This window comes from Carcharhinus amblyrhynchos, chromosome 2 (assembly GCF_965287045.1).
Source record: "Carcharhinus amblyrhynchos chromosome 2, sCarAmb.v2.hapA, whole genome shotgun sequence".
NCBI lineage: Eukaryota > Metazoa > Chordata > Chondrichthyes > Carcharhiniformes > Carcharhinidae > Carcharhinus > Carcharhinus amblyrhynchos.
In genome coordinates, this window is record NC_137325.1 from 26,990,937 (window position 1) to 27,198,257 (window position 207,321).

The window sequence follows — 207,321 nt, forward strand, 5'->3', positions numbered from 1 at the left end:
GGAAGCTGATTAAGATAATTGCGGAGGCAATTAGCGGGCATTTTTAGAAAGCTAGGGAATATAGCTGCTGGTGTTCCGGACCCGTCTGCTAAAACTCGCCTACACTCAGGAGCTGAGAGCAGAGCGGGGGTCAGAGAGCCATGTGCAGTTGTCACTTTAAAGGACAATCCACAACTCCTCATCCGCAGGCAAATCCTTGCTCGATCCACCGGATAGTGATTTGAGTGAGGAACTGGCTGCCGGTCCCATCAGCAGAACACTGCCTCCTTCTGGTGTCCTGTCTCTTGTGCCATTTACCTCAACAGCACATAATATTCACTGGGGATCAGCCACCCAGACTTCACTACGAGAGCTCTGATGAACCTGCTATGCCCTCAGATCACTCGCCCACTGTCCTTAATTGGACAGCACTCCCGAGGCAAGCTTCGTAATTGGCCTCCTCCTAGAAGGTTGCACTCGATTTCCTGCCACGCGCACATCTGGGTACATGACCCAGAAGTCAGCCCAACATCGGGTTTGCAAATTAAACAGGGAAATGGCTCCTGCTCTGCTCAATACCGCAGGAAACTATAAAGTGAACAAAGCTCAGTCCATCACATAAACCAGCCTCCCATTCATTGACTCTGTCTATACTTCCCGCTGCCTTGGAAAAGCAGCCAGCATAATTAAGGACCCCACACACCCCGGACATTCTCTCATCCACCTTCTGCCATCAGGAAAAAGATACAAAAGTCTGAGGTCACATACCGTCTGACTCAAGAACAGTTTCTTCCCTGCTCCATCAGACTTTTGAGTGGACTTACCTCGCACTAAGTTGATCTTTCTCTACACCCTAGCTATGACAGTAATACTATTTTATGCACTTTTTTCCTGCTCTATGAATGGTATGCTTTGTCTCTATAGTGCGCAAGAAACAATACTTTTCACTGCATACTAATACACGTGACAATAATAAATCAGATCAAAAATTTCAGCTCAATCTTTCCACTCTGACATTTTGTCAAAACTCAGAAGTTTAGAATGCAATGATCTGAAACATTGGGCAGAATTTTCTCAACTTAGTCCCTGGGAGAATGGCAAGAGCATAGCAAAAAAAAAAGCCCAGCAGAAGGCTTTTCTCTGGCTCTCTAACTGAGCCACTTCAATAGCATCCTGTTTCTGGGTTCCACAACCAATGAGGGCGGACCTCGGTGAGTTTTGTATATTTGTTCAAGGAATATGGGTATCGCTGGCTAGCTCAATTGCCCATCCTTAATTCCCCTTGAGAAGGTGCAGGTGTACTGTCTTCTTGGACTGCTGCATTCCATATGGCTTAGCAACACACACACTGCTGTTAGGAAGGCAGTTCCAGGCTTCTGACCCAGTGGCAGTGAAGGAACAGTGATATAGGCCAGAGTTATTCTATGTGGCAAGAATGGAGAATTTGACGCTCAGCATAGAATCCCTAAAGTGCAGACACAGGCCATTCGGCCCACTGAGTCTGCATCAACTGTCCAAAAGAACAGACCCTATCGCTGTAACCCCATGTATTTACCCGCTAATTCCTTGAACCTATGCATCTTGGACACTAAGGGCCAATTTAGCATGGCCAATCCACCTAACCTTCACATCTTTGGACATTGAGAGGAAACCCTCACTGACATGGGGAAAACATGCAAACTCCACATAGTTACACAAGGCTGGAATTGAACCTGGGTCCCTTGCACTGTGCGCCACCATGATGTGAGTATGGAAGGAAGGTCTTGTAAATCGTGCATACTAATACCACCGCGTGTCGGTGGAGGAGGGTGTGAATGTTTATAGTGGTATATAGAGTGCTAATCAAATAGGTTGCTTTGTCTTGGATGGTGTCAAGCTTCTTGTGTGTTGTTGGAGCTGCATTCATCCAGGCAAGTGCAAAGTATTTCATTACATTCGTGACCTGTGCCTTGTAGAAAGTGAATAGGCTTTGTGGAATCAGGAGGTGAGTTATTCACTGCTAGATTCCTAGCCTTTGACCTACTCTGATGACCACAGTATTTACACGGCTAGTCCAGTTCAGGTTCTGGTCAACGGTAACCCTGGAATGTTTATATTAGGGGATTCGGCAATGGCAGTGCCATTGAATGTCAAGGACCAATGATTAGATTCTTCTAGTTGGAGATGGTCATTTTCTGGCACTTACGTGACACAATTATTACTTGTTACTTATTAGCACTAGCCTAAATATTGTCCAGGACTTGCCACACATGGACATGGATTGTTTCAGTGTCTGAAGAGGTGCGAATGGTGCTGAACACTGTGCAGTCAACAGCAAACATCCACTTCAGACCTTATGATGGAGGCAAGGTCATTGTTGAAGCAGCTGAAGGTGGTTGGGAATAAGACACTATCCTGACGAATTGCTGCCTTGGGACTGAGATGATTGACCTCCAACAATCACAGACATCTTCCTTTGTGTTAGGTATGACTCCAACTAGCAGAGAGTTTTCCACCTGATTCCCATTGACTCCAGTTTTGCTCAGTCTTCTTGATGCCACACTTGGCCAAATACTGCCTTGATATCAAGGGTAGTCACTCTCACCTCACCTCTTGTGTTCAGCTCTTTTGTCCATGTTTGAGGCACGGCTGTAATGAGGTCTGGTGCCACATAGTCCTACTGGAACCCAAACTGAGCCTCAGTGAGCAGGTTATTGCTAACGGCCGCTTGATAGCAATGTTGATGACCAGTTCTATCACTTTGCCAATGATTGACAGTAGACTGGCCATAATGGTTAAAACAATCAGAGCCAGGGGAACAAAGAAGAAAGTACAGCACAGGAGCAGGCCCATCGGCCCACCAAGTCTCTGCCGATCATGATGCCCTAACTAAAAAAAATCTTCCACTCATACTCAATCTATATTCCTCTATTCATTATCCATTCAGATGCCTTTTAAATCTTGCTAATGTGCCTGTTTCACAACCTTCTCTGGCAACATGTTCCAGGCACCCACCACTCTGTTCAAAAAACCTCCCCTGCACATCTCCCTTAAACATTCCTCCTGTCACCTTGAACCTGTGCCCCCTTGTAGTTGACATTTCCACCCTGGGAGAAAGCCTCTGACTATCCGCCCTGTCTATGCCTCTCAGAATTTTGTAGACCTCTGTAAGTCTCCCTTCAGCCTTTGTCTTTCCAGTGAAAACAACCCTAGTTTATTTAACCTTCCTTCATAGCCAATACCCTTGACACCAGACAACATCCTGATGAACCCTCTTTGCACTCTCTCCAAGGCTTCCACATCCTTCTGGTAGTGTGGTGACCAGAACTGCACACAATACTCCAAATGCAGCCTAACCAAGTTTTTATACAGATGCAACATGATTTCCCGAGTCAATGCCCCAGCTGATGAAGGCAAGCATGCCATATACCTTCTTAAACACCTTGGCCACCAGTGTTGCCATTTTTAGGGAACTGTGGAACTGCATGCCTAGATCCCTTTGTATGTTAATGTTCCAAAGGGTTCTGCCAATTACCGTATAATTCAGGCTGAAATTTGATCCTCCGAAATTCATCGCCTTGCATTTGTCCGGATTAAACTCCATCTGCCATTTCTGTGCCCAAGTCTCCAATTTATCTATATCCTGTTGTATTCTTTGACAATCCCTGGCATGATCAGCAACTCCGCCAATCTTTGTGGTATCCACAAACTTACTAATCAGACCACCCATATTTTCCTCCAGATCATTTATACATACTACGAACAACTGAGGTCCCAGCACTGATCCCTGCGGAATTACTACTAGCTACAGATCTCCATTCTGAAAAACATCCTTCCACTGTTACTCTCTGTCTTCTTTAACCAAGCCAATTCTGTATCCAACTATCCAACCCACCCCAAATCCCATGTGATTTTAGTTTTTGTACCAGTCTGCCATGTGGGACCTTGTCAGACACCTTACTAATATCCATATAAACTACATCCACAGCCCTTCCCTCATCAATTATCCTTTTTCTTGAGAACAGGAGAAGGCCAGCAAGCCTGACCAATCTGGTGTGGTGGGAGATTGCAGAGGCTGTCTGCAGTCAAAGCGTGGTGCCAATAACCTGGATCCAGCGCCATGAAAGATTCAATGACCACATTAGGACTGGCAAACTGTCATAGCATGTCCTGATGGCTATCATTCTCTCAGCTCCCTCACATTCTCCTCTGTAGCACCTCGCAGTAATATACCACATCCCCTTGCTGACTGATGCCACTTGAAATCTCCATCTCAGCACACACCACCCTCATCCTTTCACCAACTCACAACCAATTCTTCAATCACCTTCCTCAAATGTTTTCTTTGCATTCTCAATACTTATTCCACTTTCTACACTTAGAACTCCTTATCTCCTCTCATTGCAGCAGAGCCCACAACTGTAGGGACAGGCAGAGAATCAAGGGCGGGCTCACAGCCAGAGACTCACCTTAAACACAATGGAAGAGAACATCCTGGAGATTAGCAGGATGGCAATGATGGTGGAGTGTGGCTGATAGCATTAGAGTACACTCTGGCATGTGATACTTACCTGACAGTCCTGTTGAATTGATATTTACTGTAACCGAGCTGTCACAGTCGTCGCTAAGTTGAGTTTGTACCCTTTCGAGATCTCGGCGCAAACTCATCTCCCACAGGTCCTTCACTGAAGATGGAGGAGCCTCTGGGGGACCAGGCCAAGGAGGACACGTGCCCTCATCATTCACCATTGCAGCTTCCACCAGTGAGTGAGTGAGTGGGTGAGGGAGGGCAGGTAGGTAGGCAGGCACACTGGTGGATAGTGAATAGAGATAACTAGGTTGTTACATAATGAGATGAACATCATATGTGAGCACAAAGCAGGTTCTAGGATCAAGAAAAGTAGTTTAGAGTGCCCATTGGTGGGTGCAAGGCACTCCAACTTGACCAAACTGGGCACAGATGTTGAGCTTGACGGTTATCTGCAAGGTTGGAAATTCTGCAGCAGCAATGGGAAACGTCTGTGATTCTGTCAGAATTTCCCGAAGCCACAGGAAGGAGGATCTGTTTTACGAAGAATGCCTTGATGACTCAGGTATTCACGCTGCGGTGCACCCTCGAGGATAGAGTGCCATCTACGTGGAGCAACACAGGCTGCAGGTCACTGATGCATGCTGGCCCTGATGAATGGCCTGCACACTCAGGCTGACAATGAGACAGCCTCACTCAAACACAGCAAAGTGCTCTCCAGCTCTCTGTTAGCCAAGAGGTTCAGGTGGGCCATGAGATTGAAGATTATGAAAGGACACATTGAAGTGTTTCCCACAGGCGTGGCTGCAGCTTTGAGTTTCCAAGCTTGTCAGTTTCATTGATTGAGGACAGCCCCACCCCCGCTAAGATGCGCACAACTTGGGAAATCCGTGCGCTGGATGCTAAAGCCAGAATGGAAGCTTACATTCGGAGTCAATTGCAAGCTGACATCTTTAAATATCTGGCCTAGCACCTTTGAGGGAGTTTCCCACTCACACCCGACAGCGCCTCTGTTAAATGTGGAAGACAGCAGGGAACAAGTGGCAATTTTTGGGGACTTTAACCCATACACATTCGAGCCTATGTCCCTTAACTCTTGTTTCCCTCTCCACAGAAGTTGATTAACGTACACTATTTGTTTTGCATTAAGTGCATGGCTCCTATAAAATCTATCATGCCATCACGTGTGCAATAATCCAAAGCGGCCAACATTTGCGTGGGAACTTTCAGATTACTAAGAGTGAAGGTAGCTTGAAACAGTGCATCAGGCAAAGGATAACATAATGAATTTATTCAGAATGAGACTATTTTCCATTATCCATGGTAACCAGGTTGACAGGTGTACAAGAAGGCCCCATAACATTTGGTCTAATTTCCAAAATCAATTGCCTCTGAGGCTGTGAATAATCTGTATGTTTTATCTGCTGCACTAGTATCTGTAAAGTAGAAATGCCAGTTCTTAAGAATATGGGTGGCAACTTACTGACAGGACATTTTACTCATTTTGTGCTAATAACAAGAGGAGGCAGTGGCATAGTGGTATGGTCACTGGACTTGTGAACCAGAGACCCAGGGTAATGTTCTGGGGATCAGGGTTCGAATCCTGCCTTGACAGATGGTGGAATTTGAATTCAATAAAAATCTGGAATTAACAGTCTAATAATGACCATGAAACCACTGTTGTAAAAATGCATCTGGGTCACTAATGCCCTTTGGGGAAGGAAATCTGCTGTCCTTACCCGATCTGGCCTATTTTTGACTCTAAACCCACAGTGATGTTTTTGATTCTTAACTGCCCACTGAAATGGCCTGGCAAGCCATTCAGTTCAAGGGCAACTAAGGTTGGGCAATAAATGCTGGCCAGCCAGTGATGCCTCTATCCCATGAGCAGTGGGCGAGAAGAGGATTGGGAAAGGTTTAAATGTCAACAAAGATTGACAAAGAAGTTGATAAAGGAGGGTAGGAGAAGCTATGAGGCTGGGCTAGCACTTAATATAAAAAAGGATAGCAAGAGTTTTTATAAATATATAAAAAGGAAGAGGCTGGCTAGGGTGAACGTTGGTCCTTTAGAGGATGAGAAAGGGGAGCTAGTGGTAGGGGATGGGGATATGGCGAAGGTCTTGAATAACTTTTTTGTTTCTGTCTTCACGGAGGAGGACGTGAATAATTTGCCGGGTGTTAGCGATGGAAAGGTGGTAGGAATGGAGGGTCTTAATGACATTACTGTTACTAGAGAGGTGGTGCTCGACAGACTGGAGGGGCTGATTGTGGACAAGTCCCCAGGACCGGATGGAATGCATCCGAGGGTTCTGAAAGAAATGGCGGAGGTGATAGTGGATGCCTTGGTGGTTATTTTCCAGACGTCGCTGGATTCCGGGGAAGTGCCGGAAGATTGGAAAACGGCTAATGTTACGCCGTTGTTTAAGAAGGGTGCCAGGCAAAAGGCGGGGAATTATAGGCCGGTTAGTTTAACGTCTGTGGTAGGTAAAATGTTAGAATCCATCATTAAGCAGGAAATTGCGAGGCATCTTGAAGGGAATTGCTTGATAGGGCGGACGCAACACGGTTTCATTAAAGGGAAGTCGTGTCTGACAAATTTACTGGAGTTCTATGAGGATGTGTCTAGGGCAGTGGATAGAGGAGAGCCGGTGGATGTGGTCTTTCTGGATTTTCAGAAGGCGTTTGACAAGGTACCTCACAAGAGGTTATTGCAGAAGGTCAGGGGACATGGAGTTGGGGGTAGGGTGTTAGCGTGGATAGAGGATTGGTTGTCAAATAGGAGGCAGAGAGTGGGGGTCAATGGGTGCTATTCGGATTGGCGGATGGTGACTAGTGGGGTGCCCCAGGGGTCGGTGCTGGGGCCTCAGCTATTTACCATTTATATAGATGATCTGGAGGAGGGAACCGAGTGCAGGGTGTCGAAATTTGCTGATGACACCAAGATTGGGGGAACGGCAAATTGTGCGGAGGGTGTGGAGAGTCTGCAGAAGGATCTAGATAGGCTGGGCGAATGGGCCGGGAAATGGCAAATGGAATTTAATGTTGGCAAGTGTGAGGTGGTCCACTTTGGTAGGAAGAATGGTAGGAAGGACTATTACTTACGTGGCGAAAAACTGCAGCAGGCGACGGTGCAGAGGGACCTCGGGGTCCTTGTGCATGAATCGCAAAAACCCAGCTTGCAGGTGCAGCAGGTGGTCAGGAAGGCGAATGGGATGCTGGCCTTCATAGCGAGGGGGATTGAATATAAAAGTAGGGAGGTCTTGCTGCAGCTGTATAGGGCATTGGTGAGGCCGCAGCTGGAGTACTGTGTGCAGTTTTGGGCGCCGCACCTGCGCAAGGATATTTTGGCCCTGGAGGGAGTGCAGAGGAGGTTTACTAGGCTGATACCGGAGCTGAGGGGATTGAGCTATGAGGAGAGGCTGAATAAACTAGGCTTGTACTCATTAGAGTTTAGAAGAATGAGGGGAGATCTCATTGAGACGTATAAGATGATGAATGGGATGGATAGGATAGAGGTGGAGAGACTCTTCCCGCTCAAAAAAGACAGTAGGACTAGGGGGCACAGCCTCAAGATAAAGGGGAGGCGGTTTAGAACGGAGTTGAGGAGGAACTTCTTCACTCAAAGGGTGGTGAATCTCTGGAATTCTCTGCCCGTTGAAGTGGTGGAGGCTGCCTCGCTAAATATTTTTAAGAAGCGGGTTGATGGGTTTTTGATAAGAGAAGGGATTAAGGGTTATGGGGAGAGGGCGGGAAGGTGGAGCTGAGCCACGACAGATCAGCCATGATCTTATTGAATGGCGGGGCAGGCTCGAAGGGCTAGATGGCCTACTCCTGCTCCTATTTCTTATGTTCTTATGTTCTTATGAATTAATAAAAAAAATTACAGCTAACTGACAGGTTTCATTCAACATTATACCAATTTGCTAAAGGATACCAAAAAGCAGATACTTCCGGACATCAGCTACTTCCACATTCTCAATATGTCACGTAGTGAATCTTAAATTAGGTGTTAGTTTAGTTCCTCATTGGCCATCAAGGCACTGATGGACTCTACTAGTGCTGAAGGACGAGGCTGTACAATGATGTCATCCTCAAAATGTGGGAGAAAAGAACATTACTTTTGAAATTCTACCTATAAAAAGCAGATCAGCTGGAGCCAGTAGTTCTCCGCATTGGGATATTCAAATTCATTCATGTACACAGACTGACTGGACAGACTTAGCCTTGGCTTAGAATCTATAATGAAGAAAGAGGCCATTTGGCCCATCGAGACTGCACTGACAACAATCCCACCCAGGGGGCCTAACCCTGTAACCTCATATATTTACCCTCCTGATGTATTCCGCGATGTGTAGGTTAGAGGGATTAGCGGGGTAAATGTGTGGGTTGTGGGGATAGGGCCTGAGGTAGAATTGTTGTCCGTGCAGACTCAATGGGCCCAGTGGCTTTCTTCTGCACAGTAGGGTTTCTATGATGGTATCTTCCTGACTTTAAGGGGCAATTTAGTGTAGCTAATTAACCTAACCCCCACATCTTTGGGCTGTGGGAGGAAACCGGAGCACCTGGAGGAAACCCATGCAGACACGGGGAGAATGTGCCAATTCCACACAGACAGTGACCCAAGCGGGAATCAAACCCGGGTCCCTGGCGCTGTGAAGCAGCAGCGCTAACCACTGTGCTACCCTGTGCTTGGGTTCCCAGAATTCCTTCGTACCTCAGTGAAAGCAGATAATGAAGATACTGGGAAGTGAAAGAGGGCAAATAGGCTTCAAGTTTGTATTTCAACCATTTTAAACGGACATGAGGCTGTTTAACCACCCCTGTCCCCTCCCCCTCTCTCCCAACCGGTAAACGGTAATTTTGAAGAAGGACCAATACAGTCGAAAGGGGAAAATGTTCCTTCTCGTAAAGTTTTACTTCTGACCCTCCCAAATTAAAATTTTAGCTTTCTGATTCAGAACATTTTATCTTCTTCAGCTACATAAAAAGCTGGATCTTTCATATAAACGCCTCTAACTGCGTAACCTTCGATCTGTACAGTAAGAGGTAGAAAAAGCTTCCATCATCAATGCGGCTTTGATCTTGGCAGAGTTTCAAATCTCTCTTTGTCGGTCAAAGTTGATCACTAGGACTGGAAATGTTTGGGTAGTAGAACTACTGCCAATATTTCAGGAGTGGTATACGGGAGAAACCACATCCAAAAATAATATCAAAAACAGGAAAAGAAAGAAAATGGACGCTTGAGCTGGTGGAAGAAAGGGCAATGTGGACAAAACACAGTGGGGAACTGGAGGAAAGACATGGGCAGGGGGAATAAGGGCACAGATGCTTAGGGAAAAATGATAAGCACAGGGGGAAGAGAATATGGTTAGAGAGAGAGAATGAACATGGGTTGGAGAAAGAGAGAGAGAGAGAGAACCAGGGTCGCAGAGGGGGAACATGGGTTGGAGGGGTGGAACCCGGGTCGCGGGGAGGGGGACCCGGGTCGCGGAGTGGGGGAGAACAGGGGTCGGAGACGGAGAGAACAGGGGTCGGAGACGGAGAGAACAGGGGTCGGAGACGGAGAGAACAGGGGTCGGAGACGGAGAGAACAGGGGTCGGAGACGGAGAGAACAGGGGTCGGAGACGGAGAGAACAGGGGTCGGAGACGGAGAGAACAGGGGTCGGAGACGGAGAGAACAGGGGTCGGAGACGGAGAGAACAGGGGTCGGAGACGGAGAGAACAGGGGTCGGAGACGGAGAGAACAGGGGTCGGAGACGGAGAGAACAGGGGTCGGAGACGGAGAGAACAGGGGTCGGAGACGGAGAGAACAGGGTCAGGGGGAGAACACGGGTCGGTGGGGGGGGGGGGGGGAAAGCTCTGTCACTTTGTTTTCCTTTTTCCCATTTTTTTTCTGCCTATTTTCCACACCTAACTTGTGAAATATTCCATCCTTTTACACAATAATAACCAAAAAAAGGGCTCTTTTTGATACCAGGAATTGCTTCAGGCACTTATACAGTGCTGCTGGCTCCCCTTTTCAACTGAAGCTTAACTTTGGTATATTGCATGTATAAAGTAGTCGTGACTGGCCTTTCCTTCTGGCTGCATCAATAACCTGTGCAGGTCCCAGTACATTACTAAATTACACCGGAGTTGTTGATGCCAGAACACGCAAGGCCAGGAGAGGACTTTCCTTTCCTCCGGAAGAAATCAGAGCTCACTGCAGCATTTGAAAGCTAGCGTTTTGTAATCAACATACAGAGGATATTTAAATGGTCTTTATATTTCTGACAATGACGGGAGCATGAACAACTTGCTCACATTTGTTAAGTTTATTAGCTCTTTAATCAAAGGTGCAATTTCAGAGTAACATACAGTCTCGTATTACAAGTTGTAATTATAGTAACAGTCATAAATGGTACTGTTTTGGCATTCTAGTCACAGGCTAACATGAGCCAGTCGACACTCAAGCGTCAGACTGTGGAAGTGACTGCACTGTGCTAGCACCATCTCACCGTAGAGCACGTATCCTTCCCTTTTAACCCTCTGGGCTCAGGCAAAAGGTACATTTGCCGACCCCAGCAGTATGTTACTAATGTGCAACAGACGCAATCTTGGCGTACCAAACATTCGCACTCTCTGAGAAAGTACTGTACCATTGCAAGCTCAGTACGAATAGAATCTATTATTTATCTTTTTTTTTATATATTGCTAATACCAGAAATAGGAACAAATATATCCTAAAGTTCTGTGCAAAAAGGGGAAAAAAATAATCACAAAATAAAATCTTTTATCTTTTAACTATTTTGGGGTAGGTTTACATACAAATACAACCTGTTCACTTGTGTTACCCAACGCACAAAATGCTGGCAGCAGCTGTTTCTCTCATGTTTAGCTTCTCAATTCAAGCTACGTCAGTGGTATTGAATGAAAATAGTGCAGTACTTTGAAAATTTTTGAGCTGTAGGCAAGGAGGAAGGAATTAAATGACGCTCTCTCTTTTTTTTTCAAAATCAAGTACATTAATAACGTATTGTTAAATCCCCACTCTGCTCGGCATAAAATATCCTTTCTTCCACTTAAAACAAAACTCTCCCCTTTCCAGCTACCCCTCAAAAATAAACAAGTGATTATGTTTGTTTTTTTTAAAAAACATACTTATTTGCAGCAGAAACGAATCACATCACAACTGAAGGTTAATAGTTTAGAGGCAGATTAGATCCTTTCACATTCTGTCACTCACGCGCTTCATGGATGAGTAGCGGTTCTGTGATAACTGTCCAATGATATGGCAGTGCACGGTCGCTGTGTGTCATCGCTCGTCCTTTGTGCTCCCATCTGCTTGCTCAACAGTCACTGCGCTGCCATTTCCAAATGGCACTTTCCTACCAAAGTCTTTATCTAAGTAGAACTCGGCCCACAACGGGCAGTGGGCTGATGCGACTCCGCCCCATGACCAGCTGTCAGGAATCCAGGGGTTGGTGAGGCCTTCCCTAACAACGGCCCAGTGACCTGCAGGAGAGGGAAAACAAAACATAATTAAGAGGGCCAACAGCACGCACAAGAACAAAGGAGCTGCAGGGAGGGAAAGTAAACCCCTTTTCCTTCTTGACCTGATGTGTTTGGCAGGTGGAAGGGTGGTACAGTGGTTAGCACTGCTGCCTCACAGCAACAGGGACCCGGTGCCGCATAGGAGAGTGTTAACTAAGTGCCCATGGTGTTAAGGGTAAGATCCTGGCACGGATGGAGGATTGGCTGACTGGCAGAAGGCAGAGAGTGGGAATGAAGGGGTCTTTTTCAATGTGGCAGCCAGCGACAAGTGGTGTGCCTCAGGAGTCAGTGCTGGAGCCACAACCTTTCAAATATACATTAACGATTTGGAGGAAGGAACTGAAAGGCACTGTTGCTAAAATTGTAGAAGATACAAAGATATGTAGAGGGACAGGTAGTATTGAGGAAGCAGGGGGTGCTGCAGAAGGACTGGAACAGGCTAGGAGAGGGGGCAAAGTGGCAGATGGAATACAATGTGGAAAAGTGTGAGGTTATGCACTTTGGAAGGAGGAATGGAGGCACAGACTATTTTCAAAATGGGAAAGTTCTTAGGAAATCAGAAACACAAAGGGACTTGGGAGTCATTGTTCAAGATTCTCTTAAGGTTAACGCGCAAGTTCAGTTGGCAGTTAGGAAGGCGGATGCAATGTTAGCATTCATGTCGAGAGGGCTGGAATGCAAGAGCAGGGATGTAATTCTGAGGCTGTATCAGGCTCTGGTCAGAGTCCATTTGGAGTATTGTGAGCAGCTTTGGGCTGCATATCCAAGGTAGGATGTGCTGGCCTTGGAAAGGGCCTAGAGGAGGTTCACAAGAATGATCGCTGAAATGAAGAGCTTGTCGTATGAGGAATGGTTGAGGACTCTGGGTTTGCTCTCATTGGAGTTTAGAAAGATGGAGGGGGGGGTGCTGGAATCTTATTGAAACTTATAGGGTACTGCAAGGCCTGGATAGAGTGGACATGGAGAGGATGTTTCCACTAATAGGAAAAACTAGAACCAGAGGGCACAATCTTAGACTAAAGGGACCATCCTTTAAAACAGAGATGAGGAGGAATTTCTTTAGCCAGGGAGTGGTGAATCTATGGATCTCTTTGCCGCAGAAGGCTGTGGAGGACGGGTCATTGAGTGTCTTTAAGACAGAGATAGATAGGTTCTTGATTAATAAGGAGGTCAGGGGTTATGGGGAAAAGGCAGGAGAATGGGGATGAGAAAACTATCAGCCATGATTGAATGGCGGAACAGACTCTATGGGCCAAGTGGCCTAATTCTGCTCTTATATCTTATGAACTTATGGGTTCAGTTCCTGGCTTCGGCCACTGTCTGTGCGGAGTCTGCACATTCTCCCCACGTCTGCGTAGGTTCCCTCCCACAGTCCAAAAGATGTGCTAGTTAGGTGCATCGGCCATGCTAAATTCTGCCTCAGTGTACTCGAACAAGTGCCGGAGTGTGGCGACTAGGGGATTTTCACAGTAACTTCATTGCAGTGTTAATGTAAGCCTACTTGTGACTAATAAATAAACTTAAAAAAAGCTTTGTATTTTAACACTGAAAGAAAAAAAATTAGGCTCTTCAGCAAAGGCAAATTCAAATCACAGGTAGAAGCGAGCACCAAGAGGTGAAGGTTTTTTTTGCATTATTTAATCTCCAACGCTGTGCAGGTTAGGTTGAATGACCATGCAAAATTGCCCCTTAGTGCCAGAGGGACTAGTAGGAACAGATGTCGGAGTGTGGCGACTAGGGAATTTTCACAGTAACTTCATTGCAATGTTAATATAAGCCTACTTGTGATGCTAGTTAATAAGCTTGAAATAAACTTATTTTCCTGATGGATTTCAGACACACTGAGAAAAAATTTAGCACGGCCAATGCACCTAACCAGCATGTCCTTCGGAGCAGGAAACCCACACAGACACGGGGAGAATGCGCAAACTCCACACAGATAGTGATCCAAGCCGGGAATTGAACCTGGGTTCTTGGTGCTGAGAGGCAGCAAAGCTAATCACTATGCTACCAAAATCACTTTGCAGGAAATGGTGAGACAGAGGAAGATGCTGCCAATGCTCCCGGCAAGAGGAGAAGGTGAATAAATGGTCGTCTGGATTCTTGCAGACTGTTTTCAGTCCTCCCTGGTGGGAAATGCATCTGCTCTGAAGATCAGGAAAGGACAAGTTCAGGTTCAGCTGAGAAACTCCTGTGGAACACAGAAAGAGGAGTGGGCTACTCAGCTCTCTGAGCCTGCTCAGGCATCCACGGTTCCATTTACCTGCCTTGGTTCCATATCCTTTGATCTTCTTGTCTAACAAAAATTGACTGATCAAAGTCCTGAAATCTCTAATTGTCCCAGCACTCACTATCTGATTTCTACTACCTTTTGTGTGGAAAAATGTTTCTTAATTTACCTTTTAAATGGTCCAGCCTTTAATTTTAAGACTATTTCAGCCTCCACCCACCACCCACCAAAAAGATCTGACCTGATTTGATTTATTATTGTCACATATATTGGGATACGGTGAAAGTACTGATGGATGGCACAGTGGTTAGCACTGCTGTCTCACAGCACCAGTGGCCCAGGTTCACTTCCGACTTCGGGTCATGCCTGTGTGAAGTATGCACATTCTCCCTGTATCTGTGTGGGTTTTGCTACCAAATAAACCTGTTGGACTTTACCCTGGTGTTGTGAGACTTCTTACTGTGTTTACCCAGTCCAATGCCGGCATCTTCACATCATGACTACTGTCAACAACACAAACTGCCGGCTCCAAGCGGACAGGATCTCCAAGAAGATTGCGCATATTGACACAGACATCAAATTTCTACACTTTCCAATCACATTTTTTGTAAATTGAGTTTGTGTCTTTACGTGCCCTCTTTGTGAATAGAACTCCCACTCACCTGACGAAGCAACAGCGCCCCGAAAGCTAGTGGCTTTTGCTACCAAATAAATCCGTTGGATTTTAACCTGGTGTTGTGAGACTTCTTACTGTGTTTTCTCCCACAGTCCAAATATGTGTGGGTTAGGTGGATTGGCCAAGCTCAATTGCCCCTTAGCGTCAGGGGGATTAGCAGCGTGATACGTGGAGTTGCGGGCATAGGGCCTGGGTGGGATTGTTGTCAGTGCAGGCTTGATGGACCGAATGATCTCCTTCTGTGCTGTAGGGGTTCTATGATTCTATGATGGGTGGGGAGGGTCGGGCTGTAAAACCCAGCCCCAAGTCACCAAATGATTACATAGCATCATGCCAATAAGTACCACAACTAATGGTAATTAGAAAAGGACATTCAAACAATTTAATCTCCAGTTGTTCGTAACATGTGCAGAGGTTTTACTTAAAGTAAGTAACAAAGCGTACTGTTACTGTGTCTACCAATCTGCCTTCATCAGGTCTGATGCATACCTGAATACATTTTCTTGAGTGAGCGACTGATCCAGATGTTGTCTGTGGACTTGGAACCCTGAGGGTTCTTAGTGCTAATGTTTGTGAAGGTATTGGCTGGAACACAGTGAAGGAACTTCTCTTTGCGTAGGAGGTCAAAATCAGTCACATCAGGTGACAGGTTGAAGTCCCCCAAAATAACAATGTCCTTTTCGCCTGAAAGAGAAACAAAGCACTTTAACAAATTCAGGGACACTGTCATTAACAGCTGTATCCAGCTCATTAAACACTTTAATAGTCAGTCACAAGGGAACATCTGGGTGGAATCACTGATTCTGAATCTGAATTCTGTCTTCTTAGCAGGCCAGAGCTACCACCCAAACTGGCTTTGACTCAATGTACTGTTTTACTTCACAATAGCTTTTAGAGATGCAAACATTCCCCTGCTACTGCTCTGAAGGAACAAACTGGTTAAATCGGCACTTTGGCACAATGGCTAGCACTGCTGCCTCACAGCGCCAAAGACCCGGGTTCAATTCCCGGCTCGGGTCACAGCTTGTGTGGAGTTTACATGTTCTCCTCGTGTCCGCGTGGGTTTCCTTCGGCTGCTCTGGTTTCTTCCCACAGCCTAAAGATGTGCGGGTTAGGCAGATTGACCATGCTGAATTGCCCCTTAGTTGTCAGGGGGACTAAATAGGGTAAATGCATTGGGTTATGGGGATAGGGCCTAGGTGGGATTGTGGTCGATGCAGACTTGATGGGCCAAATGGCTCCTTCTGCACTGTAGGATTCTATGATTATGAAGTCATCTTGACTTGACAGAATGTCACTCTCATCTTCTCCCCTCCACCAAAAATATATTTCCAAAGATGCTAACCAAGACATAGTGCAATATAAGACATGAACAGGCAACTTTCTTACTGATATGTATTAGAGGGATCCTGACCATCACTGACCTCTTCTCCTCTGGAGATCTTCCCAAACATCCCCTTTCACCCCTGCACCCTGACTCCACCATTGTCTCTGACCTCAGTCCTACACTGCCCACTTCTCCCTTGTTTCCACGATCCACAAACATAACTTCTTTCCTATGGATCTCAGTTTTTCCTAGCTTGACTATGCTTTCTCCCTATCCAGTTCCTTCCAATTGAAATCCATGACTCTTTCAACAGTACCTGTGCTTTAACAGGTTCCTGGCTCTGTTCATCTCCTTTTCACCATGGACCATCCATATCTCTATCCCCAACTAGGCTGGCTTGAACATTTGGCTCCTTCCTCGAACAAAGACCGAACAAATCCCACCTGTCACCATCCTCTTTCCCTGGAATTACTCTTACATTGTCCAAATTTTGTTGACTCCCCTCACTTCCTCCAAGTAAAGGGTTTTACTCTGGGTACCCGTGTAAGTGCCAGTTAGTTCTGTCTTCTTTGTGATATATTCTGTGTTCCAGCCTCACTCTGGTCCCCTCCTTCAATGATGACTGTATCAGTGCCACTTCCTGTTCTCATGTCAAACTAGGAAATTTCATTTACATCGCTTCAACTTTCTACTCTTTCTTTGCCTTTCTCAGCCTCTCTACCTCCATTCCTGGGGATAATCTGTCAACCAATCCCTATGTAGTCATACTGACTTCCACAGCTACACCTTGACTACATTGTACCCTGTTTCCAGTTTCCCTGTCTCTGTCACATCTATCTGATGATACTACCATCCACACCAGTCCTTCTGATATATATTCCTTTTCCCACAACCAAAGACTTCCCCACCCCTTCACCCACCCCCACCTCCGAATCTCCACTGGTGGTTGACAGGGCCATCAGCAGTGTCTATTCCATTTCCCACACTTTTCTTATGCCTTCCCCTCCCTTCCAGAACCATAATAGGGTTCCTCAGGTCCTCAACATCCACCCAACTAACCTTCACATCCAGTGGATTCTCCTTCACCGTTCTCCATCAGGATTCCACCAGTAAACTCATTTTCCCCTCCTTTCTTTCTAAATTCCAAAATGACCTGCCCCTCCGGAATCTCTAGTCTCTTCTACCAAAGCGCACTCCCCTTCCCATTTAGCACTATCACGTGCAATTGGAAATGCAACACTTCTCCTTTCATCGTCCAAACTCCTAACAATTCCTGCCAGGTAAAACGGTGACTTATTTGTTCTTTTAGTTGAGAATATTCTTCAATGCTCACAAAAAAATCTCTAAAACTGGAATGATCGTATGGAGATTGGGCGATCAATCTGCACACATCAACTTAGTATGTTAATGTGAAGTCACTTGTCGTTTTAATTTCCTACACTGCTTCCACTCTGATCTCAGCCTCCTATAATCTTCCAAAGTTCAACAGAAACTCCAGAGCTTCATGCTTTGATTAGGCTATTTTACAACTTTCTGATATTTTCCAGATTTGATGAAATGCCACTGACCTGAAATGTTACCTGTCACTCTGCTCACAGTTGCTTTTCTAAAGTTTATTTATTAGTGTCATAAGTAGACTTACATTAACACTGCAATGAAGTCACTGTGAAAATCCCCTAGCCGCCACACTCCGGTGCCTGTTTGGGTACACGGAGGGAGAATTTAGCATGGCCAATGTACCTAACCAGCATGTCTTTCGGAGTGTGGGAGGAAACCGGAGCACCTGGAGGAAACTCACGCAGACACAGGAAGAATGTGTAAACTCCGCACAGACAGTGACCTAAGCCAGGAATTGAACCCGGGGTCCGTGATGCTGTGCGGCAGCAGTGCTAACTACTGTGCCACTGTGCTACTCCTTCTATGCATGCATGAACATCAGTGTTTCATTTAAGGTAATCCTTTTAATAATGGTGTCCTCTATTTAGTTCAGTTTGATTTTAACCCTTCAGATATAACGAATGATATGATCATTTAGAAGTTTGTCATTTATTGTTACTTTTTGGTTTCAAGTACTTCCATCTGCCTTCCCCTTTCTGCAGCAATTCCCTTTACCAATCTGTAAAACAGATTGACCCAACTCTGTACATCAGCACTAACAAGTAAACTTTTTTTAAAAATGTGCACATACATACTATTTTAGGATCACCCCACAGCTACAGGAAGATACTAAGACTGCACGGTAGGAAGAGGTTGACCGTACAGGAATCCCCTGGCTGTGTGCCACAGTCAAACTGATTCTTGATGCTAATACTGGTGAGAATGACAACATTTGGAGAAGTGCAGTCTGGAGGACATCCAAGGTATTGTGGGACAAGTAACTGCACACATCTTTTGGTGATGCTGTGGTCAGAGAACATCTGATACTCAGAGGATAAACAAGCACTTTGGTCTGCCTTCCCCTTCTGCACAAATTCCCCTTACCATTCTGTATAACAGATTGACCCAGCTGTATGCATTGCTCTGTGCATCAGCAGGTATCTATTTAACAATAAGGCAAAATATTTGAGATGTTGAAAATCTGAAATAGCAACAGAAAATGCTTGATTTTAACCTGTAACCACCACCCATGAGTCTCACCTAACTTCCTGAAGACACAGGTCACAAGTAGGCTTACAGTAATACTGCAATGAAGTTATTGTGAAAATCTCCTAATCACCGCATTCTGGCGCCTGTGACAGTCTCACACACAGAGACACACACACACACAGACACACACACACAGAGACACACACACTTTTAGAATCACCCCACAGCTACAGGAAGATACTAAGACTGCATGGTAGGAAGAAGTTGACCGTACAGGAATCCCCTATATTTGAGAGGATGCATAATGTTTAGAAAGTGTGGAGAGATGGAGACATTAGTATTAAAACTCTCTTGTCTCTGTTAAAAATAGGTCTAAAGTTTATTTATTAATGACACAAATAGGCTTATTTTAACACTACAATGAAAATCCCCTAGTCGTCACACTCTGGTGTCTGTTCGGCTACACTGACAGAGAATTTAGCACAGCCAAAGCATCTAACCAGCACATCTTTTGGACTGTAGGATAAAACAGGAGCACCCAGAGGAAACCCATGCAGACATGGAAGAACTTGCAGACTTCAAGCAGACAGTGACCCAAGCTGGGAATCGAACCCGGGTCCTGTGGCACTGTGAGGCAACAGTACTAACCACTATGCCACTTGTTGTGTTGAGTATTTCAACAACAACTTGCATTTATATAATATCGTAAAACACCCGAGATGCTTCAGAGGATCATTATTAAACTATATTCGATACTGAGCCACATAAGAAGATATTAGGGCAGATGACTTGAAGCCCGATCAGAGAAGTAGGTTGGAGGAGCATCTTAAGGGAGGGAAGAGAGAAGTCGAGAGGTCAAGGGCTGAAGATACAACTGCTAATGATGGAGTGTTTAAAACCAGTGATATACAAGAGGTCAGAATCAGAGGAGTGAAGAGATCTTTGAAAGTTATCGAGCGGAGGAGATTACAGAGATTGAGGCCGAGTAATTTGGAAACTAGTTGCATATTTTAAAATCAAACATTTTCTGTTGCTATTTCAGATTTTCAACATCTCTAATATTTTGCCTTAATGTTGAAGAGATATCTGCTGATGTACAGAGCAATGCGTAGAACTGGGTCAAGGACATAAGAACATAAAAAATAGGAGCAAGAGTAGGCCATCGAGCCCTTCGAGCCTGCCCTGCCATTCAATAAGATCATGGCTGATCTGTCGTGGCTCAGTTCTACTTTCCCGCCCTCTCCCCATAACACTTAAGCCCCTCTCTTATCAAAAACCCATCAACCCGCGTCTTAAAAATATTTAGCGAGGCAGCCTCCACCACTTCAACGGGCAGAGAATTCCAGAGATTCACCACCCTTTGAGTGAAGAAGTTCCTCCTCAACTCCGTTCTAAACCGCCTCCCCTTTATCTTGAGGCTGTGCCCCCTAGTCCTACTGTCTTTTTTGAGCGGGAAGAGTCTCTCCACCTCTATCCTATCCATCCCATTCATCATCTTATACGTCTCAATGAGATCTCCCCTCATTCTTCTAAACTCTAACGAGTACAAGCCTAGTTTGTTCAGCCTCTCCTCATAGCTCAACCCCCTCAACTCCGGTATCAGCCTAGTAAACCTCCTCTGCACTCCCTCCAAGGCCAAAATATCTTTGCGCAGGTGCAGCGCCCAAAAATGCACACAGTACTCCAGCTGCGGCCTCACCAATGCCCTATACAGCCGCAGCAAGACCTCCCTACTTTTATATTCAATCCCCCTCGCTATGAAGACCAGCATCCCATTCGCCTTCCTGACCACCTGCTGCACCTGCAAGCTGGGTTTTTGCAACTCATGCACAAGGACCCCTAGGTCCCTCTGCACCGTCGCCTGCTGCAGTTTTTCGCCACGTAAGTAATAATCCTTCCTACCATTATTCCTACCAAAGTGGACCACCTCACACTTGCCAACATTAAATTCCATTTGCCATTTCCTGGCCCATTCGCCCAGCCTATCCAGATCCTTCTGCATACTCTCTACACCCTCCGCACAATTTGCCGTTCCCCCAATCTTGGTGTCATCAGCAAATTTCGACACCCTACACTCGGTTCCCTCCTCCAAATCATCTATATAAATGGTAAAAAGCTGAGGCCCCAGCACCGACCCCTGGGGCACTCCACTAGTCACCATCCGCCAATCCAAATAGCACCCGTTGACCCCAACTCTCTGCCTCCTATTTGACAACCAATCCTCTATCCACGCTAACACCCTACCCCCAACTCCATGTCCCTCGACCTTCTGCAATAACCTCTTGTGAGGTACTTTGTCAAACGCCTTCTGAAAATCTAGAAAGATCACATCCACCGGCTCTCCTCTATCCACTGCCCTAGACACATCCTCATAGAACTCCAGTAAATTTGTCAGACACGACTTCCCTTTAATGAAACCGTGCTGCATCTGCTCTATCAAGCAATTCCCTTCAAGATGCCTCGCAATTTCCTCCTTAATGACGGATTCTAACATTTTACCTACCACAGACGTTAAACTAACCGGCCTATAATTCCCCGCCTTTTGCCTGGCACCCTTCTTAAACAACAGCGTAACATTAGCCGTTTTCCAATCATCCGGCACTTCCCCGGAATCCAGCGACGTCTGGAAAATAACCACCAAGGCATCCACTATCACCTCCGCCATTTCTTTCAGAACCCTCGGATGCATTCCATCCGGTCCTGGGGACTTGTCCACAATCAGCCCCTCCAGTCTGTCGAGCACCACCTCTCTAGTAACAGTAATGTCATTAAGACCCTCCAGTCCTACCACCTTTCCATCGCTAACACCCGGCAAATTATTCACATCCTCCTCCGTGAAGACAGAAACAAAAAAGTTATTCAATACCTTAGCCATATCCCCATCCCCTACCACTAGGTCCCCTTTCTCATCCTCTAAAGGACCAACGTTCACCCTAGCCAGCCTCTTCCTTTTTATATATTTATAAAAACTCTTGCTATCCTTTTTTATATTAAGCGCTAGCCCAGCTTCATAGTTTCTCCTACCCTTCTTTATCAACTTCTTTGTCAATCTTTGTTGACATTTAAACCTCTCCCAATCCTCTTCTCGCCCACTACTCTTAGCTACTCTAAATTCCTCCGCTTTTAATTTAACACTTTCCTTCACCTCCTTTGTTATCCACGGCTTATTACCTCTCCTCCTACGGTCCTTTTTGACCATCGGAATAAATTTCCGCTGAGCACCAAGAAAGATCTCCTTAAAGATCCTCCACTGCTCCTCAGCAGACCCTCCCTCCAACGCGCTCCCCCAGTCCACATTCGCCAATTCTTCTCTCATCCTACCGTACTCCCCTCTATTCAAACAAAGTACGCGTGTCCGGGAACCCACTTTCTCCTCCTCCATCTGCACCAGAAACTCCACCATACAATGATCACTCTCCCCAAGAGGATCCTTCACCGCAAGGTCCCTAATTCTACCCACCTCATTACATAGCACCAGATCCAAGATAGCTCGCTCCCTTGTCGGCTCCAACACACACTGTTCCAGGAAACTATCCCGGCAGCATTCCAAGAACTCCTCCTCGAGCCCACCGCGTCCAACATGGGTCGACCAATCAATATGCAGATTGAAATCCCCCATAACTACGGCCATCCCATTCTTGCACGCCGCACTTATTTGCGCGTTAACAGCCCGCCCCACCTCCAGATCATTATCCGGGGGCCTATAGACAACACCCACCAGCGTCTTCCTCCCTTTGCTGTTCCTAATCTCCACCCACAACGATTCCACATTCTGCTCCTTGGCTCCAATATCATCCCTTGCTACCACCGTGATGCTATCCTTAATCAGCAGAGCTACGCCCCCCCCTTTTACCTCCTGCCTATCCTTCCTAAACACTTGATAGCCCTGTACATTCAGCTCCCAGTCCCTGTCACCTTGCAGCCACGTCTCTGTAATGGCCACCAGATCATATCCATTTGTGTCGATCTGCGCCACCAGCTCATCCACTTCATTCTGAATGCTTCGTGCATTCAGATAAAGCGCTTTCATCCCAGCCTTCACCTGGACCCTATTTGCCGTAACGCCACCAACCATACTCACGCCCCCTACTCCCTCTATTATTGGGACATCCTCGGCCTCTTCCCTTACCTGTACCCTCTCCTTAACTTTAGTCCTCAATGTGTTACACAGAATGGTAAAGGGAATTTGCTGCAGAAGGGGAAGGCAGACCAAAGTGCTTGAAACCGAAAGATAACAACAATAAAAAAACTTCTAAATAATCAAGTCATTCATTATATCTAAAGGGTTAAAATCAAACTTAACTAAATGGAGGACACCAACATTAAAAAGATTACCTTAAATGAAATTCTGATATTCATGCATGTATAATATAGACAACACAGTGGCTAACCAGGGACCCGGGTTCAATTTCCAGCTTGGGTCAATGACTGTGTGAAGTTTGCATGTTCTCTCCATGTCTGCGTGGGTTTCTTCCAGGTGCTCTGGTTTCTTCCCACAGTCCGAAAGATGTGCTGTTTAGGTGCATTGGCCACGCTAAAATTCTCCCTCAGTGTACCTGAACAGGCAACAGAGTGTGGCGACTACAGGACTTCATGGCATTGCTAATGTAAGCCTACTTGTAACTAACAAATAAAATAAAAGTTTATTTATTAGTCACAAGTAGGCTTACAGTAATGCTGCAATGAAGTTATTGTGAAAATCTCCTAATCACCACATTCTGGTGCCTGTGACAGAGTCACACACACACACAGAGACACACACACACTCTTTTAGAATCACCCCACAGCTACAGGAAGATACTAAGACTGCGTGGTAGGAAGAAGTTGGCCTTACAGGAATCCCCTGGCTGTGTGCCACAGTCAAACTGATTTTTGATGCTAATACTGGTGAGAGTGACAACATCTTGGAGAAGTGCAGTCTGGAGGGCATCCAAGGCACCGCGGGACAAGTAACTGCACACCATCTTTTAGTGATGCTATGGTCAGAGGAGACTTGATACTCAGGATAAACAGATGTTTGTGTAGCCACCAGCCATGAGTTCCACCTGCCTTCCTGAAGACATGGGTCAAGGACATCTATGAGGGGATATGGAATATTTAGTGGGGTGGGGAGTTGAGGAAGTTAGTGTTAAAATCCTCTTGTCTCTGTTAAAAATAAGTTTAAAGTTTATTTATTTGTGTCACAAGTAGGCTTACAGGGGAATTGAATACAAAAGCAAAGGAATTATATTAAATCTTTACGCTGCTTAGGGCTCAGTTGGAGCAGTGTGTTTGGTTCTGGGCATTATCCTTTGGGAACAATGTCAGAACCTTAGAGAGAGAGAAGTGGGTGTTACCAGGCATGAGGCTCCTTATGGTCTGGAGAAACTGAGGCTGTTCACATAAAGCAGAGATGGTTAAGGTGAGGTGTTCAAAATCATGGGCAATTTGTTAAGAGTAATTAAGGAGAAACAGTATGCCAGTAACCAGAGGACACAGAGACTACACAAAGAAACATTTTTTTTTAAAAGCAGTGAGCTGGGATCTGGATCTGGGGTCTTCCGGAAAGACCAGTGGAAACAAACGCAGTTACCACATCAGAGGAATTGAATAAATGTTTGAACTGGCAGTGTTATGGGAAAGGGGCAATAAAGTCCGGCTAATTGAATGTCTCTGCACTGAACCAGCATGGCTATTAAGGCTGAATGGCCTTCTTCCAAACTTCAATGATCATGTTATTTAAATTGGGTAAAATAATTAACAGAAAGCAATATTGTGCCTTTGGGATTAAATTCTGGTGGCAGCAATTGGAATGAAATCTGACAAATATTTCCTTTTCATTTTTAAAATAACTTGAAGCCTTCCAACTGAAATGTTTTTTGGCTAAACTACAGCCAAAAATACTAGCAGGCACAACAAATGACCTATTAAATATCAATTTTCTGGAACTGTAAGCCATCCAATATCCTCACAAGAAAAACAGTCTTTCATGTCCAACCAGACTCCTCCACTGAGGACAATGTAAATAACGTAATGTTGGGTATAGTGGCTGTTAAATTTATCATAACCCTGCAAAAAAAAAACCTTGCATTTCTGTCATTCCTTTCCCAATCTCCACTGAAGCACTTTATTGTTAACGGAATTTTTAATAGTGCAGTCACTGTTGTAATGCAGCAAAGGGTGCTATAGAGATGTGCACAGCAAGATCCCACAATGACACACAATGTGATAATAAAGAGATCATTTGTTTTTGTGATGCTGGTGGAGGGATAAATATTGGCAGGACACCTTGTTTTACAAACTAAAGGTAGCAATTTTTAATAGCCGTAATTAAATGATAAATGAGATTGATTTTAAGGACAGTGTGGGAGTCCAGCAGTTTTGTATATTAGAGTAGAATCTAATCAGTGCAGAAGGAGGCCATTCAGACCATCAAGTCTGCACTGACTCTCTGACAGAGTATCTTAGCCAGGCCCACCCATTGCTCGATCTGCGTACCCCATGCATTTAACCCGCTCTGCACTGTAGGGTTCTATGATTCCAATTCCCCTAACCTACACATCTTTGGACACTAAGGGACAATTTAGCAAGGCCAGTGAACCTAACCTGCACATGTGTGGGAGGACACCCACGCAGACATGGGGACAATGTGCAATCTCCCCACAGTCACTCACCCAGGGCTGAAATTGAACACAGGTCCCTTGCGCTGTGAGGCAGTAGTGGCTAACCACTGTACCACCGTGCTGCCATTCAGTTAATAACCTTTGCAAATATTGCTTTTAACATATTAGGTTTAATACACTGGGCCTGGGACCTATTCTGCCATTATTCTTCAAAGTTGATACAATATTAACTACTGGTTGAAGTTAACTAAAAACCACCGAAATATTCCCCATGTACAGATGATAGTTAGGGTGTAGAGAAAGACCAGCGTACTATAAGGTGGGTCCATTCAAAAGTCTGACAGCAGCAGGGAAGAAGCTGTTCTTGAGTTGGTCGGTATGTATGTAACATAGTGTCCTTGCAGCAAGATTTGTGCCTTCATCCTCCTCACCATGAACTTAAAGGACGGCTGTGAGGTACTGGACGATGGAAAGGAATCGATAGGAGCCAACTTCTGCATCATAGAGACAACAATCTGCTTCAAAAAGACGACCACCATCCCAGTACCTAAGGAAAACCAAGCAGCGTACCCCAATGACTATCAGGTGGCTCTGACATCCATCATTATGAAGTGCTTTGAAAGGCTAGTCATCATTCCAGCCTCCTGGACCCACTACAGTTTGCCTACCACCGCAACAGGTCCACGGCAGACGCCGTCTCCCTGGCCCTGCACTCAACCCAAGAACACCTAGATAATAAAGACACCTATGCCAGACTCTTTTTTATTGACTACAGCTCAGCCTTCAACATTGTTATTCCACAAAACTCATCTCCAAACTCCGTGGCCTGGGCCTCAGCTCCTCCCTCTGCGACTGGATCCTGAACTTCCTAACTCACGGACCACAATCAGCAAGGACAGGCAACAACACCTCCTCCACGATCGTCCTCAACGCCGGTGCCCCACAAGGCTGTGTTCTCAGCCTCCGACTATACTCCTTATACACACCTATGACCGTGTGGCCAAATTCCCCTCCAATTCGATTTGTAATTGGTCAGATCTCAAACAATGACAAGACAGTATAGGAATGAGATCGAGAATCTGGTGAACTGGTGCGGGACAGTAATCTCTCCCTCAATGTCAACAAAACAAGGGAGATTGTCATCGACTTCAGGAAGCATAAAGGAGAACACGCCCCTGTCTACATCTACAAGGATGAAGTAGAAAGGGTCGAGAGCTTTAAGTTTTTAGGTGTCCAGATCATCAACAACCTGTCCTGGTTGTTAGTTACGAAAGTTCATCAACACCTCTACTTTCTCAGCAGACAAAGGAAATTTGGCATGTCAGCTACGACTCTCATCAACTTTTACAAATGAGCCATGGAATGCATTCTTTCTGGTTGTATCACAGCTTGGTATGGCTCCTGCTCTGCCCAAGATCGCAATAAACTATAAAAGGTCGTGAATGTAGCCCAATCCATCATGCAAACCAGCCTCCCCATCCACTGACTCTGTCTACACTTTCCGTTGCCTCGGCAAAACAGTCAGCACAATTAAGGACTCCATGCACCCCGGAAATTCTCGCTTTCATCTTCTTCCGTCGGGAAGAAGATACAAAAGTCTGAGGATGTGTACCAACCGACTCAAGAACAGCTTCTTCCCTGCTGCCGTCAGACTTTTGAATGGACCTACCTTATAGTAAGTTGGTCTTTCTCTACACCCTAGCTATCACTGTAATACTACATTCTGCATTCTCTCGTTTCCAGTGCACTTTGTCTGTGTAGCACGCAAGAAACAATACTTTTCACTGTATGTTAATGCACGTGACAATAATAAATCAAATCAAATAAACGTAGAAAACAGAAACCTAAGTAGTCTAATTCAGCTCTTTGAGCCTGCTCTGCCGTTCAATAGCTGATCATTAAATTCAATATCCTGATTCTGGCTTCCCCCCCCATATCCCTCAATTTATTTAGCCTCAAGAACTATACCTAATTTCTTCTTGGAATCACATGTTTTATACACAACCACATTCTGTGGTAGTGAATTCCATAGTTTCACCACTCTCTAGGTGAAGAAATTTCCCCTCACCTCAGTCCTAAAAGGTTTACCCCTTATCCTCAAACTATGATCCCTAGGTCTGGGCTCCCCCCACCATCGGGAACATTCTCTCTGAATCTACCTGTCTGGTCCTGTTAGAATTTTATACATTCCTACAAGAACTCGTCTCACTCTTCTGAACGCCAACGGATATAATCCTAACCGTCTCTCTTCATGACTAAACGTCCTCAGGTTAGAAGGGGAGGGAGTTGAAAGAAAAATAACAGTTGCACAGCTGCTGTGCCACAACCCCGATTCCTCATGAGAAATCACTCCAAGGGATTAGGTGACGGAGATATTTGTTTTGGAAAGAGGGCAGTGCTTTACCTTTCAGGGTTTCCTGAAGAGTGTCTGTAAACAGCGAGACATAATGGCCGTCAGTGTGAGATCGCTCTTCCCCAGGGACCGCTCCTTTCAGGTGGATATTTACCAAGGTAACATTGATTGTTCCAATCTATTGAGAAAAACAGACAAGTAATAGAATGGGAGCCACTGGACAGTTAAGGCCAACCGTCTGATTTCATACTGGAGTCGACAGCTTAACCTCCAAGACACAACTCTGGCCATCCCTGAAGGAAAACAGTCAAAAATGGCATTTGATGAAAAAAATGGAGCCGATTCTCCCAGCCTGCCTGTGCACTTCTAGCAGTGAGGCAGGCTGGGAGGTATCAGCGGAGGCCGTGTATCGGGCTTCCCGTTGGGCAGCACTGCCTCCGCGCATCTCCAGCCACCAGATTTCCGGCATAGTCAGCTCCACACCAGAAATCAGAGCGGAGCTAAATAAATTATTTAAATCGCGATTTGCATTTCATTAGCAGGCCCGGGAATGAAGTCTCTGGGCCCACTAGCCTCCCCCCACCCCACCTCCCTGGCCAGGGGCGTTTCACTCCAGCGGGGTTCACAATAGCCCTCCCCCCTCCCCACTAGGGAGCTGGTGTGAAGGGAGGCCATGAAGGTCCCCCCAGGAGGTCGGGGATAAGGCGGGCCCCCTGAGCACTGGCAGCTTGGCTGTGCCAGTCTAGCCCCTTGGCATCAGGCAGTCCAAAGGGGTGGGGCCTAATGGGGCAGGGTCTCTGAGGGAGATTGGTGGGGGGGGGGTTCCCGCTGCTGGTCTGCACTCAAGCAGAGTGACAGAAGGAGGGAGACCAGCAATCGAGGCTGGCCATTAGGGTTGGGGGGTGGGTTGGGACTGTGGGGTCGGGGTGGGGGGTTCGGGGCTGTCGGTGGAGCTACTGCACATGTATCGATCTTGGCACATGCGTAGTGGTCTGCTCAGCCTTACGTTGCCGGCTCTCCAGTGGGTCATGCTCCCAGCTTTTCAGCGTGATTCACACTAGAGCACTCTGTGATGCACAGAGTGTGGGAGATTTTGAAAATCCTGCTAAAAAAGACAGCAGAATTTACTCCAGTTTTTACGTGATTCGGTGCTTGGAATTTTTGGGGGAGAATTTCATCCAATGTGTTTTGTTTTTTTTGTGAATACTTTCGTTTGTTAGTTGTGGAAGCATTGGAAACAGTTAAAGGCTGTGCGACGGGGAGAGAAAGTTGAGAAGTCATGTGCTAAAAGATCCTGAAATACATCCAAGCCTGGCTGTCAACCCTTTGAATGGCTGGGAGTGGGTGAACACTGAAAATGGGTTACCTCTATAAACATTTCTGTATAAGGAGATTACAGTAAGACAAATCCAGTGCATAATCCCAAAAGAATTTATTGCAATTGACATAATAAATTTAATAAGTACAAGTACAGAATAATAACTTTATGGAGACTTGCATGATCTCTCTTTTCATAACTTTGAATTTAAAAAGCTCAGCTGGTAATACTCTAGTCTGAGTCAGAATGATGTGTGTTCACATCCTACGCCAGAAATCTGAACACAGAATCGAGGCTGAGGCTTCAGAACAGCACTTACGGGAGATAAATCAGAAAATGCTGGAGAAACAGCCTGCATGTTGCCCAGATCCTTCCGAACTTGAAAATTCCCACAGCCTCTTCACATGAGACTTAAAGAAAAATGTGTGCTCTCCACCAACCCTCCCCCACCCCGTGCCAGAGATAGTCGTGAGCTGGGAGGTCAAAAGTTAAGAGGCGGGCTTGAGAGAGGGTTCAGAGATCCAAGACACTGAACCACATGAGGAGGGGTATGGTGGCGTAGTGGTTAACACTGCTGCCTCACAGCGCCCTGGGTAACTGTGTGGAGTTTGCACTTTTCTCCCCGTGTCTGTGTGGGTTTCCTCCGGGTATTCCAGTTTCCTCCCACAGCCCAAAGGTGGACATGTTAGGTTGATTCGCCATGGTAAATTGTGCCTTAGTGTCAGGAAGATTAGCAGAGTAAATAATTGTGGTTAGAGGGATAGTGCTTGGATGGGGTTGTTGTCGGTGCAGGTTTGATGGGCTGAATGGCTTATTTCTGACTGTAGGGATTCTATGTCTCCGCACTCTGACAGCATCTGTGGAGAGAGAATAGAGCCACAGATGCTGTCAGACCTGCTGAGTTTCTCCAGCATTTTCTGTTCTTCTTTCAGATTCCAGCATTCGCAGTATTTTGCCTTTACACTAAAGTTAAAGTTTACTTATTAGTCACAAGTAAGGCTTACATTAACACGGCAATGAAGTTACTGTGAAACTCCCCTAGTTGCTACAGTCTGGCACCTGTTCGGGTCAATGCACCTAACCAGCACATCTTTCATAATCTGGCAGGAAACTGAACACCCAAAGGAAACCCAGGCAGACACTACAAGATCATGCAAGCTCCACACAGATAGTGACCCAAGCCGGGAATCAAACCTGGATCCCTGGCACTATGAAGTAGCAGTGCTAACCACTATGTTACCCTGCCACCCCCAGGGAGGTGTTGCTTTTTGGGTGAGATTTTAAACCAAGGCTCAATTTGTTTTCTCAGTCGGATACAGAAGATCCGGTGACACCACTTTGAACACTTCTCTGCCTCACCCTTGAGACTGAACAGTTCCATTGCTTTCGAATTTATGTTTTCCTGAATCCACCCAACCACCACAATGACAATGGGGTCCTCTCCCTCCCACTCCAAGTACTTCTTCAGCCACAAGGAATCCTTGAATCCTAAGTTCAGTGCATATACACAATCTCCTCCATCCTCACAACCTGAATCATTCCAAGGGAATTTGTTTTTAAAAAACAGATCTTACTTGAAGAAATTGTTTTGACACTGAATAGAAATGGGTATCAATGGGGTGGCACAGTAGTTAGCACTGCTGCCTCACAGCGCCAGGGACCCAGGTTCAATTCCAGTCTTGGGTCACTGGCTACGTGGAGTTTGCACATTCTCCCTGTGTCTGCGTGGATTTTTTCCGAGTGCTCTGGTTTCCTCCCACCGTCCAAAAGATGTGTAGATTAGGTGCATTGGCCATGCTAAATGGTCCCTTAGTGTCCCAAGATGTGTAGGTTAGGGGGATTAGCAGGGTAAATACTTGAGGTTACAGGGAACAGGTCAGGCTGGGATTGCCCCTTAGGGTCAGGGAGATTAAGTGGGGTTACAAGGATAGGGCCTGGGTGGGATTGTTGTTGGTGCAGACGCGATGGGCTGAATGGCCACCTTCTGCACTGTGGGAATTGTATGATTCAATTGTTGTTACCTTCCCCAGTTGGCACAACCAGAAAGTCATTGTGCACACTGGAGCTATGGACTGCTTTAATTGGAATGGTTGGAAAATTAAACCATGGTGCCTACATGTGCTCCCAGTTTAGAATGGATCCCTCCCCCTCGGGCACTGCCGTGTCCGATGTTAATTTGCAGGGTGAAGTAGGGAACTGGTGGAACCCATACAGCTGCTCACAATTACTTAAGAAGCCAACACAATCCTTTCGGAGTGCCATAGGAGCAGAGGTGTTGAACAAATAAAAAGGTATTCACCTTGAAATGTGCAAGATAAGGTTTGGAGATGCAGGGTTTCCCATTCCCGTTGCTTTGCGCGCTCTCCAGAAGGTAGGCAGTTTTCAGCTCCACTCCAGCACTGCTGTCCCAGAGATAACCAGCATACCCCATACTCTGAAAAAACAAAACGTTCATACATCTCAACAGACAGAGACCAGTTGAATCGAATTGTTGCTCTCTGAACTTGCTCTCTTATATAAGGATGCATTTCCACAGGCAGTTTCTATTGCTGCATCCAAGTGATGATTCTTCAATTGTGAGTCTGAGAAAGCCAGAAAATAATTTGCACCTACACAGCAGCAATCATTACCCCTGGACAATCAATTCTGCTTTGTAGCAATTTAGTTCGATTGCTGTTGCAATGTAGGAAACGCAGCAGCCAATTTGCACACAGCATGCTCTCACGAACAAAATTAAATAATGACTGCAATAATGGTTGAAGGATAAACATTGGCCAGAACACCAAAGAAAACTCCCTTACCATTTTGTTTAAGTATTCAACCTTTTATATCAAATTGAGAGGACAGCTGTGTTGGCATACAAGCTAGAGAGAGAAGATGCTTCATGGCCAAGTAAGATCCTGCCCTTAACATAATAGTTCCATCTGCTATTGCTTCCTAGAAAAACAATCAGGAGTGGAAAAACAGGCTGATTTCTTCTTCTTTTTCTCTCGGTCAAATGTCAACACCCCCTAAGCAGCAAGGTCCAAGGTCAGTTAACTCAGCATAACAAGAACCTTCTGGTCTGCATTACTTAATAGGGTAGTCAATTTACTCATCCGATTTAGAATCATACAACCACCGAGGTATTATTGTTACGACACATACTCTGTACACAGTGCACTACAGAAATTTGTGTAGGCTCCTTTGATAGAGTTTCCTAAACTCATGACCACCACGGCCAAATAATAGAGAATGGGGTAGGTGAACACCAGCCCCTCCACATTCTGTGAGTCAAACACCATTGTGATTCGGACATACGTCACTCACTGTCCCTTCACTGCTGGGGTGGGGGAGGAGGGAGGGGGTGTCAGAGTCTTGGAACTCCTTGCCTAACACCATTGTGGGAGCACGTTCACCAAACAAACTGCAGGGGTTCTGGGAAAAAAACAGCTCACAAACACTTTCTCAGGGTAACTAGGAATGGACAATACACAGTGAACACTGATATCCCAAAAGTTTTCTTTTATTAAAAAGGTCTCCTAAGGATGAGCTTCTGAATAAAAGTTAAGTGATACCCAAGATAGGAATTACTGTCTCAGCACACTCCCAATACTCTACATGATTTGACGAAATTTTGATTACTGAAACAAATTGCCAAATGTTATGATTCACCGGCAGTGAAAGCACAGAAAAATGGCCAGCGTTACTACAAGCATCATGAAATTACAACAGCCACTGCCAAATGTACGAAGTTGCCACCACAGAGAACAATCCCTGAAATATGTATCACTACACATTCCCTGCTGTGACCAGGGGAAGTTAGTCAAAACATTCACACAACATCCTGGCAGCTGGACTCTGGGTCAACAACACTAAGGTTTCCCTAAGCACAGTGAGACAAAGCAGATCTCAACCCAACAAACAGCAAGAACATATGACCAAGCAGACTGAAAGAAGCTGCCATTTCAGACCAATGAATTTGGTTGGATTCAAACCAGGCAAAGGTAAGGAAAACGCAACTGACCCCTAGGCTTTGATGTGAAGAGCCTGCCCCCTGGTTCACAGATGAAGAAAGGATGATCACTTAGCAAATTAAGTACGACTCTCACCAACTTTTACAAATGCACCACAGAAAGCATCCTTTCCAGATATATTATTTGGTACGGCTCCTACCCTGACCAAGGCCGCAAGAAACAGCAGAGTTGTGAACGTAGCCCAGTCCATCATGCAAACCAGCCTCCCATCCATTGACTCCGTCTACACTTCCCATTGCCTCAGAAAAGCAGCCAGCATAACCCGAGGACCCCATGCACCCTGACATACTCTCTTCTACTTCTATCCGTCGGGAAAAAGATACAAAAGTGTGAGATCATGCACCAACTGACTCAAGACCAGCTTCTTCCCTGCTGCCGTTAAATTTTTGAACTTTATATTAAGCTGGTTCTCCCTACATCCTAGCTATGACTGTAACACTACATTCTGCACCCTTTCCTTTCCTTCTCCCCTATGTACTCTATGAATGGCATGCTTTGTATAGCGTGCAAGAAACAATACTTTTCACTGTATCCAAATACATGTGACAATAATAAATCAAATCAAAAGTAAGGTTGAGGACTATGGTTCAGCAAAAATCTAACTGCATACAAAAAACTATCCTTAATTAAATGGAAATCAGCTGGAGTACTGTCTGACAGCAAATATATTTTCAGCATTAAGCATATTTTCCTTTTATAGGGGAAGGTGAATCAGAGATTTTGTTTTTGCTTCACCTGACTTTGGACATGCCTGGAATTTACAAGGGGCTGCCAACCTGGAAAAAAAGCAAGGATAGATAGATTTTTGAACAGTAAAGGAATTAAAAGAGCTATGATGAGCTGGCGGGTAAGTGGAGCTGAATCCATGAAAAGATCAGCCATGATCTTATTGAATGGCAGAGCAGGCTCGAGGAGCCAGGTGGCCGACTCCTGTTCCTAGTTCTTATGTTCTGAAAATCACCACCAATCATACAATTCCTACTCACTGAAGTTATGAATTGACCACTTTTCTTGCAATTAACCTAAAGAGGGAAGGGTGAGGATCAGATGACCAAAAGTTTGGTCAAAGAAGGAGGTTTACAGAGTGTCTCAAAGGAAAGCAAGGTGAAGAGGCCTACGAAGGTTTTATTAGAGCTTGCAGTCCAAGCAACTGATGTTTATCAGGGGTGGAGTGATTAAAATCAGGGATGGTCAAAAGGTTAGAAAGGGACTGACTCAGTGTGCAGAGAGGGTGAGATCAAAGTTTGATTTTTTTTTGAGGAAAGGGGTAATGATGGAAGATAAAGGAGAGAAAGAACTGTTAATAATATCAGCTACCATGAGGACCAGAAAGAGAAACTGGATGTTCAGCATTTCAGTGGGCATAGGGTCAATGATGCAGGTGGACCTCAGGAACAAGTTGATCTTGGAGGGGGCATGAGGGGAGTTGGGAGAAAAACTAGAGAAAATTGCATACAGGGTAGAAACTTTGGAGAGATGTGATGGAGGCAGCTGATTGGATTGTCGTGAACTTTGCGACAAGGTCGTCCACGAACTCCTCGCAATGATTGTTGGATGTGAAGGTGGAAGAGACAGAGCAGAGAGGTTTAAGAAGACAGCCAGTAGCAGAGAAAAGAAGCCAGGGGTTACCTTTGCGCTCCAGGATGATCCAATATGAACAACTCGAGCAGATGCGAGCAGGAGCCGACAGTGCTTTATTTGTCCCAGACTTATGTGCCAATGAATGGCTAAATCAGTAGTCCACCATGTCCTTTAAAGTCTGCATCCTTTGGACTTAGGGGAGCAGAGATTTGGAACTTACTGCCAAAATGACCAGGGTGAGAGAGGTTAATGGTTTTAATGGAGATTAGGACATCAAAGGTGGTGGTGATCTGAGCAAATCTGAAGCTGTAGTAATGCAATGGAGAATGGGGGATCAAAGGCTAGACAGTTCCAATTTTCAAAGTACAATTCTAAGTAAATGAAAGGATACCATAAGACCATAAGATATTGGAGCAGAATTAGGCCATTTGGCCCATCGAGTCTGTTCCAGAATTCAATCATGGTTAATATGATTCTCATCCCCATTCTCCTGCCTTCACCCTGTAGCCCTTGATCCCCTTATTGATCAATAAGCTATCTATCTCTGTCTTAAAGACACTCAATGACTTGACCTCCACAGCCCTGTGGCAATGAGTTCCACAGATTCACCACCCTCTGGCTGAAGAAATTCCTCATCTCAGTTTTAAAGGTGCATCCCTTCACTCTGAGGTTGTGCCCTCTAGTCTCTCCCACTAATGGAAACATCCTCTCCAAGTCCACTCTATCTAGGCCTCTCAGTATTCTGGAAGTTACACCTTTCCAGGAGCTGACACAGGAGGAGGTAGGATTGGGGGGGATGGAAAGAGAATGTGGTTAGTGAGTGATCCAAGGAAGTTATCAGAGAGGGCTTTGAGTTGATATGCTGGGATTAGCAAAACCACATGAAATGGCAAGAATAAAGTGCTGGCCGTGAACATGGGTTGTGGAATTTATACTGAAGGAGATTCAACTATGAGGGAAGTGAACTCAGGAGGAGTTTAAAGAGCATTACGAGTTGAGATGGAGATTAAAATCTCTGAGTAACGATATCTCAGAAAATACTTTTTTGCAGCAGGGAGAGTGGGGGAAAACAATGATTTTGAATGAGAGGTGAGAAAAGTGAACAAGGTGAGATGCTCGAGAGGAGGAGAGAATCCCAGAGGCGTAAGGAGTCAATCCAAAGTGTGATCTGATGATAAGTGCCACACCGTTACCATGACAAGTTGATGGTGTAGTGGATGATATAGCCAGGTGAGAAAGATTCATTAAAGTGCAAAGGGTCATCACCCTCAGCCAGGTCTCCATTAAGTTCATGATGTTGGTGCCATCATTCACAGTACATTCATGAATGGCAAGATTCTTGCTCAGAAGTGAACAGACATTCTGGAGGGAGATGTGTAGAGGTGCAGTGAGAATTGACCTACTGGCAGAATATAGAGAGCAAGCAGTGGGAGGGCTGAGTCGAATCGAAAGGTGTTTGGTTAGATCAGGCCCTTGCAGGGAAAGTCAGTGAGAAAGTGGAATGAAAAAATTGGGAGTTGCTGCTTGTAATAAGCCAGTGTCAAGTGCTTTGATGAGTCCTTTGGAGAAGACTGAGAGAGACACAGAGGAAACTGCTGTACTGAGGGGCTGCTATATCAGTACAGTGCAGGAGGAGAGCTTGAGTGTTGGCAAAGCCGTTGATTAGGTGAGATATTTGACTGAGGCCCTGCTTGTCTCTAGGGTGCACAAATAATATCTCATGATGCTGCTCATCCTTCAACCATTTGTGTTTGTACAAATTGACTGACACTTTTGCCTACAGGAGAAGCGACTGCACTTGTAAATGGTTAATTGGCAATAAAGTAGTTTGGGCTAGACCGAGGATGTAAATGATGCTATATAAATGCAAGTTATTTGTGTAAAGTGCCACTATTCAGCATGTTCGTTGGTTAGATTGGAATACCAATGGTTTTTTCCCTTAGTCATACTGAACCAATGTTCTTCAAACAGAAAATGGCAGGAGTAGGGAAGAGGACAGAATAAAAAACAAATACCATAGCGGATCACGGTCATCCATCATCTTGCGAGATGCACTTGCGCATAAAAAAACATAACATACCATATGTTTTTCATACCATAATGTTGGAAACAAAGCCTTACTTCAGCATAAAATGGGGGCCAATAAGGTGGACATCAGAAGAAGACTTTGCTACAGCCGCACAGGCAATGCCAGTCAGAAGTATGTGCTGTATAAACAGGGCAACATGGTGGCACAGTGCTTAGTACTGCTGCCCCACAGTACCAGGGACCTGGGTTTGATTCCAGCCTTGGGTCACTGTCTGCTTGGAATTTGCACATTCTCCCCATGTCTGCGTGGGTTTCCTCTGGATTCCTCCCACACTCCAAAGATGTGCGGGTTAGGCTGATTGGCTGTGGCAAATTGTCCATTAGTGTCGGGGATTAGCAGGATAAATACATGGGTTACAGTGATAGAGCCTGGGTGGGATTGTTGTCAGTGCAGGCTCGATGGGCTGAACGGCCTCCTTCTGCATGGTAGGGATTCTATGAAACTTCAATGAAACGTGAATCAGAGCCAAAGTGATAGCTTAGGTCGATCACTGGCATAACCACACGAGAAACGACCCTTGATTTAGCCGATTTGCTGTCATGGCTAAATTACAGATTGAAAACAATGTTACATATTCAAGTGAGATTGCCTGTTTTTTAACCCATTCAAGAGTGGGTATTTCAATAAAATATTATGCATTTTGCATGGTCAATAGTTTATATTTAAGCCAACGTTTCCACTTGCTTGCAGACAGCATACCTTGTGCATCTGGACAGATGGTTTCTCAGAGACAGCACACTTCCAACATCCTCTGGGGCCTTTCCATTTGCGAACGTTTGGCAGCATTGGTTGATTCAACTCTGCACAAAACTGCAAAACAAAATTTTTGATTGGGTCACAAAAACTTGTTTGTCGTTAAAACTGTGCGACTATTTTTCAACAGTTTCGTAAAAACGGTCAAATATCAGAGCTTCCCCATTTCGTGTTGAGGTCCTCCAAGTGCTCATTAAAATTGCCACAGAACAGCTAATACTGCTCCATGTTACATAAACCAGTGGAGATTGTTGTTCAATGAACTGCAATTGCCCTAGATTCTGACCTATAATCGCAGTACCATTATACAAGAGATTGAACTAAAAGCAGTTGGCTTTATTTTACCCACAAGCTGTTGCTCTACAAATAACTCTAATGATTTCCTGGAGAAATGCTTCATTCATCCCAAATAAACCTCATCAAATGGATGAATAAATGGATGAATATGTAAAAGGAAAAAGACTTATTGCAAAATGCCTTTCCACAACCTCAGGACATGCCAATGCAGTTTGCTGTGCTAAGTGCTGCAAAGGAGAAATTGTGGCAATCAAACTGTGCACTGCAAATTAGAACATAGAACCCTACAGTGCAGAAACAGGCCCTTCAGCCCATCGAGTCTGCACCGACCACAATCCCACCCAGGCCCTATCCCCATATCCCTACACATTTACCCACTAATCCCTCTAACCTACACATTCCAGGACACTAAGGGGCAGTTTTAGTATGGCCAATCAACCTAACCTGCACATCTTTGGACTGTGGGAGGAAACCGGAGCACCCGGAGGAAACCCACGCAGACACGAGGAGAATGTGCAAACTCCACACAGAGAGTGACCTGAGCCAGGAATCGAACCCAGGTCCCTGGAGCTGTGAAGCAGCAGTGCTAACCACTGTGCTACCGTGCCGCCCAAATTCTTACCAACAGTGAGAAAATGACTGGATAATCCTTCAGTAACGGTGGTTGAGGGATAAATATTGTCCAGGAAATCAGAGAGAATTCCCTTGCAAATGGCAACATGGGCTACTTAACATCCACCTCGGGGGTGGGAGAATCAACAAGACTTTGGTTTAACCTCTGATTCAAAAGACGATGGGGGCGATTCTCTGGGGCCACTAGCCCTGGCAGGAATAGTCATGACTCATTGAATTGGGCCTTAGGCAAAATATGGGATTTTTACTGGGGGGTCAAATCTGTTTCAAGCCTCCCTACCCCTTGCAGTGGGCCTGATCAGGATGTCATGGTGTGGAGATGCCGGCATTGGACTGGGGTAAACACAGTAAGTCTCACAACACCAGGTTAAAGTCCAACAGGTTTACTTGGTAGCAAACGCCACTAGCTTTTGGAGCGTTGCTCCTTTGTCAGGTAAGTGGGAGTTCTGTTCACAAACAGGGCATATAAAGACACAAACTCAATTTACAAAATAATAATTGGAATGTGAATCTTTCCAGGTAATCAAGCCTTAAAGGTACAACCAATGTGAGTGGAGACAGGCTTAAGCATAGGTTAAAGAGATGTGTATCGTCTCCAGACAGGACAGTTAGTGAGATTTTGCAAGCCCAGGCAAGTCGTGGGGGTTACAGATAGTGTGACATGAACCCCAGATCCCGGTTGAGGCCATCCTCATGTGTGCGGAATTTGGCTATCGGTCTCTGCTCAGCAGCTCTATGTTGTCGTGTGTCATGAAGGCTGCCTTGGAGAATGCTTACCCAAAGATCAGAGGCCAAATGCCCGTGACCGCTGAAGTGTTCCCCAACAGGAAGAGAATAGTCTTGCCTGGTGATTGTCGAGCGGTGTTCATTTATCCAATGTCGTAGCGTCTGCGTGGTCTCCCCAATGTACCATGCCTCGGGACATCTTTCTTGCAGTATATCAGGTAGACAATGTTGGCAATTCCGTACACATGGGGCAGTCGAACCAGGAGCACTCCTTGTCACAATGGATGTTTCAGCGCTCTACACCAGCATCCTCCACGATGATGGTATTGCTGCAACTGCCTCAGTACTCAACACCGACAACTGCCAGTTTCCAGATGCAATTTTACAACTCATCTGCTTTATCCTGGACCACAATGTCTTCACCTTCAACAACCAGTTTTTCAACCAAACACACAGAACCAGCCATGGGGGACCAAATTTGCTCCTCAATATGCCAACATCTTCATGCATGGGTTCGAACAAGACCTTTCACCACACAGGACCTTCAACTGATGCTATACACTAGATACATCAATGACATTTTCTTCCTTTGAACTCATGGTGAGCAACTACTGAATCAACTATAATGATGACATCAACAAGTTTCATCCCACCATCAGACTCACCATGGACTATTCTCTGGAATTGGCTGCATTCTTGGACACACACATCTCCATCAAGGACAGTCACCTCAGTACTTCACTGTACCGCAAACCCATGGATAACCTCACGATGCTCCACTTCTTCAGCTTCCACCCTAAACATATAAAAGAAGCCATCCCCTACAGACAATTCCACCCCCCCACTCCATATATAGGATTTGCTCAGATGAGGAGGAAGGCAACAGACCCCTCCAGACACTGCAAGATGCCCTCATAAGAACAGGATATGACACTCAACTCATCAATTGACAGCTGCGACATGCCACAGAGAAAAACCACACTGACCTCCTCAGAAGACAAACAAAGGACACATGGGACACGGTACCGGATCCACACAAATCCCAGATCACTTGCTGGGCCCCCCCCCTGCAGTTTAGTAGCAGCAGAGGGGAACATGGGCACAGGTCATACCTCCTTGCCCCACTTGGAGTCCAAGGTGGGTTGTCATTGCCTGAGTGCTGGGGAGGGGGCAATGCAAGGTTGGCACTGCCAAAAGGTGGAGGCTGAAAGTGGGGGGGGGGGGTGGCCTGAGGGAACCCCATATTGGAGCATCTCTCTCGTGGAGCAGGGAGGGGTGAAGCCTCTGGCTGGATTGTGGGGCGGAGGGGGCTTGGGTCATCCTCATTACTGGAGCATGTGGCAGGAGTTGGATGCCCCTCTGTGCTGAGGTTTATTCCCCTTGTCAGCAGGAGGGGTGGGGTCGCCATGTCTGTCATTGGGAGGGAGGTGAGGGAGACAGGATCACTGAAAGCTACATCAGAGCACCCATGATCTCTGTGAAGCCAGGCTGGTCGACATGTTCTGTATCTTGTACATTTTTCTACGTCAAAGTGGAATCCCACCTCAGCAGCACTGCCAGTGCCAGCGGGAAACATTCCAGCCTTCCCGCCGGCCGTAACACTGAGAACAAAAATCAAGAGAGTCATACCCGACATCTGTAAGAGCAAATGCAACATATTGCACTGGAGCATCAGCCGATAGATATTGAATTCAAGTGGAGTATTTTTGAATCATTGAATCCCTACAGTGCAGAAGGCGGCCATTTGGCCCATCAAGTCTACACAGACTACAACCCCACGCAGGCCCTATTCTCGTAACCCCACACATTTATCCTGCTAATCCCCTGACACTAAGGGGCAATTTATCATGGCCAATCAACCTACCCCGCACATCTTTGGACTGTGGGAGGAAACCAGAGCACCCGGAGGAAATCTATGCAGACGTGGGGAGAACGTGCAAGGCCGGAATTGAACCTGGATCCCTGGTGCTGTAAGGCAGCAGTACTAACCACTGTGCCACCCACTGGGATTAAACCCATGACTTTCTAAATCAAGAGGCAAAAATACAACAACTGAAATATTGCTGTTATCAGTATGAACCAAGGGCTTGGATGCACAGCAGCTCATTCTCCCTGAAACAGAATACTCAGACTTAACTGCAGATACCAGCTCTGTTGCTTCCCCGGGTTTACACAAATATGTTTTCAGGTCACATACTGCAAAAAGTAGCTGTGACGCAGCATCTGAAATGCTCAGTCAGATATAATCTAGATCAGTCTTAAACCAGGAAATGTCCTCCATATAAAAGTGATAATTACAAAAGTTGTATAGAGATTATTAATCTTATTTAAACAGGGTCAAATACAAACCAATGTTGCACAGAAATCGCTGGAAGGGTGACTGACCAGAAGCTGAACTGGACTAGCCATATAAATACTGTGGCAACAAGAGCAGGTCAGATGCCAGAAATCTTGTGGCGAATAACTCACCTCCTGTCTCCTCACCATCTACAAGACACAAGTCAGAAGTGGAATACTTGCCTTGATGGGTGCAGCTCCAACAACACTCAAGAAGCTCAACACCCTCCAGGACAAAGCAGCCACTTGATTGGCACCACATCCACAAACATTCACTCCCTCCACCACCAACGCATAGTGGCAGCAGTGTGTACTATCTACAAGATGCTGCAGCAACTCACCAAGGCTTCTTAGACTGCACCTTCCAAACTGACAACCACTACTATCTAGAAGGACAAGGGCAGTGGACGCATAGGAACACCACCACCTGGAAGCCACTCACCGTCCTGACTAGGAAATATATCGCCATTCCTTCACTGTCACTGGGTAAAAATCCTGGAACTCTCTCCCTAACAGCACTGTGGGTGTACTTACGCCGCATGCACTGCAGCCGTTCAAGAAGGCACTCACTACCACCTTCTATAGGGCACTTAGGGATGAGCAATGGATACTGGCTGAGCCAGGGAACCCTGCATTGAATTATCTTTTTTTAATTCTTAATATTAATCAAGCTGTTTTCCATAAGCATGTGTGTTCAAGTCCTGGCATTGACTATCTACACAGTTATTGACTTCCAAAGGAACCTGAAGACAGGCATAATGCTGCTAGACTTCACAACAGCCTGGCTACAGTGTGGCACACTGGCCTGCTCATAAGGCTGTTCAGGATGCTTCCAAGCTGGATTGGTACTGTTGTTGAAACATTTCTTCACAACAGGCAATTCAGAGTCCACCTTGGGCAAAGGAGAACTGCAAAGGGAAAATAGGCCAATGGACTACAACAGGGTTCAGAGTTAGCCCCAAATCTCTTCAACGTCTATGCGAATAACCTGTCAACAACCACATCCTGCAAATTCATCTATGCTGATGACATCTGCTCAGCTAATGCTGGAATTTGAATTCAGTAAAAAAAAATCTGGAATTAAGACTCTACCGATGACAATGAAACCATTGTTGATTGTTGGAAAAACCTATCTAGTTCACTAATGGTCCTTTAGGGAAGGAAATCTGCCATCCTTACTTGGTCTGGCCTACATGTGACTCCAGCTCCACAACAATGTGGCTGACTCTCAACTGCCTCCCCAAGGGTAACTAGGGATGGGCAGTAAATGCTGGCCAGCCAGCAATGCACCTGTCCCACGAATGAATTAAAAAAATTACTGGGAGTGACTCTAGATAGGACTCTCTGTCCTTCTGGGAACATTTGAAGGAAACAGCAGCAAAGGCCAGGAGCAACTTACTAACCAAAATTGCTGGATTTACCTGGGGTGCTGTTGCCACAACACTCTGGACCTCAGCACTTGCCCTATCACACTCTGCAACGGAATAGTGTGCACTGGTCTGGTAAAGGTCATCACACACACAACTTGTTGAGGCTCAACTGAATGCAATAACACCTACCAATTGAAGGAAATCCACAGGCTGGTTGAAACCATTCATACTGCATCGCACTTATCACTCCAAGCTGACCTGTTTAACCCACCTACTGCCCAGCTTCTGTCTCAGCACCCCATACAACACATCCTTCCTGAACAAGATCCACCAACAGCTTTTGGATCAAGACATGGAAAACAGGAGGATCCTGAACATGCCCCTTGTGGCAAATCCCATCTGTCGAATGGCAGCCTTTGAACTACAATGGCGACTGTGATCCTTGCTGAATAGGTTCAAGACAGGCCAGGACCTTAGTGCAGCCAATGGTGGGGCCTCAGTACAAAGCCCTTTGCACTTACTGAAAAGATACCAAAAATGGTGCACATTATTGAGGAGTGTCTCCTCTACAGACTAAGTGGTGAATTCTCAGCAAATGAGAAGACTTATCACTTGATTTTGGGTGCTTGCAATCACTAAATAAAATAATGTAATTTATAGTCCCTCTTTTGTATGTTTTAACTCCTGCCTTGGAATACCAATGTCTCATCAAAAAATCTAATTGTTGAAGGAGCTCTCTGCTGCATGTTCTCACAGACAATACAGGTCCTCTTCCACAACTATTTCAGACCATGAATTCTGTCCTCAATTTTGATTATGTTTTTGCCAAAGTGCAAGTCTGGAACTTGTTTCTATTTTCAGTCTGAGTTGACCTTTATTCTGTTATGAACATCTACACGGGATCTATGCTTTGTTTCTTTACGGCAACCATGACCACTTGGTTGCCTTTTGTTGCAGGATATATATGGTATTTTACCTCCTCCTTTCTCTAACCTATCCCTGACCTTCCCTTTTGTTTCACATGACCCTTCCTCTTTATTCAACAGCACAAAACCCATCACAGCTCTCTTCAGTTCCAAAGAAGGGTTACAGTAGACTCGAAAAGTTAAGTCTATTTCTCTCTGTACAGATGCTTCCAGACGTGCTGCATTTTTCCAGAATTTTCTGTTCTTGTTCCAGCTCCTCCCGTTGAACATCCCACACAGGATCAGACACTCGATTGCTAGAAATCTCCACTGACAAAGCCCTGGGCAACTACATGCAAAAGTGAGCAACAGAATTTATTCCTTCTCCATCCTCAGGAAACTCCAGGCCAGCAAATGTCTCATAATGACATAGAATCATAGAAGGATGCCATTCGGCCCATCAAGTCTGTACTGATAACAATCCCACCCAGGGCCTATTCCCGTAACCCCACACATTTACCCTGCTAATCTCCCTGATACTAGAGTCAATTTTAGCATGGCCAATCAACCTAACCCGTACATCTTTGAGGACTGTGGGAGGAAACCGGAGCACCCGGAAAAAACCCACGCAGTCATGGGGAGGAAATGCAGACACCACACAGACAGTGACCAAGACTGGAATAGAACCTGGGTCCCTGGCACTGTGATGCAGCAGTGCTAACCACTGTGCCATCATGCCATGTAATTTCGATTTTGCCACATGAACGTGGCTTTAAAACCAGTGACAAGGCAGCCTCTAGATTAATTAACAATCATGTACATTTTTAATATGCTTCCACTAGAGAAAGTTTATCAACTCAAAGTTCGCACATCTGCGAACCACGCAAACCTCCCCAAGAAAACCCATGACAAGCTCTTGAGTTTTGCAGCAACACTTTGTCTCATGCACATAAATCAAAAGGAATGATCCAATGTTGCCATGGTGGTGGAAGCGAGTCTTAATTGAAACCAAAGAGCATCACTTAATTACAACAAGTGCATCCAAATTAAAATCAAGTCAGCTGCACATTCTACATGCCGTGTTTCACATTTAACCATTAGTGAGAACCGGAGGTTCAAATGGGCTTTTGGAACTTGTCAGGAATCTGAACATTGACTGATTTTGACTGCAGCTACAGGTTCTTGGTGAAATGGTGCCTGTTACGCAACAGATCGCTTCCTGGATTTTTTTGGCCAAGATCAAACATCAGATCAAGTCTAAGATGAAGCACTGCCTCATCTTGTCAGCATGGATCTCGTTTGTCCTTTTTATGGGGACCATGAATTAGATTCAATTTTATTTTGAATTTGGCGTTTAGAGCAAGCAAGGAATGGGTTTGCCCGCTCCATTCTGAGCATTGGCTTTGTAACTTTAAGGATGGAGTTAAAAACTCTTTTTTTAAAAAGCCCCTGTTACATATCGTATCCAAAATCTTAGTGTAAATGCTGATAACATCCCCATGGACCATTAAACATCAAAGCTTTTTATTTAATTTTGAAAGAAGACAGAGTATCAGATTACATGATCTGGTATATGAATATCTGATGGCTTCCTACCCAATCATGCTAGCCGGTAGGCAGGAAAGCTTTCAGTGGAAGCAGAGTATAACAGAAGTCTCATTTCACAGAATGGACTTCTTTCAAATATAATTATTGCCTTGTTTCAAAATTTAAAGAAATCATAGGATAGCTGCAGTGTAGAAAGAGGCCATTCAGCCTATCTACTCTGCACCAACAACAATCCCACCCAGGCCCTATCCTCGTAATCCTATTTACCCTACTAATATTCTTGACATCCCCCTAACACTGAGGAGAAATTTAACATGGCCAATCAATCTAACTCACACATCTTTAGACTGTGGGAGGAAACCGGAGCACTCGGAGGAAACCCATGCAGACACAGGGAGAACATGGAAACTCCACCCAACAGTCACCCAAGTGGGAATTGAACCAGAGTCCCTGGCGCTGTGAGGCAGCAATGCTACACACTATGCCACCGTGCCGCCCCAACAAATGCTGTTGTCTTAAGAAATGTGAACTGTACAATTATGAATTTGAATTAAGCAGGAATTTAGAATGAAAAAAATTAAATCAAACTCACTGAACTCAAATTGATCCGAATCTTATTTTCAACTTTCACCACAGCCAATGAAAGCTTAATTATTGATTTTAAAATGTTTTACTTAAGCATTTGCTAAAAGCAAAATGTCAGTTTCTCAACAGCTCTCTACTAACTGGTATACTCAGGGTGCTAACCTGCTGCTGTCACCCAGTACAGGGCATTTCACTGAGAAAGCCAATCTCCACATTAAGTTTTGACTCAGGCCTATCAGTAGACCTCTGGAACAGAAGAGGAAGGATTACACTGCATATTTTAATTTTAAAAATGTAATTTCTCTCTACCCAAGCATGAAGCACTGGGAATTTAAATTCTCTGCTTTCTAAACGGCTTGTGTCAGCCATGGCTCAGTTGGGAACCACTCAATTCTGAGTCAGAAAGTTATGGGTTTAAGTCTTAAAGTTTATTTATTTATTAGTCACAAGTAGTCTTACATTAACACTGCAATGAAGTTACTGTGAAAGTCTCCTACGCTCCGGTGCCTGTTCAGGTCCATTGAGGGAGAATTTGGCACGGCCAATTCACCTAACCTGCACATCTTTGGACTGTGCAAGGAAACCGCAACACTCAGAGGAAACTCACGCAAACACAGGGAGAATGTGCAAACTTTACATAGACGGTGATCCAAGCCGAGAATTGAACCTGGGTCCCTGGCACGGCGAGGCAGCAATTCTAATCACTGTGTGCCACTGTGCTGCCTGCTCTGTAACTTAGGTACAAAATTCAAGGCTGACACTCCAGTGCAGTACTGAGGGAGCGCTGCACTGTCAGAGATGCCATCTTTCAGATGAGACACCAAATCAAAATCCCTTCTGTGTGCCTGGATGTAAGAGATCCAACAGCACTATTTCAAAGAAAAGTACCAGAGTTATCTCTGGTGTCTAAGCCAATGTTTATCTCTCAATCAACACCTCCCCTTGTCACAGAATTGTCTAAGGAAGTTTGTGGTGCATCACATTAGGTGCTGTGTTTCCAATGTTACAACAGTGCCTACATTTCAGAGATACTTCATTGGCACTTTGAGATGTTCTGGGATTGTGAAAGGTGACATACATGCAAGATTTTCTTTTCTTTTAGGGCAGGAATGTCCACTGATGAAGTAGTTCTCTTTATTTCAACATGCAAATGGTGGTGACTTGACCTACATTGCCAAAGTTAAAAATATATAACTTGCATTTACATAGCACCTTTCATGAAATCAGTGTATCCCAAAGTGCTTCACAGGCAATGGAGTAATTAAATATTGGCACTGTTTTAATGTATGGAATACAGATACAAATTTGTACACTGCAAAGTCTCACAAATGGCAATAAAATAAATGACCAGATAATCTGTTTTTTGTTGTGCTGGTCATAAAGAATAAAAGTTGGCTTGTTTCCCCTGTCTGTCTTTGATCAGTGCCATGAGATCTTTTATATCCAAACTGAAAATGCAACATTCCCTCAGCACTGCAGTGAAGCCTCAGCTTTGACTTTGCATTCGAGTCTCTGGCATTGAGCTTAAACCCATAAACTCTGACCAGAGACAGAATTATTACCAGTGAGTTAACACTGCCACAAGTTGGATTCAAGGAATCTGTAGGAAGATTTCTCTTAATGGATCTTCCTTTTTTACAACCAAACCATCAGAGGAACACAGCTAAGAGGGAAGACATTTATCAATAAAATAACTCCTTGTAACAAAGTAGAACAGATCATTAAAAATACAAGAACTTTTTTATGTGCAACCCTCTTCTTTCGTTGACAGAAAACTTAAAAGCATTTGGGAATGATGTCACAAGAACTCAGGATTCTTGGAGGCATCCCATAAAAACAGCAGCATCACATTACAGAATATTCTAGAGCAGTGGCTTTGAAGAAAACAAGCTGAACAATGAATTTGCAACTAGGAACAAGAACAAAGCTGCAACTAAGGTTCCTGAAGGGTTTAAAGTTCAAGCTTATTTATTAGTGTCACAAAGTAGGATTACATTAATACTCCAATGAAGTTACTGTGAAAATCCCCTAGTCACCACACTCCGGCGCCTGTTCGGGTACACTGAGGGTGAATTTAGCATGGCCAATGCACCTAACCAGCACGTCTTTCAGGCTGTGGAAGGAAACCAAAATACTTGGTGGAAACCCATGCAGACACTGGGAGAATGTGCAGACATCACACAGACAGTAACCCAAGCCAGGAATTGAACCCAGGTCCCTCGAACTGTGAGGCAGCAGTGCTAACCAAGACCATAAGGAACTACAAAAGGTTGTGAATGTAGCCCAATCCATCATGCAAACCAGCCTCCCCATCCATTGACTCTGTCTACCCTTCCTACTGCCTCGGCAAAGCAGCCAACATAATTAAGGACCCCACGCATTGCGGACATTCTCTCTCCCACCTTCTTCCATTGGGAAAAAGGTACAAAAGTCTAATATCAACTGACTCAAGAATAGCTTCTTCCCTGCTGCTGTCAGACTTTTGAATGGACCCACCTTGTGTTAAGTTGATCTTTCTCTACACACTAGTTATGACTGTAACACTACATTCTCACGGTTGAGGCCGTCCTCATGTGTGGGGATCTTGGCTATCTTGGGTTCATGTCACACTATCTGTAACCCCCACAACTTGCTTGGGCTTGCAAAATCTCACTAACTGTCCTGTCTGGAGACAACACACATCTCTTTAACCTGTGCTTAATGTTTTCTCCACTCACACTGTCTGTACCTTTTAAGACTTGATTACCTGTAAAGATTCGCATTCCAACCATTATTTTATAAATTGAGTTTGTGAATAGAACTCACCTGACGAAGGGCCAGAGGCCCGAAAGCTAGTGGCTTTCGCTACCAAATAAACCTGTTGGACTTTAACCTGGTGTTGTGAACTTCTTACTGTGTTTACCACAGTCCAACGCCGGCATCCCCACATCAATAAATGCTGGTCAGCCAGTGACACCCATGTCCCACAAACGCATTTGATAAAAAAAATCACGAGTGCTAATAAATAAATGCAAGCAATTAAGCAGAGTGCAAAAGAGGCAGCAAATTTGCAATTCCTCTATAGATTCCTGGCATCCATCTCACTTCATCCTTTGGCAGTCTTCTACCTGTGACTACAAATTTCCAATCTTGGAACAAACTAAACTGAACTGGTAACAATATGAGGTCAATGCAACCCCAGAAGATAAAAGAGTGGTTGGAAATCAAGAGGCAGGATTCTAGTAGCATCCTATCACCAAATGGTAATTGAGGGATTGAGCAGTGTGGGATTGGTCACCCTACAATTCTCCAGCACAAGAGAGGTTATGAACAGTAGAACTGCCCTCAAAATCATTGCAAAACCAGAAGATACTGCTGAAATTGCTGCAGTAGGGAATCCCACGATATGCCCCATCAGTTATTGCTCTAGAGGGAATGCAGAGAAGCTTTAACGGACTGATTCTTGGAAGGGCAGGACTAACGTATGAGGAAAGATTGAGTCTGTTAGGATTGTATTCGCTGGAGTCCAGAAGAATGAGGGGGGGAAATCGCATAGAAACTTATAAAATTCTAACAGGACTAAGCAGGGTTGATGCAAGAAGGATGTTCCCAATGGTGGGGGTGTCCAAAACCAAGGGTCACAGTCTGAGGATACAGGATAGACCACTTAAGACAGAGATGAGGAGAAATATCTTCAGCCAGAGAGTGGTCAGCCTGTGGAATTCGCTACCACGGTAAGTAGTTGAGGACAAAACATTGTAAGTTTTCAAGAAACAGTTAGGTATAGCATGTGGGGTGAAGGGGAGATGGGGGGGTGAAGATGGAATCAGGCTATTGAGATGGATGATCAGCCATGATCATAATGAATGGCAGAGCAGGCTTGAAGGGCCAAATTGCCTCCGCCAGCGCCTATTTTCCATTTTTCTATGTTAGGCTCATTAGTGCATATTTAGGTTTTTAAAACGTTATCCACCAAACTGCTGGATATGTGAGCTGACAACATCATGGGAAAGGCAACAGAATATCTGGGATCTGTCTGAACAACAGGGCAAACATTTCACTGCCTTAACCAATGAGATTTAAGGATTGAGAAATAAATAGAGAGAGCACTGAGGAGGGTGAATTAGAGTGGGCAGATTCACCATCAAAACCAGGAACAGGAACAGTTAGAAAATTTGGATTAAGGGAGAAAATTAAAAATTGCCATTATTAATTCACAATCAGAAGATGGTGACCCCACACTTAATATTGTTCATTTTCTGGGCATGAGAGGCTGATTACCTTGATCATTCATGATTTACCACATCATCAAAAGGGTACTTGCATTCTTCATTATTAGACATAACTTTGTGGCAAGTTTAATGAGTCATTAATGTACAAAGGGTGAGATACTGTCTGCAAAGATAACAGGAGAGCGGCAAGAACATCTAATGATGAGTTTGCACTGCAATTGTCATGTTTGCAGAACTGCTTTCCTTCTCAGTGATGCTGTTGTTTGGGAATGTAAATGCAGACTGGCTCCAGATTCACAGTTCAATCTGACAAAAGGCAAAGGAATGGACAGCAAGATTAGGACTAGAGGACACAGCCTCAGGATAAAGGGGGGACGGTTTAGAACGGAGTTGAGGAGGAACTTCTTCACTCAAAGGGTGGTGAATCTCTGGAATTCTCTGCCCGTTGAAGTGGTGGAGGCTGCCTCGCTCAATATTTTTAAGACGCGGGTTGATAGGTTTTTGATAGGCAAGGGGATTAAGGGTTATGGGGAGAGGGCGGGAATGTGGAACTGAGCCACGACAGATCAGCTATGATCTTACTGAATGGCGGGGCAGGCTCGAGGGGCTGGATGGCCTACTCCTGCTCCTATTTCTTATGTTCTTATTAAGATCCCCTGGCAGGGGAAAATCTCTCTACATTTGTCTGAAAGGTCAGTTTGATTTGTGACATCTAATTTAGGCTAACTGCAAACCCAAAACCTCTATTCTCCACTGCTAAACCTATAGTGAAAAAAACTCTTGTTGGTCTTATAAAAGCAGGTTTGTACACTTAGCAGTTAACATTCTTACAACTGCTTTTTCCCACGTACATAATTTTCCCAATTTTGCAATTTTTAGTGCTCTTATTTTTAAAATGAAAGTCATACAAGGAGAGAATGCAATTTTCTCCAGTGCCTCAATGGGTTTTATACAGAAAACCACTAAACCAATGGGGCCAGGATTGTTCTGATCTGTGGGCTGGAACTCTACCACCTCACCTGTCCCGAATCAGAGCAGGCGAGGGTCCGACAACAGGAAATCTCTGTTGACTTCGGGCTGGAATTTGCGGTCTCACCCGTCAAGACCATAAATTCCTGCCCCACCTTGCCAAGCTCAGCAGCCTTGCATGGACATCGGGTGAGGACGAGATTGGTTTTGGCCTGGCAACCCCCAAGTTAGAAGATCATAGATCTTCGCCATCACACCTCCACATGAATAAGGGGTGCTTGGGTAGTGGTACCTGAGAATAGTGGTTATGGTGCACCTCAAAATTCTGCTTTTCTTTTGGCAGACTGACAGGTGCTGGCTGGAAAAGGAACACCGAGTACCAGCAAAGTAGCAAGAAGGCAATTCTGGAGCGTGTGGCCTAGGCAAATGAAGACACAGCTACCAATTACAGAGCGATTATTATTTGGAGTTAACAAGAGGGCAGGATCAGAGCAGGCCATTAGATGAATTTTTGCTGTGATAAAGGCATTTCATAAATATAAATTGGTATGATATTGTAAATAGTATATCATGTTCTTTTCACTGCTGACTACATTCAATAAGTGGATTATTACACTCCTATTCCCGTTAAGTTTCTGATCGATGGTGACTCCATACCATCAGCAGTTCATGGTGGCTCACCACCACTCTTTTTTAAGGGACGGATTATAAATGCTGGCCTTGCCAGCGATGTCCACAACCCCTGAATGTACTAAAAAGAAAACCTTTTTTTGCCTCAATGTTGTCAATTTCATTAAACACTTTATAACTTAGATGTGCGGGTTAAGTCGGTTGGCCGTGCTAAATTGACACTTAAGGCCTGTACAAAACTCTGGTGCGGCCGCGCTTGGAATATTGCGTACAGTTCTGGTCGCCGCATTATAAGAAAGATATGGAAGCATTGGAAAGGGTGCAGAGGTGATTTACCAGGATGTTGCCTGGTATGGTGGGAAGGTTTTATGAGGAAAGGCTGAGGGACTTGAGGTTGTTTTTGTTAGAGAGAAGAAGGTTAAGGGGTGACTTAATTGAGGCATACAAGATGATCAGAGGATTAGATAGGGTGGATAGTGAGAGCCTTTTACCTCGGATGGTGATGGCTAACACGAGAGGACATAGCTTTAAATTAAGGAGTGGTAATTATAGGACGGTTGTCAGAGGTAGGTTCTTTACTCAGAGGGCAGTAAGGGCGTGGAATGTCCTGCCTGCAGCAGTTGTGGACTCGCCAACTTTAAGGGCGTTCAAATGATCAGTGGATAGGCATATGGATGATATTGGAATAGTTTAGGTTAGAGGGTCATTAGATTGGTTCCACTGGTCAGCGCAACATCGAGGGCCGAAGGGCCTGTACTGCACTGTAATGTTCTATGTTCTATGATTTTACCATTTTCATTCCCAGTGTCGATTCTGGGCATAGTACAGATCCAACTTAGAAATCTCTTTTCAGGCGCCCCCATATGCTCTCAGCCATCTCCAGTCTGACTTGCACTGAGGGCGGGGCCTAGTGCGGCCAGAACGATCGGAGTTCTGAACTGCGCATGCACAGTTAGCAAAAAATTTGAAAAAGCAGGCCCGTGTCAAATCACAGAAAGCAGAGAAAGCAACCTAGGAGCGAAAAGTGGGAGTGAGGGTGTATCGGTGGGGGGTGGGGGGGGGGGGGAGCAGATGGATCTCTGGTGGGGGGGTAGGGGAGTCTGCTGCCACTCTGCAGGCACTCTGGGTAGTGGGGGGGTGGGTACGGGGGACAGTGATGTGTGTGGGTAATGGGGGTGGTGGATAAAGGGAGACACACACGCATCACTGCCCCCTTGTCCACCCCCCCCACTACCCAGACTGATCGCCACCCCTGCCCCCCTTTCCCCCCGGATTGCCCGCAAAGTGGCAGCGGACACCCCAGCCTCCCCCCCCCCCCCCAATCAGAGATCCATCTGATCCGCCTCCCTCCTCCCCACCCCCACCAATACAACAATCTGGCCTCAATTCCGACCCCCCCCTCCCCCCTACCCGCCAGAGAATGGTTAGGCCTCACTCACCCCACCCTGCCCCACCCCCACCCTGACAATGATCTGGCCTCAGTACCCACCCCCCCCCTCCAATAACGAACTGGCCTCACTCTCCCCTCCACCCCCAGAGAACGGTCTGGCCTGATTCCCCCTCCCCTCCAGAGAAACATCTGACCCACCTCCTCCTCCCCCCCACCACCAGACAACAATCAGTCCTCCCCCCGACCACCAGACAACAATCAGTCCTCCCCCCGACCACCAGACAACAATCAGTCCTCCCCCCGACCACCAGACAACAATCAGTCCTCCCCCCGACCACCAGACAACAATCAGCTCTCCCCCCCCACCACCAGACAACAATCAGTCCTCCCCCCGACCACCAGACAACAATCAGTCCTCCCCCCGACCACCAGACAACAATCAGTCCTCCCCCCGACCACCAGACAACAATCAGTCCTCCCCCCGACCACCAGACAACAATCAGCTCTCCCCCCCCACCACCAGACAACAATCAGTCCTCCCCCCGACCACCAGACAACAATCAGTCCTCCCCCCGACCACCAGACAACAATCAGTCCTCCCCCCGACCACCAGACAACAATCAGTCCTCCCCCCCTGACCACCAGACAACAATCAGTCCTCCCCCCCTGACCACCAGACAACAATCAGCTCTCCCCCCCCACCACCAGACAACAATCAGCTCTCCCCCCCCACCACCAGACAACAATCAGTCCTCCCCCCGACCACCAGACAACAATCAGTCCTCCCCCCCCGACCACCAGACAACAATCAGTCCTCCCCCCGACCACCAGACAACAATCAGTCCTCCCCCCGACCACCAGACAACAATCAGCTCTCCCCCCCCCCCGACCACCAGACAACAATCAGCTCTCCTCCCCCACACCACCAGACAACAATCAGCTCTCCTCCCCCACACCACCAGACAACAATCAGCTCTCCTCCCCCACACCACCAGACAACAATCAGCTCTCCTCCCCCACACCACCAGACAACAATCAGCTCTCCTCCCCCCGACCACCAGACAACAATCAGCTCTCCCCCCCCGACCACCAGACAACAATCAGCTCTCCCCCCCCGACCACCAGACAACAATCAGCTCTCCTCCCCCCGACCACCAGACAACAATCAGTCCTCCCCCCGACCACCAGACAACAATCAGCCCTCCTCCCCCCGACCACCAGACAACAATCAGCTCTCCCCCCCCGACCACCAGACAACAATCAGCCCTCCTCCCCCCCCACCACCAGACAACAATCAGCCCTCCTCCCCCCTCACCACCAGACAACAATCAGCTCTCCCCCCCTCCGACCACCAGACAACGATCAGTCCTCCAGCCCCGCCAGAGATATATCTGACCCGCCTCCTCCTCCTCCCCCCGCCCCCCCAATCAGACAGCGATCTGACCTCACTCCCCTCCTCCCCACCAACCAGAGAATGATCTGATCTGACCTGCCTCCACCCCTACTCCCACTCCCACCCCCGATCTGAGTCAGAGAGCCATTGGGAACACTGATCGCGCTCTTCAGAGGCTGGAGAACCCGACTCAGACTTTTATTCAGCAGGTCCCTAAAAGTGCGGTTCCGGATCGGTAAACGCGGTGGTAAAGGGGCAAACACTGACAGAGTTGGGTGGGCAGTTCATTGATTCAATTTAAATGCACACAAACGCATTTAAATCATCGTTGTGCCCGATTTGGGCGCGGAACGGATCGCCGCCATTCACAGGTCTCGGTAAAAAGTGTCGATCTGCGTGGACCCGGGTGCAGATCGCGATAACGGCCTCACACCCAACTTTACCACGATTTCGCACCCCAAAATAGGCGCAAATTGTTGGTAAAATCGGGCCCTTCGTGTCAGGGGATTAGCAGGGTAAACATGTGGGGTTACTGGAATAGGGCCTGGGTGGGATTGTGTTCAGTGCAGAGGCTGAATGGCCTCCTTCTGCATTGCAGTGATTCTACCTATTTATATCTTAATTTAAGAAAAAGCCAACATTTATATTCCATTTCTTATGCTGACACAAACAATATACATATACATAAAACAATACATGTCATTTTATTTTTGATACGGAGCGATTGGGCTATTTTTGGAATGTTAGTTTTTGTTTTTTAAGGATGTGACAGCCTACCTGCAGTTACTTGTGAAATATATAATTATAAACCAAATTATTAAAAAATCTCTCCTAGTAGCATTAGTCGTTTGCCTGCTGTCAGCATGAGCTGCACACAGGCTGGTGTTATCGACTTCCTTGTGTCAGGCTGGAAGGCAGGGAAAGAAGTTGAGACAGTAGTAACCTTGACTGAGCAAGCTCTAGCAGTGGATTTCAGGTTATGTTGCAGAAGGTGATGCAGTTCAATCCTAGCCTCGATATGAACCGCTCCTCAAGGAGCGACAGGTATAATGTGCTGGGTCAATCTGGGAGGGTATGCTTTCCTGCACACATATCCTTTTCTACCTGATCTCTCTGCAGCAGCACCTGCTTTGTGAGGCGGCTCAGTGGTTAGCACTGCTGCCAAACAGCGCCAGGGGCCTGGGTTCGATTGCAGCCTTGGGTGACTGTCTGTGTGGAGTTTGCATGTTTTCCCCGTGTCACGTGGCTTTCCTCCGGATGCTCCGGTTTCCTCCCACAGTCCAAAGCTGTGCAGGTTAGGTGGATTGGTTGTGAATTGACCCTTAGTGTCTCAAGATGTGTAGGTTAGAGGGATTAGGAGAGTAAATATGTGGGGTTAAGAGGATAGGGTGGGCCTGGGTAAGATGCTTTGCTGGAGAATCAGTGCAGACTCAATGAGCTGAATAGCCTCCTTCTGCACTGTAGGGATTCTATGATTGCTCCCATTACTGCTCCTTCTCCTCTAACCCAGTTCTGCACCCTGTTCTTTCCCTCTTCCCTTTGTATTCTATGAACAGTATGTTTTGTATAGCGTGCAAGAAACAATATTTTTCACTGTATCCCAATACGTGACAACAATAATTCAAATCAAAAAAGTGATTCTGTAATTCTGTTTTGAACAACTGTAGGTGACTTCTCCCCAGTGTCCTGATCAAGATTTATCAGTCAACAGCACTAAAACAGATTGTCTACTCATTATCTCACTGCTTTCCTGGGGAATTTTCTATGTGCAAATAGGTTACCACATTTGCTACGTTACAACAGTGACTAGATTTTAGAAGTAGTTAATTGGCTGTAAAGCTCTTTGGGACATCCTAAGGTGCTATATAAATATATGTTTTCTATTGGTATCCAATAAGATGGAAAACCTACAAGGATATGTCCAGTGGGACTCCTCCATTTCAGTTAGTGACACTGCCCCCTCTACCATGTTGATGCTCCTTGACTCTCCACCCACTCTTTACCCTCCGCTTCTCCCACTCTACCCGCTTCTCACTCAGACCAGAATCAAACTGTAAACTAGCAGCTCCTTCGAGCGATGGGGAATGGCGTTAACGGTAAGGGCTGCTCCAGTCCACCAGTGGTACATGCTCTGTACCACTGACCTTCAGCCATCACCAGAACAGAAAGACTCCACATCACAACAGTGTCCGGGATTTAATGAATCAGATCAGGCAGACGGGAATGACATGGTGATGGCTGCAGTGACTGCGGTATCTGACAAGAGATACACTATTGATTATGGCTTGTCAGCAGCAGTGCCAATCATATCAGATGATGGTTAATTAACCTGTAGCAATATGTTAGTGGCATAGACACTTTGAGCATTGGGATGCGGTTTGAGAAGTGCAGTTTCAGAATCTCAATTATAATCTTATGACAGGAACCATTTGCAGTGAATGACAAAGGCCTTTTGCTCAAAAGCATGCAGATCCACAGGATGTACCCGGCGATGAAGGGTTCAGTGCAGCAAAAACAACTACAGACAACAGACGTTGGATTAAAAACAAATTTTTTTTTAATTTATCAGGCTTAAAGACTGGAATCTGGCAGGAATTTTTTTGGGGGCTGTGGCCGATTTTGAGAGACCTGTCACTGAGGAATTGCTAGCACAAATATGCATCAGCACCCACTTAAAATAAACTTTGGTTGCAATGCCTAAGATGAAATACATTAGGGCAGGCTTAGCATAAAAGGCCAAAGGTAGGTGAAAATAGCTTGGTAAGAAGTCTCACAACACCAGGTTAAAGTCCAACAGGTTTATTTGGAATCATGATCTTTGGGAACACTGTCCCTTCATCAGGTGAGTAGCTCAGAAGACCAAAACTGACATTAGTACATTGACATCTGCATTGCTTTAAAGCAAAAGCCACTCGCCTGAAGAAAGAGCAGCACTCCAAAAGCTCGAGATTCCAAATAATCCTGCTGGACTTTAACCCGGCGTTGTGAGGCTTCTTACTGTGCCCATCCCAGTCCAACGCCAGCAAATCCACATCATGAAAATAGCTTGGGCATCCTTAAACAAGAAGCTAAAGAACATTGTGTCAGATGAACTCATGTTCCCGTGACTTGCAATAAACAGGTTTCCTCCTCCCCTCCCCTGTAGACTCATTTTTGTTAAAATGACTTACAAATGACACTTGGAATTTGATTTGGTTCGCCAATACAGCAACAAGATGTGGTAAGATATTGGTGCGGCAATCTTTCTTTCAAAAACAATGGGATACCCCAAATTATTCAGCCAATAATCTTACTCCTTGAGAAAAGCCAGAATAGCAATGGACCCTCCTTGAGAAGTCAACACATTTGAAAGTAGAGCAAAATGATGTATTGTAGACTGTACTTTGTGAAAGCCCATGCTTTTTTTAAAACTGCAAACAAAGCAATTTGGCTGAAGAAAATGGTCATACAAATCAACCAGGGATGTGGAGTGTGTTGTTTGGAATGGGTTAACTACTACCTTCCACTTCAGACCTAATTGGTATGCTAATTGTTTAATCATACTCACCAGGATATATAAAGGGGTCAGAGGTGGCACTGGGTGTTGGATGTGTTTGTGGAGTTGAATCAGAAAATAACGTGAGTTTATGGAAAACTGAAGTTTTGATATGCACGTACACAAATTCTCCAATGAGCCATTTTACTCCGTGCGGAGTCTGCATGTTCTTCCTGTGTCTGCGTAGGTTTCCTCCGGGTGCTCTGGTTTCCTCCCATCGTCTGAAAGACGTGCTAGTTAGGCGCACTGACCCGAACAGGCACTGGAATGTGGCGACTTGGGGAATTTCACGGTAACTTCATTGCAGTGTTAATGTAAGCCTACTTGTGACTAATAAATAAACTTTCCTTTTTTACTGAGAGTGGGACTGCTTGACCTTGGTTGCACTACAATTTTATTATACAACACAGGAAATGGCCAATCAGCCCATGTGTTTCTGCCAACTATTTAAAAGAGCTCAGATGAAGTAATTCTTTAAAACACCATCTAGGTCTTTTGGCTAAGATGAAGCTCAGATCAAACACCGGAAGGGATGCCAGTGCTTGGATTTTGTTGATTGAACTCACGACAGGAAGAATGGGGCCTGTCTTATCAGCTTGGATCTGTAATATCTTTCTTATAGGGACTTTGATTGGACCAATTTGGTTTTTGATTGGATAAAAATATTTTAAAAACTATTTCAAAGAGTCAGGACAGAGGACTGAGACTTCCAGCATGATTCCACAATTTTTCAAGTATGTATCTAATTTATTTTGCAAGTTATTATTGAATCTGCTTTCTCCACTCTTTCAGGAAGTATATTTCACGCCATAACAGCATCTTGCGGTTTTGCCTCATCTCTCTTTTTCTTTTGCCAATCGTCTCAAATCTGCTTAACATCCAATCCAAATTGGCGGAACAAAGATGGCATTTCGGGCCTTGTACAACTCGTTCTGCTTAGGGAACGTCTATGAAGCAGCTCACACACAAGATGCCCTGAAGGTAACTGAAGAAATGTCGCCTTGTACTTTGAGGCAATGCCAGAGAAATGCAAGCTGTTGCATCTCTCAAGTACTGTAAGGCACAGATAACCGAGATGTGTAGTGAGCCACAAAATGGTAATAGAGCAAAAGCTCCCAATTTGAAAGACAGTGACTCACTAACAGTGGTGAACTGAAGCCTGAAAGAAGCATTCACCCTCCCCACTATTCCCCACCTATTCCACCTCTGGGACTCGATTCCTAAGAAATTAAACAATGAGTGTGAACAATAGTCAAATAAAAGAATTGTGATTATGATGGTGTCGATACTGTTAATATATTCTGAACATCATCACTGGAGCTTCAACAACAACACAGCACGGTGTTGAGGGTGGCACAGTGGTTAGCACTGCTGCCTCACAGCGCCAGGGACCCAGGTTCAATTCCAGCCTTGGGTGACTGTCTGTGTGTAGTTTACACATTCTCCCCATGTCTGCATGGATTTCCTCCAGTTTCCTCCCTCAGTCCAAAGATGTGCAAGTTAGGTGGACTGGCCATGGTAAATTGTCAGGGGATTAGAAGGGTAAATACGTGGGGTTACAGGGATAGGGCCTGGGTGGGATTGTGGTTGGTGTAGACTTGATGGGCCGAATGGCCTCCTTCTGCATTGTAGGGATCCTATGAAAAGAAAATTCTGTAAACCTCTCCATCACAGCATACAGTCTTTTTAAACAACTCCAGAACTTTGCTTGCAATATACTATCTTGAAATCCATTACAAGTATTATCACTGTTCGACTGAAGACCTTCATGACATCAATCCTAAATTTGCCTTTTGTCAGTGTGTGCATTTCCATAATTTATCACAAATGTACTTTGCACTTCTATCTCTCTGACGCTGCTGTTTAATTCTAAAAATATTCTATCGCACTTAACCCACGCTAACTTCAGTGCAATCTGGGTAGAATGACAGATTTCCTTACCAGTGTCCTGTCTCTGAAGCACATTTTGATTTTAGTGCAAGAGAAATAGAGAGACAGAGGCTGATACCAGCGAGTTGTTAAGTAAAGGATAGTTCAAAGAAATGATGGAATAATCTTGAAGTCAATTATGCAAATGACAGTCTGCACAAATATTTCTGTCCATAGGTCATAATAATTCCTATTGCAGTTTACAACCACAAAGTTAATCTGTACTCAATAATGCTCGGCAAAATGAAACACGCTTCCTCTTCTACAACCCAGAATTAGCAATCTCAAAATCAGAGTCCTTTGCTGCATTCCATTCCAGCTAAGTCTCCACATTCTGAATCCCCCTTATCTGATTTTCTTGCACTCAGCCAGTCACTGCTACCTCCTTTACACCTGTGAACTTTACAAATCCCGCCTTCCCCCTTCACCTCCCTTTTCACCTATTTTAATTTACATTGCACTAGTGCAACAAAGGATAACAACTTCCATATTTGGATTTCCAATAAATACACAACATCCATTTATTCATGACAGATCAATGCCCTCAAGATAACCTCTGGCAGAAGCAGGGAACTCTGGATGACTCGAGATATTGAGGCCCTGGTCGAGAAGAAGAGGCACTTGACATGCATAGGCAGCTGGGATCAAATGAATCTCTTGGAAAGTATAGGGGATGTAGGAGTAGAATTAAGAGAGAAATCAGGAGAGCAAAAAGGGGACACAAAATTGTTTTGGCAGTTAAAGCAGAGGAGAATCCAAAGAGCTTCTACAAATTCATAAAGTGCAAAAGAGTAACAAGGGCCTCTTAAGGATCAACAAGGTCATGTCTGTGCGGCTCCACAAGAGATGGGTGAGATCCTAAATGAATATTTCTTATCAGTATTTACTGTTGAGAAAAACATGGATGTTAGGGAACTTGGGGAAATGAATGTGATGTCTACATATTACAGAGGAGATGATACTGGAAGTCTTAAAACGCATCAAGGTAGATAAATCCCCAGGACCTGATGAGGTACATCCCAGGACATTGTGGGACGCTAGGGAGGAAATTGCAGGTCCCCTAGCTGAGATATTTGAATCATTGATAGTCACAGGTGAGGTGTCTGGAGATTGGAGAGTGGCAAATGTTGTGTCTTTGTTTAAAAAGGGCTGCAGGGAAAAGCCTGGGAACTACAGGCCAGTGAGCCTCATGTCTGTAGTGGGTAAATTGTTGGAAGGTATTTTGAGAGATAGGATCTGTAGACATTTAGAAATGCAAGGACTGATTAGGGACAGTAAGCAAGGCTTTATGAGTGAAAATCATGTCTCACAAATTTAATTGAGTTTTTTGAAGGGATAACCAAGAAGGTAGATGAGGGCAGTGCAATTGATGTTGTCTACATGGATTTTAACAAGGTCTTTGACAAGGTACCACATGATAGTTTGTTGCATAAACTTCAATCTCACGGGATCCACGGTGAGGTAGCCAAATGGATACAAAATTGGCTTCTGAGTTGTTTTTTAAACTGGAGGCCTGTGACCAGCGGTGTGCCTCAGGGGTCAGTACTAGGCCCACTATTATTTGTCATTTATATTAATGAATTGGATGAGGGTATGGGGGGAATGGTTAGTAAGTTTGCAGATGACACCAAGATTGGTGACATAGTGCACAGTGAAGAAAGTTATCTCCAATTGCAACAGGATCTTGATCAATTGGGCCAGTGGGCTGACGAATGGCAGATGGAGTTTAATTTAGACAAATGCGAGGTGATGCATTTTGGTAGATTGAACCAGGGCAGGACTTACTCGGTTAATGGTAGGGTGTTGGGGAGAGTTACAGAACAAAGAGATCGAGGGGTACATGTTATAGCTCCTTGAAAGTCACAGGTGGAGAGAGTGGTGAAGAAGGCATCCGACATGCTTGGTTTCATTGGTCAGAACATTGAATACAGGAGTTGGGACGTCTTGTTGAAGTTGTACAAGATGTTGGTAAGGCCACACTTGGAATACTGTGTGTAATTCTGGTCACCCTATTGTAGAAAGGGTATTATTAAACTAGAAAGAGTACAGAAAAGATTTACTACGATGCAACAGATGGAGATGCTGAGTAGACGGAGACTTTTTTCTCTGGAGCATAGGAGGCTGAGGGGGTGACCTTATAGAGGTCTATAAGATAATGAGGGGCACAGATCAGCTAGATAGTCAATATCTTTCCCCCAAGGTAGTGGAGTCCAAAACTAGAGGGCATAGATTTAAGGTGAGAGGGGAGAGATACAAAAGTGTGCAGAGGGGCAATTTTTTCACATGAAGGGTGGTGAGTGTCTGGAACAAGCTGCCAGAGGTAGTAGTACAGGCGGGTACAATTTTATCTTTTAAAAAGCATTTAGATAGTTACATGGGTACGATGGGTATAGAGGGATATGGCCAAATGCAGGCAATTGGGATTAGCTTAGGGGTTTTAAAAAAAGAGCAGCATGGACAAATTGGGCCGAAGGACTTGTTTCCATGCTGTAAACCTCTATGACTCTATGACCTTGTTACTAATTTCACACATTAATGACACTGTGTGCCTTAAACGCTGTCTTTTTTTGTAACAAATTCTCGAATACAGCTAAGAAGTAATAGTAACTCAACTCAGAGATCATCTCACTTTGTGTTGAAGCCTTCTTTCAATTTTATGTTTCCTTATTTTCAACAGGCAATTTGACACTTATTTGAACCGTATACAACATTGCTGTTTCTTTTATCAGCTACATGTCTTTAAACTGTCTTCTCTCAGATCAGAAGATTGACAGAGTCAAACAGCTGTCCTGTATATAAAATCTTAACTATAAGGGGCACTAGCTAGGGTAAATGCATGGGGTAACAGGGAGAGGGCCTGGGTGGGAGTGTGGTCGGTGCAGACTCGATGGGTCGAATGGCCTCCTTCTGCACTGTAGGATTCTATGATACTATGATAAGGGCTGGCAGAATGACACAGTGGTTAGCACTGCTGCTTCACAGCACCAGGGACTCAGGTTTAATTCTGGCTTTGACTGACTGTCTATGTGGAGTTTGCACATTCTCCCTGTGTCTGCGTGGGTTTCCTCCAGGTGCTCCAGTTTCCTCCCACAGTCCAAAGCCGTGGTGAATGTGCAGGGTTAGAGGGATAGGGTGAGGAAGAGCAGCAGGGTAAGATACCATGCCAGAGAGTCGGCGCAAACTCGATGGGCCAGATGGCCTCCTTCTGCACTGTAGGGATTCTATAATTCTATTTGATGATTCTATATTGGAAACCCCATCCAATCGTGGCTCAAATTTTAAATTTCGCATTCTTGTGCTCCAGTTGCTCCATGGCCTCACTCCCCACTCCTTTTGTGCCTTCTGCACAACCTGCATTCCTATGGTCCACAAGGTGCTGGGCCTCCATCCATCCAGGCTTACAGTCCAGATAAACTCACTAAATCTCTGCCTCTTTCAAAACCCTCAATAAAACGTCACCTCGACTGAGCTTTCAAATCATCTCTCCTAATGTCTTTGGCTCACCCTGAATTTTTTTTCTGATTATGCTCCTGTGATGTACCTCAGTCTGTTTTTAATCACACTGTGACTGTACGTTGTTGCATTGTCAAAAAGCACCATCATGAAAAATCATACCTGTTGACAACTCCTGCTATGAGTATTTCCTTTAGCCTGAGGGCTCCGGACCATGTTATGGTAGTACTACACAAAAATCAGCAGTCCACCTCTACCTTAACCAAACCTCACTTTATTTACACACAGGCAGTACAGACAGTAAGTTGAAAGAGGCTATTCAAGTGTAGATATTGTTTTGGAGTAGGATTAGGCTAAGCCTTATCCTACTCTCTCCAGACCTAGACAGGCAAACTAAACACATCCACACTTGTCAACAGGAGTAATTCATTAGCGATGAGGAGCCAGAAGTTTGACAGAGATTTTCCCTCCCTTGCCTAAGGATGTTGAGGCCAATTATAGCATTCCCATTACGGCTAACATCTGGGCTAACAACGGACAAATCAGAGCAGAGATCAGGGATCTTCTGGTACTGTGCAACTTAATGCCATCACACATGGTGCACTGATCCTCAGGATAACTTGTTATGTCTATTTCTAATGAGGTATGTATTAAATACTAAATCATTTATATATATATAGGTCAGACACTTTAGGAACTTTCAAGCGATTATTAGATAGGCACATGGAGCGCACCAGAATTATAGGATGTGGGATAGGACATAGCTCGGCACAACACTGAGGGCTGAAGGGCCTGTACTGTGCTGTACTGTTCAATGTTCTATAAATGTATATATAAATATATGCTGATATATTTATATTGACATATGCTGAAAACAGTTAACTACCTAGTACAAACACAATAAAAGCAGCATCAAAATGCTGATCTGATCCTGTTGAATGATGAATTTAGAAGATTAAATAATTAATTTAAAAGAGGATCCTTCCTTTTCATTCATTAGATTCCTGCATCAAAAAAAGCTGCAAGTCCTTCCATACATTTCCTACCATGAATTATAAATTTATTCAAGTCAATGAGTGAGATATTAACTGAGGTTCCAGGGACGCCTCACATCAGCACTGCGGGACAAGGTCACATCAAGGAGTGAGGGACCTGGGCGTACTTGTGTTATGATGAATTTACATTACTCCTAAATCTTGTACTTGGTAAGAGAACAACAAAGTAAATGCCTACTAATGGTATAAAATGCAATGCTGATTATGTAGTGGGCCATTAGTTTTAATTAGGTCACTGAGGTTTACTGGAAGTGGGTGTAGATGCACAGTTTGCTTTTGCACAGGAGCTGGGAATGACATGTTTCCTATGCATCTTAAACAGTTTTCATCCTTTCAGCTTCAGTAGCCTGAAGATGAGCGTCTGCTTCAATGCCAAGCCACTTCACAGGAGCAGGCAGGCAAGATCACAATTTAAGGCCATTGGCTTCCTCCCCACAAAACACCAAACAACCAGCCATCCGCACTGCTCCACTTACTACAAATCAGTTGGTGAGGATCCCTTAGCTAAACTGGTTTCAAATCAACCAATGCTTCAACTTAAAGGACCAATCTGGACTGAAAGCAGCATGATGTGTACTTCTACCATTGTTGGAAAACGCATAAGCTCCAAGATGTATAAGCAAGCCCAGAAATAAAAAGATCCACACATTTAGGTGGTGGAAACTGTCCAGTGCAAGTTCCTCCTCTTTCCTGCCTGGAAACACAAACGTGTTTCAGAGCAAAGATGTAGTACTGTTGGCAAAACTTAATTCTAAATTAAGGCCAAAGAAAGAATTGGAGCTCTCAACGCATTGAGAAAATTGGATGCAAATGTTCAAACCCCTGTACACAGACTCCAGTTTCTCTGGTTAATGAAACTATAACCCAGAGGAAATTACAGCACTTTTTATCTTGCCTAGGATACCATACAACAATTTCTGTATATCACAATCTTTTACTCATAACTAAATATGAAACCCAAACTGCACTGAATTTGTGCCACTTGCAGTTTCTATCTGCCAAGTTGTGTAAACACACTGATGCATTGCCCAAATGGCACTGTTATATATATATCACTGAACATCGGAGTGAACTGTAAAACTGTCAATGAACCAAAATAGCAGTATCATGATATCCTGTACTCAGATCTTTAGGCTCATGGTCATCGGCAAAACACATAAAAATGTTCAAGTTTTATTAAGCAGAATATGTAATAATAACCATTACAAGCAAGGTGAATCTGGGCTTTCCTGTACAGGCTGTAACTCTCGGTGCAATTACTGCTCTCATGGCCAAAGCTTACTATGTGTTGGCTCTGTAGTATAAAGCGATAACATGACATGGGGCGATGTACCACTGATACTAGTCAGTCAGATGTTAGACTCTCTCTTTCATGCTTACTCTGTAACCTGTTTAGATATAGCACTAATAAGCAGATACCGGAGTATGTCTCCAGTCTGTCTGAGAACGAAGTTCTATTCCCAGCAGTAAAATTTTCCAGTCCTGCCCATTGTGGAAATCTTCACTGGTAGGATAGACCATTTAAAGGTTTATTGACCACAAGTGGGAATTTCCGGTCCCAGGACAAGGGTGACTGAAACATCCTGCCCCTAGAGTCCAAGACAAAATGACCCATCTCAGAGCAGGCTCCACTGGCTGTAAATCACTTTAGGATGTCCTGAGCTTGTAAAAGGCAGTCTGTAGATGCAAGTCGTTCATTTTTAATCTTCCTATAAGTTGTGCTCTGTACCTCAGAGAAAGAGGTTCTTGTTACCATTGTGGCTTCCCCTGAATCATCTCCAAAGATGAGCAGTGTAACCCAACATGCAGGTACCCTGACCTGGGCATTACATTCATAAGAGAACGCTGCCCCATCCCCACTGCCACAATCCATGGCATATCCCGGGGGGTTTCAGCTGGTAGACACAAACCATTTTAGCTTTACTCTCATTGTCTGTGACGTTACCTGAAATGGCAAAGGAGTTAATGGTTCTCCACAGACGTCCAGTCATCCACTATCTGTCACATACAATTATTGACCCACTCCTTAAGATTATACAATGTTCAAAGGTGACAGCTTTTTTCTGTATAAACCTTTACCTTTTCTAGAGCTTCCCGGTCAATAAGGTCTTGCACCGCCAATAACTTGATGCTGAAAAACAGGAAAGGCAACACTTCAGTAAATTAAGTTCTCTCATCCAGCATAATATTTGCAGATTTAAGACATTTATTAAGGCATCTTTGGGGCTTCCCAAGTCCATCAAGCCACCCTGTCATAAAATTCATGGAAAAGGAAGTAATGGAAATATTCCCCAGAGGACCATCCAGGCTGCTGTCATTTTTTTTTGAAAAGCTGAAGCTACAAACATGTCCCAATGCAGGAAAAATTGTAACAAAAATCAGGGGCAAAAGCATTGCCACTAAATTTACCCCACAGAAAGTACAAAATTATTTCATCCTTGATGAAGTTGTCAGGGTTGGTGAGCCATTTTTTTTAATAAATTCATTCATGGGATGCTGCCATTGCTGGCTGGACCAACATTTATTACCCATCCTTGAGGGAATTTGAGACTCAATCACATTGCAGTGGGTCTGGAGTCACATGTAGGGGTGGCACGGTGACACAGTGGTTAGCATTACTGCCTCACAGCACCAGGGACCAGGGTTTGATCCCTGGTTTGCGTCACTGCCTAAATGAAGTTTGCACATTCTCCCTGTGTCTGCATGGGTTTCCTCCTGGTGCTCCGGTTTTTTCCCACTATCCAAACACGTGCGGGTTAGGTGGATTGGCCATGCTAAATTACCCCTTAGTGTCAGAGGGACTAGCTAGTGTAAATGTGAAGGGTTATGGGGACAGGGCCTGGGTGGGATTGTGGTCGGTGCAGAACCAATAGGCCAATGGCCTCCTTCTGCACTGTAAGATTCTAATGATAATATGTAGGCCAGACCAGGTAAGGATGGCAGAATTTCTTCCTTAAAAGGACACGAGTGAACTAGACAGGTTTTTGTGACAATCGACAATGGTTTCATGATCAGATTCTTAATTCCAGCTTTTGTATTGAATTCAAATTTTAACATCTGCCATTGTGGGATTCAAAGCCAGCTCCTTAGAGCATTACGCTGGGTCTCTGAATTACTAGTCCAGCGACAATACCACTAAGCCACCACTCACCCTACAATGGCAACTGATCATCAACCTGAAATAGTCCCTATGCCTCTCTCCAATGATGCTACCTGACCTGCTAAGTATTTTCAGTATTTTTTATCTTGATTCCCAGCATCCAGAGTATTTTGCTTTTGTAAGCTGCATCTAAAATGTATTTTAAACAGGAGATGATGCAAAACCCTGACAATTAGAAACCGAAGGTTACATTCCAGATGGAATGAGGAAAATTTACACAAATTTTTACCCATTGCACTGTCATATCAGCTGTGGTCGCATGGTGTAAAAGCACTTAAAATTGCAGAAAGCACTTGCAGGAAGGGCTTTAGGATAACAAGTCAGCAGTCGGGACTCTGGCAATTTTTCTCCTGACACTGGGTGCTGTGATGATGTGGAGATGCCGGTGTTGGACTGGGGTAAACACAGTAAGAAGTCTCACAACACCAGGTTAAAGTCCAACAGGTTTACTTGGTAGTAAACACCTGACGAAGGGGCAAACCCCAAAGGCCAGTGGTGTTTACTACCAAATAAACCTGTTTGACTTTGAACCTGGTGTTGTGAGACTTCTTTCTGGGTGCTGAGGCCAGTGGTCACACATTCATCCCAGGCTGTCAAAGTGCAGAGACCTTTACTCGATCCATGGGTCTCAGCTATACACTGCCATAGAGACCAAGACCACAAAACTGAGGGCAAATGGCACTCATTGTTGTTTCTGATGCAGACTGCATGCAAAGTTCGTGCTGCGTGCTAACTTAAATGATCACAAAGTGTAGCCAGCACTGAGCAAGCTGTTGAATGGCTACATGCCTGAGGAGGAGATGTAAAATCATGAGAGACTGGCACAAATGAAAGCTAGTCTACATGGCTTAAAACCAGTCTGCACCTCTTAAAGGGGAGGTTCATTCTCGCTAGAACAGGTCCTGGAAATCATTCTGCATTGGGGAAAGAATGGTGCAATGACACAGGGAGTGAACTCCAAGATTCTCTGGCGTTGCACTGGAGGCTTTGGTGGAGGAGGCTGGAGAGGTGGAGAGATGTCATCCATCAACAGGGAGGCAGGAGACCCTTGAGGCAAATTTTGCGAAGAGATGAGACCACACGGCCTCAGATGTCAATGCCACCCAGCTAGGCCCTAGGACCTCGAGGCAGCGTTGCACGAAGTTCAATGACTTCACAAGCAGCCAGCAAAAGCAAATGAATCTTCAAATAACACATCCACCTGCTTCCCACCCTGCTCAATGTATCACAACCCCCATCACTCACCTACCAACAATTCAGCATGATTCCAACTAATGGCTATTGCTTCACCTCACCTCTGCAAGCTTAGCACACAACCAAATCTCAGCTTGCACACACTGCCAGCTATTTAAGCAGGACAACCTCAACGCTAAACACACTGCACCACACTCAATTACATTTTCTTCTCTCTAGGGGGGAACGGGGTGGGCACACAACCAGCAGAGGACAGTTACAACTGCAGGCTCAAACCCCAATACTAGAGACATTGATCACCTTCATCAAAGTGGCCTAATTGACACAAGTGGCAGGGCTGAAAGAATTGAAGATAACAATATCCATGCAATAATCCCTGTTCACCAGTGAGCTAAATAATAACTGCACCATTTATTTAAAGGTAACTATAATACAGAGGCCTATAGCCTCACAGCTACTGGTCAGCTTCCAGGATGGAATTGATATAAAAGCCTGCACTTGTTAGGGTGGATCCCCCACCTTGGTCCTTGATTGGTTACTTGGGTCACATGACCCTCTCAGTTGATTGCCCCTTAAAGGGGACAAACACCACATTCCTCCCCCGAGTTCTTTTATACATTGATAATAATTAAGTTACTCAGTCCCCAATAATGAGAACATTGAACATAGGCAATCAATTCATCATAAGTTGAATCTTTTGGTGGTTTCTGATTTCCGGAGGAGCAGTGTAAACTCCCCTGGTTTCTGCAGAAACCACTACACCAGGCACCGCCTCAGGTACTGGCAACTCAGCTTCATTCATTTCCATGACACACTGGACAGACAACATTTCCTGCTGGCAACATGCTTTCAGATGGCCATACTGGCTGCTGGGACAACTCTCATCCTTGTGAATGGTCTATGTGCTTCCAGACAAATCTTCTTTGTTAGGTCCACTTCGTAACACAAAGATCCTGTTTTTGATACAACAACTCTTGGGACCCAACTCGAGCCGCATGCAAAATACCTGACATACTCAGTTTCTTCCAATGAAAGTGACCTTACTGATCTGCCTGAATCATGGCTGCTCTTCTCACTGCATTGGCTGGCCTCTACTCTCCCCAACAAATTTGGAAACACCAGGCTTAGTCTGGTCCTGTGACATTAACAGCTCTGCTGGCAGCACTCCCACTGTACGGTGCATGGTATTTCATAGTCATAGAATCATACAGTGCAGAAGGAGGCCATTCGGCCCATTGAATCTGCCCCGACCACAATCCCACAGAGGCCCTATCCCCATAACCCACTGCATTTACCCTAGCTAGTCCCCCTGACATGAAGGGGAAATTTAGCACGGCCAATCCACCTAACTCGCACATCTTTGGACTGTGGAAGGAAACCGGAGCACCCGGAGGAAACCCACGCAGACACGGGGAGAATGTGCAAACTCACACAGAGCCAAGCCGGGGATCAAGCTTGGGTCCCCGGTGCTGTGAAGCAGCAGTGTTGACCACTGTGCCACCCCCAGGAGGAATTGTGAGATTCTGGTCTCTGGGGTCACCCCTGACTGCTTCTTAATGGCAGCCTTAAAGGTTTGAACAGCTTGATCAGCCGGTTTGTTGCGTGCTGGCTGGTAAAGTACAGTCCTGATGTGTTTTATACCATTTAAGGAGGTGAATTTTAAAAACTCAATGCTTGGAAAGGCTGTTCCATTAACCAAAACTATAACCCGAATTCAACGCTACCCGCCCCCCCGCAACTGCCATGGAGCTGGCGCTGGCGGACAATGGAAAAGTCCGTTAACCTCGGGTGGGATTTACGGCCTTGCTCGGTCTCACTCGAACAAGGCCGTAAATTCCCACCCATCATCTCAGGTATCCCGTTGGTCGCAAAACACCGACGCAACTTCTCAATTGTAGTGCGCAACGTCATAGATTTCATTTCAAACTCTTCCAGCCACTTTGAATGGCCATTAACAAGGAGCAAAAACAGTGTGTCCAAGCACGGCCCCACACAATCGACATGAACTTGTATGCACGGCGGCCCAGCCACTCCTACAGGTGCAGTGGGGCTGTAACAGTTCTTGCAATTGGTACTGTCCACAGTGACTTTCAGTGCCAACATCGATACCAGGCCACCATTTATAACTCCTGGTCAGGATCCTCATCTGTGATATACCCAGGTGGGCACTGTGCAAATCCTTTCCTTGTGATTGGGATGATTACTCTGGCCGCCCAATGTATGATGCCATCTTCACAACTTAATTCATCCTTTTGTAGGTAATATGGTTTCAACTCAATGATTCACTAGCCTAACCTTTGGTATCCTGTGTCTCAGTGAGACAATAGTGAATCCCAATTGGTCCAGAACTTGATCTTCTGCTCCAAAATTGGCAATGTGTCTCGGAAATTCAGTGTCACAACAATTTTCTGCAGCACTGGGAGAGGTGCGACACCCTCTGGTAAATGCAGGTGTCTAAACACATCCACATTTGCAATATGTGTTCCAGGCTGGTGCTTGAATGTATATTCGTAGGCAGACAAAAGGAATGTCCAATTCTGAATTCTTGCCAATGCAATTGATGGAATAGGCTTGTCTTCTTTAAAAAGACCCAAGAGTGTTTTGTGGTCTGTAACTATGGTAAAGTGTCTCCCATATACGCATTGTGGAATGCCTTTATCCCATGTCTCATTCACAAGCCTGCTTTTTCAATCTGAGATTAGCCATTTTTGGCTTCTGTGAGATGGTTCTTGTGACGTACCCTATAGGTTTTGCAGATCTGTCATCCATCTTATGGGACAATACGGCACTGACGCCATATGGAGAGGCATCACGGGTTAACATCAATTCCTTAGACGGGTCAAGGTGCAGCAATAAACTCAATGAATGTAACAATTGAATTCTCTGTTAAAAGCTTCTCTCTGGAGCATCTCCCAAAACCAGCGCTGGTACCCCCACATAAGGAGGCTAATATGGTCAACAAATTTGGTAGAAAATGCTTATAGTAATTCATCATTCCCAAGAATGATTTGAGTTCTGATGTGTTTCTAAGGGCTGGTGCCACCTTTATTGTTCTGACCTTGTCTTCCATGGAGTGTAATCCTTGTGTATCTATGCATCACCCCGGATAGGCCATCTCAATGGCCTGAAAGATAAATGCAAATATAATATGGAGGCTTGCAGCCTCACAGCCACTGGTCAGTTTCCAGGATCAAACTGATGTGAAAGCCCACACTTGCTAGGGTGACCCCCCATTCTGGTCTCTGACTGGTTACTCAGATCACTTGACCATATTGGCAAATTGCCCCTTATAGGGGATCAGCACCACAATCCACCTGCCTATTTCTCCTCCTCACATCCCACATTCCCGTCATCCCATATCCTGTTCTGATTTATAAGCCTGCAGCTGTTACCCCTCACCCTCCTCCTCAGCACAATCCAACATTTGTGTGTTTAAGCATTCAGGTACCCAATTGCAATCTGGCCGGGCAGTGGAGGGAGAGCAAAGGATCAAAGAGCAGGGAAACAAGCGATGAAGAAGAAATATGGTCACTTGCTCCTAGACTCATAGCCACCATCTCTGATCCTCTGTATATTTTAGAGGGTAGCTTAGAGGCAAACCTGCACATGGTGAAACAGACACTGGCCATGAAGATGTGACAGGAAGCAAAGATTGCAGGTCTGCCAACCTACTGCAGCACAAGGCCACACACTAAATTGCTACAGAGGTCTCAGCTGAGCACTTCGATGAGGTGGGTGACAGAACTCCGATGAATGTCCATAACTAAATACCTAGTCTATTCACAGTCCCGCCTGAAAGTCTGGGATAAATGGCAAGGAGAATGGAGAAATCCAGCACCAGATTTTGCAGGCTGGAAGTGGTGGCCAACCCCATTAGCACACTTGCAGATCCAACCAAGCAGAAGCTGCCCAGTGTCTGGGGACTGCAGTGGAAGCTCAGACTGCACTCAGCAAGCTCTGTGCTGTCTTCATTGCTGTCATATGAGTATTCAAAGGAGCTTGCAGCATGTCATAGCTGTCCATCATTCTGCCCTCCCACACATTACTAGAACTGCCCGAGGGACCAACAGGGATCCCCTGGAGCTGTCCTCTCTCAGGATTGCAGCATTTGTCCTCCCAGCGCTGCCCCTCAAACAATGCCCTTGCCCTTTCCTGTCAGTCAGGCTGCTGCCACCCTTGCTGAGATGGTGCAGTCCAAAGCTGAACCCTTCTAGATCCGGGGATGCTTGGGGTCATCCACCAAGATCATCTGCAGTCTTCTCCACTCAATCAGTACTTTAGCACAGATCAGGCTGCAGGTGTAAGAGCACTCGGTCAAAGACAGACACTGAAGGAATGCACAAGATCATTATCACAGAATCTCCACAGGACAGAAGGAGGCCAATTGGCCCATCAAGTCTGTACCGACCACAATCTCAGCATCTCAGCCAGGCCTTATTCCCATAACCCCACACATTTAACCAGCTAATCCCTCTCACACTAGGGACAATTTAGCATGGTCAATCAACCAAACCTGCACGTCTTTGGAGTGTGCGAGGAAACCGGAGCATCCGCAGGAAACCCACACAGACACGGGGAGAATGTGCAAACTCTACACAGACAGTGAGCGTCCTGAGGCCAGAATTGAACCTGGATCCCTGGCGCTGTGAGGCAGCAGTGCCAACCACAGTGTTACTCTTGCCGCCCTTGTTACTTTTCTATGTAATATGGCATGGTTTGACTGATAAATGTGGTTTGCAATGTGCATTTCACAGCGGCCTTTACTGCGGCCTGCATTGTGGGGAATCAGGCACTGTCTGACTGATGGGAAAGAGTGAGGGGATTGGCCAATGGCAATAGTGGGAGGACAAATCCTGTCATCCAAAATTGCGGACATCAGGTTTGTGCTCAGTGGAATCTCTGCTAGTCCCTCAGGCGAAGATGAGGCATGGGACTGCGGGCGACCAGGGAATTGGGTTTGCAGTTACAGGTACCACAGACAAATCAATCGTGGACAGCCCGTGGCTACTGAGGGGTTGGATTGCATTTCTTATCCATTCCTCCACCCTTTCATCTTGTTGCTGTTCAGCTGGTGGTGAGGGCTGTGTCCTCACAATGGCCAGCTTCTGCAGTGAGAAGCAGACCATCACAAATCTTGACACCCATTCTGCTGACTTCAGAAGGCTCCTTCAGAATGGTCCAGGGCAATGGAAGCATGAATTAACCACACAATGTCATTCCATGTGGCAGCATCACTTTCACGATATGCAGACTCCCTGTGTGAGCATGGGCTGTTCATTGGAGTCTTGCTATAAAGGACAGCCCTTGTCACCTAATAGCCACTCTTTGATGTGCTGTGATTTCTCAAACGCAGAGCAAACTGATGCTGAAAGAATGCATTTTGAATGCTATCAGATACATTCATGATACATTGCGTAGAGTCACACACCACTTGGGTATCGAGGGAGTGCAGTCCCTTTTGTTTGCAGTGCATCTCACGAGTTGACATGTGGTGCCTGCAAAACAACGTTCACACAGTGGCACTCTGCACCATGAAGGAGCCTATAATCCTCATGAAGCCACAAGATTACTCTGCCCCCTCCCTCTGGCAAGCTGGAATCAAATGAATTCAGCTCTCTCAAACCCAGAGCTTAAGTGATTTCTAACTTGTGTAAAAGTGGATGGCACAAACAGAGATGTTGCGAATATTGACTATGGCCACAAACTGGAGTAGACAAGTCCACAGCCACTGGTACCGTTGCCCTTGCTCTGAGGCTGCAATTCTGGCTGCGGAGGTCCTTGGTGAAACAGGGATGTTTGACACTCAACTTTCTGATCATCCTGGGTGGCAATGACCTCCTGCTGTGAGCCCTTCTCCTAGTCCTTTTCCTGCCTCTTGTCTTGCTCTGCGTTGCCTCTGCTCATTCTCCAAGATCAGTATACCACTACACCCACGTCTGTGAGCAGAATCCTTGATGTCCAAACAAAGTCCTGTAAGTATGTGCCACATGATTTCCTGTAGCTTTAACAACTTGAAACAACTGTGAAAACCACCAAATATTTCAACAATCACAACAACTCAACCATTAGAAATCTATCAGCACTCTGATGGGAGGTGTTAATGTAGTGGTATTGTCACTGTACTAGTTAGTCCAGACACCCAAGCTGGGTTCAAATTCCAGATCTATCCCAAGTGAATTTGAATTCAATAAGAATCTGGAATTTAAAGTCTAATGAACACTATGGAACCACTGTCATAAAAAACACCCATTTGGTTCACTATAAAGTCTGCTGGGTCTGCCCTGTGAAATGGCCTAACAAGCCACCCCGTTGTATCGAACCACTAAAAGCCTAAAAGAAAAGAAACTGAACGGACCACCCAGCATCCACCTAGGAACCAAAAATGACAATAGCAAACCCAGTCCTGTTGACCCTGCAAAGTCTTCCTTCCTAACATCTGGGCACGTGTGCCAAAATTAGGAGAGATCTGTCTCAAGCAACAGCCTGACGTAGTCACACTCATGGAATAATGACCACCATCACCATCCATGCCCTGTCTCACCAGCGGGACAGACCCAGCAGAGGTGGCAACACAGTGGAGTCCTCAACATAGACTCCGGACGCCATGAGGTCTCATAACATCCTGACAAACATGAGCAAGGCAATCTCTTGCTGGTCACCATGTAACGCTGATGAATCAGTACTCCTCCAAGTTTTACAAGTGGTAAGGTTGCAAAGCGTACTCTGGATGGGTAATTTCAATGTCCATTACCAACAGTGTGTCGATAGCAGCCTGTGTTGGCTGATCTGAAACTAAACTGAACTAGCCATATAAATTCTGTGACTACAAGAGCACATCAGAGGCTTGGAATCCTGTGACGAGTAACTCATTTCCTGACTCCCAAATCTTGTCCACCATCTGTAAGTCATAATTCAGTTGTGTGTGTTGGAATACTTTCCATTTGCTTGGATGAATGCAGCTCCAAAAACACGGAAGAAGCTCGGCGCCATCTGGAACAAAGCACCCCGCTTGATTGGCACCCCATATACAAGAATTCACTCCTTCCATCAACAACAGACAGCAGAAGCAATGTCTACTATCTACCAGGCACACTGCAGATACTCACCAATGATCCTTTAACAGCACCTTCCAACCACAAGACATAGAAGCAGACATAGACCATTCAGCCCATTGAGTCTGCTCCACCATTCAATGAGATTGCGCCTGATTCTGATGTGATAATCCCCAATTCCACTTTCCCAGCTTACTCCTACGACCCTCGATTCCCTTTCTGATTAAAAACCTGTCTATCTCAGCCCTGGACATACTTAACAACCCAGCCTGTATAGCTCTCTGCAATAAAGAGTTCCACAGCTTCGCTGGGAGAAGTAATTCCTCCTCGTCTCTGTCTTAAGTTGGTGATCCTTACTCTGAGATTATGCCCTCTGGTCCTATACTCTCCCACAAGGGGAAACAATCCTCCTGTGAATCCTATACCTTTCAATAAGGCCCCCTCTCATTCTTCAAACTCCAATGAGTACAACCCCAGGACCAGAACATGGACAACTGATACATGGAACACCACCGCCTGTAAGTTTCTCTCCAAACCACTCACCATACCGACTTGGAAATATATCGCTGTTCTTTCAGTGTCACTGGGTCAAAATCCTGGAACTCCCTCCCTAACAGCACTGTGGGTGTACCTACACTACATGGACTGCAGTGTTTCAAGAAGGAAGCTCACCACTAACTTCTCAAGTGTAATCAGCAATAGGTAATAAATGCTGGCCTAGCCAAGGAGGTCCACATCCCATGAGTGAATAAAAGAAAACCTGAAGTTAGTGGATGGCGCCTATCCAGTCTATCCAGCTGCTAATTGTATGTTCAGCTATGTAAAGTTAAGAAAAGTAAAGTTGCAGTTTATTTATTAGCAACAAAGTAGGCTTACATTCACACTGCAATGAAGTTACTGTGAAAATCCCCGAGTCGCCACACTCCGGCGCCTGTTCGGGTACACTGAGAGAGAATTTCACATGGCCAATGCACCAAACCTGCACATCTTTGGACTGTGGGAGAAAACTGGAGCACCCAGAGGAAACCCATGCAGACACAGGGAAAACGTGCAAACTCCACACAGACAATGACCCAATCTAGGATTTGAACCCAGGTCCCTGGTGCCATGAGGCAGCAGTGCTAACCATTGTGCCACCTTGCCATCCTAGTGGAGCACTGAGTTCCAAAATAGCAGCAGTGACCTTGCACACTGACTGACATTGTGATCTGCCTACTCCTGATGGATGCTCCCTGTGCCCTGAACAAAAGTAGCATCTGGCGCTGCTGGCAGCAGAGATGTGCATGCCACTGTGGACATCACCTTGGAAGACAAAATGGCATTCGTGGTGTGGAGGAACTGGGGGCTATAGTGCTGAATTTCACAGCCCAAGTACCTCAGACAGACCGTGCACTGAACCAAGGAACATGACAAGGCAGGCTTTATTTCTGCTGTCTCGAATGAACACCACTGTCTTCTTTCAAAGTTCTGCCTCAATGGACGCTGACTATGTTCTGCTTCTGATTTACTGGCCTCAAGATTGAAGCTCTCCAGTAATCAACACAAAAGCAGATTTCCCTTTGTCCCAGAAGATGATCACATTTAGTTCACTTGACAGTGCCAGCTGGCAAGAGTTCAACTGGTTCTTTTTGCACACAGTTCACTCCAGCAATTTGAGGAAGTCTCAAATATTTACACTAATTTGGGGGAAGTGTAAACTAATTCATGCTCAAATTCGGCTATTAAATGTTCCCAGTTTGTATGCTTCATATAGGGATACTAAGGCTATCAAGCCAAAGGTATAATACTTTGGAGATAAACATTGGCTTGACAACCACACAAAATTTTAAAAAAGTCTACAGCTTCTTAGCAACACAGACTTGTGAATAAAATCAGTAAATCTGAAGATGATTTATTTGAACGAATGCCTTTAGATAAAGTACACGGTAAATTTTCCCTGTTGCCTTTTATCAAGGGAGCTTCAAATAACTTAGAAGACATTGAACAAATTGCCCATTAATGGTGGGGAAGAGGGGAAGAGAATAATTTCTAAATTGCAAAGTTCAGACAAAAGTATAGGAAGCACTTGAGTAGAGGAGGTTAGATTGCCCATTGGTAATTTTGAGCTCCTCGTAGCTTTAACAGTACTTTCACCAGTTCCTTCACTCACACTCAGATAGTCTATTCATAGCATCCCTATAGTGCAAGAAGAGGCCACTCGGCCCATCCAGTACGCACCGGTAACAGTCCCACCCAGCCCTTATCCTTGTAACCCTACATTATTTACCCACTAATCTCTCTAACCTACGCATCCCAGGACACTAAGGGGCAATTGAACATGGCCAATGCACCTAACCCGCACATCTTTGGAGAAAGCCAGAGCACCTGGAGGAAACCCACGCAAACACGGGGAGAATGTGCAGCCGCCATACAGACATGACCCGAGCTGGGAATCAAACCCAGGTCCCTGACGCTCTGTGGCAACAGTGTTAACTACTGCGCCACCATGCCGCCCACTGAGATTTCAACTCGGATTGCTGGAATATTGTGTATTCTCCTTTGGGTGAGGAACCAACTAGGAATCCTCTTCCTTTTATAATTCTAATTAAAATTGCTAACAGCAGAATGTTCCAGAACTTTGGTTGTTGACAGAATTTTAAAAAAGGAAGCAGTTTTCTTGTACATGCAGAAGCCAATCAACAGTATACAGTTCCCTTCTGTCTCTTTCCCCACCCTATCCCCACAGTTTATTTGAAACAAGCCACATTTGCTTCTGTGGGTAAAAGCCTCAAGGTTTAGGGCTGGCAGCCAATAATGTTGAAATTTTCTTTAAACTGCCTTGGCCAAAGACAAAATTACTTTCACTTCCACCTCTGTCAATGTTTGGACCGTTGAGTTAGGATTTGTTGGTGCGACGGAAGGAAATGCCATGGCAACCATCAAAACTAAACGAAACAAAAGGCTCCCAAAGGCTGATGACACAAAATTTCCAGGGGAGAGTTGGGGGTGGGGGGAGAAAGAGGAAGAGAGCAAATGAGGGGAATATTGACGAGTAGGAGGGCGCTGGTGATTGAAGTTCTTCATGTCACTTTTGAACGAAACATCAATGAAAGATTCAGGAGAGGGAGTTATCTTCTACTGTGGCCAAGTGACATCAGAACAAAATGCATGCTCAGACTGTAATTATTACAACTCCAGACATGCCGAACACCACCCTGAAGAACTCCAGCAGTGGTTCAAAGCTGTAATGCGCTCAGTATTCTTCAGGTCGCTTAAAGGTGCACTCACTCTCCTCACCAATATTTCCAATGTGGCCAGGACGTTCCATCTACTGACTCCACCTTTCATTAACATTGACAAACCTCAGTCAGGAGGTTGTCACCGACAATGGATCAATGGACCACCAGCGACCTGCCCCTTCGTGCAGAGATCAGCACCAAAGGCCACAGCATGTCAAAGCTGAGAAGGCAAGAGTGGACCAACAGCAAACTGCCCAAAAATACAAAACTCTGCATATATTCAACAACATAGAATCCCTGCAGTGACAAAGAAGGCCGTTCAGCCCATCGAGCCTGCACTGACAACAGCTTCACCCAGGTCCTATCCCTATAACCCCACATAGTTACCCCATTAATCTCCCTGACACTAAGGGGCAATTTACCATCACCAATCCACCTAACCCGTACATTTTTGTAGTTTGGGAGGAAACCGGAGCATTTGGAGAAAACCCATGCAGACATGGGGAGAACAGGCAAATTCTGCACAGACAGTGACTCGAGGCTGGAATTTAACCCAGGACCCTGGTGCTGTGAGGCAGCAGTGTCAACCACTGTGTTGCCTGACTTGTGTTCTCAGTACCATATTTTACAGTAGCAAAGCAAAACTTACACAACTCAAGAAAAGTGGCCAGACAGCTTCCATCTCCACTGCCACAGATGAATATTGGGCATCTCATGGTGGGACAGTGTGCCACATACAAAAGTATACCAGAATGCTGGGATTCCCTCTGACCTCTCGAGTTAGTGACAGCTCCATTGACTGGGCCATAAGTGCCAAATGAGTGATAGCCAAATTCCCAAAGATATACCCTGTGGTGAATTAGCTGGCAGCATAAGGGTGAAAAGCCACCCATGTCTGTGATACAAGGATGTCTACATGTGAGACTTCAAGTTGATTGGGATCGAAGTCAATGCGTGGGAGGTCCTTGTGGTGACCGAGATGTCTGGAGACAAGTTGTCAGGAAGGGCTTGGAATGAGCAGAGAACAAAAGGCAGGTGGTAGAGGGTGAGAGGCAGGTGGAAGGAAAATGCATCAGTCTACTTAGGGCCAACACTATTTATCTGTGTCAACTGTAGAGGGGTCTCATGATTCGGCCTCCACAGACACAACCGACAATGTTCAAGCCAGAGGTGGCCTACACTCAAGTCACAGTGCACCGTCTCCCAAAAAGAAAGGAGGCCTACTCTTCTTTGTCATTGGTTATAACGTTGCCTGGCTATCTTGATTACTAGACCAGTGACGGTCAGACTATGCCACTATTTTCCCCAGACAATCATTGAATCCCTACAGTGCAGAAGAAGGCTATTCGGCCCATTGAGCCTGCACTGACAACAATCCCACCAAGGCCCTATCCTCGTAACCCCACATATTTGCCCTGACAACTTGCGCTGCAGAATCTCTTCTTTGGCAGGACTTTAGCTGCCGCTTAAAAGGACAAAGGCGTTAGATGCTTGGCAATAGCATCACCAAATTCACAACTTGAATATATATATCCTTACATGGCCATGGATCCATGTTCCTCCATTTAATTCCCTGCTTAACAGCATTGTTAGAGTCCCTTTCCCTCACAAATTGCAGCAGCTCAAGAAGATATCCCAACACAACCTGCTCAAGAGCAATTAAAGTTAAACCATAAATATCAGGCTTGCCGGTGACACCCACATTCTGAAAATGATTTTTTAAAAATGTGAATAAAAATTCAGAAAGGGGTGAGTGTGATGTATGAATTTGGGAGTATATATTACAGAGATAAAGTCCATGCACTGTGCAACTAGGAACAAACAAGCTGCTTTAACACTGAATCACATTGCTCCCTGTGCAAGACTATGGGGTGGCTCAAATTGCCTGCTGCATTTCGTACATTACCCAGTGCCTACATTTCAAAACAGTGCATGGTTAGTACTGCTGCCTCACAGCGCCAGAGACCCGGGTTCAATTCCTGGCTTGGGTCACTGTCTGTGTGGCGTCTGAATGTTCTCCCCGTGTCTGCGTGGGTTTCCTCCGGGTGCTCCGGTTTCCTTCCTCAGTCCAAAGATGTGTGGGTTAGGTTGATTGGCCATGAGGAATTGCCCCTTAGTGTCAGGACAAATATGCAGGGTTACGGGGAAAGGGCCTTGGTGGGATTGTTGTCAGTGCAGGCTCGATGGGCCGAATAGCCTTCTTCTGCACTGTAGGGATTCTATGATTGGGGAAAATAGTGGGTTAGTCTGACTATCACTGGTCTAGTAATCCAGATACCCAGACTTACTGTATGGGAATGTGTTCAGGTCCCAGGGTGGCAGCTAATGGAGTTTAAATGCAATTAATAAAGTTTGGAATTGAAAGATAGTCTCAGTAATGGTGACCATGAAACTACCACCGTATGTTGTAAAAACCCAGTTGGATCACTAATATCTACGAGGGAAGGAAATCTGCCTTCCTTACTCTGTCTGGCCTACACTGACTCGGACCCACAGCAATGTGGCTGAGTTAACTGCCCTCTGAAATGGCCACTTGGTTCAAGGGCAGTTTGAGCAAAAATGCTGCCCTTGTCAGCAAAGCTCACTTCCCAGGAGAGAATAGGTTAAAAAAAATACCGATCTATCCTCTTATCTGATCAGTAGCACCAGGGGTCGTTTGATTAGTATTAAGTATCAAGCAAACACTTCTGGAAATATTCAGTGATGATTTGCGCCCTGCAAAGCATTGGAATATCGACATGTGTGCCAGAAGATTCCTGAAACCTCTGAAGGTTTGAGTGCTGCTTCCTGTTTCCTACATGATGCTGAGATCACAAACCGCGTGCATGGCTCAGTTTGCCTGGGATAACCACTGTAGTTCCAGTTCTGTGAAAGTCTGCACAACCACTAACAGAAAAAAAAATTGCAATCCGTCATGAGTCACATGCCGTCAACTCAGCTGATGATCCTCAAAAGCTTAACAAATGCAAAAGACTTCTGTTTTGTGTGTCATGTTTGGCTGTTGGCTGACTGTGTGTTGTTTGTATGCATGTATGGAATATAATAAAGCAATTATCTGTCAATTATACCATTGCTGCTGGTGGGACCTTGCCTTGGACAAATTGCTCGCTGCATTTCCTACATTACACAGTGCCTACATTTCAAAACAGTGCATGGTTAGCTCTGCTGCCTCACAGAGCCAGGGACCCGGATTCGATTCCCAGCTTGGGTCACTGCCTGTGTGGAGTCTGCATGTGTCTGCATGGGTTTCCTCCAGGTGCTTCGATTTCCTCCCACAGTCCAAAAGACGAGCTGGTTAGGTGCATTGGTCATGCCAAATTCTCCTTCAGTGTACCTGAACAGGCACCAGAGTGTGGCAACCAGGGGATTTGCACAGTAACTTCATTGCAGAGTTAAAGTAAGCCAACTTGTGACGCTAATAAATAAACTTTACTTTTCAATGGCTGCAAAATGCTCTCAGATCCTGAGGTCATGAAATGCACTACGGAAATGCGATGCTTCCTTCTATAATGTACAACTAAAGAGAAGTTGAGCAGGAATCTTTCATGTATTCTGATGACAGGTCATTGACCTCAAAAGTTGACTCTGTTCCTCTCTCCACTGATGCTGCCTGACCTGCAGAGTATTTCCATCATTTTACAAAATTTAATACCATCCTTGCACGAACTAGTGGCATACAATGCAATCTTTCAATTCCATCAACCGTGCCCAAAATCTCCAGTTTTTTTACTTGTGTGCATCACCGAATGACACTGGCTTTTAGGCCCTAAAGAAAAAAATCCATCTATGATTTATCAAATAAATGTTTCTGCATCAAAGACAAGCTGTATTGCTATCAGAGGTTCTGAAGACAACATTTCCAATCACATCTTCCCAGCATTGATCATTCAAATGAAGCTGACTTTGCATTTGACTAGATATGGATCCTGTGGGAACTACTCCAGATAACAGCACTTTAACCTACATAGCTCCACTGAGCTTAGAGTCATAGAAAGTAAGAAAGTTGTAGAAAGTCGTAGAGTCATAGAAGGTAGAAGGTAACAAAGTAATATTTCATATTCACATCTATTAAATTCAGCAGCAGGCATCTTTAGAATCATAGAATCCCTACAGTAGGTGACCATCTGGCCCATCAAGCCTGCACTGACAACAATCCCAGTCTATCCCCATAACCCCACATTTTACCCTGCTAATCACCCTGATACAAAGTTAGTATGACCAATCTACCTAACCCGCACATCTTTGGACTGGGAGGAAAGCAGAGCACATGGAGGAAATCCATGCAGACATGGGGAGAATGTGCAAACTCCACACAGTGACCCAAACTGGGAATCAACCCTGGCACTGTGAGGCAGCAGTGCTAATCACTGTGCACCATGCCACCATGCTGTCCATGCCTGCTTATTCACACCTGTTAGTGGTTTACTCTTGGGTCATATACCTAGTGGCCCAAAGTTTTACACTATACCATGCCGATATGGGCAGCAGGGCGGCACTGCTGCCTCACAGTGCCAGTGACCCGGGTTTGATTCTGGCCTTGGGTGACTGTGTATGGAGTTTGCACATTCTCCCTGTGTCTGGGTGATTTTCCTCCAGATGCTCAGGTTTCTTCCTACACTCCAAAGGTGTGCAGGTTAGGTGGATTGACAATGTTCAATTGCCCCTTAGTGTCCCAAGATGTGTAAGTTAGGGGGATTAATGGGGTAAATGTGTGGGGTTATGGGGATAGGGCCTGGGTGGAATGATCTGTCGGGGCAGACTCGATGAGCTGAACGGCCTCCCACTGAACTGTAGGGATTCTTTGATTCTATTCTTTGATTCTATACCCAAGATAACATAAGTCAGTGTTCATAAAATACTAAATAAGAAAATTGTGAAATTATCAAAGGTAGGATTCTCTGGTCTCCTTGCGATGTCTTTGTCGCAGTGGGAAGCAATGAGTGTGAACAACCAGTAAGTTCCAGCCCAAGTTTCAGTGATAATGCTGCAACATGTTACCTAGTCAAATTCAGCCACATTTTTGGGATACCTTTTTGCACTCTTTGGTCCAGATATTTTCGCTTTCAACGTTTCAAATTATTCTTGGAGGTGAGCAAGTTTCCAAGAGAGTGTTACCACCTGCTCTGAAATCTCGGTAAAATTCATAGCAAGCGTATGCAGCGAGCAAGGCCCATTTCTGAGACCATTCCATCTCCCACACGCGATCTTGTGCTCTTTGCCTTCATACCAAACATGAATAGCTATTTTAACTACTTTAGCTTTAGCTACTCAGCAAATTAATTAAACTACAACGGCAGCAGTAGCACAATACATATTTTTACAAGACTTAAGCTTGGTTAATCTTCACAATGGACTGTAACTGGGACAATGCAAACTGCCTGTAAGAGACAGAGTTAAACAGGCAGAGGTTGCATTCTCCTCTTTGTCACAGGTTTCTAAGCAGCTATTGCAGGACACGTAGTGGTGGTGAAGGGGCAGTTGATTGAATAAAACAAGAGTCTTAAAGATAAGTAATTGCACCTTAACAAGACGCTTTAACAGTCCAAATGTGCCACCACGATTAACACTGTTTAAGCTTTGCCTTTGCAACTGACATCTGTGGCATTGGGGCAGCATGGTGGCACAGTGATTAGTACTGCTACCCCACAGCACCAGGAACCTGGGTTCGATTCCCGGCTTGGGTCACTGTCTATGTGGAGTTTGCATGTTCTCCGTATGTCTGTGTGGGTTTCCTCCCAAAGTCCAAAAGATGCGCTGGTTAGGTACATTGGCCATGCTAGATTCTCCCTCAGTGTACCCGAACAGGCGCCAGAATGTGGCGACTAGGGGATTTTCACAGTAATTTCATTGCAGTGTTAACGTAAGCCTACCTGTGAACTAATAAATAAATAATAGTAAATTGCTAAACTTTAAACAGACAGCCCCAGATACAAGCATCTGTCAGTCAGGGGCGATGGAAGTGGTGTGGTTTCTAAATACCTACAAAAGTGTGACTCGGACCAAATAGATTTAACCGGCTGTGGCAGTGCTTTTCGGCACATCTCAATGAATGTTTGGATTTCAATGAATAGATTGACCACAGACTGGTTTCCAGACAAACTGTTTAATTGTTACAACAAGGCAGGAAGTTAAACTGAGATACGATTTGTTTGCGAGGTTGACTTTTTAAAACATCAAAAGAATTAAAACTAATACCAAGCTCTGTTTCAAATACTTTTGCCAATCAATACTGCTTATTAACTTGGTTATATTTTGTTGTAAAGTACTAAGATCAGCCACTTGCATATAATCAAAGCAGATTAGCTGCTAAAAAATACACAGATGTAAACAAGCATGGAATAATTGGGAAGAGTGCTCAAACTCATCAAATTCACTTCATTCAACTACAGGCTAATCTTTCAATATTTCCAAACTCACAACTATAACAGATGGCATCTTCCCTTCCTTGATGTTCAATCATCCTTGTCACTTTAAACCACTATCTTGATATTTATTTATTTTATTAGTGTCACAAGTAGGCTTACATTAACATTGCAGTGAAGTTACTATGAAAATCCCCTAGTTGCCACACTTTGTTTGGATACACTGAGGGAGAATTTAGCATGGCCAATGCACCTAACCAACACGTCTTTCAGACTGTAGCAGGAAACTGGAACTCCTAGGAATGTGCAGACTCCGCACAGACAGTGACCCAAGCCAGGAATCGAACCCAGGGTCCCTGGCACTGTGAGGCAGCAGTGCTAACCACTGTGCCACCGTGCCACCCATGAACCCAGCTTTTTTCTTATTTTGTTAAATAAAAGTGACCCATTCATTAAATGCATTTTTTAGGATTAGTCAGCTTCCTACTCAAAAAAAACTGGTACTGCCCTTTTCAAAAACCCATTCTAATTACTTATAACTGAACAGTTCCTGCAGTTGGATAGTGTAAAAGAAGTCAACAAATCTGTTGACACTGTTGGCAGAACTGTACAAGATTGATCCTAAGTGTCCAGCTAGCGTAAATATGGGAGAGTTCCTGATTTGCTTTTTGGGCGAGTTTTCATGCCTAATTTTACGCACTTAGTCATTGAAAAAATGGAAAATGGTATAGACAGTTTCTAGGTGCTGCAGGCAGTAGGCTGGGCTTAATTCTCTAGCCAGCCTGTAGAGGGAGCTACTGCACATGTGCAGAACTCTAATTTGGCACAGCAGGGGTCTGACAGACAGAGAGAGAGCTGTTACTGCAGGCAGCCTCAACCAGTTTCCCCACCCCCACAACTACAGGCACCCATGGCCAATCACAACCATAACGCATGGGCATCTAGCCCCTGCTGCCCTGCCCCACCGCCCAGACCAATCTGGTTCCCCTCCCCTGAGCCTATCCCGTTGCAGTGTGCGCAGCGGGCACTCCATTCCCCCGATTCGCTACCCCCCCCTTATAGGCCTCACTCCCATTAGGTTCACGTTACCTCCACCCCAAACCGTGTAGGACATGCTCAGAGTCGCAAGTAGCTAATGGGGTCAAGAGGTCCCCCTGTGAAGAAATAGCAAGATCAGCGGGGGACGCCAAGCCCCTGTTTTTTACGGCACAGGTTGCCATATTTCAACAGCTAGAGACTTGAAAGGTCCCATTTGAGAAGCTTCAGAAATAACATAACTGTGTAAGGTAAGTGAGAAGTCAGAGGGTAGAATGGCAGGTGGGAGGGTGAGATAGGCGGTAAGCTGGCAGGAGAGTGGGTGAGGGGTAAGGATGCCAGGAGATTGGCTGGTGAGGTGAGTGAAGCAGGTAGGGTAGCATGTGTGTGGGTGAGGGTGAAGTCTGGGGGGCTACTGTGGCAGGTAAATGGGCGAGTTAGTTGGATGGCAGGTGGACGGGTGGGTGAGGGTATAGACTGAGCCGGGGAGGAAGTGGGAAGTAGGTTTGTAGTCAGGCAATCTTGAGCGTAGTGGCGTGGTTGAGAGTGATGCCGGATGTTCGAGGATGGTGGTGGTGTTGGGGGGGGGGGGGGGGGGGGGGGGGTGGTTGGCAGGGAGTCAGAGGTTAGGGGTTGGTTGGAGCTCGTGTGGGTGGGGGTGGATTGGGTTGGGAGAGGGATGAGCCTGTGGTGGAATGGGTCCTGTCTGGACAGGAGAATTCTATGGGGAGTCAGGGAGAAGGAGGCACATCATGGTGTGTGGTTAATATAGGGTGTGGGGGGGCGGGGGGATAGTATTTGTAGTGTTCCCTGGGAGGTCAGAAGATGTGAGGGACACTGGGTAGCACCAAAGTTACGGCCAATTATTTCAGTGAGTGTTCAGTCCATAGTTCAAACTCCCAAGGGAGCTGCTTCATACAAAGTGGACAGATTTTCAGAGAATATCTTTTTGGGAAAAAGTATGAGTAATATGAGATGTCTCAAGTGTGAATGTTTGAGCTTCTCAGTTGCAGTTCAGTAGAGACACAAGTTCAGCTTCTTCATAAACTTCCTTTATTTCTTTGATCCAACTCCACAACAGTTGGGACGGGTTGGGAATAGTTGGTGGGGGGGGGGGTGGTGGAAATGGAGGTCAGGTTTTGGGAAGATAGTCAGGAAGTCCAGTGTGGAGTTGGGGGGTCAGTAGTGCAGTTAGCCAGGGGTTGGAACTGGTTTTAGCCCTTCTAACATTTCCTGGACAACTATTTTGGTAAGTGAGTCGGAACTACCTGAAGTCTCCAGTTCTAACTCTGAGCTGCAAAGGGTTCCACACGCAGAAAAATTAGCCATCGAAAGTGCAAGCATTCAGCCCAATTTTTGCACAGTGGGTTGGGACTTTGGAGGAGAGTCCCCGCACATCTTGGAGGCAGGGTGGGCACCACCAGGATAGGCACAACCTTCCAGAGATCACAGGTTCTGCACCATTTCATTTGATGGGTTTTGAAACACTTTGATTGGGTTAATGGTATCTTTGTGTAATCCATTCACTTAATAAACCTTGTGCCATTTTATTTTAACATGAATTATCGGTGTATATTTTCACACGGTGACCACTGAACAACGGTGGTTCACAGTTTTTATTGGGCAGTAAGTCAAACCCCATTTTTAGGAAGGATTTCTCAAGGCTTCAAAAGGTCGACTTAAACACTACAACCTATGATAACAGGAAGTCCTTTCGAAATTCCACTGGCGTATTGGTAAAAGAAAACACTGACGGCGCTATTATTTACTCACCAAAAATGAAACTATAAATTCTGTGTGAATTAAGAAACATTTGCCTCAAGGACAGTAACAAAAATGGGTTGGAGGGGTGGGGCCTCGGAATAGCAGGGGAGTGGGTCAGACTTCAGGGACAGAAGAACTCTGGGGAGGAAGCAAGTGGTCAGAGGTTGAGGAACAATGCGGGGGGGAATCAGGCCTCTGGGAGGGGTGTTGTGAGCTTGGCTGTGGGTCACAGTTCAGAGGGTGGGGGGGCAGGTGGGGTTTGGACCTCACGGCAGGTCTGTGGTTGGCAGGGGATCAGAGGTTAGGGGTTGGTTGGAGCTCGTGTGGGTGGGGGTGGATTGGGTTGGGAGGGGGATGAGCCTGTGGTGGAACGGGTCCTGTCTGGACAGGGGAATCAGGGAGAAGGAGAAACACCATGGTGTGTGGTTAATATAGGGTGTGGGGGCTGGGAGGGTAGAATTTGTAGCGTTCCCTGGGAGGTCAGAGGATGTGAGGGACACCGGGTAGCACCAAAGTTACGGCCTATTATTTCAGTGATTGAATGGTCACTCCATAGTTCAAACTCCCAAGGGAGACAGTGGGTGCAGTTAATGCTGTTTCATACAAAGCGGACAGATTTTCAGAGAATATCTTTCTGGGAAAAAGTATGAGTAGTATGAGATGTCTCAAGTGTGAATGTTTGAGCCTCTCAGTTGCAGTTCAGTAAAGGAGACACAAGTTCAGCTTCTTCATAAACTCCCTTTATTTCTTTGATCCAACTCCAAGTACAATTGTCCCCAACCCCCCCCCAGTGCCACCTGTTACCCATCTATGTATCAGTAACTTCTATTGGATAATTGACATTAAATTAGGATCTAATTGGAAGGTCTGTTAGCCCACTCCTAACAGCAAACATACGATCCCCAAAGCTCTCAACAACTCGGGTTTCTCTCCCCTCTTGACTGTCTCTCTTATAAAGCGCTTACATTTACATAGCGCCTCCCATGACCTCAGAAGGTCTCAAAGCCAGTGAAACAAATCTGTTGACACTAATGGAATGTAGGAGTTGCTGCAGTTCATGCAGCAAACTACCCCCCAAATGGGAATGCGAGAATCATCAAATAATCTGAATTTACAACATGGATTGAGGGATAAATACTGACATGGACGCAGGAATAATATTCTTCTTCAAGATAGTGCTGTGGGAGCTTTTATATCCACCCAAGGGTGGATGGATGGGGGAGGAGGGGTTAATTTTCCTGACCCATCCACCAACCACGGGAACTGTAGTGGGTGAGAGGTGGACCATGGAAAGGTCCATTGACCTCGGGCAGGATTTTCCAGTTTTTTTAGGTGGACGCAGCCAGAAAAGCCCACCGGGCGTCTTTGTTTAATGTTTCAACCTTGGGAAGGGACCTCGGACAGTGCAGCATTCAGTCCCTCGGTACTGCACTGAAATGTCAGTCCAGGGCTCTCGCACACCCCACTACCGCTGCAAGCGGGAACAGAGAATTTGGCGCTCAGCCAAAACTCCATTCACTGTGTCGGGACTGGAAAATCTCAGCCATGGGCGAGGCTGGAGAATTCCAGCCTGTATCTTTGTGTTCATGTTTCTAGGGGGAGACTCTAACCCCAACCTTCTAACTCAGAGGCGCGGGTGCACCAACTGTGACACAACCAGTTGTGGATTAATTGGTAAAGACCAACTAATATGATTACTCAACAACTTCACTGTTATAAATAAGAGCAGGAGATTGGCAGGAGGCAAACTAAATGGACTGCGGTCATTTTCACCCATTAGCTTCCATGTTAGAGACACGTTGAATATAAATAAATCTCCAGTTTTCTTCAGCAATATTTTCCATTACTGAAAATGATTTCTATTAAGACTTCAAGCTAGAAAAGCTAATGCATTACGTGATGGATCTGCTTTCTAGAGCTATTAGATGGATTTATTTTTCTCCTGGGATTAATTCCACGATGCAAAATAACCACATCGCAATGTACAGCTGTCAGATGAGCTGTTGAGCTTGTGGACGCATCCACGTGCCATCCCTCCCGGGGCATCTCTGCAACTGCCTGCACACAGGGGGATTATTCCACATTATTCAATACAAAAATAAGCTTTCTTCAAAAAGTGAGGCACCCTTCAGAGATATTAGAACACTCCCTAATGCTTACAAGCTTTAACCCTCACTGCTGCTGGAGCCCAGTTACCACCACCTGCCCTCCCTCCCTCCCATCCACACTCCGACTCATGGGCCAGTGCTGACAAATTTATTTACTGATTCTATTCCTTTTCAGGTCCAACATATCAGGTGCCTCTTCCTTTATTCCTCCTTAAAATCTCCCAGCTCTACACAACTAGTCTGGTGAACAGGTTGGTCTGAGTCAAGGGTGTTTTCGTAAGCTCCCTGCAAGGCTAAATTCTTGATCATCAGAAGGCGCTCCATCTACCAGTCCAGTGGCAATTCTCCTTCATTCTAATTGTGCCAGATCAGAAGATTACCTCCGCATTTGAAGTAAGGTGTTAAGTGAAGAGAAAGTGGGGGAGGTGGCACAGTGGCACAGTGGTACAGTGGTCAGCACCTTACAGTGCCAGGGACTCAGGTTCAATTCTGGCCATTACTGGTGACTGTCTCCGTGGAGTTTACACATTCTCCCCGTGTCTGCATGGGTTTCCTCTGGGTGCTCTGGTTTCCTCTCAGTCCAAAGATGTGCAGATTAGGTTGGTTGGCTGGCCATGCCAAATTGCCTGTTAGTATCAGAGGACTAGCAGAATACATGGAGTTACGAGAATAGGGCTTAGGTGGGATTGTAGTCAGTGCAGACTTGATGGAACAAATGGCCTCTTTCTGCACTGTAGGGATTTTATGATTTTGCAGAACGGTTGGGTGCACAAGTTAGATTTGCTGCATTTTGGGCTGTGACAGTAACTTCAATATTCAGTTAGATTTCACATCTGAATTGTCAACCTTGGTCTTTTCCACAAATTGAACATTTCAAAGAATCCCTACAGTGCAGATGGAGGCCAGTCAGCCCACTGAGTCCAAGCTCTCCGACAGCGCATCTTACCCAGACCAAACCCCTCCAATAACCCCAGGCATTTACCCAGCTAATCCACACAGCTTGGGACACTGTCGCAGAATGTGCTGTACATGTTTAGTTCCCCCTAAAGTGGCTGGATCTGGGATGTAAACTCAGGGTCATCCAGATAATCAATGCCACACACATTAGGCTCCAGGCCTGAGCTACTGGCCATACTGAGTTCTTTGTTCTACTACTTAACAAGAGTAAATAATTATTTCAAACACTTCTCATCACTGCAAATATGATTTTGAAATAATGTTCAAGAATTGCGCAACGTTTGTCGTTAGTTGTTGCAAACTAAATGGAAATAGTGTGTGATTCAGCTCTTCCTCATACTTGGTCGCAACTTGCTATTTTTTCCTCAATTCCCATCCCTAGATCTGCAGAGGGAAATTGCCTTCACTCGATATAGTTTGAAAATATTGGGTCCAGTCTTGAGGTGTTAACCCAAGGTCCAGTCATTACATGCTTGTCTCAGAATCAGACGGTCATGGATTCAAGCCCCACTCCAACAGACTAGACGGCACAACCAGGGCAGACTAACCCAATGTAGTACCAGGGGAGTGCTGCACACTCAGAGGCACCATCATTCAGATGAGATGTTCACCCAAGGGCCCAAGTAAGTGTAAAAGATCCCATGTCGCAGCTTTGGCAAAGGGCAGGGGAGTTCTCTCTTTGCAACAAAAGCAAAAAATGCTGGAAAATCTCAGCAGGTTTGGCAGCATCTGTGGCAAGAGAATAGAGGCAACATTTGGAGTCTTGCTGACCCTTCGTCAAAGCTCTCTCTATGGCTTTTTATCAACACTTGTCACCCAACCAACACCAAAAACAAAGGATCTGGTCACGTGGCTCACTACTGTTTGTAGAACTTGATGAAGGCAACTGGCTGCCATATGTCTCAAGTACAAGTAACCACAGTACCAAAGAGCTTCACTGGTTATAAAGCACTTTGGGATGTCATGTGATTGTTAAAGGTATGATATAAATGCAATGCTTCCTTTCTATTATCTCTGGATGATGTCAGGTGGGGATATGTTCACTTTGTCCCAGAGTGAGGTTACTTACTGTATTTAAATGGACCTAAACCTCTTTCCTCTCTTTTCTTCCTCCGGACAATCCTCCCCACCAAAATATGAAAAGCAGAGCCACCTAGCCAACAGCAAAAGAACAAACTGACCAACTAGAGGAAAATCAGAACAAATCCAAACCGATAATACAAAAATCCAATTCTAAAAATGGGATTCATCAGCCATGAACCCTCAAACCCTGGCGCCTAGATGGGAGCTGTAGGGTGTGAACAGAAAAAGCATTTTTCTGGCACAAGCCCAAGTTAGATGCTAAATTCCCCCTCAGTGTCCCCCAACAGGTGCCAGAGTGTGACGACTAGGGGATTTTCACAGTAACTGCATTGCCGTGTTAATGTAAGCCTACTTATGACACTAATAAATAAACTTTAGAAGCAATAGGTTTCAAGCACCTGCATGAGAGGGAAGGAGAGTTCAGTGCATTGAAATAACACATCGATTTACTTGGAGGATGCAAGTTTCCGTGTCTCATCATCTTAAGTGTCTAAAACATGCAATAACCGCATTGCAATTGCGCAGAGGTGAACACATCATTCAAATGCTTTTCTTTAATACATTCATCCTCTGCCCTCTTGCCCCAATTGATGGTGGAGTCTCATTTTACAGCAGCCCACAAGCCTTTGTTTCTATGGAATTATTTTCACAAACTGAAGCAGCTCCTATCTTCATCTGAAGAAATGAATATAAGTTTATGCACTCAGATTTGACACGACAGAAAAAGTCCCCACCACTTACACTGCCCATGTTCGGCACACACAATATTTACCTTTATTGAGCAAATGGTGCAAACCACTTTTCATTACCACAGACAAAAATGGAATGGCAAGGTTTCTAGAATACTGAGCCTGCTCACCATCTAGCACAGTAAAATCAGTTGTTACTTCATACTTACTCATTTAAAAGATTATAAAATCCCTACAGTGGAGGAGGCCAATCGGCCCACCAAGTCTGCACTGACAACAATCCCACCCAGGCCCTATCCCCATAACCCCCTATATGTATCCCGCTTACTGGTGCATCCTGGGACACAATAGGACAATTTAGCATGGCCAATCAACCAAACCCACACATCTTTGGACTGAGGGAGGAAGACGGAGCACCCGGAAGAAACCCAATCAGACACGGGGAGAACATGCAGACTCCGCAGAGACAATAACCCAAGCTGGGAATCAAACCCAGGTCTCTGGAGCTATGAGGCAGAAGTGTTGACCACCGTGCCACCTTGCTGCCCCCATGCATGGCTCGGCTAATTTCAGAATAAATTAGATCTTCAAACAATTATAATCAGCTGTTTGCACCTTGCCTCAATCTGGACAAAGCATTTAATTTTGTGTTTTCTAATAATTTATTTTATTCTTATTCCTTCACAATACCTGGGCATCATTGTCAAGATCAATATTTATTGCCCTATCCCTAGATGCCCTTAAAACGGTCGAGGCCAGCATTCTCTGAGTTCCCCTCAAAAAGATGGAGTCTGGCCTTTTTCTAGAACTGCTAGTCTATGAGGTGAAAGTTCACCCACTGTGCTAGTGAATCATAAATCCATAGAATCTCTACAGTGCAGAAGGAGGCCTTTGGCTCATCAGGTCTGTGCCAACTATTCCCGTAACCCCACATTTTTTCTCCACTAATACCCCTTACCTACACATCTCGGATCACAGAGCATTTTATCATGGCCAATCCACCTAAACTGCACATAAAATCGTAGACGTTTACAGAACGGAAACAGGCCCTTCAGCCCAACTTGTCCATGCCGCCCAGTTTTTAACCATTAAGCTAGTCCCAATTGCCCATGTTTGGCCCATATCCCTCTACACCAATCTTACCCCTGTAACTGTCTAAATGTTTTTTAAAAGACAAAATTATACCCACCTCTACTACTACCTCTGGCAGCTCATTCCAAACACTCATAACCGTCTGTGTGGAAGAATTGCCCCTCTGGACCCTTTAGTATCACTCCCCTCTCACCTTAAACCTATGACCTCTAGTTTTAGGTTCCATTATCTTTGGGAAAAGATGTCTATCTACCTTATCTATGCACCTCATTATTTATAAACCACTATTAGATCATCCAAAACTTCCTACGCTCCAGGGATAAGTGTCCCAGTCTATCCAGCCTCTATTCATAACTCAATCCATCAAATCCCAGTAGCGTTCTGGTAAATCTTTTCTGCACTCTTTCTAGTTTAATAATATCCTTTCTATAATAGGGTGACCAGAACTGTACACAGCAATCTAAGTACGGCCTTAAATGTCTTGTACAAATTCAACAAGATGCCCCAACTCCTGTATTCAATGTTCTGACCAAGAAACCAAGCATGCCAAATGTCTTCTTCACCACCCTGTCCACCAGTGTCTCCACTTTCAAGGAGCTATAAAACTGTACCCCTAGATCGCTTTGTTCTATAACTCTCCACAACGCCCTAACATTAACTGACTAAGTCCTGTCCTGGTTCAATCTACCAAAATGCATCACCTTGCATTTATCTAAATTGGACTCCAGCTGTCATTCATCAACCCAACGGCCCAATTGATCGAGATCCTGTTGCAATCCTAGATAACCTTCTTCATTGTCACTACATCACCAATCTTGGTGTCATCTGCAAACTCATTAACCATGCCTCCTAAATCTTCATCCAAATTATTAATATAACTGACAAATAACAGTGGACCCAGCAAGAATCCCTGAGGCACACTGCTGGTCACAGGCCTCCAGTTTGAAAAAAAGCTCTCCACAACCACTCTCTGGTTTCTGTCATCAAGCCAATTTTGTATCAAATTGGCTACCTCACCCGTGAGATTTAACTTTATGCAACAACCTGCCATGCAATATCTTGTCAAAGGCCTTGGTGAAGTCTTGGTGAGCGTGGGAGGAAACAGGAGCTCCCAGAGGAAACCCACACAGACACCCGAGGCCAGAATCAAACCCAGGTCCCTGGCACTGTGAGGCAGCAGTGCTAACCACTGTGCCACCTTTTTGGAGTGAGATTATAACCCAGTGACCTAAGATACAGAAATACATGTCTAAGTTAGGACTGTATGTGAATTGGGAGGACAGCTGTGATGTGATGGTGTTCTCCATACAATTGCTGCCCTTGACCTTCTATCTTGTAGGTGTTTAGAAAGTGCTATGGTGGGTGCCATTTGTGTATGGTGAATTCTGGGCTGCTCCAGTACCTGCATGGTGGGACAGCAGTTCATGAAGTGCTCAGTAATCATTTGCATTTACAGTTTAATTTGCATGCTATGCACCATTTGTAAATGAAACCTACTGAGATAAACAAGTGCCGCTTTTACATAATCTGTTCCCACGTGCATTTGCGGCATCTTCGCAAAACAGCAACAGCATCTATTTATTTCTGTACCAACAGCAGGCCATCTGGAGCAGAGGTCAAGTGACAAATCCAGCAACAGAGAACAATTAATATTAAAATCTTCTGTTCCTTCCCATCTGACAAACGGTTGTGGCACAACTGGGGAGAAGGGACATGCACACACATTTCTGTCATTCATTCATGGGACATGGGCATTGCTGGCTGGTCAGCACTTAATTGTCCATCCCTAGTTGCCCGAGAGCAGTTCAGAGTCAACCGCATTGCTGTGACTCTAGTAGGCCAGACCGGATAAGGACGGCAGATTTCCTACCCTCAATGACATCAGTGAACCAGATGGGTTTTTTTCTGACAATTGACAATGGTTTCTTGGTCATCGGTAGATTCCTAATTCCAGATATTTTTTATTGAATTCAAATTCTGCTAACTGCTGTGGAGGAATCAAGCATATTTTGTGCTGTCATTCCTGAGGGATGGGGCCTAAAGATGCCGGAGGGCGGCCAAAACTAAATTAAAGGTGCCATTCCCCATCGTCACCAGCATCGGGGCATCGCTCCCCCCCTCAACCCCAATGCTGGCATTTCGCCAACCCCTCCCGCCTCCCTCACATAATAAGAAAACCACAATGGGTAACCTAGAGGCCTCACACCTGGCCACATTCCTAGCAGTGCCAGGGGGCAGGGCCTCACTGTTTCCCACACCACCCAGGGACTAAACTCACCTTTGAGCCTCAGGCATGGTCATCATGACTGGTTTCCATGTTTGGAGCCAGTATTGATTCCATGACACCAGCTGGAGTACGCTATGAACATATGGGAAACTCAGAAGCACTTCTGCATGTTTAAATATATTTACATTTATGGAATCAGGGTATAAAGCTGATTTTATATTTGTTTGTTCATTTGTGGGATGTGGGTGTCGCTGGCTGGCCAGCATTTATTGTCCGGCCCGAGTTGCCCTTTGAGGGCAATTGAGAGTCAACCACATTGCTGTGGCTGTGCAGTCACATGTAGGCCAGGTCAGGTAAGGATGGCAGATTTCCTTCCCTAAAGGACATTAGTGAGCCAGATAGGTTTTTCTGACAATTGACAACAGTTTCATGGTCATTGGTAGATTCTTAATTCCAAATATTTTTTACCGAATTCAAATTCCACCATCTGCCGTGGCGGGATGTGAACCTTGGTCCCAAACATTAGCTCATTTTCTGGATTAATAATCTAGTAATAATACCACTAGGCCAGTGGCCTCCCCCAACCCCAGCAGGGAAGTGGGAGGACCCTGGCACTGATCCCATTATGGCCGTAACAGAATTGGTGTCCACAGTGAATGGGGCTGGAAAATGGTTTCATGCGATGGGGTCCAAGGAAGGTGTTCAAAAGCTTCAAAGGGCCAAGAAATCATGAGTCATCTTGCCTACAGTTCATTTAGTCACTTCTTGAAACCTGCCTCTTTCACTTCAATATCTGTAAGCACAGTCAATTATCAAATTTTGTTTGATACTGTACATGTAGTAGTTGGGTCATTTTCCTATGGTAAAGGCACCATATAATTACCAGCAATTGTGGAGTTCCTTGCGTATGTTCCAGACAAACTACCTATGAACATTCTTGGGCAGCACAGTAGTTACCACTGCTGCCTCACAGTGCCAGGGACCTGGGTTCAATTCCCAGCTTGGGTCACTGTCTGTCTGGAGCTTGCACGTTCTCTCCGTATCTACGTGGGTTTCCTCTGGATACTCCGGTTTCGTCCCACAGTCCAAAAGATGTGCATGTTAGATTGATTGGCCATGCTAAATTAACCCTAGTTCCAGAGAGTTAGCAGGGTAAGTATGAGAGGTCACGGGAATAGGGCCTGGGTGGGATTGTGGTCGGTGCGCTCAATGGCTTCTTTCTGCACTGTAGGGATTTTATGATACTATTCTATGATTCATGCCGTATGCTTTATGTTATACACGTCAAATGTTTTACAATCAAATCAAATACAACACTAAGAGTATCTAAATAATATTTTTCTCCATCGCATTGCACCTATTCCCTATCCCTTTTCTAGGCACAACTGGGAGCTCAAGAGTGGAGACTCATTTTCTCTCCTGTTTGTATTTGTCAGAGAGGGATTGTTAACGCATGAAATATTTTGTATGACCTTGTTTTTGTCAGTATTGATGTTTTCTGGCAATCTACCTCACTGCAGCACAAGACGTCAACTTGAAGATTTCACTGACAGTAGAGAGAGGAAATGAGCAAATGGGATGTGATCCAGGCATCAGGAACCTGCTGCCACTTGGAAAAGTTATAAAGTAAGCTGACAACTTCACTAATCTTGGATAGCACTGTTGAAATAACAAAACATTTCACATTAGTGCTCGAGAAGTTGGAAAACTAACAGTCCTTCATTACTTCAAATTTAACATCTTCCTAAAAACATAGAAGGTTATTTAACCCACTCTTCCAAACAACTCCACAACTACTCAAGGATCTAATTGTTTCTTGAATGACTTCAGAACTTCAATCTTCATTTTGATATGCATCAGACAACAACTTGCATTTATATAGCGTCTTTAAATGCAGGCAAATGGCCCATGGCCCTTTGTCAGAGCGTAATCACACAAAACTTTGACATGAAACCAAAGGAAGAGTTAGCTGGACAAGTGACTAAAAGCTCAAGCAAAGAGTTAAGTTTTAAGATCGTCAGCACGGTAGCACTGCTGCCGCACAGCGACGGGGTCCCTGATTCGATTCTCAACTTGGATCACCGTCTGTATAGAGTCTGCACATTCTCCCCGTGTCTGCATGGGTTTCCTCCAGGTGCTCCAAAATCCTCCCACTGTCTGAAAGATGTGCTGGTTAGATGCTTTGGCCTTGCTAAATTCTCCCTCTATGTACCTGAACAGGCTCCAGAGTGTGGTGACTAGGAGATTTTCATTGTAATTTAATTGCAGTGTTAATGCTAGCCTACTTGGTCTAATAACACTACTTGACACTAATAAATAAATAAAAACGTAAACGTAAAGGGAATGACAGGAGGGTTTCAGGTGGGAATTCCAGGTAGTGGGACCTAGATAGTTATAGCTTCAGCATTTGATGGTGGGGTGAAGAGACTGGAAGATTGCAGGGTTCTTGAAGGTCTATAGGGTTGGAGGAGGAGGTTACAGAGATAGAGGGGGGTGAGGCTAAGGATGAATTTGAACATGAGACCATTCAAGTTATCAATTTCTCTACAAAAAGTGTATCAATGTTGAGAGGGACAAGTTGGGAAAGCAAAAGCACTTTTTTTCAACTTCCTTACTCAAACTACTCCAACATCAGCTTAATAAAGAACAAGAACAAAGAAAATTACAGCACAGGAACAGGCCCTTTGGCCCTCCAAGCCTGCACCAACCAGGCTGCCTGACTCAACCAAAACCCCCTACCCTTCTGGGGACCATATCCCTCTATTCCCATCTCATTCGTGTACTTGTCAAAATGCCCCTTAAAAGTCACTACTGTATTTGCTTCCACTATCTCCCCCAGCAACAAGTTCCAAGCACCCACCACTCTCTGTGTAAAAAATCTGCCTCGTACATCTCTTTTAAAACTTGCCCCTTGCACCTTAAAAGCTATGCCCCTAGTAATTGACTCTTCACCCTGGGAAAAAGTTTCTGACTATCCACTCTGTCCACAGCTCTCATAATCTTGTAGACTTCTATCAGGTCTCCCCTCAACCTTTGTCGCTCCAGTGAGAACAAATCAAATTTCTTCAATCTCTCCTCATAGCTAATGCCCTCCATACCAGGCAACATCCTGGTAAATCTTTTCTGTACTCTCTCCAAAGCCTCCACATGCTTCTGGTAGTGTAGGAAGCAGAATTGAACACTATATTCCAAGTGTGGCCTAACTAAGGTTCTATAAAGCAGCAATGTGACTTGCTAATTTTTAAATTCAATACCCCAGCCAATGAAGGCAAGCATGCCATATGCCTTCTTGACTACCTTCTCCGCCTGCCTAGCCACTTTCAGTGACCTTTGTACCTGTACACCCAGATCCCTTTGCCTCTCAATACTCTTAAGGGTTTTGCCATTTACTGTACTGTATTAATGAACGCAATGCTAGTAAGTCTCTAGTGTTATTGCATGTACTAAGGCAATGGATACGTTGGCTAAGGTTTCATTCTTCTGAGCTCCCCAGCCTGCGATGTCTCCCCTTGTTCACTTTGACATATAGACAATCACAGGACAAAGCCATAGAGGCAGAAGGGTAGCAATTTTAAGGGACATCTTTGGTTAAGTATTAGCTAAGAAAAAACACATTGATTTGAGTGAGAATACAGTTCAACTGAATACTATTGAATTCACACACATCACAACATATTGGGCAATGTATCATAATTATGGTCTTTAAGCTCCAAAAGTATCAGTAATGTCTGGTCTCAGAAGGCAGAAGAATCCCACGCTACCCAACATGGAACAGGATCCGACTTCCTCCTCATCCTTTCCATTCAAATGGATCTGCTAATTTTCCCTCCCACTCTATGAAAGCTCTCATTAAAGAATACTCCCACCTTTATTTGCTCTCTTTAGTTAAAATGGAGAAAGGACATAAAATTTTCTATGTATTTTTAGCAGGGAAAAACAATGACATATTAAAGTTCCCTTAAGTGATCATTAACTCCTCCTCCAAGCCAGCCTACCCAATGACAGCATGGTATTAGAAATTAATTCATTCATTCTCAGTTTGCCTTGAGAACCGACAGTGAAACATTTTCTCAAATCGTGAAGTCAGACTAATTGCTGCTGGCGTAAGTATCTCTCTCTTCAGGCCCTTCTTAATCAGGAACTAAGCATAACATAAAATTTAATATCTTAACTTTTCGGCCTCAAACATTTCTGTGCTACACAGGAGACAGATGTCAGTGGCAGATCTCATTTGCAGATACCTACCGCTGGTTTCTGCCACTCACCATGACAGCCCAAACCAACATATGGTAGGTTTCATTTCATTTCCAATTACTCCCCACTCCGCCCCTCTTGGATCTCACCTTGCCTTAGCTTTGAATGCAAAACACCAGCCACCTTGAAGCACTGTTGGTTTAGTAAGGGAATGGTGCTTGTCAAAACCAGCCTGCTTTCCCATTGTGAAACAGCAGGCTAGAAGGTTCCTGGATCATTAAATGCATAAAGTGGTTTGAGGCAAACTGGTTCTCCAACCTGTAGTTGGATCAATGTAGCTTCTGGATATAAAACATTCCGCGTAAAGAGGCAGGCTACAAGAAAAGGCGTACTTCCCATGTATAGAGTCTTGTGTGCACAAAAAAAAAAGTCTGTTGGGAACAAACTGGAAAATGCCCGTTCAGGTACATTCCATCTGAGAACCATTCCATCACTGGTCTATTTGGTCCATTTTACCTTTGTAAAATTCGGAGGTTTTGGAAATGTCAAGCAAAAATAGAAATGAGCAATGGGATTCCAAAACAAGAGGGTTGATCACAAGACAAAAAAAGGTGCAGTGGTGTTCTGAAGTGTTGGGAGTAGATCATGTGCTTATAAGGCTCGAAGCTTTAAGCCTTTCAACTTCAGAGCCAAGAATTCTACCAATGGAGACAAGTCAACTGGTGAGTTTTCAAATTCAGTAGCACGACTGACGCTGGTGGGTCATACGCTGTACACCTGCCACTTAATCACTTCTGATTTGTTCATTCTATTTACATGCAAACTGGACTTGAATGAGGTGATCGGTTGGCACCTGGACCTATAACTACTGGGCTGTACAACACTCAGAGTGAATTTGCAATGCAATCTCTCATGTACAAATAGCCGCCGCACACAGACAGTCAAGTGCTTCTGTCAATCAGCAACATAACTTGCCTATTTAGTTTCTTTCTGAAGTTACCTGACAAAAGGGATCCGAATAACTTTACTTCTATTTGTCCAAACACACTGCATTCTGTCATAATTATAGTCTGTGATGGAACAGGGGCCAGAAAGAAAGAGCCTGCAATTATATAACACCTTGTAAAAAAAACCTTAGGATACCCCAGATAGATTTACAGAAAATACAGTATTTTAGCAGTGTGTTTGCCATTCTGATAAGAGTAAATTAATACCGAATGATTAATATCTGGAATGGGAAAGTTGTCTTATGAGGCTGGATAGGCTGGCTTATACCTGCTCAAATTTAGAAGAACAAGAGGTGACTTGATTGAAACCTATAATGTCCTGAGGCTTGTTGACAGGGTGGATGTGTAAAGAAAATGCTTCCTCTTGTTTGATAATCTAGAATTAGGGGTCACTATTTAAAAAGAAGGGGTTGCCCATTTAAAACAGAGGTGAGAGGGAAAAAAATTATCTTAAAGGGTTGTGTAACTGGAGCTAGCTTCCTGCAAAAGGTGACCGAGGCTGTCTTTGAATATCTTTCAGGCAGAAGTAGATAGATTCCTGAGAAGCAAGGGAATGAAAGGTTAGTGGGGTTAGGCAGGAAGGCAAAGCAGGCTTGAGGGGCTGAGTGGCCTACTCCTGCTCCTAATTTGTATGTTCACATGCAAACATGGCAGCTTATTTTAACACAGCAAGATCCCACAAACAGCGATGACCGATAAACCGAATGGAAGAATCCGAGGCGTGATTTTATGACCTCACTCAAGAGAGACCAGCTCAAGGTCAACGGACATTTCCATTGTCGGTCCCTTGCCCGCTCCGATTCCGTGACAGGCGAGGCAGTAGAGTTCCAGCGCAAGTTTTTAAATTACTACATTACAAGCTTTCTCCACATTCACAGAAACAGATGTCAACAGGGAAAGGAGAGAAAATCGACGCACATTTGCTGCACTTACGAGCTCCAGATTTCACTCCGCACAACACACCAAACAGCAGTCCAACATTTAGTGCTGGGCACATGGTGTGTGTGTGCTGCACCATAAACCATAGGGTTCTGCCAACTTTTCCCTCTTGTCAAAGATCCCTCACTTCACTTGAAATAGACTTAGTGCCAACCTTGTGAAACAGGCTGGGAAAAACATTGCCGTCTGGCAACTCCATTACACTGGAACAATGAGGACCTTTCTGTTGCTGAAAGCAAAATTACACTTACAATTAACCTCCAGACAGCTTCCACTTCTGGTTAAATCATTATGTAACTGCAGTTCAACATAGTACAGTTCATGCAAAACTTAAAAGGGTTGTCAGGTGGGGATGGAGGTCTATTGTCAGTCTCCTCAGTACCTCAAACGCAAACAGAAGCAGGCCATTCAGCCCACTGATCCTGCTCCAACATTCAGTTAGAATGTGGTTGATCTGCACCTCAACTACAAATGGGCCCTTTCCTCTACATTATGCCAAACCTTTACCCAACAAAATTCCATTGCTCAGGGGCTCCAACTGACCTCCCTCAACAGCTTTTCCAGGCAGAATGTTCCAGGTTTCCACTAGCTTTTGTGTGGAAAGAAAAGTGTTTCTTTTCAGAGTGGTCTTGCTCTCGTTTTTATAGATTACATCCACCTTTTCTGGATTCCCAGTGTCCATCCTATCAAATCCTTCAAATACTTTAAACACTTCAATCAGATCACCCCTTTGATGTCTAAACACAAGTTTATGCAACTTGTCTTAATTAATGTAACTGCAAATTTGACCCCTGCTATCACACTAGCGAATTTATGCAGGCCCCCCCCTTCAAAGACAACATAGGTGCAATGCCGCAAACCGAACATACAACCATACAAATTAGGAGCAAGAGTAGGCCACGCGGCCACTCGAGCCTACTCGTCCATTCAATAATATCATGGCTGATCTGCATGGAATTTCACCTCTGCATTCCCGCCTACCCCCTTGCCCATCAAGGAATATTCAAAAACTACCTTATAATTAAAGTTTATTTATTAGTGTCACAAGTAGGCTTACATTAACACTGCAATGAAACTACTGTGAAAATCCCCTAGTCACCCCACTCCGGCGCCTGTTCGGGTACACGGAGGGGGGAATTTAGCATGGCCAGTGTACCTAACCAGCACATCTTTCGGACCGTGGGAGGAAACCGGAGCACCCAAAAGAAACCCGCACAGATATGAGGAGAAGGTGCAGACTCTGCACAGATAGCAACCCAAGCTGGGAATTGAACCCAGGTCCCTGGTGCTGTGAGGCAGGAGTGCTAATCACTGTGCCATCGTGCCTCCTTTTGAGGAAGAGAGTTCTAAAGGCTCACAACTCGCAGCAAAGAAGATTCTCCTCGTCTCTGTCTTAAATGGGTGACCCTCTATTTTTAAACAATCACCCCTCGACTTAGATTCTCCCACAAGACGAAACATCTTCTCCACAACTACCCTGTTATGACCTCTCAGTGTCTTATATATTTCAATCACATCATCTCATACACTTCTAAACTCCAGCAGATACAAGCCAGAGTCTGTCCACCTTTCTTCGTAAGGCACCCTGACCATTCCAAGTATTAGTCTGAATTGCTTCCCATATATTTACATCCTTCCTTAAATAAAGAGACAAATATTGTACACAGTTTTACCATGCCCTGTATAATTGAAGCATAATCTTCCTCAGTTGATATTCAATTCTCCTCGCAATAAACAATAACATTCTATTAGTTTTCCAAATTACTTGCTGCATTTGCATACTAGCCTTTTGTGATTCATGCATGAGGACACCCAGATCCTTCTTCATTTCAGAGCTCTGCAAACTCTTACCATTTAGACAATGCAATTCTGTGCAATTCTTTCTACCAAGATGGACAATTCCACGTTATCCGACGTTATGATACTGCTGCCTCACAGCGTCATGGGCCCGGCTTCGATTCCCAGCTTGGGTCACTGTCTGTGTGGAGTTTGCACATTCTCCTCATGTCTGTGTGGGTTTCATCTGGGTGTTCCAGTTTCCTCCCACTGTCCAAAAGATGTGCAGGTTAGGTGGATTGGCCATGCTAAATTGTCCTTTAATGTCAGGGGGACTAGCTAGTGTAAACGTATGGGATCATGAGAATAGGGCCTGGGTGGGATTGTGGTTGGTGCAGACCCAAAGTCCTCCTTCTGTACTGTAAGATTCTATTTGCCAGGACTTTACCCACTCACTTAACCCATCTATATTTCTTTGTAGCCATCTTATGTCCTCTGCACAACTTACTTTCCTCCCCATTTTTGTGACATCAGCAAATTGAGCAACTAAACCTTTGGTCCCTTCATCCAAGTCATTTACATAATTTGTAAAATGTTGGAGCCCCAGCATTGATTGCTGTGGCACATCGCCTTGCCAATCAGAAAATGACCCAGTTAGCCTCCTCTCGGTTTCCTGTTAGCTATCCAATCTTTCGTCCATTCCGATATACCCCTACACCACACGCTTCTATTTTTTTGGCGATCACCTTTGATGTGGCGCTTTAGCAAATGCCTTCTGGAAATCTAAGTGCAGTAAATCCACCAGTTCTCCTTTACCCACAGCCCACGTTACTTTTTCAAAGAAATCCAATAAATTGGTTAAACAAGATTTCTCTTTCACAAAACCATGCTGACACAGCCTGATTACCTCGAATTTTTCCAAGTGCCCTGCTGTAACGATTTTCCAACCTTGCCATGCCTGGCACAGATCACGGCGATCCCGGAAAAGAGCGCCTGGGCCTAAAGATCAGTTTCGCACTCAGCGCCAAATGGTTTGCAACTGTCCCAGTCCCGTTCTAATGGCACAAACTGGATCGTGCCCTGCGGCTGACTCGAACATTTACAGTGGCATTTAAATATGCTCAGCATGTTCAACATCAGGTTCTCCCAGCTCCCGGGACTTTCTGAACCTCGGGCACGTTGTAAGACAGATGAGAATCACTTGTGGTCTCCACCAGCAGAGACCAGACAATGATGGTCACGCTGGAGGGAAGGTGGGGGGGTAGATTTGGAGGCTACTGGACCCTCTAGGTGGTTGAGGACATGGCTAGGTAGTGCCCATTTGGCAGTGCCCACCTGACATCCTAGTGCTGGGCACTGCTGATGTACCGGGGTAGTGCAAAAGGGGTTGGAATTGTGTGGGGGGGGGGAGGGGGGGAACTAAGATGAGGGGGGTCATGAATGGGTGGAGCATGAAAGGACTCTTGAAGGGGAGCATGTCGGGGGCCACGAAGGGCACCCATTGGGATAACCACTTTACCCTGATGCAGCTGACCCATGTTGGAGGGGGGGTGGGGAAACATTGTGCACGGTGGGTGTGGGGAGGGGTGGGCGTCCCAAAGTCTGTGGGGGGAGAGAGGGGACCTCCCTGTGCACCGTGAGATTGGGGTACCCTCCCAAAACTGCACCTAACTACTTTGCAGCCCGGCTCACTGGCATATTTAAACCCCCAGCCCCACCTCCCTGCTCAGAAATGCTGCATAACTCACCGCTCTCCCAAATAATAACTTGTGTGGGGGATGATTGTGGTGTAAACCGCGCCGGTCTGTTGTGACACTTGTTTTTTTCTGCAAAATTACAACCCGGGGGGATATTTCTCCCATCCTGCCCACCATGGAGATTGTAACGGGCAGGGGGCAGACCACGCATAGATCCATTGACCGCGGACGGGATTCTCCAGTTTTGGGGCAAGCGTGGCTGGAGAATCCCATCCCGCATAGTTAATAATACCTTTGAACATTTTTGCTATGACAGATGTACAGAAGGTTTCAGCTGTCTGTCTCCCTTATTTTTTGAATAAAGGAGCTGCATTCACTCTGTTCCAATCAAATGGAACCTCCTCCAAAGTTCAGGAATTTTGAAAACCTTAAACCAATGCATCAACTGTCTCATGAACCACTTCTTTTAGGATAGTAAGTTAAGGTGGGGCCTGACGAAGAAATTGTACAGCTGAGCTTCCCCCACTTTGTATTCCAGCCACACTGAAATAATGGACAAAGCCATTCGCTTTTTTTTTTAAATTGCTTCTTATATCCGTCTACTGACTTTTACTACCTCAGTTTAAAAATGGGAAAACATGCATCTTCAAGCTTAGTGCACCACTCAACCCAATGTGACAAGAGGTTTAAGTTGCCTTCTGCTTGGGTTAAGCACCGTCAAGCTCCAGATCTCAGGCAGCCATGGAGCAGCCATGCATGGAATAAAACTGGATCAGCCACCTGGCATCAACCTGGGCAGTGTTTCAAGAAGGCAGCTCACCACCATCTTCTCAAGGGCAACCAGGGATGGGCAATAAATGTGGCGAGCCAGTGACACCCATGTCCCATGAATGAATAAAAACAATAATTAAGAGATTTTTTAAAAACCGGTTCTTGGTTTGCAAGCTTACTTTGGCATCTCATCCAGTTACACGAGACAAAACAGGTCAGGAGACAGTAACATGCGAACAGCTTAAAAAATGGACTGAATGGATAAAAGGAGAACAGGTTGAATTGAACCAGCTAGTCAGATGGAAAGGGTTATGAGGGAGGTACAATTTCCATTCAATGATTCATGTTAAGTCAGAGCACTAGACTTGGCAGCGGTGCTCCCACACCTTTTCTCCACCGTCAAACCACCTGACACTGTGGCCATCCTCCATACATCTGTGGTTCCAGTGGGAAGCTTGATTCTGGAGAACGAAACCCAAGCACAAGTCTGGCTGAACGTCACTTTCAAATTGGCTGCGCATTGCGCTAAGACTCAGAAAGATCCTGGTTTAGATCCGACAGGGTTCTGAAGTGACTCAAAATGAAGCGATCCAGTAGGCATTTCTTGGTTAAAAAAAGGCTGACTCTTGTAGCTAAATTGGCACTGCGCTGCAGGGGTGGATGGATGATGTTATTTAATTACTGAGAACGATAAAATCTGTCATGCAACTTACAAATCCTCACAATTTTTAATAACTTCCGAATTACTTACACATTGATCAAAGCGCACAGGAAGGTGCGATCTTACCGGCGGTTCGCACCATGCTTCCACTGCAGTGAGGTCGGAGAATTTGGTGTCCAGCCAAATCTTCGTTCACTGTAGCAGGATGGATGCATGAATGGCCATAAGATTCAGGCCAGAAGCTGAGCACAGGTCCACACCTCAACACTTGTTGTGCTAATACAGCCCTGCCTCTCTCCTGTGCTAAATACCCAGGCATAGCAGCTTCATATGATATTCATACACAGGTTGATATCTTGAGATATCTCATCCCTCAAATATGTAATGCAGCATTTCTCATCAATTATTATCCCCATCATTGATTCCCAAAACTGAAATATTTGTCCCATGGATTTCATTAATTTCTTCGTTAACACACCCACATTCTTGCCACCGATTGCCACATCTTATATGGTGCTGTATTTACTCATAGAATCATAGAATATAGAATCCTCTAGTGCAGAAAAAGGCCATTCAGCCTGCACTGACCACAATCCCACCCAGGCCCTATTCCCATAACCCCACATATTTACCTTAGCTAGGGGCAATTTTAGTTTGGCCAATCCAGCTAACCTGTACATCTTTGGACTGTGGGAGGAAACGAGACCACCCAGAGGAAGCCCACACAGACACGGGGAGAACATGCAAACTCCACACAGGGAATCGAACCCAGGTCCCTGGCGCTGAGGCATTAGTGCTAATCACTGAGCCACCATGCCACCCTGCATGACTTCATGTTATTTGGAAAGCGAAAAGCCCATTCAATCTCCCAATGAATGATTCTGGATTATCAGTCAAGCAGGTTCTTGATCTCCAATATTTTCAATGTCTGTATGATTTCCCTTCAGGGCTGCTTGTAGTATTGCCCAAGGGTTTAATGTTCAAATCCTGAAGTCTCTAGGTTAATCCCGGAGGACGGATGACTGATGCTCTCTTTAATGTCTCCTTGGTGTATGTAGGCAAGGTGGTCCTTTATGTTTGCTGTGCTGTTGCATGTGCATACATCCTAAATGGAGTGCTGGATTTGTGTGGCCCAGTTATTCCCTGCGGGATAAGTTCTGGATTGCAGCATGGTCACGCTCTTGCACAGTTTAAAGGGAAGACTGAATTCAATCACAATCCATAACCGAATGAGCCAGTGTATCCCTCACTCCACCATCACTGTCAAACAAGGGAACGGTTTAATGAACAGTGCAGGACAGCATGAGATGCCAACCTGGCGAAGCTTCAGCGCAGGAATATACACATATTAAACCAGGAAAGCAGTACGCTACAAGTAGAGTTGTCCCACAACCAACAGATCAGATCTAAGCCCTGCAGCCTTATCACATCTAGATGTGAATGGTGGTGGACAGTTAAATAACTAACAGAAAGTTTAAAGTTTATTTATTAGCGTCACAAGTAGACTTAATTAACACTGCAGTGAAGTTACTATGAAAATTCTCTAGTCGCCACACTCCGGCACCTGTTTGGGTACACTGAGGGAGAATTTGGCATGGCCAATGCACCTAACTGGTATGTCTTTTGGCCTGAGGGAGGAAACCAGAGCACCCAGAGGAAACCCACGCAGAAACAGGGAGAATGTGCACAGTCTACACAGACAGTGACCCAAACCAGGAATTGAACCCGGGTCCCTGGCACTGTGAGGCAGCAGTGCTAACCACTGTGCCACCATGCTGCCCAAGGAGCAGGAGGATTCACAAATATCTAATTTTTCAATGATGGGGGAGCCCAGCGTGTCAGCGCAAAAGACAAGGCTGAAGCGTTTCCAACCATCTCCAGCTAGAAGTACTGACTGGGTGATTCATCTCAACCTTCTCCGGAGGCCCCCAGGATCACGGACATCAGTCTTCAACCAATTCAATTCATTCCAGGTGATACCAAGAAGAGGTTGAAGGCTTGGTATACTTCAAAGGCTCTGGGTTGTGACAACATTCTAACATTAGTACTGAAGATTTGTGCTCCTGAACTTGCCATGCTCCTAGCCAAGCTGTTCCAGTTCAGTTACAATGCTGGCATCTACCTGACAATGTGGAAAATTGTCCAGATATGTCCTGAACACAAAATACAGGAAAGATTCAATCCTGCCAATTGCCACACTATCATAGAATCATAGAACCCTACAGTGCAGAAAGAGGCCCTTCAGCCCATCGAGTCTGCACTGAACACAATCCCATCCAGGACCTACCCCCATATTCCTACATATTATACCCACTAATCCCTCTAACCTACGCATCCCTGGACACTAAGGGGCAATTTCTTAGCAAGGCCAATCAACCTAACCTGCACGTCTTTGGACTGTGGGAGGAAACCAGAATACCCAGAGGAAACCCACACAGACACGAGGAGAATGTGCAAACTCCACACAGACAGTGACCCAAGCCGGGAATCAAACCCAGGACCCTGGAGCTGTGAAGCAGCAGTGCCAACCACTGTGCTACCGTGCTGCCCATAATCTATCTAGTCTACTCTCCATCATCATAATGATGGAAGGTGTCATTAATGGTGCTATCGAGTGATATTTACATAGTAATAACATGCTCACCGATGCTGTTGATATTCTGCCAAGGACACTCAGCCTTGGCCCAAACATAGACGAAAGAGCTGAACTGCAGAGGTGAAGTGAAAAATGACATCCACAGTCCAAAGATATGAAGGTTAGATGGATTAGCCATGGCAAATATTGGCTGGGGCAAAAGGGAGGGCCTGGGTGGGATGCTCTGTTGGACAGTCAGTGCAGACTTGATGGGCCAAATGGCCTCTTTCTACACTGTGGGGATTCTATGGTCAGACTTGACATCAAATCTGCACTTGATTGAATGTGGCATTAAGTCAACGGGAATAAAGGTGTAAAACTCTCCGCTTGTTGGAGTCATGCCCAGCAGAAGATGGTGGTGATTGTGGGAGATCGATCAGCTCAGACTCAGGACATCACTGCAGGAGTTCCTCAAGATAATGTTCTCAGCCCAATCATCTTCAGCTGCTTCATCAATGACCTTTCCCCTATCACAAGATCAGAAGCAGGGATGTCCGCTGATGATGTTCAGCCCATTCACAAACCCTCAGATACTGAAGCAGTCAATATCCATGGACTGAATTTAAACATCTCCCATTGACATTCAATGGCATTACAAGGGATCGTACAATGGCTAGCACTGATAGCTCATGGAACTCGGCTTCAATTGCAGCCTTGGGTAACTGTGGAATCTGCACATTCTCCCATGTCTGCGTGGGTTTCCTCCAGGTGCTCCTGTTTCATAGAATTATAGAATCCCTACAGTGCAGAAAGAGGCCATTTGGTCCATCGAGTCTGCACCGACCACAATCCCACCCAGGCCCTACCCCCATATCCCTACATATTTACCCGCTAATCCCTCTAACCTACATATCTCAAGACACAAAGGGGCAATTTTTTTTTAGCATGGCAATCAACCTAACCCGCACATCTTTGGACTGTGGGACGAAACCAGAGCACCTGGAGGAAACCCACGCAGACATGAGGGGAATGTGCAAACTCCACACAGACAGTGACCCAAGCCAGGAATCGAACCCAGGTTCCCTTGAGCTGTGAAGCAGCAGTGCTAACCACTGTGCTACCGTTTCCTCCTCCAATCCAAAGATGTACAGATTAGGTGGATTGACCATGCTAAATTGTCCCTTAATGTGCAAAAGTGAATAGGTTAGGGGAATTAGCAGGGTAAATATGTGGGGTTACGGGAATAGAGCCTGCGTAAGATACTCAGTCAGAGAGTCAGTGCAGACCCGATGAACTGAATGGCCTCTTTACGCACGGTAAGGAGTCTATAATTACCAACACTGAATTTCCCACAACTAACATCCTGGGGGTGTGGGTTACCACTGCGAAGACACTGAACTGGACTAGCCATGTAAATACTGTGGCTACAAGAGCAGGTCAGAGGCTGGGTATTCTGCAGTCACTCACCTGATTATCCAAAGCCTGTCCATCATCTACAAGGCATGATTCAGGCAACTGATAGAATACTCTCCACTTGCTTAGATGAATGCAGTGCCAATAACGCTCAAGAAGCTCAACATCACTCAGAACAAAGCAAGCTGATTGAATGGTACCCCAACCACCACTTGCAACATTCACTCCCTCCACCACTGAAGCATAGTACCAGTAGTTACACACTACTGCATATCTTATATACAAAGTGCACTGCACAATTTGCCATGCTTCCTTAAACAGCACCTTCCAATCCCACAACCTTGACCACGAAGGAGGACATGGGCAGCGGATACTTGGGAACATCATCACCTACATGTTCCCCCCCAAGCCACCCACCATCCTGACTTGAAACTATATCGCTGTTCCTTCACTGTCGCTGCGACAATATCCTGGAACATTCTTCCTAAAGGCACTGTGGATGTATCGACACGATGCAAACTGCAGTGATTCAAGAAGGCAGCTCACCACCACCTTCTCAAGGGTAATTAGGGACGGGTGAAAGAATAAAAAAATAGAGTTATACCATTTAGCGGTGATGTACGGAAGTATTTCTTCACAGAAAGGAAAGCCTAGAACTCCAAAACAACACCACTGTTGAGGCTGGCTCAATTAACAATTTCAAAACTGAAATTGTTATTACAGAAGGGTAGCAAGGAATGCAGAACTAGGGTGGGTAGATGAAGTTAAGATACAGGAGGACGTGAAAGTTAAGATACAGGGGGATGAGGATTTTGAAAGGCAGAACAGGATCATGTAAATGGCTTACTCTCATTCCTTGGTTTTGGATTATTGGTCCATACATAAAGAATGATGTCCATTTCTGACCACAGGATGTACCTGGAAAAAGCCTCTAGTTGCTACAGATACCAGGAGGGCAGAGAATCCTACTGAATTCTGGAAGAGGAAATCATACTACCCCCCCACCCACCCCGTCCCAAAAATCATTTGCTTTGGAGAAATATTTCATCCCAAAAGTAATGGTAAAGGGCAGCACAGTGGTTAGCGCTGCTGCCTCACAGCACCAGGGACCCAGGTTCAATTCCTGGCTTGGGTCACCATCTGTGTGGAGTCTGCACATTCTCCCCGTGTCTGCGTGGGTTTCCTCCGGGTGCTCCGGTTTCTTCCCGCGGGTTAGGTGAATTGGCCATGCTAAATTGCCCGTTAGTATCAGGTGCACTCGCTGCGGTAAATACACGGAGTTACCGGAATAGGGTCTGGGTGGGATTGTGGTCAGTGCAGACCCGATGGACCGAGTGGTCTCCTTCTGCACTGTAGGATTCTATGAATGCAAAATGGCATTCTAAAATGTGGAACCCCCCCCCCACACACACAACCACTTATTGTATTTGGCTGGGGGGGAGGGGGTGAGTGACTGAGGGAGGATTTATAATCGCAAAACAGCGTGATCAAAAATTAAATCTTGCTGATGAAATGCTGATCAAGCAGAGGCAAGATGAGCTCAGCTGCTGAGGACAGGCTCCCTGCTGCTGAACCATGTTTGTATATTCATATCCAACTAATAGCAAATACACACACAAGCGCGCAAGGCCAGTTTTCAGTTTTCTTTTTGTTGGAAAACAAACGGCCAAGGAAGTTGTGACCTGGAGCCCAGACGAACCGTACTTCATAGACAAATGGTTCAGTCAGCAAACCAATGTTAAACAGCATTGTTAAAAGAGCACAATGAGTGGAATAGACTGAAAGACAGTTGCTGGAAGCTTGCCAATGGAAAGTGGGCTCATTAAAACCACAAGCATATGACAAGCCAAACAGCTATTAGAGTTCAAGAAGAAACACAAGCAAGCCGGTTCAAAAAGCCCGAGGAGAGCCACCCATTGCCGTGTCTGCTATAAACCAAAGGAAACAGACCCAGGAAGCACACCGCGACAGCTCACCTGTTCTCCAGAAGGCTCATGCAGACCACCTCTCTCACCCCGGGGTTATTGGCCTTCTCGATCGAACAGTCCTGCAGATTCCAACTGGCCAGCCTCAGGACGGGCTCACCATCCCTCAGCCCGCTGAAAGCCTCCACGTTCGGCCGGGTCGAGATGATCTGAGTGGGGCCGCCCGGGGGCAGGTCCAGGTCCTCGCTCTGCAAACTGAGGGAAGTGGGGCTGGGACGCGGCTTGGCGGAGAAGTCGAAGCCGCCGTTGGTGGTGTGGGTGGAGGTGGGCCGCGAGCACTCCGCCACAATGCGGGGCCGGACCTTATCCAGCAGCGACGAGCTGACCGACGCCACTTTCACCAGGTCGTCAATGGTTTCGAAGGGTCCGCACTCCTTCCGGTAACTCACAATCCCTCGTGCAATCTTGTCGCTGATCCCCTGCAGGCTCATCAACTGGGCCACAGTGGCGGTGTTAACATTGATCCGACCGGCGGAGGAGAGCGTTTCGGAATAAGGATCCTTCCGCATGGAGCTGGGCGAATGCTGAGCCGAGCCCATGCTCTTACTGTTTGTCACGCAGATCTCCAGTTTGACCTGCTCCAGCCTGGCAGCGCCAATACCGCTCACCAGTGCCAAGTCCTCTACCTTCTTAAACCCACCGATGCACTCCCGATATTCCACAATGTTCTGGGCCACCATTCGGTTGACCCCTGGAAGGGTCATCAGCTCCTCCTCCGTGGCCGTGTTGATGTTGAGGCGCTCTTGGTTCACCAGAATATTACTGAAGTTGCAGGCTGCACTGAACTTGCGATTCTGGCCAATCTCCAATGGATCTTTGGGGATTGAACGGTGGCAGCCTAGGTTCCCTCCCATCGCTAGTCAAACATGAGCACCAAAAGTCAGAAAAGACCATCCACTCCTCTCTCTTTGCTGCAGTTTATCGCTCCTCTCACACGATGCACTGAGGCTCAGCAGTCACATTCGTCTGCGTCTACTCATGATACTACTACAGACTGGAAAACACCTCTGCCCTGTAGTTACCCTAGCAGCACGATCAGCTCCCCCCCCCCCCCCACCCCAGCCCACCCCCCCAGCTAACCACAGCCTACATCAGTTTCCTCAAGATAGTTAATGCTCTCTTTTTGAAATTCCACTTCCTCCACAGCAGTCTGCTTGTTTCTCAATAAGCCGCTTATGTCCTTGTTGCGTTAGCTGCTGAATCCAGAGATGTAAAACAGGCACTGTGCCAGCTCTGCTGTCAAATCACTGTGCAGTATTAGCACTGCTCTTAAACGCCGATCATCTCAAGTAGGTGGAGCCCAGCGCCTCCAGCCGACAAATCACAATAGCTCCAGGACAGGTCACATGCTATTGGATCTGGTTACAGACATTTCAGAGTGCAGTTTGTCCCAATCAAATGATGAGAGCTTTGCAGTTGAGAGAGAGAGAGTTTCTGCACCGTGCTTTTGAGTTCCCTGGTCTTTTTTGTTGTTTCTTTATTCCTTACGCAGTGAATGAGAACCGGTGGGAATGTGCCTCCCTGCTCTTCTCGGGAGGATTCAGAAATTGCTCTTTTTGTTCAGACTGGTGGGCAGTGTTCACTTGTTTCAGGAGCTGGGCAGTGTCCCGGCCTCTGTGAAAACACACAGGAGTCAGTTAATGTCCTGCAGCTACAGAAAGTGCAATTACAAACCCATTGAAACTTAATCTGAGCTAAAATGAGACCGAGGGTTATCTTTATGTAAAGAATCACAAGCCTGAAGCTAGCCTGTTTCAAACCTCAACATTCTCCTAACTATCTCTGTGTCACAATAACTTTCATTATAACCTGAGAGTTTTGAGCTCAACTTATTTAAACTTCAGTATTCTTAGTGCAATTTTTTTTAAGTCTATTTATTAGTGTCACAAGTAGGCTTACATTAATACTGCAGTAAAGTTACTGTGAAAATCCCCCAGTTACCACACTCCGGCATCTGTTCAGGTACATAAGAACTAGGAGCAGGAGTAGGCCACCTGGCCCCTCGAGCCTGCTCCGCCATTCAATAAGATCATGGTTGATCTTTTCGTGGACTCAACTCCAACTACCCGCCCACTCACCATAACCCTTAATTCCTTTACTGTTCAAAAATGTATCTATCTTTGTCTTAAAAACATTCAATGAGGTAGCCTCAACTGCTTCACTGGGCAGGGAATGCCACAGTTTCACAACTCTTTGCATGAAGAAGTTTCCCTCAACTGAGAGCAAATTTAGCATGGCCAATGCACCTAACCACTACGTCTTTCGGACTGTGGGAGGAAACTGGCGCACCCAGAAGAAACCCATGCAGACACGGGGAGAATGGGCAGACTCCGCATAGACAGTCATCCAAGACCAGGATTGAACCCGGGTCCCTGACGCTGTGAGACAACCGTGCTAAACACTGTGCCACCGATATCTACCGTCACTCATTATCTAGCTGTAAGGATACATCGTCACACTTTGATAATGTTAAAACCTAAGACAGAGGAGGTATCTGCCAAAATATTTTCAGCCATACAAATCAAAAATATAAAGTACATTGGTGAGATGATACTAAGCTTGGGTATTCCAATGAAACAGAAAGTCACATCCTAACTTTTCCATTCACATGCCATGTCCCAAACTTGTCACAATTCAGACAACTTTAAGGTGCAACAGCATCCCCTCCTCAGCTATGGGATACGAGTGTCTGTGGCTAGGCTAGCTTTTGTTGCCCATCTGTAATTACCCTTGATCAATTGGGCCAGTGGGCTGACGAATGGCAGATGGAGTTTAATTTAAACAAATGTGAGGTGATGCATTTTGGTAGATTGAACCAGGGCAGGACTTACTCAGTTAATGCTAGGGTGTTGGGGAGAGTTATAGAACAAAGAAATCTAAGGATATATGTTCATAGCTCCTTGAAAGTGGATTCACAGATGGACAGAGTGGTGAAGAAGGCATTCGGCATGCGTGGTTTCATTGGTCAGAACATTGAATACAGAAGTTGGGATGTCTTGTTGAAGTTGTACAAGACACTGATAAGGCCACACTTGGAATACTGTGTATAGTTCTGGTTACGCTATTATAGAAAGGATATTATTAAACCAGAAAGAGTGCAGAAAAGATTTAATAGGATGCTACCGGGACTTGATAGTTTGAATTATAAGTAGAGACTAAACAGACTGAGACTTTTTTCTCTGGAGCGTAGGAGGCTGAGGGGTGATCTTAAAATGAGGGACATAGATCAACTAGATAGTCACTATCTTTTCCCACAGGTAGGGGAATCTAAAACTAGACAGCATAAGTTTAAAGTGAGAGGGGAGAAATACAAAAGTGTCCAGAGGGGCAACTTTTTCACACAGAGGGTGGTGAGTGTCTGGAACAGCTGCCAGAGATAGTGGCGAAGGCAGGTACAATTTTGTCTTTTAAAAAGCGCTTTAGACAATTACATAGGTAACTTGGGAAATTGGGACTAGCTTAGAGGTTAAAAAAAGGGGTGGCATGGACAAGTTGGGCCAAAGGGCCTGTTTCCATGTTGTAAACCTCTATGATTCTATGACTATGACTGTATAAGGTGGTGGTGAGCCACCGCCTTGAGCCGCTGCAGTCTACCTAGTGTAGGTACACCCACAGTGCTGCAGGGATGGGGGCTCCAGAATTTTGCTCCCATGACAGTGAAGAAATGGCGATATAGCTCCAAGTCAAGATGGTGTGTTGCTTGGAGAAATTCCAGATCACGGTGCTCCCATGAGCTGTTGTCCTTCCGGGTCGTATGGAAGGAGCATTGGAGAGAAGCTGCAGTCAGTTTTGTACATAAGATACTCTGCTGCCACAATGGTGAAGCCAGTGAATGCTGAACGTGGTGGATAGGTGGTCAATCAAGCAGGCTGCTTTGTCCTGGATGGTGTTGAGCTTCTTGAGTGTTGTAAGAGCTTCACTCATCCAGACAACTGGAGGCTATTCCATCACCGTCCAGATTTGTGCCTTGTTGATGATGGACAGGCTTTGGGGAGTCAGGAAGCAAGCTACCTGATGCAGAATTCCCAAACTCTGACCTGTTCTTATACGGTAGTCAACTGTCTGTGCCTTTATCTGCCCTGTGTCTGATCAGAACTTTCCGCTCACCTGATGAAGGAACAGCGTTCCGAAAGCTTGTGGCGTTTACTATCAAATAAACCGTTGGACTTTAACCTGGTGTTGAGAGACTTCTTACTGTTCTTATATAGCCACAGTATTTATATAGATGGTCCAGTTCAGTTTCTGGTCAATGATTAAACCTTACTTCCCTTCCCACCTCATCTATGATTGTCGAAGATTCAATGATGAAAATGCCATTGAATACCAAGGGCAGATGTTTAGATTCTGTCCTGTTGGAGATGGTCATCGCCTGGCACTGTGTGGGCACTAATATTATTTGCCACTTATCAGCTCAAGCCTAAATATTGTCCAGATTTTGCTGCACATGGACACAGACTGCTTCAGTGTCTGAGGATTTGCAAACGACGCTGAACACTGTGCAGTCATCAGCAAACATTCCACAGTCTGACCTCACAATGGAAGGAGGCAGCTGGATATGGTTGGGCCCAGAACACTGCCCTGAGTAACTCCTGCAGTGATGTCCTGGAGCTGAGATGGTTGGCCTTCAACAACCACAACCATCTTCCTTTGTGTATGACCCCAACCAGCGGAGTGTTTTGCCCCAATTCCCACTGGCTTCAGTTTTGCTAAGGCACCTTGGTGCAACACTTGGTCAAATGTTGCCTTGGATGTCAAGGGCAGCACTTCCACCTATCTCTTAGAGCAAATCTTTTGTCCATTTTGAACGAACGAAGTAATGAGGTCAAGAGCTCTGACACCTAGGCAGAACTTGAATTAAGCTTCAGTAAGCAGGTTATTGCTGAATAAGTGGCATTTAGTAGCACTGTCAAAATCTTCCATCACTTTGTTGATGATCAAGAGGAGGCTGTTGGAGCAAATTGGATTTGTCCTGTTTAACGAGGACAGGACATACCTGGGCAACTTTCCACATTGTTAAATAGATGCCCCTGTTATAGCTGGACTGGAACAGATTATCAAGGAAAAAGGTTACTTCTGGGGTGTGAGTCTTCAGTACTACTGTTAGAATATTGTCAAGGCCCATAGCTTTTTCATTATATGGTACTTTCAGCCATTACTTGATATCACACGGGGTGAATCAAATTGTCTGAAGACTGGCTTCTGCGAAACTGGGGACCACAGGGCAAGGAAGAGATGGTTGCCCACTCAGCACCTTTGACTGAAGATGCTTGCAAATTCTTTAGCCTTGCACTGATGTGCTGGGCTTCCCTGTCATTGTGGATGGGAATATTTGTGAAGACTCCCCCTCTTATTTCTTGTTTAACTGCCCACTAGCATTCACGACTGCACGTGGCAGGACCATAGGCCTTTGAGCTGATCTGCATGTTTCTCCTGGATCCTGGAAACTTAGATGTTGAGGGGCATGTCAGAGATTCCTCATAGTTATTGCTTTTGTCAATAAATAGTGCATCTCACATAATCATGCATGAGTACGAAAATTGTTTTGGGGAACTGGTACATTTTCAGAAGTGAAGATGGAGCATCACGGAGTGTGCTACCAAATGCCTGGGATTCCCCCATATTCTAAAGTTAAACCTACTGTTAAAAATGAGGGTATGCAGAAGTGCACAAGCAGAATACAAGTTATATGACTTACCATCGACCAAATGTATTGCCAATTTCTATATGGGAAAGTGCAAAGAAATTTAAATATGTATGCCAAATGGTACAGGAGGTATTGTTTCCCCCAAGTACACAATTTCCAGTACACTGCATACAGTTCAAATTTGACATTTGAATACAGTACATGGGGTAGCCTCACTACGTTTGCCGTTGCAAAGTTATGTTTACAATGTACATCTGCATGTTCAGTCAAACATTCTCTGGTGCATACAGCCCAAGGGGTTTTACACAGTCTCCAATCTCTCTGTGTCCTATGGTAGAAATAGCCTCAGACGGTGGCCCCAATCCCACTGGGCCTTGGGCCTCCACAGCTGCTGCCCCAAGCTTTAGCGCATCCCTCAGCATGTAATTATGGCGCAATAGGTCGCACCACCCCGAGGAAATTCACACATACCTCACACCAGTTTTGCACCACACCTGACAGGTGCCAGCTGCCACCCTATACATCGCAGCTCATACTGGTTACCTGGTTTTACATCAGCTGGCATATATTCACCCTTCTCTAACATAACAGACATCTTTAACACTTTCCTTTTATGACAATTCTTTTTTAATTCAATGACGGTATGCGGGTATCACTGGCTGGGCCAGCGTTTATTGCCTATCCCTCACTACCCTCCATTTCAGGGGGCAGTTGAGAGTCAATCTCGTGGGTCTGGAGTCACACTAGTCAGACTAGCTAAGGATGGCATCCTTCCTCCACTAAAGGGCAGTAGTGATCCAGACAGTTTTTTTACGACAATCGACAATGGTTTCATAGACATCATTACACTTTTGATTCCAGATTTTTAGTAAATTCAAATTTCACCACCTGCCATAGTGGGATTTGAAACTGGGTCCCTACCAGTCCAGTGACAATGCAAACATGTTATCAACTCCTCTCAAATCTCTTAAATTCCTTTTAATCAATTCAGGATTAACCTCTTTCCTAATGCCCTCCTCTTTTCAATCTACTGAAGTAATTATTAAGTAAGTGTCAACTTGCACCTATCCTTTATTAATTACTATCCTCTCGTCCCTGAGTACTCCCTCTTACATTTGACTATTCTCTTTTTATTGATATATTTAGTGCAGTATTTTATCAATGTTTTTAAAATAAGGCTCTTCCTCACAACTTTGTCAGCTTTCCTTATTCTCTTTCTGTATTTTCTCTCTTTAAATAAAACCTAAATGCCACAAGAGCATTAGCAACTAAGGTAAAGCAGTCTGCCGTTTAGCCCATTAAGCCTTTTGTGCTATTCACTGAGATTGTAGTTGATCTGCGGCCTAATTCCATGGCTGGAATTTTTCCACCGTTCTCGCCTGCAGGATCTCTTAGCAAACCCCCACTGCAGGTTTCTGGGAGACCAGGGGTGTGGGGGGAGGCATATAGAATAGGAACCCCCCTCCGGCAACCCAACAGGGGCAGGAGCAGAAGATCTTGCATCCAGCTAATGGTGGGCCACCTCAGCGAAACATGCTGCAAGGAGCATGGAAAATCCCGCTCCTTGTGTCCAACATTGCCTCATATCCATTAATACCTTCTTCAATTACAACCCGTCTCTCACTTTGACTTATCCACAGCTTTATAAAATGGAAAGCAATTTCAAGGTCTTTATTACACGGTACATACTGATTCTGCAACTTTGCAATTTTCTTTTTAAAAATATCCCAGCGTTGATCTACAGTCCTGTGATCCAACTTCTTTTTCCATTTCGCTTTCATAGTTAAAGACAAACATTGAGCGGTCATTAAGTTATAGTGACATATGGTGCACCTTCATTCTGACCGTAAATTGTTCAATTAGCTTTTTCTTGCAACATCCAAGCTATAAGCAGTAAAGGTCCTTCTGTCATTAATTATTTTTTTTAAATCACCCTTTTACTGCTGCGCAGTGTGGAGAGATAGACTTGATCCTAAATCTCTTTAGTCAAGTGTTTAAGAGGGCGGCACAATGGTTAGCGCTACTGCCTCACAGCACCAGAGGGCCAGGTTCGATTCCCAGCTTGGGGCACTGTCTGTGTGGAGACTGCACGTTCTCCTCATGTCTGTGTGGATTTGCTCCCATTGCTGCAGTTTCACCCCAAAGTCCGAAAGATGTCCTGGTTAGGTGAATTGGCCATGCTAAATTCTCCCTCAGTGTACCCCAACAGGCGCCGGGGTGTGATGACTAGGGGATTTTCACAGTAATTTCATTACAGTGTTAATGTAAGCCTACTTGTGACACTAATAAATAAACTTTAAACTCATGGGAATGTCTGCAACGCGCTGCCTGGAGAGGTGGTAGAGCAGGTAGGATAGCATGAATACATGAATAGGAGGGAATGGAAGGATATGGATTCTGTAAGTGCGTACGGTTTTAGTTTAGGCAGGCATCATGATCGGCATAGGCTTGGAGGGCCGAAGGGCCTGTTCCTGTGTTGTACTATTGTTTGTTCTTTGTTCATGTCCAGCAAAATGAGTAAGAAGTCTCACAACACCAGTTTAAAGTCCAACCAGTTTATTTGATAGTAAACCCACAAGCTTTCGGAAACGCTGTTCCTTTATCACACCTGTGGATTTATTATCAAATAAACTGGGTGGACTTTAACTTGGTGTTGTGAGACTTCTTACTGCGTTTACCCCAGTCCAACGCTGGCATCTCTACATCAGCAAAATGAGGACTGAGAAGATGAAAGTGAAATTCTGAAGACCAAAACAGAGTCCTCCACTCAATTTATTTTATTTTTAGAATATTCTCACTGCTAAGACTGGCATTTATTCCCTACCCCTAGTTGCTTTGAGAAAGTAGTGTATAACCTTCTTCTTGAACTGCTGTAGCTGATGTGGAGGAAGTGTTTCCATAGTGCTATTATGTAGTGTTCCAGGATTCTACAATTTGTATTTATATTGCACTGTTACTGTAGAAAATGGCCCAAGGGAATTCAGAGGTAAACCAAACTGAAGCTGTTTATTACAGAATTTCAGTTGCTCCTGCAACTTCTGCATTTCTAGAATACAATCATGGTTCGTTTGCTGCAAACAACTGTAGATGCAAAGAGAAAGGCAATGAAATCCATAGCGTGCATATGATTCAAATTACTTCCCCATTTTTTACAAAGGAAAAGGAATGTAATTTTCTTCTGCTTTTTTAAAAAAATCAAGCTCTCTTAGCAGCCCATTGAAACATTCCAGACACTCACCACCCTCTGTGTGAAAAAATTGACCCTCTGGGCCTTTTCATATCTCTCCCCTCTCACCTTAAACCTATGCCTTCTAGTTTTAGACTCCCCTACCTTTGAGAAAAGATATTGACTATCTAGCTGATCTATGCCCCTCATTATTTTATAGACCTCTGTAAGATCACCCCTCAGCCTTTCACGCTCCAGAGAAAAAAGTCCCAGTCTATCCAGCCTTTCCTTGTAACTCAAACCATCAAATTCCAATAGCATCCTAATAAATCTTTTTTGCACTCTTCCTAGTTAAATAATATCCTTTCTATAGTAGGGTAACCAGAACTGTACACAGTATTCTAAGTGTGACCTTACCAATGTCTTGTACAGCTTCAACAAGACATCCCAAGTTCTGTATTCAATGTTCTGACTGATGAAACCAAGCATGCTGAATGCTTTCTTCACCACTCTGCCCACCTGTGACTTCACTTTCAAGGAGCTATGACTCTATACCCCTTGATCTCTTTGTTCTGTAACTCCCCCCAACACCCGACCATTAACTGAATAATTCCTACCCTGGTTCAACCTACCAAAATGCATCACCTCGCACTTTATTTAAATTAAACTCCATCTGCCATTCGTCAGCCCACTGGCCCAATTGATCAAGATCCCACTGCAATCTGAGATAACCTTCTTCACTGTCCACTATGCCACCAGTCTTGGTGTCATCTGCAAACTTACTAACCATGCTTCCTATATTCTTATCCAAATCATTAATATAAATTACAAATAACAGTGGGCCCAGCACTGATCCCTGAGGCACGCCACTGGTCACAGGCCTCCAGTTTGAAAACAACCCTCTAGAACCACCCTCTGGCTTCTGTCAAGAAGCCAATTTTGTATCCATTTAGATACCTCACCCTGGATCATGTGAGATTTAACATTATGCAACAACCTATCATGTGGTACCTTGTCAAAGGCCTTGCTAAAGTCCATGTAGACAACATCAATTGCGCTGCCCTCATCTACCTTCTTGGTTACCCCTTCGAAAAACTCAGTCAAATTTGTGAGACATGACTTTTCACTCACAAAGCCATGCTGACTGCCCCTAATCAGTCCTTGTGTCTCTAAATGCCCGCAGATCTTATCTCTCAAAATACCTTCCAACAACCTACCCACTAAAGATGTGAGGCTCATGGGCCAGTTGTTCCCAGACATTTCCCTGCAGCCCTTTTTAAACAAAGGCACAACATTTGCCAACCTCCAATCTTCAGGCACCTCATCTGTGACTAACAATGATTCAAATATTTCTGCTGGGGACCCACAATTTCCCCACTAACCTCCCCCAGTGTCCTGGGATAAACTTCATCAGGTCCTGGTTCAATGTCTTGGGGTACACTTGATCAGGTTCATTAGCTACCTTGATGCACTTTAAGACTTCCGGCATCTCCTTCTCTGTAATATATATGACCTATTCCTCAAGACATCACTATTTATTTCCCCAAGTTCCCTAACACCCATGCTTTTCTCAACAGTATATATTGATGAGAAATATTCATTTAGGATCCTGCCTATCTCTTGTGGATCCAAGTTGAATTGATACTTCAGTTGGAAAGGAGATTCCAAAAAGCAGATATTGTAACTAGAGGGACTTCTTTGCCTATCCATCTGATCAAAAGTTTCCATAGTTTTAAAAATCCTTATTAAACTGGGACTCCTGTGGAAATAGTCCTCGGCAACTGTACGCTGCCAAAGCACTTTCAGCACTTCTGTAATACTAGCAGCCCATGCAGAATGACAAAGAGGGGAATGTTTCTGTTCTAAAAATTATTACTATTTCCTGGTCTCAAAAATTATTAGATGCCTGCAACTAGAAGTTTTTTTCATGTCTGTGCTTTAGCTTTTTGCACACTATTTACAAATAAGAGGCCACCAATTTAAAATGGAGATAAAGCAAATCTTTCTTTTCTTCCTGAGTGGAAGGCAGTGGACGCAGAGTCTTTGTACATTTTTAAGGCAGATATGGATAGCTTCTTGGTAAGGAAGGTGGTGATAGGTTATCGGGAGTAAGCGGAATGCAGACTTGCATTTATTATCAAACCTGCTGTGATCTTATTAAATGGCAGAACAGGTTCGAGGGGCTGAATGGCCTACTCTGGCTCCTTGTTCGTATGTACACTGAAATCTTAATTAAGTGACTCATTCAATTCAAAATACCCTCCGAATGCTCTTTGTGACAAGGTCAATAAATTTCAATGGCCCAGGACAACGAGTCAGCTGATACTTGATAGTCTTGTTCTGTTTTCAGAGAAGGAATGGTTGAAAATAAATTCAAATTCACTCTGTCACGGCAAGTAAAATATGTCACAAATGACAGTCGGCCACAGGATCAGATTTTCAAAACATCCGCATGTGAAAAAAGTACCAGATTAGAGAATTACCCCACTACTTGAATGTCTCAAAGTCTAATCCATCAAGTATTGAAAGTAATAATTCCACTGACACTGCAGTCTAGAATCGTCAGGTGATTAACTGCTGACTATTACAACAAACGGGTATTTTACATGATGCAGCGTACCACTCAAGCCATCAAGCACACATCTGTTACTTTTGCAAGTCATCTGTATTTCCTTCTGATCTATATATAAACACAAGTGCACACATGTAAAGGAAATACATATCGTCTCTTTATCGTCAGGCAAATCTGCACAGTGAACTTTGCCATTACTAATCCTGGTGTAATCGTTGAAAACTCAACTAATTAAAGTTGCTTGCACAACCAACACGGGTATCACTTTTACAGTAGAAGGATGAGTTTAGGGACATTTCGTAGGTACGCAGTGCTGTTGGTAGGATAGACTTCTCAATGTTACACCGTTAAACAAAAAAAAGCTAAAAGAAGCAAGAATTTGACAAGATCATTCTGCAATAATGACAGGACCCTTCACTTCTTCTAAACTATAACCGAGCTTTTGACTGGGATCCACTAATAAGCAAGCTGTTTCTTCAATTTTCCAAAATTCCTCCTGCTCCAAGATTCAGTGGACTTCAAAAGATGCTTATGGTATTATCTGATGAGGAACAAGGAAGTCTTGCGGTGTCATGGCCAATCTTTGGATAAGACAGTAAAATAAGACTGTGCCTGCCTTCTCAGTTGGATGTGAGGGATTGGCCTTATTTCAAATGAAAACAGGCTGCTGTTGGCACAGTATTTATCCCTGCTGTCCCACAGCGCCAGAGACCTGGGTTCGATTCCCGGCTTGGGTCACTGTCTGTGCAGAGTCTGCAGTTTTCTCAGTGTCTGCATGGTTCTCTTCCAGGTACTTCAGTTTCCTCCCCCAGTCCAAAAGACGTGCTAGTTAGGTGGATTGGCCATGTTACATTTTCCCTTAGCATACCCAAACAGACACCGGAGTGTGGCGACTGGGGGATTTTTACAGTAGCTTCGTTGCAGTGTTAATGTAAGCGTACTAATAAATAAACTTTAAAACAGGGCTATTTTCCACACTGTCGATATTCATCTTTCAACCACTATCTTGAGAAAGGACAGATGATGTGATCATGATCACGATGCTGTTTGTGGGAACATGCTGTGTGCAAACTGGTTGCCATATTTCTTTACTATAGTATTCAATCGGCTTTAAGGTGCTTTCAGATGTCCTGAAGTTACGAAGGGCAGTACATAAACTTCACTCCTCCCTTAACCCAAATAATGGCCTATGCCTGAAACTGCCTGTGGAAAATGTTTTAATAGTTTAACAACCTTCGACGTGAACAAACTTCTCTCCTTTTCTCAGTCGGCATTTTAAATGTAAATCTTGTCATGGACATTGTAACTAGAGGGATTTCTTTGCCTATCCATCTGATCAAAAGTTTCCATAGTTTTAAAAACTCTTATTAAGCTGGGACTCCTGTGGAAATAGTCCTCGGCGACTGTACGCTGCCAAAGCATTTTCAGCACTTCTGTAATACTAGCAGCCCATGCAGAATGACGAAGGGGAAAATGTTTCTGTTCTAAAAATTATTACTATTTCCCTGTCTGAAAAACTGTTGAATAGTGAAACTTGGCACTCGAAAATTGGACGCCTGCAACGAGAAAGATACTTAGGGACATCCAAATAATTTACAATGGCCAAATATGCAAGAAGCACCCTCAAACCATGGGAACTCTCAAATTGAGAAATAAATACAGCCTTTAATGCAACAAACTCTCATTCAATTTAAAACCTTGGTCATACTTTCTTCCACCAGGAAAAAGATACATAAATCTGAAAACACATAACAACGGACTCAAGAACAGCTTCTTCCCCGCTACATCAGACTTTTGAATGGACCTATCACACATTAAGCTGATCTTTTTCTTCACCCTATCAAAGTGAAAGTTCAAAGTTTATTTATTACAAGTAGGCTTACATTAACACTGCAATGAAGTTACTGTGAAAATCCCCTAGTCGCCACACTCCGGCACTTGCTTGGGTACATGGAGGGAGAATTTAGCATGGCCCATGCACCTCACCCACACGTTTTTTTGGACTGTAGGAAGAAACCGGAGGACCCAGAGGAAACCCACGCAGACACACGGAGAACATGCAGTCTCTGCACAGACAATGACCGAAGCCGGGAATTGAACCCTGGCACTCTGAGGCAGAGATGCTAACCACTGTGCCGTGCCACCCAAAGGTAATTACACTATATGCTGCACCCTATCCTTTCCTTCTCTATGAACGTAATGTTTTGTCTGTACAAGGCACAAGAAACAACACTTTTCACTGTATGCTAATACATGTGACCATAATAAATCAATTCAATTTAATCAAAAAAACATGGGACACACAAGGGGTAACAGTTCTGTGAAAGAAACAACTTTTGTGGAACGAGCAGCTCTTTGCCCAACATCTGTAGTGTTAGAGAAACAGCTCTGGATCGACTGCCTCAATGGCTCTAACCCAAGGGCCTAAGAGTTCCCCTGCTGGCTATATGGAAGCAGGGTAAACACCTCCCCATTCAATAAAGGCTATTTATTTCACAGAATCCACTTCCAACCACTGCTAACCTGCAAGCACCGACCTCACCTGCCTCACACATCAAGGAAAGTACATGCAACAGTGAGGGGGCCCATCCTTTGCTACCCTCCGTGCTGTGGTCAGACATTTCTCAGCGATTACCGGAAACTTTTCTTTCCCCACCATGACACTGCCACTGAACTCTTTTCTCCCAGCTTCTGATGATGCATCCACTTCTTTGAAGAGCTTAGGTTTGGGTTGTGAAGGTGGAGCTCCTGTGTGTCTGGAGTGATGGACAGATTTTCATTTGATTTATGGTCACATGTATTGGGATACAATGAAAAGTATTGTTTCTTGGGCACTATACAGGCAAAACATGCTATTCACAGAGTACATAGCGGTTAAGGAAAGGAGATAGTGCAGAATGTAGTGTTACAGTCATAGCTATGATATAGAGAAAGATCAGCTTAATATATGGTAAGTCCATTCAAAAGTCTGATGGCAGCAGGGAAGAGCTACTCTTGAGTCAACCAATACATGGCCTCAGACTTTTGTATCTTTTTCCCGATGGGAGAAGGTGGAAGAGAGGATGTCCAGGTGCGCAGGGTCCTTAGTTACGCTGGCTGCTTTTCCGAGGCAGCAGGAAGTGTAGTCGAAGTCATTGGATGAGAGGCTGGTTTGCGTGATGGATTGGGCTTGGAGTCTTGGTCAGAGCAGGAGACATCCCAAGGCCAGTGAGTCACAGCTATTTGTCAGCCTTCCTGCAGACTCACTGCTCAATTAGAAAATGTAGTATCATATCCATATCCGTTTGCTTGCCCAAATGTTCATAACCGTTTTCAAAACCTCATCTTTGGAAGCTTCGATGTAGCAGCACAATCTGTTTTCACATTTTCCTCTGTATCTGTCCTCAAAGCTTAAAATCAAAGAATCCTACAGTGCAGAAGGAGACCATTCGGCCCATCGAGTCTGCACTGACCATAATGCCACCTAGGCCCTACCTATATAACCCCACGCAATTACTCTAGTTAGGTCCCCTGACATTAAGGGGTAATTTAGCATGGCCAATCAGCCTAACACGCACATCTCTGGAGTGTGGGACGAAACCGGAGCACCTGGAGGAAACCCACATAGACACGGGGAGAACGTGCAGACACCACACAATGACCCAAGCCATGAATTGAACCCAGGTCCCTGCCGCTGTGAGGCAGCAGTGCTAATCACTGTGCCATCCTGTGACTGACTGCCTAAATACAACGCTAAGCGGAGCTAAGAAATGCAGCTCGTGACTGAAGATATACTCTGCTGTAGGCAAGTGCTGTCTGAAATGGGATTACAGAATGCAAAACTGTTAAACGACAGAACACAAGTGCTTGAGAGTGTAATTCTTAGTATTTATGCACTAAATAGGTCCTGGAGATAATCGTAGCTGGTTCCTCAAGGTGGTTGTACTGAAAATTGAAAATAAAGGCAACTGCAGATGAAGGACAGCTGATGCCAATCCCCCAAACATCCAGGTTTATAGGTTTCCCTGTTCTTAGAAAGTGCTCTTAAAGCGTGGCAGCTTTATTTCTCCCACAGTTTCTTCCTGGATATTGAAGAAGTCTAGTAAAATTGCCTCCCAGGTGCACTGATTAAGAACTATGCAAAGTTGCAACCAATTTAATGAACATTTAGGTGCTAAGAACATCAATGTGAGCACAACACACAAAACCACAGTGACAAATTAAACCAACATTTTAAGTTCTGAACAGAGTATTCAGTGATCTTGTGAGAGATTAGATATCCACAGCGTGATGATGACAGCTGAGAATAACACGTTCTGCTCAGTTCAGAGCTCCCCGTAGTCTGATTCTCGAATAGACTCCTCTACTGCTGAACTCACCAGTGTTCTCATTGAGGAAGGCTGGGGTTATTAAATACAGTAGAGTTCCCCTGTGAACTAAGTACAGCACAGTTTGCTGGGAAGCTGCTGTGAAAATGTTCCCATGTGCTGCCCACACTGACAATCAGGCAGCACAACTAAGTTGACCATGGTACAAGAGGGTGAGAACTTGGATAACCACAAGGCGGTAGCCATAACACCAAATGTGGATGGTGTAACCATGTCGATGTATCTCGTTAGTAACTTACTATAATTAGACAAGCACATAGAGACTTTAACTGGTCAACTATATTCACCTGACATCAATGAAGTAATCAGATTTATTAGCTGTAATTGGATATCAACAACTTTAAAACAATCGTACGCTTGTGACTGGTATATGCAAATCACTATGATTAGCAAAAAATCTATCTACTCATACCATTTATCACTCAGTAAGCCTGTACGCCACCTTGTGGAAGGAAGACTTCCTCACTATAGCACGAATAAAGGCCGACTTGAAACTCCAAAAGGTTCCTCTGGTGTGTCGCGGGTGTGAAGTATGCGTTTCACTGGATAGCAGCGAGATTCCGTACCACCCATTCCCCTCATTTTATAGCAGGTTCTACCAGCAGACATTAGTGCTCCTACACCATGAGTGTCAAACTGCCCAGATTTGAATAAATGCGGATTATAAATCATCTTTTTTTGTGACAGTTACACAAGTAAGGATTTTCAGATTCTGACTTTAAGGGCTCAGGGCCTTCAAAATGGAACAGTGGAACTGAATTTATTCCAAACCTGTACATCTATGTGGAGAAATACACACTATATATAACTATATGGGTGGGGCTGTCCAAGGTAAACAGACCTTTAATGCTCCGTGTCTCGCCTGCCACAATTCCCAGGCTGGACAGGACAGTAAAATTCCACCCTCTATTTAGCAAAAAATCCAGCGTATGAAAAGCAATTCAATACCCTTGAGTAGTTCACATCAGTTCCACAAATGCTAACAATCATTTTGAAACCGTGCTTGTTAGAGGTGAAGAATTTTGTTCAGAGGAGCCACAGACTGAGCCTTACAGAAACAAGCCAGTTCCATCAGGCTGCTGTATTTGAACAGAGCGCCAACCTGTCCTCATAGGCAGGACACATGTCAGAGAAAATTCCTTCTTTTTAAATGGCAGGGCTTTTCTGCTTCTATACAAGGCAGTCCATAATATTTTAATCATTAGAGTGAACGGGGAGAGTGATGGAGTGGAAAACTCCTTTATAACACAAATCTATTTTGCTACAGACCGAAACCAGTCCAATTACCTTATTACCTTTCTTAAATATGGAAGAAATTCGGTAATCTCAATTTTATTGGCCCTGCGTGCTGTGAACAAGAGTCAATTACAAGGTAAAGGTATCGGTGGCGCAGTGGTTAGTGCTACTGCCTCACGAAGCCAGGGCCCCGGGTTCAATTCCCAGTTTGGGTCACTGTCTGTGCTGAGCTTGCATGTTCTCCCCATGTCTGCATGGCTTTCCTCTGGGTTCCGGTTTCCTCCCACAGTCCGAAAGACGTGCTGATTAGGTGCATTAACCCGAACAGGCACCGAAGTGTGGTGACTAGGGGAATTTCACAGTGACATCATTGCAACGTTAATGTAAGCCTTACTTGTGACCAATCATAAATAAATAAACTTGTAATAAATAAATAAATCTTTGGACTGAGGGAGCAAACTGGAGGAAACCCAAGCAGACACGGGGAGAATGCGCAAACTCTTCAGGTTAATTTCCTGGATTTTGTGCAAGTAATCGAGACGAAAAATCACAGAGGCATTAGAAAAACAATGCCTTTTCCCAACATTTTCTTTAAACACTTTGGTTCATTAGTTATAAAAATATTGAAAAGAGACTTGCCGAGGCACTTGGAGGCAGGAGATTATTAGTGGTAAAATCTACATAAATAAGACCAACCAGAAGTGACAAGTGTGCAAGGGTATACAGGCACCATCTACTGGATGCGTTTGACTGGCCTGAAAGTTCTTTTTTTCAGAATTACGTTATAACTTTACACCAGCACAAAGAGTCTTTGCATTCCAGAGGACAACTGAACATTTATAGAATACAGTTGGACACAGTAAACAAAATTTAGGATGTAATATCACATCAAGAGACACGAGAAGACAGATGGATATAATGGGATATACATCTATAAAAATGCAATCTTCCAAATGTCATGTCAATAAACAATTAACCTTGCAAACAACCTCAGAAATACAAAGTCAAATCATACTCCCAGGTTTTCAGGCTGTGAAAACCTATTTTAAAATGGTACAAGTAATGTGGTAAATATTGCTTAAGTTAAGGTAACTCACACAAGAGAGAAAGGCTAAACTTCAGAAGAAAGCAGATGGCTTGGAAGACAATCGCATTCCAAGGGAACTGTCCCTTATTACCCACAGCAGTCTTTCAATCTCCCCAATACTATGCTGGAATGAATGTTTGGAATAGAACTGACTTTATCATTCCAGTGGCATCATGAATAGGGAGCTTTGATATCCCATTGTTCTTACTCACAATGTCACAAAGGTAACTGCTATTGAGACCCAAGAGGTTTCAACAGCATGGTTTCAATAAAAAAAAACTAACTTTTAAAGTTGCCCATAGTCAGACTCCTCAGTTTGTGGTGTTGGTTTTCATCACAATACATATTTTAACCAGCCAATTCTATGATGGATGGGTGTTGAAAAGTGCCCTTTCAGTTTGAGAATCAGTGAAGACCAGTCTCACTTTACAAATATCCCAATTCTCCAATTCTTCTCCCACAACTACAGTTGGAAAACAGATCATTGGGAAGAAGAATCAACACTGCCCTGTGCAACACATCTTGTCACAATTGACAGGTTCAAGCTTTGATCTTGTACGTAGCATAACAGGAATAGCCTAGGCATGGGAATATAGATTGCAAAACAAGGGGATGATCTTACAGACTTGTCCTGCCTGATGATTAGCATGGCAAGCTGGTAAGATCGAGCGAGAGGCGAAAAATCAGGTTCTCGCCCCACTTTTCACCTCTCGCGATGTTATCTGCCCTGTTTTGCCAGCGAAATCAGCTTTGCACCCTTTCACCTTAGCAATGCCAAGGGGGTGGTGCCTGAGAAGCTGGGGGACTCTGTGATTAAGGGGGAGGGTGGTACTTGGCTAGTTGTGGGAGTGACGAGAGGTCAAGAGAAACAAGACTACAAGAGTGTGTACACAATGCACTGGGAGATTGGGACGCTTGCATGATGGCGCTCCTAGTGCTGAGCAGCTGGCTTCACCAACGAGCTGAGTCTCCACCCCAGCCCCTACTGGCGAGAATCGCATCCTTTCTTCGTGCAATTGCAACTGGGAACCTGTCCATTCTTCCCCATTTCATTTCCATTTCATGCTCATTTGACACTTCGGCCAGGATTTTACGGCCTTGCTCAGGCAAGACTGGAAATTCCTGATGGAGGTCAACAGACCTCCATCAGGAATGACCCTCCATCAGTCTGACCCTCGCCCGCTCCAATTCTGTGCAGGTGAGGTGGTAGAGTTTATTTGTTAAGATTACCCCCAAAATGTTATCTCAGATGTGAGGTTAATCAACATCAAACAGGGCGAGATTTATGTGAGATAAGTGAATAATCGCACCAGATTCCTTGTTAAACAGGTACAGGCAATACTCGACTATATGACCTTTGATTTACCACATTTATACACGGACACCCTGTTTCAACTTCACAACATTGATTCTGATTTTACAACAGCATGCCAGCAAACTAATTCACATATTGGTCGTGTGTTTTGACATGCAGGCCTATCATCCTGACCCAAGGCGCTTTGTGGCTGGTCCGATGCATTTTTACTCGGTACATCTTAGTTTGCAAACTTGTTCTTAAAACTTATATCCTATAATATTAACTTATTGACAAATTACCTTTTTATAATTGATTAAGTACAGAATTCTGAGTTATTTTGGTAAAATAGAGTGTGGGACCTGGTTCAGGAACCAATCCCCGATTTATAACATTGGGTGAAATCGTAACAAAAAAATGTTGTTTCCGGCAAGAAAACGGTGTATTTCTCTGGAGCGAAACAGGTTGGTTTTCTTTCCAGATCTTACGACACTCTGCCTAAAAAAATCAAGGGGACGTGTTTCACATTGTCATGCAAGGGGGCAGGACCTCAACCTGCCAACAAGGGTGCCCCGATCATAACAACAATAAACCACCTCAAGCCCACCATGGATGTCTCAGGGTCTCTGCTCTCCACCACAAATAAGTCGGTATTTGTCTCCCTGTCACCCACAATCATCGGCCTCTACCCTCCTACTACAGCCACTCCCCCAAACAACAGTTCCTTCTCCCCATACATTGGCCCCACCCCCCAATTAACAGTCTTTCTCCTCCTTCCCTCCCAATCATCGACCTCTTCCCCCTCCCCCACAGTCAGAGGTCCCAGAGAGAGTGCTCACTAATGACACGTTAATGTATTAAAATGAGCTCCATCGGGCTCCACTGTGTGTTGCAAGCTATTCCGTCAGTGAGGAGGCTGGAATATCCGAACTTGGAAACTCGCCGGCACGAATTGCACTTTCCATGTCTCCCTGGATTTTGAGCATGTGCCACCATTCTCACAGATGGAGAGTGTGAGCTCAAAATCGCCCCCGTTGTTTCCCATTGGGAAAATTGGTTCTGAGTTAAATCCTGGGATCCTCTGGCCTCCCTGCGATGTTTTTCTCAGTGCTGGGAGGCAGCGCGCCATTAGCTGGAGACAGGATCTTCTGGTCTCACCATTTCCAGTGGGATTTCCTATTGAATCAACCCCACCCCCCCGGGAAACACATGGTGGCATGAGCACGCAGGACCAGAAGATCCCACTGGATTGAAGAGCCAAAAGATCTCACCCTCAGTATTTCGAACCAATTGCGTCAACCAACTCAAGAACAGCTTCTTCCCTGCAGCCATCAGATTTTTGAATGGATCTACCTTATGTTAAGTTGATCTTTTTCTATACCTTAGCTACAGTGTATGTGTTCTGATGTACAGCTAGGGTATCAAGCCTTCTGTCCTTTCCTTCCATTCTCTATGAACAGTATGCTTTGTCTGTATGGCATGCGTTAAACAATACTTTTCACTGTATACTAACTAATACATGTGACAATAAATCAAAAAAAAGTGCGAGGATTCCCTGTAAACCTCACATCAATCGAGAACCAACATTTTTAATTTTCTGTGCCTCACTCCCTATAGCTTAATCGTTTTCTCCCAACAGCCCTCATTTGTTCTGTTCCTGAAGTGACGATGCTGATTGTCATAACTGTCAACAATAGAAACACGTCAACAATAGAAAGAAGAGTAATGTATTCAGACCACTCTACTATGCAATGAAATCATGGCTGCTCTGTATCAGCTTGCCCTTGCTCAGGTGTCCGTCAATCCCTTTGGTTAACAAAAATCTAAAAATCTCAATTTTAAAAATAATAATTGACCTTACATCAATTGTCATTTGCAGAAAGAGTCCTAAACTTCTACCAGCCTTTGCATGCTGATGTTTTTCCTATTTTCCTTCCTCAATGTCTGACTAATCTTCAGGCAATGCTGCATATTTCTAGACACCCCAGCCAACGGAAACAGTTTCTCCCTATCTAACTTTCTGGGCAGGAATTTACAGCCTTGCTCGTCCCAAAACCCTAAAATCCTGCCTGAAGTCAACGGACCTTGCCATGCTCTGCCCCTCGCCGCTTCCCGTGGGCAGGCAGGCTGGTAAAATTCTGGTCTTTTATCTGTTCCTTTTAACATCCTGAAAACTTTGATCAAATCACCCCTTAATGTTCTAAATTCGGGGGAATGCAGCCTTAGTTGGTGCAGAGTGGAGGGTGAGGGTCTCCCAGCAATGCTGCAGTGCCCTTGGGTAGGATGAAGCTCTTGAATGGCCCTTAATTAGGGCTTGGAAGGCCGATCACAATGTTCCTCACCCGTGATTTAACTGGGGGGAGAGGGATACAGTCCACAAGCCAATGGGCTCCCCACCTCATGCCTTCCCAGCTGATTAAATGGCCTCTCTACCACTCAGCCCAGTGCCAGGGGAGGGGAGCATTAAATTCCACTCAAGCATGACCTAACCAGGAATTTGTATAGCCAAAGCATGATGCCTACGCCCTTATATTGCTGTATAGCCATGAGTAATACATAGAATACTAGTTTGTCGATATAAAAAGGCAGCTGGCAGTACTAAGAATATTTTCCTATTGTCATGTGGCTATAATAAGGACAATGTGATCCAGCATTAATTCTAATAGCCTTGACCCAATTGGAACAGTAAATATCCAGTGAATTGTTACTACAGGATGTGGCTCTTCCCTCCTAAACTTTGAATGACAAGTTGAAAATCCCCTTAGTTTTCCTCACCACAAGGTCAGCAGCATACAGTCAGTAGTTCATGCAAACACAAACCAGGGTTCAGGGTAAGCACATTCCCTTTGGAGTGAAGGGCAAGGCTGGTAGAAGTAGGGAACCATGGATGACTTGGGATGCTGAAGCCTTGGTCAACAAGAAGAAGGAGGCATATGACATGCAGCGGCAGTTGAAATCAAGTGGATCCCCTGAAGAATATAGAGGGTGCCGGAGTAGAGGTAAGAGAGAAATGATCAGGAGGGCAAAAAGGGGATACAAGATTGCTTTGGCAGGTAAGCAAAGGAGAATTCAAAGAGCTTCTATAAATACATAAAGGGCAAAAGAGTAACTAGGGAGAGAATAGGGCTTTTTAAGGATCAACAAGGTCATCTATGTATGGATGCACAAGAGATGGGTGAGGTCCTAAATGATTATTTCACATCAGTATTTACTGTTGAGAAAAGCATGGATGTTAGGGAACTTGGGGAAATAAATAGTGATGTCTTGAGGAAGGTAAATATTACAGAGAAGGTGCTGCTGGAAGTTTCAAAGCACGTCAAAGTAGATAACTTTCCGGAACCTGATGAAGTGCATCCCAGGAGGTCGTGAGAGGATAGGGAGGAAATTGCAGGTCCCCTAGCAGAGATATTTGAATCATTGACAGCCACAGATGTGGTGCCTGAAGACTGGAGGCTGGCAAATGTGCTTTCGTTTAAGAAGGGCTGCATGGAAAAGCCTGGGAACTACAGACCAGTGAACTTAACATCTGTAATGGGTAAGTTATTCGAAGGTATTCTGACAGACAGGATCTTCAGGCATTTAGAGAGGCAAAGACTGATTAGGGACAGTCAGCATGGCTTTGTGAGCAGAAGATCATGTCTCACAAATTTGATTGAGTTTTTTGAAGGGGTAACTAAGAAGGTAGATGAGAGCAGTGGAGTCGATGTTGTCTACATGGACTTTAGCAAGGCCTTTGACAAGGTACCACATGGTAAGTTATTGCATAAGGTAAATCTCAAGGGATCCTGGGCGAGGTAGCCAACTGGATACAAAATTGGCTTGATGACAGAAGACAGGATGGTTGTAGAGGGTTGTTTTTCAAACTGGAGGCTTGTGACCAGCAGTGTGCCTCAGGGATTGGTGCTAGTCCATTGTTATTTGTCATTTATATTAATGATTTGTCTGTGAATTTAGGAGGCATGGTTAGTAAGTTCGCAGATGACACAAAGATCGGTGGCAGAGTGGACAGTAAAGAAGTCATCTTGGATTGCAATGGGATCTTGATCAATTGGACCAGCGGGCTGACAAATGGCAGATGGAGTTTAATTTAGATAAATGGAAGATGATGCATTTTGGTAGATCGAACTAGGGCAGGACTTACTCAGTTAACGATAGGGCATTGGGGAGAGTTACAGGACAAACAGATCTAGGGATACAGGTTCATAGCTCCTTATAAGTGGAATCCAGGTGGACAAGGTGGTGAAGAAGGCATTTGGCATACTTGTTTGCATTGGTCAGACCATTGAATACAGGACTTGGGACGTCTTGTTGAAGTTGTACAAGATATTGGTAAGGCCACACTTAGAATACTGTGTACAGGTCTGGTCATCCTATGATAGAAAGAATATTATTAAACTAGAAAGAGTGCAGAAGAAATTTATTAGGATGCTTTCATGATTTGAGTCATAAGGAGTGGCTGAATAGACTGGGACTCTTTTTTCCCTGGAGAGTAGGAGGTTGAGGGGTGATCTTATAGAGGTCTATAAAATAATGAGGGGCATAGATCAGCTGGATAGTCAATATATTTTCCCAACAGTAGGGGAATCTAAAACTAGAGGACATAAATTTGAGAGGGGAGAGATATAAAGGATCCAGAGGGGCAATTCTTTCACAGAGGGCATGAGAGTCTGGAACAAGCTGCCAGAGGCAGTAGTAAAGGTGGGTACAATTTTGTCCTTTAAAATGCATTTAGACAGTTACGTGTGTAAAATGGGTATACAAGGATATGGGCCAAATGCAGGCAATTGAGAATAGCTTAACGCTAAAAACTGGATGGATGTACAAGTTGGGTCAAATGGCCTGTTTCCAAGCTGTAAACCTCTATGACTCTATAAACCACATCCAAGGGCTTTTCATATTCGTCCTGCAGGGTTTTATGATTATTTACTGAAAAAATGAGTGATTGGGAGAACTCGGTAGTTTAGCATCAGGACTGAAACATGAACCTATCCTCAATCACATCTGATTCCAGTCGTACGAATGTAACTAGTTTTGATTTGACAAGTTGCATCACACTCCGCATCATTTTGAGCCACTCTTAACTGCAGTTGGACTAATGGCACAAGGTAACTTGGAGGAAGCGGGAGTGAATCCAGGGTTCGTGCAGACTGTCTCTGTACAGAGTTCGGGAGTCAGAAGACATTGACAATAGAGTAGAATCCCAGGGTAGAGAGTTAGCTGGTTCTAAACACAGTGCACCCGTGGTAGTAGAGCCCCATCTGGTGAAATACCGAGACATGTTGCAGAAGTATAGGATGTGTAATAGAATGTTACCCTCCTCCTTGCTCATCAACACAGAGCTCCAGTAGGTCTTTCAATGGTGATTCCACTCTTCGAACACTGTCCTTCCCTTAAAAACATAAGCACGCTGAAAGAAAAATGTATCAATGACTATTACAACCAACCACAACTCCCTGCCACCACCACTATCCCGTTAGAGAGGACGGGGGGTCGGGGGGGGAAAGAGAACTCATCAAGGTGCATAAAATGATGAGGGATATAGATAGAAAGAAATCTTTCCCCTTAGTGGAGGGGTCAATAACTAGAGCGGGGGGAGGTGAAAGGGAGAGGGCCACTGATCCTGGTGGGGAGGTGGAGGGGGTGGGCAAGAGAGAAGGGGCCGATGATCGTGGGGGAAAGTGGGGCAGAGTGAATGCTAGCTCCAATCAGGAGTGGGGAGGCAAGCCCCTGGAGTCTTAATGATGGGGTGGGGGGAAGTTCATTGGAGTTCTGATCTGGGCATCTTTTAAAGATGGTGCACCGATTCCTGTGCAACCATGTTTTGCTGGCGTGTTTAAGCCCCCCAACTCCCACTCGCTCTTACGCTGTAAACCGCGCCCACTTGATTTATTTTGGCAAAATCTGGACAGATCGCCAGAAACTAAGACTCTGCCATGTTTTGGTAAGATGGTGAAGGGATTTATGTTCCTTGCCCGTGCCACTCACCAGGGAACCTACGGAGGGGATCGATCCCAGCAGGTCCGGGTGATCTTGCTTGCAGAAAGGGTTGGAGAATTCTATCCCAAATTTTAATTACAAATTTAATTCATGCTACAATAATCTCATGGATCCATCGGGCAAATCTCTGAGCCTGTTGTCAAGGACTGAAGCAGAGTGGAATATATTTCAACAACGGCATATCTGACTGTATGCACACATTATATTTCTGCACTGAGTCATCACGAGCCAAGACTCCCTCTAGCTTAATCAATGTTGGTTACAATTTACATTCAAAATAGTCCCAGGAGATCAAAACTTAAACCACCACCAAGCAAGAAATCAGACCGACCCCAGTATCCAATACTGCCTAGAAAGAGGCAGCAGATGTAAGAGAACCTCACCATCTTCAGATTCTCCTCCAAGTCACAAAATATCCTGATTTGGAACAGTATTGCCCTATTTCCTTTGTTGCTGGAACTAAATCATGGTACTTCCCAACTAATTGCACATGTGTGTCACAGTGGTCAACACTGCTGTCTCACAGTGCCAGGGACCTGGGTTCAATTCCAGCATTGGGTAACAAGTCTGTGTGGGTAACTGTCTATGTGGAGTCTGCATGTTCTCCTTGTGTCTGCCTGGGTTTCCTCCGGGTGCTCCGTTTTCCTCCCATAGTCCAAAGACATGCTGGTTAGATTGACTGGCCATGCTAAATTGCCCCTTGGTGTCAGAGATTAGCAAGGTAAATACGTGGGGTTATGGGGATAGAGCCTGCATGGGATTGTCATTGGTGCAGGCTTGAGGGGCTGAACAGCCTCCTTCTGAACTGTACTGATTCTGTTATCGATTCTGCACAAACTACAGTGGTTCAAGAAAGAGATGCATAAAAGATTAAAGTTCATAAATGTATTGCAATTTGATCTACTGATCCATTAAAAGGGATTATCAAATACTTGCTGAACCATTTTACTAAACTAATTATGAAGCTTGTTTTTTTACCCCTGCTCGTTACCTGAATTATTTCTATTTTGATTTGAAAATAAGAAAACAAATAACTTTCCACAAAGAATTGCAGGTCTGTTTACTCAGGCTCAAACATTGATGAATGGTAGTAAATTCAGTTTGGTTTCTTGAAGTAACAGAAGAACTGGCACTTTTCATTACAGAAATGAGGCATCTGAGAGCTAATGTTGTGGCAGCGTACACAGTTTATTTTTAAATTTATTCTGGGAATGTAAGCATCGCTGACAAGATCATCATTAATCGCTCATTCCTAATTGCCCTTGGCATAGTGACTCAGTGGTTAGCATTGCTGCCTCACTGCGCCAGGACCTGGGTTCGATTCCCAGCTTGGGTCACTGTCTATGTGGAGTTTGCACATTCTCCTTGTGTCTGCGTAGGTTTCCTCTGGGTGCTCCGGTTTCCTCCCACAGTCCGAAAGACATGCTGGTTAGGTGCATTGACCTGATTGTGATGACTAGGGAAATTTCACAGTAACTTAATTGCAGTGTTAATGTAAGCCTTACTTGTGATTAATAAATAAACTTTACTTGATAAGTTGGAGTAAGCTGCCTTCTCGAACTGCTGCAGTCTGTGCAATATAGATACATCCGTGCTATTAGTTAGGAAGTGCCATGATGTTGTTCCACGAACGATGAAGGAACGGCAATAGAGCTCCAAGTCAGGATGGCTTGTGACTTGGAGAAAAGTTGTAGGTGATGGGGTTCCCATGTATCTGCTGCGCTTTCTCCTTCTAGACCGTGCTGGGCATGGATTTGGAAGTTGGTTTTGAAGAAGGCTTAGGAAATTATTATAGGGCATCACAGGGTAGGCAGTGGTGCAGTGGGGTTGTGGCTGGAGTAGAAATCCAGAGATCCAGGATAATCCTGGGGAGCGGACAGGGCAGGGTTCAAATCCCACCATGATGGAATTTAAACCCAACAAAGCATCTGGAATTAAAGTCTAATGATGATCATGAAACCATTGTCGATTGTCGCAAAAAACCAACTCATTCACTAAGCTCATAAGATAAAATGTAGGAGCAGAATCAGGCCATTTTGGCCCATCAAGTCCGCTCCACCATTTGGTCATGACTGATATGCTCCTCATCCCCATTTTCCTGCCTTCTCCCTGTAATCTTTAAACCCATTACTAATTAAAAATGTCTAAGTCCTCCTTAAACTTACTCACTGTCCCAGCATCCACCACACTTTGGTGTAGCAAATTCGACAGATTCACAACGCTTTGGGGGTAATTTCTCCTCAACTTTGTTTTAAATTTGCTACCCCTTTCCTAAGATTAGGACCTCCTGTCCTAGAATGCCCCACCAGCGGAAGCATCCGCTCCACATCTACTTTATCCATACTGTTTATCATTTGAATACCTCAATTTGATCTCCCCTCATTCTTCCACACTCCAGAGAGTATAGGCCTAAACTGTTCAATTGCTCTTCTTATGACAAACCCCTCATCTCTGGAATGAACCTAGTGAACCTCCTCCGAACTGCCTCCAATGCCACTACATCTTTCCTCAAATACGGGAACCAAAATTGTGCACAATACTCCAGGTGCGGCCTCACCAATGCCTTGCATAGTTGCAACAATACTTCTTTACCTTTATATTCTATTGCTTTAGCTATAATACCAACACTTAATTCACTTTCTTTATTATCTGCTGTGCCTGCATGCTGATTTCCTGTGACTCATAAATGAGGACACCCAGATCTCTCTGCACTGGAGCACCCGGAAGTCTCTCCACATTTAGACAGTAAGTCACCTTCCCGTTTTGCGACCAAAATGCATGACCTCACACTTAGCCTCGTTAAACTTCATCTGCCACATTTCGGCCCATTCTCCTGACCTATTTAGATCCACTTGTAAGGTTCTTATTTCCTCACTGCAATTTACTGTCTCACCTATTTTTGTGTCACCTGCAAATTTGGCTATAGAGCCTTCTATCCCTATATCCAAGTCATTGATATAGATTGTAAATTGCTGGAGCCCAAGAACCAAACCCTGTGCATCCCTCTAATATCCTTTAGGGAAGGAAATCTGCCGCCCCTACCTGGTCTGGCCTACATTTGACTCCAAACCCCCAGCAATGTGGTTGAATCTTAAATGCCCTCAGAAATGGCCTAACAAACCACTGCATTCAAAGGAAACACTTGAAGATCATTAATCTGAGCGCAAGGTTAACTGCCCGGATTGTAGTCAGCAGCTCAGTGACAGAGCTTGATGCTAATTCTTGATATAGACTGTTCAGCAATTTTTATGGCAAGAAAAGGAGAGATTTCTGTGTGGCGTCCTTTCTCACAGAGCCTAGCTATATTCGTTAATAAGCTTGCAAACATCAGATCACAGTCAAGACAAGACACGCTAATAAAATCTAATAAAAGGATAAAACACACCACCACAAATCCATCCACGACAGAATGATCTTTAAAACTTACTGTAATTGTCAAGGAATTTAACGAAAAAAAAATTTTCATTTAAACAGCAAAATGAAATTCTTTTTTAAAAGGTGTGGAAAGGAATTAGCCATTTTCAAAACACTGCACTTACAGCAACAAAGAAAACAGTTAAACGATTGAGGGAAGAGGAAGTACTATAACTCCAGTAGAGATTTCAACACACTCCTCAATGGGATGGAGGTGAGCCCTTAAGGGTATCTGGGGCTGTGGTGGTGTAGGGCACCACAAAAGGTTAGCATGTTGACATGGAAGTGGCAGAGCTTTGTGCATTAATAGCACTGTGCCATGGAGAACGAAACAAAGTTAAAAACAGTTGATATGATTTACAAGTTAATACAATTCTTTGAATTCTAAAATTAGTATTTATTTTTATTCATTCGTGGGGCAGGGGCGTCACTGACTGGGCCAGCAATGATTGCCCATCCCTAGGTGCCCTTGAACTGAGTGGCTTTCTAGGTCATTTCAGAGGGCAGTTGACCACGTTGCTGTGACTCTAGAGTCACAAATAGGCCAGATCAGGTGAGGATGGCAGATTTCCTTCCAAAAGGGCATTAGCGAACCAGATGGGATTTTCCAACAATCGACAATGCTTTTATGGTCATCATAATTCCAGATATTTTTATTGAATTCAAATTCCATCATCTGCCGTGATGGGATTTGAACTTGGGTTCCCAAAACATTAGCTGAGTTTGTGGATTAACTGTTTAGTGATAATACCACTAGGCCATCACCTCCCTCTTAAACTATTACTAATGCAAAGAGTAGCAAAGAATTTCTGTATGGGTGGGGTGATCATGGTTAAATCAAAGGACTGGTTATAGATTCAACTTCCACAGGAGAGGGGCCTCACTGAATGCTTATTAAGGTCTGATATCTATACTCCATAGATTAGAGGTGTGAAATTACAAATCGTGAATTACACCCAGTCTCAAAGCACCCAAACTAGTCTCTGTCACACTAATAACAAAACACCAAGCTAATATTTACTCTTCATGTCTGTACAGAGCAAGATGACTCATGAATAACTGATAGAGGTGTGGCCGTTCAAAGGAGATGAACAAGAAGAACAAAGGAGTTGTGGACATCAGTGACAGTCCCCTGTCTGGTGCCCATTCAGACATTGGAGTAATGGCTGTCATATTGTTGCTTTGATCAGACACATGTTAAATGCATGTTTGCTGGGTATGAAATAATAAAATGATGAACGTGTTATCTCAGCATATATCAGCTTGTGATGTACCAGGTGGATGAGCTTCACACATAAAACGTCCATTGTTTATTACTTCCCATATGTCGACAGTCACCTTTGGACAAAAAGATGGCAGATGATGGGCAGGTGGCAGCTGCAGAGGGTATTGACAAGCTGAGGACTGGAGAGGATGTTTGAGACGGTGCATTCAGTGCAATGTTGATCTGGAAAATGAGCCCAAGGAGGATGAAGAACAAGGGGACAACCAGAGGAGAATACCCTGAATGGGGCACATTTCAGGGTGCTGATGGTCGGGGAGGAAGCTGCTTTACCGTGATTAACCTCAGCTCATTACCCCTCCATTTCCTTGCCCTCCCAGCTCAATATGAGACGCACATAACTGCCCTTTCAATGGCAACTGCCAATCTGAAACCATAGGGTCAGTGGCACAAGACGTATAGATAAGTCTGGCCAGCCAGGGACTGCACAGTAAGAAGTCTGACAACACCAGGTTAAAGTCCAGCCAGTTTATTTGATAATAAACCCAAAAGCTTTTGGAAATGCTGTTCCTTCGTCAGGTGTGTGGAAAGTTTTGAACTTTGATGTAATGAGGCGGGTAGAATTAGGGACCTTGTGGTGAAGGATCCTCTTGGGGAGAGTGATCATTGTATGGTGGAGTTTCTGGTGCAGATGGAGGAGGAGAAAGTGGGTTCCCGGACGCGCGTCCTTTGTTTGAATAGAGGGGAGTATGGTAGGATGAGAGAAGAATTGGCGAATGTGGACTGGGGGAGGGCGATGGAAGGTAGGTCTGCTGAGGAGCAGGGGAGGATCTTTAAGGAGATCTTTCTCGGTGCTCAGCAGAAATTTATTCCGATGGTCAAAAAGGACCGTAGGAGGAGAGGTAATAAGCTGTGGATAACGAAGGAGGTGAAGGAAAGTGTTAAATTAAAAGCGGAGGCGTTTAGAGTAGCTAAGAGTAGTGGGCGAGAAGAGGATTGGGAGAGGTTTAAATGTCAACAAAGATTGACAACGAAGTTGATAAAGAAGGGTAGGAGAAACTATGAAGCTGGGCTAGCGCTTAATATAAAAAAGGATAGCAAGAGTTTTTATAAATATATAAAAAGGAAGAGGCTGGCTAGGGTGAACGTTGGTCCCTTAGAGGATGAGAAGGGGGACTTAGTGGTAGGGGATGGGGATATGGCTAAGGTCTTGAATAACTTTTTTGTTTCTGTCTTCACGGAGGAGGACGTGAATAATTTGCCGGGTGTTAGAGATGGAAAGGTGGTAGGACTGGAGGGTCTTAATGACATTACTGTTACTAGAGAGGCGGTGCGCGACAGACTGGAGGGGCTGATTGTGGACAAGTCCCCAGGACCGGATGGAATGCATCCGAGGGTTCTGAAAGAAATGGCGGAGGTGATAGTGGATGCCTTGGTGGTTACTTTCCAGACGTCGCTGGATTCCGGGGAAGTGCCGGAAGATTGGAAAGCGGCTAATGTTACGCCGTTGTTTAAGAAGGGTGCCAGGCAAAAGGCAGGGAATTATAGGCCGGTTAGTTTAACGTCTGTTGTAGGTAAAATGTTAGAATCCGTCATCAAGGAGGAAATAGCGAGGCATCTTGAGGGGAATTGCTTGATAGAGCAGACGCAGCACGGTTTCGTTAAAGGGAAGTTGTGTCTGACAAATTTACTGGAGTTCTATGAGGATGTGTCTAGGGCGGTGGATAGAGGAGAGCCGGTGGATGTGGTCTTTCTTGATTTTCAGAAGGCGTTTGACAAGGTACCTCACAAGAGGTTATTGCAGAAGGTCAGGGGACATGGAGTTGGGGGTAGGGTGTTAGCGTGGATAGAGGATTGGTTGTCAAATAGGAGGCAGAGAGTGGGGGTCAATGGGTGCTATTCGGATTGGTGGATGGTGACTAGTGGAGTGCCCCAGGGGTCGGTGCTGGGGCCTCAGCTATTTACCATTTATATAGATGATCTGGAGGAGGGAACCGAGTGTATGGTGTCGAAATTTGCTGATGACACCAAGATTGGTGGAACAGCAAATTGCGCGGAGGGTGTGGAGAGTCTGCAGAAGGATCTAGATAGGCTGGGCGAATGGGCCAGGAACTGGCAAATGGAATTTAATGTTGGCATGTGCGAGGTGGTCCACTTTGGCAGGAATAATGGTAGGAAGGACTATTACTTACGGGGTGAAAAACTGCAGCAGGCGACGGTGCAGAGGGACCTCGGGGTCCTTGTGCATGAGTCGCAAAAACCCAGCCTGCAGGTGCAGCAGGTGGTCAGGAAGGCGAATGGGATGCTGGCCTTCATAGCGAGGGGGATTGAATATAAAAGTAGGGAGGTCTTGCTGCAGCTGTATAGGGCATTGGTGAGGCCGCAGCTGGAGTACTGTGTGCAGTTTTGGTCGCCGCACTTACGCAAGGATATTTTGGCCTTGGAGGGAGTGCAGAGGAGGTTTACTAGGCTGATGCCGGAGTTGAGGGGGTTGAGCTATGAGGAGAGGCTGAATAAACTAGGCTTGTACTCGTTAGAGTTTAGAAGAATGAGGGGAGATCTCATTGAGACGTATAAGATGATGAATGGGATGGATAGGATAGAGGTGGAGAGACTCTTCCCGCTCAGAAAGGATAGTAGGACTAGGGGGCACAGCCTCAAGATAAAGGGGGGCGGTTTAGAACGGAGTTGAGGAGGAACTTCTTCATTCAAAGGGTGGTGAATCTCTGGAATTCTCTGCCCGTTGAAGTGGTGGAGGCTACCTCGCTAAATATTTTTAAGACGCGGGTTGATGGGTTTTTGATAAGAGAGGGGATTAAGGGTTATGGGGAGAGGGCGGGAATGTGGAACTGAGCCACGACAGATCAGCCATGATCTTATTGAATGGCGGGGCAGGCTCGAAGGGCTAGATGGCCTACTCCTGCTCCTATTTCTTATGTTCTTATGTTCTTATGGTGTTGTGAGACTTCTTACTGTGTTTACCCAAGTCCAACATTGGCATCTCCACATCATGACAGCCAGGTACTATCAGACCTCTATTAGCTATAGTAGATGTGTCCCAGTCCCCAGTAAGGCAAGGAAAACATCATTCCACCGGAGATATTAAGTTGAAAGCAGGCCTCATTATTGAAGGACCAAGATGAATATTTGTGGGTCAGCATGTGTTATGTCCTAACTATGTTAGAAGTAGTGGGTTTTAACAGAAAAAGGAAATATGTGAACTGAATTCTCTCAAAAAGTTTGAAGTTTCGAACTCGTGTAAAACCGGAGTAAATCACGCTGGTCTTCATCACGGGATTTTCAAAATGAATCTCCCACATGCTATGTGCTGCAGAGAGCTCTAGCGTGAATCACTCTAAAAATCTGTAGGTGGGGCCTATTCCTACCTCAGAGGCCGGCAGCACAGCACTGAGTGGGCCACTGCACATCACCGATCTGTCATAGCAGAGATTGGTGCATGTGCAGTAGCCCCACACTGCCAGCCTCCCAATCACTGCCCCACCGATCCCCCCACAGCCCGACTGCTGTCCTTCCAGAAGTCTCCGGGTCAGCCCTGATCCACGTCCCCAATCCCCACCCACCCAACTCTATCTCACCCCCAACAGTCCTGATCTCCCGATCGCCCCCTCCCCCACACTCCTGACCCACCATCCTGGCAGATCGCAACTGCAGAGTGGCAGCAGGACTCCCACCCCCACCCCCCAGCCTGACCAATCGGCCCTTTTGCACTGCCCAATGCCCAGTGGGCAATGCCAAGTTATCCCTTTGGACATTTCTATTTTGCCTCTTGGGCAGTGCCAGGGTCCAGGCTGGCACTGCCAGGCTGACTATGCCCAGGGGCACCCTCTTATCCCCAACCTCCTGGGGGCCTCCATGATGGCCCTTCACTGCAGTGGGATCTGACCACCAGCTCCCTGTTAGTAGGGAAAGGTCTACCTTTGTAAAGATAGGAAACATACAATAAATGGCAGAACCCTTAAGAGTATTGAGAAGCAGAGGGATCTGAACATGCAGGTACACAGATCATTGAAAGTGGCAATGTAGGTGGAGAAGGTAGTCATGAAGGCAAACGGCATTCAGTTTAAAAATTGGCAAGTCAAGTTGCAACTTTATAGAACCTTGGTTAGGCTGCACTTGGAATATAGTGTTCCTGGTCGCCACACTACCAGAAGGATGTGAAGGCTTGGAGAGGGTACAGGAAAGATTTATCAGAACGTTGCCTGGTATGGAGGGCCTTAGCTATGAGGAGAGGTTGGAGAAACTTGGTTTGTTCTCACTGGAACGATGGAGGTTGAGAAGCCACCTGATAGAAGTCTAAAAGATTATGAGGGGCTTGGACAGAATGGATAATCAGAAGCTCTTCCCCAGGGTGGAAGAATCAATTACATGGGGACATAGGTTTAAGGTGCGAGGGGCAAGATTTAAAGGAAATATACATGGCAAATTTTTTTTTTTTTACACAGGGGGTGGTGAGTGTCTGGAACTCACTGCCAGGGGAGGTAGTGGGAGCAGGTACGATAGTGACTTTTAAGGGGCGTCTTGACAAATACATGAATAGGATGGGAATGGAGGGATGTGGCCCCTGCAAGGGTAGGGGATTTTAGTTCAGTCAGGCAGCATGGTCGGTGCAGGTTTGGAGGACCCGAAAGGCCTGTTCCTGTCCTGTAATTTTCTTTGTTCTTTGTTCTAATATAAAACTGAAAGTAAAACAGCAGCCTGAGCTAACACCCTAATGACATCACCATCAAATTATGTGATCAGCTCTTAAAGTAACCTTCAACCTTTTAAATATATAACAGCATGATAGGCTGTCTTGCCCCCATGAGACAGGAAACAAAGAACTTGGCATTAAACTTTGTAATCAGTTGGCCATAAACACAGAGAATTAGTGATCAGCTGGCCTTTATTAATCAAAATGTCAACCATGTTGCATTGAATGGCATATTACAGTAGGCTCAAAGAGTCTACTCTGCTCCTAATTCTTATAAAGGTCATTCGCAATCTGATGGCCCTTAGTAGTCAGACCATTTTGAATCAGTTTGCCTGTTACCCGGCTTCAGCTATCCATGTGGAGTGTGCACATTCTCCCCTTGTCTGTGTGGATTTCCTCCGGGTGCTCCGGTTTCCTCTCATTGTCTGGAAGACATGCTGGTTAGGTGTGTCAATCTGAACAGGCGCCAGAGTGTGGCAACCAGGTAGAATTTCACAGTAACTTCATTGCAGAGTTAATGTAAGTCTTACCTATGACTAATAAATAAACTTTAAACAGTTTGTATTATAATTAATTCTGTTGTACTTAAATCTTAGTCAGAAGTCATTTAAAACTGTTGAAAATTTATAATTTTAACATTGCAACTGTACACGAAATAGCAAATTGCTCAATTTGTATTTAAAGTCTTGTATTAAGCACGTCAATGTTTGCGCAAAGTTCAGCAATAATTACTTCAAAAGTCTCAGAATAAGTATTTACTTCTTCAGTACAGGTTCAATGCTTCTTTTACAATCTTGTCAGTGTCTTCCTGGGAGAAAGGACTCGGAGGAGACATCCCGAGGCTCTCATCACTGTTCTAAATGTATGAGCCACCAACTGTTCTCTAATCGTCCTACCCACTGCAGTCATGGTTTCCTCAGGTGGTCCATGACACACGACCCAAGCGATATCAGTGTTGGGATTACCACATCATTCCTTTCCATCGGAATCTCATCAACAGGGTTAAAGGTGGGTCCTTCCCCAGGTAAAGTCGTGCAATGTGCAACAGACTGCCCCAATCCTCATCAGTTTGAAAGGCGAGTGCCACAGGAAACTTGATGTGTTTCGATCTAAACATCCTCTCCCCCCACTTGCAGCACACACATATAGGCACAATTGTACTTCCTTTCCTTTGCTTGGCCATTGATCCCACAGTAAGGTGTCATCAGCCAAGGCTTCAGTGGGTAGCCCTCATTATCCACGCAGACCCTTGATGCAATCTGCTGATGGTGCACTGCAAGTCTTGCATGCCAGAGGACAAAAGCATCACGAGCACTTCCCCAGTGATTTTCACCAACATTCAGAATCCATAGTTGAGTATCACAAAGGATCGCCACGTTTAATAAATGAAACCTCCTCTTGTTTACCTACCAGTGTATAGTTCTGTGCCTTCAATGGGAAATGGGTTCCATCGATGGGACCAGGCATTCTGGGGGAGCCAGTGAACTGTTACTGTACTCGGGCATGTCAAAGTTGATGAACTCAGAAGCTTTACAGAATATGCCTCCACAGCCTAATTAATGCAGGCTCTTGTAACTCTCTGGATGATGTTGCACATCGTAAGTGCCTGTCTGAAATGATCCCCATGCATAAATCCCAAGTGCTATGATTATCTTAATAGCCATTGGCAAAGCAATGCAGGATTTAGACAGTGGCCTAAAAGGCCTCCCTCAACACATCAGAAGTGGCAAATTGAACCTTTAATGAAGCGTATATCTTCACACACAAGTCCTCCATCATCACCTCCTTACATTCTCTGCAGGGGGTAAAAATTCCTTCTGATCATCCTACAGGCAAGGTGGTTGACTATTTTTTGTTGTTTCTTGTGTCGGATTTGCAATGGAAATCATACAACATACAACATTAAGTCATTGAGTGTAAAAGATGTTTACACTCTCACAAACTTCCCCCTTTAAGCGGTTCCTGCACGTGACCAAACAGAAAAGTCCTATAGTTAGGAAAGAAAGTTTAAAGTTGTATAAGCATGAACAAAATTTGAATCTTAGCTAATCCTACAGCATTTTGCGCAAATTTCCCCCATATGAAAATCTCCTACCAGCAAATGGCAAACAGGATCCAAGCTTCAGCTCACCATAACATCCACAAATCATATTACAGAGCTGTTATTCAGGCTTCACCTGAGGCACTGAGTAGAATCAAAGCAGCGTCTGATCTTGTCCTCATTCGTCATTCCCTGACGAATCCGTTCTCTTTAAGTGACAATTTATCCTGTCCCTCAGAATTGATTCTAATAAGTTGCCCTCTGCCACTGGCAGCCTATAAATTATTTGGTCTATCCCTCGCAGCTTTTTTAAACAGTGATACAATGTTCGTAAGCCTCCAAAGCTGTTGTACCTCACCTGTATCTAGTGAGGATTAGAAAATGATCCTCAGAGCACCCTTTGTTTGTTCCCTGGCTTCTTCTAACAGCCTGGGATACAATCCATCTGACTCTTTTATGTTCCTCTCAATATCTTGGGATCTTTAGTGTACTCCTACTAGTGTCGCTGCTCCTTTTCTTATTTCTGAGCTCCATCCATGTGGCCTCATTTGCTGAATCATTTAGCATATCATCCCTCCACATCTTTAAACAATAATGCTACACCCCCACCTTTTTAATCCCCTGTCTGTCCTGCCTGGAAACTATATTCAGGGAGATTGAGCTGCCAATACAGTACCTCTTTAAGCCAAGTTTCCGTTATAGCAATGACATCATGCTGCCATGGGTCTATCAGTGCCCTCAGCTCACTGGCTTTGTTTGCTATACTGCTTGTATATAAATAAATACCTTCTAACGCTGCCAACTTCCTGTGCTGTACTCTTTTTAAAACTTTTGCTTCACCTGTCTTAGAGTCACTCACTAATTTTCTCTCTCCCACACTCTGAACTTGTCTTATCTCAATTTGTCCTCAGGTTATCATCTCCCAACCAATCTGGTTTAAACTCTTCCCAACAATGCAGACAAATCTCACTGCAAGGACATTTGTCCTTGTTCATGAGTAGGCCATCTGTAATCATCCCACCTGTCAGAGATCCTGTCCCAATGCCTCAGAAATCTGAAGCCCTCCCTCCTATCTCTCCAGCCACACACACATCTGGTGACCTTTAATTGCTTATCCATCAGCAAAATAGATAATTTTGCATTGCCATTACCTCCTTTATTTGAACAGTTTCTCAGCTATCTATGGTCTTATTAAATTATGGTTTTCCACTCAGTTCCATTGCAGGATTTGAACAGTGAAGTATTACAGTGTTCAGGGCTGTAAGGATTAAGGTATAGGAATGGGGAAAAAGTACCACCCACATGAAGACTAAGAGTCTAGAAGGTGAAAGCTCATGGCTTAGACTGAGTAACCCTTGTAATCTTGTACATCTGTGAATAGTTTTGTTCATACAATAAACCAGTTGTTGTTCAGGCATATTTACGTCTTTGCAACTGTTCTTTAGCCAGTCACAAACAAAATATGACATGGTGGCAGCAGCGAAGTATCTCAAAATCTCCAAAAATCAACTTTAAAAAGGTTTGCAAGTCTGACCTGAGAAAAGATGCCAAAACTGAAGATTTGATTTGATTTATTAGTGTCACGTGCATTCGTGTACAGTGAAAAGTATTGTTTGGTGCACACTATACAGACAAAGCATACCATTCATGGAGAAGGAAAGGAGTGGGTGCAGGATGTAGTGTTACAGTCATAGGTGTAGAGAAAGATCAACTTAATATAAGGTAGGTCCATTCAAAATTCTGATGTCAGCAGGGAAGAAGCTGTTCTTGAGTGGGTTGGTAAGTGACCTCAGACTTCTACTCTAGTAAGACAGTTAAAAATCTCCAAAAGAGCCCCATTGACGCTGAGAGACAGAGAAAATAATTGACCGTTATATGGAGGTCTGTGAAAAGTCCCAACCCAGCAGCAGAGTCAAAGAACCTCGAGGGAGGGTGAACAAACTTGGAAAAGGTTAAAAATTTTCCGATTAACGGTGCAGTAATCAGGCAGCACTGAGCAAATTCCATTTTCAGTGACCAAGAGTTTTAATACGTCCCGCGCCCTGAGTGACGTCAACACCATTTTCCATGATGACAGAGTGGCAATAATTTGTGGGAAAAGTCACTTCCACAATTTGTGTATGAAATTGTGTTACTTTTCTCACAAATGATGATGCCTGAGAAAATGGCCTGAATCTGTCTCTTGTATGCATTTTGTAGTTATATTGAATGACAAAATTGTCAGTACTTTGTGTCTCTTACAGATGTGAAACTGACAATAATATCTGGCATCTATCCATGTGGAATTAAACATGGAAATCCAGAAATTGGAGTAATTTACGTTGCTTCACAGGGTGCACTGTTGAAGTCTCCGATTGTTAAGGGAAAGTCGTGTCTCAATAATTTACTTGAATTTTTTGAGGATTGATGATGGCAGTGCAGTGGATGTTGTCGACATGGGTTTTACTAAGGCATTGGACAAGGTCTCACATGGCAGACTGGTCAGCAAAGGGAGATCTGATGGGATACTGGGGAAGGTAGCGAGTTGGCTCAATCACAGGAAATTAAGGATAATGATCGACGGATGTTTTAGCGAATGGGAAGCAGCTTCCAGTGGTGTTCCACAGGGCTCGGTGGTGGGTCCCCTGCTGTTTGTTGTATATATTAATGAGTTGGACTTAAATGTGGGAGGAAATTTACAGGTGACACAAAAATCAGCCACGCTGTTGATAGTGAAGAGGATAGCTGTCAACTCCAGAATGATATCAATGGTTTGGTTGAGTGGGCAGAAAAGAGGCAAATGGAATTCAATCCAGAGGTAATGCATTCAGGGAGGGCAAACAAAGCAAGGGAATACTCAATAAACAGGAGGATATTGAGAGGGGTACAGGAAGTGAGAGACCTTAGACTGCAAGTCCACAGATCCCTGAGATGGTAGGACAGGTCATAAAGTCAGAGGTTTACAGTATGGAAACTGGCCCTTTGGCCCAATTTGTCCATGCCGCCCTTTTTAACCACTAAGCTAGTCCCAATTGCCCACATTTGTCCCATATCCCTCTATATCCATCTTACCCATGTGACTGTCTAAATGCTTTTTAAAAGACAAAGTTGTACTCGCCTGTACTAGTATCTCTGGCAGATCATTCCAGACATTCACCACTGCGTGTGTGAAAAGAATTGCCTCTCTGGACCCTTTTGTATCTCTCCTCTCTCACCTTAAACTTATGCCTTCTAGTTTTACACTCCCCTGCCTTTAGGAAATGATGTTGACTATCTACCTGATCTATGTCCCTCGTTATCTTATAGACCTCTATAAGATCACCCTTAAGCCTCCTACGCTCCAAGGAAAAAAGTCCCAATCTATCTAGCCTCTCCTTATAACTCAAACCAGCAAATCCCCATAGCACCAAATAAATTTTTTATAGTTTAATAATCCTTTCTATAATAGGGTGACAAGAACTGTACACAGGATAAAGTTGAAAAGAAAGCATATGGAATGCTTTCCTTTATTGCACAAGGTATAGAATACAAAAGTAGGATGTAATGCTGGAACCATATAAAACGTTGGCTGGACCACTGCTGCAGTTTTGTGTACAGTTCTATTGCCACATTACAGGAAAGACATCACTGCTCTGCAGTACAGGAGGGATTTATAAGAATGTTGCCAGGGCTGGAAAATTGCAGTAATAGAAAGTGATTACTTAAGCTAGGATTGTTTTCTTAGAAAGAGGAAGTTAAGGGATGATTGAGGTGCAGAGGAGACTTGTTTCCCCTAACGCAGAGATCAATTATCAGGGGGCATAGATTCATTAAAGGATTAGAGAGAATATTAGGAAAAATTATTTTATCAGATAAAGGTGGGAATTTACTGTCCAGATTGATGGTGCAAGCAGAAAACCTTAACAGATTTTAAAGGTACCTTGTTGGAAGGTGAGATTAGAATGGGCGGTGTGATGGGCTGAATGGCGTCTTTCTGTGCTATAACGTTGCAATGGCTCTATGCCTCTGCAACTGCTCCTTATCCAGTTACAACCAATATGCAACAAAGCACCCTGTGATACAATGCATGGGGAGAAAAGATCCTGAAAAATATTTTCTCTCAAGTTATTGCTTTTTTAAATAAAAGGTAGGATTTAAAAAGAGATCTCATCCACAAAGCATAGTACAGAGCCAATGCTTAGTACTTCATTCAAAGAGCCATTATTCAGGCTTCACCTGAGGCACTGAGTGCAATCAAAGCAGCGTCTGATCTTGAGCTCATCTGTGCTGCACACATATACATTTCCAGAAAAGGGAACAAAAAGGGAAGGGAAAGTGTCAGATCACAATCATATGATTGGATTTCTCCCAATGCAGGAGCATTTGAAGCCAATTATAGCATTCCCACCCACATCCTGACCAGTATCAGCCGATGCCAGGAATGAAACCTGAATCCTTCTAGGCCTATGTGACGCAGCTACTGGCCGGGTGGGGGAATGGCTGAGAGGAGGATAGTTTGGAAACCAAAAGGGATTTCAGAGCAAAGAGCCGCACGCACCAACTAACTCACATGACGGGCCAGATTTTTTGGAAATTGGCAACAGCTGATAGTGGGCAGGAAAAGTGGTGTTGAAGCCATTGACAACAGCAGCAGCTTTCCCCGCTGGATAGTGCAGGTCTTGGAAGTAAAAACATCAAGGGATAGGTCCTAGAACATATCGCTGGCGGAACGGCCTCTGATTCATCTGCCCTGCCAGCAACTTGGTAACTAGAGGATCAAGTGGTATTTTTAAAAGCCACCACTGTGCAACAGAGCTCACCCTGGAGCCCACTCCCCAGGAGTCAGTACCAGGGCAGTGCCATGACCCTCTTCCCCTCTGCATTCACCCAAGCTCCCCAGGTGGATTGGCTATGGGAAACTGCCTCTTAGTGTCCCAAGGTATGTAGGTTAGGGGCATTAGCAAAATAAATATGTAGGGTTACAGGGACAGGGTGGGGAGAAAAGTGGATGCTGGGTAAGATTCTCTGTCAGAGATTCAGTACAGACTCGATGGGCCAAATGACCTCCTCCTGCACCATAGGGATTCTATGACTTCTTGGGAAATCTCCCTGACCCCCTCCCTCAGTTGTCCTCAGATTGAAAACTGACTGAGTAGAAAATGACTGACTAAAAGTGACTGCTCGTCACTGACCCTTGAATTGAGCTGGGGAACCTATCAGCAAACCTATAGCAGGTCCCACTATTGTTACTAAGCAGGAACGTCAACACCAGCATTGGAACATGATGTACACCAAACTGTTAGAACTGTCGGCAGGAACTCAACGAATTAAAAGGCTTCATCACAGGCTTTTTTTGCTGATCCAATCAATTATTTCTGCAAAAATATCTCTGCAAACTATAGCAAAGATTTTAAATTCAGCTCCACAGGCGTTTATTGCAGGATTTGACGGATTATTAAAACACTTTCAAAGTAAGAGTATCAAAAGTTTCAAACAGGGAAAACATTTCAGCAGTCACACCAACAGGTAGAGTTGAGAATTAAGTGGTGCTGAGCGCATTACTGCTTTGGAAAGGAATGGAAAGCAAAAATGCAACAAGTAGGTCAGTGGTGGCCAGATTATCACAACTGTTTCACATGCCCATTGTGGAATGTGTTGGAACAACAATTAATGGAATCATATTTCCCCATAATGGACCATGAGCATATGGCCAGTATCAATTAGACCCTTGGAGCCCTGCTCCAATAAACCAGTGTTCGCTTCAACATAACATCATGCAGCACCAGCATATAACCCTGTGATCAGTTACAGCCTGAGGTAGGCAATATTGATAGATAAACTCACCAGCACACTGCTAAGGTGAAGGAATTGACCACCCCCTGCCCCTTCACCAGCCCAGTCCCATGATCAAAGTGTTCCTCATTTGGTCACCATGATTCAGAAGGCTTTAGAATGCTGAGAAGGGAATTTGAATTGCTGTTCCTCAAGTTTCAATGGGAACATTCAATGGATAGTTCTCATCCGTAGATGACATGCCTCGTTCTTCTACCAATCCAAGGATCATCCTAGATGCCTCCTCCACCCCGTCCCCCCACCCCTTCCTCTCATCTTTGACAAGCTGGAGGCTAGGCACAGTCCATGGGCAAAGACTATCCTCATCCCTACCCCAATCCTTGCCTTCCCTTAGATAATTCTGGCAGTCTGAACCCTCATCATTCTGCAGCTTCTGCCCTCTTCTCATCCAACTCTCGACAGGCCTATCTCCTCCAAAAGGCCTACTTTAATCACGGCCCCACCAAACATTTTTACTTGTCCAAAGCTATCTGTTCCTCTTGCGTAACTCTTATTCCCAGATTGTTCGAACATGCCATCATCCTCATTCCTCAGAAGGCACAGCCTTGACCATGTTGTCCTGTGCCCATCCCTCACCTTCCTTCCCTCTCCAAGGTCCTCAAGTGCAACGTGCCACTATCCAATTCATATTCACCTCTTTCACAAATCTGTCTGAATGCTACAGGTTGACTCTCACCGTGCTCATAGCATTGAGGCCATTCTGGTTAAAGTCAATGATGCCTTTAGTGAATGCTCCCCTGGCATGGTATTCCTTCTTTACCTCACAACAGCTAAAAACACAACTTGCTACTCCAGCAAACTCAAGTACAGCAGTAGCCAAGTGAATATTTACTTAAGCCACTTAAAAAAAGTGAAACAAGAATGTCCTTTAGAGAAGGAAATCTGCTGTCCTTACCTGGTCTCGCCTACATGTGACTCCAGAGCCACAGCAATGTGGTTGACTCTCAACTGCCCTTGGGCAACTTGGGATGGGTAATGAATGTTGACCGGCCAGCTACGCCCATATCCCACGAATTAGTTAATTAAAAAAAAACGGAATGTAAGCACATGACAAAACGCGATGCAAACGTAAGTCATTGTTCACTCAGCCTGTGAACTATGGTTACTGACGTAAGCAGATTAGCATCAAATTTGTACAATTGAAAGTACACAAACTCTTTAACCTAACGGACTTTCAGACCAATTTTGTTTTCTCCTACATGAGGTCTCAGTTCATCAAATGGGAGACAGTGCTGAAAGCTCACCTTTGGTCCTGTTAATCATTGCCACTTTAAATGCAAGTCTGGTTGTCGATTAAAGAATTAAACGCTGCTTGGAAAGATGATGAATCATGTGAGCTGATTGCCAATACATTGCTAAAAAAAACAATCGCAAGGGTTGGAGGTTGAAGAACTAGTTTACAAGTTGGATTTGTTACAGTTAACACAGTTGATGGCATGTAGTTATTACCAACAATTCGCCCAGGAAATATGTTTAGTTCTGATTTTACATGAACAGTCTTCATGTCTGACCACAATATTTTTTTTTGATTTCCATTAGCAAGGTTACCCAGTTATCTGACTGGTGGAAGTACAACACTGAAGCTTACAAGTGCACCATGGCAAGAGGCTCATCCTTTTTACAGCTTGGAAGAATCTGAACCACTTGCTAGAGGGGCCATTTTATGTCACCTTACATGAGCTACGGGTTATGTACCTGAAGAAACATATTTGGCACAAAGCCATTAATCTGCAATAAGGCACAATATTCATCACATCATGTTCCTATTAAATGGCACTGAGTTTCAGTTGGGGTAGGTAGAACACCCCTACAAGACATCAGATTATGAATTCAAGGGACTTGAACACATAATCCAAGATGAAACTGCAGTGTAGTGTTGAGGAATACAGGGAGGGTAGAAGGCTCAGTCTGCAAGTTAATAGCTGAATAATTTTCTTTGTATGCTAATTAATTCACCCGCAGAAATGGTCTTTATCAGTATGAGTTTTATGGTCCTGAGACAATGAACAAAGTTATAAGTGTAGCCGAGATGTTCTGAAGCTATCAGAACATGTGAAAAACTGTCCATAAATAATCTGTGACATACACAAATCAAAATAGATTGGCCCAGTGGAAGGGCCTCTCATGATCCAAGTCAACCCTTCTTCACCAGACAGTGTGGTATGAAGCCCTAAAGAGAAACATGTCAGTGAAATTCAAATCATAAACGTTAATGCTTCATGCAGTGGTCAATCATCAGTTTGATCAGTTATGCAAAAAACTCAATACTGTCAGCACAAACAGGCAAATTCTAATTCGGCAGAGTCAGTTCAAGCCAGCAGGACAGGCTGGCTGAAGTTACAGGTTTTGCTTTCCACCCAGAGGTAAAATTTGTGACGTGTGTTGCTACGATATCTAGGGCTAAATTTTCCCAATTTATTTCTGTTGGGACCATTTCCACATTTACAACCTGGCTGCAAAAGCATTACAACTTCCAGTTCAGCTTTCAGGAAGGCAGCCCATTAACAGGCTGCCCCAGGAAACACCGGTTGGTGATCACCAACGTACTGAAGAAGCAGATCAACTAATACAGTGCCATCCGGCAGTCATGGCTGTGTCTGCAGTGAGTGCTGTGGAGGGGAATGCCACAGGAGAGAAAAGGCCAGAATGTAGGTATGTTAAGGCTGCTGGGAGCAGCAGTCACATCACCATTCCCTGTACTAGCCACAACATCAGTCTCCAGGATTTAATCATGCAATGGAATCCTTGGCCTTTGAGAGAGTTCAGATTGCTACTTGGTCAGAATTATCTCCTTTACTGCAACCCAACCTCAGGCTTATCTAGTCAGTCCAGGTTCCTCAGCATTTGGGACTGCATGTTGTCCCGATATTGGCTTCCAGTGGTGCTGCTGAGAAAACACAGTTGCTGGCCAATCAGACTGGTGAGCATTTTTCAAAAGGTGAAATTTCTTCCCGAGAATTGGCTTGAAGCAATTAACCCAGCTCCCAGTGTTGAATTCCTTTTAGCCAGGAGCAGGAACTGGAGTGCACCATGGTGGGAGACTTATAACTTATCAGTTAGCTGAGTCAGGAAGAGAGGATAATGAACCAAGGTGATAGCTACAAAGAATGATACACCACAAACCTCCAACAGAAACTTGATCAATCGGATTACAAACATGTCAAAAAGCCAGGTGATAATTAGTTAGCCATATGGCAACTTCAAACTGAACCATATTGATAGTGTAGCTTTGGTAAAATATCAGTGAATCAAATCCCAGGGTAATGACCTCTAAAGGCGTCTAAGCAAAAGTTTCGTAATAGCTGAGGTAGGCCCCCATTCCAACATAAATGAGTCTCTAGGTAACCAAATATACCCGGCTATGTCAAAAACAACAGATTCAAAATTTGAATGAAATATAACACTAAATCAGTAACTGTGTGAAAAAGTCCTTACTAAACTTGTTCACAGCTTACAATGACCTGACCTTGCAAAAGGCTAGGAGTTTGCACCGGAAAATCTTCATGATCTTTTTCTGCTCAGCATATTGTTAGTGGATGTGAGTTATTAGTGTAGTTGACCATGTTCTTGTGCTGCAGTGTAAAATCCTAGAACATCTCCCTAGGCTTTGTGGTATTGGTTAGGGAGATGGGTAGGCGAGTAGCCAGGCATTGATTCGGACAATTCAGGATCACCCGCCTCCTAGGTTGAAGGATGTACTGCACCCATGATGGGATAATCTGTCAGTTCCATCAAACAGCATCATCCACCTCCATGGTCCTGTGTGCTGGGATTTCTATGCCAACTTCCTGCAGCCCAGTGAAAAGTGCCTCATTACCATGCTGGTTGGCCTTACCCTTTTCCTCATCATTCTCAAAGAATTGTACAGTTATAATCTGTTTTAACCCAACGTAGTGGAAGCAGCTGGCAATTGTGACTTCCGTCACCATATCCCATGCCTTTTTCATCATGAACATCTATTTCATTTGGGTTGTATTTCCTTCTTATTGATAACCCGAGAGATTAGCTGCCATCTTTAGTGGGTTTTCAGGTTAGCAATTGCTCCCGATCCATTCAGGATGAGGGAGAGAAACCAGGGGCTCTGGTGCTTCTCCTGCTTCTGGGCACTTATTGCTTCCCCCCCACCTCTCACATCCTTCAGCTGCTCAGAATATAGAACCATAGTCACAGTAGGATTGAATTCTTTTTTAATAGGTTCAGCAAAATTTCAAGGTTTTTGTACTCAATGCTTCTCTATATCAAGCCCATTTAAAACTTGTGGTTCAATATGATACAATTTATGGGGTGAATTTTCTCATCCCACTCTCCACAGGAGAGGAGGACCATGGAAAAGTCTGTTGACCTCAGGCGGGATTTTTCATTTTCAGGATGAGTGCTGCCAGAAAATCCCACCCTATGACTTTGTCAAGCAATTATATGCAACGGTAGCGCATTGGTGAGCAGTGTTGCTTCACAGCGCCAGGGACCTGGGTTCGATTCCCAGCTTGGGTGACTGCTTATGTGGAGTTTGCACATTCTCACTGTGTCTGTGTGGGTTTCCTCCGGATGCCCCGGTTTGCTCCCACATTCTAAAAGGTGTGCTGGTTGGGTGCATTGGCCATAGTAAATTTTCCCTCAGTGTACCCGAATAGGCGTCGGATCATGGCGACTAGGGGAATTTCACAGTAACTTCAACGTAGTGTTAATGTAAGCCTTGCTTGTGACTCATAAGTAACTTGTTTTTATTTCAACTTTTTATTTAAACTTGTTTTTTCACGTTATGCAAACAGCTGCACTTCTTTGAACCTGACCCAATGCAACATCTGGACATGCAAAAGACTTGAACCTCACGGCATCACAAACAATGATCCTATGTACAAATGAGAATATACTCAAGTTTAAAATAGCAAAAGTGTTCTAGTAAATTAGCACCAATTGATTCAGCTGCGATGATGTGCTCTTTCTATCCACACATGGGCTTTGTTAAGAGAAAAATTACACTTTGCATTGAGTAATAAGTATTATCTCATTTAAATTGAAATGAATCACACTGACAAAAGCCCAGCATGGAGCATATAGTAGGAGAGCAAAGTATCCAGAAGCTGGAAATCTGAAATATAAACAGAAAATGCTGGTAACGCCCAGTAGACCACGCAGCAAATGTAAAGGGAGAAACAGAGTTAATCCTTCATTTCCATAACCTGAATTAGTTCTGATGAAGGGTTGCCAACCTCTGTTTCTCTCTGCACTACACAGATATTGCCAGATATACTGAGCACTTCCAACACTTTCTACTGCCAGCCCCTTCAAAAAGCAATCAGGCTTCTTGTGAGCCCCCATATCCCTTGAGCAGCAACCTCAACAACAACCCACGACCACTTCTATATAGAAGGACAAGGGCAGCAGACACAGAGGAACATTACACTGTCCAAGCCACTCACTGTCAGACTTGGAAATATATCATCATTCCTGCACAGTCACTGGGTCAAAATCCTGGAATCCCCTCCCTAACGGCATTGTGGGTCAACCCACAGCACACGGACTGCAGTGATTCAAGATGGCAGTTCACCACCACTTTCTCAAGGGCATCTAGGGATGGACAATAAATGCTGGCCTACCAGCCCATAACCCATGAATGAATAAAAAAGAACAGCTGCCTGAGATCTGGTTTGGCACAACATTATAAACATAAATTTTAACAACATTTAAAAACATAATTTTTTTTAAAGAAGTAAATATAAGGAACTTACTGGGCAAAAGTAATTGACAAATTTTAAAAATCAGTAAACAATAATAATAACCCTTAAGAGATGCCAACCAGCAGAGCTAACTACTAAAACCCTTTTTTCTTAAGAAGTGGAGCTAGAGGGAGACAGTTCAGACCCCAAGTCTTGATCACCAGAGGAAAAGAACCAAAGCTGAGTTAAGGAGTTGTGTTTAACTAACACTGACGTTGCATTCACCTCCAGTGGCACACACTCAGAGTTGGCCTTGGTGAGATTCATACAAAAGTGGGGGTTGGAAACAAGTTTGCCTTTCAGCCTGGATTATCCTTCTCTCCTGGACCGTGGATGGATATTTGGGGAGGAGGGTAGGGGAAGAGGTAGAGTTGGTGCCCCCACACCAAGCAGTCTTTGTGTTGTATGTGCAGTGTGCACCTGCTTGTATGTCTCTCACACATTCACTCTCTCAGGCACACAGAGGAAGCCAAGGCCAGGTTCCCAGCATCACTGAGAGGCTAAGGCAAGGACAGGAAGGGCCCAGGGCCACAGAAACTATTGACTGCGGGAGGGTTCAGAGAAGAGGCTGGGAACCGAAGGGGCAAGGTAAAACCACAGACACCATTCATTCAGAGGGAGGGCAGGTCGAGAGGGGAAGGATCAGAGCCACAGACACCATCAACTCAGAGGGAGCAGAGGTCGGGACGGGAAGCCAGGGCCAGAACTAAACCAGTATCAAGAGACTAAAGAAGTCTTGAAGGACCAGGGGCCACACCCAGATACCGTGGATCTGAGGGGTGCTCTGGGAGAGAGGTCAGGAAGCAAGGATGTTGTGGGGTGGTAAACAAAACATAGAGACACTAGTCGCTTTACGTTATCTTGAGCCCCTTTGCACATCATTGGTCCAATATCTCTTTACTTATTAATACTGAAATTTCTAAGAGTATGGGGCGGCACGGAGACACAGTGATTAGCACTGCTGCGTTCAATTCCCGGCTTGGGTCACTGTCAGTGTGGAGTCTGCATGTTCTCCCCGTGTCTGCATGGGTTTCCTGTGGGTGCTCCGGTTTCCTCCCACAGTCCAAAGGTATGCAAGTTAGGTGGATTGTCCATGCTAATGTTGCCCCATAGAATCAGGGGGACTAAGAGAGCAAATGTATGGGGTTACAGGGATAGGGCCTGGGTGTGATTGTTATCAGTACAGGCTCAATTGGCCAAATGGCCTCCTTCTGCAATGTAAAGGTTCTACATTTGTTAGGCATGAAACATTTTCCATCACCTACATTTACCTTTCTTTATCTACAAAGTGCTTTTTGACTACTTCTTCCTCTCTCTGCCCAACCTCTGCAAAGTTATGAAAATAAAGCCAGTGTGATTTTTCTAATGGATTGCCTACACCCTGGCCTCTGTGTCTGATCAACTGAACCAGGAGGGCCACAACGCAGCTGGACTACTAATGCTACACGTTAGCAACCCCTCCATTCACACTCGAGTCTGTAAACAATGGACTCTTTGTTTGGGACCTGGCTGCTTTTCAGACTTTCAATGAAAACTATGTCATGCCTAAATTAGTTACTTCTCCATTTAAATCTATGTATCTACCCAATTATATTTAGCATTTACAATGTAAAAAACAATTCTAACAATCATTCAGTGCATTCTCCATCATATTATTTGCTGCTTTCACCCAGGGTGGTGTCACCAAGTTCCTAGTCCAGATTCTTCGTAAAGATTAGAATAGGATGAAAACTGAAGGTGCAAAAAGGATCGCTAGGATACAATAACATTAAGGTTGTCCACTTATTGATTCGTAGACTGGGACTATACCCACTGGAATTTAGAAGCATGAGGAGGGGAATCTTATAGAAACATATAAAATAATGAAGGGAATAGGTAAGATAGAAGCAGGGAGATTGTTTTCACTGGCAGGTGAAACCAGAACTAGGGGGGTATAGTCTCAAAATAAGGGGGAGCAGATTTACAACAGAGTTGAGGAGGAACTTCTTCATCCAAAAGGTTGTGAATCTGGAATTCTCTGCTCAGTGAAGCAGTTGAGGCTACCTCGTTGAATGTTTTTATGGCAAAGATAGATAGATCTTTGAACAGTGAAAGAATTAAGTGCTTTGGTGAGCGGGTGCGTAACTGAGCTGAGTCCATGAAAAGATCCAAACCTCACGATAGCCTATGGGTAATCATAGAATAAGTAAGAAATCTCACATCACCAGGTTAAAGTCCAACAAGCTTATTTGGTAGCAAACGCCACTAGCTTTCGGAGTGCTGCTCCTTCGTCAGGTAAGTGGGAGTTCTGTTCACAAACAGGGCATATAAAGACACAAACTCAATTTACAGAATAATGATCGGAATGCGAATCTTTACAGCTAATCAAGCCTTAAAAGTACAGACAATGTGAGTGGAGAGAGCATTAAGCACAGGTTAAAGAGATGTATATTGTCTCCAGACAGGAAGTTAGTGAGGTTGTGCAAGTCCAGGCAAGTTGTGGGGGTTACAGATAGTGTGACATGAACCCAAGGTTGAGGCCATCCTAATGTGTGCGGAACTTGACTAATCATTGAATAGAATCACTACAGTACAGGAGGCAGCCACTCAACCCATTCGGCCTGCACTGACAACTATCCAATCTGGGTCCTATGCTCATCATCCCACATGTATATGAGGTATTGATTGAGTGGATTCTCAGAGGCTTTTTCCCAGGGCTGAAATGGCTGCCACAAGAGGACACAGGTTTGGGGTACTGGGGAGTAGGTACAGAGGAGATGTCAGGGATAAGTTTTTCACTCAGAGGGTGGTGGGTGCGTGGAATCGGCTGCCGGCGGTGGTGGTGGAGACGGATTCGATAAGGTCTTTTAAGAGACTTTTGGATAAGTGCATGGGACTTAGTAAGATAGAGGGTTATAGGTAAGCCTAGTAGGTAGGGACATGTTCGGTGCAACTTGTGGGCCGAAGGGCCTGTTTGTGCTGTAGTTTTTCTATGATTCTATGCTCTATATTTACCCTGCCACTCCCCCTGACATTAAGGGGCAATTTTATCTTGGTCAATCCACCTAACACACACACAGCTTTGATGTTCACCTTCCACAGATACTCCGGCTGAGGGGCCTCAGAACAAATGCTACTGCTGAGTGCGGGAGGAACGTGAACCCAGTGCACTTACTGACTCCTCAGAATGGCACACAAGAAATACTGTAAGTATGAACCATCATTACTGAAACTGCACTAGCGCAATTAAAAGCAGAAATCACATAAGAACTAGGAGCAGGAGTAGGCCATTTGACCCTTCGAGCCTGCTCCACCATTCAATAAGACCACAGCTGATCTGTTCATGGAATCAGCTCCACTTACCTGCCCGATCACCATAACCCTTAATTCCTTTACTGTTTAAAAAATATATCTATCCTTGCCTTAAAAACATTCAACTGCTTCACTAGGCAGGGAATTCCACAGATTCACAACTGTGTGTGAAGAAATTCCTCCTCAACTCAGTCCTAAATCTGCTCCCCCTTATTTTGAGGCTATGCTCCCGAGTTCTAGTTTCACTCACCAGTGGAAACAACCTCTGTGCTTCAATCTTATCTATTCTCTTCATAATTTTACATGTTTCTATAAGATTCCCCCCTCATTCTTCTGAATTCCAATGAATATAGCCCCAGTCTACTCAGTCTCTCCTCATAAGCCAACCCTCTCAACTCTGGAATCAACCGAATGAATTTCCTCTGCGCCCCCTCCAGTACCAGTACATCCTTTCTCCATAAGGAGACCAAAACTGTGCACAGTACTCCAGGTGTGGCCTTGCCAGCACCTTATAGAACTGCAACATAACCTCACTGTTTTTAAACTCCATCCTTCTAGCAATGAAGAACAAAATTTGATTTGCTTTCTTAATCACCTGCTGCATCTGCAAACCAACTTTTTGCTATTTATGCACAAGGACATCCAGATCCCTCTGCACAGCAGCGTGCTGCAATTTTTTGCCATCTAAGTAATAGTCCATTTTGCTGTTATTTCTGCCAAAATGGATGATCTCACATTTACCAACATAGTACCCCACCTGCCAGACCCTTGCCCATTCATTTAAATTATCTATATCCCTTTGCAGACTTTCAATATCCTCTGCACACTTTGCTCTACCGCTCATCTTCGTACCATCTGCGAACTTTGACACACTACACTTGGTCCCTAACTCCAAATCATCCATGTAAATTGTAAACAATTGCCGTCCCAACACTGATCCCTGAGGCACATCACTAGTCACTGATCGTCAACCAGAAAAACACACATTTTTGCCATTCATGCATTGCCTACTTCTTCATAGCACATACTGGTGAGCTCCATCTGCAAGGAATCCAGTCAGAAATCACTGATTTGGTGTTAAGATCCACTTTTTATGCTAACAGTCTCAGTGTAAAAACCCTTGAAGATATTACATCTTGTTAAATGAAGGATAACTGTGTATTTAAACAGAGTGCCAAATCATAATTACTGAACAAGCTTCTGGCCCTGAAAAACTAATTTGGTATTTCTGGATTGTCAAATCATAGAATTCCCCACAGCACAGAAAGAGGCCATTTGGCCCACTGGGCCTACACCGACAACAATCGCACCCAAGCCCTATCCCTGTAACCCCACACATTTACCCTGCTAACCCCACTGACACCAAGGGGCAATTTAGCATGGCCAATCAACATAATCTGCACATCTTTGGACTGTGGGGGGAAACCAGAGCACCCGGAGGAAACCCACACAGACACGGGGAGAACGTGCAAATTCCACACAGATAGTGACACGAAGCTGGATTTGAACCCAGGTCCCTGGTGCTGTGAGACAGCAGCGCTAACCACTGTGCTACCATGCCACCTTCCCTGAATCTCTCTATTCTCGACTAATAGTTGCGTAGATTTTAAATATATATGTTTATGATCCATATGCATGAAATCCTTATTTCACTTTTCATATAATTATTACAAAAATTAATAATGGAATCTGCAAATTCTTTAATGTGATCGGCAGCTTGATGACATCACTGTTACTGGATATCAAAGATTCCCAAACTGGAGTCATAAAAGAAGTATCAGGAAAGGTGGAGGGATCACTAGATTTTTGTGAGCAGCTTTAGATCAGTAGCAATCGTCATTACTTTACTATTATTCAGGTTCATCAAGCTACACCAACAACAATCCCACCTAGGCCCTATCCCTGTAGCCCCACGTATTTATCACGCTAATCCCCCTTACACAAAGCATGGCCAATCCACCTAACCCACACAGCTTTGGACTGTGGAAGGCAAACTGCAGCATCTGGAGGAAACTCATGTAGACATGAGGAGAATGTGCAAACTCCACTCAGACAGTCACCCAAGGCTGGAATTGAACCTGGGTCCCTGGCATGTGAGACAGCAGTGCTAACCACTGTGCCACCTTGCCATGCTAAATTTGTCATATAATTGTAAAACATTCCAAACGTTTCGTACAAAAATTGACACCAAACCAAACAAAGAGACATCAATACAGATGACCAAAAGATTATTCAAAATGGAAGATTGTAGAGGATCTAAAGGAAGAAGCAGTGAGGTGGGGAAATTTCTAGAGCTTAGCTGTACTAATCTTATAGGCATAAGGCACAAATAATGTGAATACCTGTATTTTTTTGAAGTCTTGTATTTACATATGATCTCAGAATGTCCCAAAACACTCTACAGACAATTAAAGTGATGTAGTTAGTTATAATGTAGGAAACAGGGTAGCCTGTTAATGCACAATGAGCTCCCATTAACAAGTGAAGACAGCAAAACAAAGTACAACCAAATGTCAGAAATTTACCATTACCGACTTCCCAGTTTTGTCTAATATTTTCTTCCAAACTTCAAAATATTTAACATTAAAAAATGTCCATCACAAAAATGACACTCACCTCATCTCTCACCCCTTTTAAAACCTTCCCAAAATCCATTTATTCATGCAAGCTTTCAGTTATCCTTCCTAATCTCTGATTTCATAAGACCATAAGATATAGGAGCACAATTAGACCACTCGGCCTATCGAGTCTGTTCTGCCATTCAATCGTGGCGGATATTTTTCTCATCCCCATTCTCCTACCTTTTTCCCATAACTCCTGATCCCCTTATTAATCAAGAACCTATCTATCTTTGTCTTAGACACTCAATGACCTGGCCTCCATGGTCTTCTGCAGCAAAGAGTTCCACAGATTCACTACTCTCTGGCTGAACAAATTCCTCCTCATCTGTTTTAAAGGGTGGTCCCTTTAATCTGATTCTAGTTTTTCCTTCCACTGGAAACATCCTCTCCACTTCCACTCTATCCAGGACTCTCAATATCCTGTAAGTTTCAATAAGATCCCCCCTTATCCTTATAAACTCAAATGAGAGCAGACCCAGAGTCCTCAACCGTTCCTCATACGACAAGCTCTTCATTTCAGGGATCATTCTTGTGAATCTCCTCTGGACACTTTCCAAGGCAGCACATCCTTCCTTCGATACCGGGCCCAAAACTGCTCACAATACTCCAAATGGGGTCTGACCAGAGCGTTGTACAGCCTCAGAAGAACATCCCTGTAATTGTATTCTAGCCCTTTCAACATGAATGCTAACATTATATTTGCCTTCCTAGCTGTCAACTGAACCTGCACATTAACCTTAAGAGAATCTTGAGCAAGGACTCTCAAGTCCCTTTGTGCTTCTGATTTCCTAAGCATTTCCCCATTTAGAAAATAGTCTATGCCTCCATTTCCCCTTCAAAGTGCATAAACATCGCACTTTTCCACATTGTATTCCATCTGCCACTTCTTTGCCCACTCTCCTAGCTTGTCCAAGTCCTTCTGCAGCTTCCTCAATACCACCTGCCCCTCTATGCATCTTTGTATCATCTGCAACAGTGCCTTTCAGTTTCTTCTTCCAAATCATTAATACATATTGTGAAAAGTTGTGGTCCCAGCACGACCACTGAGGTACACCACTAATCATCAGCTGCCATCCTGAAAAAGACCCCTTTATCCCCACTCCCTGCCTTCTGCCCGTCAGCCAATCTTCTATCCATGCCAGGATCTTACCCTTAACCACAGGCTCTTAACTTATTCAACATTCCGCTGCTCACCAACTATTTTTGTTAGTTGCCTCTCTGTAGAAGGACCATATAAATATGAATTGCTGTATGGCTCGGTGCCACCTTACATTTATACTTGGCTGATTAGGGAATCCCAAGGGAGTAATTCACAGTTAACCACAAGTTAGATTGAAAATGATATTGCATGTGGTCAGCTTGTATCAAACTGGCACAGCGGCAAAGTGGTTAACACTGCTGCCTCACAGCACCAGGGACCTGGGTTCAATTCCAGCCTCAGGTGACTGGCTGTATGGGGCTTACACATTTTCCCTGTGTCTCCTCTGGATGCTCCGGATTCCTCCCAGAGTGCAAAAATGAACAGGTTAGGTGGATTGGCCATACTAAATTATCCCTTCATGTCCCAGGTTGCGCAGTGTAGGGGAATTAGCAGGATAAATATGTGGGTTGACGGGGATAGGGCATGCATGGGATACTCTGTTTGAAAGTTGGTGCAGACTCAATGGGCCAAATGGCTTCCTTCTGCACTGTAGGTATTCTATGAAACCAGTGAACCTGATTGGTGATAATATTTCACATTTATACTCAGCACTAGCCCCACATGCTAGGTCACTTAGTTACAACACAACTGTTGCAACGCAGATGCTGGAAACAGTCAATTATACTTTGTGACCATGCAAGCAGCCTAGACATATAAACTTGGCTACAAAAAGGAACTGTGCATGTACGTGTTCCTTTAACAAGATAATGCATCATTAAGACTAATTACAAGAGACAACCATGAATCCTAAGATAGAAAATAGTTAAGTCCTCCAAGTTAAAAGGGAAAGAAAAAATATTTACTAATCTTCACAAAATCAGAATCCTACAGTGCAGAAGGAGGCCATTTGGCCGTCGAGTCTGCACTGACCAAAATCCCACTCTATCCCCATGCATTTACCCTAGCTAGTCTCTCTGACTCCGAGTGGCAATTTAGCATGGCCAATCCACCTAAATGGGTACATCTTTGGACTGTGGGAGGAAACCCACACAGACACGGGGAGAATATGCAAATTCCACACAGACAGTAACCCAAGCCAGGAATCGAACCCTGGTCACTGGCGCTGTGAGGCAGCAGTGCTAACCACAGTGCCAGCGTGCTGCCCAGCATCTTGCAGGTGTAACGCATAACTAGTGTGAATGCCAGTATTTTTTGGTCTTGCGTTTACATAGCAGCTTTCAAAATCTGAGGATGTCCCAAAACACTTTACAGGCAATTAAAGAAATTAAGTTACTGTTAGGAGTAGGAAGTGTGGTAGCCTATTAATGCACAACAAGCTCCCACTAACAAGGATAACAATTGGCCAGAACAAATTCCACTAATAATGTCCATAAGAACATAAGAAATTGGAGCAGGAGTAGGCCATCTAGCCCTCCGAGCCTGCCCCGCCATTCAATAAGATCATGGCTGATCTGAAGTGGATCAGTTCCACTTACCCGCCTGCTCCCCATAACCCTTAATTCCCTTATCGATCAGAAATCTATCTACCCGTGACTTATTCAACGAGGTAGCCTCCACCACTACAACGGGCAGAGAATTCCAGAGATTCACCACCCTCTGAGAGAAGAAGTTCCTCCTCAACCCTGTTCTAAACAGCGCCACCCCCACACACACCCCCCCCCGCCTTATTTTGAGGCTGTGCCCTCTAGTTCTGGTTTCCTTTCTAAATGGAAAGAATCTCTCTACCTCTACCCTATCTAGCCCCTTCATTATCTTGTAAGTCTCTATAAGATCCCCCCTCAGCCTTCTAAATTCCAACACGTACAGGTCCACATTCCAAATTATGATAATGGCCAGAGTTGATGCACAACTAACTCTTTCAAATTCGCGAAGAGATTGTACATGCATTCCAAACATTAATCTCAAGAGAGATCAAATCTAGAGGAAGGCTGACTCTCCACCCCATAATAAATTAAAAGGCTCTCACAATTAATGGCAAAATATCAAGATCTACTGCCTGCATCCGCTAAGATGGCCAAAAACTTGGAAGTACTGTATGTGCGACAAAATAAATCTGAAGATAATTCCAAAAAAGGAAAAAAGGCATCAGTGTTCAATGTATTGATGGATTACCAATCAAATACCTTCCTTGGCCCAATTACTCCTACCCCCATCAAAAAGCCAAAGGACATGACTGAATTTCCATTGCTAAGTTGTTATAAGGTATATATGTAATTAATTAATTTCTTCATTCAGGCATGTTCCCTCCTTGAATTGCACTGTAACAATTATGTGTGATATTTTCTTACCAGTACTATTCTAATATTTAGTTTCAAATACGACAATTCTAGGACTAAAGGCATGCCTTAAAGAATTAATACTAGCACAATTACGTAGAACACGTAGCACAGCAAACCTGTGTCGTTGTTTATCCTTCACACAAGCAGTTGCCCGAACTCATATTCTCACTCCCAATCGCCTTTGAAACCTTTTCCATAAATTGCTTAGCTGCTCTTTAACACTGTATGGGCTCCGTTCAATTGCCCAACGTCAATTGCACAATCCACAGCTTCGTCACTCTATGCAAAAAGAACGCCTTCTGCTCTCAGTTAAGAAGGCGAAGGATATAAGGGGTTGGAGTTTAAAAATAGGGAGATTTTGTTGCAATTGTACAGAATGTTGGTGAGGCTTCACCAGGAATATTGCATACTGTTTTGGTCCCCTTACCTTAAAGAGGATATAGTAACATTGGAGGCAGTCCAAAGGAGATACTCCAGGCTAATTCCTGGGATGACAGGGTTGTCCTCTCAAGAGAGACTTAATAGTCTGGATCTATATTTTTTGGAGTTTAGAAGAGGGAGGGGGCGACCTTATTCAAACATAAGATCCTGCTGGTGCTTGATCGGGTAGATGATGAGATGTTTTCATTAGCTACAAGATAAAGGGCCAGTCATTTAAAACCGAAATGCGTAGAAATTTCTTCTCATAGAGGGTGGTGAATCTCTGAGATTCTCTGCCCCAAACGGTGGTGGGAGTTGGATCATTAGAACTATTTAAAGTGGAGGTAGATAAGCATTTGACAGATCAAGGAAAAGGGGGCAATGGGAAAATGACACAGAAAAGGAGTTGAGGCCGGCGTTGGTCAGCCATGATCGTACTGAATGGCAGGGCAGGCTTGAACGGCCGGGTGGACACTCCTGCTTCTAATTCTTGTGTGCTCTATGCAAAAACCACAAAATTGTGGTGAAACACCTTGATTTGGAGGCATTTTAAGAAAAAACTTGTCTGATAAATATTGGTTTCTAGTGATCCTTCTCCAAAGATGTGCTTAAATAAAACACATAAGAGAAAGTCCGTACAACAAGTGACCATTTTTGTGACAAAGTATGCCAACTCAATTTGTAATTGGTAAACTAGCTTCTAGTTTGTGTGGGGAACACATTTCCACAAAATGGTGTACATAACAAAATACGTAACAAAAGAAGTTAACATACTGATGTAGCAATTGGTGCAAAAAACATGATAAGAGAGAAAAAAAACTTCGACTTGCGTGTTACTTGCTGACAGGATTGCAAATCCCAATGATCAGGTAGTCACCTTATTCAGAATTTAACACATTAAAGGGCAGAAAACAATAAATGTAACATTTGACTAAAAAGTTAAATTTTTGTAAAGGATTTTAAGCATAATAATACATTTCTGATACATTACAAACCATTGGTACTCAGATATGGCGTAGTAATCATTAGGGTAATAAAGTATAGTGTTTTAGTTTGAGATGAAAATAGGTTCAGATGGCACACTGCATGATCCAAACCATAAAACATGGAATCATACAGCACAGGAGGCTGATCATCCCATCATGCCTGATCCTTGCTGGAAAGACATTGAGCTGCTGTATCTCCATGGCTGAACTCTCAGTAGTAGAATTTGTCAAAGCCAGACAGACTGAGTTTGACTGGCAAAAAATACACTGTACAGAAATAAACACATGGGAATATTGAGCAAACAAAACTTACTTTATTCTGACTGAAGTGACCATGAATCAGTCTTTCAAGTCCTCACCAGCATCTTTAAGCACTGTAGTTTCCTGTAATATTAAAAGGCCAAATTTTAGATGATTCAAGTCATCACTGGCCTTTTAAAGAGCAGCTTTTTTTTAAAAAAACTGAACTTTGTACAAGCATACAGGACACATGATGAGGTTATCAAACTCATCAAAAATCAAATCTCACAATGGGTCATTCACCTTTAGACTCATCATGACAGTTGAAAAATAACCCATGATAGCATTAGCAGATTTGTTAGATGCACAAAGATACAGGAATAGGGAAATCCAGTTCCCCCTCTCACCAGATGATGTGTGCCTCAATCCTATATCATGCAAATTTCTTCAGACTATTAAATTTCAAAAGATCAAATGTTGCCTCTTCAAAATGTATAAAGCAGGCAAATCCACTTGGAACACAGAGCACTTGCTAATACTCTTAAGCAGGCATTCATACGTCACTTTTAGCACCACTGCAAAAGAGTTTCAGCCTCACGATAACTTTGGAGACTCGCGTGTCCATATGGTCAATGGGGAGATCAATCTGATCTCCAGGCCCCAGTTGTGGAATCCCTAACACCAGCTGGTTTTAGATTATCACTGTGAATCTGTGTACACTTAGCACCTTGTATTTTAAGGCTCAAACACAGCAGCCGATCTGCACACTGCAAGATCCCGCCAAATGAGATGAATGGTTAGTTAATTAGCCCTGCAGGTGATGATTAAAGGATGAATGTTGTTTAAAGAACCAGGATATAATACTTCATCTCAGAAAAAAAAAACGGAGTTTTATTTTTATCAAGATTTGAAAAGGCACATGGGTCCTGTTGTGCAAAAGAGAATCACTCAAACGTTAGCATTCTCTGGACACTGGGCTAAAGTGCAGCCTTCTCGTCCTGGATTGAGGGTCAGTCACTTTTGACTCAAAGTTAAGTGTGCTACTGCTGTGCCAAGTTGACATGGTTAATGGTCTTTTCACACTGTCTCCCTGTGTGAGTCTCCCTTCTCCACTTGCAAACCACATAGCAATGATTTGTCATGTTTGCACAAGTATGCAAAATTGTCTGTGCTGTTCTCAGTGGTTCAAATTCCACCTTGCAATGTAATCGGAGGTTGAACTTAGGACTCGAGATGCGTATGGTTCAGTGACTTATTTTATGGCTTCTGCAATGTGTGACTTGGCCTACTCTGAGCAAACAGGATGTACAATCACAATGCAAGACCCAAAATTATCATATTAATAATTCTTGTCCATCCATTACTCCCCATTCTATTTGACTAGCAAATCTGATTGTGCTATTTCCTTTGTTTTACAATCTCAAGACAGAGGTCCAATTTGCAAAATCATTAGCCTGGGATTTACAAATGTTGAAATGCTTAGAAACGTTAAAATAATCTCATGAGTCGCATTATTAACTGGTTAATTTGTAGAATTAACTAGTTATCTCTTTGCTGGTTAGATTCAACACATATCGATAGATTGAAGACTGCAAAGTCAGCACAGGACTTGCCCAGTATGTTGAGATTGGAGATCAGCACTATAAATAGTATGTTCTAGGCACAGTTAGACAAATAAACCCAGGTCCATCTAGCTCACCTTTATCCAGCCTGGTAATACAACAATAATAATTTTGAGCAACATCTTAAAAAAGGAAATAAATGTGCCTAATTAGCTACAAATCATGCTGCTGCCAAACCAGCTATACCATTATTTTTTAAGCCTAAGAGACAGCTGACATTTGAAATAGTGAGGTGCCAGCAAAATCATGATCACCGCTGTCTTCTGGAGTAGTGACTATGAAAATGACAGGCCAGAGTGGCGCATAAGTTCCAGGAAACTGCACAGTGCCCTGACTGATAGTGCCAGTCACCTATTCTATAATATTCCCTGAGTCATTCAAGTGACTTTACAACATAGATTGATCATTGTAATGACATAAATCTCCTGGAAAACCTGGGTCATCCTTTCAGTTTTCATAAGACATATTTATTTTAGCAACCCTAACTTTGGAGATAAGATTAATTCATATTTACAATGCAAATCCATCAATTTCTTGACACTTACAGGAGATGACAGCAAGCTCCCTGTATGAGAGCGCAATGCCAGAGCGGTGTAATTCATCCAGCAATCATGGTAATTCACTAGTCATGGCACATCTCTTCCTCCCACAATTAAGTTATGTTTTGAATGCACTAATAACGATAGGGCCATAAACTCATCATTATTTTTTCAGCAAATTCTGAGCCGAAGCTTCATCTAGCATGCTATAGCTTCATACATAATGATCCTCTGCGGTCTGAACTGCTGAACTCTATGATGCAGCCAGGGGGATGGTGGCCAATATTTTACCAGAGAACGACAGCCTTTAATAGCTTGCCCACCTATTTTCTGACCTGAGAGTGAGAGGTGAACACTCAAGAGTGAAAAAAGGAGTGCAGAACTTTTAAAAACAATCTTCCACTCCCACTTTGTGATGCAGCAAAAGCATCCTGTCATTAGCCAAGCCGTGGATTTCAGGTGCACTGTTGTTATCTTTGCAGCTCCCCAAGGTTTACCCCAACTGAGGCCCTCCTCTTCCTCATCCACCTGCGACCTCTTGGTGACATTATCCTCGGATATGGGGTCAACTTCCATGTATTTACTGTTGACATCCCGCTTGACCTACTGCCATCTGCGTTGACTTTAATGCTGTCAAGTCTACTTGTCTGACATCTAACCCTGGATGAGCCATAACTCCTCAAGTCAGTTAAATATCAGATGACAGAAGCCACCACTTTTGGCCTTGGTCACAAACATAATAAGTTCTGTTCTCCTCCCCAGGCAATCTTTTAGGCTGACTCAAATTTTTGGTGATCTAGATATCCTGCCCATTCCTATCTCTTTCTTTGCTTCAGTATCCATTGTTGTCTGATTCCACCTCAAGACATTTCACTAGACCGAAGACACTGAATAAATGCAAGTTATGCTTTTTTTAAAATTGAGCCAGTTGAGGACAATGGGTTCAGGATATTAAGTCAACCAGAGTTCCAGCTTCTGAACACCATTAGATTATAACGTGATGACACAGGACCATAAGGAAAGAAGTAGAACAGGTCCACAAGCTTGTTCTGTTAGTCAATGAGATTATGACTGAACTACACCCCAACTTCATGTTTTCCCTGTATCTCTTCATGCCTGAAATTCATTCAATTTGTTCCTTATACGCCACACAGTAGTATAAAAAAACCCACATATTTTGGACCACCTAACTTGTCCTTCTGCATGAATGTTTTACTCACATTTCTCATTTCTCTCCCTCTTGGCTTAATTATCTTATATCTTTTAGTTTTGCCTTTATCTGCAGTGCTTAAAGCACAACTTCTGTTACTCTACTGTCCTCGCTTCTGTTTGTGGTCAAAGTCTTATCAATGCTACCTTTTCTACCTGAGTTTCCTCACCCCACCCCGATTACTAGTTTAAAGTCCTTGTGATCCTCCTATCTAGCATTTCCATTGTGTTGCTGGTTCCACTTCAGGTTGAGCCTATCCCAATGGTACAGTTCATTCCAGTCCCAGTACTGAAGCCAGTGTTCCATGAAGTGGAATGCCTGTTTCCCACACCACTCCTTTAGCTACACATTCACCTCCACAATCTGCTCATCTCCATGTCACTCTGTAAATGGTTTCAGTAATAATTGAGAGATTATAGAGTAGTTTTACTTCATGGAAAGAGGTCCTTCAATCCATCATGTTGGCACCAGCCATCAAGCATCTATCTATTTTAATCACATTTTACTTAGCCATAGTCTTGTATGTTATGGCATTTCAAGTGTTCATCTAAATACTTCTTAAATGAACAGTGTGCTTGGTCTGTATAGTGTGCAAGAAACAATACTTTTCACTGTATACCAATACATGTGACAATAATAAATCAAATCAAAATGTTGTGAGGATTCCCACCTCCATTTCAGAGAGTGAATTCCAAATTCCAACTAACGTCTAGGTGAAAAGGCTCACATCTCCTATAAACCTCCTGCCCCTTAACTTAAATCTATGTCCCTGTTATTGGTCCCTCTGCTAAAGGGAAGTGTTCTGTCCCATGTATGCCTCAGTCAGGTCACCCCTCAACCTTCTATGCTCCAGGAAAAACAATAGCAGCCTATCCAGTCTCTTTTGATGCTGTAAGTAGTCGCACAACACCAGGTTAAAGTCCAACAGGTTTATTTGGTAGCACGAGCTTTCGGAGCGCTGCTCACCTGATGAAGGGGCAGCACTCCAAAAGCTCGTGCTACCAAATAAACCTGTTGGACTTTAACTTGGTGTTGTGAGACTACTTACTGTGCCGACCTCAGTCCAACGTTGGCAACTCCACCTCTTGATGCTGAAAGGCCTCAGCCCAGGCAACATCCTGGTGAATCTCCTTTGCCTTTTCTCTAGTGCAATCACTTCCTTACTATAGTGTGGTGACCAGAACTGCATACAGTTCTCCAGCTGTGGCTTAACCAGAATTTTTACAGCTCCATCATAACCTTTATTTGTTTCCTTATTTACTTATTTGTGTCACAAGTAGGCTTACATTAACACTGCAATGAAGTTACTGTGGAAATCTCCTAATCGCCACACTCTGGCACCTGTCCAGGTACTCGGAGGGAGAATTTAGCATGGCCAATGCACCTAACCTGCACAACATTCGGACTATGGGAGGAAACCAGAGCATCCGGAGGAAGCCTACGCAGATATGGGGAGAACGTGTAAGCTCTGCACAGACAGTGACCCAAACCAGGAATTGAACTCGGGTCCCTAGCACAGTGAGGCAGCAGTGCTAACTACTGTGCCACCATGTTGTCCCTCTTTGCTCTTATATTCAATGCCCCAGTTAATAAAGTAAGAAGTCTCACAACATTAGGTTAATAAAGGCAAGCAGCCCACATGCCTTTTTCACCACCTTATCTATCTGTCCTGTTATCTTCAGACGTATATGGACATGCACACCAAGGTCCCTCTGATCTCCTGTACTTCCTAGTGTCTGGCCATTCGTTGTATATACATTTCCTTGACTTGTTAGTCCTCCCAAAATGCATTCCATCACATTTTTTAATCCTTAAAGTTCGGTAGTGAAAAACTCTGAAACGGAGGGCAAATATACGTAAGGTAACACGGGAGACAGCTTCTGAGGCAAACTGCCAGTGGCCATAGAGTCAAAGATGACTCGACTATTTTGAATTCCCAACTTTCTTTGCTCAGTGTGCGTGCTGATGAGATACACCATTGTATTTGACTTCTCCAAGCTGTGTTTCAGTCAAACAAAGCTCCTTCCCCATGTAATGGAGAGATTAGTGGATCAAATATTTGCATCATCTTCATGGAAAAAAGAAGAGAAGGACTAAATTTGAATAAGGGAGGGGAAGAGGAATCTGTCTTTTTGTCGAGACTTGCAGTGATAAAGCACCATTCACCACCTCAGGCCATTTCAACTTGCTTTACTGCTTATTATATAAACTGAAGCCACAGTTGTAATGTCAGAAACACAGCAGGCCCTTTGCATATGTTACACAAATTATCTGATGTCAGTCGTGGGATAACTTTGGACTGGGAGAACTTGAAATAGAACCATGGAAATTTTTTCTCATCCAATTCTGACAGGGGGCGGGATTCTCCAATCTTGCCGGCAGCTGGAATTCTCCAGTCCTGCTGCAGTAAATGAAGCTTTGACTGAGTGCCAAATTCTCCATTCTCACTCTCGGCCGGGCATGCAAGACTGGAGAATTCCAGCCAGGGTCTTGGTTTGACGCCTCATGCAATATTGCCACACACAGGCACCAATGCATTGGTGTGTGAGCCTAGATTGTGTTCAAATCTTTGAAGAGAGACTTGAACCTTCTGAGTCTGGGGGTGGGAAGAGAATGACTGGTTTCTGGAGGAATCATCTCCAACTATTTTAGCCTTCTCTCACCAGATGTCTAATGTTATTCTTAATGACAAAAAAAATCAAAGAAAATGATAAAACATAGTTTCCAATGCCCCCCCCCCAATTTTTCTCCTGTGTCCTATAGATTTTTTTTAATTCTTGGATCCAGCATGGGGCAACACAGTGGTTAGCACTGCTGCCTCACAGCACCAGGGACCCAGGTTCAATTCCGGCCTCAGGTCACTGTCTGTGTGGAGTTTACACATTCTCCCCGTGTCAGTTGGGTTTCCTCCGGGTCCTCTGATTTCTTCCCACACTCCAACCTTGTGCAGGGTTAGGTTGATCAGCCATGGTAAATTGCCCCTTATTGTCAGGTGGACTAACAGGGTAAATAGTGGGGTTAGTAGGATAGGGCCTGGGTGGGATTGTGGTCGATGGGCCAAATGGCCTCCTTCTGCACTGGAGGGATTCTATGATCTCTGGGGTAGAGAAAGTTGACTCAGGTTAGTACGCTTTAGTTCAGAAATCCTTCCCTGGACAGTTATAAGATGCACGCCAGATTTTAAGTTTTTGCAAGGAAACGGGGTAGACCGTTCCAGTATTGTGCAGAAACCCAATCCCACTTTTAATTACTTACAGAGTCCTTAGTGCTTGTTTACGCCAGAGATAAGGATCAACAGGTCAACATGCATGCGTATGAAGGAAGTTTATTCGGTCAGCCTCTGGAGGCAACCAGATAACGAAAGAACACTTTATCGTCAAGTGTTGGACGTTTAGACGGCTCAAGTGACACACAAACAAGGAAGCTGAGCACGCCCCCTAAAATGTGCACTCTTTTCACCTCTCATTCGCAGTTGTAAAAGGAGCCGTTCTGTTAGGGAAATCCTCAAAAGGGAGTTGTGCAATTGCGTTCAGCAAATGTCAGAGCCCAGACCCCACAGTGTGAAGTTAAGAGACTGCACTAACCTTCAGCACAGAAGGAACAGCAGGCATGCAGGAACAAGTACAAGCTGTACTGTCCGCTGGGTGTGGGCTTTAACGCCCCTCTCTCGCCGCTGCAGGTTGATGTGCCAGCAGCTGCTCTCAGCTGGCCCCTTCCAGGCTGACTCACAGCCTCTTCCCCTGGCCGGTCCCAGGCTGACTCACAGCAGCTTCCCCTGGCCGCCACTGCGCTACACATAGCGGCCTTCCCTCCCTCCCTCCCTCTCTCTCTCTCTCTCTCCCTCTCCCTCTCTCCCTCCGCTGCATTCCCCATCCTCTGTCGCCCTCTGCTCGCCAGAAACATTCCACACAACAAACCCCGAAGCGAAGTGTCCAAAAACACAGCAGGAACATCCGAGTTCGTTTGCTGCTGACAGGCTGGGCAAAATCACAGAATCTTGACTGTGCTGAACATGGCCATTCAGCCCATCTGGTCTGTATTGTCTCTCTGAAACGGCTTTCTGCCCAGCTCCACTCCCCCGCCTTACCCCTGTAACTGTGCACATTCTTTCTTCTCAGGTAGCAATCCAATTCCCCTTTGAATACCTCAATCACACACCTCTATATGCTCCCAGGAAGTTTGTTCCAGACTTTAACCACCATCTGGGTGAATATATTTTTCCTCACATCACTATTTTGATTCTGTGTCCTGTAGTTCTTGATGATGTCTTGAGAGGGAATAGATTCTCACTACTTATTAAAGAAACCCTACAGTGCAGAAGGAGGCTATTTTACCCATTGAGTTGGCACCAACTGCAATTCCATCCAGGCCTTATCCACAGAACCCCATGTATTCACCCTGCTAATCCCCCGACACTAAGGGAATTACCCTGCTGATCCACTGATACTAGCATAGTCAATCCACTGAATCTTTGGAATGTGAGAGGAAACCGGAGCACCCAGAAGAAACCCATGCAGGCACAGGGAGAACATGCAAACCCCTCACAGTCATCAAAGGCCGGAATTGAACCCAGGTCTCTGGAGTAGTGAGGCAGCAGCAGTGCTAACCACTGTGTCGCCTGAATGGAAAGTTCAGTGGTTTTTTTTCAAAGCAATCAGGATGTCATAGAGTCGTAGAATCATTGAGGTTTATAGCATGGAAACAGGCCCTTCAGCCCAACTTGTCCATGCTGCCTTTTTTTTTAAATCCCCAAACTAATCCCAATTACTTGCATTTGGCCCATATTCCTCTATACCCATTGTACCCATGTAACTATCTAAATGCTTTTTAAAAGACAAAATTGTACCCATCTCTACTACTATCTCTGGCAGCTTGTTCCAGATACTCACCACCCTCTGTGTGAAAAAATTGCCCCTCTGGACACTTTCGTATCTCTCTCCTCTCACCATAAACCTATGTCCTCTAGTTTTAGACTCCCCTACCTTTGGGAAAAGATATTGACTATCTAGCTGATATGTGTCTCTCATTATTTTATAGACCTCTATGAGATCACCCCTTAGCCTCCTATGCTCCAGACAAAAAAAGTCCCAGTTTATCCAGTCTCTCCTTATAGCTCAGTCAATCAAGTCCTGGTAGCAACCTAGTAAATCTTTTCTGCCCTCTTTCTAGTTTAATAATATCCTTTCTATAACAGGGTGACCAGAATTGCACACAGTATTCCAAGTGTGACCTTATCGATGTCTTGTACAGCTTCAACAAGACATTCCAACTCCTGTATTCAATGTTCTGACCAATGAAACGAGGCATGCCAAATGTCTTCTTCACCACTCTGTCCACCTGTGAGTCAACTTTCAAGGAGTTATGAACATGTACCCCTAGATCCCTTTGTTCTGTAATTCTCCCCAAAGACCCACTATTAACTGAGCAAGTCCTGCCCTGGTTCAGTCTACCAAAATGCATCACCTCGCATTTGTCTAAATCAAACTCCATCTGCCATTCGTCAGCCCACTGGCCCAATTGATCAAGATCTCGTTGCAATTGGAGATAACTTTCTTTACCTTCCGCTATGCCACCAATTTTAGTGTCATTTGCAAATGTACTAACCATGCCTCCTATATTCTCATCCAAATCATTAATATAAATGACAAATAACAGTGGGCCCAGCATTGATCCCTGAGGCACACTGCTGGTCTCAGGCCCCTAATTTGAAAAACAACTTTCTACAACCACCCTCTGGTTCTCTCAAGAAGCCAATTTAGTTCCCATTTAGATACCTCACCCCGGATCCCGTGAGATTTAACTTTATGCAACAACCTACCATGCAGTACCTTGTCAAAGGCCTTGCTAAAGTTCATGTAGACAACATCAACTGCACTGCCCTAATCTACCTTCTTGGTTAGCCCTTCAAAAAACTCAATCAAATTTGTGAGACATGATTTTTCAGTCACAAAGCCAGTATTTGTGAGTGGACAATGTCTGGTGGAAATTCAACAGATGCTGGTAAGCAGGATAATTACTCATTTTAGCCCTGTAATATTTACTTAGAATGAAGCTAATTATTGTTGTTTATAAATGATCCCTAGGGTGTTTCTTTTATTAAAGTAATGGAAGGTGAGTTAAGTATACAAGGTCATATAGTCAGGTGATACTAGAAGTGGGAGCAGCTTGAATTGTAGCAAAAAAACAGCTTACTGTGTTTAGTTGTGGTGCTGGGTGAGGGGTGAGGGGTGAGGGGGAGAGAGGTGTTTTTAGATCGAAGCCTACAAACAGCTCTCTCTGAAAAGGCTCTCTCCACAAAAACTTAATAATATACCTTGGGATTTGGGTCTAGTACTCTAACAGCCTGTTAATAAATTCTTAATACTATCCTGTTTAATTAACTGTTCTCTCAACATGCCCTCCCATCTCCAAAGACTAATGTACATATGTACCAATGTTGCTGTGTTTTTGTACCTCCTTTGCAGTTTTTCCTTTTACTTTATATTGTGTATCCCAATCTTCTTGCCAAAATGAATTATTCTCTGCATTGAACTTTATCTGCCACTTGTCTGCCCAATCCACTGACATGCCTATGTCCTTTTGAGTTTCAAGACTATCCTCATTACAATTGACAACATTTCCAATCTCTATACCATCTGCAAATTTTGATATCATGCCCTGAACACCACTGTCTAGGTCGTAAATATATATTGGGGATGTATATTAAGGGCAAGGGTCCCAACACTGATCCCTGGGGAACTCCATTACAATCCTTTCTCAAACCTGAAAAACAATTTATCACTCGCCTGTTCCCTGTCATTCAGCCAATTTCTTATCCAAGTGGTTATCTTTCCTTTTATTCGTAAGTCTTTTTTTCCTTGGAGAAAAAAATATTTATTCAATATTTTTTGAAAATCCATGTACAACATATCAACAGCATTGCCCATATCAATTTTCCCTGTTACTTCCTCAAAAAGACACCAGCAAGTTAGTTAATGAATCCACGCCAGCTTTCCTTAATTATCCTATACTCATCCAAGTGACTATTGATTTTGTCTTAAGCTATAGGTTCCAGATGTTTTCCTAGCTCTGAAGTCAAACTGACTGGCCTGTAGTTGCTGACTTTTTAAACAAGGATGTAGCATTCCCAATTCTCCAGTACTCTGGTGCCACCCTTATATCTAAGGAAGACTGGAAGATTATCACTAGTGCCTCAATTTACACTCTCACTTCCCTCAGTACCCTTGAATGCATCTCATCTGGACCTGATATCTTATCAATTTTAAGTAAAGATAGCCTTTCTAACCTCTTTCTTCTTCTCAATTGTAAATTCTTCTAGTGTACTAGTTACACTAGGCTAAATACCTTTGCTGTTTCACCACCTCCACATACAAGCCCCCTTTTTAATCCCTAATCAGCCCTACTCTTTCATTTACCATGTTTTTATTACTTATATGCTTATAGGGGACATTAGGATTCCTTTTTTGAGTTGTCAGTCTCTTTTTATATTCTCTCCTTGCTTTTCTTATTAGATTCTACACTTTCCCTCTGATCCTCTAATATTCAGTTAGATTCCCCATTGTGTTTTCTATCTGACATCTGTAGTACGCACACTACTTTCTTTTCATCTTCGTCTCTGCCTTTCTTGTCATCCAGGGCATTCTGGATTTATTTTGTCCCACCTTCCCCTTTCACAGGAGTATGCCTTGACATTGACTACAGTACTTTTTCTTTGAAGGTGGACCATTGTTCAGCAACTATCTTCCCTGTCAACATTTGATTCCAATTCACTCAACTCAGATGCATTCTAATTTCATTGAAGTTGGCTTTTCTGGATTGTTCTTTGTCCTTTTCCGTGGTCAGCTTAAACCCTATGATACAATGCTCACTGTCCCCTCAATGCTCTCCCACTGATGTTCGATCTTCTTGGGCGAACCCATTCCCCAGAATCATGTCCAACAGTGCCTGCTCTGTCATTGGACCAGAAATCAACTGCTGCAGAAAATTACCTGAACACATTCCAGGAACTCTTACCCTTCTTGTCCCTTTGCACAATTCCTATCCCAGCCTATATTTGGATTATTGAAGTCTCCCATTATAATTACTTGATTATTCTTGCATTTCTAGCATTTTTTTGCAAATTTGTTTCTCTCCATCCCTTCCATTAGTTGGTGGCCTGTACTACACTGATCAATGTTTATGCTCCTCTTTGCATTCCTTACCTCTAGCCAGGGAGATTCCATTTTTTTAAAAGTTAAAGTTTATTTATTAGTGTCACAAGTAGGCTTTCATTAACGCTGTAATGAAGTTACTGTGAAAATCCCCCAGTTGCCAGACTCCAGTGCCTGTTTGGGTACACTGGGGGAGAATTTAGCATGGCCAGTGCACCTAACCAGTACATCTTTTGGACTATGGGAGGAAACCGGAGCACCTGGAGGAGATCCATGCAGCCACAGGAAGAATATGCAGACTCCACGCATGCAGTGACCCAAGCCAGGAATCAAACCTGTGTCTCTGGCACTGTGGGGCAACAGTGCTAATCATTGCGCTGCCTTTGACCCCTCTGGAATATTCTCTCTTTCTGGTACTGTAATGTCATCTTTAATCAATATTGCTACTCTCCACGCTCCCTTTTCTTCCTTTCCTGTCCTTCCTAAACATGTTGTGTCCAGGAATATTTCACACCCAGTCCTGCCATTCTTTGAGCCAGGTCTCTGTTATCGCAATAATATCATAATTCATTTGTCGACCCATGCCTGTAGTTCACAGTTTTATTAACCACATTCCACGCTTTCACATACATGCACATTAACCCTGATTTAGGCTTTTTCACTTTTTTCCTTCGTCTGACCCCATCTAATGACATATTATTGCCTACTCTAATTCTCTTGAACTCTCCACATATTCTACTTACCTTGATACAACCTACTATCATTTATCCTCCTCATCAATTAATACTTCTCTACTCCCCACTGCCAGTTTTTCTCCTCCCCATTTTGAACTTCCCCTTACATTCCCACCCCCCTGCCAATCTAGTTTAAACCCTTCCAACAGCACTACCACACACCTCTGTGAGGACTTTAGTCCCAATTCTGTTCAAGTATATCCAGTTCTTCTTACTCATTTATCACCAGCCCCAGAACCTGTCCCCATTCCTCAAAAATCTAAAACCCATCACTCCTACTCCATTTCTCCAGCCATATGTTGAACTGCTCAGTCTCCCTATTCTTATGCTCACTAGCATGTGGCACTGGGAGTAATCCTGAGATTACTGCTCTTGAGGTCCTGTCTTTTAACTCCCTTCCTAACTCCCTAAAATCTGCTTTCAGGATCTTATCCTTTTCAGACCTCAGAATCGGCCATCAGTCCCAATGTGGATCATGGCCTCTGGATATCTATCCTTCCCCTAGAAGAATGTCCTGCAGCCACTCTGCATCCTTGACCCTGGCACCAGGGAGGCAACATCCAATCCTGGAACCAGGGGTATGGCTGGAGAAATGTCCATCCGTTCCCCTAACTATGGAATCCCTTACCACCATAGCACTTTTATTCTTCCTCCTCCCCTCCTGTGGAACTAAGCCACCCACGGTGCCACAAACTTGTCTCCTGCCACTGTCCTCTGAGAAACCATCTGGCTTATCAGTATCCAAAATGGAAAATCAGTTAGAGAGTGAGATAGCCTCAGGAGACACCTGCACTACCCATCTGTTTCTCTCAGATATTCTTGAGTCACCCATTCCTTCTATGCCAGGGTACTTCCTAGCTGCTGTGCTCCGACCCCTCTAAATGCACTATCCACATAATCTTAAGCCGTGCAATGCATCACAGTGACTTCAGCCGCCGCTCAAGTTCTTCAACCTGAAACCTCTGCGGGCTCGTGACACTTCTAGCAGGTGTAGTCATTGAGGGCACTTTGTAACTATGTGACTTCCTACATCTCACAAGATGCACATACCACATGGCTGAGCTGCACTCACATACCTTAAACTTTATATAAAGCATTTATACAATATAGTATATCATAACTCACCTGTGACTCACCAATTGTCCCCTCTATGCCAAATCCAGAAAAATCTATGCTTACCAACCAATCTACTTATGGGACATCTGTGATATCACAGTGTTTATCTGTAAATTCCTGGCTCTCTCTCTCTCTCCCCTGCTTTGTGGGTTCTCCTATGAGCTCTCTCTCCCTGAACTCCCTCTGCTTTATCAGCGCGCTCTCTCTCTCTCCAAACTCTCACTCTTTATGGGCTCTCTCTTTCCGAACCCCCGCTGTTTTATAGGCCCTCTCTTTCCAAACCCCCACTGCTTTATGGACTCTCTCCTTCCGAACCCCCACTGCTTTATGAACTCTTGTCTGAACTCCCACTGCTTTATGGGCCCTCTCTATCCAGACGCCCACTGCATTATGGGCCCTCTCTGTCCGGACCCCCGCTGCTTTGTGGACTCTCTCTGTCTGAACCCCCACCGCTTTATGGGCTTTCTCTGTCCGAACCCCCACTGTTCAATGGAAGTTAACATAGATGAGGGAATTGGACAAATACTTGAAAAAAATCAGGATGAGAGCAGAAGAAGGGGATTAATTTGAAAGGCTGAAAAGCAGCCAAAATTCTGTGCTATATGATTCTAAGTGCAAAGTACTGCATATAGAATGGAAAAATAAATAGCACCAATATTCTTTGAAATAATATATAAAAATATAAAATGGAAAGACACCTTGGTAGTCTGGAGGTTAAATATGTCCAACGAGTGTAGAGATACAAACAAGTCTCAAGCCATATGGAACTGCATGATCAAAACAATTTTTAAAATTCTTTCATGAGATATAAGCATCACTAGCAAGGGGTGTTTCCCACCCCGAAATGCCCTTAAACTGAATGGCACGTTAGACCATGTGGCAGCACGATGCACAGTAGTTCGCACTGCTGTCTCACAGCACCAGGGACCCGGTTCAATTTCCAGCTTGGGTCACTGTCTGTGTGGAGTCTCCATGTTCTCCCTGTGTCTGTGTGGGTTTCCTTCAGGTGCTCCAATTTTCTCCCACAGACTGAAAGATGTGCTGGTTAGGTGCATTGGCCATGCTAAATTATCCCTCAATGTATCCGAATAGGCGCCAGAGTGTGGCGACTAGGGGATTTTCATGGTAACTTCATTGCAGTGTTAATGTAAGCCTACTTATGATACTAATAAATAAACTATAAAAACTATTTCAGACGGTAGCCTAGAGTCCATCATATTACTGTGGATCTGGAGTCACGTGTAGACCAGATCAGATAAGAACATAAGAACATAAGAAATAGGAGCAGGAGTAGGCCATCCAGCCCTTCGAGCCTGCCCCGCCATTCAATAAGATCATGGCTGATCTGTCGTGTCTCAGTTCCACATTCCCGCCCTCTCCCCATAACCCTTAATCCCCTCGCTTATCAAAAACCCATCAACCTGCGTCTTAAAAATATTTAGCGAGGCAGCCTCCACCACCTCAACGGGCAGAGACTTCCAGAGATTCACCACCCTTTGAGTGAAGAAGTTCCTCCTCAACTCCGTTCTAAACCGCCCCCCCTTTATCTTGAGGCTGTGCCCCCTAGTCCTACTGTCCTTTCTGAGCAGGAAGAGCCTGTCCACCTCTATCCTATCCATCCCATTCATCATCTTATACATCTCAATGAGATCTCCCCTCATTCTTCTAAACTCTAACGAGTACAAGCCTAATTTATTCAGCCTCTCCTCATAGCTCAACCCCCTCAACTCCGGTATCAGCCTAGTAAACCTCCTCTGCACTCCCTCCAAGGCCAAAATATCCTTGCGTAAGTGTGGCGACCAAAACTGCACACAGTACTCCAGCTGCGGCCTCACCAATGCCCTATACAGCTGCAGCAAGACCTCCCTACTTTTATATTCAATCCCCCTCGCTATGAAGGCCAGCATCCCATTAGCCTTCCTGACCACCTGCTGCACCTGCAAGCTGGGTTTTTGCGACTCATGCACAAGGACCCCGAGGTCCCTCTGCACCGTCGCCTGCTGCAGTTTTTCGCCCCGTAAGTAATAGTCCTTCCTACCATTATTCCTGCCAAAGTGGACCACCTCGCACTTGCCAACATTAAATTCCATTTGCCAGTTCCTGGCCCATTCGCCCAGCCTATCTAGATCCTTCTGCAGACTCTCCACACCCTCCGTGCAATTTGCTGTTCCACCAATCTTGGTGTCATCAGCAAATTTCGACACCATACACTCGGTTCCCTCCTCCAGATCATCTATATAAACGGTAAATAGCTGAGGCCCCAGCACCGACCCCTGGGGCACTCCACTAGTCACCAATCGCCAATCCGAATAGCACCCATTAACCCCCACTCTCTGCCTCCTATTTGACAACCAATCCTCTATCCACGCTAACACCCTACCCCCAACTCCATGCCCCCTTACCTTCTGCAATAACCTCTTGTGAGGTACCTTGTCAAACGCCTTCTGAAAATCAAGAAAGACCACATCCACCGGCTCTCCTCTATCCACCGCCCTAGACACATCCTCATAGAACTCCAATAAGTTTGTCAGACATGACTTCCCCTTAACGAAACCGTGCTGCGTCTGCTCTATCAAGCAATTCCCCTCAAGATGCCTCGCTATTTCCTCCTTAATGACGGATTCTAACATTTTACCCACAACAGACGTTAAACTAACCGGCCTATAATTCCCCGCCTTTTGCCTGGCACCCTTCTTAAACAACAGCGTAACATTAGCCGCTTTCCAATCTTCCGGCACTTCCCCGGAATCCAGCAACGTCTGGAAAATAACCACCAAGGCATCCACTATCACCTGCACCATTTCTTTCAGAACCCTCGGATGCATTCCATCCGGTCCTGGGGACTTGTCCACAATCAGTCCCTCCAGTCTGTCGAGCACCACCTCTCTAGTAACAACAATGTCATTGAGACCCTCCAGTCCTACCACCTTTCCATCGCTAACACCCGGCAAATTATTCACGTCTTCCTCCGTGAAGACCAAAACAAAAAAGTTATTCAAGACCTCAGCCATTTCCCCATCCCCTACCACTAAGTCCCCCCTCTCATCCTCTAAGGGTCCAACGTTCACCCTAGCCAGCCTCTTCCTTTTTATATATTTATAAAAACTCTTGCTATCCTTTTTTATATTAAGCGCTAGCCCAGCTTCATAGTTTCTCCTACCCTTCTTTATCAACTTCTTTGTCAATCTTTGTTGACATTTAAACCTCTCCCAATCCTCTTCTCATCCACTACTCTTAGCTACTCTAAACGCCTCCGCTTTTAATTTAACACTTTCCTTCACCTCCTTTGTTATCCATGGCTTATTACCTCTCCTCCTACGGTCCTTTTTAACCATCGGAATAAATTTCTGCTGAGCACCAAGAAAGATCTCCTTAAAGATCCTCCACTGCTCCTCAGCAGACCTACCTTCCAACGTGCTCCCACAGTCAACATTCGCCAATTCTTTTCTCATCCTACCGTACTCCCCTCTGTTCAAACAAAGGACGCGTGTCCGGGAACCCACTTTCTCCTCCTCCATCTGCACCAGAAACTCCACCATACAATGATCACTCTCCCCAAGAGGATCCTTCACCACAAGGTCCCTAATTCTACCAGCCTCATTACATAGCACCAGATCCAAGATAGCTCGAGAGCAGATTTCCTTCCCTAAGGATAGCATTAGGAGCATTAGTGAGGCAGATGGGTTTTTATAACCAATTGATGATAGTTTCATGTTCACCAGCACTGAGGCTGGCTTCCAATTCCAGGTTTGGCAAGCATCCTAGATCCTTGGTCTCCAAAAGAGTCAATTGAGATGGACAGGTTGATCCCGGAGTGCCGAAAAATCGATTGTCATTGGCTGCTGAACCGCTGCCAAAAATGCACAGGACTTGGGCTTCTTGAGATGATGAGTGAATCAGCTCATTGGCTGCCGAATTGCAACCCAAAATCCACAGGACTTAGCAAACTTTGAATGTTTTTCATTCTTTTATGGACTGTGGCTAGGCCAGTATTTATTGCCCATCCCTAATTCATAGAAATCATAGAAACCCTACAGTGCAGAAAGAGGCCATTGGGCCCATCGAGTCTGCACTGACCACAATCGCACCCAGGCCCTACCCCTATATTTCCACATATTTACATGCTAATCCCTCTAATTTACGTATCTCAGGACACTAAGGGGCAATTTTTTTAGCATGGCCAATCGACCTAACCCTAATCGTCCTTGACAAGGTGGTAGTGAGCTGTGTTTTTGAATAGCAGTAATCCATGTGGTGTAGGTACATCCACAGTGCTGTTAGGAAGGAATCCAAGGTTTTGATCCTGCAATAGTGAAGGAACATCGATTTAGTTCCAAATCAGGGTAATGAATCTGGGGGGGGAACTTGCATGTTCGTCCCATCCATCTCTTGCCCTTGTCCTTCTAGGTGGTACAGGTCACAGGGTTTGGAAGGTGCTGTCAAAGGAAGTTTGATGAGTTGTTATAGTGCATTTGTAGATGGTACCACTGTTGCCATTGTATATCGGTGGTGGAGGGAGTGAATGATTAAGATGGTGGATGGTGAAGGAGGGTAATAGTATAAAAGCCCCTCGTTTTAAATTTACTATAGTAAGTAAACTAGGTTAAGGTAAAGATTACAAGGTGCCTTATACATAGAATAAGGATTCATCCATGAGCCTAATATAATATGCAAAGGTATTGTCTGTATAACCACAATTTCACCAAGTATTATGAAATTAAATTGTATCCTTAATGTAATTTTGTAAACCTTGGCCAATGGGCGATCTAACTGCTAATCCTGTCAATAGGTGGAGCATTATCAGCTTCGATAATAACTTGTAATATTGTTATTGGACCCTCCAGTTTGGGTGACAAGCTATGTAGGAATTTGGAGTGTTCAGAAGAGTATAACAATCTCACACTTGTGCTGTTACAGCAGAAGGGGTTGCCGGTGCTTGCTGACTATCTTATCTCCTGATGCGCGCATTAGTAATAAACTCCTTTTTGCTCTTTAATTAAATGCTGTCTTTTGTGGTGTCCGTATTGTTTAGTTCAGCTGAGTACAAGACCTCCCAGAGGGACACCCCAGACAATTCGTCTTACAGAAAGGGTGCCAATTAAGCAGACTGCTTTTGTCCTGGATCATGTTGAGTTTCAAGTTTTGTTGGAGCTGCACTCACCGGGCCAATGGAGAGTTTTCCATTACATTCTTGGCTTGAGCCTTATTGATATTGTACGGGCTTTGGGGACTCAGGAGGTGAGTTATTCTCCACAGAATTTCTAGTCTTTGAACTGCTTTTGTAGCCACAGTACTCATAGGTTGATCCAGTTGAGTTTCTAATCAATGGTAAACCCCAGCAAGTTGACATTGGGTTTTCAGTGATGGTAATGGGAAAATGGTCAGATTCTCTCTTGCAGGAGATGGGCATTGCTTTGCACTTGTGTGGCACAGATGTTACTTGCCACTTAACAGCCCAAGAAAGAGTAAGTGTATTAGATGTTAAGCCTGAGAAAAAATAATAAGAGACACGGACATGCACACATACATACACACAACACACATATTCACAAATACACACACACACACACACACACACACACACACACACACGATTAAATCTTTTGCTTGTTCTTGAGGCATAGGTTGTTGAACATGGTGGCTGTTTAAGGTTAGCTGGTTTCCTTTAAAATTGTGCAATTGAATTGAAGTTTAGGTAACTGCACTTGTTGGAGACAATTCCCTTCCTTTTAATTCCGTGATCCATCTTCCAGAAATCGATGGGGTTTACCGAGCTTCTTTTTAATGGACATTCACCATCTCTTGAGATGGATTTTTATACCATTGACATGGGATTTTCCTTAACTCAAGAGTGAGGAAGAGAGTCCTCATGGCTCCCTTCAGCAGTTTTTTCAGGATGACTTTGACGACTTTGCTCTGTGTCTGGCTTAGCAAAACCCAGTTCGTTAAACCCCATGACTGCATATTCCCCAAAAGCATTCAATTAACGTATCTTGCAAACATTGTTGTAGAACAACAAATCACATCTTGATCTTTCATTTCAGAAACATTTCACACATTTTAAGACAGCAGAAGCCACCAAGAGATGGGGTTATTTTGATTCTCTTCAAGGGGTTTAAAGTGTCTGTTGTGTGTACCTGGCTGGTTAGCAATCTTTGCTGTTGATTAAAAATCAGCACTTTGCATTTTAATTCCTTTCTTAGTTAGAATGTTGAGTTTTGATGCCTGTAGTTTTCCTTTGAAATCTCTCTATCTCTCTTCACCCTTCCTTCCAGGGGAGGTTCTTGTTTATTTTTTTTCACCTTCACCCTGGAAGGGGGCCTCACATTTTAAAGCAGTTCACTGTCTCGCTTTTTTAGAGTACCGAATTTTCAGATGGGAGTTTTTGAAAAAATAATTTCTCAAAAATAATTTAGGCATTTTCGTGACAATGGTGAGCTGCTTTCATGGACAGCTGCAATTCGTGAGGTGTAGGTACACCCATAGTGCAGTTCGCAAGGGAATTCCAGAATTTTGATCCAGCAAAAGTGAAGAAATGGTAACGTGGTTCCAAGTCAGGATGATGTGTGACTTGGAGGGAAACCTGAAGCTGGCGATCTTCTCATGCATCTGCTACCCTTGTCCAAGTGGTAGAGGCCGTGGCTTTGGAAGGTGATATCAAAGGAGCCTTGGTAAGTTGCTGCAATGCATCTTGTTGATGGTACTTCTGCCACTGTGCTTTGTTGGTGGAAGGAGCGGATGTGTAATTCAGTAGATAGAATGCCAATCAAACGAACTGCTTTGTTGAGCTTCTGGAGTTGTATTCATCCTGGAAAGTAAAGACTATTCCATCATATTCCTGACATGAGCCTTGTAAATTGTAGACAGGCTTTGGGGAATCAGGAGATAAGTTATTCTCTACAGAATTCTCAACCCCTGGAGTGCTCTTGTAGCCACAGTATCCATAGGCTGGTGCAGTTCAGTTTCTGGTCAATGGTAACTTACAGGATGTTGACAGTGAGGGATTCAGTGATGGTATTGTCATTGAATGTCAAGGAGCAATGGTTAGATTCTCTTTAGTTGACGATGTCCATTGCCTGGTAGTTGTATGGCGCAAACGTTATTTGCCACGTATTAACTCAAGATGAGTATTGTCCAAGTCTTTCTCCATGTGGACACAGACTACTTCAGTAGTTGAGGAGTAATGAATGGTACTGAATATAATGCAGTCATTAGCAAGCATCTCTACTTCTGACCTTATGATGGAAGAAAGGTCATGCTCAAGTAACTGAAAAGGATTGGGCCTAGGACACTACCCTGAGGAACTCTTGCAGTGATGTCCTGGGACTGAGATCATTGACCTCTAACCACCACAACCATTTTCCTTTGTGCTAGGGATGACTCCAATCTGTGGAAAGTTTTCCCCTGATTCCCATTGACCCCAGTTTTACTTGGGCTCCTTGATGCCATGCTCAATCAAATGCTGCCTTGATATCAAGGACATTCACTCTTATCTCAAGGTCAACTCTTTTATATATGTTTGGACCAAGTAATGAAGTCAGGAGCTGAGTCAATGCAAACTGAGCATCAGTGTGCAGGTTATTGATGAGTAAGTGCCATGTGATATCGCTGTTACCATTCCATCATTTTACTGATGACTGAGAGCATGCAATGATATTTGGCCAGGTTGGATTTGTTCTGCTTTTTGTGGATGAGTCATACCTGGGCAATTTTCCACATTGCCAAATAGATGCCAGTTTCTAATTTTACTGGAACAGCTTTGCTAGGGACGCAGCACATTTAGTACTATTGCTGGAATATTATCAGGACCCGTAGCCTTTGAGGTATCCAATGCCTTCAGTTGCTGCTTCATATCACATGGAGTGAACCAAACTGGCTGAAGATTGACATCTGTGATGCTGGCAGCCTGAGAAGGAGGCCAAAATTGATCATCCATTACGCAATTCTGGCTGGAGAAGGTTGCAAATGCTTCAGTCTTGCCTTTTGTGCTGATATGTTGGGCTCCCCCATCATTGAGGATGGGGAGCCCCCTCTTCCAGCGTGTTGTTTAATTGTCCATGGCTGCATATGGCAGGAATGCAGAGTTTAAATCTGACCTGTTGGTTGTGGGATTTGCTTAGCTTTGTCTATCATTTGCTACTTCTACTGTTTGGCATGCAAGTCTTGTTTTGTAACTTCATCAGGTTGACACCGCATTTTTAGGTATGTCAGGTGCTGCTTCTGGCATGTTCTCCTGTGCTCTTCATTGAACCAGGGTTGATCCCCTGGCTTGGTGGTAACGGTTGTGTGAGGATATGTCAGGCCATGAAGTTACAGATAGTGGTTGAATACAATTTAGTGTTGCTCATCGCCCACAAGCCTTATGAATGCCCCATCTTGAGTTGCTAGATCAAGCCTAAATTTATCTCATTAGCATGATGGTCATGTCACAAAATACGACAGAGGTTATCCTCAATGTGAAGGCAGAACCTTGTCTCCACAATCACTGTATGATGGTCACTCCAATACTGTCATGGATGCATCTATGACAGGCAGGTTGATGCGGATTGAGATCAAACATTTTTCTTCCCCCTTTTTTGTTCATTTCCTCAACAATGAGGGAACTGATTCATCAGCTGCATGGTGGGGTGTGTTAGAGAGACAGGAGATGGTAATGAGCAAGAGGTTTTCTTGCCCATGTTTGATGAGATTTCATGATTTAAGTATCCAGTTGTTCACTATATGTATATACAATTGTATCAACAAGTGTATGCAATAGCTTTAATATATGTAAATGCAAAAGAACAAAATTAAAGAGTAAGGGAGAATGTTCTTTGTAATGTGTCATCAAGAATAAACTGAGGTCTTGTTGCATTCTCCATCAATTTGCATCTCAATTTGCACCAATGTTATTGATCAACATGTGCAAAACAGATATTGTTATTGATTTGTGTTTTTGAATGCTTTATACTGTTTTTCCCTAAATGGTTTGCTGACCTGTATGGATTCCCTTTGTTGAACAAAGGCTGCAAACTGTTGAGATTTCGGATTTGGGAAGGGGAATATGATGGATCATTGCATGAGATATGCTGGATATGGGGTTGGTCCTCAGAAGTTATTAGTGGGGGAACTCTGTAGGAACATGGGAGTGAAGGCTGTGATTAATGACAGTAGAAGCTAAGTCCTAGATTGATATAGGAGGTGGCAGAGTGCTTGGCAGGTGAGGTGTGAGCTAGAAGCGGGGAGGTTACATGCATTGTCAGGCTGAGAGTGGGCTTGGCAAGAAGCCAAAGTGCTGGCATATAATCAAAGATGGTAACTTTATTATGCTACTTCATAGTTCTGTGCCTCTTATGATTTGATAACAGGATGGTCAGAAAGGGATTGATCAAGACATCTTTTAAATAATCGGCTAATAAATTCAGCAATGATTGAGATTGCGCCCTCTTCTGGCATACACTCTTCAAGCTCCTAACCAAGGCATTTGTGCATAGATTATTCCAGTGTATGCTTTTAAAGCAAATTTAAGTCAATCCAGCAATTGATCTAAAACTGTCTCAACAATTTATTAATTTGAAGTGTGTAAACTAATTCAAACTGATTTTGCTTGTTGCACAAATAAACCAAATTGGTTTAATTTAGATTTGTCAATGTATTAACAAATAAATGAAACAAGAAAATGTCAGTGGATAAGATCCCCTGTGATACAACAATCAAATAAATCCCTGAATTGAAGGAGGGAATTAAAGACATAACCCATAGGCCTATTAAGAGAATAAAATTATCAAAATTATTCTTCCAGAATTTTTTAATTACCCACTCACTGATTGGGACTGGGTATGTAAATGGAGAAAACAGAATGAATTTTTTTAAAAGACTCCTTCCGCAAGCAAGGGTAGAGGCAATGGATTTTCCCTGAAATTGTATTTTTTTAACATTCATTCAAGGGACATGGACATCACTGGCTAGGCCAGCATTTATTACTCATCCTTAATTGCCCTTGAAAAGGTGGTGAGCTGTTGTCGTAAACCATTGCAATCCATGTGGTGGAGGTACACCCAGAGTGCTGTTAGAGGTTTTTTATCCAGTGACAGCGATATATTTCCAAGTCAGGATGTGGACTGGCTTGGAGGAGAGGTTCCGTGTGATGGCATTGGCGTGCATCTTTTTTGATTTGATTTATTACTGTCATATATATTGTGATACAGTGAAAAGTATTGTTTCTTGTGCGCTATACAGACATAACATACCGTTCACAGAGGAGAAGGAAAGGAGGGTGCAGAATATAGTGTTACAGTCATAGCTAGGGTGTAGAGAAAGATCAGCTTAACATATGCTCTCCTTGTCCCTCTAGATGACTGAAATTGTGGGTTTGGAAGGAACTGCTTAAGGAGCCTTGGTGAGTCCCTACAGTGCATCTCATAGATGATGCACACGGTTGCAGTCATTCGTTATTGGTGGAGAAAGTGAATGTTTGTGGATGGGGTGCCAATCAAAAAACTGGATGGTGCCAAGCTTCTTGAATGTTGTTGGAGATGCAGTCCTCCAGGCAAATGGAGAATATTCCATCACACTCCGGACTTCTGCCTTGGAGATGGTGGACAGGCTTTGGGGAATCAATACATGAGTTATTTGCTGCAGGATTCCCAGCCACTGACCTCTTCCTGTAGCCACAGTATTTATATGGCTACTCCAGTTCGATGGTAACCCCCAGGGAGGTTGATAGTGGGGGATTCAATGATGGTAATGTCATTGAACATAAAGAGGCAAATGTGTAATGTCTATTAGCGGGCAGGAAAAATGGTGTTTTGCTGCCTGGCCACAATGGCAGCTTTTTGCAACAAATTGTCTGTGTCGCAGATGATTAAATATTCAGCATGGGAACCTGCCGTTTTGCTGGTAGGTGACATCTGATTCACCTGACATGTCATGACCTCAGTGCTGCCCAACTCTGGACACCATATTTAAATGGCACTCTTGCACAGCTTTTGCACTCTCTGCAACCCTGGATACCTCCAGTGAAGACATGACATCCAAAAGCAGAAAGCATTCTGCACCTAAATTCAGTGATGCGCCATTGGAGTGCCTGTTGGAAGCAGTTCAGGCCTGCCACAATGTCCTCTATCTCTGCTCTGGCTGCAGGCATTCCACCAAGATGACCAATCTGGCTTGGGAGTCATTCAGAGTGTTGGTCAGTGTAAACACACTGCAGAAGAGGTGTCCCCCATCAGCCCCAACTCCACAGGCCGAGGAGGATGTTCCTGTCCCACGGCAAGACACCCAAAGCAAGCTGGGACCCTCCAGGTCTCAGCCCTCCAGAAGACGCCCACCGAGGTCATCACAGACAACAGGGCTCAGCAGTGAGCATGCTACCCCTGCCTTCGTTGTGGATGTCAGAGGACAATCAAGAACTAGCAGTAAGGTTCGGAAATTAAAAAAGATGTAAGTGCACAGTATTGGCATGTGTTAATCACATGCATATATAAATATAAATAGATTGACAGTCACTTCAGATCTCTTTTTGTGTACGCCTCCTTCTTATGATGAGCTGCGTTACCATCAATCACATGTTAAACCTTTCTTCCTGCACCACTTATTGGTAATGTCACCACCTCGGGCCTCCCTTCTGCGCAGTGTGCTTCCATTTCCCCACAGCATGTGTCCCTTTTTGACATGATTCTCCACATCAGTAATGCCTCCACCTTCTCATTAAGTGTACTTGTTGCAAAAATCTCATTTCCAAACCTCGAAGGATCCTGTCATGTGCATCCTTGGCTCTGTACGGCTGAGGCACAGGAGTGTCCCTATCTTGTCTGCATTCTTGAAAGCTGAAGATGTGGTGTTAAAGGAAAGACGTGCTCACACGTGGCAAAGGCTCATCTACCATCCGATTCCATCTGCTTCCTGCTTCCCGGCAGAATTTGATGACAAGCCTACATTCAGAGCGTATGCGCGCTGCCCTTAGCCAACTGTTTCCATCTTACCATGTGTCAGTCTGCTGCGTTCACCAAAAGCTAGGAGCACCTTGCCACCTAAGGTGATGAAGCATTGGTACATTTGTATGCAGGCACTAAAGCTCCAACCTTAGGCATCTCTTGCCCCGTAGTTGTGACTTTTGCAGGGACGAGGGTTTTGTTGCAAAAATTGGCCAACAGCGTTGTGCATTCCACCGTCTTGACGCTTGACCAGATCACTGGTGCAACTTCCAAATGATGAATTCTGGATGCCAGACCAGCCTTTCAACATGTACTGGAATTGCACATCTTTGTTTCAGACAATGTGGAGCGGGGGGGCAATGGGATAGGAGCGAGTGTGTGATTCAGCCCCTCCACATCCTTTTTGACCAGTTACAACCTTTGGCCGGATTGACCACAACATCCTGCTCTACTTCCCTATCTTCTAGCTGTGCAGGACTGCACTCACCTGCTTCCACTTTTGTCTATTCCATTATCGTCAAAGAATCACCTGCAATTGATTCTTTTCCCACTCCTGCCCCATTTAATAGGAACACTGGCCTTAATTTGCTGCTAAGTACTTTCAGACCTTAATTCAGTCTGCTCCATCATTCAGTCAGATCATGACTGATCAGGTTGTGGTCTCAACTTCACTTTGCTATCTACCTCTCCAATGACCCTTGACTCCCTGAGCTATCAAAAATCTATCTAATACTGCCTTGAATTTATTCAAGGCTGCATTTATTGCCAACACCGTGCATGCATAGTTCTAATGTTTTACTCTGGCCATGCTAAGATTGACCCTAGTGTCAGGGGGATTAGCAGGGTAAATGTGTGGGGTTATGAGCTGGATGGGATTGTGGTCAGTACAGAGTCGAGGAGCCAAATGGCCTCCTTCTGCACTGTCGACATTCTTGGATTGTGAGCAACAGGGTCAGCAGCCAGGGGCAAAGGTACATATCAAAGAGTAATTGAAAATGCACAGCAGTACTTTACAACTCCTGCTGCTTCTTTAACTAGTATTACTGTCTACTGAACTGCAATTAAGGTCACAGACTATTAGATGCTGCATAAACAGAGGCAATGATTAGGGATGGATATGCAAATTATCTCCTGTGTCTAGGGGAGTGTCTTTGAATGAATAAATCCTAGTCATTGATACTTTGAGATCCCGTTGATAAACTATGCAAACTCATTGGCTTCCTGTGATTAAATAAATCAAATCCACATACTTTTCAAGTAACAAGATCTTAAAGGATCATACAATCACACTTCATCCACACTGGTTTTAATGATGTTGGTGAGACAATAAACATCAGCATTGTGGTGTTAAGTTTCTATCTAAACCATTCTGGCACAGTGGAGTAGTGGCATTAATTTTCTGCACATGCGCAGACAATTTTCAGCAACCATTTTCTCTGGAGCCCCCATTGATCTATCCTTGGTTCCCTCCTATACCTTATCCACTTGCTGCCTTCAGATGCATCATCTGAAAATACATTGTTGCAAGAATCTGGCTCATGGTTTTTATATTTTAGAAGATAACTTTTAGTTAATTTTATTGTCATGGAGAATTGGTCAAAGGTGCAAAGTAGAAGGAATAAATATATTCATACACAGGGCTCTGTCCTTGACAGACAAAAGAAATAAGTGCACATTTGCACCTTTTTGATCTAAATGAGAGCTTAGGGAACAGTTGTTCCCTGGTGGGTTCCCCAGGACAATGTCTTGACCAAGCCCTTCCCCTTTATTCCCTCTTTACTTTTGTGGTCATGACAACAAACTACTGTGATGTTATACGTAAGATCAATAATACTAATAATACATAAGATCAATAATATTGTGATGTTATACATAAGATCAATAATACTAATAATACATAAGATCAATAATATTGTGATGTTATGCATAAGATCAATAATAATAATGCACATTTCTATCAAACATGTGACCCCAATATTGGACTGATGTCTTAAAAAGTCAGTTTTCTTTCTTGAAGGTATTTCAGTGTTGCTTCTAACTTATTCAAGTGCTCATTTTCACTGCACCTTCTAATTAAACTATCATCCAGGTAACATTGTACACCAGAGAGACCACTTAAAATCTGATCCATTGATCTTTGGAAGAGGGCTGGTGTGGATATTATTCCAAAAGGCTATCTTTAATAATGAAAAGATCTTTGAGTAACAATGGTAAGCAATGGTTGTGATTTAGCAGCTACATTAATTTGTAAATATGCTTGTGAAAGATCAATCTTGCTGAATTTCTGCCTACCTGATAACCTAGCAAACAAATCATCAATTAAAGGAAGCAGATATTGATCAGCACAAAAATCATGTATGATGTGGAGATGCCGGCATTGGACTGGGGTAGGCACATTGAGAAGTCTCACGACACACCAGGTGAGTGAATGGTGACTGATGAACAAGCAGTGCTCTGAAAGCTCGTGCTACCAAATAAACCTGTTAGACTTTAACCTGATGTTGTCAAAATCATGTGATCAGCTCCTTAAAGCAACCATGCAACCAGTTAAATATGTAGTAGACATCTAAAGTCGTGAGGTCAGTAATGAAAAGTTGGAGGCTTACTAATGGAAGGACTCCTATAGAATCATGCCTCGGAGGCTAACCGGAACATTGAGGATAACCGAAGTGAATTTGGGAGGGTTGTGACACACATTTGTGTTGGACCAGGAAAAGTGAATGAACCTTCAAGATTTCATAAGATAAAGGAACTCTTGAGGGGAAGTAAAAGATAAAACTGAATTTATAGCTTAAATCTTTATAAGATATAGTGTTAAATTACGCTACTTGCTTTATTAAATTTCCCTTTATGTATAATAAAGTTTATTTTTGATGAAAAACACAAAATCTCATGGCATAGTTCTGTTGCTTAATTGCTGGGTGTCTGGAGTTTTCTTTTTAAACATTAATGGTCTCTTACACGTTCCCAATAACATAAGATTTCACAATATGCTGATGACACCAGCTCTTCCATACTATCACCTCTCTCAACCAACTGTTGTAGGTAAATTGTCAGTCTATTTAACTTATCATGCAGTATTGGATAAGCAGAAATGTGTTCCAACTAAATATTGGGAAGAGGTCATTATCTTGTCTGTGCCACATACCAGACTTCATCCCTCTCCTTGAAAACAACTAGGGTTGAACCAAGCTCTGAGCCACCTAGATGTCACCCTCAACCATGAAATGATCTTCTGACCAGGTGTCCACGCTCACAAAGACTGTTGACTTCCATCACCATGACATTGCCTGATTCGGCCCCTGCCTCAACTCATTGACTGCTGAACCCCTCGACTGCACAGTTGTTACCTATGGAGTTGACCAATCTAGCATTTCTAGCTAGCCTTTCATCTTCCATCATCCATCAACCTAATCTCATCTAAAGCTCTGCAGCATACCTCCTATCTTATGCCAAATATTCACCCATCAAATCTGTCGTCCTGGTTGAACACTGTCCCATGTTAAAAACTTTATATTAGTTTTATATATTTCTATGGCCTTGTCCCCTCAGTACCTTTCCTTCAACCCTGCAAAATACCTCTGGTCTTTACTTATGACTTCTTGTACAACCTTGATTTTAATTGCACCAGCCATCAACTAGCAAGGCCCTACATACTGGAATTACCCACCCCTCCCACCCCCCAAAAACTCTGTGCCTCTGTATCTCTCTTTCCTCCTCTAAGATGTACCTTAAAATCTATTTGATTTTGCCTGCCCTAATATCTCCTTTTGTGGCTTAATGTTAAATGTTGTTTGGTAATGGTCCTGTGAATTAGGACCTTAGGACATTTTGCTACATTAAAAATATTTATAAGTTTCAGTTTTGTTTTGGTTACTGTGTGAAGAATTTCCTAATGCTAGTCCTAAATTTGACTTTCACTAGTTTGAATGTTTCACCTAGCTTTACGGCATATTTTAAAGTAGTGGTTCTCATCTTGTGCTCGTAATGTGTCATTTATGATTCAAATTGTTAGTCTTTGTTAATTCCATAAAAGCGTGTTTGCCAAAGATCTCTATGGAGGATATTATTTTGTAAAGAGCTCTATCATCTTCATTCTGGACTAGAAGTCTACAAATTAATGTAAGATTTTAATTTCGTAGGTGCTTTCGCTCCAAAATATAGCATCTCAAGAAATCTGGCATGTTAAAAATATGCTGTGAAAAATTCTGTACAACTCAGACCGCTGAAAAATAAAGACCTTAATCTATGTGGGAGACTTCAATATCTACAATGCTGTTCAAGTGACAATCAGTGAACAAATGGTCAATCCTTTGATATTCAGCATAGAGATTAGCATTTAATTGTGCTAAATAAAAGTGAACTGGTAGTAGTTTGATAATAAATCTCACAGTAAACCCTTTACAAAATATGCAATTAACCTCAACTTATTTCTGTTTGTTCATCAGCATTTTTGTGAAAGCAATGGTAACATGCGTGCTTGAAAGTTGAAACAATTGAAGTTATTGTTTTTGGACCTAAGTATTTTTTTCTCAGATAAGCACTACAATAAAAAAAGCCTTCAACTTAGTTAATGCTTTCACTACCCCAGGACATCTCAAACTGCTTTACAATCAAAGTACTTTAGAAGTGTATTCACTGATGTAATGTAAGAAATTTGGTAGATAATTTGTGCACAGCAAGGCACCATAAACAACAAGATTATGACCAGATTATTTGTTTTAGTGATCTTGGTTCAGAGATAAACATTATCTAGGATTTTGGGGAGAACTGTTCTGCTCTTCTTGAAAATAGTGTCATTGGACTTTAGTGTCATATAAGAAAGCAGTTGGTTTAACATCTCATCTAAAAGGCAGCACCACCAACACTGAATACTATACTGAAGAATCAGTGTTGACTATATGCTCAATCTCTGGATTAGATCTTGAAAATGTCACCTTCAATGAGAGTGTTACCCATTGAACTATGGCTGATGTCACCAGGCAATTTTTTCACCACATTTTAAGTATTGTTATGACCACAAATGTATGGTCTGGCAAGATGGTTTTCCATCGATGATTGAGAGGGAATAGTATAATACGTCTGCCTAATAATTTTCAGGTGTATAAGCATGATGGGTCGAATGGTCACCTTCCCTGAAGTAAGATTCTGTGCAGGTTCAGCTTTCTCTCGTTGCAACTTCTGAGTGAGTATTGAAGAACAATTGGAATCTTGCCTTGCTCAGGATGTGGGACTTGGCTTTATTCCTATTGGCATTTAAAAAAAGAAAATTCAGGAGATGGGTCAGTGATTTTACAGACCTTCTCCTGAATAATTTATGCTGTCACTTCAATAGTAACTGATTATGTTCAGCCTTTATGCCAACATTTTACCTGGCAGTCATTCTTGCCTCTTGGTACTGGGTAGCTGAAAATTTATAAGGGAGTCCAGACCTATATCTCCATTAAAAATGAAATAATTTTGTTCCCTCAGTTTTTTTTTTGCATAGCAATAAGAAGGTACAACTGAGTGAACTGAAAAGACCGATTTAATCTCATTAGTTGCCAGTTTTTTTTATTACAAACCAACATTGATGTTAAATGCTAGTGTATCCCAAAACCCAAAAGGGCAACTTGGGTTCATGGTGTTGTATGTGGTTTTTGTTGGTATTATGTGAGGAATGATGTACAACCCAGTGAGAAAACAGTTCAGTCATTATGTAAACAATTAATAAAGAACATTAACAAAAACACATATAACAAGAACTATAAATACACTTTGACATTTAAGGATACTGATGTTTATACACAATTTTACATGAAATTATCCCCTTTTCCCATCAGCATCCAATGTTAAATAATTCTATGAGCAAAACCTAGCACATCAGGTTATAATGGCTACACATGAGTAATAGTCTTCTGATTCAGTGTAGGCAGAAAATGGTTGCTTCTCTCAGGAGACCATACCTGCAACTTGCTGCAGTTCTGCCGTTAGCTGTCTTAGTATTCTCCAGTTACACTATTTCATTCCCTTTTATTTTATCCACCTGTAGCATCAGCTTTTGGCAGTACCTGTCAATTTCTTGATCTCTCCACTTTGAAGTTGCCACTTCTAAAGCCCCATTGTTTTCTTTAGTCACACATATAAAATACTTGTTTCTGGATTGGCATCTCATCACTTTTCCAGCTGTCTTGTCTCTAATCAATTCCCTGTCTTCACTTGATTTTTTTTAATTATAATTTCCCCCAACTCCTAACATTTTAAAGATGTGCAAATTTGTAATAGGATACCATCAGCAAGAACAATTCAGTTAGTTCTATTCTCTTGCTCTTTTTCCATAACCCTGCAATTTTTTTTCCTCTTCCAACATATGCCTAATTGCCATAAATTCCCTAATTTAGTATCCTTGCTACTACTGGCTATTATATTATGGACATTATACATGTTACCAAAATTAATGTGGTATTTACTAAACATCTTTAGGAAGTGTTTAATGCAGAACTTCAAGTGCACAGCCCTCATCCACCCTCTGACTAATTGAATTTTTTGATACCTTAAAACACAATTTGTCCATTAAGAAAAAAAATCATTCAGTTCTTCACATTGTTTCAGGGTAAGTGTATATATTGATCGGTTGCTCTTTTCTCTATGTGCTCATACTTCAGCACTTAGTTTAGTTGTTGCTAGTGGTATAATGAAGGAGTGTTGCAGAGCCAGAGGTGATACCTCAATACAGCTCTGAATGTTGATATTCAACAGGATATCAATATGTTCTGATGGATGTGGGTGCAAATGCCTAACCTTCATAACTTGGCTCAAGCCAACCTAGAACATACTCTAACAATTAACCTTGAGGAAGGCAACAGGTAACCAATTGAGCTGTTCATCCCTGGTAGGTGGCTGAAAAATTGTGCATATTACCCTCCATGAGACTCATGTTTTGCAGATATATATAAACAAGCTCTGATTTAAGTGAATTGTCCCTTTGCACATCTGCTAAGAAGTACCAGTTTAAGGATATTCCCTTGTACTTTTGAAAATGAGTTTTTCAACTGATTGGAAATTTTGCAATTGCAACTGAGATGGAACTGGCTTAAAAATCCAAGGCCACACTCCAAGGTGATAAATAAATCCCCCTCAGGGGAGTGTGAAGAGTGAGACGTTTCCTATAACCCAGACAGCCCTCAAAACTCATAACTAAAGGAAAAAATATTAAAAGTGTCTTGGATAAATGAAACAATGGCTACTACACGTAGACACTCAGAACCTCTTAAATACACAATGGGTGAAATAATTCAAGGCAAGGCTACCCAGCCTCTCGAGAGATTGCAAGCAACACAGGTGGTATTATGAAAGTCTTCCATCAGAGGAAACAGGCTGAAGGATGCTCTCTTTTTTTGAATGTGTCATCTGCTTCACGAAGTCAACTCTACAAGAAACCCACCAGCAACCAAGATCGTGGAAAAGTTACACTTCTAGAACTGCTCTCCAAGAGACAAGCTCACAATCAGTTGGAGTTTAAAATCTACCTCTTGGCAACAACCAAAGGACACTTAACTGTTTATTACTTAGCCTTTTTTTAAAAAAACTGGACTAACTCCCTTATTTCTGGTACTTGTACTGACTGTGGGTCAAACGCTTGACCATGTTATTTTTCTAGTTAATAAATTTGTTTTCTTTGGCTCTAGAAAATCTGGTTCGATCAATTTCTTGATGCACACAACTGAAATACATTCTGATCTGAAAAAGGTTCACCACTTCTTGCCTGGTAGTAACTGAGCAATGGACATCATCATATGTATAGATAGAAACATCAGATATCAAACAAAAGCCACAAACTATGTGAAATTTTCCTGACATCGCCCCAAAGGCTGGTGGAAATCTGGAATGCCATTCTCCCAAAAAAGCTAAATGAGACTGGTTAAGTCAACTGAACTGCAAAACTGAGCTCCAAAGATTTTTGTTGAGAAGTGATATCAACACTTACTAATTGATATAGATCAGCCATGATCTAATTAAATGATGGAACAAGCTTGAAGGCCTGCCATCCCCAATACTGCCAAAAGGAGTCTACTGTAAGTGATATTGATCTGCATTAGAGAAAACCAGTATGCTAATTGCACTAGTTAAGTAGAGATGAAAGGCAATCCATTTATTCAAATCAATTTTGCTTGCAACATTCTGAAATTTAGTTTTGATGGGGAGAGAAATCTCAACTTCCCTACCACCCCCCATATTTCTCCTGGTTTCCTTTGAAAAGTAGTGAGATTGTATTTTTCATTGCAAATGTTTGTGTTATCATCTGGAGTGCTCAAAAAAGAGCAATGGCTGTCTGGCAGTGTGCCTGGTACTTAGCAGAAAACTGTCAATGGTGCAGAATAAAGCCAAGCACTAAGGACAGGATATGTCTGTTGATAGGGAATATTTGGTTACTGGATATACTGACTTTGAAGTGACACCAATGTTTCTAGTTAAGCAATATTTGCATATGCACTTACAATTTTATGGAACTCCACCCACCTAAAAACTAAAATTACTAATGTTAATATAATCATTAGAAGTAGGAACAGAACTAAGCCATTTGACTCAAGTCTGTTCTGCTATTTGACAAGATCCTGGGTGATCTGTTTACAATGATCCACATTCCCAACTACCCCTCTTAACCTTTGATTCCCTTGTTCAAGAATCTATTGGTTTGTATGACAGAACCAACAATCCATCCTTTGTTAAAAGGTACAAAAACGTTAGCTATTTTTTGCTGGTTAATTTCAGTTACAAGCTTAACATGGCATTAGACTTCCCCCTTGAGGTGAAATCACTTCTGTTGAGCTCCATGCTTCAGTGGTATTACAGATGCTGTGTCACATGGACATAAATCATGCATGGCCTGGTGTCTAAACAAGACAGACATTCTCTGGCAATAAAAGCCAAATGCAGACACTGACCAAATTATGTCATGATCCCAATGTTGCTAGTTTTTAAGCCAAATTTTAAACCAACCTTTGCTCAGATTTCAAGGAAGCAGAGGACCTAAGTTTACTTCATTGCAATGGGTCATGCTTTTGACTGAGGGTTCTACTTTTTTATGCAATGTGGGTGTCATTGACAAGGCCAGTATTTGTTGCCTTTGAACTAAGTGGCCATTTCAGAGACCAGGTAAGAGTCAACCACATTTGGTGAATCTAGGAAAAAGACAAGCCACAAATTTCTACAGATGCACCTCAGAAAGCATTCTTTCTGGTTGTATCACAACTTGGTATGGCTCCTGCTCTGCCCAAGACAAGAAACTACAAAAGGTCACG

The 207,321-nt window shown here is 44.2% G+C and overlaps 1 protein-coding gene and 1 long non-coding RNA gene across 3 annotated transcripts; both read right to left on the minus strand.

Annotated features, from left to right (window-relative positions):
- Window positions 1–10,786: 10,786 nt before the first annotated feature.
- eepd1 (endonuclease/exonuclease/phosphatase family domain containing 1) lies at window positions 10,787–114,520 on the minus strand. The gene is made up of 7 exons (XM_080203775.1): window positions 113,468–114,520; window positions 66,597–66,648; window positions 37,498–37,608; window positions 31,412–31,546; window positions 27,846–27,972; window positions 15,416–15,610; window positions 10,787–11,981 (listed from the first exon to the last, which is right to left on the minus strand). Exons 1-7 carry the CDS (start codon window positions 114,328–114,330, stop codon window positions 11,782–11,784), a joined length of 1,683 nt encoding a protein of 560 aa, XP_080059901.1. The 5' UTR covers window positions 114,331–114,520; the 3' UTR covers window positions 10,787–11,781.
- A 30-nt stretch (window positions 114,521–114,550) lies between these two features.
- Window positions 114,551–179,902, minus strand: LOC145353236 (uncharacterized). 2 transcript variants are annotated; one of them, XR_013888671.1, is made up of 3 exons: window positions 179,710–179,902; window positions 172,828–172,898; window positions 114,551–115,090 (listed from the first exon to the last, which is right to left on the minus strand). It is a non-coding gene; the product is annotated as an uncharacterized LOC145353236 (long non-coding RNA). The 2 variants fall into 2 exon arrangements; XR_013888672.1 differs by lacking the exon at window positions 179,710–179,902 and adding an exon at window positions 179,381–179,690.
- Between the last annotated feature and the right edge of the window lie 27,419 nt (window positions 179,903–207,321).

Excerpts from the sequence above, each read along its gene's own strand:
- eepd1 (XM_080203775.1), bottom strand. The coding sequence starts at position 114,330 with ATGGGAGGGAACCTAGGCTGCCACCGTTCAATCCCCAAAGATCCATTG. Across the intron at positions 37,609-66,596 it reads ACCGGGAAGCTCTAGAAAAG|TTTTGTGCAGAGTTGAATCA; the intron begins GTAAAGGTTTAT and ends TTTGTTTTGCAG. Across the intron at positions 15,611-27,845 it reads TCTTCAGGAAACCCTGAAAG|GCGAAAAGGACATTGTTATT; the intron begins GTAAAGCACTGC and ends TTTCTCTTTCAG.